The sequence below is a fragment of the Danio rerio genome, chromosome 23 (genome assembly GCF_049306965.1).
Source record: "Danio rerio strain Tuebingen ecotype United States chromosome 23, GRCz12tu, whole genome shotgun sequence".
NCBI classification, from domain to species: domain Eukaryota; kingdom Metazoa; phylum Chordata; class Actinopteri; order Cypriniformes; family Danionidae; genus Danio; species Danio rerio.
Window position 1 is genome coordinate 31,699,323 of NC_133198.1, and position 288,358 is coordinate 31,987,680.

The 288,358-nt window shown below is 36.1% G+C and overlaps 4 protein-coding genes and 2 long non-coding RNA genes across 59 annotated transcripts in view; 3 read left to right on the forward strand and 3 right to left on the reverse strand.

Moving 5' to 3' along the window:
• The first annotated feature begins 206 nt into the window (after nt 1-206).
• masp2 (MBL associated serine protease 2) lies at nt 207-26,345 on the forward strand. Its single transcript, NM_001122858.1, is given in 11 exon segments — nt 207-331; nt 413-626; nt 2,613-2,790; nt 5,247-5,378; nt 11,908-12,104; nt 15,918-16,065; nt 19,846-19,964; nt 20,064-20,142; nt 22,954-23,076; nt 23,172-23,246; nt 25,365-26,345. Coding segments are annotated over 11 exon segments (2,055 nt in total). The 5' UTR covers nt 207-323; the 3' UTR covers nt 26,147-26,345.
• Nucleotides 26,346-33,032: 6,687 nt separating this feature from the next.
• dffa (DNA fragmentation factor, alpha polypeptide) lies at nt 33,033-38,541 on the reverse strand. The gene is given in 6 exon segments (NM_001002631.1): nt 33,033-33,836; nt 35,793-35,917; nt 36,184-36,373; nt 37,641-37,774; nt 37,851-38,009; nt 38,270-38,541. Coding segments are annotated over 6 exon segments (918 nt in total). The 5' UTR covers nt 38,364-38,541; the 3' UTR covers nt 33,033-33,620.
• Nucleotides 38,542-39,050: 509 nt separating this feature from the next.
• Nucleotides 39,051-158,757, forward strand: pex14 (peroxisomal biogenesis factor 14). Of its 5 annotated transcripts, none has more exons than XR_012398581.1 (10): nt 39,051-39,119; nt 48,649-48,693; nt 92,423-92,507; nt 117,181-117,300; nt 126,496-126,581; nt 132,473-132,575; nt 140,139-140,236; nt 153,822-153,913; nt 156,334-157,919; nt 157,978-158,757. XR_012398581.1 is itself a non-coding variant. In XM_073939130.1 (10 exons), the coding sequence occupies exons 5-10, from the start codon at nt 117,264-117,266 to the stop codon at nt 156,800-156,802; spliced, it is 885 nt and encodes a 294-aa protein (XP_073795231.1). In that variant the 5' UTR covers nt 39,051-39,119; nt 48,649-48,693; nt 68,982-69,088; nt 92,423-92,507; nt 117,181-117,263; the 3' UTR covers nt 156,803-158,757. The 5 variants fall into 5 exon arrangements, 4 of the variants coding, with proteins under 4 accessions (XP_073795231.1, XP_073795233.1, XP_005162340.2 ...); XM_073939130.1 differs by adding an exon at nt 68,982-69,088 and having other exon boundaries at nt 156,334-158,757; XM_073939132.1 differs by having other exon boundaries at nt 117,181-117,369; nt 126,424-126,581; nt 156,334-158,757.
• On the reverse strand, nt 40,005-44,312 carry LOC141380655 (uncharacterized). 2 transcript variants are annotated; one of them, XR_012399041.1, is made up of 5 exons: nt 44,258-44,312; nt 42,932-43,018; nt 42,741-42,807; nt 41,315-41,499; nt 40,005-41,149 (listed from the first exon to the last, which is right to left on the reverse strand). It is a non-coding gene; the product is annotated as an uncharacterized lncRNA (long non-coding RNA). The 2 variants fall into 2 exon arrangements; XR_012399040.1 differs by having other exon boundaries at nt 42,737-42,807.
• A 20,464-nt stretch (nt 158,758-179,221) lies between the features above and the next one.
• LOC141380509 (uncharacterized) lies at nt 179,222-191,863 on the forward strand. Its single transcript, XR_012398583.1, has 3 exons — nt 179,222-179,572; nt 180,165-180,271; nt 190,338-191,863. It is a non-coding gene; the product is annotated as an uncharacterized lncRNA (long non-coding RNA).
• casz1 (castor zinc finger 1) overlaps nt 190,972-288,358 on the reverse strand; it is a 325,550-nt gene continuing 228,163 nt past the window's right edge. For 10 of the 49 annotated variants that reach the window (XM_073939087.1, XM_068216916.2, XM_068216917.2 and 7 more), the window contains 18 exons: nt 238,059-238,622; nt 227,984-228,863; nt 227,002-227,067; nt 223,168-223,258; nt 217,637-217,801; nt 216,080-216,252; nt 213,577-214,439; nt 208,880-208,997; nt 208,381-208,444; nt 207,543-207,697; nt 205,198-205,320; nt 204,711-205,028; nt 204,374-204,572; nt 202,110-202,281; nt 196,912-197,060; nt 196,514-196,748; nt 195,506-195,841; nt 190,972-194,914 (listed from right to left, as the gene is read on the reverse strand). In XM_073939087.1, the coding sequence (XP_073795188.1) occupies nt 193,629-194,914; nt 195,506-195,841; nt 196,514-196,748; nt 196,912-197,060; nt 202,110-202,281; nt 204,374-204,572; nt 204,711-205,028; nt 205,198-205,320; nt 207,543-207,697; nt 208,381-208,444; nt 208,880-208,997; nt 213,577-214,439; nt 216,080-216,252; nt 217,637-217,801; nt 223,168-223,258; nt 227,002-227,067; nt 227,984-228,863; nt 238,059-238,578 (5,913 nt within the window). In that variant the 5' untranslated portion in view covers nt 238,579-238,622 and the 3' untranslated portion in view covers nt 190,972-193,628. Of the gene's footprint in view, nt 194,915-195,505; nt 195,842-196,513; nt 196,749-196,911; nt 197,061-202,109; nt 202,282-204,373; nt 204,573-204,706; nt 205,029-205,197; nt 205,321-207,542; nt 207,698-208,380; nt 208,445-208,879; nt 208,998-210,254; nt 211,662-213,468; nt 214,440-216,079; nt 216,253-217,636; nt 217,802-223,167; nt 223,259-227,001; nt 227,068-227,983; nt 228,864-238,058; nt 238,623-260,581; nt 260,718-270,142; nt 270,201-288,358 lie in introns of those variants that run through there. The other 39 variants (XM_073939106.1, XM_073939108.1, XM_073939109.1 and 36 more) reach the window with 13 other exon arrangements.

Genomic DNA, 288,358 nt, shown 5'->3' on the forward strand with positions numbered 1-288,358 from the left:
CGTAAAACTCAAAATTGATCGAGATGTGTTAACTCTCTTGTTCTGATTATGAATAATTGTATTGGCAAAGAGAATTAATGTAGTTTGAGCAGAATAAAGATGTCATCAAGCACAACAGTTTAAATTCACTGGAATATCTTCAGCCCAGTAGCAGATATTGACTTTTGACAGAATGCATGATAATGAAATAGAAAAGCTCTGTTGCTGTTTAGTTGAGTGTTTACATAAAGCCGTTTATTCAGCTGGTTCATTAACCTGGAGGACATTTGAGTTTTATGAGACAATTTTGTGACATGAGTTGATGTTTGTGATCTTCTAGAATGATGAACAGGTATGGAAGGTGTTGTGACAGGATTGTGAAGGCATCAGTGTGTTATCAGTGATACAGCTTTTTGTTTTGCTGCTGTTTTAGTGTATTGGCTTTCATCGCCCTGCTTCCATTAGCGTTTGGGCTAGAGCTGACAGGACTATTTGGGAGCTTCACATCCCCAAACTTCCCAAATGTCTATCCTAATAACCAGCGCGTGGTGTGGAATATCACAGCACCAGAAGGACACAGAGTACGCCTCTACTTTACTTATTTCAGCCTGGAGCCTTCTCATCGCTGCGAATATGACTACGTTCAGGTTAGATCCATGTTTTCATAGAGGGCTCATTATATATATATATATATATATATACACACACACACACACACACACACACACATACTCAGAATTATTAGCCCTCTGTTTATGAACACATTTCTAAACATAATAGTTTTAATAGCTCATTTCTAATAACTGATTTATTTTATTTTTGCCATGATGACAGTAAATAATATTTTACTAGATATTTTTCTAGACAATTCTATAAAGCTTAAATTTAAAAGCTTAACTAGCTTAATTAGGTTAAGTAGGCAGGATATGGAAATTAGGTAAGTTATTCTGTAATGATGGTACAGTTATTGCTAATATTTTAATAATAGTTTAATTATATCATATTAAATTCCAATTATACTATTTTTTATTGCAGTTTGTAATAGTTTGTATTTGTAAACAGTTTGTATTTTATTATTTGTTCAAATATTTAGACAATATTTTATATTTATATCATTTTAGTTTTTTCAATAAATTATTTGTGGTGGTTTACGTGTCATATTTAAGGATATTGCAGATATAATAAATTAGTTATTACAGATGTGGTTAAACCCCCTTTGTACTCAAACTATTTTAAGTTTATTACATCTTATAAATTGATGCAATAAAATGATTCATACTGATTTAGTGTATATTTTGTTTTAAATCAGGGATTAATCGTACTCCCATTATACTCACATAATTGATTTGAATATTAAATTGATAAGTTTGTAAATGTTTATTACATTTATTTAAATAATATTGATTTTTTATTTAAATGCATATTTAAGTAATATTTTGTATTTATTTAATTTAGTATTTTATTTTCTATATTTAATTTTATAAAAATATTTTCATTTATTTCTTCTTATTTTGTTTTGTATTTTTAACAAACTTAAATTAAAAAGTAGTTTGTAATTTCAGTTTAAAACTGTTCAAAATGTCTCCAAATATGCTTGAATAATCCAATAGTATCTGGATGCAGCCTTTATGATGCAAGCTGAGATTGCATCACTCAATGATGCAATGTCAGACACAATGCACTTCAATAGAGCGAGTGACGTCACTGTGAGGGGTAGGGTTAGGTGTGGGGTTAGGTGAGCCCATTAAAAAGCATTGGATGCGGCCCAGATTGCAATGCACCAGGTCTGCATCCAGACCCCTCTCCATTAATCTGGTTAAACAAGATTTAGCCTAATCAGAATTGTTTTGTCCATTTCAGATTAAAATGATTTCAGATTTTTTTTTTGTATAGAAATCCAAAATCAACAAGTGCTGAGGGGTGGGTTAAGGTGTTGGTGCTGTTTGGGTAAGGAATTGATCAGAATAAGCAGCAAAAGTAAGTCCAAGGCACTCAAAAAATGGGAAAACAAATTAAAACGCCTTTATTGACATAGCTATACCTTAAAACTGAGCCTTCACCTTTCTGCAAACACTTGTCTTCATCAGGGTAACCAATGAGGTAACCAAGAGGTTACTTTGATGAAGGAAAGCGTTTGCCGAAATGTGTAAGAGCAGTTTTAAGCAATCGCAATGTCAATAAAATCGTTTTAATATTTTCATCTACATTTTTCGAGTGCCTTGGACTTACTTTTGCTGATTTCTGATTTTTTTTTTTCAAAATCAACATGAAATGGTTATAATGTAAAAACACTTAACTTAGTCTAATTTAAATCTTAATTAAAGCTTCATTTTAACTCATTATCATTAAAGACTAAAATATATATAATTTACGAAAAATACATAATTATTGCATAGTAAAAAAAGTGTCAAAACATACAATCAAAGCACGTGCAGTCTACACCCACACATCTTGCTAGTAAATCGTGACCTGCCATTGACCCAGTGATATCAGCATACTGATGCTGAACATTTAATTAAGCCCCTCTATCATGAGATGAAATGCATAGTTCCTAATGATACTCTTGTGCATGGTAACTACGCTTGCTGTGTTATAATAGGATAAAATAATTACTACTTGCTCAAACTTTCCAGGTGTTCTCAGAAGGAAATGAGACCGTTCGCTTCTGTGGTGATACAGAGAAAAATTACGGCGATGCGCCCAAAAACACTGTCATCTATTCTGCCACCAGCAGCATGTCGGTAGTCTTCAGATCAGATTACTCCAATGAGGACCGATTCACAGGCTTCCAGGCGTTTTTCTCCGCTGAAGGTGATGGAAACAATGGATTCATAGCATGACTGACCCTGTCTTTCTGTCTCACTAAATGATCCTCTCTCTTGTGGTGATCCCTTTTGCTGTAAAACGGTTAAATTGGTAGTTAGCAGAAAAAAATGTGCATTCTATAGATGGGGAAAAAAGTTAGACTGCTTGGAAATTCCATGTTTTTCATGATTTACAATTTTTATATACAGCTGAAGTCAGAACTATTAGCCCCTGTTTATTTTCCCCCCAATTTCTGTTTAACGGAGAGAATTTTTATAAAACACATTTCTTAAACATAATAGTTTTAATTACTCATTTCTAATAACTGATTTATTTTATCTTTGCCGTGATGACAGTAAATAATATTTGACTAGATAATTTTCTAGACACTTCTATTCAGTTTAAAGTGACATTTAAAGGCTTAACTAGATTAATTAGGTTAACTATGCAAGATATGGAAATTAGGCAAGATATTGTATAATGATGGTTTGTTCTGTAGACTATCAAAAAATATAGCTTGAAGGGGCTAATAATTTTGACCTTAAAATATATATATATATAAAAAAATTAAAACTTCTTTTATTCTAGCCAAAATAAAATAAACAAGACTTTCTTCAAAAGAAAAAAATATATTCAGACATACTGTAAAAATTTCCTTGCTCTGTTAAGCATCATTTGGGAAATATTTCCCAATTTGGGGGCTAATAATTCTCACTTCAACTGTATGTGAAATTAAAACATCTTTTTTGGCAAACTGCTTGTGACATTTCTTTTAAATGTTGTAATTTAGAGACTAAAATGACAATTTAAAAACATAATAACAAATATTAGACAGCATAATTTAGTTTTTCTAATTAGATGAATCCAAAAAGCAGTATTTGGTGCAATACCTCAGAATTTTAGTCACTACAAATGAAATCATTTGTTGTTGTTTTGTTTTTTGACTAAGTGACATTTTCAGAAAAAAAATACAATATTTGTTAACAGAAAGTTGTAAAAAACTGTTATCAGACCTAAGTGTTAATTGTTTGAAATTGAGATTTATACATTATTGGAAAGTTGGATTAATAATCTATATATATTAATAATCTATAATATTTATCTATAGTTTGTTAATTTAAGAATCTGGAATCTGTGTTAAAAAAAGACTTGTGAAAATCACCTGTAAAGTTGTTCAAATTAAGTTCTTAGTGAACCTTGTCAAATATGGTTTTACCAATACTAATAATTGGTTGGGCATCACGGTGGGTCAGTGGGAAGCACGATCGCCTCACAGCAAGAAGATCACTGGTTCGAGCCTCGGCTGGGTCAGTTGGCATTTCTGTATGGAGTTTTCATGTTCTCCCCGTGACTGTGTGAGTTTCCTCTGGGCGCTCTGGTTCCCCCCACAGTCCAAAGATATGTGGTATAGGGTGAATTGGGTAAACCAAATTGTCCGTAGTATATGAGTGTAAATTGGTGTGTGTGGATGTTTCCCAGTAATGGGTTGCAGCTGGAAGGGCATCTGCTGCGGCAAACAGCACCCAGATTAATAAAGGGACTAAGCTAAAAAAAATTAATGAATGAAAATCGGGCCTCTTTTATTAACCTATCCAAGCACACGCACACTGGATATTGAAGATGGAGAGAGTTAGAGTGTGGTTTCATTTCTAAAAATTGAACCTGCAACCTTTCGATTACAAGTCCAAATCCCCGACCAATTGACAACAGCTGCCCCTAAATGCAAATCAGTAATCATCAATATTAAGTTGTGATATATTTACAGTTGGGCAGCATGGTGGCTCAGTGCACTGTCGCTTCACATGCAGCAAGAAAGTCGCTGGTTCGAGTCCCAGCTGGCCAAGTTGGCATTTCTGCGTGGAGTTTGCCTGTTCACCCCGTGCTGGCATGGATTTCCTCCGGGTACTTCGGTTACCCCCTCAGTCCAAAGACATGCTATAGAGCATTTCATAGTGGTCATGTCACCGGCTAATAAACATTTCCTGCTTGCTTTAAAACTATTTCATAAATGTAACAAGAGGCAGTTCAATCATAACTTCATGTTAAAACAGCTATCATAACATTTTCAACATGTGACTCTTTTTGGATTCTTGGAAGCTATAGAAATTAAAAATGTTAAACAGGAAACATGTTGGGTCCATTGTTTTTGTTTACATCGCTAAAAAGGGTCTGTAGGTGAATTGAAAAGAAAAGAAATATTTTATTATATATTTTTTCCATAAGGGGTGGGCGAAAGTAACTATGCATTAAAAATTGGTTAAAGCATATCTAATTTTGTATTCCTAATATGAAATATCAAATCTTTTATTTACTACTTTTATCTTGTTTTCATCATATTTCCAGTGATGATACAAGTTATTGGCTGTATATTTATATACACACAAATAAATTGTGCTCTCAGTGGATGCCCAGATCTATATAAGAGAAAAGTGTTGCTAACAGCCTCTTTTTGCTCTTTCCAGACATTGATGAGTGCCTAAGCAGTGTTGATGGGGAGCCTGTGTGTGACCATAATTGCCACAATTATGTGGGGGGTTTTTACTGCACGTGCAGATTGGGATACCAACTCCATGCTGATAAAAGACATTGCCCTGGTAAGGCTGATACTGGAACAGCTCTAACCGCAGGCCTGTAGTATTGCTGCTTATTGATTATGACTTGTATGGGACAGTATATAAAATGTTGTGTCCATTCATTTTCATAAAAGCTAGTTATAACAAATGCACCATAAATGCCAAGTAACGGGTTAAAAGAACTGTCATCTATTCAGGTAAAGCATATTTTGTGTGATTAAACCACAAATCAATATTTAAAAAAATTTAGCCAAATTTAATTTGATTAGTTTTTTTTTTGTCAAATAACTTATTTAAATATTTCAGCCGATTCGAATGTTTCAGCCGATTCGAATTATTAGTGGTTATCAGCTGATAGATATGGGCCAGTAGGGACCTTCTGCGCCTACTGATAGGCTCAGAGGGTTGTTATCATTCATCCACATGATTAATCAGCAGTAGATCACATAAGGCTGCAGTCGGAAGTTAATGAGAGTTATTTATATTGTTTATCAAATTTCCCATTATTTGTATTTTATTAACGTCTACCCCAACCCTAAACCCAACCGTCACAGTAATGTTAAAACAGGTCTGGATCTGGAGTCTTCTCTATTAGTATAGCTGATAAACCACGAGAAATATTTATATTTTTTATTCAATTTCCTTAACGTCTAGCCCATCACAACCCTAAACCCAACTGTCACATTAATGTAAAAACAGATCTGGAGTCTTATTTATTAGTATAGCTGATTACCCTGTGGATGGATGATAACAGCCTTTTGAGCCTACCAATAGGCGCAGAAGCCCCCTACTGGCCCATATCTATTAGTTGATAACCACTGATAACGCCCATTCGATCAAGCAATAACATTCGAAGTGAACGAATATTTTAATATTATGCTTTAGGATATATGTAACTAAAGAACTATCTCTTTTACCCTTGGTGAGGTATAATTGGACAAAACATTGAACTTTAAAACGTTAAAGGATTTAGGCTTTTAAAGAAACAGTTTTAGGTTTTTAAAGAAACAGTGGTGTCCAATCCTGCATTTTGAGTGCAACCGTCTTGCATATTTGAGCTTTTTTTTTTTTTTAATTAAACACATCTAAACCAGCGAATCAAGGTCTACTAGAAACATCTAAGCAGGTGTGTGGCAAATTGCAGCTGAACTCAGCTTTGAAAAAATATTATTGTAATTATATCAAATATTATAGTGTTTTTAAAGTACTATAGCACTTTAAGCACTTTAATTAATACCCTTCAACTGCCCCACCAAGAAAAAAGTTTTGGATTGCGTTTCTCAGTTCCTAATGTCGCTGGTAAACACAATCAATGCATTTTTTTTCAACATATCCCATTATTTCTAAAATATCAACCTCTACCAAATAGTTGATATGTCCATTTACGGTAAATTACCATATACTATGTTAATCTGAAAAAAGTATGATGTAAGACCAATTTATTAAAAAAAAAAAAAAAAGATTTATGAAAACTAAATCATCTTTTTTTTTATGTGTGTGTGCCATAAAATATTTCAGATTCCCATTTAACATGTTTTCTTGTTGTTGTTTTTTGCAGTAAAACCAAAATCAAGTGATGTAGTGCAACAGGATTACGTTTATTTGATTTATTTATTTTTTTGAATACCAACAATGCTGTGTAGTTTAAAACAGTCATTCTTTAAAACAGTCAAAATATGGTCAACTGTTTGGTAGAGCAGGCAGTTAAAGAGATACAACAACTATAGGGACATAATAAAATTATGCAATACTGTAGTTTTCTACATCTATATGGAATATACAATACAAAACATGACTGTAAAAACTATTAAAAACTACAGTAGATTATAGTTAATACAACAGTTGGCTATAATATTCATGAACAAAGAATTATAAATATAATATATAGTATAATGCACAAAATAGTGTTCCAAAAACACTATATTATTTACTATAAATAAGTATTTTGTTCATGCAAGCTCTGCGGGAAAGATTTGCACACCCCTAATTTAAAACATACAATAGGGTATATGCAGAGCTAGTGTTTTTTCCCATACTGATAAACCTTCAGTGAGCAGTTAATGTGACTTTCTTCCATTTTATACGGTTCCTTTTACAGTATCAATGTTGTAATGTAATTAAAAAACAATCGGTTAAATAGACTTTGGCATTCATATAGTTGTTTAAGCTTTAAATGACACGAAAAGCCGTTTACTCGCATACACCCGTCAGAATTGGCAGGCTAGCGCAGAATCTCCTTTGAATAAACTGGGGTAAGAAAAATGTTCATATTTTTTTTAAGACATGGCAGGGAAAAATGTAATTTAATGCAGTGCTTCTTGTACAATCTAAGACCACCTTTAAATCAGATATAACTCAGCCAGTGGAGATTGCTGATTTTTAAAGAAAACTGACCTTAATATATATATAAGCTTATTATTAGCATCATCACTGACTATCCAGTAATAAGCACAAATAAAAAAATACAGAATGTCTCTTTGTCTGTAACTCAAGATCTGCATTTATTCAGAAGTAGAAGCAGCAGCATGTCTAGCTGGATGAGTCTTTAAAAGAAGTCCCAATATGCTGTCATAAAGCTGACATCACAGACCTACTAAATCAGCGGTCACTGCAGCCACAGTTCACCACACACTATCTATCAGGCCTGTCAACAGCTCTTGATTGAGCTAGCATAGCCTATAATCGAGAAGGAAATAGAGTCACCAAATAGTAGAGGGGGATTGTTATATCATTGATAGAGTAGCTGCGACTTACTGGCTTGCCTTTTTTCGATTTAAGTAAGGGTTGTGTAGGGTCGAATTGGCATATTTACATTTTCGACTCCCTTCAGGTTGTGAAAACTTTTGGGAGAAGTCGATTAGCAAAAAACTTGTCTCATTGAAAGTGCTAATGTTAGCTAGACAGCGCTAACTGGATTTAGCCTGAAGTGGGTTTCAGCGACAGATGGATAATACAGTGGGCAGCGTCTGGCTAGTATGCCCGTGTAAAGCAGTTGATCTCTGTCAGTCCAAGCGAGTTCAGGTTAATTACCGTTGGTTCCTGAGGGAGCAGCATTATAGGGATCGTTTGAAAATTGATACCTGTTTCGAGCTGTACTACTGTGCTAATGGTGGGTAATTAATCACAATTACCATCCTAGACATGCCTCTTAATTGTTTTTCTTTGCTAATGGGCAAGATAAAGACATCACATCATATCTCGCAGAAGGGAAGATAGAAACAATGACTTGTGTCTGAAATCATCCAGTCACATGAATCATTAGACCTTTGCCCTCCTGAGCTGAGATTCCCCGTTTATAGCAATTATTTGTAGCAGCTGCACTTGGTGAGGTTCATTTATTAAATTAATAGTTTGGCCAAAAATAACAATTCTGTCAGCATCTGCTCGCCCTTTATATGTTCCAATACATTTATGACGTTCTGACTTTGGTGCACCACAAAAATAACATATCTAAATGTGATTTTGAAGACATTTAAAGGGGTAGTTCACTTTAAAATGGAATATTTTCTTTAGATTTACTAACCCCCAGGTTATCTAACATTAGTTGGAGATTAGATTTATTTTTTATATATTATATTACTGTAATTGAAATATATAGCTGAAACTGTGAAATTAAAAAAGGGGGGGTTTACACTCCCAAGTTTTCTACATTATTACTTTACATTTAGGGCTTACCTATGACAGCTCTTAGCTCGCGTTTCTCTAAACTCTGTTTTTTTCTCTCAATTTCCTTTTATCTGCAAAGATCAGTTCAAAATTAGCAGTATCCCAATCAGTTAAGATATGGACTCAATTTAGGAAACACACTGGTTTACATAAAGGTCTTTTATACTTTCTCCAATATTTAAAAACCATCCATGTTTTGCACCATACAATATGGATGCGGCTTTCAGAATATGGTTTGATAAGAGCATTAAAACCATTGATGACTTGTACGAGAATAACCTTTCTAAAAGATTTGACCTACCTAATACACATTTATTTCGTTTTTTTTTTTTAAGTCAAGCACTGTGTAAAAACTACTTCCTCATTTTCCAAATCATCATCCTCCTGAATCTCAACTGGATGACTTGTTAAAGCTTGAACCACACTCAAAACATTGCATTTTTGTCCTTTCTGTTATAATCTGATTCACAATATTAATTCAGGCTCTGTAAGTCAAGCTAGAGGTGCTTGGGAAGAGAACTATGGTTTTGAGTTATCTGATGAACACTGGGAGCATATCCTTGAGCTCACACACCTCTTCTGTATGTGCAAGACAAGGCTTATACAATGTAAGATTTTTCATATGTTTTACTACACTAATGCTACACTAATATATATATATATATATATATATATATATATATATATATATATATATATATATATATATATATATATATTCCTCTGTCGGTGATGCATGCAGGCGTTCACCAGTGCATCTCATCGACATATTGTGGGAATGCCCAAAATTATTTGATTATTGGACAAAAAATCTGTTATTTTACTTTTTACTTTTTTTTTCGGCAGCTGGATGCCGAAAAAAGTAAAACAAAGGGCATTAAATTACAGACATTTACCATGAAATAACAGAGAGTTAACTACAGAAATTTACTTACATTTAAATTTCCTGTGAATTTCTGTAATTGACTGTTATTTTTTTAAATGTCTGTAATTTAAAAAAAAAAAAAATGTCAGCTGTCAAAAATAAATAAATAAATAAATAAATAACAGATTTTTTTTTTTTTTACAATGTGCGTTTAACATAGATCTAGATACAAATCCATTTCTGGCTATTTTTGGGTGGGAAGTAGATGCTAACCTTCCAGTAATGGTCCAAAAGGCTTTAGCTTTTACTACTTTATTAGCAAGACATCCCATCCTGTTAAAGTGGAAACACGTCTCTCCACCCTAATTTGATTGCTAAGTTGGAAAAAATTCGACTATCACTTACTGGTTCTTTAAAGACCTTTGTCAAGGTGTGGCTTATCTTTTTAGATTATCTGCTGCCTAACGCTCTTGATTTGTAAGCTGAGCAATAATATAGAAAAACAAATTTATTATTAAATTTTATTTTATTTTTTTATTTATCATTCTTATTTTTACGTTTTAAACATTAATTATGTTTATTTAGTTTTTTCAATGAGTTGTAGACTGTTGAGGGACGGAAGTGTTTACTTGGGTTAGTGTTAACAACAACATGGAAGGATAATTATAAAATGAATGTTGTAATTGATATTACATGTAGAAAACCTGATTAAAAAAATTGAAATGGAAAAAAAGATGCTTTCAAAATTCATATTGGATACAAAATTACATCCTATATGAAGCTTGTGTGTTAACTGGCCAAATGCATATCCAAATAAACGATGTCGATGAATGTATTTTTTATATTTGTATTTGTGAATTCCTTTTTATCTCTGTTATTACAAATAAACTGAAGCAAGCACTGCAAAATATGTATGTCTTGTTTTTCTATTCACAATATAAATTAGTGCTGGGCCTGAATTTGCGAAAATGTTTATTTATGTTTATATATATAAAATATGTGTGTGATACAAATTATATGTAATATGAAATATCTATCTTTGCTTTACATAGTTTTGTTTTTATGTATCTGTGTTTCTTAACAAATTCACACACAAATATATTATGTCAAAGCAAACTTTAATTTTGATGCAGTTAATGTTGATAAATCTTAGCCCAGCACTAAAACAATTGAATTTGCTTGATTCTACACTGCTGACAGAACAATTATTACTACTATTATTATTGTAAATGTTTTTAATTCAATTCAATTCACCTTTATTTGTATAGCGTTTTTACAATGTAGATTGTGTCAAAGCAGCTTCACATAAAAGATCTTAGGAAATTGGAAGTGTAGTTCAGTTTAGCTCAGTTCAGTGTGGTTTAATAATCACTACTGAGATTCCAAACACTTAAGAGCAAATCCATCGATGCGTAGCTCTACTGATCCCAAACCATGCAAGCTAGTGGCGACAGTGGCGAGGAAAAAAAAAATTCACCAATTGGTGTAAGTGAAGAAAAAAAAACCTAGAGAGAAACCAGACTCAGTTGGGCACGACCATTTTAATTTCTCCGCTAGCCAAACGTCTTGTGCAGAGCTGTAGTCTCAGCGGCGGTTTTTAATCATAAAAAGAGACTTAATATCAGTGTAGATTTGTTTTGATGAGAGTTGCTAATAGTGTACAACATAAACAATAATCTGTGGCTGCTAGCAATTTTACAAGAAGGCATTCATTAAACTTTTTTAACATCCCTCATTCATGCTAATTAATGATACAGTTACTATCTGAAAAACAATACTGGATCTGATTACCATTTTATCTGCAAAAAAACACCTAAATGTTATGCATGTAACCTTTGTAGCTCTTCATAAAGTAATGTCAAGAAGCCCTTTCTCTGGGCATTTTTTAGTTGGTAAGATTTATTTAGGACTCAAATCAATGTCGCAATTTCCTGCTATCCTCAGTATTAAATGGGGCATAAATGTTAGTGTTTGTGTAATGTATATGTGTAAGCTTTTGACTTTCTTCCCCCACTGTAGTTGAGTGTAGTGGGCAGGTGTTTCAGCGGAGGTCAGGAGAACTGAGCAGTCCAGAGTACCCTGGTGTTTACCCCAAGATGAGTCGCTGTGATTACACTATCAGTCTAATGGAAGGCTTCCAAGTGACCCTGGACTTCCAGGACCTGTTTGATGTGGAGACTCATCCTGAAATCCAGTGCCCTTATGACATCCTCAAGGTTGGTTATTTCACAATCAGCAGCACTGACAGCTCTCCTGCTAGAATGGCAGTACAAGCCTGTAACAAAAGCTGTAATAGCTTGTGTTTACACATGTAAGCCACATTAATGGGGTATTTTGTGAACTTTGTACATCAACATCATAAGATAAAGATTGAGAAGTTTGGGCAGCCTTATGATGACAATTACAAGTTATAATTCAGATGCTAACTTGGTTATTTGTATATTTAAGGTGATTTTAAATTTAATTTCTTTTCAAATGATCCTATCATAACAAACTATGAGCCAAGGAAAAGTTTATTTATTTAGCTATATTATTTATTTATTCATTTTTTTTTAAATATTGTTTACTGTAAATTTCTTGAACTTTCTTGAAATTGAAAAGTTTTCTTCTAATTTTGGGTCATGAACACATGCCTGAACTTTGGTAATGTTTGAATTTGTTGTGAAATGTATGTTTGCATGTCCTGTTGTGATTAGGATCGGTCTGATTTGTTAAAGGTCCTAAAAAAAATACATAAAATACCTAATTTACACCTGTCAATCACTAAACACCCGAGGGTATGTAAAATGAAGTAGGAATTATTAGCCCCCCCTGAATTATTAGCCCCTCTGTTTAATTTTTCCCAATTTCTGTTTAACAGAGAGATTTAGAAACACATTTCTAAACATAATAGTTTTAATAACTCATTTCTAATAACTGATTTATTTTATCTTTGCCATGATGACAGTAAATAATATTTAATTATATATTTTTCAAGACACTTCTATACAGTTTAAGGTGACATTTAAAGGCTTAACTAGGTTAATTAGTTTAACTAGGCTGCTTAGGGTAATTAGGCAAATTATAGTATAACAATGGTTTGTTCTGTAGACTATCGAAAAAATATATAGCTTAAAGGGGCTAATAATTTTGACCTTAAAATGTTTTTTTTTTTTTTTTAACTGCTTTTATTTTAGCCGAAATAAAACAAATAAGACTTTCTGCAGAATAAAAAAAGTATTATCAGACATACTGTGAACATTTCTGTGCTCTAAAAGAAGAAACAAAATCAAAGAGGGGCTAATAATTCTGACTTCAACTTGTATATGCCAGTTGAAAAAATTGTAATATCGAGGGAAAGTCCATTCACTTCAATCATTTGTTTTAAAAAGTGAAACTTGTGTTTTTTATTAGTTCACTACACACAATCTAGAAATTAGAAATATTTCAAGCCTTCATTTCTTTCGATTTTAAAGATTATGGATTAAAGATGAAAGCAACGTTTGTATTTCATTTGGAAATCAAGATCCCAGAGTCTGGAGGAAGAGCAGAGAAACATAAAATTCAAGCTGCTTAAAGTCCAGTGTGAAGTTTTCAAAGTCAGTGATGGTTTGGAGAGCCATGTCATATGCTGGTGTGGGTCCATTTTCTTTTATCAACGCAGCTCTATACCAGGACGTTTAAGAGCACTTCTTGCATTCTGCTGCCAACAAGCTTTTTGGAGATGATGGTTTTATTTTCCAGCAGGACTTGGAACCTCCACAAAGTGCCAATACTAGTACCTGATTTAAGGACCATGGTATGCCAGTTCTTAATTGGCCAGGAAACTGACTAAAAAAACCTGACTTAAGTTAAATGAAGGAAATGCAGATGAGCCGAAGGCCAATATCAAAGCAACTTGGGCTACCATAACAGCTCAACTGTGTCAAAGGCTGATCCCCTCCATGCCTTGCTGCCTTGATGCTGTAATTTGTGCAAAAGGAGGCCCTTTTATTAATTTGTATATTATCCTGCAAAAAATACAAGTCAGGAAAAAAATAGAACAGATAGCATAGATATAACATAAAATCAATAAAGAAACCAAGAAACATTTTCTAGACAAGAAAATTCAGCTGAGTTTCTCCACTAAACAAACTAAATCATCTGCCAGTGCAGTAAACAAAATAATCCTAAATAATTTTTACTGGCAGATGATTTTTTATTGGCAACGCAGTGGCGCAGTAGGTAGTGCTGTCGCCTCACAGCAAGAGGGTCGCTGAGGAAGAAAACTATTTAGACTTAGAAAGTTTTACTCCATTGAAAAAGCCTATTTTCTCATCAGTTGCAACTGGAAGGGAATGCGCTGCATAAAACAAATGCTGGAAAAGTATGTGGTTCATTCCGTTGTGGAGACCCCTGATAAATAAGGGACTGAGCCTAAGGAAAATGAATGAATAAACAACATACTTATTATACAGAATCAGTCATATGAGACCATATTAAATCCTCGGCTCAGTTGGCGTTTCTGTGTGGAGTTTGCATGTTCTCCCTGCGTTCGCGTGGGTTTCCTCTGGGTGCTCCGGTTTCCCCCACAGTCCAAAGAGATGCGGTACAGGTGAATTGGGTAGGCTAAAAAAAATTGTCCGTAGTGTATGAGTGTGTGTGTGTGTGAGATTGAGTTTGTGGATGTTTCCCAGAGATGGGTTGCGGCTGGAAGGGCATCGGCTGGATAAAAAATGTGCTGGATAAGTTGGTGGTTCATTCTGCTGTGGCGACCCCAGATTGATAAAGGGACCAAGCCGACAAGAAAATGAATGAATGTATGAATGATTTTGTATTTTATTTAAATTTTATTGTCTTGTTTTAAGATGAAACTTGATTTTGGCTTTGAATTTAATACAAAAAAAGTATTTTATTATTTTAGAAATTTTAGATATTACGATTAGAAAAAAGACAACATGAGGAAGAAAACTATTTAGACTTAGAAACTTTTCCTACATTGAAAAAGTCTATTTTTTTATGAGTTGCAACTGGAAGGGTATGCGCTGCATAACACACATGCTGGAAAAGTATGTGGTTCATTCCACTGTGGCGACCCCTGATAAATAAGGGACTAAGCCTAAGGAAAATGAATGAATAAACAACATACTTATTCTGACCTCTATTTGTTTGAATACAGAATAAGTCACATAAGACCATATTAAATTCAATCATATTTAAAAGATTAAAAATGTATTGCTGACGGGTGGATAAAACCCAGTGATTTGAAGCATATAGTCTAACTATGAAGATTAGTAATAAAATATTTCAAACAACAATTATTATTCTGGGGCTGCACTGTGATGGTTAAATAGAGTAATTTAATGTGTCATCAAATTCATTTTTTTACTTCACCATCAGAAAAAAATAAAGCCAAAATCCAACAGGACACATTCTAATGCATGAGAATAGCATTTTGTGTCTCAAAGCACTTTTCATCTTTGCTTCTTATAGAATCCCCAAGAATAATTAAATATTGTGAATGCTACACTACATACCAAAGACTCGCTTTGATCCTCAAGGAAGATTGTTTACAGCAAGTACTGTTTGAAGAGACACATAACTTGCCTTCAAGTGTCCTCGACGAATGTTAAGAAAGATTGATTTCAGAGTGGTTTACACAGAGATGATTGGCTCTCCATGAAAATAAGCATCATAAGTGTTTAAGAGTGTTTACCTTTTAGCTCTGATTTTTACACTCTGCAAGCTCGTTTGATTTTAACGACTGAATCCGATGGCCTTTTTATGGCGTTAAACAGCTCGTTATGGCTAAGCAAATTTGTAGTCTTTCAGTTTAGCCTTTTTTCTCGCCTTTACTGCCTCTAAAAACAGATATGGTCTCCTCGGCACTGGTGTTCAGCGTCAAACTACTCCACTAATCACTGACCTGAAGGCTGCTGAATACATAATGTATGCTCTCTCATGCCCTCCACAACCACATATTATTTCTCCTCACCCTCCCACCTCCCAAGAGGCTTGTTTATCTGTTGGCGTTTGTGTGCGCTGACAATTCAAACTGTTTTGTGTTTAAGATCACTGCAGGTGGGAGGGAGTATGGCCCGTTTTGTGGCAAGACCCCACCAAGAAAAATAGAGACTGGAACTCACAAAGTGCACGTGACCTTTCGTTCTGACCGCTCTGGGAAAAACAAAGGCTGGAAGATCAAGTACACCAGCACAGGTACATTTAAGTGGCAATAGGTATACTGAATAGCAGTTCATTTTGTGATAATGAGCAGCTAATGGTGTGTATATATAATCTTACAGTCCTATGTGTGCTCATAAAATTGAACATGAAAAGAGTGGACATGAAGTATTGATCTTATTATTTAAGAATTTATTTATTGAATTATTTTGTCATCTTAGCTGCATAGAGTGATTCCAGAAAGAAAGAAATGCCTGTAATCTTTTGTCCATATACTTTAATCTTACAATATCGTATGTAAAATGTTTATCTTGGTTATTTATATCTTTTATATGTGAATTATATATTAAACTATGTATTGAATATGGCCACAGTCCGCACCCTGCAGCCCAAGACCGGTTACTCACTGAGGGCGTACTCACACTATGCTATCTGAACCATGCCCAGGCCCGTTTCCCAGATCGTTTGAGAAGTGTGAGTGCTCTGAATCGGGCTCAGGCACGGTTCACCTGGCCCTGTTGGAAGACGTGTGCCAGAGCGCGGTTCACTTGAGCTTTGGCGTGGTACGCTTGTGTGTGAGTGCAAAGAGCACCAGAGCCTGAAACTGAAAGCGAGACGTGACTTTTCTGGGACTGTTTGATATGGATTGATTAATAATTCTTACTGTTCAATGAACGCAAACTGTCGTAGTTTATTAAAGACGCAAACCCTTCACTGCACGACAGCTGCACCTTCAGCAAACCTCCTAATTCCTGCAGCATGAGGACTTTAAGATTGTTTATGAGTGTCAAAAGTGTCTGATCTGTTCGGCGAAATATTTAACTATGTGTCACCGCATATCAAACGACTGAAACAATATTACAAAAGAAATCTCCACTGTGCTAAGCGAGAGCACTTACTGAACAGCAAATCATCATCGATAACGTAAGCGTGCCCAGGCCCGAATGTAATGTGAGTGCGGGCCGTTGGGGGAGACGGGAGGGGAGACAAGCATGCTTTGGGCTAGTTCAAGGCAACTGTACATAGTGTGAGTACGGCCTAAAGCTAAACAGGGCTGAGCCTGGTCAGTACCTGGATGAGAGAACACATGGGAAAACTTGGTTGCTTTTGGAAGTGGTGTTAGTGAGGCCAGCTCAACCAGTCTGTCCTAATGCCCCGGTAAAGTGAAGGAGACACTGTACTGTCAATGAGCACCGTCTTTTGGATTTCTTGACTCTCTGTGGTCATTAAAAATCCCATGGCACTTGTAAAGACTAGGGTGTAAACCTGATGTCGAAAATCCCTCAATCGCCTCTTACCGATCATGGCCATCCAATCATTCCCATCCACCGAATTAGCTTCATCACTGTCTCTTCACTCCATCATCATTAGCTGGTGTGTGGTGAGCGCACTGGCGCTGTTGTCCTGTGGCTACTGTCACATCATCCAAATGGATGCTGCACATTGGTGGTGGTATGGAGAGACCCTCCTCATGATTAATACACGATAAATGCACTATACACATTACATTACATATATAAATTTTATGTAAACTAGTGACTTTCCAAGTTGAAAATAAATGTGGTTATGACTTTTAATGAAAAGTTTCCCTTTAATAAAAAATGCTGTTTTCAGACAAAATACTAATGTTTTAACTTCAGAACAGTTTTTGTTTTTTTGTAATAACCCTGAATTTCATTTGCAGCAAGTAAAAACATTTGTGCGGTGGCCGAGAGAGCTTAACGCACTGCAATTTAAAAAGGCACATGCAATTACACAAAACACCAGCAAATAAAGAATCGATCTTAATCAATTTGACATCACACGTTGCAAATTCTCACAACACAAACAACTGAAAAAACGCACAGCAATTGGTCACAACACAATCAACTGAAGAAATGCACTGCTAATCGGTGACAACACTTGAGAATATGCACGAAACACAACAGAAATGTTTCAGGAGGACCCAAAAACATGACGGAAACTGCTGCGATATGGATTTTTAAAAATTTATTTTAATATCAGGATATTAAAATAAACGAAAAACAGCTCACCTTTCAAAGACCACCAATCACTTCACTGAGCAACAGTCATGCCATAATAATGCATTCATATCCCAGCCGGTTCCGTCTTGGTTTTGGGTCCCCTAGAAACATTTTCGTTGGGTCATGTGCATATTTGCAAGTGTTGTGATCAATTTGCTGCGCGTTTCTTCAGTTGTTTGTGTTGTGACCAATTTGCAACACGTGTGCTGTCAAATTGATGAAGATCGTTTCTTTTATTGCTGATGTTTTGTGTAATTGCATGTTTTCTTCAACTGCAGCGCATTAAGCTCTTTCGGCCACCATACATTTGTCATTCTAGTTGTCTTTTTTCAGAAAAAAGGTTCAAATGTGGCTAACTTTATAAAATAAAACAAATATCAACATTTTGCTGATACAGTTGTGAATACAGACACACGCATGTATGCATGCACACGTGAAACATAATTATTTTACATAATGTCAGAAAAATTATTCGTCCGAATTTTTTTTTTTACGATTTCCTTTGTACAAAAACATACAATTTTAAAAAGGGGTGTCCCCAAACCCCTCCCCTAAATCAACTGTCATTGGCGGATAAAAAAAATCACACTAAAATATATATATGAATAATTCATACATATTGGCTGCTAAATCAAAAAGTTCTAAATTGCTATGAGACTTCAAATATCTATAAATACCAATCTATTAATATTGCAAATATCACAGCTTTCCTCCCTTCAGTTGTAAGCTGTGTTGCCCACTTGATTTCTTTTAATATCATTTTTACACCACATTTAGCACAGTAAAAACACACATTAAACCCTGAATACAGGGCTTCTACAGTACTCGCCATATTATTCCTGTTCTATATATTATATATATAGAATATATTTCTCCATATTATTTTTAGTTGTGAGCTTCAGGGAGCCACTATCAATATACACTGACCTTTCTTAAGAGTCTATCATTATCAATGTAAAAAAAAACTACAAATATTTGATTTATTTATGATTGCTCATTATTAATGCTGATGAGAGTAGTTTGTTGATCTTGAACAGTGATGCTGTTTGCCACTGTTACACTGTAACAATGAATGCAGCAATACAATTTCCAATTCAAATGTAGATTTTATTTGTATGTGCAAACTTGCTGTCAGTTTTGTGCAAAAATATAGTAATTATGAATGTTGTGCAAGCTACCAAAAAAAGAACAACAGATGTTTTGATATAATACAGTGATGGCCAAAATTATTTTAACACCTGGCAGATTTGAAAAATTAGAGACATTTTTGACCTTCAAAACATGATTTCATTTATTAATGTTAATAAATGTAACATGCAGATAGTTGCTCTGAGCACAGAATACTGTATGTTTCAGAAGATGTTCTTAACCCACAATTAACTTAAATATTTGGTATATCCATCCCTCTATAGTCTTAAATGTATTTCCTAATAACTTCAACACTAATGTCCTCCATGTCTTCTGCAATTGAAGGCTTTCTTTTGAATTCCGTGAAGGAACACGATGAAAGTGAAATGGATTTTTTTTTGTTATAAAAAATGGCCTAAATCTCTTTATGATGGCTCTATTATATGGTTTATAGAGCTTAACGAGGACTTTCTAGATATTTTATTAGTTTTATGTTTTATGTTAAATTAGCCAGGTGTTCTAATAATGTTGGCCACCACTGTAGCTCTCTGGAGAGATGTTTTGGACATGATGCATTAAGATTCAGATGAGCATTAAAAAATTATGTCCTGTTTTCTAAAATGTGTGTTTTATCCTTAGTGTCCACTGTTCTTCTCTTTCATAGCCCAGCCATGTCCGAATCCCGTGGCTCCTCAACAGGGTCGTATCGAGCCTCAGCAGCCTCAGTACATCATGACGGACACCTTCAATGTCACATGTGATCTGGGCTATGAAATAATTCTAGTAACCATTTTTTTTTATTCCCCTTTAACTTTTTATGAGATTGAAGAAAAGGGCTTGCTATGCCATTTATAGACTTAAAAGTGAGTTTTGCATCTTCAGGGGGAAGAAGCTTTGCCCTTTTATCAAGCTACATGCCTGAGGGGGGGATTTTGGAATGGACCAATGCCCAACTGCGTCAGTAAGTTGCCCATGAATCCCAGATAAGCATGAAGTGTGAATAATTGTCAATGGAGGTTTACTATAACAAAGAGGAGGTACTTTTTTTAAACCAGAAATGAAGTCAGTCAAAGTTTACTGAGAACTTTGAGATCATTTTGAGTTGAAATAGTGAAGGTGCTTACAACATGACATATATTTTTACTTGGTCCCATTTTATAATGCAATTTTAATTACTATGTATTAATTTCTACATTTAAAATTAGATACAGTAACACTTACTGTGAATAAGCATACAGAAGCACTTATTGTGAATTAACATGTTTGTACTTATATGAAAAACATCTGTGTTAACACTTCGTTAACACACACGGTAAAACATTCTGGGTTTTATACAATTGATTTGTGTTAGGGCAACAAGAAGGAATTAAGTTATATGGAGCTAGATTTGTTTCTTTAGTACTAACAAATTTAAGTGCATTAAACACAAAACAAGTTGTCCCTCCAAAAACCTCACGAATTGTGTTGTTTCAGCTTATTTTAAATAGGTAGTTTAAACAAAGAGCAAACATAATGTTTGTAGTGCACTCACAATGTACCAATACATCTTAATATGTCTGTAAACTTAGCTAAATTCAACTTAAGTTTTTTTGTTTTGTTTACACAAGTGTATTAAAATAACTTGTATACACTGTAAAACAAACAAAAACGTTTTTTACAAGTAAAAGTTTGTATTTTTTACAGTAACTATTCTTTTGTTTTATTTTACAGTAAAATGTTTGTTATTTTATAGATATTTTCTTTTTTTTTAAGTTCCAATATTAAATTTACAAGAAATCGCCAGTATTTTGGTATTACATACATTTAATGCTTTTATTTGACATTTTTATGTTTTTTCCACCAAACTTATTCTTTACAGATTATGTCTGTAAATATACGGGGTTGTGGGGGGATATAGGGGATTGAATCACATTAAGTCTGAATATTTTTATTACCATTAAAGGTATTTCATCATGTGAGGGTTAAATTGAAGTTAGTAATGTCAATAAATAGTATTTTTGCAGTTTTCTGTAGTTTAACAGAATAGCCCTGCTGCCAGTCTTTTGACTCTTTTTAACAGATATTTTTTGCATGTAGGATATGGTAGTACAAAGCTTGTTTATGAATTCAAATATGAGGAACAACCCTAATAATTTCAACATAGTGGGATATGTTTTCAAATCAGATGTCTTATGTTTAAAATGACTTTTTTTAAAAGAATCTGCAGTTTATTGTGGGGAAAAAACAATAGAAAAGGGAATGGATAACAAGAATCCACTGAATGATTATAACAAATAAAATTTGCCACTATTACCACTAAAATTCAATTTCTGTGCACTGAAAAAAAGATTCAAAGATTATTCATTGGATTTACTTAATTTATTAAGGTGAGTGGTTGTAAACAATTTATATGGGCTGAATTTAAACAAACAAATTAATTTGAACATCACTAAATTTAAATTGTTTAAATTCAGCTGATATAAATTGTTCGCAACAATTTTGCAGAAATATTATTTCAGTGTATATACAGTTGAAGTCAGAATTATTAGCACTCCTTTGAATTTTTTTCTTTTTTAAATATTTCCCCAAGGATGTTTAACAGAGCAAGAAAATTTTCCCAGTATGTCTGATAATATTTTTTTTTTTCAGGAGAACATCTTATTTGTGTTATTTCGACTAGAATAAAATGCAGTTTTTATTCTTTTTTAAAAACATTTTAGGGACAAAATTATAAGCCCCTTTAAACTATATATATTTTTAATAGTCTACAGAACAAACCATCGTTATACAATAACTTGCCTAATTACTAAATCCTGCCTAGTTAACTTAATTAACATAGTTAAGTGTTGAAAGTATTTTGAAAAATATCTAGTAAAATATTATTTACTGTCATTATGACAAAGATAAAATAAGTCAGTTATTAGAAATGAGGTATTAAAACTACCATGTTTAGAAATCTGTTGAAAAGTCTTCTCTCCTGTAAACAGAAATTGGGGGGAAAAATAAACAGTGGGGCTAATAATTCAGTGGGGCTAATTATTCTGACTTTAACTGTATTTAAAAATGCAATTGTTAAAAGCTGTACTTTAGAAATAGTACTTAAGCCCATTACCAAATTATATGATCTGAATGTTTTACTTCTCTAGTAAATATATGTTATTGTTAGCTCATGTAAACATAATAGTTTCAAGGAATATCAAGGAATTATTATTCCCATGAAGATGTATGGTTAGGGTTAGAATTAGGGTTATGGTTAAGATTATAGTTTATAGTAAGGTTTCATTAGTTAATGTGTTTATTAACATGAACCAACAATAAACAATACTTAAAGTACAGCTTTTATTTTAGTTCAAATGTACTATATTACGATCCAAATTTATTCTTGTTAACTTTAGTTAATGCACTATGAGCTAAGATGAACTAACAATAATTCTCTCACTAACATTAGCAACTTTATTTTCATTATCTAACATTAACAAAGATGAATAAATACTGTAATGACTTTACTGTTCATTGTTTATTCATAAATAAATTCATAAAGTAAATGCATTGTCTAACAATAACTAATACAACTTTATTGTAAAGTGTTACTATGTTTTTTTTAATATTTTGAAATGTGAAGAAAGAACAAACATAAGAAACACAAGTGAATTTGAACAGGTTACATTCATGAAAGGCATAATCAACATACTATTATTTTATTTTTATGGATATGTCTAGGGTTTTTCGTCATTATTACTCACTACCGTGTCTATAAACTGTGTCAATGATCAGATGTCCCTTTTCTTTGCAGTTGTTGATTGTGGAGAGCCTCCAGAAGTGTGTAATGCAACTGTGAAATACACCACAACCATATATAAATCTGTGATCAAGTATACCTGCAATGAGTTCTACTCAATGGATGTTGGAGCAAGTGGTAAAGGACGATTGGATATCAAAACACCATATTGATCGTCACTGGAGGTTTAAAGCAATGTGAAAGAGCCTTAATTGTATTCTCTCTAATATTAGGAGTCTATACCTGCGCACATGACGGCTACTGGAGAGATGCCCTCGGTGGAAAAATACAACAGATATGTTTACCCAGTGAGTAGCGCATATCATTTATCAGACACTTTAATGTTTTAATACTGAATTACTTTATATTTTACACACTGCTAGGAAAGGTTTGGACAGATTTAACTGAATGAGTTTTTTTTGTGATCTTGAAAAACACTTTGAACAAAAAGAGGTTATAATTATATTTGTATACAAAACTTAAGTTTGAAATTCTTTACTTAAAGTGCTGTATGTTAAACTGTTTGTTGATATCTACACAATATGTATCTGGCTTAGGTAAGTAAAGGATTCCCAAGAAATGGTCCAATATGCTCATTTATAACCACAAGAATTTTCCCCAGAATGAAAGCTCAGTTTTGACCACATTTGGAACAGTCGTGAATATTAATGAGCTCTGCTCTGATGCTTTGCAGCTCGTGTCAGTGCCTGCTTCCTATGTCTCTCTCTCACACACACATATAGACTGGACTTTATGCAAAACACATCTAATTATATACATCTTGCAAATAGGTCTCTTTCAGCCTTAGAACTGTTTACTCCACTTCACCGCCCCTCCCATCCCCCCCCAATACCCTATTATTTATCATCGTATTTTACAGTTCTTTCCTGCTATCATCCCATAAAGGTATTTTCCCATTTTTCTCCCGAATTTTCAGTTTTTCTCTGAAGGGTGGCAATAAACATTAAAGAGCCGATCCTCCCTAAACGCAACCCATACCCCCGAACCACAAGGGGCCACCTCTTACTCTTAAATGTGTCTGTTCTGTGCTTTCGTTTTATTTAGGCATGTAAACACTTTGAGATAAATATAAAAACGGCGGGATTTCCTCTCGTTTATTACAGGTGCCTTTATCACTCCTCTGCAATCCTTAAAACAGTCATATAGTCATTAACAGTCATAAAACTGCCAGCTGACTTGCTTCATAATGATAACTAGACACTGTTTCCCAAGCAGATTCTATACACATGATTTAAATCAGAGCGTATTCCTTATTATGGTGAGCGTATCCCTTATTTTCACATCCCAATGTTGACTGGTATGCTTGTATGTATCTCTTGTTCTGCCTCAGAACTGTTAACTCCACCTCACCCTACTCACCCACTTAGGAGTTTACATGTGTCTGTTGCCTCATTAAAAACCACACCAAAGTCATTTCAGTATAGACACGTTAAACTAACAAAAGATAAACTTCAACAGACAAATTTATAATCTGTATATCCTGCATTTTGCATTCAGATGAGTTACAGTATGAACACTTTGTGGTCATCACTCAGTGGCTGTCTGCTTCACAAACCTGCTCCTTTTTAGTCTCCCTGCCTATCTCAAAGTCCCACATACATGCTATGTTTAATACAAGCTTAGATAAACAAAAAATAAGGGGAAAAATAGCATTGTTGAAATCTCACTAGAGAATGTTGTGGCTAATCAAATGCAGCCTGGGACATGTACATGGTTTAGAAAGAACAAATAGTGTAAAAGAATTCATACTGTGTATGACTCCCATCCCATCTCGCATGCCTCTATACTGAATGTAACCCAAAACCATGATTTTTCCTTTACCAAACTTGACTGATTTCTGTGAGAATCTTGGGTCCATGCGGGTTACAATAGGTCTTCTGCAGTATTTGTGATGATTGTGATGCAGTTCAGCAGGTGATTTATCAGAAAAATCTACTTTTCTGACACTTTTCCAAATGATCAACTAGAAGTCAAGCTATTATTTATTGCTCTTACAACTGGGATCAACAACAAGACTTTTTTTTAACAGGTAGTGTATATTAATGAACCCATGTGTGTCATCAGTTTGTGTTTTGTTTTGATTAGCCTGGCATTTTACACTTGCTCATGAAACAATGGTGTTTGAGGCTTACAGTATATCATTTCCATGTAATGAACTCTTATTATTCAGCTATGCTCATGTAGATCCAGATTTACATTCTATATTTAAACTCTAAATCAACTGGAGGTCATTAAGTCAAAAAAGATTGAGAAAAACTGTTTGTGTTCTTTATTCAAAAATGTGAAAACAATAATATAGAAATGAGCAAGTGTGTCCAAACATTACAAATTTTTTGATGAATGATTAAACTGAAGTTTGCTCAAAAACATTTGTGTTGACACTAATCTGGTGCCATCTCTGACAGTTTGTGGGCAGCCTGAGCTAAAGCTGTCCAAGGTGATCGGTGGGGAGAACGCAGAGAAGAACGAGATTCCCTGGCAGGTCATGATACGGATGGGCACCAAGTTCATAGGTGGTGCCTCTCTGCTGTCGGACGGCTGGGTTCTCACCGCTGCTCATGTCGTGAAATCCTTCGAGGACTCTGCCAATCTGCAGCTGAGGATGGGCACAGTCAAACATCACGACAACGAGGCGGTAGTTGGCATTCCACAGAAAATCTTCATTCACCCTCAGTACCATCACGATAATGTCAACTTCAACCATGACATAGCACTGATTAAACTGGAGTACAAGGTACCTGTCAGTAAAGCCGTCATGCCTGTGTGTTTGCCCGGGAGGGAAGAGCGGTTTGTTTTGAAGGCTAATGATGTGGGGAAGGTGTCTGGATGGGGAGTGTCAAATATAAACACACCTGCATTATTTTCTGGGAATCTGAAGTATGTACATTTACCTGTCTCCAACTTTAACGACTGTAAAACCAAATATGACTCTACAGTAACTAGTAAAGGGAAACTAGTGGTGACGGAGAATATGATTTGTGCTGGGTTTTCCCAGGGGGGGAAAGATTCCTGCCAGGGGGACAGTGGAGGGCCCTTTGCGTTTTTTGACAAACAGAGTAAAAGCTGGTTTATAGGCGGTATCGTGTCATGGGGGCATGGCTGCGCTCAGGCTGGGTATTATGGGGTTTATACCAAAGTGAGCAACTACCTTTCATGGATTGAAGAAGTCATGTCAAAAAACAGTTGAAATAGTTCAGAAAATTTGAATGATTGTTCGGTATTAAAGTTAATGTCTATGACAAGCATATAATATCCCAAGTTTGTACAGCACTTTTGTTGGCACTTGCTGTTTTAAATGTGCTCAATAAATTAAGCTGAATCAGAGGTATATGGGTCAAAAGCAAAAAGCGATTTTCAGCAATGAAACAATAAAAAAAATGTTTATATTTGTTGTTTATTTTGCTGCTTATATTTGAATGTGTTCTGTTTAATTTAATTTTTTTTGCTGATGAATAAATAACGACTATCATAAATATTTTAAATAGTATATATATATATATATATATATATATATATATATATATATATATATATATATATATGTATATATATATATATATATATATATATATGTATATATATATATATATATATATGTATATATATATATATATGATATATATGTATATATAATCATATATATATACTATTTAAAATATTTATGATAGTCGTTATATATATATAGGTCACTACATTTACCCATTTGGGCAACCCAGTGGCGTGGTAGGTAGTGCTGTCGCCTCACATCAAGAAGGTCGCTGGTTCGAGTCTCGGCTGAGTTAGTTGGTGTTTCTGTGTGGAGTTTGCATGTTCTCCCTGCGTTTGCATGGGTTTCCCCCACAGTCCAAAGACATGTGGTATAGGTAAATTGAGTAAGCTAAATTGTCCGTAGTGTATGAGTGTCTATGGATGTTTCACAAAGATGTGTTGCAGCTGGAAGGGCATCCACTGCGTAAAAAATACTGGATAATTTGGCGGTTCATTCCGCTGTGGCGACGCCCGATTAATAAAGGAACTAAGCCGAAAAAAAATTAAAGAATTTACCCATTTGTCTGCAAGAAGTCTTCAATAATTTAAAATATAAAAGAGTAGTAAAATTAAATAAGTCATTAATGAAGAACAATAATGGTGCATTATTTCATTCATATTTTGACATTTTCTTGTCCCAAAAGTCCCAAAATGTGTTATAATTGCAATTAAAAAAAATATAACAACACACTTTACTATAATACAACTATTTACTATATGGTTGTCTTCCACAGCCATAATACCCTGCAGCCCAAGACCGGTTACTGAAGCTCACTGAAGCTAAACAGGGCTGAGCCTGGTTAGTACCTGGATGAGAGACCAGATGAGAAATCTAGGTTGCTGTTGGAAGTGGTGTTAGTGAGGCCAGCAGGGGGCACTCAACCTGTGATCTGTGTGAGTCCTAATGCCCCAGTAAAGTGAAGGGGACACTTACTGTCAGTAAGTGCCGTCTTTCGGATGAGACGTTAAACCGAGGTGCTGACACTCTGTGGCAATTATTATAAAGAGTCGGGGTGTAACCCGGTGTCCTGGCTAAATTCCCTCCTTTGGCCCTTAACCATCATGGCCTCCCAATCATCCCCATTCACCGAATTGGCTCTATCACTGAGCTGGTGTGTGGTGAGCGCACTGGCGTCATTGTACTGTGGCTGCTGTCGCATCATCCAAGTGGATGCTGCACACTGTGGTGGTGTGGAGAGTCCCTCCTCATGACTGTGAAGCACTTTGGGTGTATGACCATACACAATAAAAGTGCTATATTAATACACATTACAATGTAAAAAATTTTGGGTTCCACTAAATTCATTCATGTTGTCCCAACATAAATCAATTAAGTTAATTTTATTGGTTTTGACAAATTTAAGTGGATGGAACATAAAAAATTTAGTTTTTCCCATTGTGTTGTTACAGCTAATTTTAAATAAGTAGTTTGAATAATTATTTTAATTATTTATTAAGTGTTTGTTTATTTTATTTATTTTTATTTAATTATTAATTAAGTAACATTAAAACAATTGTAATTAGGAAATTGACAATTCTTGTCAATATGATACAATAGAGGTCAATAAATGAATTTAAATTTCTAGTGGAAATTATTCATAAAATGTACTTAATATATAAAATGTCTAAAATATAGTTTCATTAAATTATTTAAATTTTAGTATCTATGTTAAGCATGCTTTGTTTTTCATTTTCTCGCTTTCATATGCACAGTATAGACACAAACGCACAAACATTATCATTAGCACAACCGTAAAAAAAAAAAGAAAAAAATTGCAACTGAAGCGATTCAGAAAGGTAGTATTGTCACAGTGTATGTGGAATAGCTGAATAGTAGGAATAGTTGACTTGTGTTTGTTGAATTTTTGGAAAATAATGCAAGACCAAGAAAACAATGTGCATTATTTTCCTTGTTGTCTGTTGTTCCTAATTATTTGTAGAGAAAAATTAAAAGCGACAAAACCCAGAGTTACAAGTTTGATTTGAACAAAGCCTTTGCCGTTATGCAGAGGTGTTTGTTTAAAAGTCAAGTAAGCTCAGGCATCATGATTTACAGTCATTAAGTTCTTATGCATTATGCATCTGATCTCAAAGTTACTCTTGTTACTGTTCTATCAGCAGGGACCGTATGGTCTCTCCAGCCCGGTGTAATTACCTCTCCAGTGCTATTTTGGCCCCGCAGAGCTCTAATCATTCTCAAGCCTACTTAAACCTGAGTCCTATGACAAGAACTCAAAGCATGAATAGATAAACAACTGATAGTTTATTCTAAACGCTGCATGCATTCAATTTGACCTCTAACATTTATCATTCAAATATATTAATAACTAAACATAAATACAAGTTGTTATTAGTGTTGCTTGTCAAATTAACTAACTCTTAACTATATAAATTGTTCCATAGATATGGATCAGATAGCATTACTTGTAGATTAGAAGTATGCTTTTACTATGTGTTTATATATTTTAAATATAAACGATCCCACATGGTCTTGATAATACATAAAATATCAGAGGGTGTGAAAATGTGTCATTTATTCATTCATTTAACAGATTCATTAAAAGATAATGAAACGGTGTCTGTTTTTAGATACGATTTAGAATGAGTTTTATTTTCAATTAGTTTTAAAACTGATTAATTCAGGAACAATAAATTGTTATTAGCCTTGACTTTATTGCAGGGTAAACAGGGAAAGTACACAGTTAGTGTTCCTATTATTGGTTCTCTTCTTGATGTCTGTAGCAGCCTAAGGAAAAAAAAAAACTGGAAACATAATTGACTAATCTAGATTTAGTGTTTAAAATATTCGTTAATCAATGAAAAACAACATAATAGTGTTGGTTTGAATATACTGTAAACACATTTGTAATATTCTGCATCTTTCTTGCCTAGTCACAAGCTTAAAAAGTCAGTCTAAAAAAAAAAAATAGATTTAAAATTTTTTTAGACAAAATATAAAATAGTACATCATGATTTTATGGCTTATATTGTGATGTAGTGGGAATATGGAGCTTTTACTTAATGAGGATCTTTATTCAGAGGCAAAACTATGCAATTTGGTGCAAAAAAAACCCCCCAAAACAATAGGTTTTTGTCATGCAAAATGTACCTGCAGTTCTAGAAACACCCATGTGTGTGCACCCTCATATATATATATATATATATATATATATATATATATATATATATATATATATATATATATATATATATATATATATATATATATATATATATATATATATATTTACTAGATTATGTTTAATAAGGAATTTTTCAGTTTTTCTTCTAAATTTTTTTAAAAATAAAAATCAATCTTATGATTCACTGTTATACAATGACTTGCCTAATTACCCCAACTTGCCAAATAATCTAGTTAAGCTTTCTAAATGGCACCTTAAACTGAATACTAGTATCTTTAAAAGTATATGTACTGTCATCATGGGAAACATAAAGAAAATTAGTTATTTTATGGTTATATATGGCCACAGTCATATCAACCTGCAGCCCAAGACTGGTTACTTACTGAAGCTAAGCAGGGCTGAGCCTGGTCCGTAGCTGGATTGGAGAACACATGGGAAAACTAAGTTGCTGTTGGAAGTGGTGTTAATGAAGCCAGCAGGAGGCGCTCAACTTGTGGTCTGTGTGAGTCTAAAGGCTGATTTATACTTCTGCGTCAAACGCCGGCGTATGCTACGGCGCTGACGTATAGCCCTTTGCCGTGGCCGTCACTGATGTGCACCTCTCAAAAAATGTAACTACACGTCACAACGACGCGTAGCATAAGCTCTGTGATTGGTCGGCTTGGTAGCGCTGACGTATAGATGCAAAAGTAGAAATGCACAGCCACGCGCTTTGCATGCGCCGTGGGTTACGCCGGTCACCTGACGCAGAAGTATAAATCAGGCTTAACGCCCCAGTAAAGTGAAGGGGACACCATACCCTCAATGGGTGCTATCTTTTAGATGAGACGTTAAACTGAGGTCATGACTCTCTGTGCTCAATAAAAATCCCATGGCATTTCTTACGATGAGTAGGGGTGTAAACAATGGACATGTATGATAAATGTGCCATATAAACACACATTACATTACAGGAGAAATTAGTTATTAAAACATTTTATGTTTAGAAATGTGATAAACAGAAATTGGGAGAAAATATAAAGGAATTCAAGTTTAACAGGAGGGCTAATTCTGACTAACTGTGTATACAGGCACATGCCCTTTTTAGTCTTGGATAGAAAGTGCCCCCTGCATCTTATATATATTGATATTATAGGTAGATACAGACTGGTACAGACTGATGTGACTGGAGTGGGGTGGGGGTGTTTTATTTATACATATATACGCCTTTTTTGTAGGTGAGGGAATGGAAGTTTTGAGTGAGTTCCCCCACTTTTTTCCCTAGGACTTTAATAAGTCAAAGTACAGGTCTAGACTTAATGATGATCATCTTCAAGCCATACTGAGGGTCTCAACTGCTTCCGCTCTAAAGCCAAATGTGGTTCAGATTTGTGAGAAGAAGCGCTGTCAAGTCTCTGGCAGCAAGAAGTAGGCAAAAGATGCCATGTTCAGAAGAACTGTTCATAATCTTCACTCAATGTTCTATTAATGTTCAGGACACTTCATGTTCAGAAGAAATAATTAAAACTGTTAATAATGACATTTGAGGACTTTTTTGTGAAATCCCTTATGCAGCCCAGCCTCACCCAGACTTTGCCTCCTGCAGCCCCCAGGTAAATTGAGTTTGAGACCCCTGGTTTACAGAAATAATCCTCAACAGTCATTGTATGTCTAGTTGCTCAAAACTTGAGATATCAATATAAAAACATGTATGTTTACTTTATAAGATGTTTCAAAACATTGCTTTAAATGGCTTAGAAACTACTTACTATTGCATATACGATAGGCTTTAAATGGTTAAATATTGGACTATAAATCATTCTGCATTCTCACTTCCCTTCTTTCGACTTTTGAGTGATATTGTTAAACCTGCACTCGTCTCAGTGTGTCAGCAGGAGTCAGTGAATGATCAATGCGCTGTGGTTGTGCCCTGCACGACACAGCCAATCCATCATGCAACAGCAGAGCCCGGCTGAAGCTGTGGTCACGCTTGTCTGCGAAAGAGTACATAATTCACAGTTGATTTGCTTCCTTCTGGTGGTCAGAGCTCAGTGATGTGAGGCCAGTGTCACGCATTGATCCACCACACTGACATTATCCCAACATCCAGACACAGCCAATAAAACGCTTCCTTATAAGGAGCATCTAAACATGCTGCTTATTTCGTAACACATTAAACGCACGTTATAAGAAGACGTACTGTTATAATTAGGCATTTTTAATTTGCAGGGTATAAGGTGTAATAATTTTTTACAGCATAAAACTCACTTTCCCAGCAGGCACACAACGCCGGAAGACGTTAATATTAGGTTAGATTTAGGTTGTGATGTCAGGTGACCAAAATTCAATGTCTAGCCAGCGTCTAAGGATAACGTTATTTTGACGTCCAATAACGACATCAAATGACATTGATATTTGGTTGGTTTTAGGTTGTGTTGTAAAGTGACCAAAATCCAATGACCAACCAACATCATATTGACATCAAATACTAACATTTAATCGCCAGGTATGGCAACCAAAATGTAACGTTTGATAGACGTCATAGTGGTAACGTTTACACAACGTCAAGCTGTAACTTCATTAGACGTTGATATTTGATTGATCTTAGTTTGGACATTGACGTCAACACGATTTTCCTTTCCAAATAAGACGCAAAAGTAGTTGCACTACTTTTTTTGGCAAGTAATGTTACTTTTACCTGAATATGATGTACTCTGCCAATTATTAAAGCAGCGCACTTGCCAGCTGCATTGGTAATAGCAGTCCTCATGAGGATTTCTACATTCTGCTGAAGTGTTATTAGGATCGCTAGTATATATAGTCTAACAATGGTCAGAAATTCAAATCAAAAGTACATCAGAGCCACATAACGACTCTAAGACAGGCTGAGTCTGTTTCATGACCCACCCAACAACAATCAAAGCACTCACATGCTCATTACAACGTACGGTAGAAGTACATCTGCACTGAAAAAAGACCATTTTAACAAGACGTTCATTCACAGTGAACCGGAACAGCAGGTCTCTTCATTAGTTTATCACCAATTTATCTTCATGATCATTCTCAGCCTTCTCTGAAAACATTGAATATTTTTCCTCATTCATTTCCATAATATGGTAATGGAATCTATATTAAGTTCAGTGCGTCAGAATCTTTTTGTTATTCTAAAAATGTTTGATTTCATTTGAACAGCACCACAGGAAAAAAACTGAGCCCTACAGGCTTTAATTGGTAACATTTCCAATTTGACACATTTAGTGAACCTTGTAATACCACGGTAATACAGTCCTTCCCTGAGCAATATCATAAAGATGCATTCGATACTTTTAATAGAAATTAAAATGTCATATCTGATAGCTTTTTAATTTTTTTAAGGTGTTGAAATTAGGGTTGGATGTGTTACAGTCAAAAACGAGTCGTTCATTAATTGTTTTGAAAAGTTTTCTTTAAAAATGTTTACTTGCTTTATTTTCTCTTTCACTAATTATTTCCAACAAGTTTACATAGTATAGACCTTTATTTCCCTCTAATGGAGGTTTCATACATCAAAATCAGTCTCTGTTCTTTTTTGTCAAAAATGTCAGAAGCCCCAAAATGTATATTCTATCATCATTTACTGACTCTTCACCTATCTAAGTTTCTTTCTTCTGTTGAACACAAAAGATGATATTTTGAAAAATGTTGGTATCTGGCACCCATTAATTTCTGTAGTAAATTGTCCTCTACTACGAAAGTGCCAGCAACCAACATTCTTCGAAATATCTTCTTTTTGTGTTCAACAGAAGAAAAAAACTCAAAAAGGTTTAAAACCACACAAGAGAGAGTAAATGATGAGGTCATTTTCATTTTTGGGTGTTCAACCTATTTAAATACAATCAAATCAATCCCAATAATTGCCTATTAATTCTGTATTATAATATTTTCAAAAATCAATATCCAAAAAAAATAAAAAAAGCTCATTTTAAACTCATGACTCTACAGTAAAGAATGCAATGCTTAACATGTTTGCTGTCAGTAAGAGTGTTTTTTGCAGCGTTTTGCTCTTGTTTTTCTCTCGACGTGTGCTTGTGGATCGGACTGGTTTTGAGTGTTGAGGGATTGCAGGGCTTGAACTCGCTGTAGGCGTTTACTGAGCTCATTGTCACATGCCTGGACCAGCGCTGATGTCCTTTCACTGTCCCAGACCAACACCTCCATCATCGCCTTTGCCCCCTGCTTCACCACCATCTGCGTCAACAAACACAAGCTCAAGCACACAGGTTTTCCTTTTGTCTGTTCCATCATGTTTTTTCTATAATGACTATCCTACAATTTTGCATTATTTACAAAGACAGTATTTCAGGGTTCATACACATTTTTATTACTAAAATTCCAGGACTTTTCCAAAACTTTCAGGTAGATATTCCTGACCTAATGTTTTATTTAGGCATGGGACGATAACTGTGTTCAAGGTATACAGTGGTTTTGAATAGTCAAGGTTTTAAAACAGTCAATTTTCAGCTATACCGTTTCTAAGGTATGAGCAAGATTTTTTTATTTACATTTTTTGTTTCTGTTTTTTAGGACAACAGTAAAAAAACTTTTTTTACATTATATTGTAATTTATTATTTTTTAGCCAGATGTTTTAAATAAATTGTCAAAACAATTAAACCCTAGCTGTATACATACATTTTCAATAAAACACATCTTTATAAATATGGCCTATAAATACACAAAGACCTTTTAAACAAATATGATTGTAAGGGCGATAATTAAACCATAGTGTAATTAGTTATAAATAGACTTTTGTTAAAAGCTCTATAGAGTTGGATTGTTGGTGATTGAATGCGTGTCGTGTAGCTTTACATGGACATAATAAAATTAAGACCTGTTCACAATTATTTAATACCTACAAGATTGTATTTCAGTGAATTTAAGACTTTTCAAGGCCTAAAATTTAGTTTTTGAAATTTAAGACATATTAAGACACTGTGGACACCCTGTTATACTTGCCATTTTCCTTCAAATGATCAGGTTTTACCCATTTGTTAGCAAGTAATTTTGATAATTTAAAAATTTAAATTATGATCACAATTATGATTTTTTGTCATTTTTGTTTTATAAACGCTGTTTGATTCTTACAAAGAAATCTTTATATAGAATTATGACATTTTATTTTCATAATTGTTACTTAAAACAGACACTTGACTTTCATTTATAAATAGATAGTTCACCAAAAGATGAAAACAGACACATCTTCCACATCTTTCAAATCTGTTTGAGTGTCTTTCTGCTGTTGAACACAAAGGAGAATATATTGAAAAATGTTGGGAAAAAAGCAGCCACTGAATTCCTTTTTTCCTCCCTACTACGGATGTAAATGGCTGCATCCCCCCCCCAACATTCTTCAGAGTATCTTGTTTTCAACAGAAGGAAGAAATTCATAAAAGATTAGCTTCTCTTGTGAAAAGTGTGAAAATATGGTCAGAGCATTTACATTTTTGGTTCAAATGTCGCTTTAATATTTTTCTCTGAACAGGAATATTAAATTCAATTTGATGTGTGATTGTATCGGGGCATCCCTTCTTTGACCCACATCCAAATCACACAGTAATAAAATAATTTTAATTAAGCACAATAAACACGCACATTAATTTATTGTCATTTATTAAATAATAACTTCATTATTATTTTAGAATATAATTTTGTATTAAACTAAACAACTCCTGATTATTTAGTCAAGCAAATTATTATACAGATTATACTCCTGTGGCTTGTGTTCATAGTATGCCACTAAAAAGAATGAGTGCCCCCTACTGATATATGACTGAAAGTACAAAAGAAAAGTCCACATGACATCACACATGACCCTAAAGCAAGAGCTACTGTTCATAATCCAATTGATTCTGAAACATCAAGTTAAAGAGGCAGTTCACCAAAAAAGATTTAATTTTGTCGTCATTTACTCACTCTTCACTTGCCCCAAACTTCATTGATTAATGCTTCTAGCTGGCATCCAATGATTACCATGGTGAATTTCTTTTGCCAACAACCAGCATTCTTCAAAATATCTTCTTTTGTGTTCAATAGAAGAACAAAACTCTCATAAAGGGAGAGTAAATCATGAAGTCACTTTCATTTTTGTGTGAACTAACCCTTTAAATAAATCATAAAAACACAAGAAACTTTACCAGACATCATACCTGCAGCTCTTGGTTGGAAAGTCTGGTCTCTGGGTATCTTTTGTCCCTCAGAACCATTAGTGTGGTGGAGCTGAACCCTGCTGCGGCCTCCACCTGCACCCCATCTGTCTCATCTAGGTTAGCACCTGCAGCAATGACAGTAGATAAATGTCCTAAAAGCACTGGAAAGATTGGTTCTGTCATAATAACAGATAAGCTGTTGATCATCCAAGCTGCTACTTTTCTTCAATCAAGCAAACGCAGAAAAAAGGGGCTTTCATAAACTGGTACAGTATTTAGAAACAGCTCAGTGACGCCATCTGGTGGACGCTGAGGCAAAGCTGCTTATTTGGGGATTTTACTAGGGATTGTAGGAATTGATTTCTAATGTTTGTTGTAAACATATCCTTACTTTCTTCCTGTGGGTCCCAAGTGCCTTCTCGCTCCATGGCTTTCAAATAGAGCCTCAATAAGTCTTTGGACTGCCTCTCTTCTTCTCTACGGTCCAGCACTCTTTGCAGTGTGTCCTGTAGGACGTGGGTTTTCTGCTGTGAGAATTCCAACGCTGAAGCCAGATCGGAGCGTGGCACATCTATTAAACTCTATAAATATATTTTAATTTAATTATTCTCTGTAAGCCAGGTAAGGAACATTGGCTAATGATATTATATTGTATTGGGGTGAAACGTTTTGGCTTTTTGTTCATCAAGGCTAGAATAATGCAAGAGAAATACAGTAAAATATTACATAAATAAATGAATATGTTAGTTTAAAGTAGCTGTTTTTTATTTGAAAATATTTTATTATTAATTTATTCCTGTGATAAAGAGATGCATTTTCCCTTTTTTAGCTTCATCGCTCCTGTCTTCAATTTCAAGAATAGAAGTAGTACTCAATAATATTTAGAATTATTATTATTATGAATATTGAAGATATTTTATGTATAAGATCTTTTTTTTTCAAATATATATATATATATATATATATATATATATATATATATATATATATATATATATATATATATATATATATATAATGAATTTAACAGGTCAACATTACATTGATTAAACTAAAGAATCCTTATAGAAAGTATCATGGTTTCCACTAAATAAATAAATATATAAATAAATAAATAAACAGTGCAGATCAATAAGAACATAAATGAGTACACCTGTTATTGAAAATTAATATTTTTATCCAAATCAATCTGCATTTAAACTAAATAAACTATTAAATGAGTTTGGTTACAATAACAAAAATATTATATTTTATGTTTAATTGTTATCATTAAAATTATTATAATAATATATTATTATTATAATATATTATTATAAAATATAATTATATATTTTTGTAAATATATATTTTTAACTTTTTAAATTGCAATATTTCTATCACAGTTTTTCCTAAGAATAGAAAGACAATACATTTAAATTCAAATGTTTGATAATTACAAACAACAAAACTACAACTAAATGTTATATTTCATCTTTGACAGCTCAAAACAGCTCTTTTACATTTTTAAATATAAACCTTTTGTGAATTTTACCAATTGTGAACATAAAATACAAAAAACATAAGATATCGAAATGATTTCAAACTGTTGACCCTCAGTGTACTTGTACAGTAAATCAGTGTTTCTCAACCAAATTCCTGGAGAACCACTAGCACTGCATGTTTTGGATGTCTCTTTTGTCTGTCACACCCATTACAGCTCTTTCAGTCTGTGGTAATAAGCTGATCATCTGAATCAGATGTTTGGTTAAGGAATGGAAAATGTGCACAGCTGGTGGTCCTCCAGGAACATGGTTGAGAAAAACTGCATTAAATGATAATGTTCAGGTATGTCAGTAATATTAAGAATACCTGTAGATCTGCCTCAGACATGAGGATAATACTGGCCAGATCCTGCCTCAGCTGCTCTGCCAAACTACGCCAAGAGTCAAACCCTCCATCTACTTCCATAGACTCTCTACAAGACTGGGCTGTCCCACCAGCAACTAGACGACAGAGACCAGTTTGTATTAGTAGTTATTTACATAAATGTTTTGGTAATCATAAAAAGGAAAATCTCACTTTGATGAGAATGCATCCATATTTCGTTGGCATCCAACAACATAAATTTAGTATTTGCTGGCAGACACATAAAGTAAGCCTCATCTTCTACAATTGTCCCATCATTTTCCAGCACCACTGAGACTGATGCACTGGGACAGAAGCCTAGACTCTCAGCACCTGTGGGAGAGAGATGAAGATGGTTCATGTGACCAGCTGAGCAAAGGGGATCAAGCTTTTGTAATATCGGCTTATTTGTGAATTATTTATATAGCAAAAAGCATTCTTTATATATAATATCTGTTTAATTTAAACAATGCTGTTATTTTGTATGTGTATGCTTAATTCAACTAAACTTTCATGTAGCGGACCACTTATTAAACTCAGGCTTAAAATCACATATTAGCATATTTGAATTGATTCATATTTTTCAGACAAACCTTTTATTCTGAGCTGATCAAGAGAGGTCACGGCCAGTCCGTAGCACTTCTGTCGGCTGACGTTACACACTTTACATGGTTTTAATTCTGTCATGACGATGTTCAAAGTTCAGAGATCACAATTTACTTTCTTTAGAGCATCACCTTTTGTTTTTGATTGTTAGTTTTGTGTCTAAAGCCTCACAACTAACGTTAAACTAAATATTCTCAACATATTTGTAACACTGTACTAAAAGAATTGAAAATAAACATTGTAGATATCTGCTTCCGTGTTGTGAAACGCGCTGCTGATCGAGTCTGTCACAGCTTGTTTGCCTTGCGACGTGAACGAATAGTTCTTTTGAGTCGATTCCTTTTGACAAACTAATTGAACTGATAAACGAAAGCGCGACAACGCGGTGAATTGTTGTACGTTCAAGTCCATCATAGACTTTTTGCGGTTGTATAGTATTCAAAATAAGTGCCTATGGGATTTTGGCAACATACCATATAGTGTCCAATACTCCACACTTATTGTTGCTGTTGTTACTATTACTACTATTATTAGTATTACTAAATAAAAACATCATTCGAGTACTAAAAAAAGGTACTTTGCTTTTATAAAGGTTGGGTGGCTTTTCTGTACCCAGTGTTAGTTGTTATACACTGGGTACAGAAAAGCCACCCAACCTTTATAAGACTCTTTGAAAAGAACTGTTCAAAAGAACCGACCATCAAAAACGACTCGAACTTCGCATCGCTAGTTCAGACTACAGTAATCGAGCTCCGGTGACGCGATAGCGTCGTTAGCTTCCTGGCTAACAGCGCTGAAGAGATGGCATCCCAGGACCAACCTGACCCGCAAAATCAGGTAGTTAATAGCATTCCTCCAGCTGATAATATGCATTTTGATTGTTCGGCCGTGGACGTGCATAGTGAATGCACTATTTGTCACGCCTTAATTGTTGATAAGTCAATAATAAGGTTGTCCCATGTTGTTTTGGAAAAGTTTTAGCAGGGTTGCTAGCGTCCTGCTTACTGATCCTATACAGTTAGACAGATGTGTGTGACAGTTGCAGGTCACAGAGAACACTGCTTTCAGGAGATTTCCCCATGATTTAACGTTAACGTCAAGCGGAACAGTTATACAACAATTATCATCTGTTATCTGTTATGTTCATTCAAGGGTCATTGACCCTGAAAACATGACAGGACACAACCATTCCTCCATGTGCTGGTTATCTCTTATTAAAGAACTGTTGACAGCTATCATGGAAGCTTTATTTATCCAAATTATTAGCTACAATGTAAACGTGTATAAGCAAACAAACAGCACGTTATAATTTAGCCATTTTCATGCTGTTCTAATTCTTTACTTTATGCATATATTTATGGTATAGTCGGATACAAATAAGTAAAAATAAAAATCAGTATAATGTATACATTTCATTTAAAGGATAGTACAAGCATATCTTACTATACAAAGAAACAACTAAAAAAGACAGAAAAATTATTTAACAATTTATTATATTTAATTTGATATTTAGCTGATGTATATTGTTTGCATCAATCCCAGATAGCAAAATATACTCGGGCCAGTTCCGGCTAGATTGTCGCCTGCCGGAGACTAACCCCTCGGCCCAACTTCGGCTGCCGGACTCGGGCCGGATGCCTGTGGACTCACTGCCCGATTCCGGCCCGAATCAAGCGGGCCAGATGCGGCGGCCGTAAGCGAGCCGACGCTGCGCATCCGCGCCGGAATCGGCGCGAGGGTAATGTGCGCTGCGGCCCGGAGCTGGCGCGACTCCGTATTTATACACCTTATAAAACCTTTTGGTATTACATTGGTACTTGATATATGGTATTACAACCATTTGAATTTATATAACAGCAAACACAGGCTATAATGTAAACACAAAGTGTAAGCACTGCGTTTAACCTTTGAATAAAGTGCAAACTGCATACATATTCTGTAACGAAAATAATCAAGACAAATGACAAAATAAATAAATGTTAAACGTTTATTGATTGCATGAAAAAAATAGTACTAAATTTTATAAATAATTTTGTAGTGCACAAGAATATCAATATAAAAACAACAATAAAACAACACAATAAAGACACACAGAAAGATTTAAACAAAAAAAATCTAAAAATTACACACAAACACAGATGTTTTTTAAAACAACCCTGTTTTCCCAATAGACTTGAATTAAAAATTTGTAAAAAACAGCTAAATTTTATATAAACCTAAATATAGAAACCAATTTAAGATATAGCAAGAAACATCTTAAAAATACCAATGACAATCCGTAAAATATCCAAGTCAAACTTGTAAAAAGTACTGCAGAATTCTGAAGAAACATCTTGAAACATTTTTTAATAAAACATTAAAATAATAATAAACAAACAAATATATATATAAATAATTGCAGAACAAAATCAATTGCACAAACAGCAAGACATGAGTGAGATGATTATAAATTTCATATATATACACGTCTTGTGCAATTTTATATTTATAATTTTATTTGTATTACGTTTATTAAAAATGTATCAAGATGTTTCTTTACAATTTGGCGCACACACATACATACATACATACCATACATATATATACACACACACACATATATATATATACATATACATATATATATATATATATATATATATATAAATGCAAATGAAAGAAACAAATTGTTCAAGTATCAGGGAACATCCTAATACACTTAAAATGTTGTTTAAAAATTAAAACAAAATAGTGATGTAGACATTTGACACATTAGCTTTCTCTTCTTTCTTCCTCCATCCCTGTCAGGGGCAAGTTGTAGCTACCTTGTAATGCATTTTTCCACTTCTTTATCAGTGGCGTGGTATGGACATTTGTCCTCACTCCATCTGTGATTAAAAGATAAACAGATAATTAGTAGTGAACAAGTACTAATGTAAAAAAAAAAAAAGAAAAAATTAGGAAAAAAGTAGGCTACCTACGAAGCAAAAAAAAAACTATAAAAAAACAAATAAACTTAAAACACTTTGAAATTAGCAAGAGCTTGAACTTACCAGTTTCTTCATTTGTTCAGGCTGCTCCTTTAGTTGATTTTCAAGCTTTTCCAAATCCAATTGGCCAAAGGAAGGTCAAATGTGTTTACATCTGGAATTTCATCACGTCTGTTTTGGTTTTGTGAGAATCAGGCCCAGCTGCTGCTTTATGACGTTGCATGATTTTAAAACTTCAGTCAGTCGTGCTAAAAAAGAAAAATAACAGATTAGTATAAATCAACCTGTAGCTTATTCTCATAAAACTTCTGTAAATACAACAGTGGGTTAGACACTGCTGATATTCTCTAGTTGATCTTTACTTTCTAGCTGCATTAAACCTTAACAAATTTAGTGATGTCTTACAAAAACATCACGAGATGCAATAAGTTCTGTCTTGATCTCAAACTGCACTAGAACAAAGACTGTAAATGTTCATAGGTGTACTGCAGGAGTGTCCAAACTTTTTGGGCCGAGGGCCAGATGCAAAAAAACAAACGTTGTCGCGGGCCAAATTTTACATACATCACACAGACATATATATATGTCTGATATGACATGATATATATATACATGATATATATATATATGACATGATATATATACACAGTTGAAGTCAGAATTGTTAGCCCCCCTAAATTATTAGCCACCGTTTATTTTTTCCCCAATTTCTGTTTAACGGAGAGTTAAACATTTTTTCCACACATTTCTAAACATATTAGTTTTAGTAACTCATTTCTAATAACTGATTTATTTTATCTTTGCCATGATGACAGTAAATAATATTTGACTAGATATTTTTAAGACACTTCTATACAGCTTAAAGTGACATTTAAAGGCTTAACTAGGTTAATCAAGTTAACTAGTCAAGTTAAAGTAATTAGGCAAGTTATTTTATAACAATGGTTTGTTCTGAAGACTTAAGGGGCTAATAATTTTGACCTTAAAATGGTTCATAAAAAAAATTAAACCACTTTTTATTCTAGCCGAAATAAAACATAAGTCTTTCTCCAAAAGAAAAAATATTATCAGACATACTGTAAAAATGTTCTTGCTCTGTTAAACATCATTTGGGAAATATTTAAAAAAGAAGAAATAAATCAATGAGGGGCTAATAATTCAGACTTCAACTGTGTGTAGATAGACAGACAGACAGACAGATAGATAGATCATAACAAGAACTGCTGCTTAATTGAATGCATGTAATAGCGACACCCGGTGGTTATTTATTGAATTACGTTAATTTTTGTATAGCGGGCCAGATTCTATTGATATTTATAAAAAGCCTCGCGGGCCGTAGATGGCCCGCGGGCCGTAGTTTGGACACGCCTGGTGTACTGGAATGTACAGTATCTGTGCATCTTCATGGTGGTCTTAAGATTTCTGCCATAGTCATTGATGGTGATGTGACTTGTGGTGCTGCCTTGATTTCTGAAATCTTCATACCTGCCTTTTATCCAGCCTCTTTGTTCCAAGTAATTTTTCTTCATCACGGTATAGATGTGTCTATACTGTCCCTTAATCAGATACATTTACAAAACAAAACATCACTTTAGTATAGTGCCAGGGCAAAACTCACAGGTTGTAATAGATCAATGACATAATGTTGACAGTATGTGTTTAAAATAATTGCAAACAAACCTGACAGGCGATCATCATCCTCATCTGTCTACCAGTCAGAAATCACAGTTGCGTGTGGATGTTTGAGTCGAGCTTCCTCATATGCATCTATAATAAAACATCACATTGTTGTTAACCTCCCGTAAAGAAAAGTTCAAACCCTGAAATACTATCAAAGTTAATTAATGCATATAATACCTATAGTGTAAATAATCAGTACACTGAAGGTTGCACAAGATTTATTCGGAGATTCATGCAGAGTGACAGCCTTATGAATCTGAGACATAGATTTGTAAGATGGTCAAGCACATGCATTATTCTGTACCCATGAAGATTAACCTACCATTGTGAAAAATGTTTGATGAAGATAGCCAATAACAATAAACCATTTCAGCTGTTTGTGAAGCAATTAGTAATGTAATGTCTGAAAAGCTCAATCTATGTTGAAAATGTATCAGCAGTTTACAGCTTATAATGGACTTTTAGCACACAACTATAGCATGCCTATTCACGTTCATAAGAGTGTGCCATTGACTTCTTTGGTCGTGATGTGCTGCAAAATGATCTCACTAACCTTTGTTAAACAAGAACAATGAGACTTAACCAACAAATATTGTTACCCATTCATTTAAATCAGAATTTATCACTGTCAATAACATAAAAAAAAAAAAAAAAACATCAAAATCTGCTTTAAGATGTTCAGTTTTACATTAACTGACCATTACAGCTTGAACAAAAGATATAATTGATTCACATAGGCTAACACATATGAATTAAAGTGCATAGTAATATATTTCTCTCGGATAATTTAAAGAGAATAGTAAACAGTCGAGTTTCGATCATTTTCGTGACTAACTGCATAAACAAGATAAACAATAATATTTTATTAATCCAAAACGATTCGTTTTTATTTACACATAATCACAGAATTAATACTGTTGGAGAAGTATACGCCTGTACAATGATTTTTTCAACATCCACGGTACTTTATAATGTTAAATCAGGAAAAAACACGTTTTGCCAAGTTAGTTAATGGATTCGTCTACAGAAACTTTCTTTAACGCAAAGTTAGCATACACACAAATTCGTTTCTTTAAAATAATTAAAATAGTTTTCAGTTACTACACACGTTACAATCTAACATTGTGTAAAAGGAAAAGGAACTTTCAGACGTGTTTGTAACTGTTAGCGTTAGCATACATTAGCTCCAGTCGTGTTTCTTAAAGCAAATTACATTTCGTATCAAACTGTTTTAAATTACTAAACGCTGTTACAACCAAACACCGTGGAAATGTTTTAAGCTCTAAATTCGCTAATTATACAGAACACAAGCAGTAAAAAGCTTACCTTTCTGACCGGACTCCACGTGAAATGTTTGAAAAACCAACCCTTTTCTTCTTGTGATCTTCGTGCCATGGTGGTTGACAACCAGCTTTTTGGAGCATTACCGCCACCGTCTGGATTGGAGTTTGGATCAGGAATTTAGTAACGCATGTGTTTATTATGAAACCAACTTCTGCTTTAAAAAAAAACAGTCAGCACAGGAGCGTGCTATCTCAAAAATAAGCGAATTTTACATAGTTTTTCTCTAGATGACATGTATAATCTATTTATAAATAATATTGTTTTGTTTGCGTCTAAACATTGCGACCATCCACACTAAATATTCTTTTTTTTTTTGCTATCGTACCATTAATATTTTCTCAAATTATCATTAAACGTGGAGCTAACAGATTACTAGATAAAATAAGAACTTAATCGGTTGCCATCAGCCGAGTCCTTGCCAGAAGCGGCCAGGATATGGTTGACCGGAATCGGGCCAGTGCTTTACAGCCGCATCACAACCGCATGTGCGCGAGCGAGCTGCGGGCCGCACTCGGCCCGGATAACACTCGCCGATGCCGAGTCGGAGCCGGAGGCGCCGAGGGGCAGCCGAGCTCGGGCCGATTACTGCCTGCTATCTGGGATAGATGCTTCTTATCCTGATTCCTAATTTATTGTCTCATTTGTTTGAAAGGGGTTTGTAAAAATGTAAAGGACTATAATTATAAGCCTTAAACCAAACCAACCAGGTTCTATTTCTGAAACTTGGCCATTGTGCTCTTTTGTTTTGCTCTTTCTTTTAACAACTTTAATGACTGTTTTCATTTTAATGACTGTATTCTTAAATTGAGGTAAAAATGCTAACATTTTGCTATAATTAATAGTGGCATTTTAAATCTGTTTATGTGTTTAATTTCTTGAGACCATATTAAAAAAATCTATATTAAAAAATGTCTATATTGTGAAGGCTTGATAGCAACTGCTACTGATGTTTTGTTCAAGTGTGTGTCAACCCTGTGGGATGTGTTTGTATTTGTCCTCTGTGAAGATGACTGTTTTAATTCATAAAATACTGTTTCAAACTCCACAAGGCTTTAAATGCAACAATTTTCTAGACAACACCTTTAATCAGACATTCAGTGTGTAAATATTTGTTCTGTTGTAACTAATGGCATCTAAAAATCAGGTTTTGTAAGCTTACAGTCCTCTGTCTACTACAGGGGTGTCAGGGCCGCAGCCCTATATAGTTTAATTCCAACCCTGCTTCAACACATTCACCCTATAGGTTTCAAACAAGTATGAAGGACTCAATTAGTTTGAGCAAGTGTATATATTTAGGGTTGGAACTAAACTGTTGTTAGCTTCAATCCTCCAGTTTGACACCTGTAGTATACAGTATATGTGGCTCGATATTATTGTGTCTGATATAAGGCCTTTCAATAGTCATAATCATCATGATTCCCTAGCAGAATGTTATTATCGTTCTTGTTTGTTGTCAGGTAGAATTCCTTTTATATACATCAGCGAATTCTGAAAAAAAGAAAAAGAAAAAACTATGCACATGCATTTAGACAATAAAATTATTATATTATATTATATTATATTATATTATATTATATTATATTATATTATATTATATTATATTATATTATAAACATACAGTATACATGAGGGATTCGCTTTTCAGTAGACTGCAGACAACGTTATCATTAGTCATTAAATTTGGTCTGTAAAAAAACAGCGTCCTGAAGGGGAGGAAAAAGACAGATCAAGCTCAAAGCAAAGATACAAGCAAATTTAACAAAAAATGCCTCTTGCTCCAACTCAAGAAAAGGGAACAAAAATGGAGCTGCACAAGAAATACAACCATCACAACTGAAATCTAATGTAAAAGTAAATAAAAAAGGATAAATTTGCTACATTTAGATCTGTGCAATTTATCTTTTGGCAAAAAAGTTAACAGAAACAGTCAATAGTATTGACTTACAAAATCCTGATAATGAGCATTCCTAGGAGAAATCTTTCTTAAGCAGTGAATATCAGCGTTTTAGACTGATTTCTGAAGGATCATGTGACTTTCTTTTTGCAGTAAATAGTGAGACATTCTAAAATACAAAAAAGTACATTTGAATTGTGGTAATAAATCAATTTTGCCTTGTTGTGTAGAAACTTCTTTAAAAAAAACTAATTTTTGAAAATGACAGTATAAACTTTCCTTAAAGCTGAATACTTATCCTGAGGTTGCTTCAGGAAGGCTAATACGTTTACAGTAAGTCTATTTTACTTAAAAGAGTCATCTTAATGGCTAATTAGTAAATTAAATGTCCTAATTTGAGCCTTGCAGGCTTACTTAGTGCTCTAAAGTGGATCTAATGATCTGAACCAAAACTGTGGTGCCAAAGACTGACTCATTTGAAGAGCGATGATAAAGGCAGGAGTGTTAATGCTTTCTAATGGCAGTCATTAATGTAACAAACCATTGTAATGTATACATGATTAGGGAAAACTTTTTCTTTTAGACTAATAGGACAAGACTTCTTTTGGTCATGGAAGAGATATAATTAATTATTATAAGATTATTAAGTTATTATAAGATTAAGTTATTATAAGTTATTAAGTTATTATAAGTTGATTAATTTTTCAACAATGATGGATGTTACATGCATTGCTGTTCAGAAATGTTATTATTATAATTTTTTAAAGAGCTTTTTATACTTCACAAAGCTCCAGTTTAATTCAATTCATCTTTATTTTAATAGCGCTTTTTCAGTTCCAGTAAATTGTAACTGCTTCAGTCTATTTTTTTTCACAGTTGAAGTTTAGTATAATGTAAATGTCACTGCTGAACGCAAAAACACTGAAGAGCAAATCCAACAATGCACAGCTCCACAAGTTCCAAACCAAGCAAGACAGTGATGAGGAACAATCTGCACCAATCGGCAAATGTTTGTTCCTCGCCACTGGCTTGCTTTATTTGGAACTAGCGGCTCATTGATGGAGTTGCTCTTCTCAACAATAATAAAAAATTTTATTATTCAAAAAAGAAAAATTATTAGTTAACCTATTTGCTTTTTTTGTTTATGATTTGCTTTTGTACTTGCCTCTGATTATGTATCTGGAAACACTTTGCACATTCATCCTGTTAACTTACAGTTTTTCTCAGTCGCTTTGGTGCATTTCTCACAACACTAGTGCATTTCTGCACAACAGTTCATGCATTTCTCAAAACAGTTAGTACAAACTGCTAAACCTAGTTGATAACCTGCAAAAGCGCGTCACATGCTCTAAATGGATAGTTCATTCCTCAAAAGCAAGTATTCATGTCAATGAAAGTATCAGTGTCATCAAAATGAAAAGTCCTGACACCATTGTTTATGAGCAAGATAGTACAATGGCTTTGTCATGTTTTCAATATAACAGTTTACATGTTTTCCAATGCAAAAAAAAGTCAAATTTTGGTGACACTTCCTGAAAATGCTCAAGACAGCACTGTATACTACTGTATCTGCACAGCCATTTGAAAACTACAGTAAAGTTGGACATCACTGCATTTAGTGAGAAATCTGAATACAAGACACTGAATATGTATGTTTCACATTTTTACTGCAATTGCTCTATACAATCCTAATTTATTTACAGCATTGTGCAAAAGAATAAATACACCCTTATTTACAACAAACATAAACTCCCTTTGGGTAGAGCTGGGCACAACTAAAAAATATTACAGTACATATTGGAACAACACACACAGGTCAGTAAATCATTCATGAAATTGTTAAATTTTAGAGACATTTTGAGGAAAATAAAGATTTCATTTTTTTTTATTTTTTTTATAAAATTTGGTCGACAGATTTTGACAACATTTTTTTTTGTATGTAATGACTCAAGTAATGAAATGAGGACTCTTAGTTGTATATGGATTGACTAGTCAGTCAGCATTTACAAGTTTAGTTAATATTGACTGACATGACATAAGCAAATGATAATATTATAAATAGCAGAGAGTTGTATGAAAGCAATTGATGCATGTCCGAAAGCATTTGCAATTTGTTGGAAAACTGCTACTAGGATGTGCACAAATGACTAATTGTTTTGAGAAATGCATTAACAGTTGTGCAAATTTAAATAGTGTTATGAGAAATGCACCAAAGCAACTGAGAAAAACTGTAAACAAAAAAAGTAAAAAAAACATGTTATTCTTGTTATTATTATTATTATTATTATTATTATTATTATTATTATTATTATTATCATTACTATTATATGTTGTATATTATTATTATATGTGTATTATATATTCTTGACACCCTTTTGTCCGGTTAGAGCTGTCCTGTCTAGCACTGTGCTTTTCTGTACTTGGCTCACACGCGTCACTAGATGGCAGTGTAACACAAGGCTGTTTTTCTTTCTTTCAGAATGCTCCTTCAGCCAGGGAAGACGCGGCTCCGAGAGAAGCGCTGGTAAGTTATTATGAGTCAGACTAACCAGCATGCACTGTTCTCAACACGGACTGTACAGCGGTACAGTCAGTTTGAAACAATGGTTCACATTACTATTATTATTACTGTATGTGACGTGTACAATGCAATTTTTTTGTTTTGCACTGTCCAGTATTTACTTTGTGATTTTTTTAAAATAGTAATATGTAGCAGTCAGATATGTTCTAAAAGCGGATTGCGTGATCTGCATTCGTTATTTAGGCTACATTATATGAAATTAGTTTTCCAAAAAATAATAATAAATGACTGTCAGCTTTGGTTATCAGAATAATTCTGTAAAAATACTTTTGTATTTGAAAAATGGAAGCGTACTTAACAGCCTTTTAAAATACTATAATAATCATTAATAAATTGTTGTTTACAAAACAGAAAATACACTTTAAACTGGAATTTAACAGTGCAAACTGCTACTAACATATATTCTGGTATCCATAATGTACACCTGTAGTCACACTAATTAAAAATGGATAAAAAGGATAGATGGAACAGCATTATACTGTAGAATATTGACATGAATTTTGTGGCTACTTCTCTTACAGTTTTCATACTTGTTTAAAAACCGAGTTTTCTTTTCAATAGCATTTTTGCTGAATTTTACAGTTACAAATGTAATTATTTTAAAGTAGATTTCTCTTATGTCTATTATCATGTTGTTGTCATGTTAGAAGTAATCAGCCAGTTAAGGTTGTATCTTTCTAAATTTGAATTATGCTTCAAATTTATTCATTAATTCATTTTCCTCCAGCTTAGTCCCTTTATTCATTAGGGGTCACCACATCGGTATGAACCTTCCAGCTGCAACCCAGTACTGGGAATTCACTTATACACTATGGCCAATTTCATTCATTCAATCATTTTCTTTTTAGCCTATTCCCTTTATTAATCTGGGGGAGTGAACCACTAACTTATTCAGCATATGTTTTACGCAGTGGACACCCTTCCAGCTGCAACCCATCACTGGGAAACATCCATACACACTCATTCACACACATACCCTATTTTACCCAATTCACCTATACCACATGACTTTGGACTGTGGGGGAAACAGAGCATCCGGAGGAATCCCAACCGAACACGGGGAGAACTTGCAAACTCCGCACAAATGCCAACTGACCCAGCCGAGGCTCGAACCAGCAACCTTCTTGCTGTGAGGCAACTGTGCTACCCATTGTGCCAATGTGACGCCATAGAGTCAATTTGTTATTCACCTATAGTGCATGTCTTTGGACTGTGGGGGAAACCGGAGCACCTGAAGGAAACCTGCGCGAACATGAGGAGAACATGCACACTCCACATAGAAATGCCAATGGTCCAGCCAGGACTCGAACCAGCGACCTTCTTGCTGTGGGGCGATAGTGCTAACCACTGAGCCACCATGCCACCACTTCAGATTTATACTGTTTTAATTTTGTTAATCAAAGAATAAAAAACGAATGATCAAAACAAAGTAAAAAGCTTTGATAAAATACATGAAATGTCTCTCGAGAACCAAAATAGCATGTTAGATGGCAAGATTGTAATGAATGCTTTACCTTTCGAGGACTAAATGCAATTGTAAAATATAGTCATACAACAAACAACTATTTGAAACTATATTAATACTTCATGTTATGACAGTTATTGTCATTGTGAATTCTCAGGTGTGATCGGCCTGAAAACTTTTGACCGTCATTTAGTTTGTGATTTGCAAGCAGGCAGTTTTGTGAGCAAACTAGCTGTAAAAGTGAGTAATCCTCCCCCATCCCCAGTCTGCAGTGTTCTCCTTTAGTAGCGGAACTGCTCTCGTTCTTTTATTGCGCTTAAACTAGGAAGTTCTTGGATTATCTATGGCACATTTACTATCATTGGACAATTAGGCTGTGTATTGTGCACTTTTGTGTGATGTGATTTTCCGCTATGAATGCTATCTAGCCATGCTCAAAGCACTGTCCTTAACAGCGGGGAAAAATGACGATTATTAAGGCTTCTTGGCTTTCTAACTGCTTGACAAGTCCCCCTTTTTTTCTCCGCTTTTCTCTTTTTGATGAGCTGCTCTTTCCCAGTTAAGTGGATTATTACAGCTCTGGATAATTCATGTCACAAGGCATTATTTGGATGGGGTGAATAATTGAAATCTGTGTCTGAAAGGATTTGATGTGGATGAGCGGAAGGGGAATAGTGGCAGGGCTGGAGGGAGGCTCTGGGCGCGAGTGCTGGGGTGTCAGGCTGGGGACACCAGTCACGTTAACAGGTTCTGACTCACCTCGCCGGATGGGCGGCCCTCGCTCCTCGGTGGCAGGCGACTCTGGCTGGAGTCTGAGGCAGAGCAGGTTTGGACCTGTGCTGTCACTCAAACCCAGCACCAGTCGCTGAGTTCAGGCTTGAGTTCTCTCCTCCAGGGCTTGTTCTTCTTCCTGGCCTGTCCTTCTTCTCTTTCTCCCACACTCTGCAGGACTTTAGTCTTTCTTTAATTAATCGCCCCCTCGCTTTTGCTTTTTCTTTTTTCTTGTTATTTTTATCTTTTCATTTCACTTTGTTTCTTTGCATTCCTGTTTTTCTTTCATATCCATTTGCCTTTTTCCCCTCTTTCCTTTTACTTTTCACTTTACATTTTGTTTTATTATTCTTTTGCATCTCATCTTTTCTTTCGTTTTCGTTGCTTTTTCATTATCTTTTTCTTTGTTCACTTAAATTTCTGTTCATTTTATTTAATTTTCATTTCCTTTTTAATTTCTTTTCATTTCACTTTTTGCTTTATTATTCCTTTGCATCATACGTTTCCTTTATTTTCATTTCTTTCATTATCTTTTTCTTGTTCTCTTGAATTCCTGTTTCATTTTTGTTTCTCTTTTTTCCATTTTTTGTTTTCTTTTAATTTTTAATTCTCATAAATTAAACCACCATTTAACTCTGTGTTCATGTTTTTCTTTTTCTCCTTTCCTTTCTATGATCTCCTTCACCCCCTCCTTCACACACACCAAATTTTTTGTCTTTCCAACACCTGAAGATCTATTCCATGAACAAACCTTTAGTGCAGAGATGCCCAAACTAGGGTCCATGGTATCCTTTGGTTTGGCCCTCCATCCTATCTGAGAAGATAGGAAAAATGATAGTGATGGTTTAGAGTAGGGCTGAGCAATATGGCAAAAATGCTATCGCGATAATTATTTTCCATATTGAACGAATACCATATATATTTCGATATAAGTTGTTAAAGCTTCCAGATTTAAAAGAGTATCCCAACAATTACTGAAGCCATAAGGGCCCATTTAATGGCATAACATTTTCGGCCGATTAATTTGTCGGTGGCTGAAAATTTGGTGCATCTTTAATATCACAGAACATTTCTGCTGTGTGATTGGATCTTACTTAGATCATTATAGAGTGAAAAAGTCCAGAGCTTATCATTGTTATTAACACAAATTTGATCGGTATTCAATTTATTATCGTTTATCAGCCTATCCCTAGTTTAGAGATTGTCATTTCATGTTAACTTTTGTCTGTTTGTTTTTTTGTTAAAAGCTAACTGAATAAAAATGTTTCAATTAAAAATTGTAATTTAATCAGATTTAGTTTAAATGTACACGCTGTTGGATAGAGGACAAATCAAGGCAGAGGCAGATTCTGATTGACTAGTGAACTCCACTGTGTTAAATGTGATTGTTTATGGTTTTATTGCAATAGGAACTCATTTTAGTGTTATACTGCATTGATAATTTATTAATAAATGATTTAAAGTAATGTTTTCCCATAAATTAGGAAATTACCCATGGCAACTTTAATGTAATTTAGTCTATTTACCTTCCACCCATGGCTCTCAATAATATTTGGTTTTTGGCCCTTTATACAAAATAGTTTAGGCACCCCTGATCTACTGCATTTTTTATTATTACTGTAAATCACTGAATGCCTGTGAATTTCAAAACACATCTGAATGTAATGTAGCAAGGAATTCAAAGATTTACCCATAATAATGACGGGTGGGGTTAAAAGTCACTTCAGGTTGTCAAAAAAGCAAAGCTGGTTCGAATCCATGTTTGTCAGCTCTGGTGTTTTGCCTTTTAGTCTTCTGTGGTGTGCTTTCTGCCTCAAAGGTGTGTGAAAGGTTAAATATCTCTCCCTCCAATGGTGTTTTGCGGTATCCTCCTGCGATCTACCGCCAGCGACTATAACGCTCAGTGTGTTGACATGGTAACTGCCGGCTCCATGGGACGCTCTCCCAGCCTCGCTCTGCCCGCTGGGGCTCCACCGCGTGCCCCAAATATCACTGGCCTCCTGTGGAAAGAGTGAGGGATGCAGGAGCAGAGGGAGGAGGTGAAAAAAGGGAGGAGGGAGAGAGGGGAAAAAAAGGAAAGTTGTCACAAGAACATCCCGGTCTCGCCGCAACTTCAAAAGCTCCCCTTCCCCAGGATATTAAGCAACTGTGATGAAAAATTTAGCAAGCGTTAAATAAGGCGCTTTGAAGTGATCTGTTTTGGCTCGGCAGTCTCTGAATTTCCGGAGCCCCTCTGCTTTCACCACCATGCTGGAAAAAAAAAAAGAGAGACAACATCCCTAAAGCCTAGGAATTGGGGTCTGCCTGATGAGATGCTATTGTTGACATTATAGCCAGCGGCACTGGCCATTGCATTGAATGGTGTCTCAATTATGCCATTATTTTGTTCTTTCTATCGTGCACCTTGCTGTTGTCTCTTGCCCTCTAGGCACTGGAGACATCTGTTGCTCAAATGTTGGTTTTGAAAATGAGCTTCAACCTCGCAGGAATTTGTACAAAATCACACCAAAGGCAGAAAGTATGGGACTATTCAATTATAGGTGATGTTTTGATCCTTGGGCCGCTTTAGGCATTTTGGGACAGCATTTCACTTTTGTTTCAATTCGGCGGTTCTTGATTATGAAACTTGAAAGTTAATTATTGAGGGAATGAGGGGTGGTTAGCCAGTAATAACCCAAAAGACTTACTCTGTGCTCACTTTCAAACTGTGCTGCAATTTAATTTGCCTGGGGATCCATCCTCGGACTTTTCTCTTTTTTCCCCCCCTTTGCTCATTACTTTAATTGTAATTGTAATCCTTTATTGGAGCTGTCTGCAGTAAAGGAGAGTTATGGTTGGCATGGGGGCACGGGCCACAGAGATATTTCATGATTGTTGGGGATGATGGTCACTAGGTGGCGATGAGTGGGCCAATGAGGGGTCTCTCATTCCTGAGAGATTGCCTTTAGGATCTGGCTGGCTTGATTGAAACAGCATACCTTGGCAGGGCATATTTTATAAATGTTTCTGTGACAAATATGATCCATTTTTTCTGTAGAGTTCTTGGCTGGAAAAGTCAATTTACTTCTTAGTAACTCCTACGTTTGATTACAATGTGTGGCTTAGATTGTTTATTTATTTTCGTTGACCTTCAGGTGAAAAAATTCTTGTATGTGCATTAATATTTTTGTAATTTAACATATAGTACATCCGGAAAGTATTCATGGCGGTTCACTTTTTCCAATTTTTTTTACATCACAACCTTATTCCAAAACTCTACACACAATACCAAATAATGACAATGTGAAAAAAGATTTTTGGAAATTGTTGCAAATTTATTAAAAAAGAAGAAAAATCACATGTACGTTAATATTCACAGCCTTTGCTCAATGCTTTGTTGATGGACCTTTGGCAGCAATTACAGCCTTAAGTCTTTTTGAATATGATACCACAAGCTTGGCACACCTGACTTTGGAAATTTTTGCCCATTCCTCGTTGCAGTACCTCTCAAGCTCTATCAGGTTAGATAGGAAACCATGGTGTATAGCCATTTTCAGATCTCTGTAGAGATGTTTGATAGGATTAAGGTCTGGGGTCTGGTTCTGAAACCACTCCATTAATAATTTGGCGGTGTGCTTTGGGTCACTGTCCTGCTGGAAGATGAACCATCGCCCCAGTCTAAGGTCAAGAGCACCCTGAAGCAGGTTTTCATTCAGGATGTCTGTACATTGCTGCATTAATCTTTCCCTCTATCCTGACTAGTATTTTAGTTCCTGCTGCTGAAAATCTTCCCCACAGCATGATGCTGCCACCATCATGCTTTACTGCAGGGATGAGCGGTGCCTGGTTTTCTCCAAATGTAATTCCTGGAATTCACTCCAAAGACTTCAATTTCAGTTTCATCAGACCAGAGAATTTAGTTTCTTATGATCTGAGAGTCCTTCAGATGCCTTTTGGAAAATTCCAGGCATGGAGTTGCTTCCGTCTGACTATTCTACCATACAGGCCTGATCGGTGGATTGCTGCACAGATGGTTGTCCATCTGTAAGGTTCTCCTCTCTCCACAGATCAATGCTGGAGCTCAGACAGAGTGACCATCGGGTTATTGATCACCTCCCTGACTATACGCCTTTCTCCCCCGATCACTCAGCTTAGATGGCCGGCCAGCTCTAGAAAGAGTCCTGGTGGTTCCAAACATCTTTCACTTACGGATGGAGGCCACTGTGCTCATTGGAACTTTCAGAGCAGTAGAAGTTTTTCTGTAACTTTCCCCAGCCTTGTGCCTCGAGACAATCCCTTCTCAGAAGTCTATAGGCAATTCCTTTGTCTTCATGCTTGGTTTTTGCTTTGACATGCACTGTCAACCCTGGGACCTTATAGAGACAGGTGCATGCCTTTTTAAACCATGTCCCATAAACTGAGTTTACCACAGGTGAACTCTAATTAAGCTGCTGAAACATCTCAAGAATGATCAGTGGAAACAGAATGTTGCTGAGCTCAATTTAGAGCTTCACGGTAAAAGCTGTGAATACTTGTGTACATGTGATTTTTTTTTTTTTTTATTTATTTTTTTTTTTTTAGTAAACTTGCAACAATTTCAAAAAATCTTTTTTACATTGTCATTTTGGGCTTCATTTCTTTTGTTTAGATCAGGGATGCTCAAACTTGGTCCTGGAGGGTCGGCGTTCTACACATTTTAGTTCCAACTCCAATTAAATACACCTGAACCAGCTAATCAAGCTCTTTCTAAAAACTTCCAGGCAGGTATGTTGAAGGAAGTTGGAGCTAAACTTTGCTGGAAACCACCCCTTCAGGACAGAAATTGGGCACCCCTAGTTTAGATAGATTGGGACGATTTGGTCTTTTTCTATGCAGTGCTATTGCATAAATCATAATACATTACAAGCATATATAAATATGACAGAGCAGAGATAAAAGTGAAATTAAGAGTGCTTTATGGTTTTCTGGAGAGTATTCAAGTACAGAAATTGATTAATCAAACATAAAAAGCATGGTAATCATTGTATGAATTATTTTAAAATAGCAATATCTTTTAACAAATCTAATTTTGTGAATTTTTTATTTTTTTATTTATTTATTTTTTTTCCCCCAGCCTATTATGAAAACAGACATTGCAATATCGATGAGCGATGCTCAAATGATATATTGTGCAGCCCTGTACACTAGGGCTGAACAATATATCATTTGAGCTTCGATATCGCAATGTGTATTTCTGCGATAGCAACATCGCAGAATTATATTATTTATTAAAGATTAAAACATAAAGATATTATAATTTTTTTTATTATTTATACGATGACCATCTTATAATACATTTAATTGTTAAATTTTTGTTCTTGAATACTATTATACTCAAACTATAAAACACTGTTTATTTATATATTTATTAATGCTTGTAATTTATTATAATTTATGCAGATTTACCGCATAGAAAAACTTGATCTTCCCAGTCTATAAATGGAAATACTTCATTCATTTAGATATTCAAATCATCTGGTGAAATTATATTAATATTGAAATAAAAATATTGCAATGTCAGGTTTTTCTAATATCATGCTCTACTTTACACCACCATTAAAAGTTCAGTAGGATTTTACTAAAAGAAAAAAAAAATCTATAAGGTGCATTGCATTGATCAAAGAAAGGCTTACAAAAAAACCACATACACACACACACACGGGTTTGCTATTCTGGTGGGGGTTTTCTATAGATGTAAGGATGTTTCTACTTTATAGACTGTATATTCCATGCTCCTACTCCTAAAACCAACCCTCACAGAAAACATTCAGTATGTTTACATTTAAGAAGTACCTTGTTCTGAAGGAATTGTAAGCATTTCTACTCACGGATACCTCAATTCAGGTCCTCACAGTGACACAAGTCCCTATAAGTAGGCCCAAACGGAATCTGTGCGTGCAGAAGTCTGCAGATTTCTGCAGATTTTCAGCCTATCATTGAGTCTATTTATTTACTTTTATAAATGTGTGTAAATTTATATTTGTTCAGTTTTTATAATAATTTCAGTATTATTATTGACTAATATGAAAATGTTTGTTTAATTTCTTTACAGTACAGTTTGTAGAGTAATATTTTAGTAGATATATTTCATGATAGACTTGCTTTGTTTAACAAATAAGTGGATCTAATTAAATTTGCAATGTAAAAAAAAAAAAAAAGTTAAAAAGTTTTTTTTTTTTATTTATTATATATTAAGTTTTTAGTAATGATGCTCCCAAAATAATTATGCATACATTTGCAGAATTTTTATTTTTTTTTTTTTACAAAATTCTCAAAAAATCTCAGCAGATTCTGTCTGGCCCTACCCATATGTAATGTGTGCATTCAGGTTTCAAGTCCCCATTCAAATGTCCACTGGGATGTAAAGACACAGAGATTATAAATCATAATAATCATAATAATAATATTCATAAAATAAAATTAATTTCTTTTCTTTGTAAATTGAATGTTTTAAAACCTCCCACCAGGATGTTAAGTTATGTACAAACACAAATATATAATATAATATAATATAATATAATATAATATAATATAATATAATATAATATAATATAATATAATATAATATTTATTCATTCATTTATCTATTTATCTATGAACTATTTTTTTTATAGTTAATGAAATGTAATAATTATATAGATCCCAATCTTTGGAATGGTTGTGTAAAAATGACCTTTAGAACAAATCTTCCTAGGTCATCGTTGAACAGATCAGTTGTTTTTATTTGCTGATATATCAGCCGAGCACAAACACTAAACACATATTTGGTGGAAGTGTCCTGCTTATATATATGTATTTTGGAGATGAATAAACACATTAGGTGGAGGAATTATCGACCTCAGCCCGCATGTGTTTGTGTGAGATGGGGAAGCTTAATTTGTGTTGTTGCAATTGGCACTGCCGTGTCCTGAGCTGTTTGAGCTTGTGGTTAATGATACAGGAAAGGCCTGCGGTTTTATTGTTGCTGTGTTGCACTTTTCCACCCCCACCAACCTCGTCCCAGCCGCCTTAGAGGGGCTCACTGTGAATTTTCACTGTCACGTCCAAGGGCGAGCGGCACAGGGTCAGCTAATTGCTTTTATAATTATGATTTCACGTCAGATTTATCGTGCATGCTTGAAGTCTGCAGATCAGGGGCTTTAGAAAATGTGTTTACAGCTCTTGGCTCGACTCATTCCTGTTTCAGTCGCTCTTTTTGACTCAATTTACCAGATTAGAGGTGAGTAGATGAGACCTGGCCTGCTCTTCAAACCCCGGTGTGTATCATTTCAGAACTCCATCTGTAAAAGTCCCCCTACTGAACGTGTTTGTTTACTGCTGTGAAATGCTCATTAAATGACTGAGGGATGACACAAACCAGAAATCCCAATTTTGCGTTTGAACCGTGAAATGGCGTCTCTCGAATCCTCATTTGTTTTTCGGCTTGCCTCCATGACACTAGTCTGGGTGACTGTGTTATGTAGGCTCTTTTAGTACTCTCCATAACTGTAAATGCTTAGTTTTTTTGATGTTGGTCATATATAAATATATATATATTTTTCTGGTTCTCTTTGAAAAGGCTGAGCAGATAAAGACGAGTGGCGCCCAGATTTCTTTACGTTGTGGTTTTGGTCTCACATGTGCTGTCGGACCAGATTTTTGGAGCCCCTGGAGGCCAGATTCAGCAGATTTATGGCCGGACATCTTCCCACATGAAAAGCCTAAATATTTTTATTTCTTTATTTGGTTGTTGTTGTTGTTTTTATGGTTTACAGTTTGTTAAGGCTCTTTGTTGAGATACCAAATCTCACAGTTTTTTTTTTTTTTTTTTTTTGAATGTATCTATTGGATTCATCGACGGAGTTATTTTGATATTTGTCTTTGGACATTATGTAAGTTCATTATGTAATATGGAATAGTCAGATCTCAGATATATTCACAAATGTTATTACATTTCATCTTTGTGACACTTTCTAATGATTTCTGTCAAGTCACTTTAACAGATGGTAGTATTGTGATTGTTTCATATGTAGCTAGGATTAAAAAAGGGCATCATTAAAATAAATGTTCCCCCTATACATTAGAATATACCCAGCAATTATTTTGATTTGTTTTTATAAAAATAATATTATTTAGTGCTTTTTAATTATATATAGAAGACTTCCACTAAAATGTCATTGAATACAATATTTTATATGCACAAGGAAATATAGATGAAATGTTAAATTTTTTTTCCCTAAGTAAGATCAATGAATAACAATTTATTTAATAATTTTTACTATCTTGTGAGGCTTGGCCATCTGTCTGCAAGCTGTATAATAAGGTTTTGTGTGATTTGTTTTTTGTATTTTAGACATTTTAAGAAGTATGTATATTTTAAGAACATACTATAGATACAAAAATGCAAAAAAAAAAAAAAAAACATTTATAAGAATTAACACATTTGTCAGTGCTAAACATTCTCGTATAATCTGAAATGTAAATATGATTAAAATGATCTCTGCTGTGCTACGAAATTGAATGACAAAACACCCTGAATGATGAAAGCGCTTCTTGGGCTTAGCTTGCAGGCTGTCAACTGGATACTTATATTAAAGTATGAGCATGACTTGTAAATTATTCACAGCATTTACTTATTAAAAAAAGTGGTTACATGTGGTTTTGTAAAAGCTGAAATTACCAAATAATTAAGAGCAATAAACTCACTTTGTTGGCAGCACCGCAGGATTCTCAGGGTGCATTCTGATGGTATTGCTGTCGAATGACTATAATTTGTTTTAAAAATGGCTTTTTTTTTGGATCTGTTACACTGAATGACCGCTAACAAACTGCATATTCGTGACAAAAAGTCCCCTGGTAATTTCTGTACTTGAGGAAAACAATGAGGTTTAGTCATTGATCATGTAATGCCAGCACTTATGTGAAAATGACATGAAAACAAATATAATTTATGTGCTTTTTAAAAAATATGTAATGTAAAAAAAATAAAAAATTAAACCATGACAAAAAAACAAAACATATTTTCACCAACAATCATCTGCCACTTTATTAGGTACACCTTACTAGTACTGGGTTGGGACCCCCTTTTGCCTTCAGAACTGCCTTAATCCTTCATGGCATAGATTCAACAAGGTACTGGAAATATTCCTCAGAGACTTTGATCCATATTGACATGATAGCATCACACAGTTGCTTAAGATTTGCCAGATGCACATCCATGATGCGAATCTCCCGTTTCACCCCATCCCAAAGTCTCTTTAGTGGTTTGAGTTTTGGTGACTCTGGAGACCATTAGAGGACAGTGAACTCATTGTCATGTTCAAAAAATCATCTTAGACGATTCACTCTTTATGACATTCCTGCTGGAAGTAGCCAGTCTTCTGCTGCTGTAGCCCATCTGCCTCAAGGTTGGACATGTTGTGCATTCAGAAATGCTTTTCTTAATACCTCAGTTGGGACGAGTGGTTATTTGAGTTACTGTTGCCTTTCTATCCGATCGAACCAGTCTAGTCATTTTCCTCTGATCTCTGGCAGCAACAAGGCATTTGCGCCCACTGAACTGCCACTCACTGGATATTTTATTTTTTTCACACCATTCTCTGTAAACCTTGGAGATTGTGAATGAAAATCCCAGTAGTTCAGCAGTTTCTGAAATACTAAGACCAGCTCGTCCGGCACCAACAACCATGATTCTGAACATTCTGATACTCTGTTTGAGCCGCAGCAGATCGTATTGACCATAGTCCCTTTCACACAGTGATACCGGTAAATATCCGGAAAATTTCCGGAACGACTTTACCGGTATATTCAAAAAAGCGCTGTTCACACAGGCGAGGACGTTACGGAAATTTTCCAGAAAAGAGCATTCACACATCCATTCCAAAATACCGGTAAATTCTGACATCATTCACCACAAATGAGCTTTAAACGGCTGCGCTTGTATTTGTAAACATTTGACTAAATTACAAACTCTGTGGATGATCAATATTGTGAACAACTTTCGCAGGATCACTTCAGATGTTCATAATATGTGCGTATGCAGGCGCTCATAGGCGCACGCAAAGCTTAAAGGTAAACAAAAAACGGCTTATCATAAGCATCTCATCGATGATTATTTACACAGTTGGCATTAAGAAGAACATATAAACGTGATCTGACTAACTTCTAGCAGCTAAATGTGTCTGGAAAAATATTCAAAGGTTTTTATCCTCACAAACCGCGCGGACGTAAATGCGTCTGACTGTTGTGATTGGCTAAAGCAGACGTCTCACGTCAGCACGTTCTAGACGTGCACGCGCTTATTACGGGAATCTTCCTTCTGCATTCACACAGCGCAGCATTCCGGCAAATTGCCGGTAATGTTACAACTTCTCTTTCCGGAAAATAGCCAGAACGAATTTACCGGTATTTTCAAAAAGGACCTGTTCACACATACACACCTTTCCGGAAAATTGCCGGCAATTTTCCGGAAAGGTCTGTATGTGTGAAAGGGGCTCATGTCTACTTGTCTGCATGCACTGAGTTGCTGCCATGTGATTGGCTGATTAGAAATTTATGGTAACGAGCAGTTGGACAGGTGTACCTAATAAAGTGGCCGGAGAATGTGCTTTAATATTGTATTTTCAAACATCTATTTGAAATAATATACACTGTATGTGTCATTTATATTAATATTACAGAGTATAGTTATACTGTATGTATGTGTGTGTGTATATATATATATTACATATGACATATATATATATATATATATATGTGTGTGTGTGTGTGTGTGTGTATATCTTTTACAAGATATTTGTATTTCATCTGCATTTAATATAAAAACAATATAGAAAATAAGTTCGATATAGAATAAAACAATATAGAAAATTTTATAAGTTAAATTTTTTTTTCTGGATTTGTAATTTTGACATCATTATAATTATATAATTAATTTCCATCTAAAAAAATGCATGTTTTGCATCTGACACACAGATGCCCTTGTTGGGGGCTACATTTACACTTTTTCGTTTGCCTCCAAATGGCTCTAATTTCTTAACCTCCTGTGACGTTCAGCATTTTGTTTGTTTGGCCCTCCTGTGAAGAAGATTCATTAGATTTGTCAGGTGAGTCAAAGCTATCAGCTCACGGAAATCAATTAAAAGTGCCTGAGTCACCAGCGTCTCTGGCCATTTGTTCATTTCTCTTGATGACCGCCTACTTCATCAGAGTGAAGCTTTGCCATTCGTCAGTCTTAGGCTTTCATGACGCTTACATGTTTGCTTGTTTAAGCTGATAATTAAAGTTTGTCTTCAGTTTGACCGCGGAGAATGTTTGTAAGGAAATTGTGTTGACATCCAGCCCGTTAAACATTACAATCTGCGTCACATTGTTCTCAAAGCCAAGATTTCCCGAGCCAAATACCACTCGCTTTTTACTTTCTTTTATGGCCTGTCAGAATGACTGAGAATGTCTCGAATTTAGGAAATTGTGGGTTATAGCCCATTAAATTCTCCAAGGTTCCTTAATTAAATCCTCTTTTATGATGTGCGACTCTGTTTGTCAGTGCATATTTCTCCCCCGTCTGCTGCTTTTCCATGTGTCTAGATTAATTTTGTATGACACAGTTTAACGTTACACTATCCTCCTTTCACATTGCTCGCTGACCTGATGAGGTTGGACCGCGCTGCCTGAGAACTCGCGGCTTATTTCCAGCGCTTTCCATTTGATGTCCGCGCTTTGAAGGCAGCCTTTTAATTGAACTCTTTGATTAGCCAGAAATCAATAAAACATAATTTATGCTTGCCCCATAATTTGTAAAAAAAAAAATCTCTGCAAATATATTAATGCGAACAGAACGGTGAGCACAGATCTGTAATTTCTAGTTTTGCCATAGCCTGCTGAACTGTGTCATTATATGTTCGCCCGACACGATGATGGAAATATGACAGGATTTTAATTATAACGTAGCCGTGTTTTTAAAGAGCATGGAAGGAGATCTGTGACACCAGTTTGGGTTGCGCTTTGTAATTACTTCCGTTTGATGTGAAGGTTCTTCTTGGCAGCAGATACCAAGTCCAAGAGGAGCGTTGCTTGCGATGGAAAAGAGAGCAGCTCACCATATGACTGACGATCGGGTCGAATCAGTGACTGCCTTTCCCCCGTCAACCCTCTATCCAAACACACACACACACACACACACACACACACACACATGCTCGTCCCCCTCAGCCTCCAATGTCACTTTCAAGGCATAATTACTCCAAGTTGTGTTGATTAGTCTAAGAAGCAATTATGCCAGTTTTTCCGCTGCAAATGAGGAGACATGATGGCCCCCTGATTGACAGGAAACATCTCTGCTTTAATAAGTAAATGACTATGGTAATGCAGGTACAGAGAGCCTTTGATATGTCAGCATCTATCTCGTCGCAGGCCCTGTCCCTGTGATTTTAATGAACAGGAGTGGGACTAAAGCCCTGTGTTTCTGACTCCCAGGATCTGTCAGGAGGGAGGACAGCACGCAGGACCGACCGGCAGGCAGCATTTCGTTTTGGAAACGCCTAGCGCTGACAGCGGTTCCTCTGATTTCTGGAAACGTTTGATCAAGCCAATAAGAAAAAAGAAAAGAAAAGAGCCTCTCCTATGTGCACTGCGAAAGCCACATTTTTCTAGTTGTAGCTCTTTGAAGTGCGCGATTATGTTTGGAAGTCTTGAAATCAGAGAAAAATGCGATGTAATTGACACATTGGGACTGTTCTTTATCTGCCTGCGCAGTAAGTTATTAGCTGTTAATTCATCTGCCAACTCCCCTGCAGCGCCCGTTATTTGTTTAAATGGAGGGATTCCCATGGTGCATTTGTAACTACACTGCTGAAATGCTCCTCTCTATAATTATTTAACATTACACGCTGACTTATAGTGGTTATCGGTGCTGGAATATTAACATGGGACGAGGCAAGGCTGTTTAATCACGACTGAGACTTTGGGCCCGAGCTGTGTTTTGGAGCGCATGGGTTTGCTATGATCTGCTTTTGAATACTGTTGCCAATGTTCATTTTTGTGTAATATGGAAAGTTTGACTTTATTTGAGCGCCAAAAGCGGGGAAGGTTTGTGGAAGATGCTCTGATGTGGCTGTTGTGCATTAGACAGTGTTTTATCCTTTGCTTTTCATCTAGTAGTTACAGTAAGATGTCAAGTGTGCTCTACAGTTTTTGACTTCAGTCTATTATATTGTACTCTACTGTAGTTGACTCGTGTCAAGACCTGAAACGATTGGTCTACATTGTAACAGGGTTTGACTATTAAAGGGCACTTATTTGACCCCCTTTCAAGATATAAGACAATTCCTTTGTGTATCCAGACTGTGTCTGTAAAGTTTCAGCTCAAAATAGCCATGAGATTATTTATTATACATGTGTATATCCACTTGTTAAGTGTGACGTCACGCGAAGTGGCTTCCAGGTCCAAGCGCTCTATTCAAGTGAATGGGGAGACTCATGAAATGGTAATAATAAACGTTTACAAAGCGATTTAATGCTTTCGAAAATCACGATCGCAGTATATATGTCCATGCCTAATATACGATGGCCAGAAAGTGATTAATTTTTCTATAAATTGTACAATTTTTGGTATTTGTTATGCAGCAAGCCCAGAGATTGTTGTGTACACTATGATTTTTATATAAAATGAACTTTAATGTGTGATAGGAATAAAACGTGATCATAAACGAATGATTTCTCCACTCAAATGAATGGCGGCTTGGACCCGGAAACAGTATTACATATGTCACAAACACATCACCACTTAACAAGCGGATTACATATATACACATTATTATACATATAAACATTTAGGATGTCATGGTGGTGCAGTGAGTACCACAATCACCTCACTGCAAGAAGGTTGCTGGTTTGAGCCCCGGCAGGGTCAGTTGGCATTTCTGTGTGGAGTTTGCATGTTCTCGCCATGTTGGTGTGAGTTACCTCCGGGTGCTCCGGCTCCCCCACAGTCTAAAGACATGCGCTATGAATTGAATAAGCTAAATTGGCCATAGTGTATTAGTGTAAATGCAGAAGTGTATGGGTGTTTACCAGTGTTGGGTTGTGGCTGGAAAGGCATCTGCTGCGTAAAACATATGCTGGATAAGTTGGCAGTTCATTCCGCTGTGGCGACTCCTGATTATTACACAATGGCATTTTAAAAAGTTCCTGAACACACACACACACACACACACACACACACACACACACACACACACACACACACACACACACACACACACACACACACACACACACTTAACTTTGCACTGTTTTGGCATGGCAAATTTGACAGGAGACATGGCAATATGCACTACTGTATGGATATCCATTATGTTTGTGTGCAAAATAAACCTGGCCAGGTTCCTGGGGTTAAACTCCTACTCTTTTTAGAAGAACATCCTGGGACTTTTTAATGACCACAGAGAGCCAGGACCTCGGTTTATCATCTCATCCGAAGGTATGAGTCCCCATCAATATACTGGGGCATTAGGACCCACACACACTGCACACAGACACAGGCCGCAGGTTGAGTGCCACCTGCTGGCCTCGCTAACGCTTTACGCATTTCATATAATGGCTGATGGAGCAATTTGCAGCCACACAAACAGTAGTACTTAACACGAAGTACTTCACACTAGTACTTGACACACAAGCTGTAGTCCTTAAAAATAATATTTAAGCTAAAAACACCGGCCTTTTCCGTTCATTATACGCCTTGGAAATTCATGATTTTTTTTTTTCTGTCAGTGAAAGTCAGGGTTACCTTTAATATTAGCCTCAGTGTGGAGATCCTGTGTCTGCAACACTGTTGCAGCCCTACTTGATGTAATCCACAGAAGAAATGTTCTGATGTGCAGATGAATTTGAATCAGTAGATTCTGAGCAGCTGACTTGCTGAAACCTACTGTGAATTCAGATTGATGTAATTGGCATTTGCAGTTTTCTCGGCACGTCTTATTTTTCTCCATTGCAGACCAAAGATGACACTGATAGTGTTTCAGTTTTACTACAAAATTCAAACAGCATATGTGGTTTTTGATGCTCTTTATTGTGGCGTGCCGCGTGACAAATTTCTGCAGTGGCTTAGTTTAAGTGGCAAGTGAACTGAATATGACAAATTATTTCATTTCTATTCATTTCATTATAAGATTGTTATTATAAAGACTTCATATGTCTATTGATGACTTGAATGAAGAACAGAATGTTGGAATGTGATTGGTTGGCTCAGTTCATTAGAGATACTTTTTTTCTGAACGCTGAAGTGATTTCCTTTCCTTATTGGTTTTAAAAAGGTAAACATTCAGGGTGGTACAGTGGATCAGTGGTTAGCAAGGCTGCCACACCGCAAAAAAGGTCCCTGGTTTGGTTCCTGACTGAACCAGGATTCTATTCTGTGTAGAGTCTGCAAGTTCTCTCAATGTTCACGTGAGTTTCTTACGGATTCTCCAGTTCCCTCAACGTCCAAAGGGAAACAATAAGTGAAATTAGTCGTAGTGTGTGTGAATGTGAGAGTGTTTCCCAGCTCTGGAGGTTGCATGAGTTTGGCAGGAAGGTCTTCAGCCATTAAAAAATGTAGGCAGATAATTGTGCTGAGGTGATCTCTAATCAAGTAGTAAAAAATGAGTGAATGAGGGTTTCACTCTGTGTTTTAACTAGCTGCAAATGTTAAAACATCAATCAAGCCAACTGATTCATTTAACTTATCGATTAGTAGATTAATAGATGATCAGTATAATAATTTGTTGCAGCCTTACTGTTATGCAGGGAAGGGAACTTCATTGTACATAAATAGTTTAGTCTGGTCTAGGGTTAAAACTGGAGTTAAGGGACGCCAGGGAACCACATGAGCACCATTTTTAGTGTGGTATTTTTAAAAATTATTATTATTTTTATTATTACATTGACATACAAATTAGGCAACACAGTCACCTCACAGCAAGAAAGCTGCTGGTTCGAGCCCTGGCTGGGTCAGTTGGAATTTCTGTGTGTAGTTTACATGTTCTCCTCGTGTTCGTGCGGGTTTCCTCCGGGTGCTCTGGTTTCCCCCACAAGTCCAAAATAAACATGTGGTATAGGTAAATTGGGTAAGCTAAATTGTCAGTTGTGTATGAGTGTGTATGGATGCTTCCCAGTGATTGGTTGCAGCTGGAAGGACATCCGCTGCGTAGAACGTATGCTGGATAAGTTGGCGGTTCATTCCGCTGTGGCGACCTTAAAATAAATAAAGGGACTAAGCTGAAAAGAATACGAATAAATGACATAGAGATTTTTATAACTGTATAATTGTTTGTTGTAGAATGTAACATTTGATATAGAATAACAGATATTTTTAATGTTTGTTTGTTTATTGATATTTTATGCAATCACGTTTACAAATGTTTGATGATATATTTCAAATTCTTCTGTAAAGTCATGCTCTGGGTATGTCAGATTTTATTTGTTTATTTTAAAAATTGCATTTGCATATTGTTTAAATTTAAATGACATGTTATTTTTTTGCAGTTTACTGGTATGCAATGCTAGCAATTATTTAATTTGATTTTGTTTTATTTATATTATATTGTTAATATTTAGCATCAGTGTCATTTTACTATTGGGTTACTATTGTAGTTTATATTGATAGCTTGAATGACTTTCGTTTGCGTCAACATTTTTACATTTCAGTTAAAGATCAATTTGTTTTGGCTAATATAATGTACAATAGTTTTTAATACATTTTTAAATGGATTTTAGTTTCTAAAACTATTTTTTATTTAAATTAAATGACAATAAAAGAAGATTTATTGAATTTTACATACACTTTACCATTACTTTAAAAACTATATTTTGTCACACAGTAGAAAAGTATTTTTTTAAATGTATTAATCCGTCATGTGGCCATCATATAAGTTTAAAGTACTTGGACTAGCTTACTTCACTCCAATGCAGTTTAATATACTGTCATTTAATCTAGTTTGCTTTACGTGGTTGTACTCCACTCCAGTGCTCTTAACTCCCCAGTGCAGTGTATTCTAGTTTACTTTACTCTAGCGCTCACTACTGCAATTTTCTGTACTCCGCTCCGCTCTACTCTTCTTTGCTGTACTCTAACAGGATTCTAATACAAGCCTGCATGCCGACACAGCCCTTTGTACATTAAGAATAAAAAGTGCGGAATATTGTAGGTAGCCACTTTATGGATTAGTTCATAAACAGGACGCCCGCCCCTCGGATAACCTCCGCGGGCACATGCGTGTGTAGCGCCGCGTAAATGTAATAGAATCATTTGCACCAGCACTCTCAATCCCGCGCTGTAATTTATGCGGATTGAATAAGTGCCGTATTGTGGAAAAGCGCGAGTGGACCAAACACTCATTTGTCACCTCTAATAAATGTTGGAATGTAAATTATGAAGTTATGCTTCAGATGTAAATGCACTTTGTTTCAGCCTCTTAATGCAGAGCCCCCTCGCCAATACATTAAGAGAGCGAGCGAGGTCGGCGGAGAGAGAGAGAGAGAGAGCATGAAAATTCAGTCTGTTTTCACAATCAATAATAAGCTCAAAAAGGCTCAGATGGAGGAACATTATGAAATATTTGAAGTCGACTTCATAAATTATTGCTGGAAAACTGGCATGTACACTAAAATGTAAATACATTAATGTTATTAATAATGAAGTGACTAATAGTTCTATCAAGACTGTAATAGCTGTTTAATAGAACGTGACAGCAAGAATATATTGCACTTCGCTCTCTGAGATAGGACGACGCGGGACATTTATCAGCGCTCCTTCAAATACACTATTTTGATTATTTTGTTCAGCTAATTGCCCACCCTCCTTTCAAACACAACATCTTGCCCCCTCAAAGAGGAAAAAAAACGAGTAATAGATATTAATTAATATGTGTCGGTTTTAGCCAGTTTGATGAAAAATAATGTGGAGAAGATGCTAATAGGCTTCTCGTTTCTTTCTGTGTGTGGTGCTGGGAGATTACAGCTTTAACAAGCCAATCAGGAATCAGTCAAGTGAGCTGCGATGTGACATATACAAGTTCATATAGAGGGAACGAGCTCTGTATATGTACACTATGCTGTGCAAAGCAGGTAAGAGAGATCCACTGAAAGTAGTACTACACAGTTAAGTTTTTTATCTATATATTTGGGTGTATTGGCACCTGTTGCTGCCCCATTTGTGAGCACTAGGGGCTGCTGGTGACTGTATTATAGATCTATACCTGAGTAAATCCCCTCTGAGGGCCCGTAACTATGCATTTTATAGGTCTCAAAAGGGCAAAGGCTCTGCTTGAACTTGCTTATATAAAATCGCACTTGCCTCTGGGCTCTAGTATTGTTGATGTATTCTCTTTGTGGTGCTGACTGAGTCAGGTGTGCTGCGCAGTCAGAAAAGTCAGTCTGAGGACTCCAAATCCAAGTAAACCTCTTATTTTATTCTTTGTGTATCAGTTAAAGCCCAGTCTCAGATTAATGCTGTATTATAAACGGCAAGAAACAGGAGCACGCATGTATCTGCTGGCAGCCTTGCCAAACACCTGGACTTGTGGCTTGGGGGCTTTAAGTGTTGTGACAACAAGAGAACGGCGGTCAAGCCTAAACACTCAGAATTGGAAGGAAGTGTGGCTCGTGTTGCGGTTTTGGGTGAGCTGTCTGGGTTATCAGTGGTGGTCACTTCTGTGAAAAAGCTGCCTGGTTTGTGAAAGAAGTGGAGGAGAGTTGAGAGCTAATCGCAGCTCTGGGTTCTTTCTGTTATTGATCACATACAATTCATGACTGGATTCTCTATTTTTGTTTATTTTTTTCTAGCTGAAGATTTGCATGACTTTCTGCACAAAGATTCAATAATTGGCATATATATATATATATATATATATATATATATATATATATATATATATATATATATATATATATATATATATATATATATATATATAAATATTTAATTAAATTATTATTATATTATATTATTTTCAACTTTATTATACTACTCAATTATTCATTTTTCTTCAGCTTAGTCTTTACTTCAGAGGTTGCTACAGTGGAATGAACCGCCATTATTCCAGCATGTGTTTTACAGTGGATACCCTTCCAGCTGCAACCCAGTGTCGGCAAACATCCATACACACTCATTCACACACACTCATACACTAAAGATAAGTTCGTTTAAAAATCAAATCGTCTATACCGCATGTCTTTGAAACTGGAGCACCTGGAGGAAACCCACGCAAATATGAGGAGAACATGCAAACTCAACACAGAAATGCCAGCTGACCCAGCCAGGACTCAAACCAGTGACCTCCTTGCTGTGGGGCGTCAGTGCTTACCACTGAGCCAACATGCCACCACTATATTATATTATATTTACATTCATTCATTTTCTTTTCGACTTAGCCCCTTTATTAACCAGGGGTGGCCTCATCGGAATGAACCACCAACTTATCCAGCATATTTTTACGCAGAGGATGCCCTTCCAGCTGCAACCCAACACTGGGAAACACCCATACACTCTTACATTCACACTCATACACTACGACATATTTAGTTCACCTATATCACATTTCTTTGGCCTGTCGGGGAGACCAACGCACCCAGAGGAAATCCATGCGCACGTGGACAATATGCAAACTCCACAAAGAAATGCCCTTCCAGCTGCAACCCATCTCTGGGAAACATCCATACACACTCATTCACACACATACACTATGGACAATTTAGCCTACCCAATTTACCTGTACCGCATGTGTTTGGACTGTGGGGGAAACCCACGGAAACGTGGGGAGAACATGCAAACTCCACACAGAAGTATTGCAGTTTTGCTGAATGTTTCGTTAGTAAAGGCAGCTTTGTTGACCAGGAGAAAACCAAAACAAAACACAAATCTTACTGACCCAAAACTTTAGAAAGATGCACTGTACAAAAATTATTACTACCTTAAATAATTTGGTGTAAATCAACTGGCCTTTTCCAGTCATCTCAACTTACATCAGTTATACTTTGTATATCTTAAAAAAGTAGCTTATTAAAATAAGTTGTAAAACATAAAAGCATAAAAGCTTTTGTTGTGAAGGCTGTTTCTCATATCATTTTTGACAGTGTATGGTGTGTTTGTGAACCTGGCGTGTTCAAAGCTGTTAAAAACACACGTAAAGAGCAGCGTCTGAATTATGTGTTCATAATTCAGAAATGGTTGTTTTTGAATGAATCATTTCACAAACCGTCTAAATGATTTGTAATCTGAACTGGATCCAAAGGGTGACTCACTGACTTGATTCAGTCACAGTTAAATAAATAAATAATAAAAAATCAAAGATGCACATTTTAGTTTATTCGTCATGGGTTTGAAATGACACAAGCATGAGTAATGAGATAGAGGGATTCCAGTATTTGGTTGAACTGTTGCTTTAAAGAAGTTGGGTATAGAGTAAGACAGAGGGCTGATCGTCTCTTGGATTCAGCAGAGATGTATTGTCATGTGTTTTTCCTCAGTCAAGGTCGGCAGGAAATGTCAGAGCAGGTGTGTGTCTGTCAGTGAGTGGCCTGCCAGCGCAGCCCCTGGGCTCCAACACGCCATGCTGTGACACTGGAGCAGAACTCACACACACACACACACACACACACACACACACACACACACACACACACACACACACACACACGCACACACACACACGCACGCGTACGTCTGGATCCTCGTGGCCCATAAAGCCAGCAAGGGTCACCTCCGGCCACAGCAAAGACTCATGGAGAGCCTTGCGTATTGAGCACATATTGCATCTTATACTGCAACAAAGCTATTTTAGATTGTAATAATTCACGTTCACTTTTACTTGCAAACGTTTTATGGGTCAGTTCAGTTTGACGTGCAAAACGACAATCATAAATGCTGGTTAACACACGATGCATATTTTTATTAATTCTTATTATTAATACCTGCAATGTTTTGACACTGAGGTGTTGCACAATGTGCCTAATAATATTTTTGGCTGTTAAAAAAACAAATGAATAAAAAATATGTTTGTATTTTTTTTAAATATATTTTTTCATGTGTACATACACTAATTTGCAACTCTATTAGGTACACTTAACTAGTACAGAGTTGGTCCCACCCTCTTTTTGCTTCAGAACTGCCAGAACATGATACTGGAAATATTCATATGAGATTTTAGTCCATATTGACATGATGGCATCACGCAGTTGTTGCAAATTTGTCAGCTTCACCCTCATAATACAAATTTCCTATTCCACCACAACCCAAAGGTGCTCTATTGGATTGAGATCTGGTGACTGTAGAGACCATTTGAGTACAGTGAACTCATTGGCATGTTAAAGAAACCAGTCTGATGATGATTTGCACTTTATGACATGAAGCGTTATCCTGCTGGAAGTTGCCATCAAAAGATGAGTACACTGTGGTCATAAAGGGATGGACATGGTCAGCAACAATACTCGGGTAGGCTGTGGCATTGACAATTCTCATTTGGTACAAATGGTCCCAAAGTGTTCCAAAAAATATCCCCCACACCATTACACCACCAACACCAGCCTGAACTGTTTATACAAGGCAGGATGGATCCATGCTTTTATATTGTTGACACAAAATTCTGACCCTACCATCTGAATGTCGCAGCAGAAATCGAGACTCATCAGACCAGGCAATGTTTTTCCTATTTATTGTCCAATTGTGGCGAGCCTGTGCAAATTTTTGTCTGTTTTCTGTTCTTGCTGACAGGAGTGGCACTCTGTGTGGTCTTCTGCTACTGTAGCCCATCCGCCTTAAGGTTTGACATGTTGTGGATTCAGAGACGCTCTTCTGCATACCTCAGTTGTAACAAGTGGTTATTTGAGCTGCTGTTGCCTTTATATCAGCTAAAACCAGTCTGGCCATTCTACTCTGACCTCTGGCATCAACAAGGCATTTGTGCCCACAGAACTGCCACTCACTGGGTATTTTCTCTTTTTTGGTCAATTCTCTGTAAACCCTAGAGATGGTTGTGCATGAAAATCACAGTAGATCAGCAGTTTCTGAAATACTCAATCCAGCCTTTCGGGCACCAACCATGCCAAGTTTAAAGTCTTTTAAATCACCTTTCTTCCCCATTCTAATGCTCTGTTTGAACTGTAGTAGATCGTCTTGACAATGTCTACATGCCTAAATGCATTGAGTTGCTGTCATGTGATTGACTCATTTAAAATTTGCGTTAACAAGCAGTTAGACAGGTGTACCTAATAAAGTGGCCGGTGAGTGTATGTTTTGTAAATTTAAAGAAAAAAAGTTAAAAAGTAACTATTTTAAAACTCTACCATCTTTAACCTATTTTTCCCCTCATATATCTGGTGAATTCTTTTAGGGAAATCTGAATCCAGATTAGAAAAATTTCACCCACAACATAAAAATCATATTCCTAAATCAAACATAAAATAAGAATACAAACTTTTCATAATGTTATCGTCTTTACATTGTGGGAGCCCATTTGGACCCAACTGATCATCGATGTACTGTATGGACAAAACAGTCACATAGTCATACAGTTTTTAATGACATAAAGGGTGAAACTTTTTTTCATTTTGGGTAAAACTATTCATTTAAGGTGTGACTATAAAACCTCCCTTTTGAAAGCCAGTCTGATCTGTCAATCTTGTTTGAAGTTTTGCGTGTGATCAGATCCCTGCTTGTTCATTCCATTGTGTTTCGGTGTTTTTCATAGTTATTGTTGCTTGGGCAGGGTCAAGACAGTTTTTACGCAAGCTCTCCTGATTTATACACAGGTTTGAGAACAGGGCTGGGTGGCACAATCGCACCGCAGACATGCTTTGGGCAATTATGCAGTAAAACCTGTACATTCTGGCTGAACCTTTAGAAATGCTCGATTATTCTCGCAGACAAGCATTTCTCAGATTCTGTGGCTTCAGTTGAGTAACAGCAATTCTCTATATGAGTCAACAAGCATAAATCACTCAGCAACCCTTTTATTTTCTACCCCCTTCCAACCCATTTTGCAAGAAAAACAAAAGACAACTTTGGAAAAAAATGCAATTCTAAGTCAATGCAGTAATTAAAATGTTCTTGTTTATCTAGAAGCACACCCGAATTGGTGTTTTTAATAAAAGTTTGCCATGGTTCTAATCTGAACGTTGCATTAAACACTGCTCTTCCAAGTCATGTGATTCTGATTGTGGTCAGAGGATCTCTTTAAAAGCGAGCTCCATTGTCGTCTAATCATTCCTGACAGCTCTGACTATCTCAGCCTGTGAGGCCTGTCGGTTCACACGGACGAGCCCCCACCTCAATTGTGCCGCGCTTCTCCTTTCAACCAGTAGATGGTGGTATTCATCTTTTGAGCTGTGCATGGGAGACCAGGTTGCCCTGTCTTTGTCTCTTTCCTTCTCTGATCTTACTTTAAACTTTCTATTCCCCCTTTCCCGCCCCCTCCTACACCAACTATCTGCATTTGTTTCACTTAAACCTCTCCATCCACTTCTGCGTCCATTAAAGCCATTGAGGAGAGGGTCACCAATTCCTCTGCTTTTTGAAGACTGCAAAACTGTTGATCCGCAACGTGCAATAAGCATTGAATACGAGCCGTCGTGAGATGATAATGTCACCAGAATGTCACAATCTGTCTGCCACTGTCATATTGTGCTTATGCCTAATCAACTAACCACAGGCAAGCACATTTCCCTTTTAATTGTCAGTGTACTGTTTAGTGAAAGAGATGGTGGTGTAAAATTGTACTCTCTGATTTTGCGTGCATGTTTATGTGGGCTTATGGGTAGGCTGGCATCTGGAGAAGAGCGAGAAGACACTCGTCAGGGTTATGGCAGTCGTAGCTGACAAGAAGGCTCTTCCGTCGTCTCCATAAACCCTGCATTGTGCGTTTTGGACATGAGTGCGGCGTTGTTGCCATTGGTGCTGTTTTCATTTTGCTTCAATTAGCTAATTGGATGTGAAGGGTGGTAGTGTCTCTGAAATTGAAGGACAAGGATCCAGCGTCGGGTTTAAGACCGCCTTTGTGTTTATCTATGAGCCAGATCGCAACGTGTTATTAGGATGTGGCACCAAGTCATGATAGGCTGCTATTAATTTATGCTTCGTTTCCTTTAGATTGTCTTGAAATCGGATGTTTGTTTTGTTTCCCTTTGGTTTTGTTATAAATTGTGCTGGTATTAAGAGAGAGAGAGAGTGTGTGCGTGTATGTGTGTGTGTGTGTGTGTGTGTGTGTGTGTGTGTGTGTGTGTGTGTGTGTTTATGCTGGGTTCATTTGCAACTTGGAGACATTTTGCACGGCCTGTCACCGAATGTCATCATTGACTGTAAAAGTAGAGAAAAAAAATGCCTCAAATTACAGGAAAGCAGCACTGCATTAAAGAACAAAGAGGATCGATGGCAGTACATTAAACTTTATACAATTGGGGGGGGGAAATCAACTAATTAAAATTGATTACTCTTGCTTTGTAAAAGTGTTTCTGAATTAAATTATTGTATGAAAACATTTTGACCAATTGAGGAGCTGAGGAAGTATCCATTACTGGATTACTGCTGGAATATTTGCGGTGAGCCGGGCTAAGTACTGCCCCCCCACTGCTGATTCCAGGGGCCACAGTTTCATCGTTCTGTCTATTTCTCTCTCATATATGCATATTTCACGCTATTATTTTTAGGAATGTCCCAAAATAATGTTTAAAACTGTGTGTGAATTTATTTATATATATATATTAAAATATATATATATATATATATATATATATATATATATATATATATATATATATATATATATATATATATATATATATATATATATTTTAATATTATTAGCGGAATGTGCTTTTATAATTTAAGCAAATCCACCACCATTTACTCATATCTATTTTTCAACAAAAACCACTTGAATGAATCATGTGAAAATTACTAGTTTTTTTGAGTGATAGATGTTGAATTTAATATTATTAGCGGAATGTGCTTTTATAATATATGCAAATAAATCACCATTTACTCAAATTTATTAATGAAATTTACTCATTTATAAAATGTAAAATATATAATTTATAATGAAATACATACACAATACATTTTTGCCAAATATCATTTTATTACACGTTCCACTGATTAAAAAAAATGGTACAATATGTTAAACAAATCTATATAAAGTTTACAGCAATGTTAATCTCTGATAAAAATTCTGAAAAAAATGTTCTTTTGTTCAACTTTCTTTTGTAGGAATATTCACAATGACTTCCCTATTTACCCTAACTTGCCTAGTTAACTTAACTAACTAACAATTCTGACTTATAGCTGTATATAGTCATTATTTTAAAAGCTCAAGCTGACCTTTTAGATGATAAGCTTCACTTATTTTATTTTATCTTTTAAGTATGACACTTAAAGTAATTAATAAATGTTACTATTTATTAGAGCTGCATGATAAATTGTTTCAGTATTAATATAGCAATGTGCACATCCGCAATAGTCACATCGCAGGATCTGCTTTGTTAAGTTGTGACTATGGTTTAGGATTATAAACTGTATAGTATATCGGGTTCATATAGCCACACAGTTCAAAATACATGAGATTTGTGGAGTTACTGCAGACTTTAAACATAATGGAGTAAAAGTTTATCATTTGCACACTTTTAGCCTCTAAAAGAGTTTAAAGCATTCTGGCACATGAAATTTTACCATTTGTAGCTTCAATAAAAAAAGAAAAATCACTGAACTATTTTAACAGTAAAGACGTTGTGGTGTTATTTTATATTTGATTTTTCCAATTTCTGTAGCTGAATAAAATTTGACTATATAGAAAGCACAACATAAAAAAAATTGCTGTTGTATTTATCTATGCTTATAATTTGTTTATTACAAGTCATGCATCATTCACTCCCCTACAGAATTATCCCAATCAATCTAAAATGTATAAATTATTCCCTAATAGAGCTATTCAAGTCATCCGGTGAAATTGTATAGATATTGCAATATATACCACAGAAATACAAAATATCGCAATGTCAGATTTTTCCAATATTCTGCAACCCTACTACTTATTAATCAGTATTAATAGAACTGCCCAAACTGGCTTTGTATATCTGCATATGTATAGATTTGAAGTCAGAATTATTAGCCCTCCTTTGAATTTTTTTCTTTTTTGAACTATTTCCCAAATGATGTTTAACAGAGCAAGGACATTTTCACAGTGTGTCTGATAATATATTTACTTCTGGAGAAAGTCTTATTTGTTTAATTTCAGCTAGAATAAAAGCCATTTAAATTTTTTTAAAATTAGTTTTAAGGTCAATTTATTAGCCCTTTTAAACTAATTTGTTTTGATAGTCTACAGAACAAACCATCGTTATACAATAACTTGCCTAATTACCCTAACCTGCCTAGTTAACCTAATTAACTAGTTAAGGCTTTTTAATGTCACTTTAAGCTGTATACAAGTGTCTTGAAAAATATCTAGTCAAATAATATTTACTGTCCTCAAAGATAAAATAAATCAGTTATTAGAAATGAGTTATTAAAACTGTTTTAAACGAGGGCTAATAATTCAAGCGGGCTAATAATTCTGACTTCAACTGTGTATGTATATACATTTTCAGCATACAGTATATGACTACACCCCTGTCAAATCTATCTTTTAAATGAATGTTTTTAATAGGAAGCTATATTATATTTGTGCATATACATTAGATTAGTCACTACTGAAGCCAAATGTGGAGCTGATAACAAAATAACTTACGATAACAGCTTATATTCACTAAGAAATGTGTAAAAATACTCAAATTCAAAATGGGGTGTACTCAATTATGCTTAGCCGTGTGTGTGCGTAAGCATGTGTGTTTACATATATCTATAATATTAATAATGTAAATTATATATATATACATATATATATATATACATAAAGCAGAATTTGACCACATATTTTACATTCTTTTAAGTGACTGAGAATTTGACAGTTGGACTTCAAGATTCTATAGCTTTCGATATGAGACAATTGTTTTTATTACTTAAAAAGTTGCAAAAACTTGCTTTATTTTTAAAAAATCTTTTAAAGTATAATTATACATATGCAGAATTCTGTCTTCCATCAAGAACCCCTTGTACAGGATTCAAACTTACAAAGCTGTTTTTAAAATGAATATATTTAGGATTTTATTGTTAGTCTTTTTCCTTCTCTCCTTGTAAATTTTAGGTAAAATCAATTCCCCAAATGGCTATTTTTTTGTATTTATTTATTTGTTTATTCATTTACAAGACTGAATTAGCCATGTGAAATAGTCTGTCTTCTATCGAACAATTCGTTGAGCCGGCGAAATGTGTCGGAAGTGTAATTCCAGCACCACAGTCACTTTGACTCTCTCATTAGTGGAAACAAATGATCACATAAGAAAGCTGGACATATCTCCACACAGTTAATAATAACGATTAAGATAAATTTGCCCCACATTAACAGAAATGTTTCCAGCAAATGCTTTGCTTTACCGTGTTCTATTGATTTACATCTTAAGAAGAAATATTTCAGCTCTGTAATCGAAAGTATTGAGTACTAGTTAGGCTAGTGTTACGGATTAGCCTGTGCTGAGTGAGGCAAGTCACTTACAAACATCTGTGTTTGTTGATCATGTGTGTGTTTGTGTTAGTTTTGATATAAACTACGACTTTATCAGCTCTTGTTTTTGGGTTTATTTGGGAATTTACAGTATAAATAATGATCTGGTTTATGACAGGTCTTATATACAATATATTAATTAATTTATTCATGTTTTATATTTTAATAATATTTTAGTAATTCATTACATTTCTATAGTAGTACATTCCCAATAGTTTGTGCGTAAAACAAACAAAAAAAAACCTTTCAGAAAACTCCTGGATTCACAAATGGTTTAAAAATATCACATTTGAATGGTTAAACGTTTGTTAATGAATTCCAGTAATTGGTAAATTGGGCTTGTATGCACGATCCTTTACAATCAGCATAATCCTCACCTATACATTCCAGTTATGTAAATTATGTGTTTATATATTGCAGTGCAATATTCTGAATTCTCTTTTTAGTTTTGGCTCGAGTATATATCATAAATGCTGATTATGTCATAAATAAATGACTTTGCCATATGCCAAAAAGAAAATAAATATTGAATTGGTGGATGTCCAACAAAGTGCTTTTGACCTTGCGGCTTAAAAATGCCACTTCTTAAAAAATATCCAGCTGGTTTCAACTTTTCCAATTTCAACTTTTACACTCAGTGGCGTTCATCAATATAAGTTTTTGCAGTGGACCAATCTTAAGAAAGGCAGGGCAAGCATTGCAAGCTATTGTTCACAGTAGCAAGTTGGCATGATAACAGTTTAGTTTACTTTTTTTCAGCCGATATGCATTTAATGCTATAATTTTAACCATAGCATCAATGGTGTATATCATTTTGAAGAATGCTAAGTATATAAAAATGTTTTTACCAGTATTATTGCATTGCTGTCTGGAAAAATTGATTGAGATTTGGTCAGTTGTGACTTAACTATGTATGTTATCCCGAGATAACCAATAAATAATGTAGGTCATTCGGGAACTTCCAGTCACTTTGACCCACAGTGAATACATTCAAATCCATATACTTACATCCACATTCATATTTATCTGCTTGTCTGTCATGCTGTGGTTATTGACTGGCGCAGTCGTGTGAATGAAAAACATGTTTAGTCTATGCTCTATTCATCTAGTTTTGTTTATGTCAGTTTCTTGTTTTGACAGTTTGGTGTCTTGTTGTGACTGAATAATGTGCAAGTTAGTGTAAACTCCATCAGTTGTTTAAGTTTGTCAGCTTTGCGTTTAATTAAATGGTTTAGAAAAGCTATTAAGGTTTAGAACAATGTTTGTTGGCAAGTATACCATTTAGAGAAATTTTCAAACTAAATTTTGAATCCCGCTCCCGCCAGGTTTTAGCCCTAACCCGACCGCTCCCGCTTATATTCAGCATTTGTTGTCCCGCTGCCTAACCCGCCCCGTATTCTACACGTCGCGCCCGTTCCTGCTAACGAGCGGGGGGAGAACAAAACCGAAAATCACTCTGCTTTACAGGGTCTACACAGCCTATAACAAGCTGTCTGTATAAACACACAAACACACACACACACACGCACCGAGCAAGTGACACACACACATAGACATCACGCTCTGTCTCTCATTCACACACACACACACACACACACACACACACACACACACACCCCTCATTCACACACACACGCATGCGCACACACACACACACACACACACACACACAGCAACAAACAAGCTAAACGCAGCATCACGCTGTCTCATTCACACACATACATACGCATGCCCGCTCACTCGCTCGCTCGGGAATCTGAAGCGATATTGTTAGACCCTCCGCTCCCGTCCAAAATTAAACCAGTTACCGACCACTCCCGCGCTTTTCCTGGAAATTTATTCCCGAGTTGCAGAAATCTGGTCGAGTCCCGCAGGAATGCAGACCTCTTATACCATGTAATAAGCGTGATAAATAATTTTTTAAACATTTTATTTATTTATTTATTCATTTATTTATTTTTTTGTAGAATAAAACTTTTCAATCATATATTCAACCGCCCATGAACATATCAGGGTTTATTCTGTGATAACAACCTCTTGGATGTACTTTTCCTATAACATATTAACTAGAGTGTGGTTGGTTAGTGTATTTCTTTTGCCCTCCTCCACTGATTAGATAGCTGTGTAAAAGTGACAGTGAGAAGTGCCCGATTTACCCAGAATTAAACATTTATCAACTCTTTAAATAAACATACTGTAACATTATTATGCCAGTGGAACAAATTCCGTTTAATCAGTTTTCCAAGAAGAAAACAGAATGTTTTGCACCATTTTTTTCGTGAGCGGGTATAAATATATATATATATATATATATATATATATATATATATAAATCAACTAACATTTGGAAAATACAAACTTTTTCATGACTCAGAAAATGTATGTCAGAACAGCTTTATGAAGGATTTATACAAATAATTGTTCTGTTCGTGTTTAATGACTGAGGCTTAATGAGTGTGAACATTCATGTGGTCAATCAGGACTACTGTTCGTCTACTGACTCCATAATATAAACTTTATAGGATGTGTTGTTGAAGTGGACAGCCATATGCGGTTTTAACTTTGTTGTTGATAGTCATACATTAAAGGCAAAAATGTAAAAACCAAATGATGCCTTGCTAATCCTGATTGTAAAAAAAAACTCACAGTGTTCGACATATAGTTTTACAGTTATGACCTTTGATTGGAAATAAAACCTGCAGCTTTGTTTCATTTTTCAGTGTCTTGATTTGTGTTTATACAGTTCCAAAAATATTCTGTGGCTTTATAAGTACCATAAAATTTATTCATTTTCAACACTGAGTATTAAGTAACATGAGATAAAGTGCCTAAAAGTCAACAGTTAATTCTGACATAAAATCTATCATGGTTATTCGTATATAGTTGAGTCAGGTCTTTCATATTTTTTGTTACTTTTATCACTTCTGATGAGTTTGCTTCACAACCTGCCAACCTGGAAAATAACATATAAAATGCAGTTATTTCCTGCCCTGAAGTCTGGAATATTACACAATTTTACAAGATCATGGGAATTTCTATTAGTGTGTAGTGTGTATATACTGTTTTTAGTTACGTCTGTAACTTTAAAGCATTTATTTGGCTAGACTATGTTTATAGTTCATATAAAGTTAAAATCCAAATCTGTTCGTTAAAAACAGGTGGATATTAAGGAGAAAAAAATGGAAAAAAGAAAGAGTTGGAATTCTGGATAGTAAATCTCGTTCAGAATGCTTTAGTTCAAACATACAGTACTTCTGCTTATTTTCAAACCTTTTGTAGATCAAGTATATAAAAAAGTACTTTCATCTGTCCTTTTCTCTACTATTGTAGTTATTGTTTTTTTTGTTTTGTTTTGGTGGTACAATTCGTTGTGACCTTTAAGTTGTCAAAGTTCAGAACATTCATAAAAAAAAATTGCCTGCACCGTGATTTGAATATCAGCGCTGTAATCGCGGGTCTCTGTGCTCAATCCACTCGCAGCACATGGAAAATATGTGTCGCTCTACTTTGTCATCAGTAATGGCTCTTTTTGCATATATCTATTTATCACGATTGTGACCTTTTGAAAGTGGATTTGGTTGCATAAGAAAGATGGGTAAAGGCATAACTGACTGAGAGATTCCCTTTTCATGCACTTTTTTTTCAGTAGTTCGAAGTGGTAAACAGACCATGCAGTTATGCTGAAGACCGGTTAGAGTGACTGCTGGGATTTTTTTTTTTTTTTTTTTGCAATGATGATGATGATGAGGAGAAAGCAAAACATATGAAAGGGATAGTTCACCCAAAATTGACAATTCTGTCATTATTCACGCACCCTCCTGTTGTTCTAAACCTTTGTGACTTTTTTTCTGAGGTACAAAAAGAATGTTTAATGTAAAGTATAATGCAAAAGTAAAGTATAATGTTTTGTGAAACATTATAGCAATTCTTTTTTTTTTGAGAATTGCACTTTTTTAAAAGTGTATGTATACAGTACACTACTTGCCGAAAGTCTGGTCACCTATCCAAGTTTTAGGAACAACAAATATAATTTGACTTTTAGTTGAACATTTGGTATCAGAAGTGGCATCAGTCTCTTGAAAAGCAAAAACTTTTAGATTATGATTATTTTACCAAAATAAAATATGATCATGCCTTGATTTTTAATTATTTGATTAAGACAGTAAGGTCTGACTTTGCTTAGACAAAAGTCTTGTCACGTAACAGAAATAATGTCCAGTATAGAATATAAAGTCATCATGCAGTGGAAAAAGAATTCATATTGTGTATGACTCCCATGAGCTTAGATGACTGCATCCATATTACCTTTACAATGACTCAAATAACTTAATAAAGTCATCTGGAATGGCAAAGAAAGCATTTCTGCAGGACTCCCAGAGTTCATCAAGATTCTTTGGATTAATCTTCAATGCCTCCTCCTTCAATTTACCCCAGGCATACTCAATAATGTTCCTGTCTAGTGACTGGGCTGGCCAGTTCTGGACCACCTTGACCTTCTGTGCTTTCAGGAACTTTATGTGGAGGCCGAAGTGTGAGAATGAGCGCTGTCCTGCTGAAGAATTTGCCCTATCCTGTGATTTGTAATGTAATGAGCACCATAGATGTCTTGATACCTTAGGCTATTGGTGTTGCCATCCACTCTGCAGATCTCTTGAAGGCCCCTATACTGAATATAACCTCAATTCATGATTTTCCTTCACCAAACTTGACTGATTTCTGTGAGAATCTTGGGTCCAAGTAAAATTAATTCCAATATGTCTTCTGCAGTATTTGTGATGACTGGGTTGCAGTTCAACAGATGATTCATCTAAAAAATCTACCTTCTGCCACTTTTCCAAATTATCGACTAAGTCATGTTATTATTTGTTGCTCTTACAACTGGAATCTACAACAATACTTTTGTCAGGTACATAGATAATTAGTATTCTGTCACCTGTCAAAAGATGACATCTAATACATTCACATTCAAAAAGTTCATAATAAAAAATACAATTTCATTAAATTGAGCTATTTAAAATGAACATTTAAAGTCAACCTAATTAATATTTATTGCATTTACGACTTTAGGGGGAAAAAAATTACTGTATTTTTGCTTTTTTTTATGCAATCTTTCCAACCTTGCAAGATTTCAGTGCAAATAAATAATTTACTAAAAATCAAAAAACGTTTTTGCTTGAAACATGCTTATAAATTTCGAAAATCTTCTTTTATTTGAACTTTTAAACTTTTATTTACAAATAAATTGACACATTGAATTAAATATAATATTAAAAAAAATAATTCAAATCATTTTTATTAAACACTTTTTTTTAAACTTACATAGACACGCATAATATTTACACTGCAGTTGTTGTTGTTTTTTTAACTTTTTCATACACTGAATAATTAGAGGTTTATTTATAACTGAGACAGTAAGATCTGACTTTGCCTAGACAAAGGTCTTGTCACTTAACAGAAATAATGTACAGTATAGAATATAGTCATGATGCAGTGGAAAAATAAATTATATTATGTATGACTTTTACAAGCTTGAAGTTGTTTTGCTGACTTTTTCATACACTTTGAATAATTAGAGGTCTATTCATTAATAAAAATTACTCTGTAAGATGTGACTTTGCTCAGACAAACTGGATTAAGTCTGTATGCGAGTGTTTTTTTCAGACAAACTATTTTCTCGTCTTGTTTTCTTGCTTTTTTAAGTTTAGTAAATGTAAAGGCATAAGACTGGTACATTTCTAAACGTGTGTACATACTTGCATATACACACATATAGCATGAGGAATGTTGTAATGACAGAAATGTATTCATCTTTAAGTTTTCTGTTTCTTTTTTGCGGCATGCAGAAATTATCTATTCTTTCACTGATCAAAAAAACACCCTGCTTATTGTGGAAAGCTGAAGGTTTATTGATAAATGTAATGTCGTGTGGGTGTGTGGTTGATCAGTAAGAATTGATTTGATACAGCTGTAATAGATGAACTCTCTCTCTCTCTCTCTCTCTCTCATGCACACCAGCTTCACTCTTGACTTCTCAGTGGGCTTTCCTCCATAAAGGTCATTTAAAGCGGAAGTTGTCATAATTAGAAGGGCATTTTAAGATCTAATTATAAAAGATTAAAAACACCATTTTGTGCTGGAACCCATCAGGGGTTGAAAGGAATCTGACTGCATGGAAAACTTGCATCGCAATTTCAGCGCTTAAAGCGTCCGAGATATCCATCTGTGTCATGGAATCATTCACGACAGAGGTTAATTAATATAGAAAGTCGACTGCCATCCTCTATCTTCTCCTGAAACCATTGTTTTGAAGGAATCCGAGACCAACCTAACACAATTGGATCAGTGTCTATTAGGCCTTTATTATATCAGGGGTGCTTCTTCACAAATGTACAGGGCAATTTGAAATGAATTGATTCACGCTGAGACTGGATCCCCAGACCTGCTAATGATTTCCTTTTAGCTTCCTTTAGCCTTTGCTTTTAAGTGCCAACTGATGGCCCCCGTGCACCTTCTGCTGCTGGAGCTCTTGTCCTTTCACATTGAGTCATCATTACTGTCAATGGTCTTGTGAACTTGTGGACAGTCTGACGCACATTTTTGGTCTTTAACTTCATGAATTTTCACACACCATTCACAAAGTTTACATCTGGGCAGTTTAGGTGCTTTACTAAAGATAATTAACATATAGTATTCTTTTTTCTAATAGTAATGTAATACAATATTATTTTTTTGCTAAAAACGGCAATATTTTTTTCATTTAATGTGCATTTGCGCACCAGTGAAAGAACATTATTGCAGATTTATTTTTGTGGATTAGTTTTATTAAATTTGTAAGTCATTGCAAATATTTTTAGACTTTTTAAGAGAAAATTAAATATGACATGAAAAACCAAACGAAAACATTAGAAAATTAGGAGACCACTTGTTAGGGCTCTGCGATTTGGGAAAATATCTAATTGTGATTTATTTTATTTATTTATTTATTTATTATTATTATATATTTTAATTTATTTATTTTTAGACAGATATTGTGACTTTTTTGATTTGGGATTTAATTTTATAATTAAGCTTCAGCTCAATAATCCGTATCTTAGCTTCCTACTGCAATAATTCAGTGAGTGTTAAAAAAGAGATTAACTTAAACTTTTATTCAAATTTATTTTCAAATACTCAGAAGTGAAACACTCATTTTTCTCTAGAGCAAACAGTAAGCACAAATAAAATGACCATATCTTTCTGTAAACAAGTTGAACTTAAATTAGTGAAATAATCTAGCTTAATATAAAAACAAAAAATAATTATAAGTATGAAATTGTAGAACACTCAGCAAACTAATATGGTTGTAACTATGCTGAAATTGTACTTTGCTGTTGCTCGCTACTAGATTGAGTGTCACTGGCAATACTTTTGCCAAGTTTGCCAAGTTGACTTTTTGGCAGTTGACTTTTAGCAAGACACTCATCACTCAATTGTGCTTACACAGTTGGCTAGTAAGACTATCAAATACAGATGGCGGTCATGCATTTGCTATGGGCAGGGAAAATAAAAAAATACTAATATATTTCATTTCGCATCCTCTTGCGATTAGCTAATCGCAGCGATTGCGATTCAGTTTCGATTGATTGCACATTCCTACCCCTTGTACATTCTATGGTATTGATTACAATGTAAATATTTATTTTATTCTATTAATAAATATCCTATATTTTTCTAATAACATTTCTTGCAAATTTACTTTTTTATCTTAAGAGACTTTGAAGGAATCACTTTAAAAATGTGAATCCTTTAAAAATTGTAAAAAAAAATTTAATCAAATGTAATTTCTAAAGTTTTTTTTTCAATTCTGTATATTATTTATATCTATATATTATTATTTATTGCTGATGAAAAATTATTGTTATTAACCTGCTAGTTATAGAAAAATGTTATTTATAAACTGTACGTAAATTGAATCTGCTTTTGCCATGAAATAGCCATTAAAGCTGATATGACAATACACTCTAAGGGAGTACTCACACTAGGTACAGTTGCCTTTAATTGTGCCGAAGTGCGATTGTCCCTTTCCCTTCTTCCCTAACAGCCTGCACTCACACTGCATTTTGCCCTCCAAACCCGAGTATGCTTATGTCATCGATGATGCGACTGTTCAGTTTAACAAGAAGACAAGCGCTCTCGCTCAGTGGAGATTGCTTTAGTTATATCGTTTTAGTAGTTTGGGATGCATCACACGCAGTCAAATATTTTGTCGAACAGATACACACTTTGACGCTCATTAGTTCATGCTTTGCACTCGGATCAGGGTGGGGCCCTAGTTGGAGTGCTCACTCTGATCCCGCAAGCTCTCTCAAGGTTGTGGAAAATTCAAATTGAACTAAAACAAACCATTACCATTGGCTTACTATTGGGAAAGAAAATTCGGCATATGCGCCAACCAGCAGAACTTTGGAAGTAAAAAAAGAAAAAAAAAGCATAGCACTCCTATACAAGCGTACTGCGCCAAAGCCCAACTGAACCACGATGTGGCACACCACTTCCAACTGAGCCAGGGCCGGCCAACTAAACCATGCCTGAGCCCGATTTAAAGCACTTACACTTGTCAAAGGAACTGGGAAACGTGCCTGGGCACAGTTCAGATAGCAATGTGTGAATGCACCTTAAACTCTCTCAGACTTAAAAATTGTCATAATAAGCTTTTTTTTCTTTTCTTTTTTATTAAACCAAGTATTGTTTGCTTATGTGTAAAAAACATGGACATGTCATCAGTGGCAGGACATTTGTAATGTTCAAGTTCATTGTGTACTTGTGTATTGTTCACCCATCAAAAGAATCTGCATGCCACATCACTATATTTGCATGTACTCTATATAAAGATTTTACTATATTCTCCAGGTGTGAATGACCTCTTTAAAATATCTAGATGCATTCAAAAGTATTTGCATATATTATATAGTGCAAAATAACAGCCAAGCTTCCTTTATGGTTACATTTTTATTAGTGTACTTACTATTATTATTATTATTATTTTTTATTAATGTTATTATTATTAAGTAACTTGCTCCATCAAAATTCAATCAAAATACAAGTAATGATTAGTATTTTGAAATAAGGTTTAATTTGTTTTGGTATCCATTACTGCTTGGATTGTTACTTTAACATAATTGTTAATTGATTGTAGCTCACATTCATTTTCAAAATAAAACCATGTTCCACTTTTACAATATCAGGATATTGAAATAAAACCCCATCCACATCAGATTTAATCTGGTTCCTCTTAATAGTTCCTTTGTGAATGTGTATTGCCTTGAGCAAAAGTTCGTTTCCCTGTTTGACCTGTTTGCAAAATTATAAAGGAAGTCTTCCTTTTCATATCTACTGGTAATTTCTGCAGAATTTACACTATAAACAAAGCTTCTCTTTTTTTCTTACATTTGTAAAGCCGTTTCATAACCTTAAAATTGGGGTAAAAGTTAAAGAATCACATTTTAAGGTTAAGTTAAATGAAATTGGATACCTTATTGACAAATGTGTTTTATTAATCCAAATTCACCATCCAGTATTGGACTTTCAGCTCATTTAAAGCAGCTTAGCATGAAAAAGGCATAACACGGCTTTGGCTTAAAAAATTTGGCCTGCCTAATAGGACATTTCTATTTTCTTCCCGATCAATATCATCATGTTAAGGGGGAACGAGCGCCGCCTCCAAATTTAAGGCAAAAGTGCTCTGTTAAAACTCTGTCCGATCCAAACTCAATAAACAACATGGCGCGATTTGCAAGACCTTGTCCAGTCATCATGTTCACAGCAGGCATGTCTCCAGACGTGGCCCTTAATGTTGCTTGGCCCCTATGATTGAGTTTTCACCACTTTTTAGGTTGCACCTGACACTTGATCATTCATCTCATTTGTAAAGATTATTGGTTAGAACAGGGAGCACTTTCCGTGCATTAGCAATTTCAGCCTTACAAGAAACACTAGAAAATAATGGTTGATTAACAAAGAGTATTTACTGGTATTCAGCAAAGAAACACGCGCCCACCTTTTTAATTTGAGTTAATATTTTGCTTGCCGAACCAAATGTGCCTTGTACTGACATGCAATGATCCAGCTCTCCCCCTTAAAAGCAGGATCGTGCGCTGCTACCTTATACGACAACGAGGGTGATCTATACGTCAATAAGTAGACAAGACTAAAATCTGCGCAATGTGGTTATAATTGATTGAGATGTCTGGGTGGAACTTGCATAAAGCAGCGTGTCATCTGCAAAGAAAAGCACTTTTCTTCTCCCTGAAGATCAGACGTAACACTCTTGAAAAATAAATGGACATCGCCCTCATTTGTTATCCCACTTTGATCCCATCTTTTAGAGAAGTGTTTACAAGAATGCCGTGCCCCTTCCATCCAAGTAAAAGCCAGTCTCAATCACAAAAAGGAGTCTTATTTCAAGCCGAGGAGCTGACCCCTTTGTCTTTTATAATCTTAAATGAAACATCCCTGTGCTTTTTTTTTTTTTTGCACCGGCAGTGACTCAATTGTGATTTTTTTTTTCTTGTAAAATGTGATTTACTGTATGCGCGACGTGCCTGACATCATTTTTGTGCAGTGAATAAAGAAATTGATGGTTTGCGCAGTTTACGTGCTGTTTATAGAGCAGGGAAAGCGTGCTTCTGGATTGTAAAATGCACTTATTGTGTGGTTCTACATCTCAAAACCCACATCCATTCAAATGGTGATGTTCACTTGCCATTCTTCATTGAAGATTTTGCAGAACTGAACTGAGCTTGTTTATTTATGAAGCAGGATGTAAAAACCGTGTTTAGCTTTTTTTCTGAATAGCTTTAGAAGTTTGAGATCAAAATAAGATAAACTTATTATTATTATTATTATTATTATTATTATTATTATTATATTTTACTGAAATAAATAAAAAAATAAAAAAATATATATAAATAAGAACTCCATAAACCGTTTTCATTAACTGTTTTTATTAGATTTCCCAAGCGATGTTTAACAGCAAGAATTTTTGAAACTGTATTTTCTATTATATTTTTTCTCTGGAGTTTGCCTGAAATTAAAAATTAGGTCAGTGTTGTTAGCCACCTTAAGATTTATTCATTTTTTTAAGGCTAAGCTTTTTAGGTATGCAAAGGTTAACCACTTTCACTATTAGCTGCGCTTTAATTAATCGTAAAGGCTTCTCAACACTGAGTTTCCGCACTGAACAAAACTGCTGCCATTACAAAGTTATGCCAACTGTGCACTAGTTTAAAGTTCCGAGCTTGTACACCAAGGCTAATACACCAGCACACTGGATTAACAAAGCTTAGGCTATTAATGGCTGCTCATATATTGCGTCTTTTGCATGTTCAAGTTTGTTATTTCCAATGGAGGTTCATAGCTTGCTGTCTCATATTGGGAGAGACATGCACGCGGCTTGATGCCCTCACGCTTTCCAGACGTACCTAGTTGAAAGAATGTCGCGAGCAACCGAGTCATGTGTCATATGACAAGAACTGGACTAATCAGCTTCATACTTTGTATGAAATATACACATTTCTACTCCCAAAAAAATACAAAATGAAAATGTCTAACAATTTTGTAATATAGTTGATCAAATGTGCCTCTCAGTCAGAGGTTCAGCAGACTTTTTGACTATATTTGTTCTCTATTTGTAGCTTAGATTTACATTAGACAATTAATTTTTTATTTATTTATTAAATTATTACTTATTTTTAAAAAACAAATAATTTTTTTACTTATTTTTTAAGTCCAAAGAGAGAAATGGGCTTTTGTTTATTTTTCATTATTATTTTTTTTGTGCTGTATTAGTTGGTTACTGAGCAGCAATAAACAACAGTTTAAAATACAAGGACTTTTCATGTGATTTTTCAAAACTAGTAGTGTTTTGAAATTAATAAATGCATAATAATCATAATAACCTTGAAAACGTGATAATTCATCAGACTATATTTGTACAACCAATATCTATAACCATTACATTCTATAGACAATTAAAAAATGTATGAAAGCACATAAATAATGATACATTTGCATTTAAATGAATCTCAAATTATACCAAATTGTGAAAGAGTTTAATTTATTATTTTTACAAATGGGTGACAGCTTTGTTTATTTGTTTTTGGTGGTTTAAAAACATGTAAAGAAAACTTGCATAATAAATGAGAAAAACTAAAAAGAAACACAGTAAGTGTCATGCAGGGAGCTCTGAAAACAGTTTACTGATATTCACCATCTTTATTAAGGAACCTAACACATTTTTTGTAGCATTTTTACTGTTTTTTTAATATATATACCAGTAATATCACAGTCATTTTACTCTTTTTTTTTTTTTTACATGAGTTTTATCATATTTTTTCTTTAAGTTCAAACTTTATTAAAAAAAGTTTTGACACTGCTGATGTAGAGATCCAGATTTTAAAAGGCCATGTAACAAAAAAATATTTGTTCCTTTATATATAAATTATGCTTTATGTGCTCTGAAACCAGGTGTTATGATGGTTACATTATTTACCGATCCTGACATTGTTGTGTTTTTGAAGACAAATGCATCCTGCCTACTTGCTTATTCCAATTATCAGAATCATAATCTCGTGCCATTCCCCAAATCGTCCGCAGCCCCCTTTCCGTCTTCCTCCTCATCCAACAAAGTCAAAGTTGTTCCCCATAAATTGAAGCTGAAATCAATATGATGTGTTTTTGAAAGGAAAAGCGGGTCCCCGACTCACTCTGTCTTGATTTGTTGCCGGCGAATTATACAGCCGGCCTGACTATTCCACATTCTTCTCAGCCTATTTTCAAAACGCAATCCTTTTGGATTGAAACAGGTCTTTAGTATATGCAATGCATTACCTAAAACGGATTACCACAGACAGCGCGCTCAATCACTTTTTATCTTTTGCCGCTTAAAGAAAAAGAACAGTAATCAAAACCTTTCAACCTATTAGAGGGATGACTTTTACAATTGAATCACGGGGACCACAGGTGCGATAACGAGGCGGCTCGGCTTTATCCTTGAGTGTGCGTTTCCCCCCTATCTCCAGATGTTATTTCATGTTTATCTGTTCTTTAAAAGCAGCACTTCAGAGCCCGCACTTCAAATTCATGCCATAATGGTGTTTGAGGAGGAGACCCTTTTTTTAATTCTCGGAGAAGCAAGCTAAAGTGGCAGATCAAGGTGCATCTCGAAGGAAAACACGGAGGAATCGATGCGAGCGGCGCTGCACTTCCGACTACACGTGTTCTGATGATATTTAATTTTCTAGTGCATTAACACTCAGTCATTACAACATGCAGCCTAGGTGATTTGATCATAATGCATTTTCTTCTTTAAGAATCGCTGAAGTTTTTAGCCAGGTATTCGGCCGTTATTAGATACAGATGGGCACTTCAGCATTAAGTATAGATTTTCAGTCCCTGCTCACTTAAGGCTAGGAGTTTGTCTTAAAGAGGATAATGGCAAATTAAACTCCATACCCCATTTGTTCAGCAAACCTTGATGGGATAATTTTATAACTGCTGATTCACTCATTTCCTAGATTTATCTCTAAAGTGGTTTGGTGGTCTGGCCTCCATATAGTTATTGGGAGGGGGGAGGGCTGTTTTATAAGTTCCTGTTGTTGGCTGATGATATACCTCGGGGAGTTGGAAATGTACAATAATTCAGCCGGCCTGCAAGAATTCCAAAGTCTTCCTCGCGTTTTCAGAGATCTTCATTTACTGATGACTTTCTATTACGCTGATGAGCTCATTCCGCACTGCAAATCTAAGATATCTTTATTTATTTATTTATTTTTAGATCGCTACGGCAGTGAGGTTTCTACAAAACCAGCAAGTTCGTCAAAGCCCCCTGGCAACCAGAAAAGCTTTCTTGAAGAAAAAAGGTGAGCATCATCACTATGTTACTGAACCGAATGTGAAATACTGCATTTTTTGCAGGCAGAACGCTTACAGGATGGCTCCGTTCCAAGACTTTGACCTTAAATTTAACCAGCTGAATGCGTTCAGTGTTCATTTCAAACATGAGTAGAATTGGTTTAAGGAAAGAAAGCCTTTTTGCAGTGTCAGGTTAAAAGGATCGTTCACTCTAAAGGTTACACACCTTTGACTGTCTGTCTTCTGTAGAATGCAAAAAGAGAAATTTTGAAGAGAGTGTGTGCTGCTCTTGTACATTTATTTACAGTTAAAATCATTAGGGAGGGATGTCGTTGAGCTGCAAAATGAATTAACAGCACAATAAATTCATCATAAAACTACCTGTATATTATACTAATAACAGACTTATTGATTTACTATTTTGTTGCCTTGTGTTAAGTACATCATGCACACCTTTTGCTTATTTATTGTCTATTTTTTAAGTACATTGTATATGCAAATTAGTTATCTTATTAATTTATGAGCAGGATTTACTATTTTATTACCTTTTTAGGATATTGTGTGATTTGCTAGTTTGTTATTCACACAACTACAAAACATAATCATGGTAACACACGACACTTAAGTAATGCAATAAACATTAGAGGTAACATAGAACTTTGATGTAATTAATGAATGAGAGAGAAAAAAAACGAAACAAAAAAAAGTTGTCGACTCAAAATAAAGAACAAATGAAGTATCATGCAGTTCTCATGGAACTCTTTTACAGTTTACATGTTTACAGCTTTACAGTTATTCACTGTATATATTAAGGAAACATACTGTTAAACAGGAAACATATTTTTACAGGGTTTACAGGGGTATGTAATTTTAACACTCAGTGGTTGAACTAGGTATTACATTCCTGGATCAAAATAAACGCAAGCGCAGGTTGCCAGGAGCGAGTCTCGAGCCTAAAGGCTGATTTAAGTTTTGTTCTAAATAAAAGCAACGGCATGCAATAGAAGGAATATTTTCCACATTAAGAGTTTTTGTCCTAACTAACTTTATATTTTCATATTTTAGAAATGGCTCTCAAAGGTAAACAACAGAAACTTTGACAATGATCACCTCATGTGCTTTATTCAGTGTTAAATGCTAACAATGTGAGTTTGAATGCTATTTTACATGACATTTATTGCTCTACTACCGAAACCAGCAGCAGATAATTTACTTGCATAACTTTAAAACTTTAGGATCAAAACCAATGCATATAATGTATGATATTCAGCATGTACATTTAATAATGTTAAAGAGGTTTGATATGTATTAATCAGATTATAAACCTTACTATTTCGAGTGCATATTCTTTGCTTCTAAAAGGATATTTCTGTCGTGTTTTGTCTGGTGCAAACAGCCAAATATATTGTGTTTTGACAAGGGGTTAAAATGTAACCTGCACACCTGACTTCTATCATACACCCGGCACAATGTGGCACAAGGCACGACGCAATTCTAGATGCTCTGTTTAACTGTTTTCTCACTAGTGAAGTGTTCCGTTTTTCCACTTACAAAGTCCGCCATGTAAATAGCAAATGCCCTATGGCGCGACGCAACTGACTCTTAAAGGGAATAGGAGATGAGACTCTGATTGGTTTATTCTCATAACACACCTATAACTCATTAAGAGAATAAGCTCAACCCTGTTAGACCATGCACCACAGCGCAAAGCAGATTTTTTAATCCTTAAAATAGCAAAAGTGGATTCTGACACTTCATGCTTTTACTCCCCTTAATGCTTTTGCACTCTGGCTTTGGACTTTGCGCCTGGATCGTCAAAATAGAGCCCCTAATGTTTGCGTTCATAATATTTATATTATTTGCTAGTTAATAACCTCATGTGGAACTCTGCTACTATCCACCGAAAGTCCCATTTCGGTCACGGACGCATGCTTTCACAGCTTTTCTGAATAAATGAATGAAATATGCGGTTTTCCATTAAGGCAAGCTGGGGTGCTGGAATCTAATTGGCTAATCTGGCATTGGGCAGGTTAAAAAAAAACAAAACAAAGACAGCATTCCGATTTCAGCATTGTTTTTCAGATAAACAAGAATGTTCACTTAGCATGTGTTTTAAATATCTGCAAACATATTATGGTATTTTTATTCTTTAGAAGAGTCAAAAACAAACATGCATTGCTTTTATTGTTTATATTTTTGGTAAAAAAATGTATTCCAATAAGCAAAAATTACTTTAGTGAACATGCTGCTGTGGTCACCATCTACTTTCATTATGTGGAAGAGTGCAGCTTGCAAATTGGTCGTAAATATCTACTTCCTTGTGTCATTGAAGAAAGTAAGCCATCAAAGTTTCCGTTGATTAAATGATGACAATTGTCATTTTTGGATGAACTATGTCTTTAAAGGCTGCTCAATTTGAGGGACAGCATGCCGTCCAGTGGCCCGAGATTTCCATGGGGTGAGGTCATTGGCTTTTAAGGGTCAGAGGTCGAGGCCATTGTTGCAGGCCCTGGAGGGTCAGGTAGGGGTCGATCGGGCTGCAGAGAGCTCGATCCCAGCTGTGCGGATAAATGACCTATCAGTTGGGATGCTTCTTTGGGATCCAGAAAATTAATATTGACAAACCCTCCTGCACTTTCAATGGAATTGTCAATTATGCTACCTCCCAGCATTTTAAAGCTTTTACTTAATTTAGCTGTTATCATAAATATTAAAGCACTGGAATGCATCGGAAAGTTTTATCGACCAGAGAAGTAACGTGTTGTGAGCATACATATGCATTCACTCTAAATTCAGAGCAGTTTAGGTATCAATCAATATGTGTGTTTGATGCATAACCCACCGCTATCTCTCCTATAGCACAAACCCCCTTTCAGATCAGATCACCGGCCTGAGTGTGTGCTGGATAGAAATCAATCCATGCGCTGTATTTTGATCTTTTTTGAGAGTTTTTTTTTCTAAAGCCAGCACTGAAAATGACATTGTGATGTTTTAGTGGATCGCTTTGGTGGGGTTGGGGGGGCGGCAGCGATGGAAATCGAGAAGCACAATGTAATCTGTCTCACTTTACAGCTTATTTGAGTGTTTTGCAAGCAGGTCTTAAAACTTTAAAATCAGTCACATAAAATGACGATCACTTCGACACTCAAATGCATATAATTTTTTAAAATAAAATATAGTCCTTCACAAAGGTCAGATTAGTTTTATCTTGATTACATTTAAGTTTAGCAAGGTCAGCACTGTCCTTTAGAACGTTATAACTCATCGCTCTCTGTGCACTATTGATACTTGTAAATCTTACCACGGCCATGCTTATCCAACAAATTCTCATGACACTTTTTTTTTTCTTTTAGTTTTTATTTACAAGGAAATTTGTTCTGTCGAGACTAATTAATGGTGGATTTGGCCTAGGCTGGTGCTAGTAGAAAGGCAAAGGAAAAGCGAGCCTAATAGCTCCATGACTGGTGAAGGAAACTGGAGACAAAATCCATAGTTGCCGGCTGCTGTTGTTCACATCAGTGGCCTATTATGACTTCTCAATATCTTTAGCATTTTCCTCGGTCAGTACTTCTCGTTAACAGTAGATCGGCTTCATTTATAATTCACAGCTGAGGGTATGTGGCTTAATATGCTGTATGTTTATGATGAAATGTGGTTGGAATGTGTACAGCTGAAATTGTATCCTGCTCAAGGTATTCTCAGGTTCTGAGTGATATGCATCATGTTTGTGTTCGTAACAAGCATGTTTGGAGGTTCAAATGGGTTTCTCAAAGGGGTTATGGGTACATTAAATATTAAAATGCTAGCATGCCACTGTTTCATGATAGGTCACCCCCCTATGTCAGTTGAAGTCGGTAGTGTTCAATAGGTCCTTGTAATCCACATAAATGAACCGTTTCATTATAAAAGATATGGGTTAATATTCTGGTAATATTCTGCCAAAGCTGTCTAACTGACATCCTCAGAGAAGGAACGCAAATTTTCAGATTTTGATTAATGGTGACCTATTATACCCCTTTTTACAATATGTAAAATAAGTCTCTGATGTTCCTGAGTGTGTCTGTGATGTTTTAGCTTAAAATACACAAACGTTTTTGTTTATAACTCTTTAAAACTGCCCCTTTTAGCCTTTGATCCAAATTGTGCCGTTTTGGTGACTGTCACTTTTAATTCAAATGAGATTTAAGTGCTCTTTTCAAAAGAGGGCGGAGCTACAAAGCCCTATGATTGAACATATTGGTACATTCAGAACAGAACTAGTGTTATCTGTGTGAAAAACTGAAAATGTGAAAAGTGTCTCAGAGGAAGGCAGTCTATGGAGACTCCGCTGTTCATTTTTGCATCTTAAAACTCCACATTTATACTCCTGTTAGTAATTATTGTCAAATTAAAGTGAAAATGTCAAGTAAAGTGTTTCTGCAGACAATTTTTTCATCAAGTGTGATAAAAAAAAAAACACACTGAAAAAATATTCAAAGATAATTTCTTGGATTTGCTAAAAAAAAAAAAAAGTTAAGTGGTTGTAAACAATTAATTTAGGCTATACGTAAACAAACAAATTAAGTTGAACATTGCAAAATTTATTTTGTTTGTTTAATTTTGCAGACATAATTTTTTTCAGTGCAATCGAGGCTGGCTATATTTACAATCAGGGTATCTTCCATCCATTCCATATCCGCTTTCAAACAAAAAAAATACAAAACTAACAAAACGGCCACAGTCGCCACAGTGAAAAAAACCGCCAACTTATCCAGCATATGTTTTACGCAGCGGATGCCCTTCCAACTGCTACCCAGTACTGGGAAACATCCATACACACTCATTCACACTCATACACTACGGCCAATTTAGTTTATTCAGTTCACCTATAGCACATGTCTTTGGACTGTGGGGGAAACCGGAACACATGGAGGAAACCCACACGAGTACAGGGAGAACATGCAAACTCCACACAGAAATGGCAACTGACCCAGCGACCTTCTTGCTGTGAAGCGACAGTGCTAACCACTGAGCAACCATGTCACCTACACTCTATATTAATCATTAAATAACATTAAACTTTCAAAAGACGTTATATATTACAAAACAATTTTGTTGCCTTTGTTGGTGGCATACATTTTTAGGTTATTGACAGGTTTAGTGGTATGAGGTGATTAAATGTTAGTTATCAGTGAATATATATATATATATATATATATATATATATATATATATATATATATATATATATATATATATATATATAAATGATAAGCATAATAGATGTGTAAATATATATTTTTTTCATTTAGGAACATATGTATTCATAAAATTATTAATTTAAGATTAGTTTCATTTTTTATTCCTGTTAGTTAAGTCATTATCAAACAATAACAAATGAGACATTATTATTTTATTTATGATGTTACATTGTTTTATTGTACTGTATATACTTTTTTTATAGAGCAGATGTTTTATAGGGAAAAACTTTCTACTTTATTGAGAGATGTACTTGAGTTGCACCAATTCCACAAACTTCCACAAACCTCTTGTTGGTGGTTCATTCCACTGTGGCGACCCCAGATTAATAAAGTGATAAGCCAAAAAGAAAATGAATGAATGTCCTCTTAAACTTTTAGTCTAAAGATTTTGTGCTATTTATAAATCATACAGGCACTTTGCTTTGTAATATATATTTAGATTGACTATGACCTCTCCTAAATGCAAAACTAGGTGGTATTGACAAGCACTAAATAATCTTTTGCTAATTTTTTTTTTCAACCTGCATTCATAAAAAGAACTAGTTTATAGCTTTAAACATATCTCCTTTCAGCTAGTTGCAAAGTAATCATTTCTCATTTTGAGTCCTTATTGAAAAGTCTCATCTTGTTTATTGGATTTGTTTTATGTGCGTGTGTATACAGTATACAGAGGAGATCAAATTATTCAAAATTAATACTTCTATTTATAGTGTATTTTTGTTTTAATGTAAAAAAAAAAATTGCGAACTGTCTTTGGACACTAGCTAGTTTTTATTTAGTTTATAGGCACATTCATCAGTGTATATGTATCTGTTTTGTCTGTGTGTATAATGCCTATTTAGATTGACTTTGACCTCTCGAAACAGCGAAAGCAGGTTCTAATGGGGAACACAGTGAACTCAGGACTATCATGGCAATGTGCCCCAAGGGTGCGTTTGAACATCAATAGATCCATAGCTGGAAGACTCGGCCTTGTGCTATTGCTATTCTAATTTGATGTTGTATTTTTTATGCGGACATTTGGAGATCTTTGAACGGGGACACTATTTCCAGGTCACTAGCCTTTTAATTACCGACCCTTGTAACCGAGAGGTTATTGATATAACTCTGAACACAAAGCTGTTTACAGGCACAGCGGACGAGTTCTCATCAATGCTTCAAGTTTCATTTCTTTCGTTTGCTCTGCTCGCTCATGCAATTTTGGGTGGGACGCAGCTGCTTGCACCCCGAGGACGACTTGGCTGCGATATTGGCCCTTGTCATGTAGTTATGAAAATATGCTAAACATTGAAAAAGACAAGTATTCATTGGACGTTCCCGATGGGATGATCAGAGAATCAGTCAAACAGCTTAATTAAGGCGAGAGACTGCTTGCAAAAACACTGTCAGTGTTTATTTTTAGTCTATTTTAAAGAAAATATTCAAAAAACACTTTTACTATATCTTTCATGCACCATATCAATTTGTAGGTGTATAATAATACCTTGTGTAATAATAATACCTTTTATTAAAATAATAATAATAACAATACAAATACCATATATTTGTTTCTGTAGATTTCAATTACAATGCATATGTTATGTATGTACCCTAACCCTAGAATACACACCCTTAACGCTAAACTTTAAAGTTTTATTGCATATCTTAAAGGGTTTTACATAGAAATATCCTAATACAGCTTTCACTATTTTCATAACTGTGGAGTGACTAAAAGAGATTCCCAAAATTCTCTTTTAAAAACTGTAAAGGTCCCATGAAATTAAAATAAAGTTTTTTTTAGATGTTAGTATCAGTATTAGGGCTATGCTGATAGACGATACCATCATCCATCGCCGATGGCCAATAGACAACACGATGCTGAGCCGGCATCGCCGTTCCTCCGCCCCACCCCGGTCGCAAACCTGCTCGCGAAAAATAACACTTGGCCTCGTTTACACTTATACGTTTTAGTATGAAAATGACACACCGTGTTTTACCTACTGTAGCATTTCTGAACAGCCCTCTGTCCTTCCGCTGAAAATGCACATCTCATGACCACACACACACTGTCATGCGCTCGTCTGAGCTCCAGTGAGCAGTGCACGTCGGACACTTTATCAAGGATATACCGCTCGATCGCGTCTCACTATAGTTGTTAAATGTGATATTCAGACATCCCAAGTCTCCCGGAAGTACAAATGCATAGAGACTCCTGGATGCCCGCAAGCGAGTGATAATCTGCTTGAAATCGCATGTCTTCCTCTCGGTGTCTCCTTCGTGCGTTTGCATACCCCTCATTGTGGCTGACGGCAACACTGGCACGCACCTCTCAAAAAATGTAACTACACATCACGATGACGTGTGGCACAAGCTCTGTGATTAGCCAGCTTGGTAGCGCTGACATGAATGGGTGGAGTCGAGAGCTACGCAAACCTGTCTCCAGCTGGAAAGTTTTGATTTATGTTTACTGTACCTTATGAATAATGTTGTTGCATGTCTGTCGGATTCCACCTCAAAATAAACAAGTTATTGCTACTTGTACATTAAGGTAGCTTTCGGAAAAAACAAAACACCCGCAAAGACACTCGACACTGAGGAACATAAAAACCTGCTGGCAGATATAGCATTTTAGAAGTGTTATTGCAGAGCAACACAAACATCACGCAGAAGTATAAATGCATGACAACACGCAAGGAAATCACAGTGAATCCCATCGATTACTTACCGCAGAAGTATAAATCAGCCTTAAGATTATAGAAATTCAACAATCAAATGTAAACAGTGTCTTTATTGTTTAAATATGTAAACCCAATCAATCAAGTCTAATCTAATTTTTAAAGCTTTATGTTGTCTTGTGTTTAAATGATTTAAATTAACTTGAATCTTGATTCTCTAGATTCACACATTGCAACATCGATGCTGCAGCGATATATTGTTCAGCCCTACCAGAAGTCATATACTTTTCAGGTTTTTGCGCTGGAAATTTATACGAGTGCATATTTCACTAAAAAGTACCTCATTTGCATATTTAAGTATAACCTTTTCAAAAGTGTGAAAAATGAAAAAGTTTGCACTACTTAATGGGATAGTTAATCCCAAAAATGAAAATTTTGTCATCATTTACTCAGTCTTGACTTGAAGAATGATAAACTGGTAACCACTGACATCCATAGCAGTGTAAAAAATATCATGGAAGTCAATGGTTACTAGGTTTCAATATTCTTTTAAAACATCTACTTATGTTTTTACCAGAAAAAAAATTTATTAAAAAAAAAAAAAAACTGGTTTGACAAGTGTGTCAAGGTCAAATGTGAGTAAATGATGAATATTTAATAAAGTCAACTTTTTTCTTCTTTCCCTATTCACCTGCAGTGCCTTGCTGTAATTTAGGAATGATTTGTGAGCCTGTTTTTAAGGAGAGGTTTCAGATTAAAGTCACAATGACCCTTTGTTTTAATTGTGGATGGCAATCAGCAGCCTTTTGTCAACATGCAAACGGTTTTTCGTTTCGACTAGTCGCTCAAATGACAGAGGAGCGCAGGCTTTAAAGTGAGCCGTCTGTAAATTTGCATGTGCTGGTAAAATGGTCTTGTGTCAGCACCGAGCCATTTCTACTGAGCCTCACCTTCAACAATGTAATTATGTCACAATGTTGTATCACTCTGAAAGCAACTCGTGCAATTTGAAGGGTAGGAGGGAGACTAATCTAGAAGCAAAGTGCTGAGTAATCTTAAGCCAATTTCTCCTTATTAAATTTCTCCTGAAATTTACCATTTTCCCAGTGCCCTGCTGAGCTCACAGAAGCAATTTCAACGCGCTGCTCTGTCTGTTGTTCCTGCAGTGTTTTCCAGGCCATTCTTGGAGTTTGCTTGAAAATTTAATTTGATTAACGTCGTTCATAATAAAGCGTGTCTGCCTTAAACGCGCCAGCTGAAATGACGGATCAGTGGTTATGAAGGTGACCTTTCATTTTTTGCTGTTTATAGCTAATACCTATTAATTAGGCATGAGGTTAAGCCAAGGTCATTGTAATAAATGCTAAATGCAGGAACAAATACTCCAGCGGTAATTGTTGATGTACTCATCTTGATTGGGTTTGGTATATTACAGTTTTGTCTGTAATATACATTAAAGTGGCTTTTTTAACCGTTTGTTCTTGATTTTATCTTACGTTTCAAAATGACTGAGGCTTTCCGCAATTTATTTGTGTACTATTTTTGGTCATATGAATGTACAGTACACCCTCAGCCTCATCCATAACCCTTCTGTACCCCTTCATCAGCCCCAAACCAGAAATGTGTTCCTTTTAACTCGCATTATTCTGGATATCATTTAGCATTATCTGTAATATTATTAAAGTGGCATTATTACAGTAAATCACTTTTAAGCTAAAAGCGATCAATACTGTGGGTGAAGAATAGACCGCTCTCAAAATGAAGGAGTATGAGGAATATAGGCTAGAAGCTGTTATTTTATAACTGCATTTCGTTTGATATTGGTTGGTTTTATAGCCTGAGACATTTGAAGGGATGAAATAGGAAGCAGTGGTACTGTACTGTTTATTGTCGTGAAGTTCGAGATGAGTAAAGAACACCGCTGCAGATATTTACTTCCATCGGCATATATTCCCTTAATGTACTTTTTCCCCTTGCAAAAACTATGTTGCAATTAATAATTATAATTATATAATTATTTTATTTTATTATTATGATAATCAATTAGCATATGTTATAAATGTTTTATAGTATTTTCGCAATTATTTAATCAAAGTTAATTGTTGATATCATCTATTATAATATTTGAAATAATTACAAATATTTATTTATTCACAAACTTAATTTTCTTTTATTATTTAATATTTTTTTAATCTTTAAGGGGTGTGAACATACACTGGTCTCATGGTTTGGTTATGATTTTCATGCCATCGATTCGGTTCAATTTGATATCTCGGTGCGTTGATGATGCTTTCCATTCACACTATGATAATTTATTTAGCATGGCTCTGGCGCTGTTCACCAAACAGTGAGACAGACGTCGATGTTAAACAGCCACATCGATCAGCTGGTCCATTATAGATGGCGACGGTGGAGAAAACTCACTCTGCAAACACGATCGTGTCTGGATCCACTAGTAACGTTATTTTCGTAACAGCCGAAATAAGCCAAGAGGAGATAAACTGTTCATGCTAGCAGGTCAAAGGGGCCACAAATATAGACACAGAGAAATTTTACAGCTCTCTTTTTTTTTGGATTTTTTTTTAAGCTACCTCCATTTAACGCATATGTGATGCATATGTATCACCGGTTATGATTGTTACTGAACCGATACCGAATTGTTCACGTCTGTATTGAGGTGCATCAACAAAACAATTAATTTTGACTCCCCTTATATATATATATATATCTATATCTATATCTATATATATATATATATATATATATATATATATATATATATATATATATATTTTTTTTTTTTTTTACTAAAATCAACATAAAAAATACAAAAAATCAACAAAGAAATTTAAGTAAATATTTTACTAAACAGTCGTTTCTGCTAATTGCCATAGAAATATTACCTAGTTAAGCTTTTAAATGTCACTTTAAGCTGTAAGTGTCTTAAAAATATGTAGTAAAATATTATGCACTGTCATCATGGCAAAAATAAATAAATCAGTTATTAGAAATGAGTTATTAAAACTATTATTTGTAGAAATGTGTTGTAAAAAAATAAACAGGAGGGATAATAATTCAGGGGGTTAATAATTCTGACTTCAACTGTATATACATAAAATAACTAATATAAATTACAGAAATTCTTAGAAAAATGGCAAACATGAAAAATACAAAATAAAGTTCAAACCAGTCATAATAAACTGACTCAAACTCATTAAAAGAACCGATATTAAAACACAGCACTGGCACTAATAGGTTGAGACCCAGTATAAGTGAAATTTATGGAGTGATGTAGTTAATCTGTCTGACATGATGTAAGAAAGAGAGGAGCGTTATGGATGTTACAAAGATCAGAGATCAGATTTCAGGTCATACACCCCCCCCACAGACAAAGACACCCAAACATACATCCATCTTAATTTCTAATCCAGTTTAATGCTTTATTTATGTAAATATTTTCCAGTTTTGCTCTATATTAATGATGAGAAATGTCAAAGCCCCCATAAAATGAAACAATAGCATCTTCTGGTGGCGTGGGGAGTTAAATTGGATTCCAGCAGCAGCAGCCGTAGTGTCGGGCAGCTGATGAAGGGGAAAATAGGAAGCACTTTGATTACATGTTGCAGCGTCTTTACACAACAATCTCTCCTACACGTATTATTTACATGCCGTTCTGCTCTAATCCACGCTGAAGGAGACCTCCATGATTTCCAGCCCTGTCTTTCTCTCAGTATTTCTGTCTCTCTGTCTTTTCAAGGGGAAATGTGATTGGTCTCGGTATAGGCATTCAGAGATATGCGCTAATGTTTTCTAAGAAGGTCATTTTAACAGTGTAAATTGTGAATGACTGAATAGCATCGTTACATCACTCTTTGATTGGGCTTTCCACATGTGGGTGTATATGTACTTATTATCTTGGCTTGCTTTAAGTGTATGAGCTGTCCTTAAGGAAAGGTGGTTGCATGTAATCACTGCCTTATTACTGGAGCGCGTGTCATTTTACCCAGCATTTCCAAAATGACGGTATTAAGCATTGAAGTGCTATGAGCAAGCTTTTCTTCATTTTATTTTGGCCAGTTTCTGTTTGTGTTTTCCATAACTTACAGAAAACACCCACTAAAATGTAACATTATAAACAATAAATTTGTCCTGGTTATTTAGAGCAAATGTCTTTTTAATCACAAATTAAAAGTCAATTTAACGTTCTTAGTCTATTTCAAGTCTATTTAAAGTCTATCTAATGATTTAATGCTTGTAGCCCAAAATAGTAATTAATAGCAATTTTCAATCTTTTTACCATGACACTATTGTTCAAACCATTAGGTGACCTATTTGTCAGTAATATATTTTTAATCAATTAAAAATGGCCAGAATAAGCATGTCGTTTTTGTAGTTTTACATAAGTATATATGTTAGGCTGAATATTTATAGAGCGTTATTTCAATTTTATATTTTGCCATTTTATTTTCATATATTTTACTCTTTCAACTTTTTTAAACTTAATTATTATGTTTATTAATAAAGCATAACATTGTTTTCTATGTTTATAAAATCACCCATTTTAAATTTATTTGGACACCAAAATGAAATGTATTGAATATAGAATTTTTATTGTTGTTGTGGCTATTAATGCATATTATATAATATAACTTAATAATCATTAATAATTAGTATAATACAATGATTATAAGTTATGCAAAATATTTGTGCAACATTATTTATTTTGAAAAACAAATACAGCGGTCAAATAGCATAGTATGTTTCTTATAAAACTGACTGGCTTGCAGTTGTGGAAAGAGTACTAAAAAATCATGCTTAAGTAAAAGTGCCATTATATGCTTAAAAATTTTGTGCAAGTATAGTAAAATTATCTGTTGTAAATACTACTCAAAGTATGTGTAAAAAGTAGCTCTTTTAAAAGTATTCAAGAGTAGATGAATTTACATGTAATTTGTGGATGCGTGTAAACACAACATTCTGTAATTCATTTAGTTATTGCCCAGCAGGGACACAAGGTCATAAGACGTTAATATTAGTTTAGATTTAGGTCATGATGTCAGGTGACCAAAATTTAATGTCTAGCCAGTTCCTAAGGACAACGTTATTTTGATCACCAATAACAACGTCAAATGAAGTTGGTATTTGTTTGATTTTTGGTTGTGTTGGAAAGTGCACCAAAATCCGACATCAAGCCAACATCTTAAATCAATGAGGTCAAAAACTGACAATTATTCGTCAGGCATGGCAACCAAAATCCAATGTCTGATAGATGTCATAGTGGTAACGTCTATACAAAGTCAAGCTGTAACATCCATAGACGTTGATATTTGGTTGATTTTAGGTTGGACATTGGCCTGATGTTGAGTTCTGACGTCAACCCGATTTTCACTTCCAAACAAAATGCAAAGTCCCCACAACGTTAAGGTGCGACGTCAATCTAACATCATTTTGACGTCTGGTGGTTGCTGGGTGTTTAAGGACATTTTGGTCATGATACAGTAAGCATCCATCATAAACAGTCTCTGGGTCAATGCGTGTAAAAGATTTTGGAAATCTACTTGGACAATTTTAATGCTTCCAAACAGTTTGCTGCAATTATAAATTGCACATGTTTTGAGGTAGTTTGTTATGATGCGATTTACATTCTATAGGTGATTTGGTTGAGCAGGAATCACAGGACTGACTTTCCTAATGCCCATAAACAATAAAAATGTAGTTACTGCAGGTTGAAGGAAAGTAGCGGAGTAAAAGCACCAATACAGCACAGAAATGTACTCAAGGGAAAGTAAAAGTACACATTTTTAAACAACTTAGTAAATTACAATTCCTGAGAAAAACTTCTCAATAACAGTAATTTGAGTATTTGTAGTTTTAAACCACTGCTGGCCTGTGACCTATTGACCTTTAAAGCAATAGATCACCAATAAATTAACATTTTCTGTTAATTAACTGAGTTATTAAAACTATTATGTTTAGAAATGTGTTGAAAAAATCTCTCCGTTAAACAGAAATTGAGGTAAAAAATAAACAAGGGGGCTAATAAATCAGGGGGGTTGATAATACTGATTTCAACTGTATAGATCACCAATAAATGAACATTTTCTGTTAATTAACTCGCCTGCAGGCCATGCAAGGTGTTTTTTTTAATCTACATTAAAGAACATAAAAAAAAAGATTTTAGGTGAAAGCTGAAATCTTTGGAAATATTTTAAATGCAGGACAGTGGTTACTATCACTTTGAGAGGCAAACTAAAGAAAAATAGGTAACACTTTACAATAAGGTTCATTAGTTTATGCATTTACTAACATGAACTAATCATTAACAACACATGTACAGCATTTATTAATCATGATTGAACATTTACTAATGCATTATTAACATCCAAACTCATGCTTGTTAACATTAGCTAATGCACCGTGAGTTTACATGAACTCAAAATAAACAACTGCATTTTCATTAACTAATGTTAACCAACATGAACAAAAACTGTAGTTAATGTATTGTTCATTGTAAGTTAATGTTAGTAAATGCATTATGTAACATTAACTAATGAACCTTATTGTAAAGTGTGACCGAAAAATAGTATGTGGCTCCAATCTCATCCAGCAAATGATTGGTCTGTGCAAAAAACTGAATGTCATTTACCTTATAGGTTGCTTTACTTTATACTTTAACATTATTACCTTTAATTCACTGTCTTCACAAAAACATCATTACTTCATCTTTAAAGGAATAGTTCAATAGTGTATGAACCCATAAAATGAACCCAAGTGCTGCCATGGGGGTTCATGTTTTTTGTAACTAAATAATTTCTTATTTTTAAGTTATAAAGTCAAATCATTTATTTCCGGTGTCGGCCAAATTCAAGTTCATTCTCAACAACTGATCTCTGACTCATTTCATTTTCCTTTGAGTCATCTTTAACTTAAAAAGTCATTGATTTGCCAAGAAATGCTGTCAAATGGCAAAAAAGTGACATGTTTTTGTTTTTAAAAGTTAAGTACCGTGTTTTTAAAGAGCTGTTTCATGCACATGACATTGCAATGGATTCAAGATGCAGACGCACCGGTCGAAGGTGTCCATCTAATGCTAGTTTACATAGAAAATCAATGTAAAAAGCAGCGCAGTGGAATACAAAAACACGCTCCGTGTCAACGGCTGCTTACTGTGTTGTGTGTGCACTCGACAGCAGGTAGTTAAGCATACACACATTCACACGTTTTGCCTCTAATAAACGATATTTTAATTATAAACAACATTAAATTGTGTTTCACTCGGGGGAAATCTCTAAAAATTAAGTGCACGCACTGATACGTTGTTATCTTAAAAAGTGCCAGCTGAATTTATTTATTTATTTATATATTTATTTTTCCAGCTGACTGCTAGTTGGCAGCGGTACAGAATTTACTGTCCTTCATTTAGCATGTAATCAGGGATGCAATGCAGTTTTTTCCACTGATAAAGTCAGGAGTTTAAGACTTTACCCTTACTTTACGTGTGGTCTGACCTCAGCGGTGCTCTTGCTATAGTCGTTTCATTATGCTCAAAGGGCCATGAGGGACACTGCAGGTGTAATGCGCTCACGCCATGAAGGTGAAGAAATGGTTCATCATCCCTGATGTTAATAGGAAAGAGTTTGCAAGTAAGGTGATGCGACTCACCTCTTGGACAGAAATGGCAATGACCAAGGCCTGCTTAGAAGACAAAGGGATTGATGTGGTTATAAATTACTCCACTGCGCCACCTAGGCCAGCTGCTTTTCACTTTGTCATCAGGAGAAGGCGATAAAGCAGGAAAATGACCAGTCTCTCTCTCTCTCTCTCTCTCTCTCTCTCTCTCTCTCTCTCTCTCTCTCTCTCTCTCTGTTTCTCTCTCTCTCTCTCTCTCTCTTTTTTTAATACATAAATGAATACGCTATGAGAACGGTCATTATTTAAGACATGCAATCATGTGGGACATGGACTTGACATGTGAAATCTCACAGAAACGCTTACGGTGACCTCCATCTTTATGAGCTGAGGTATTTTTCTCGTTGTTCAATGTGGGATTATTGTAAGTAATATTCCCAAAGCGGTCTCCCTACCTAGGAAGGTTGCTAGTTTTGCATTTTTTTATAAGTTTTTTATTTTGATACTAGTTTTTAATTTGCTGTTCACTGAGTTTAGATTTAGTTTGTTTCATTAATGGTTTACTATTTTTATTTTTTTAACACGTTTAAATTTAGTTTTAGTTTTAGTATCAGTTTTGATAGTATTAGTTTTAGGAACAACAAAAAACTTTTAGTTGATCTTTTAACATCAGAAGTGGCTTATATGAAAGGCAAAGGCCTCTAGCTTATGCTTATTTACCTAAATAAAATATGATCATGCTTTGATTTTGAATGATTTAATTAAAACAGTAAGGTTTGACTTTGCTTAGACTAGAGTCTTGTCACTTAACAGAAATAATGTACAGTATTGAATATGAAGTCATGGTGCAGTGGAAAAAGAACTAATATTGTGTATTACTCCAATGAGCTTGGATGACTGCATCCATACATCTCTGCAATGACTCAAATAACTTATTAATAAAGTCATCTGAAATGACACTGAAAGTGTCCTTGCAGGACTCCCAGAGTTCATCAAGACTCTTTGGATTCATCTATAATGCTGCCTCCATCTTACCCCAGACATGCTTAATAATGTTCATGTCTGGTGACTGGGTTGGTCAATCCTGGAACACCTTGACCTTCTTTGCTTTCAGGAACTTTGATGTGGAGGCTGAAGTATGAGAAGGAGCGCTATCCTGCTGAAGAATATGCCCTCTCCTGTGGTTTGTAATGTAATGGACAGCGCAAATGTCTTGATACCGCAGGCTGTTGATATTGCCATCCACTCTGCAGATATCATGCCTTTACACTGAATGTAATGTAACCCCAAACCATGATTTTTCCTTCACCATCTTGACTGATTTCTGTGAGAATCTTGGGTCCATGCGGGTTCCAATAGTTTTTTTGCAGAATTTGTGATTATTGGAATGCAGTTCGACAGATGATTCATCTGAAAAATCTACCTTCTGCCGCTTTTCCAAATGATGAACTAGAAGTCAAGTTATTATTTGTTACTCTTACAACTGGAATCGACGACAAGACTTTTGTCAGATAGTGTACATTAACTCTTGTGCAAACCTCTTAGTAATAAAGTAAAATAATAGTTTGTACAATCACTGAATTCAAAACCATACAAATTTAACTAATAAAAGTAAAAATTTATTAAGTACTAATTGATAAAACAATTTCTTATTAAAGATCACACTATATGTAGAGGAACATGCCTACCTTACATTTTTCGGCAAATAAAGAAGTTCAAACATGTTTATGTTGATATAGATATATATAAATAATACATAATACACATTTATAAACCTGCACAGTTCAGATTGTCCACCACAGAATGAGCTTATAAATTCTCAAAGTGATTTTTGTTTTTATTTTTGCTAATTATTAGTTTATTTGATGGACTGTTGTTCATTTTGTTAAGTTGTAGGTTTTCGTTTATTGGGATTTTTTTTTTTCAACCAAATATTTTTGTCTTTAGATTTAGTTATGGTTCACTAAAATAACCTTGCTGTCTAGTTGGCTGGCTGAAAAAAAGAGCATCCACCTTTAAGTAAGCAATTTTATAATTGTCCCTGTGAGCTTGTTCCTGCCCTATAAAGTACCAAAATTGGAGAACTGCACTTTATGGCTGGATGAGTCGCCTCATCACTCCTTAAAAAAAAAAAAAAGGTGAAAAAAAAAAAACATCCTGAAAATAAGAGGCCAGAAAATAGAGCCATAAATAATCCAGAGAGCAATGGGTTTTCCTTTAAATAAATACCGATCAGGTTTATGTTGAAAGACAATAGAAAACGTAGCCCAGATATGCAGTTTACAGTATTTATAGCTGTAATATCGTGGTGCCACCACCGTAATTTCATGCCCCAATGAGAATGGCAAGGTCAAAGCAAATGCTTCGACTGAGCATCTGCTAATATGGTGACTCATAAACAGGCTCTGCATGTATCAGGTGCACCAAATAATACAGTATAATGAAATACAGAATAGCTTTCCATTATTGTTCTTATTTTTTTTCTTTTACGGTGTCGTCATTAGATGTAATTTATGTCTTAAAATAAATTCATCTACCGGCAGGTCGATCTGAAATAGAGGTCTGAGGGGTCATTCCACAGGTTTTGAAAAGTGTAATAAATTTCGTGTTTGCTTTTGGTGTCCTTTTTCCCTTTTATATGTTAAATCCACTCTTGTTGTCCTTTTTTAAATTGGATCTCAAAGGTCTTTCATTTGTCGTCCTATTTTCTTTGTAATAAAGGCATCAGAGAAGACAAAACGGCTGAGTGAGTCCGAAAACCAGAAAGAAAAGCAAACGCGTTCAATGAATTTGCATGCATCTTATTCGGACCCCCTTTGTAGTTGCGCAGGTGGGGGTGCCGTTTAAGAATTCAAATGACATTACAAATATGTACATATTTGTTCATTACGTCCTTAGAAAGCGAGCCACTCGTTCTGGAGGTGAACTCCCGAAAAACGTGAACTTCCTGAGAGCGTCTTTACGGCGAGGTGAGTGGGAGGAAATGAGAGGGGGGCCTCTAAGTCTCATTCAATAGTCTGCCACCATGCAGTCTGGTGTGGTCAGATGAATAGAGTCCAGGGACACATTATTGCTTATTGGACAGTACAGGCTGACTGCACCAGCTCAGCACATGGCCATGGCTGCTTCCTGGCACTTTGAATGCCACGCAAGACAGGATGACCAATATTTGCCTTAAATTATTCAACGTTTTTCAGGGCCATTTCAACCTCCAGTGCAGAAGCCGCCTTCCTTTTAACTTTGACCTCAGCCTAGAGATTTCCACGAGAGTGGTAAAACGGGCTCGATGTGGTCATTTTAAATGAAAATGGTGGCGGCGTAAATTTTGTTAATATCATTCTTGACAGTAAGGGAGAATATGGTTATATGTAGAGGGATTGCTGTCATAAATTCTGGACGTTAACATTTTGCTGCTACGTCCTCCTGCTATCTCAAGTGGAAACTTTGCAGGATTTAGAGGTTTTCGCACCGATTTTTTTATGAGGTCATTTAAAAACCATCATAAACTGTTAAATAACTAGGTAATCTAAAGAGGACATGAAATAGAGGTTATAGCTTAGCCAAGGCTGCAGGTTCACGCTAAGAAGTTAAGAGTTAGCTGGTTATTTATTTATTTAAAAGAAATCTCTTGTTCTCACCAGGCCTACTGTTATTTGATCAGAAACAAATTTATGTACTGAAATATTAATCTAATAGTGATGAATCACAACTTATATTTCTGTAATTTTAAAGCTTAATTTTTTGCTGCCATTATCATTGTTACAGTTTTCTGTGTCACGTGGTGTTTCAGTAATTATTCTCTTGTAAATATTAATATTGTATAGTTTTTGTATTGTGTATTGATTTTAATTATTTTTATTTATTGTATTTGTTTAATTGCAATGCAATTAACATTAATACAGCATATAATAACAGACATTTAGTGCTCAACAAATATGAGTACACCCAAATTTATATGTTAGGGAACATTGTTAAATAAAACAGTTGAAAAAGAGGAAAATTCAAGAGATTTTTCAAATTTTGTTGAAATTGTGTTCTTTGTAATCCCCCCCCCCCCCCAATATTTCACATTAATTTAAATGCAATATCTTTCTTTTTCTAAAGATGTTTAGTGAGTAAAATATTATTTAAATACGTTTATCTGTTTAACAAATCTGTTTTGTTCAAATGCTCCAAAATATATTACCTATATTCACTGAGAAATGGATAAAAATATTTATTTTCAAAATGGGGTGTTCTCATTTATGTTGAACACTGTATAAAACATACCAGTGCACAAAAAAAATCATCAACAACATAGTGGCAGTTTCATAATTCACATATTCATTAACACAAAATACTGCAAATAAAGATGAAAATAATCTAAATATCTAGTTAGTATTGCACATGAACAGAATAAAAAAATTGATAAGCATTAATAATTTTTTTGTAAAAAAAAACGGTGATACATTTTGTGAATTTCTTAACGAGTAATTTTTATATAGCTAATATTTCTGTATTACCAAGGCTGCACAATATACTGTTTTATCATTGATATCACAATGTGTATATCCGCAAAGATATGCAATGTTGAGTCTGAATTATAGCTGACCAGGAACCATAGAATTGTGTTTAATCAATGTATTTATATGTTGTTTATGTGATTTATGCAAACAAACAAAAAACAACATTTCTTACTTTGAATTTTTGTCCTGTTTTTAGTCCAAATATCTACATTTCAAAGCGAAAACTATTACACTCACCCTGATTTCTTCTGACGGTAAAAACGAAACAATATTTTTTCCCTTTTTTTTTTAAATATATATATATATATATATATATATATATATATATATATATATATATATATATATATATATATATTATATTTGAACTAGAAACAAGACAAAGCAAAGTAAGAAAGTATTTTTTTCCCTCATTGTGATTATTTAATCTCTGTACTTGGATGCTGCAAGTCTCCCCAAAAATAGTCAAATAGTGTTATTCAATCTATCTTGTGAAACTGTATTAATATCACAATATTTATAGCAGAAAAATAAATCATTGCAATATCAGGTTTTTCCAATATCATTCAACCATAACTGATATATTAGTTATATTATGATTTTTTTATTTTCTTAAACCTTTTTTTTTAACAATGCATTTTTCCATGCGGTTTTATAAAAGCCACTCAAAGACACTTTTTAGCTTTATTTTTTATTATGGACATTAACTGATATGATTGTCATCATTTAAATGAATATTTCTTGCCTCTAAACACTTAGCTTACTATATTTATGTCATCACTAGGTTAAATAAATACATTTTATTAGATTTTTTAATGAATCTTTTTTGTCTTAAATAAATGCATCAATATTTTTGTATGAAACAAACATTTAAAGTAAAAACTTCAAATTAAACTCTCTTGCTTTTATATGAATTAAAACTTTTATCAGAAACCCACAAAATGCAGCAGTGTAATAATCCATGCATCAATACCTCTGCTGCGTTTGTGTGCTCCTGTATTGTTTTTGCGGTGCTGTTAGTGTGGCTCTATGAAGTGTGACTGTGATTTCATACCCAGCAGACAGCAGACAGGGCTGAACAGGCTCAGACTCTGTTTTCTGCCAAGCTCTCAGCTCTCTCCGCTCTATTTAAGCACATGTGGCACTGGCATTTGCCACATTTATGATGTGTGTATTACAGCGCAAAAACAGCTTGCTGTCTGCTCTTTAAACAGCTCAATTTGGAGCAAAGCTCAGCCTTTTGGCTCTCTGGCAGGCAGCCGTGCCGTATGAAAGCATGTGGAATAGAGTAGTGCGATGCCCGGGGGAATATCTCCAGTAAACAGAGCAAGAGCGCAAGAGAGAGACTAAATACGCAATGACAGACGTGACACACTCCAGTCTACTGTGTGGACAAACAAAGGTCAGAGGGAGTGTGTGAGTGTTGCAGGATACAGTAGATTTATTAAATTGATACGTGTAACTTACAGTTTAATAGAAACTGGAGCCTTTTTAAACCCTCGGCTCTTAATGGAGATGTTAAAGCATTTGGGTTTTATGTGCCAATTGTGGAGGAAGCCCATAATGTTTTCCTCGCTTTTATGTCTTCATTAAATGTCAAAGCACAAGTACATTCTACTAACAGGCCTTTTCCGCCTCTGTCTTTCTTTTCTCGCTATTTCTCCTGTCTCTTGTTGCCGTGCGTCCCCATCGTCGCTGTGTTTAGGCCCGCATCGAGTCGCTTAATCAAGACAAGACACAGACCAATGACTGCGTGCAGTGTTGGAAATAAACCAGCCCCTTTTCTTTTTTCTTTTTTTTTTCTCCACAAAAGGAAATATTAATATTAGATTTTTTTTCCCTCTCCTGTCGTTTTCCATCAGGGACCTCTATGCAATTTAATCACCACTAAAATCATTAAAAAAGATCTGAAGATTAAATTATATTGGCATTTGCAAAATTATGTAATACATTTACATTACAATGAAGAAATTAAAATAATGCATTTTATCTGTCTGGGGTTCCGCTGAGCTCCACCTGGGGAAATATAGCGGAAGGAAATGGACAGGCTCTGTTCTTCAGATCTGACGGTAATGGAGAGGAGCTCAGAGCTTTGGACCTTCAGAACGGCTCATCCTGGTCTGAGTCTGCCGCCTATAGTGCCATTAACCTAGTTTAGCAAGAGTTTTGATGTTTGGAGTTATGTGCAGGTATATGCAAAGGACAGTCAAGGACACACTTCCATTTATATCATCATTTTTCTTGTCCTTTTACACTTTTTTTTTAAATGTAGTCATTTCTGGGGTTTCCATGCTGTTTTTTTTGTATCTGTAGAGCTGAGCTTTAATCTTTAGACAGGGTTGATCTTGTATTTGTCATTGCATTGCAGTGATTCTTGTGTACTGGATGAAGGTTACAACATGATCATAATATCATACACTTACCAATTACAACATTGCAAGCTTTAATTAAAAGCAAAGACAATAAAACCTGTAAAAAAGACAAAGGTACATAACTTTTACTTTGCTTTACTGAAAGAAAGATCTACAATCACATGACGCACATTCATGGTATTATCATCTGTGGTGCTTTTAGCAAAATAAAGATCCGTAGACTCAGTGATGTTCACTGCTCACACTGCTAATAGTGCCATTTTGATAAATAATTTGCATGTTTTCTATCCAGCAATGAAGTAAACATGTCTAAAATCACCTTATTAAAAGTGGTGAGATTTGATAATGTTGATTTTGATGTATGCAAGTGTTCTGTTATTTATCATTCATATCACATTTATTTTTATATCACTTTTTACAGAAGATAGCTTTTTTTAAGCAAGCAACATTACTGTACTAACATATAAAACAATTGAATACAGTGTAATTACAGTACAGTAAAACAGTGGAATTACAGTGCAGTTGTGTAGCTAATATAAACCAACTATACAGTGTTTGTTTTGACTCACAAAAGCCTAACTTTGACAGACTGAACAGAAGAAATAGACAATTTTCAAGTCACAGAAGGCAGAGCCTCAAAGCCACACCTTGGACTCTTTTCACATTTCTGGGTTTCTCAGTAGTGGAAGTTGTCTTAGTTGGGTAAATTTAGTGCGCAGTGAATGGGAGAGTACAACAAATAATTACTAAATCTATTCACTTTACTAGCAAAATTTGCACATATATGTCATACAATATGATATACAATACACAAATGTACATTTTTGTCTATAAAGCCCATGTTTCTAATTTTTTGTAAAGATTTGAAATGTTATTTGGATACAATCTCTACCTTCAGCAATGTTAAAGTTTTAAAATCAATAACACTATGTGAATCTTACAGTATTGTCTCTTTTCTATAATACCCAGCTGACTGTATTCTATCTCACCTTTTATATTGTAGATCAGTGTGACCCTGCTTTAAGATAGATTTGAAGTGATCTATTGTAATTTATATTACCCCTGGCATAATTTTTGTTTCTCTTTTTGTTTTGCTTTGTTCTGTTTTCTTTTTGTTGTTATAGGATTAATACTTTTTCTGTGTAGTTTTTTTACTCTTATTGAACATTCCAATAAAAAAAAATCAAGAAAATTATGTGGTACAACAAATATATTTTTACAAACATATTTGATGAAGTAATAAAAGAAAAACTCAACGATGGTGTTATCGAGACTCGGAAAAAGGAAAAAGTTATGCGAGACTGATAACTGTAGCCAGAAGAGAGAACAACTTCAAATTTACTGTAATGTTCATTGACACTGCAGTCGTAATACGTTTTTTGTTATTTGATGCAAGGATGATATAATACATACATAAATACATATCAATATACCGTTGAAGTCAGAATTATTTGCCCCTCTTTGATTTTTTTCATATTTTCCAAATGATGTTTAACAGAGCAAGGACATTTTCACAGTATTTTTGATAATATTTTTTCTTCTGGAGAAAGTCTTATTTGTTTTTTTGGACAAGAATAAAAGCAGTTTTTAATTTTTTAAACATCAATTTAAGGACAAAATCATTAGCCCCTTTAGGCATTTTTTTTTTCCGTAATCTACAGAACAAACCATCATGATACAATAACTTGCCTAACTTCCCTAACCTGCCTAGTTAGCCTAATTAACCTAGTTAAGCCTTTAAATGTCACTTTAAGCTGTATAGAAGTGTCTTGAACAATATCTGGTAAAGTATTATTTACTGCCATCATGGCAAAGATAAAATAAATCAGTTATTAGAAATTAGTTATTAAAACTATTATGTTTAGAAATGTGTTGAAAAAATCTCTCTTAAACAGAAAATGGGGAAAACAAACAGCGGGGCTAATAATTCTGACTTCAACTGTACATACGTTAAAAAAAAATGGGATTTAAGATGCTGATGACCATTAAACATGTCAATAGTCTTATGAAAAGTGTTCATACAATATTACTATGAACGAATAGTAGTTTGAAAGGGGATCGTTAGACAAGCAACCTGTTCAAACTGCTGAAACAAACACCAAACATTTTTCGAACTATTATCAAACCATTTATTCTTTAATTTCACTTGATGCTGTTTATTTTACCATGCCATTCACTTGATATGAATTAACATTATTAGATAAAGGAAAAAGAAACTAGTTTTATTACTGAATAAATCAGGTTTTGTTATCAAAAATGTGTTTGTGTTTTCCTCATACAGGTCTTACTGACGAGGAGGTTGATCTGGCCATCCAGCGGTCCGGTAATACGGATGAGCCACTAGCTCTTGCAGTTCCGGGACCCATGCACTTTGCTCACCCTGTTCCTCTGGCCCCGCACAGTGAGTATCACCGCAATCCCTTTTGCTAGCATAGGTCTACCCTATAACCCCTCCACCCATTCTCCCGCTGTATGTTTTTGCGGCTTTAAACATGTCTAGTCTAGTAGATTTTCTCAACCAAATGGTGCATGACTATATTAAATGAGTCCCCCATCGAAAACATCTCCTCTGTGCTCCCGTAATCCCGTTTAAACCTTCACCCATACATCAATTCAAAACAGGCCAACTGTGTGGAATATTTTTTTACAAGCGTCCTAACATAACTATTATCTCAAGCAAGTGGTTTTGAAAGGAAGAGAGCGGTGGATGGCGTCCCATTTGCGTAGGCACATAATTAATTCCGGCACGGCCTTGCGATATGATGTCCACACTACGCGTTACGGCGATCTCTGGTTGGTTGGCCTGCCGAGGGCCTTTCTGCAGCCTGTATCTTTATTACCTCCATGGGTTATGAGCTCCAGGCCGGCCGCTGATTTACCAATCCTGAATGAAGTTCGCATAATGCTTAACCTGTATGACAATGATTCCAGATGTATTCCACCCTCATTTATTGCCACCCCGTCCTTGACTCCCCGCCATCTCATGTTTTGTAATGAAAGTGATGTTGATGGGATGGCCGTGTAGTTAGGCTACAGCATGACTAGAGTGGGGGTTTTATATCAAAACGGCGATGAGAGAATGGCATAATGAGGGGAGAGCGAGAAGATCTTCGCGGGGGTCAGCTTGGGAAGAGGGGGTCCCTCTCTTTGATGTCCTTGTTATGGGGACGATGCATCGGGACCCGCATCCATCTCTGTCGGAGTAATGGATACTCTGATCTCTATTTTCAAGCAGCAGAAGGACAGTAGGGCCTTTTCTGAACCCAATAAATTTGAGCGGAGATTGGAAAAAAGGGGAATGGAGGCCATGCTCACACCTTAAGTGACCAAATAAAAAGCAGGAGTGGACAGGGGAGGGGCTAGCCATGTGGAAGAAGGAACGCCGTTCGGACCTGGAGTAGGCGACCGGTCAGGGCCATTGGAGCAGCTCAAGGACTCGTCCAGACTGATAACACACCCGTCCTGCATGCCATGCTCTCGCAAGGACACTGCAGTTAATGTGCTGTTTACCGTTTATACAGATAGCCAAGATGTTGTCAGAAGTTGGAAGTTTTGGGAAGTTGCAGGTTTGCTGGTGTTTTTGATGTGCTTGCAAGCGTGGAATGTCACCTTCATTCAGTAGAACTGAGCATCAATCTTCAGACAGATTTGATCTAGTGAGTGACAAGGCACTGATTCTTGAGTACTGGGAGAAGAAAGGTTACACAAGTTTATGTACTAACGAGTTATTTTGTCAAAATCTGTTAAACATGTTCAGAGGTTTTCATCGATGTTTTCAACTGCAGCTCCTCCATTTTTTTTACAAATAAATTAATAAAGCTGATTTCAATTTTTTTATATCTTAGCCTGCAGAAATATAATTTTAAAAGATATATATATATATATATATATATATATATATATATATATATATATATATATATATATATATATATATATATATATATATATATATATATATCTTGTCAAATGTATTTTATTCTGATAAATAAAACAGTAACTGTAAGCATTAAAGTAGTTACTTTGTTATTATGAAGGTTGTTTGCAATCACATGCTTCTGTTTACATGGGGAATTCAGATGGAGGGCAGAAAGTAATAAACTGAATGGGAGACATATTGTAGAGAAAAGTCTGTATTTTTGGGATTTGTACCGTATTTCAAGGGAGATATAAATAGAAAATAACCACATATGTTGGGCATGATCCTTATATCATGAAGAGGGCCGACTTTTCGACTGAACTAAAATATATTTGCCTGTCATCGAGGCGGTAGATACTGTAAGCTATCATGAAAACATACTATAGTGTTTTAAAGCTTACTATAGATAATTACTTGAATGAAACTGTCATAGTAGTTATATTGTTGCTGTGTTACATTAGTAATAAACAAATTATCTAATAGGTATCAATTTTCTATAATCATCACAATGCATTATAGTTTACACTAATGTTACAGCATTATTACAGATCAGTTTACTATGCTACAGTATTCTATAGTATTCATCAACAAAGAGTTATACACATTACACACTTCACTAGGGGGGTCAAAAACATGTTTATTAAAAATTACTACAGTTTCTTCGAATAATGTTTTATCTTCCAGACAGCATGAAATAACAGATGAAAGCTTACAAAAGCGTGGACGCATAACTTAAGTCTACATTATTATTATTTTTGTTTTAAGTGGTGAAAAGTGCTCCACAATAATAGCTATTTGTCACAAGGGTTGCATTTCTTTTTTTGTTCGGTCTATGAGCTTACCATCAACAAACATTCACCGCTGCTGCGCATCTTGATGTTAACGTTATAGTTGACTATTCTGCAAAAACGCCAGTAAAGACATGGATTATTGCAAAACAAGAAGGACATTTTATTACAACGATTACATGGCAGGGTATGTTATTTATGTTCTTCTAGATTTTGTCTTCTAGATTTTTTCTTCTAGAAGTTGTAGTGGTGTATCTGATTTTTATGTAACACATTAACATAACACACTTAGCTAGGCCTGTATTTAATCTTTATTAATGCAGTCAAATGATTTATCGCTTTCCAAAAAGTTTGTACATGTGGATTCGCTGAAAAAAAATCTTTTTTACACGCCACCTTTTCTTTCTTGAGCTTTCACCTTTTTGAGCAAAAACTTTTAAAACTCTAAAAAAGCTGTTCAGCATTTCTCATTTTAGCTGATTTAAACAATTAGAAACAACATAAAACAGAAACATTTTGATCTGATCGCAAATCTTTTGTAGAATCACTTCCTGTCCTCTATCTGAATTTTGCGTGTCATCAATGTCATGTGAAAACAACTATTATATATTTTCTCTTATTGTTTACATTGAGTATTCATTTTATGAACACAATTTTTTATTTTTATTTGTTGCATGCATCTTATGACATCTCATCTTTGACCAATATGTATATATAATTCTATATGAAAAATGTATGATTATTGCATGTCTGAGATGATAAAATTATTAGCCCTCTTGTGTAATTTTGAATTTATTTTCAAATAATGCTGTTTAATTAGAGGGTATTTTTCCACAGTATTTTCTATTATATATTTCATCTTTATTTTATTTAATTTTTTTTTATTTTGCTTGAAATAAAAAATATAAAAACAATTAAAACTGCTAAGACCAATATTTTTAGCCTAAAGAAATTGTAGTAGTTTTTTTCAGTTGACTACAAAACAAATCACTGTTGTCCAATGACTTGCCTAATTCATCAAATTAAGTCTTTAAATAGCACTTTTGGCTGAATATTAGTGTCTTGCAAAATATTTGTAAAATATTATGTACTGTAATCATGACCAAGACAAAATAAATGAGGTGTTATAAATTAGTTATTAAAACAGTTATGTTTAAAAGCGTTTTTAAACAAATCTCTCCATTAAACAGCATTTAGGGAGTGTTTTTTTTCATTATTATTTGTGTGGGTGTGTGTAAAAATCATGGTCACATTGTTTCAATTTTTTCATGCAACTTAAACAATTTTACTTATTTATTTCAAAATGAAAATAAAATGTATTTTTATATATAAATATGTATAATTGTAGTGCAGTTTGTTTCCTAATGGCAGGTAACGTGTTTTGTCGTACAGTATATCTCAATGATCAGTGGCACGTTTTATGTGCTTGTCCTTAACAGACCTCTAACGTAATTAGATAAAAACTGCTTGTTCAGCTACGCTTTGTCTGTTTAACAAAAAATGAAAAAGTGGTATTGCTTTGCTAGTCTATTAGAGAGCCTGTCTATTTGTATTCAGTAGAGCAGATTCAAACAAATTACAGTAACACACCTGTTCCGCAGACCTCGCTATGTTACAAAATGGAGCATTTTGTATCTGACATGTTGACCTGCCAGAGCCAGGCTTGCTTTAATTACTTCTCTGTTTGGTGTGCCGTTAAACATTTGCATGATAATTTCTCCCTCCTTTCTGTTGGCAGAGCCTTGCCAGATTGCCTCAGTGTGAACTGAAACGGCTGCTCCTGCTTTTACAAGCTGGTTAAAATGTAACTTAAAGCTGATTCGGGCTTTTTTTTTTTTTTTTTTTTTTAACAATTTCTCAAATCCACAATTACAACTACTTATAAGCGATTGATAAACTGATTCTGTGAAAATGTTTGTTTATTTAATGCTCCTGACACAGCAGTATTGGTTCAACCAAAATGAAAATTCAATTTACATTTACCAACCCTTTACTTGTTTCAAACCATTATAAGTTTTTTTTCTTCTGTTAAACACAAAAGAAGATATTTTGAAGAAAGCTGAAAACCTGTAGCCGTTGACTTCTCTAGTATTTGTTTTTTCTACTATGGAAGTCAATGGTTAATAGTTTTCAGCGTTCTTCACAATATCTTTTATTGTGATCAACAACATTTTTTGTGTTAAACTGTCCCTTTAAGCCCAAGGTGTACCTGTTTTTCATGTATTTTCAAGGGTTAGTTTACCCTAAAAGAAAAATTCTGTAATTGAATTAATTAATTTCTCACTCTCATGTCATTACAATCTCCTGAGACAAAAAGATATTTTAAATGGTTTCTGAGAGCTCTCCCCATAAACACCAACGATCCCAAGATGTTCAAAGTCCAGAAAAGGAACCAAAAACATGCCATGTGGCTTCAGTGGTTTAACTGTAATATGAAGCTCCAAAAACACTTTTGTGTTAAAAAAAAAAAAACTGTAAAAATGGCTTAGTTCACGTACAGTATATGTCTTCCGAGTCAGGGTGCACATTTACTTTTTCAATATTTGCATGTTGCGTTGCTGTTTCTAATGTTTCAATACAGTGTAATGACCGTAGTAAATGCATACCTTGACGAGAAAGAGAAGTAAAAGTTGAACAAGGTTTTTTCAATATCTTTTTGGTACACAAAATGGTTCATTGAGCTTTGTATAATTACAGTAAAACCACTGAAGTCACATGGAATATTAAAAAAAATATAATATTTTTTGGTTTCGTTTCTAAACTTTGAAAATCTCAGGATGGGCCTATTTTCGTCTCTCCGCTACAGCATCATAATTTGTGTTCTGATGATGAATAAAGAGCTCGGGGATGGAAATTATGTGATGATTATTAATTAATAACATAATTTTTAGTTTTGGATCAAAATAAGATTAGATTCGATGTTATAAGAAAGAAGTTTTAGTTTTTGCTGTAATATGCAGTTACGGGAGCTAGAGAGTGCTTTATATACATAATAACCAATGCACAGTAGATAGATTGATTTATGCTGTTTGTTTGCACTGAAGAGGGAGGACATGTGTGTTTTATTGTTTATCAAGCTGTTATTTGCTTGCATTTATCCAGTATGCTGCAAGCAAAATAAAAATATGTAAATGTTTGATTCTGATATTTGAAAATGCAATTCTATTCTCACTTGAATTGATTCTTAGCTTAGTTTTTAACAGCAGATGGCACTGTATGCTTTACAAAAAGTCATACTCTCCTTGCATCTTATTCCTTACAAACACCACTTTAACCTAAAATAATAAAATTAGCAAAGGTCTACAAATTATACATTTAAAAAATGTTCTTAGCTGTTCATAGTTGAGCTGTTTACATTAATCTCATGACATAAAAGGCAACTTATGGAACAATTTCATAATTGCAAGCAGAATGCACAAGCTTTATTTCGAGAACATTTCAGTGTGTGGTTAATAACTAGCGAGTATCAACTGCTGTTAAACACAAGCTCAGAATCAATTCAAAAGAGAATAGTGATGCATTTAAAAATCTTAGAATCCATCCAGAATCGATTTCTCAAATTTTATTTGCCACAACTATTCTAAACAATCTTCTTGCACAGACCAATCATTTGATTTCATAAGATTTTTTTGTATTTTCATAAGCCACATGTATTAATTTTGCTTTGCCTGGTAGCCATTTGAGCAGAGTTACAAGAGCCACGGTTTTAGCTTTTTTTTATTGTTATGCTACCACTCAAGAAAAAAAATTGCTACATTTCGGTTAACCTGAGGGTCTGAAAATTAACTTTTAACATTTTTGGCTCAAGTACAGTATCCCTTTAATGGTTTTTTAGAAATTTCCCCTATTGTGTAACTGTTAAATTTCTTTAAACTAAGTAATTCAGCGTTGGATGTTTCATACTGTTTCTGATCATATCACTCTAAAAATTGACTTGCTTGTTAACTGACATTAATAGTTCAATTATTTTCACAGCTATTTACGTTACAGCAATCATCTCTGTCTCCGAACGAAAAGCGTTTTCTCACTTTTTGAATCTGCACTGAGCTGTTTTTCATCTTCTGTCGGGTCAACTGTTTCTCTCCGAGAATGAGTGTGAGGGTGAGGAGGCGCTGTTTGATGTGGGCTTTCATTTCCTGATAGTACCTGATAGTACTGTTCTTATATGGTGTTCATACTCCACCGCTAGTGAGCACTTGTGCAAGGCCTGAGCAGAAACAGTTGGAGAGATCTTTACAACGATTCTCATTTACATTTTTTCAACATCACAGCAACCTTGTTTTCCTTCTCAAGTGTTGTAAGCAAGAGTTTCCGTTGTACTCTTGTCATACCTGATGAAATTGCCTATATTTTGTTTTACAGTAATGTGGTAGTTAATCTAAAAGTTCAGATCTAGTTTATGATTCCACAGCCACGTGTAATCAGAATGTTTTTGGTTTTCTGTTGTCTTCCTTCTAGGAACAAGAAACACACATTCATATAGGTATAGACGTACTGAGTGTTAGAGTGGTTTGACGTGAATGATAAAGCAGTGAGACATAAAAGTTCAGTATGTCATGGAGTATTTCTTAACAAAGATGTAGTTTTTTTACATAATGTTTTTTAACATTATAATCATATTTTAAAAATTCACAACTATAAAAATATATAAATATGCATTTTTTAACTAAATGTTGTATTTGTCTTCATAATTTTTAAATACGTTTTGGCATAATTAAGCCCTCAGGATGGTTTTTGTTTTACTCTTGTCAAACTGTCAAAATCCATAAAATTTGTTGTTTGTTTTCCCAAATATTATTTTATTACATTAACATAAACAAGAATGCAGTTCACATGTGTTTGAGCCTTGATATACAGAGTAAACAGTGCATCCGGAAAGTATTCATAGCACTTCACTTTTTTTCACATTTGTTTATGTTACAGCCTTATTCCAAAATGGATTCAATTCATTTATTTCCCCAAAATTCCACACACAATACCCCATAATCACAATATGAAAAAAGCTAAAAAATCACATGTATATCAGTATTCACAGCCTTTCATGTGAAGCTCTAAATAGAGCTCAGGTTCATTCTGTTTCCACTGATCATTCTTGAGATGTTTCAGCAGCTTAATTGAAGTTCACCTGTGGTAAATTCAGTTGATTGGACATGATTTAAAAAGATATACACCTGTCTAAATAAGGTCCCAGGGTTGACAGTGCCTGCCAAAGCACAAACCGAGCATAAAGACAAGGGAATAGTCTGAAAAAAATTCTGCTTCTCTGAAAGTTCTATTGAGCACAGTGGCCTCCATCATCTGTAAGTGGAAGATGTTTGGAACCACCAGGACTCTTTCTAGAGCTGGCTGGCCATCTAAGCTGAGTGATCGAGGGAGAAGGGCCTAAGTCAAGGAAGGTGATCAATAACTCGATGGTCACTCTGTCTGAGCTCCAGCGTTCTACTGTGGAGAGAGGAGAACCTTACAGATGGACAACCATCTGTGCAGCAATCCACCAATCAGGCCTGTATGGTAGAGTGGCTAGACGGAAGCCTCTCCCACCTGGAATTTGCCAAAAGGTATCTGAAGGACTCTCAGACCATAAGAAACTAAATTCTCTGGTCTGATGAGACTAAAATTAAACTATTTGGAGTGAATGCCAGGTGTTATGTTTGGAGAAAACCAGGCACTGCTCATCATCAGGCTAATACCATCCCTACAGTGAAGCATGATGGTGGCAGCAGCATCATGCTGTGGGGATGCTTTTCAGCTGCAGGAACTGGAAGACCAGTCAGGAAAGAAGGAAAGATGAATGCAGGGATGGACAGAGAAATCCTGAATGAAAACCTGCTTTAGACATCAGACTGGGGCGATGGTTTATCTTCCAGCAGGACAATGAACAAAAGCAAACCGCTAAAATGTCAATGGTGTGGCATCACAACAATTTGGTGAATATTGAGTGGCCCAGGCAGGGCCCAGACTAAAATCCTATTGAACATCTCTGGAGAGATCTGAAAATGGCTGTACACCGTTGTTTCCTATCCAACCTGATAGAGCTTGAGAGGTACTGCAAAGAGGAATGGGCAAAAATTCCCAAAGACAGGTGTGCCAAGCTTGTAGCATCATATTCAAAAAGACTTGAGGCAGTAATTGCTGCCAAAGGTGCATCAACAAAGTATTGAGCAAAGGCTGTGAATACTTATGTACGTGTGATTCTTCAGGGTTTTTTTTTTTTTTTTATAAATTTGCAACAATTTTAAAAAAATCTAATTATCATTATGAGCTATTGTGTGTAGAATTTTTGAGGAAATAAATTAATTTAATCCATTTTGGAATAAAACTGTAACAAACAAATGTAGAAAAAAGTGAAGCACTCGGAATACTTTCCAGTTGCACTGTATACTCTCAACGGTCTGTTGTAAGTTGTATGAAAGTTTTTGAGTGATTATGGAATTAAACCAATGTTTTTTTTTTATGTGATTGTGTAGAAATTAATGTGATAATTATTTTCTTGAAATAAGTTAAAAATGTAATATAAAAGGTATATTATGTACATTAAAGTGATGCATTTCTTTTAGTTTATTTTAAGTAACAAAAGCCACTTTACATTTATCGTTTTAGTTTAGTTAATTATAATACCCTGTTAATCAGTGTTGACATGATCTTCATTACCAGCAACTTCTTAAGCAAAAAAACAAAACAAAACAGAAGCAAAAAAAATTACAAATTAATGAGTTGCTGAGACATTCTGCTTGTGTTGCAAAATGTGGCCATTGTATACAGTACACTGCAATTCTATACATCACATTCATGTCAAAGTAAATATGGCATCTACCAGAAGGTCTACTGCAGCTTCTTTCCTGAGGGTTTAGCTAATAGATGGGTTTGTTGTGTGTGTGTGTCTCTGCAGGTCCCTCAGGTTACAGATGGAGAGACTACAGTGCCCTGGCTGTCATCCTGGCAGGAATAGCCTTTGGCTTCCATCATCTCTACCGGGTATGTGTTTTTAAAACTGCCACCAGTTGCCTGTTTCTCAAAACATGTTCATTATTCGGAGAACTCAATCTTTTCATAGTATTTGTACCTTTGAGTGAGTTTTTACGTTGATGTTGAGCGATTGAGTACCTTGATCCAGTGTGGCCAATGTCACCAGAATGAGCTCATCTCAGCCTCTAGATCTTTTCTTTGTTTTCCTTTCCGGAAAAACCCAACTGCAATATATTTGTCGTATCAGCACACAATTTCTTACATGGGCATGGGTGGATGCGTGGGCCGTCAGTACGAGTAAGGGAGAGACCCTGCTTTTGCAAACCCACACTGCCCGCAGTGGCATGTGGACTCCATTACTGCACTTTATAAGAGATAGAAAATGGAGCAAAATTTACAATGACATCATATGGAAGTCCCATGATGTCATAATTAGGAACGCATGTTATCTTCCTAAGCTTTCGTCAGCACTCGGCCACTTCAGTCGATCTATAATGCCGCTCTCCGTCTCCAGTAGCCCACGTGACTGCTCTTATTAAAATAGGGAGCCAAACGGTGTCGTTTTAACAGAAAATAGTCACATTTTCCTTTGATAGGAGTTCTTGTACTACTATTTGAAACTGCTTTTTTAAGATTGGGACATCAACTTCTGTTTTCACTCATATATACTGGTGCTTGCTCAGAAAGGTGTTACTTTTACTATTGATCTTAGTAATACTAGCACATACTGTAACTCACCTTGAATCACTTTTGCCTCTAAACTTTTGCTGTCTGAAAACAGTTAGCTGTTTTATTTTATTTCATAAATCTATAAATTTTATTTTATAAATTTATATATATTTTATTTGTAAATCTACTTTTTTCTAGCAAGCATGCATGGAAATGATCAAAAGTCACAGTACAGTCTTTACATTGTTAAAAGTAAAATATCTTATAATGAAATATTATATATTGATTTTAATATGAATATATATTGATATATTATAATGATTACAAATTATAATGATTTCAGAAGGTTCACTTGACTAAATTTAGTAACATTTTAAAATGTCAGTATAGAAACCGTTTCATATGCAGTAAAAAAATGTATATTGAGTTACACTTATGTTGAATATTGTAGTAGAGTGGTCTCTCGCTGTAACGCGGTTCACTTTTCGCGGCCTCGCTGTTTCGCGTATCGTGCAATTTCACGTGTTTTTTTTTCTACAGTGCTTTGTGTGCGTCCTGATCAGCGCATTGTGTTCTGCGTCCTGACTGGCTGTTGACCAATGTCAATCAATCTCCTCTGTGCCGTGTCTCCTGTACAGTACAGAATGTATTCAGCTTGCCAAATTTACATAAACCTTCAATCACTAGCAGCGTGCTGAAGATGCTAATCGTCGCACAAAAAGTTCTAGACTTGCTAAAGGAAAGTAGACGTTTACGTGGCTGTAGGGTGCCATTACGGAATAAATAAATGTTCAAATGGTTTTGATCTTTAATTACATTCTATAACACTGCACTTATTTTTTTTTACTTTTCAAATGTATAAACGAGAGAAAAGTATGAAATGTTAATGCGTGTCTGAGAAAAGCGTATAAAGTGTGTAGTAAGGGGTCTTACAGCATTAAAACATCTATAATAATTTAATTGTATAAAATAATGCTGACTACCTCACAGATTTCATCCTATTGCGGGTTATTTTTAGAACGTAACTCCCATGAATTATGAGGGACCACTGAGTTTCTAAATATTATTGGTTTGCTGAGCTGTGTGAAAATTTGCAAGATTAGAAATACGATTTTCCCAAACTGTAATGGCTGCTCAAAATTCAGCTTTCTAAATAAATTGCATTTTAAAGTATATCAATACAGAAACATTTGGTCTGGCCCTTTGTTGACTTGGACCTAGATATATTCAAGAATGAATGAATGATTGAATGAATGATTGAATGAATGAATGAATGAATGAATGAATGAATGAGTAATTTATTCATTCAATGAGTCAATGAATATATGAATTAATGAATAAATCAATAAAGGAATGAATAAATGAGTGAATCAGTGAATGAATCAATCAAGCAATCAATGGATCAATGAATCTATTTATGAATAAATGAATCAGCAAAGAAATGAATCAATCAGTGAATGAATGAATGAATCTATGAATGAATCAGTGAATTAATTAATAAGTTAATTATTAAACCAATGAATGAATCAATGAATGAATAAATCAATCTATCAATAAATCAATCAGTGAATCTATAAATGAATGAATCAATGAATGAATGAATCAGTAAATAAATTAATGAATAAATGAATCGGTAAATTAATTAACGAATCAATAAATTAATCACTAAATGCATGGATTAATCAACAAATCTATAAATGAATGAATGAATTAAATAATGAACGAATGAATTGGTGAATGAATTAATGAATAATTGAATTATTCAATTAATGAATGGATCAATCAATAAATATATTAATTATTGAATGAATCAATGAACAAACTAATGAAACAATGAATGAATGAATTGGTGAATGAATTAATGAATAATTGAGTTAGTCAATCAATCAATGAATGGATCAACCAATGAATCAAACAATGAACCAATGAAAGGAGTCAACGAAGGAATAAATGAATGAATCATTTAATCAATCAATCAATAAAGTCACTCCTGGTGTGAATGTAAAAGTAAAGTATCACACACATTAAAAATGCTAAATTGGGTTTATAATTACTCTCATTAAAGGGATATAAAATTGTAAAAATCTGAAACCTGATCATCATTTACTCACTCTTCACTTGATCCAAACTTTTTCTTACTGTGGATGTCAACGGCTAGTAATTTCCACATTCTTCAAAAGATTATCTTTTGTGCTCAGCAGAAAAAAAATAAGCATAAAAAGTTTTTGAACCACTTGAGGGGGAGTAAATACTTGAGTAAACCATTTTTGGGTAAACTATCCACTCCTTTTTCTTTTTAGTCCTCTGTGTTTCATACAAACAAACACGCACACAATTTGTGGTCCTCCAGTCCCCCGCGTGCATCTCTGCTGTTCATAGGATCTGTGCCCGTGGCTGGAGGTCCAGTTCCCTGTTGCGAAGCTCTCGCTGCTGTCATGTCAGAGGACCGTCTCACCGGTGCCACCATATGCCCCGTCCTCCTCCTCCTCTACCTTATTTATGCTATAATAGAGCACATTGTAAACAGAGCTCACAGCAGCTCGCTTATTAACTACCCCAGTGTTGACACTCATTCTGATTTTTTCAACTTAAAAGTGTTTATTACTTACGCCGGTGTCAACAACGCTTGTGCTGCTGTGAAAACCTGTTAAGGCCAACTGTTTTCCAGACGGAGAGCCTGCGCATGCACATTACGCTTTAAAGCACCCAGCTATTCACCAAATGCCGTGTTAATCTTCTTGTCTATGTGCTGTTTGTTTGTTGAGAGCAACAAATCGACGTGCACGTTCGGAAATAAAACAACGACTGCGTGAGGAGCTCATGGAAGCGTCAGCCGTGTGACCTTTGGTTCTTATTCTCGGTGTTTGGAGATGTTGTTCTACGAGGCTTAAATCCTGACAAGCAATTGTCCTCAGAAGGTGACATGTTTAAATGGAGAAGCCAGCCTGTGGGCTAAAAGACTTAATGATGTTGAACCCAGAGTCATGCCCCGATGCTTAATTCTCGGCCTCAGTGTCAGCCATTGAGGCAAATTGCTGTGGATGAAGTGAGAAAACCACAAGACTTTTGAGAGGGATTAAAAAAAAATAATAATGAAAGGTCTTGTTTTTTTCAGCATGAATGCAGGCCTATTAATTGTAATTCATATAATGATGTTTTATCTGCTGTTGCCAAACTCAGTGCCGAACTCGATACTGTGAAATCAAGCATCAAGCATAAACAATAGTACCGTGTAAAATTCATTTATTTTTTTCCCCTCCTTGTTTAATATATTGTGTTGATGTACTGTAATCTATATAAAAACATGCTGTGTTTATCTAGCCCGTCATAAATGTAGCTTCAATATTAAATTACTTCATTTACTTCCAGAGAAAAAGCCATTTGAATCTCTGATTCAGACTTCTAGGACTTTTTTTTGTGGTAAAAAGTGATGTAATGATTCACCTAATGCTGCGATACGATACGATTCATGATACTAATATCAAAATACATGATTTTGTCATGATTTTCAACAACTTTTCTCTTTTAGTCTGAAAAACATCTTTACATTTTGGCTATGAAAACACTGATGCGCCGTGTGATCTCCACAACATTAGCACTCGTCGGAGCAAGCGGAGATGCCAATCCCCTGGTCCGCGTGGTTTGGCCTATTAATAGCTTTTTGCGTGTAAACGTCTGTCACAGTAGTTTTTCACTATGCTGCATCATATTTATTGTTCTGTTAGTGTAAGTAAACGTCTTTTTCAGTATTTGCACACAGTTTGTGTTTGTCTGGGGCACCTCACCGGTGTCATTTTAAACTACCGCCCCACCTCTTGCTCGAAAGTTTGCGCCTGTAAACACAGCGTCATCTTCTGTTCAAAAAATGTATTGCAATTCTTTCAACATTTCTACTGGTTTGAATCGTCACGTATTTTAACCGATTTCCAACCTGCTCTTGGTGAATCATTACATCTCTAATTAATTTATTAAATAGAATTAATTATTTAAATAGAAAAATTAAATAAATTACATTTGAATTTAGTGTGAAATTTGTTCTGTAAAAATGTATTTGCTCAATATTCTTTCCCCTAATTGTGATTGTTCAAAAACCCTTGTTATTGTTTCAGAAAAATACTGAATCTAAAAATGATACGCAATAGTTCCTTTATTCATTAAGGATGTATTTAAAGGGGCTCTTGGTCAAAACATTACAGTAATAACATGTTATCAAAGATTTCTGTTGCAAATGAACGCTGCTCTTATAATCTTTTTAGAGTCCTGAAAAAATTAATTAGGATTTCCACAAAATATTAATCAGGTTGAAGCTTGAGATTTTGACAGTTTATGCACAATTAAATGCTAAAAAAAGAACTCGTTTAAGTAAAAAGAAATGTTGTATTCAACTTTTTATGTAAATACGTGTAAAAAAAAATGTTTAAACTGACAAGTCTTACAAATCCATGCAGAATTTAAACTTCAGTGATGTAAAGAACTAGCAATATCACATGAGTATGATGAGTATGATGACATGATACATTATAAAACCAAACAGATCTCTTGAGAGTATCTGAGCCATGGTTGTAAAGGCTCTGCCTTCTGTAAAGGGGCAGAAAACTGCAGCTCATTTGCATTTAAAGGAACACACACAATAGCAAAATGGGCATCTTTAGCATGCTACTCTATTCACCTTATTCTCTGCCGACGAGCGGGCGCTGCCATTTGAATCTTTTTGGCTTGAGACTTCCGGTCTCATTCACTTCCATTCATATTTTGACGTTAAAAACTGCTCATTAGGCTGCTTGATGTTGCAATTTGATATTTTCTAATTTTATTATTCTACTTGGTCTGTATAGTCATGCAAACATTTGTTTGTAGAGCAGGTAGTTTGACCGTTTTCTGCCGTTTATTATTCCTAGTCATTTCTCCCATAGGCGACTGAATCGGAAGTTCTAAGACAATCGCGAAAACAGGCGCACTTCTGCATTTTAGAATAAGGTCAATAAGAAATCTTCTTTCTAGGGCCTTCTGAGACTTGTATTACATCTTGTAAAAAGGTGCAAAATAGGTCCTGTTAATTAATAATTCATAACAATTTTTGATCAGAATTTTTGATTAGTTTTTGTTTAAGCACGCTAACGCTAGTAGATAGCCTTTTGTCTGTATGGTGACATGAGTGAGTCCCAGTCCACAGGCCTGTTTTTCCTGTTCCTGAGAGGAATTCTAATAACGTGCCGTGTTTTTAATTGCAGAAATACATCCTTCCCCTCATTATGGGCAGCAAAGAGGACAAGAAGCATCTGCAGCGGATCGAGAGCAACATCGCGGATATGAGTGGCACGCTGACACAGACAGGTGAAGATTAATATCTTCATCACTTTTTCCTCCTTAACATTTTCCTTCATTTATCTGTCGCCAAAATCTGCTCACATTTTACAAATGACGGTCCTGTCATTTTGCTTTAATTTGAAATTGCTTGTTTACTGTCAGCTCAGCTTCAATTAATTACGTTTCGCTGAAAAGCTCTTAACCTCAGAATATTAATGAGGGGAAGAGGAATGACAGCGTTTCTCTTTCTTTTTTTTTCTTCTTGCCTTCTTAACTGCGTGGCAAGAAAGTTCATTTTAATTTTGGCGTGGTGGTGTGGCTCCCCGGTTGGGCCCGGAGCGCGCTGGTGATTAAGTGTGCGATGACAGGTGCGTCTCCCGCCTTGGACAGGTGAGGAATCTCAGCTCGGCTGTCAGAGAGGGATGCCTCTCCTCCTCCTCCCCCTCTCTTTACCCACTACGCAGCCGGTGTAATTAAACATCCCGGCAACCATGAAAGCGGGACACTTCCCGAAGAAACTTTGGCTCGTTAGTGACTTGCAGCTGGGTGTCGTCTTCTGTGTAAATGACAATTCACAAAGAAGAAGACACTCTTATGTTTTGTTTTTATCATTGTAAAGAAACAATACAAAATGACTCCTGCAGCTTACTATATTAGAGCTTTCATATTCCTGCTTTTGTTCTTAAGGGTTGTTCTTTACTGTCTGAATTTATTTCTTTTGTAGACAAATGTAGAAAAAAAATGTGTCAAGATATTTGAGTTATCTGTTTTTTTTTTTGTAAAGTTTATAAAGTTAAAGGGATAGTTCATCCAAAAAAGAAAATTATGTTGTTCCAAATCTGTTTGAGTTTCTTTCTTTTGTTGAACACAAAAAGAACATATTCAGAATCAAACTAGAAACCTGAAACTACAGATTTGCATAGTATTTGTTGTTTTTTTCCTACTATGGAAGTCAATGGTTACGTTTTTAGCTTTCTTCTATATATATATATATATATATATATATATATATACTGTTTATACTTTTGTGTTATACTTTTGTGTTCAACAAAAGATGCTCATAAACTCATAAAGGTTTAAACTCACTTGAGGGTGAGTGAGGTTATCAATGTTATTTTTGGCGAAGCAGTGGCGCAGTAGGTAGTGCTGTTGCTTCACAGCAAGAAGGTCGCTGGTTCGAACCTCTGCTCAGTTGGCGTTTCTGTGTGAAGTTTGCATGTTCTCTCTGCGTTCGCGTGGGTTTCCTCCGGGTGCTCTGGTTTTCCCCACAGTCCAAAGACATCCGGCACAGCTTAATTGGGTAAGCTAATTAGCTTCATGGGTAAGCAAATTGTCCATAGTGTATGAGTGTGTGTGTGGATGTTTCCCTTCCCAGGGATGGGTTGCGGCTGGAAGGGCATCCGCTGCGTAAAAACGTGGTGGATAAGTTGGCAATTCATTCCGCTGTGGCGACCCCCGATTAATAAAGGGACTAAGCCGACAAGAAAATAAAATGAATTTTTTTTTTTTTTACCATACTTCAAGATATGTCTCAATGCAAGTTTGCGGCAGGATGGGCATCCGCCAGATAAAACATATGCCAGAGTAATTGGTGGTTCATTCCACTGTGGCGGCCCCTGATAAATCAGGGACTAAGTCCAAAGAAAGTTAATGAGGGCATATGGATGCATTTGTATTAAAAATAACCAAATGATATCAATATTAAAGTATTTATTATTTATATTTTTTTTATCAGAGGCTTTAAAACATTTTAAAATAATTTAATGCATTTAATCATCATAACAATTTTTAAAAAATCATAATTTATTAGTAATATTAGTTATTTTTTGTTGTTATGTAAATTAAAGTCCTTTTACTGTATTGTTTTTTTTTATACCTATGCATATCATCACTTTATTACCTTATTTTTTTTATTTAACTTTACTTTTTTAATATTCAATTTTTTATTCAAAGTTTTTACTCTGAAAAGAATGCAAAAGTGAATGACTCAGTGCTGTTTAAAAATAAAGATAAATACAATCTGACCACAGGTGGTTCTTCCCAGTCTGGCTCAATACCATGTAAACATTTAAATTTGGAAAATTGTTTCTATAGAACACACGGTCTGTAAAGGCGAAACAGTACATGCAAAACAGGCACTCATGACTTAAAATAGATAAAAGACCAGTTGTCATGTATGAAATGGACGTACCCCGAGTATGCTTGCTGTTTAGCTTTATTAATCTTGGCATTATAAAATCATGGAAATAAACTGGATGTACAGCAATAACTTCAGATCTCAGTCTAGTTTTCGGTTACGCATGTAATATTGTTTTCATTATCTTATATGCCCCAAATTTGCTTATTTTGATCTCCTGGATAAAGGCGAGTGATTTCAGTGAGCTCTGTCTCTGCATTACATTGGCCAGCTTCAGGATTGGGGAGGGTTACCGAAAGGCCAGGTCGATTGTTGAGCCATTGCGTGCAAGCTTGATGTGGGTTTCTTTATCTGATTATCAAATGAGCCTCTTCATTGCCATTTTGGTTCATATATGCAAAAAATCCCTCCTTTGTGTTACGCAGCTCGTCTGGCCCTCATTTTGTTTGGATTTTAGCAGGATTCCTGTTTTGTTTAGCGTCGCATTCAGATTCAGATGATAAGAGTATTTATATTGTTCCGGGCTGAAGCTGCTTTTCATATTTCCCTTGTGAAACACTTGTCCCTGACAGTCTTTTTTTTTTTTCCCACCCCTCCTTTCTCCTGGAAGTGCTGTACCTACCCCCAGTCACTCAGTCAGTCACGCCGTTGATCTAATTTGCTGTGGCTGCAGTAGCCAAGTTGCTATTGTAGTTAATGACTGTTTCAGTTAACAGTTTGGGAGAGGGTTGCAATTACGGAGTGAGTTTCCCCCTCTTCTCACAACGTGAGTAATAGCAAGTGACTGCCGCTCTTGCCAATTGCCCGCACTCCTTTGTTAAAGTTCATGTATTTCTCTAGTGCCAAGTGCGCTGGAGTGATGTATTCCTTTGAATGTGGCTCCATTACTCCTACAGCCTTTGAGTGTAGGCCTTGACTCCCATTATGATTTCCCAACAACTTTCCACACGCAATTAATGAACAGGTCTTGGAAGCACTTCATCGCACGCGCGCTAACGCTTGTGCTTGCCGTAATGGAATTGCGCTTGCCGCTTGCTCTCTTTGTCTGCGGAGAGCATATTGGTGACCAGCTGGCCAATAAAGGGCTCAGTCAGGTCCGGACATATGCAGTGTACATTATATAGAGGTATTTACTGAATAATTTACGCTATACACACTGTCTGCCTCTTCACAGCAGCAGCTGCGAAGCCACTTGCAGGATCTCAAATTCGCCCAATTGTTTTCTCCAAAGAGAAGGTTTGTGGAAATGCGAGCCACGCTGAATGGAGGCATTATTTTGCGTGTTTTGAGTATGAAGCGAATGTTTGGTGCAGTTGCTGCTCGTGTGTAATATCACAGGAATTGCTGTTGACATAAGCTGTGGTGACATTTGCTTTATAGACCTTTAGGCTATGTTATTCAAATGACTTTACCAAGGAAACAATGCTCTGAAAGGGTTGGAAGGGTTAGGAGATGTTGCCTGAAGGATTCAAACAATTTATGGCACCAAGGATACCTTCTAACAATATGTTTTTACAGAACATTTGAGTTCCTAATAGTGAATTCCACTTTTAGTCATCCACAATTGCATATAAAACAAAATTATTATAATTGATTAAGTTATTCTTTTTGTAAAGGGTTCATTTATTGCATATTTTACTAATTTTCTGTGTGGTTTGCAGATTTCTGTATTATAGGTTTGTCTGAGGACCTTCATCCATCATAGCTTTTAAAGCACACATGACTAGGTGTGATGCGACTGTATGAACCAAGTTCAAATGTGCATTCAACGATCTGTAACGGGCATAACAGCAGTGACACATGGTAAAAACACTGTTAGTCACACTTATGGATGGGTATGTTATTGATCCAGCATAATAGGCCCTGCATCTTTTATGTTTAGTATTTTCTGAAAAGCCTGTGTCAAGGATTGTCTTTCTTAAAAACACATCCACAGTAAAATAAGGCGAACAAAACAACACGGTCTTATTGACACAATATTACAGCATGTCTATACATCAAAATGAGTGGAACGATGCAAATAGAGACATCAGAGCCCACTGGTTATTCTCTCAACACTGAATGCCACACGACAGTAAACTAATGCTCTATTTCTGACTAATCTGAGCACTTTTACTAATTCTATCATGGATTTTTAACAGTTGCTGTGTTGTGCTCATTTTAGACAGGATGACTGATGAATTGTGATTTGCTCGCCTGGTTTATTTCTTCAACTTTGCACTGCACATTGTCTCATCTTATTCCTTTGAGGTATCCATATGTTCTACAATATGCGATATGGCAAAAATGCAACCTTGATATTTTTTTTCATATTGACTAATACCGATTAGGGCTTCAGTGTGTGTTCGCAATAGTTAAATCGCAAGCTATGCAATGTTGAGCTAGGATTATAGATGAACAGACACCACAGGTCAAAACACATAAGATTTGTGGAGACTTTAAGCATAATAGAGTGAAAGTTAATCATGTGCATGTGTTTTTAGGGCCTGTGGCTATGTAAGCATTTTAAGATAGTTCAAAGCCTTTTAATAGAGCATAAAGTTTGATAAAGATTTTATTAATTACTTTAAATATATATATTGCAGAGAAAAAAATGTTGCAATGTCAAATTTTTCCAATATTGTACAGCCCTAATAACGATATATTTCGATATAAGTTGTTAATGCTTCCAGCTTTAAAAGAGTTTCCCAACAATGACTGAAGCAACAAAGATTAAGCAATTTATTATATAACATTTTAAAACATTGTTTATTAACATAAACGGTTTACATATTCAGATTTTCTATAATATACAATATAAAATATAATAACTGTCTTTGATATTATAAATACAGTACACAAACAAAAATACTTATTGCATTTTCTAAAAATAAACATTCATTTATTCATTCATTTTCTTTTCGGCTTAGTCCCTTTATTAATTCGGGGTCGCCACAGCGGAATGAACCACCAACTTATCCAGCACATTTTTACGCAGCGGATGCCTTTCCAGCCGCAACCCATTTCTGGGAAACATCCACACTCTCATTTATACATACACTACGGACAATTTAGCCTATCCAATTCACCTTTACCACATGTCTTTGGACTGTGGGGGAAACCAGAGCACCCGCACCCGGAGGAAACCCATGCAAACTCCACACAGAAATGCCAACTGAGCCGAGGCTCGAACCAGCGACCCAGCGACCTTCTTGCTGTGAGGCGACAGCACTACCCACTGCGCCACTGCCTCGCCCTAAAAATAAACAATTACAGAATTATTTTGAAATAAATATTTGACTTAAAATGGTAAAAATATTTATCGTTAAAATAAACAACAGTTAACAGCTAATACTGCTGTCAGGAAAGTCGAATCGAGCTTGCTAATATCACCCTGCAGCCCAAGATCGGTTACTGAAGCTCACTGAAGCTTAGCAGGGCTGAGCCTAGTCAGTGCCTGGATGGGAGAAAACCAGATGGAAAAACTAGGTTGCTGTTGCAAGTGGTGTTAGTGAGGCCCGCTGGTAGCGCTCAATCTGCGCTCTGTGTGAGTCCTAATGCCCTAGTAAAGTGAAAGGGACACTATACTGTCAGTGAGCGCCATCTTTGGGTTGAGATGTTAAACGGAGGTCCTGACTCTCTGTGGTAAAGAGAAGGGGTGTAACCCCCGGTGTCCTGGCCAAATTCCCTCCATCTGCCCTTAACCATCATGGCCTCCAAATCATCCACCGAATTGGCTCCGTCATTGTCTCTCTACTCTATCTATAGCTGGTGTGTCGTGAGCGATGTACTCTGGCTGCCGTCACATCATTTAAGTAGATGCTGCACACTGGAGGTGGAGTGTGGAGACCCCCTTTCATGATTGTGAAGCGCTTTGGGTGTATGACCATACACAATAAATGCGCTAGATAAATACACATTACTAACTTACTGCTAAACTGCAGTACTGGGTGACATATCTCTAATATCAATACAATTACAGATTCTTGTTGTTGCATTTGCCTGCTGTGTGATTGGCTCTTTGCATTGATCAATATGGAGTAAAAATGTACACAGCTTATCATCATTATCGACATGAATTTTATTGCGATTCGATATGATATAGTTTTTCAGCCCAGCCCTAGTTCTACAACACTGTAAAAAAACATTCTCTCAACTAACATCATCATCATCAAACTGACTAAAAAAATTTGGTTAAACTTTGTATAATTAAAAAAAAAAATAGTTGAAACCTGATTAAATTTTAACAATAGGTCTAAGTAACACAAAAACATTTGTTGTCATGTCTTTTGTTATATATCTTTATGTGTACATGAGAGAACGGTGATAAAGAGGCAGTGATAAAGAAGTAGGTGTTCAATCTTCTGCAGAGATGCTATTTTGTCACTGAGATTTTCACTAAAAACAAGAACACTCAGAGTTTGGAAACTGACAGAATGTTTTTTTATAGTGCAGCATGTGTCAGAATATAAAGAAAAGTGTATTTCTCAATTCATGACAACTTTAAAATGCGTTTTTCAGAGACAGGTTAATAAATGGGATTTTAAATCTCTTGTTAATACTAACACAGACATCAGAAAGGAACAGTTTGTACCGTCATTATTATTCAGTAAGAAAAACAGTTTGGCATTTCTTAGTCTGTAAGTAGTCACCTAATGAGACAGACAAAGGCTGTAAGAGAAAGAAACATGTAACAGCTCTTAAGCAGAGAGTGGAAAGGCTGTTCCTATGAAAGGAGAGCCCTGGAACAGTGCGCCGGAGAGCCAACAGTCGGCAGCTAATAATATCTGCTGATGTTAATCCAATTAGAGTTGATTTAACACTTTACAGAGCATGATTTATAGAGGCGTTTATTGGTTTTCTGTAACATAATCAGTTTGGAAACTTAATGCATTGTTTGGGAATGCATGTGTGACTGGAAACAGGGGGAGAGCAACTTGTGCTCTGGGTTATTTGAAATGATACCCCCATTAATAACACCAACTCTGGCCCTGCTAGGGCTGTTTTTCTTGGGCTTTCTCTAATCCTCGGGACCAGCACAATCTGACAATAATTCAATCTTCAGAGAGGGAGGAAAATGAGCTGTATTTAGTAAGATTAGTGAGGACAGAAGCGTCTAGCCCTCCTGCCTCCCAAATGAGCGGCTTTTTTTCCATCTTGTTGATTGTTTGGAGAGTTTGATAGAGCCGGCGTTTCAAAGCCATGCTAATGGAGGTTAAGAGACCCTGATTTGATATAAGAGCAGACGTAGGTGATTAATCTTCTACAAATAGAGGTGTCTTATATTACTGATTGAGCTAAAGGCTAAATCAAAGAGAAAACCGCTGCATGTTGATCGTCGGTAATGCTCTCAGACAAACAGATGTGTCCGTTCGCACTGCGTATGGACTCGAGCTGCTGCTTTTCTTGCTTGTGAACTTCTGGTAACTGTTTTGGGTGTAGTCTTACCTTCATTTGTGTGTTTTTGGATGCAGTCACCCAGCTGCAGATGACCCTGGCTTCGGTGCAGGAGCTGCTGGTCCAACAACAGAAGAAAATACAGGAGCTGACACAAGAGCTGGCTAACTCACAGGTACGCACACACACATTTGCCACAATGGACACATTGATGAAAATTCTGTCATTAAATACTCGTTCCATGTCGTTTCAAACCAATATTTTTTTTTTTGGAACATTATATTTTTTTGGGTTTTTAGATTTTTCATACACACACATACTGTCCTATACATGCCCCAAACCTTTATAGTGCCACAAATAAATTTAAACAAGTAAACATAAATAAGTCAGGTTCTATCTACAGTAAGCATTCTGTCCTGTTACACTCAAGTTAGAAATAAAGCTGCCCCAGCATTTGACAAACAAATCTTGACACTTTTTTTTTTTTTCAAACGAAATGATATTTTTCCAAAGGCATATAAGATGACACTTCTTTAATCCACATGGAAGTAAAAGGTGGTTTTGAATCCTTCCATCTCAAAGATGAATGTATTTTATGGCTGTTAGGAGGGCTAGTCTGACAAATCTCAGATTAATTCTTTGTTGATCAAGTAGTGCAGTATCTCCTAGGAGGGTACGTCTAAGCTCTCCATTAGTACCTTTACAACTGTACAACTATGGCAATGACCTCTAAGACCTCTTTCCAATATTCTTCTTAGCCAGGACATGACCACAGCATATGTAGGAGAGTCCCTCTATCTGCTTTACATCTAGGACAAAGCTCTGGGTAGGAGCTTTTAAAAGAGTGTAATTTTAAAACAAGATATTTTGCTGAAGGTCCTACTGTTTCTGCTTATTGAGAGCTTAAATGTCATAAAGCACCATACATGTTGTTTATTATGACTGTTTAAGTGATAAAACAAGTCCTACTGTATAAATTTGTGTCATACTTTAATGTACAGGACAAAATTTAAGCTGAAATTTCTTGGAGTATACCACTTTACTACAGGTCTTAAATCCCAATTTTGTCAAGTGAGAGATGCACTGTGATATGTAGCTGTAGAGTTGCTAGCATTTGATATTATTAATATCAAACCTTGTTTGTTAATTTATTGATTTCCCACACATAGACTTTACTTGGGCTGGCCACCCAGGTATATTACGTATATTTGATGATACATTTTTTACCAATATTAAAATCCTTTTACACTTTTTTGTATTCGCTCAATATAACCCAACATCCACGTTCGATTAACAAGAGGAAAATCTACTCTTACCCCATTTCGTAATGCTCGATGTGTGTGCGCGGGAACGGTCAACAACACTTCCTCAGAGAGTTTCGCATGCTCTGCAGACATTCACAGAAATGGTCTTTTAGAGGCTTCAAAATGCATCCAGCTGGTGTTTCTAAATCTCCTAAAATATCCTGGAGTCGACTTTTGCTTTCTAAAGTTGTTGCGTTTTTGCATTACTTTTTTTTTCTCAGACTACACAAGTTTTAATAGACCGCTTGACTTGGCTTCAAAACTGCCAGCGTGCACAGCTGTTAAATTGACAGAAAAAACAAACAATACATTTTTAAATCTAAATAAAAAAAAAAAACTTTCCTGTACACTTGGAGAGGACGAAATGACATCCAAACTAGCTGCAAAATATTTATACAACATTAGAAATGGTCAATCAACTCATTTGCCTCATTTAAATAATCTATCGATATATTTTCACTATTAATTAATTATTTTTAAATTTTATCCGTTTTCGAGATATTGTCTGTTTATATTCATTTTTTTCTGTAGTTTATTTCTCATTTGCTGTGTTTGTTATTCATTTGATGATGTTTGATATATTATATATTTTATACATATCTAACATGCTTTGGCAATACTGTACTACATGTCAGCTGTGTGCAGATGTCTCCTAAATAGCATAAAAATAAGAAAAAGAGGAAATTTTTATTTCAACAGCTTTGTCAGCAGAAACGATGGGTACAGTAACAGTATTATTTAAATTATAAATTATTTTTTGTGTCACATGTAGTTAACAATTTATGTGTCGTGTGTTAAAGTATGTTTCAGTCCAGCTTCCACCGCAAATATATTTCAAAGCAGTGGAAAGCACTGAGCTGATATGTTTAATGTAAACATGTTACCCACATTCTTTTATTGGTTAAACATGGCTTAAACAAAATCTGATCAGAACAGGTACTTCCCCATTTTCACATTGCATGTAAATGCCTTTATTAGTGTTCTAGCCGTTTATTCCTGTCCGCATGTCTGATGCCTGTACACGCAAGCTACACCTCACACATGAATTTCCTTCCAAATGTTATACATAAATTCCATCAAGACTAACCACTCCCACAAGTCCTCACTGTGGACACGTATTGAGCTTGAGCAGGTATTCCTAGACAGGGGTGGCAGTAATATTTTGTACACAACAAGGCATTTGTAATAAAGCACAAATTTATGTTATTGACTGACAGATTTAAGGCAAGGCATGGATATTGGCTGTATTGTTATTACTGCTCTAAAAAAATTGTTTTTGTCTAGGTAAAAAAAAAAGTACTTTTCCCCCTTTGAACACAATATATTTTATTTTGAGAAACATTTAAAATATTTAGGAGCAGTAAACATGTCAGGCTAAATATTTCAAATCAATCATTGATCTTTACAATTTAAGGTGACATTTGAATATGTTTTCAGCTGGCGATATTTTTGTGCTAAAAAACAAAAAAGAAAATGTAAACTAAATCTTACATATACTTTCTTACATATAATTACAAAAGTGGTTTAAAAGAAAATGTTGTCGGTTTTAAAACCTTGACATTTCCAAACTGTGGTAGACCTTAAAAACGGTCGTTGTCCCTTGCCTATTTTAGGCAGAATCACCCAATCAAAAAAGTGGTGCATTCACAGGTACCAAGTGTTTTAACATAAAATATCACAGCATCTGATAGATTTCCTGCCAATGATTTTGAGCAACTGAAGCTGATATTCCAACACAATCTCACGGCAATTCATAACTTTTTGATTTAGTAGCTAATTTGTATGAATTTGTGTGATCTAATTTGTACAATTTAGTATGATTTGCTCATCACCCAATGATGGGTGGGGTTGGGTGCCACGCCTCCTTTTTAAAATTGTACATTTTTGTACGACTGAACTCGTAAAATAACGTTTAAATACTTACGTTTCCTCGTGAGATCAGGCTTGATATTCAGGCTTTGACATTACTGTCTTATTTAACATTTGAATTTCATGTTGCATGTAAACATAAACATACTTATTTGATAGATCTCTGCTTGTTATGTTAATGTAAACAAACTCTACAAAAGCTGTTTGTATTTTGCAAAAACAACTTAATTTTTGTAGAATAAATGAATAACTAGTTTAGAATGACATGAGAGGTTACCTTATGGGAAAACAAGGCAATGTTGGCTTAAAAATATCACATAATCAGAACATTCCTTCAGTTTTTAGCATTCTTGTCATTATAGGCCATTTGCCTTAAAAGAGTGAGATAGGGATCATCTTTGATGCATGTGGCAGTGGTTGCCAACAACATTTTTTTTTCATTTTCCTGTCATTGTTAATTTGTTGCGTAGACATCATCAGAGAACAAAATTCCTTGTGCATTACATAACAAACTGCGTAATCTCTAACACAAAAATATGCAAAAATTGCCTTTCATTCTCTGAAATACTTTTACAGAGCAGAGCTAACACATGAAAAGGAAGCTTAAAGAAAAAAAGGAGTTTAGTAGTCTGAAATGGTTGCATTCCTCTCCACTTACAAAATTTTTTTCTGTCTCATTGATGTTATAACTCATAAGCTACACTTCTTTTGTTGAGTTTAAATAAAGCCCTCAGTGTGCATTTTCATAAGGCCCTTCGCGGCTCTCTGTTTCAGGGGCACAGCCTCTATAAAACAAGGCCACTTTGAGTTTAAAACAACAGAGGGCATTTTTCAGTGACACTGAGACTGATGCCTCACCCTGATGTGAATATTAGTAGTGACAGAGCTCATATGCCGTTCAGAGGAGAAAAATGTGCATCAGCAGGACAAGGCATGTCATGGGAGCTCCATAAAGAACGTGTGCGGCCATCTCCAGCGCGTTTAAGCAAGCAAGCCATCCAGGCACAGGAAGTGAACCCACGCTGCTGCCACCTTCTGATTTCTCCTCTATCTGTCATTTGCTTTCTGCTAATTTCATCTGGGCTGAGACCTTATTTAACCCCCACCCATACTGCAGCTTAAGAGATGGACCAGCAGGATTTTCTGTCAGCCTTAACTTTATGAGTTTGGGGGCGTGTGGAATGGAAGAATTACAAAGGAAGAAACTTTTTGTTCATAAATAATGTTTGAAATTGTTGCCTGTAAAATGTGATTGTATACATTTAATGTGTTCTTGATGAAGTTTAGCTGGCTTTGTTAAACCAAAGTTAGGAGTATGTGTACAGATAATACAGAAGGATTCTAAATGAACACTTTTAAGTGTGGAAACAGGAAGGATTTTTTATTTATTTAGGTTATTGTCTATTAAAATAAATGTATTGAATGATCATGTATTGACTTATTAATTTAGTAAATTATATTTACTATATAAGTTTATTATTGTGGGCGGCTTAGTGGTTAGCACTGTCGCCTCACAGCAAGAAGTTTGCTGGTTCGAGTCCTGGCTGGGTCAGTTGGCATTTCTGTATGGAGTTTGCATGTTCTCTGCATGTTTCCTCCAGGTGCTCTGGTTTCCCCCACAGTCCAAAGACATGCGCTATAGGTGAATTGGATGAACTAAATGGCCATAGTGCATGTGTGAATGTGAAAGTGTTCCAGTACTGGGTTGTGGCTGGAAGGGCGCTGCATAAAATATACACTGGAATAGTTGGTGGTTCATTCCACCGTGGTGACCCCTGATAAATAAGGGACTTAAGGCTGATTTATACTTCTGCGTCAAGCGCACGCGTATGGTCCTTCATACAGTCACACAGCCCTCGCTGTGGCTGGCGCTGATGCTCACCTTTCAAAAAATGTAACTACATGTCGCGTAGCACAAGCTCTATGATTGGTCGGCTTGGTAGCTGTGACGAATGAAGCAATTGATTACAGCAGTGACGATTGGAGCGAATTTTTTAATTTATTTATTTATTTGTTTTTTTTTTTGTTGAGTCCTGTGAAGGAGCTTTAGATGGAAACTTGTGTTTTGTGTTCACCTTATGATTAAAGTTGTTGCACGTCCGCTAGCTCCTGCCACTGAATGAGTTTGTTTTAGCTACTTGTAGCGTTCAGAAAAAAAACACCTCTGAAAAAAAACTTGACACGGAGGAACAAAAAAAAAAACTACCTGCTTGTGTTTCAGAAGTGTTATTGCAGAGCAACACAAACCTCACGCAGAAATAAAAATGCACGACTACTCACATGGCTTGCGCCAGTGGGTCACACTGATCTCTATAAATATAAATCTAGACTAGAAATATAAATCAACCTTAAGCCAAAGAAAAATTAATGAATGGATTTATTATCGTATTGCTTTTAACTTGGGCCATTAACAGCAACCTAGTTTGTTAGTTAAACAAGTGAGCAGGCAAATGAAAGGACAAATAAATGGACAAATGAAAAATTCAAATATTAGACAGCCATCTGAATGAACAACTGGACAAATGGAAGAACAACTGAACAAACAAACAGACAAACAACTGGACAAACGCATGGATGACTAAACAAATTACTACAAAGCACTGGAAAAATGAATATATAAGTAAACACAGCTGATGGAACTACTGGACAAACACCTGGATGAGGAAACTGGACAAGCCACTAGAAAAAAAAAATAACAAACAAAAAAACAAACCACTGCACAAAAATTGGACAAGCAGCTGAACAAATAGTCAAACAACTGTACAAAAAGATAAACAAGTCAGCCAACAAAAGTAATTGCAACAGATTAAATGAGCAACGACTGGAAAACTGAACAAATAACCGCTGAAACAAACAAAAGTTGGCATTTAAACAAACAAACAGCCATGCAAATGAACAAGTATGGTGTATAGTTCCCCAGGTAGACATTGCAGGATGATCAACCCACAGTAAAAGAGATAACAGCAAAGAAAGATGAAGTATTGACATTAAGATATCGAAATGTGTAATCGTTGCTGTTTGTCAGTGTTGATTTTGTTGTCTTTGCATGCTAATTTAATGCATTATGGTGTAATTATCATTCAGAAGAATGCTCCTCATGATGATAAGGCCTTTTTGAAGACATATGCCTATAATCTATAAAGAATAGTCATCTGAGGGAAATCGCCTGCTGAAAACACATTGCCATTCCTCAGATTGAGAAACTCTACACACTTTGTATCTTACGATACGGCGATAAATCATCCGGTAACGGGCTCCAAAAAGCTCTTTGGAATCACAACCGAGGGCATGTTTTATGTCCACAGCTTGTTAAGCACATGGGTGTTTTACTGAAGCATCTGGATCCTGTAGCAAAGCATATGCAAACACATCTGGCCTGGCACAAATTGAAGTGAAAATATGGATCTCTCACCCTTCTGAAGTTTGCTCGAATTGCAGACTCACCACTACGTTTCTCCCCCCAGCATCCTTCCGTCGCTCTCATGAAGTGCGTAACCCATAAACTGACTTGCCAAAAATATTGTCTGTGGTTCACCTCCGCCGTTAAAGAGACACGCCTCCGCTAGTTCCAGAAAAATCGATCGATTGTTCAAAACGCTGTTCGAAAATCTCTCTCCGATTGGAGATTGAATTAAAAAGCTTAATTTGTCATGAGTGCCCTGCTGGAAAGCAGCAAAGTATACTTCACATCCAAACGGCCATTAAACAAATCATAAAGTCGGCTTCGTGCTGATCTTAAATTTTGTTTTGAGAGATGCGGGGCCCTGTTGTCTAGAGCCATATGGGAAATTCAGGAAATGATTTTCAGGTCTGGAGCATGAAATTAAGGACACGTGTTAAGCCTTTTGGCTGTGTATCATTTTCAGTGCGGTTTTCGGAGTTGCTTTTTCAGGGATCTTTGCTTTAGTGCAGAATGCGCCAAGCTTGGCAATTAAACTCTTCAATGCGGAAATGTGTATTTAACCCGAAACACATGGTGACTCCTGTTTCCTCAGCTGCTAAGTAAACATTTTTTTAGATTTTCCAAACCACACAAATAAAGTGTGTTCTGTGTTGTGAGCACACTGGGCCTGTTTCACTGCAGCAGTCAATCAAACTGTGTATGCGTTTCTGCTCATAGTTTCACGTTTGCTTTTTCATTTCAGTAGATTGGATAGATACTTTTACATTTCCACATGCACGCCTGAAGCTCTTATTCAAATGGCGCTTGATGATAACGTTTTTGACGACTGATAAAGACAGTCAGTTGGAACTTTTATTGCATTTGATTTTAATACATTGTTTTTGTAATGATAGAAATATTGAGGTTTCAGCTGCTGTAAATGCAGGGTCCTACACAATTCCTTCATGTTGTCCCAACACAAATTGATTAGGTTACCTTAATTGTTTTTATAAATTTAAGTTGATTGAACATAAAATAATTACATGCAAGTTTTCTCCAAAAAAATCTTAAGAAGTGTGTTGATTCAGCTCACGATAAATAAGCAGTTTGAACAAACAGCCAATGTCATTTTATTGAGTGTAGTCAGTATGCTTGTATATTTATTTACTGTTTTCTGTCATCCTATATTTCCTAAGGCCCTGACATCTCATTTATTTATATGGAATGTATAGACAAAAATAATAGGCTATTTTGAGAATTTCTATATCCACGATATTATCAGTTCCAAAATAAATCAATTTTTTTTTTCAGATTTCTGTTTTGAATTCACTTTTTTTTTTACAAAATTATTAATAAATGAGATTTTGTTCCCCATTTCAGCTAAATTATGTAAAATAAGTGTCTGTTGAGATACACTTAAGAGTTCTTAATTTTTTTTTTTGGCACCTTGTTCTCTTTGGTCATTTAATATTGTGTAACTGGGAGAATGTTGCATCTTATTCTACACAAATATAAATCATTAACTAGTTCTGCTATACTGCTAGACTGCTATACTTTGGGATCAGAATTTGACATTGATGCGTGAAGCTGTTATTCAAATGTCCATTGATTAAAGTTTTTGTCGGCTGATAAAAGAAGTCAGTTAGAACTTCCAAAGAGATAAAAACCAATAGAAATACTCAAATGCTTTCAGGGGCTAGAAATTCCTGTACTTCCTGTCATTTCTCTAGGTTTATTTGTTGATTTTTTTTTTTTTTTTTTTTTTAATCGCACAAATTTTTAATTGATTTAATTTGAGTTTAATTTTATGTATAGTTTACCAGTTTAGAGTTTTTAGACAGTTTTCCAAATTTGTATGATTTGTAGTTTCCTCCAGAGCACAAAAACGAAATTTTAAAGAATGTAGCTTTATTTATTTATTTTTTATATATATGGAATTTATAGATATGTCATATTTTAGAAATATTACCTACATTCACCAAGAGTCTTTATTACATTTTTAATTGCAAAATTACTCAGTTTTTAAATTTGTTCTGTTTTTCTTTTTTTATTACTGCACTACTTCATTTTTTTCTTTTTTTTTTTTTTTACAAAATTTTGAATATATGATTTATTTGATTGTTTCCCCATTAAAAAAAATTTTATACAACTTAGTGAACTAAAATGTATCTGCTTTTTTAGCACCTTGTTTTTATTAAAACATTTTTTGTTATTATTTTATGTGAAGCTGAATATTTTCTTATTTTCCACATACATAAACCATTGACAAGTCGAGTTTAATTGTGTTATCGCTTAAATTCAGCAATAGCTGTCTTTATTAGTGGCTGCTCATGGAAGATTAGGAGTACTTCGATTTTTTTCCTTCCACCGCAGAAGGCACTGCAACCGGGAAAGTGAATAAACAGGCTCAAATAAATTGTACCACTCTTTTCACTAGAAAACACTCCCTTGGGATTTATTTTCATGCTGATTCCACCATAAATATACATGCATTATGCGGTGGAAATAGCATCAGAGAGGAAAGCAGTGAATCAATTTGCATTCAGACGTTTCCTAACTCGCCTTGTTAAGATATTATCCGCTCTTAATGTTCTGCAGACATTTGCTTTAATGTATTCCTTGTCTGCTTCTGTGTAAGTGCGTGAATATACCTCTCTTGTACGGTACGCTCCACCTCCTTAAATAATTACCCAGACTGTAGCGAAGCTTTGTTCACACTTAAGAGGGTGACGGACCCCGATCACACTGCACTGACCCCTCTGACTGGATGGCTGCTCACACAGTCAAAGACATGCAGAGAAAGGCCTTTAGCAGCAATTAAACGGTCATCACTAAATGTGTGTGTGCGCGCTCGTGTTCGCCTCTCCAAATGAAGAATTGCAACCGCGGAAGTTTAAACACCGCCGGCTGAGAGGTGCTTTGTAGCCTCTGTTAAAATATTATTTAGATTTTATGTCTGAGAAGTGTAAGCTAAGCCTCCGAAGCAATTAATTTTTTTTCCCCCTTACAAAGGTAAAATGAGCAAGAGGTACATTCCAGCCTTATTATAGCGGGTGCCGTGGGGAGTGTGGGATTAAGATGGCCATAATGAGGTGAGGCCTGTAATAAGAGTGTCTTCACCAGGCCTAATGCGCTCGGCTTGGAATCAGATGTGGCCTCTTAGAAAAACGCCACACTTATCTGAGGGCTTTAGGAGCAGAAAGGAGACAAAACCGCCGTCCCTCGCTGTAAATGAGTCTGATCCTTTTCAGATGTGATTCAATTAATTTACTTTAGATTTAATTACACGTGGAAGAGTCCGAGTTATCCCTCTTCTCTCTATAGGGGGTCTCTGCTTTCTAACTAGCTGCCCCCAGTGACTCCGATGTTCTTAATTACACTTTTATTTTCCTTTTCCCCCCAGTCTTTTTTTTTTTAACTTCCTCTTTCTGCTTTCCTTTCCCCACTTGTTGGTGAGTGGATGGAGAGGACTGTGGGGAAGATGAGGTGGTATGTTTGCTGGGGGTTCAGACAGTGGCTGTTTCTTAATATGCAATTTAAAGGGATCCTGCGTCCTTGTGTTTTAGTGTAACATCATCATCCATTGATGATCCATTCGGCCTCTTTGAGAATGATCCATTCGGCCTCTTTACTTTTCTTTACTTTACTTTTAATCTTTACTTTACTCGTTTGCTTTTGTGGATAAGGATTTGTTTCAAAACTATTTCCAGCTAAGGAATAAAGTAACAATAATAACAAAGTGTGTTCAAAAAACAATTCTATCTAAACACCCTTCCTATTCTTATTCCCCATGGTAATGCATACATCTCCAAAACCAGACAGGTGGACAAAACAGTTTTTTATCAAAACAAATATAAATATACATATTATAAATAATACTGCTAATAATAATAACAACATTTTATGAATGCAAATTGTCATGAACAAACTGAAAAAAGCCCCTTGACATGAAGAAAGCATGGAGGCAGTGGTTTTTATATTTATGTAGAAAATAATTTTGTAACATTTGAATCCTTTTATATATATATATATATATGTGTGTGTGTGTGTGTGTGTGTGTGTGTATGTGTGTGTGTATGTAGTTCTGATGTGAACTGACCTGCATAGGCACATAACTAAAGCTAACTTTCAGTTGGTCAGTGGCGCAGTCTATTTCAGTTCCTCAAAATAGCAACGTGCCAACAATGCACCTTAACACACCTCCTTTTTAGACCAGAACACCCATGATTCCTCAAAGTGGCGCAAATGGATTTGTTATTAAAACAATGTGGTGCCAAATGGGAAACTTAGGGTTGCACTGGTCTGAAAATAGCAACAAATCACGCCAAACACATCTTGCGCCTTATTGCGCCAGGGTTATGATAGGGCTCATAGAAAGGTTTTTTTTCTGAAATTCTATTAAAATTTTTTTGTTTATGTTGTGCAAGTATGTTTTGTACATTTATATATGTTTTGAAAAGAAAAAACAAACAAACAATAGATCAGGGTATGAATGTTGTAATGTGGCTTTTGCTGCTTGTTCAAACTACTTATTTAAAAATGAGTTGAAGCAACACAGTTCTTAAGGGTTTTTTGGACGATTAAATTGTTTCATGTTCAAATTAAGTTAACTTAATTGATATGTGTTGGGACAACATGAAGGAATTGTGTAGACCCCAGTTTTTTACAGTGGATGATGTGTTCTGAATTCTTGCAATCTTCCGAGTTGGTTCTTCTGAGCTAAATTGCCAATACAATTCCCTGCATTCTTGATACTGAGAAACAGCTAGTGTCTTTGGTAAATGTTTAGCGGAATCTACAAATCTTTTTTTTTTTCTCTCTAGAATAGGATTTTTATATATAAATTGACATTAACAACTACCTGTCTTTTCTGGAGAAAAAAATGATGGATGGATTTTTATGGCTTTTTTCCTTTCTTGAAGTCATTTGCTATTCAAATGTTTGCTGGCCACTTCAATTGGCCATCACTCCCTTCAGCAATTCATCCTATGGCAAGCAGTTGGTGATAAGGCTTCTTTTAATAAAAACCTCTCTGACTTGATGAATACTGCTATTGTTGTGCCAGAGACCGCTTATCAAACACCTCAGTCCTGCTCAAATCAACAGTCTGCAATATGGAAAAATATGTAAAAATGGCATGATTAATTCCCTTTGCCTTTTCTGAAAGATCCTGACCTTCTGGGTGGAGGAGATACAGTAGTTGGGACTCGTCAGTTTGATATTATGACTTTGAGGACTTTTATTGTCTCATATTGGCAGCTGGAATGCATCAAACAATTTTGTTCATTCAGTAACTCAAATCAAATCAAATGAGAGAGTCACACTTTAACAGAACGACAACATTTGTGAAGCCTTGGCACTTGCTACATACAGTATTAATATAACAAGTTCTAGTCAATAAGACCAAATATTAAACAGAAACTAGAAATTAGGATCTTTAAAGACAGTAGAGGATAAGCAAAATGCACAGTAAGTCACAAGCACACTCTTTTCCTCCATATGCACCAGACACTTTCTTAAAAAGTATAAACCCAAGTAAATAAATAAACAAACTAGACTTGTCTTAGCATTTATGCATTGCTGCTCTCAGATGATTTAAAGTGCTTCTTTTGTCCTCACTTCTAAGTTGCCTTAGATAAAAGCGTCTGCTAAATGAATAAGTATTAATGTAATAGCATTTTAATAGATAATTAGAATTGTTTACTGTGGGTTAAAGTGAAAGCTCACCCAAAAATGAAAATGTGTTAATTTACTCATCCGTCATCCAAAGCTGCGATCACACTGCACTTTTCGCCCCATAGACTTACATTCATAAACATGCAAACGCAAGCTCGTGCAACAAGTTTCGCAGTTTGCTGCATTTCAAAGTTCGATCATCACATGATTGCGTCCCACATATCAAAATTTCTCTGGCCCACATAATCAGGTTTGACATGTCGCAGTGAATTACAGTACATGATTGGACCAAGTCTGACGTCCAGACAAGGGGAAAAACATGGACCATATTTGGGTCAAGTCTCAGCCAAGTTAATAACTTATAGGGCCAGACGGAATTTGCGGACGTTTTTTGCTATTTTTACAGAGATTTTGGTAAAAATCTGTGGATTTCTGTAGAATTATTTTGGGAGTATCACAACTAAAACCTTAATTTGTGAAAAAAAAAGATATATTTAACTTTTTTTAATGTTTAAAATGCAAATCCAATTAGATTCACTTTATTTGATAAAGAAAGCAAGTCTCTCATACAATATATCCAGTAAAAAAAAAAAAAATTTGATAAACCCTTGAAGAATTGCACTTTAGGCACACTATGGGCATGCTTTTTCTTAAAGTGACTTGATGGGTAGATTTTTTTTTTCTTTAGTCAAAAATAATTTTAATGTGTTTAAAATGAGTCAAAGAGTCAAAACAGGCCGAACTTACGTGGCCCACCATTTTTAACATCTGGGCCAAATACTAAGTTTTAACTCGAAGGTTAAAAACCAGAAGGTGCTACCTCTGCCAAATCTAGGCCATGTTTGGCCTACATGCTGTACACCATTGCCGGAACAATGCCTGCTGTGCTGTGCTATGGAAAATCTGGGCCAGATATCTTTGCTACCGGGGGTTAGACCAATTGAAGATCTAAACAGGACCTCTCTGTACAGAAATTTAAAATATGGACCAATCCCTCGTTTTTTGTTTAATCCCACCCTTTTTCTAAGCGCTGTACAACAGTTTCTTGCATGCTCAAATTCTAGTGTGGCGCAGCATAAGATGTGTGGAACAGTTGTTTATAGGTTTGACATAATAGAACATTTTAACTGAATTTGTGGTTCTCACGTGCAAGTCAATGGTTAACGGCACTGTAAAAGTAAAACATTTAATAAAATAAAAAAACATACAGGCAAAACAAAATGTCTCCAGTGGTGCATTCAGGGCTTATGAAGTGGAAAGTTTGGTCTGTACAGGAAATGTTACAGTTTCAGCTAAAAATCATCATTAATAATGTACTGGAGAAACAATTCACCTACTGTACATCTTTGATGGCTTGAGGATGACTGAATTATCAGCCAGTTTTCATTTTTAGGTAAACTATCCCTTTAAGAGCAATACTTGGAGCTGTTTCAAGTGGAACACCCGCAGGAGTCAAGAATAAAAGTGCTTTGAAATTTGTTTTCAAAATAGAGAATGATTATCATTTATTTGTAATTTTGTCTCTTCAGGCTTCATCTGCCACCAACCGCATGCTGGAGTCTCAGAGCATCAGTGAACTCAAGGCTGAGATTGTGTCTCTTAAGGGTCTTCTCCTCAGCAGGTAACTGTTTTCAATGATTAATCAACAATAACAATAGACTTTAGTCATAATACATGCCATATTTGATTTGACAGGGGCGATAATGAGACTGTGAGGGACTTTAATTTCCAAATGCGTATCTGCTTGTCAGTATTTTAACTGATGCTGCTAAGGGTGCTGTGTTAAGGAGCGATTTAACATTTTAAAGTGTAAGACAATACACTTTATCAAAGCAATAAAGTGTGTTTTGTGCACTGCTTATGCGCCCTTGCGCATTTTTTGCCCTTGCACACCGTGCGCTCTCAGTTGAAAAAAGTAAACTCGGAAAAAGCGGAAAAAAAGCTTGTTACATCACTCGCGTTTTTTTTATTCTCTAATCAAAGGAAAGTAGAGGCGGGGTTTCCGTTGAGGTGCCTGCAATGTTTGTGTTGTCAAGACAACAACAGAGACATTTGAAGATGAAGGAAAGACTTGTGGTTGCTGTTTTGGGTTATCCAGAGCTGTATGACTTCACAAATCATAAATCATGGTGTGCCTCGCGTTTTTGGAACGCAATTGTGCGTTTGGTGTGATCGGCTCCTTAAGGAATATGTCATTCATTTGGTTCTCAGATTTTTTTTATTAAAACACTTTACAAATGTACAAACCCTGTTATTGTCTTAGTTCTCAGCCCAATGAAGCTACAGCTTTGATAGTTTTGTTATGCTAAAAACTTCAGAAATAGCAAGTTTAAGATGTTATCATTCACATCAATTGATTTAAAACATGAAATTCTACAAATGAATACTATTTTACAATTTTCCCCTTGTTTTTGCCAGTTCTGTCACATTTGAATTAAATTTAACATAAAATGCGTGCAATGCACCTATAAGGCTATGACCAGTGTTGCCAGATTGGGCGGTTTCCTGCCCAATTGTGCAGTTTAAATTTGATTGTGTGGGTAAAAAGTGGCATTCACAGGTTGAGTTTAGGCGGTTTTGAAACATTAATTTTATATGCAACCTTTTTAATAAAACATAACTGTGTGCTCCTACTCCAACTAATTATGTTTAAAAGAATTTAAAACGCCAAATGAGACAAATTTATGCCCCATTTCGAAAGTAAAATCTACACAACATTAAGTGCAGTGTGTGGGTGAGGGGGCAGTGTTTCGATTTGATCTGGTTATGTTGTGGTTCTTTGACCGCTGGTGTTCCTTGCTGTATGGTCAAGAATTATGACAGTTAGAGTAACTAGGTTAATTCGATTTAAATACATTAAAATTAAATAAAATATTAATATTCTGGGCGTTTGTGTGTGTGTGTGTTTGGGTGGGTTTTGGACTGCTTTTGGATTGGAAAAAGTCGTCTTTATCTGGCAACACTGGCTATCACTTGGAAGTGACATCATTTGATGGAGGAGAAGCTAACAGTGATTTAGGATCATTGAATTGTATGATTTTATGCTTTATTTTGTATGATTATTTGAGGATATTAAGCTTATGTCACATTTTTTAAGTGAAAACGTATATTTCTGGTAGAATGTCCCTTTTCGCTTTGTCTTTTTTGTATCATTGAATAAATACAATATGCATTCGGAATCCATATGCCGTTTGGAAATATTTTTTATTTTACAGAGTGCTCAATTCTAATAACGCTTAACACTTTACAGCAGGAGACGTTCCAACAAGATTTGTTTTGTATTATCACTATGTAAATATGTGGATGGTATTCTTACTCAGTCAGGCCAACTGATATTTGTATGCCTTGTGACGTTTCGGCAGATAAATTTGTCTGAAATGGTGTGATCCGCATGTGTCATATCATTCTCTTCACTGGGGCATGTAGCTGGAACCAGCTCATTACTGGTTAATGAGGCCTGATGCATCCAACAGGTTCCTTCAATGCCCCAAGATGGATCTTCCCTCACTTTCATTAATGTTTACTTGATTGTGTATGTATCATGCAAATTAAGATCTAAGTAATCTCATACATCTGAAATTCGCACAGATGAAAGCTTTCGTTTGCCTGTTGTCTGCTCTCATTAAACATTTTAAGCTATAATTACCTTTTTTCTTCAAATGTCTGAATGTTTTTTCTTTCTGCGTCCTTCTCAAGATGTAATATCTTCGCTGTAAATACGAATCAAGCTCGCCATCTGCTCAACTTGTTGCTTCATATATTCAAACAAAGCCACGTCGACAGAACATATCTGAAGTTGCTTTTGAGTTTATTTTACCTTTGCTGTGAAGACATGCTTTGTTTTCAATCAGATGCCAGGTGTGGTGTGCATATGGCCATAATCTCTCGTCTTCTTCCATACTGACAAATCTGTTCGTGTTTCCAAAGCACAATAGCTGGACTCGCTTGTGCATATTTTAGTCAGAAGCCTGAGGCAAAGTGTGAGAGATTTCAACAAAAACAGTTCTTGTAATGTTCTATTCATGTCCTGTTTCTTCTTAGGAGACAGTTCCCTGCTTCACCATCCGTTCCAAAAATCCCATCCTGGCAGATACCTCTCAAACCGGGGTCGCTGTCCAACCCGCCCTCCGTCAACCACACCAACAGCAGCAGCGACATTTCACCTGTTAGCAACGAGTCAGCTAATTCCTCTCCCATAAAAGAGTGCAGCAGCTCTCAGGCCACCCCGTCCGGCTCACACTGTCTGAACGGAGATGTGGGCCTGGGCTCCCTTCACCCTCTAGACCTGAAAGACCAGGTCCGTATGGAAGTCCAAGGAGAGGAGGAGAAGAAAGCGGATGATGAGGAAGAGGAAGATGAGGAGGATGATGATGACGTAACCCACGTGGATGAGGAAGATCATTTGAACGTGCAGACGGAGGACAGGAGAGGAGGCGATGGACAAATAAATGAGCAAGTGGAGAAACTACGACGTCCAGAGGGTGCGAGTAATGAGAGCGAAGTTGATTAGAGCTAAAAAATTCCCACACCCGGACTTCATCCGTCCATCTGCTCCTCTTGGTTTTCCCAGGTTTCCTTAGAGTTCATTTAAGTTTTGAAATCACACCCTCGTTGTTGTAAAACGGCTACCGTGAGCATCATTTAGCACTGTACAAGAGCTGCAGGTGAGGTGGATTATGTTCTTTTCACTGCAGTTCTTTACCCTTTTGACTTTTCCACGTGCAAACTTTCAACGTGCAAACCAGGGTGACGGCACAAACCTTCTGCATGCCTGAACAAGCACAGCAACAGACATTTTTGGAAAGACCATGAGAGAATTATGACTTTTTTTTGTTTGTTTGTGTGTGTTTTGCAATCAGTCAGAGTCCATACGGTTTCCTTTAATGCTAGCTATTTTACTGAAGACTGTAGTGGTTTAAAAATGTCTGTGTAAAGTGTTGGCTTACCTAAAAGTGAAAATTCTGACGGCATTTACTCATCCTCATGAAATTCTAAATCCATAAAGTTTATTTTTTTGTCTTAAAAAACTGTATTTTGGTGGAATTTAATTGGAAGCATATCAATTTCTCAGATTTCATTTAAAGTTTGTACATCTAAAACTCTGACAAGTCAAAACAATAATAAAGAGATTGTATCTACTTGAATCTAGCAGTTCAATCCAAGTCTTCTGAAGGTACATGACAACTTTGATAAACAGTTTTAATTTGGGCTTTTATTTGCATATTAACATTGATCAGTGAACATAATCAGAAGCTTAGGCATGAAAAAAGTTAATTCCTAAAAAACTTCAAACATGCTAGAGTGACAAAATAATGGACATTATTGGTCTTTGTGGAAGCTCAAACATGCCACTTGACATCCAAGGTTGAACTTCATTGTTTCTCGCAGAACTTTTGCAGTTTTGGAGTCTTGTTTTTAGCCCAAATACCTAAAACTTCTTTAATGAAGAAACATTTTCTGGACAAGTGAAGAAAATGATCATTTACGTTATTATAGATTTATTATTTATTGGTTTTCAGAAATAATAAATCAAAATTAAATGTGTTTTTCCTTAAAACAAGCAAAATAATCTGTGAGTGGTGCAAGTAAAAATCTTTTTTTTTTTTTTTTTGGAAAATAGCTTAGAAGTACTTGTCTATAAAATGCATCTTGATTTAAAAAGAAAAACAAGAGAAAAGCTCAAAGAAAGGAAGTGTGCCACATGATACCCATGAATGTACCTCATTGGTTCTTGCAGAATCTCTAATGTACATGTGGCATTCAAGAAAGGACCTCATTGGTTTTTTTAGGAAGCTGGCGTGACAAGAATTATCTTTTTTGTGCACACCAGGCAAACATGTTTAAACTTCCATAATTAAATATAAGTGCTACAAATATTGCTTACTTATTATGGTTTTTATGTATATAAAAACACAAATCTGTTTATCATGATTAGCAATCATGTCTTTTAGAAGACTTGAATTAAACTGCTCAATTCATTTGGATTTACATTTTTCCTTATAAATATTTGAAGCATCAACATTTTGACTGAAACAGCTGTCAGTCACAGCTGTCAGAGAGAGAGAGAAAAAAGTCTGTCACTGATTTGATTCCGCATTGGGCCTGAGGGTCAGTAAATGACGACCAGATTTTTTTTTAAATCATTTGGGGAGCACCAACCCTTTAAGTGTACTCCAGCATTTCAAGTCAATTTAAACCTAATAAATTGCAATGTAGGCACTATAGCAACAAATCTGTGGCACCAAAGAATCAGAAAGTTGTTATCTGAGATTGTTTCTGTGCCATTCAGCAGTAAAGACTAGTGGACAGTTATTAACCTGTTGGATGTGAATGTTCATTATGATAGCGTGAACTCTCCTTCAGATGTTTGAGATTATGTATAGTAGTACACTGGGCTGTAGCAGTCGGGCTGTGCCTTGTGACCGGTGGATTTAAGATGAGAAAGAAAGAAAGAAAGAAAGAAAGGGGGAGGGAAAACATGCATGAGAACAGACAATGATGCGAAAGAGAAATGTGTTTGTCTCGTTTGTATCTCTGAGTCTCCAGCAGGGTAGCTGATTTGGTTTATGAAGTATGTTAATAATCAAATGATCGACAAATAACAGATGTATTAGTTCATGCGGCTTGAAATGTCAAGGAGGCTAAAATCGGAAATCTAATACTGAAAGCCTGTTATATTGTATTATATTACATGACAAACCCTCCAGTCCAAATTATATAGGCCTCCTGCAGTGAATAATCTTAACATGAAACGGTGCTGGGGTTTTGTAATTAAACTGTGTAAAACAATGGATGCTTCAGCAGAGGTGCTGACAGTTCTGCTTTTTTCTTTGGGGGCTTTTCTCTCAGAAAGTCCTAAAGGATGAAAAAAAAATTTCCCCCGTGATGCAAATGGAGAGTAACGTATGAATATTTAAGTAATGAAATTACTCACTCGCCAGCTGATGAGAAACAAAGCCAGAGAGATCCTGGAGTGAGAACGAGAACGTCGGATCCATTGTGACATTTTCACTTTTAACAAATGACCTTCAGAGTAACCGGATTACAGCGCAGCCAGGTGAATTGTGGCTCTTGTGGCACAACGAAAGAGCCCAACTTTTCTGGCCGTGTGTGTGTGTGTTTCTTCTTAGACTAGGGTTGGCTTAACACTTACCCCACACGAGAATAACATATATTAATATGTTATAGTGTCATAGAAACTGTGTTTTGTTATGCAGTAACTTTTATTTCTGAAGCCAAGGCTTAAACTCCAAATGCAAAGAGAATATTAGAGTAGCTCATCCGAAGAGGAGGAAAAAAAGGCAATTATTCACTCTTGTCATATGACACAAATCACACAGTTATGCATTTCTTATTAATTGAACGCAATAATTTTTAAACGAATTATAAACTAAATAATTTAAGAACACTTGAAAAGTTTTTTGTAAAGGATTTATTCAAACTGAGCCATAAAGCTTACAGTTTATGGTTTTTGCTGTCATAATTTGCTGTCAACTTTTTTCCCCATCTGTTCTCCAAAGAAGAAACACTCTGTAAAAATATGGGAGTGATGCTTTTTTTCCCCTTTTTGACTTTATCGTCGCATCATATAGCTGTCAGAAGTGTCATCAGAGTTACCGATTTTTAGCTATTTAAGGGAAAGGAAGAGCATCAGCGTGAGACCGCTTTAGTGAGCGTGTGTGTGTGTGTTTATGTCAGTTTTGCTTAACCACATACAGGAGCTCCTGCAACTAGCAGGTTGTTTCTGGTAGCGTGGTGACAGAGGCCTTCAAATAGAATAGTTTGCTAATTTGAGCTAATCGTGAATTCGCTGTGAGGGCTACTGAATTAATCATGACATAAGCCACAGATTCAGTGCCTGTATCTCCTTAAAGATTACATTCTCCTCTCCTGCTGTGTTTTTATGGCAGTTTTGGTTGGAATCGACATCATTTTGCTCAGTTCAGCAAATCAGATTAGGGATTTATTCACTGGTTCTCATTTACTGTATGTGAGCTGAGAGTGTGTCGGATTGGTTTTATAAGTAAGTTTTCGTCAGAAGCCTGGAACAGTACAAACTGCACAGTGTTGCTGGATGTTGAAGTTGTTGTTGACACCCTGTTGATATATATGTGTCACAGAGATGGTGTGAAAAGATGAATGTACATAATTGTAATAAATATCTGATTTAACACAAATCTCTTGATTTTTCCTTTGAATGCTCTGGTTCTTTATTTTGCCTCAAGTTGAATCAGATTTTCTTTATATGTAATTTCAATATACATTAAAGGGCACCTATGATGAAAATCAACTTTTGTAAGCTGTTTGAACAGGACTGTATACTGTATGTATAGTGTGTCCATTGTCACAGCCATATCACCCTGTAGCCCAAAACCGGTTACTCACTGAAGCTAAGCTTGGCTGATCCTGGTAAGTACCTGGATAAGAAACCACATGGGTAAACTAGATTGCTGATGGAAGTGGTGTTAGTAAGGCCAGCAGGGTGGCTCAACCTGTGCTCTGCGTGAGTCCTAATGTCCCAGTAAAAGTGAAGGAGAAACTATACTGTCGGTGGGCGTCGTCTTTTGGATGAGATGTTAAACCGAGGTCCTGACTCGAGGGTGCTTTCACATCTGTAGTTCGCTTCATTTGGTCCGGACCAAAGGTAATAAATTATACATTGTTGCCGTCTACATCTTCTGCCGTCTTTGGGTCGTTTTCACACCACACTGCTGGCTTTGGTCCGAACCAGTTGAAACGAACCAAAATGCAGTCATCTGACAAAATCCACATAACTCATTGGCCAGATGTTGTTGAACATATTTCCTAAACTGCTTATTGATTGGTCAGAATTAACATGCGGGAAAATGGCAGTGAACTCCCGCAGGTAAACAAAACCTTTTACTCTAGAGGGAGACTGCGCTGGCTGATTGTATCCCTGCTTTAGACAAACTATACATTACAAAAATGAAGCGCGGCCGCGGCTGGAAAACAGTGTTTAATGCATCGCTCGCCACTTCAGGAGGAGACGTGAATTAATTTAGCTAAACTGCGACATGGTCATCTTGCGTAAATATTACCAAAGATCCATCAGGTAATATTTTCCCCTCTCTCTCTCTCTCTCTCTCTGTTGGTAAAGTGCTGTCAACAAATAATTTTCCTCCATATCCCATAATGCACAGTGCATCGGCCTACGGCAGCTAAATTAGTCCAAAACGCGCAGTACTTTTTGCGGTTGGACCTGTTTTAGTATGAATCATATTCTCACCACAAACGAACCGCTCCAGGGTTCATTTAAAAGCGTACCGAGACCACCTCTTCAAGCAGGTCTCGGTACGCTTATTCGGTCCGCTTTTGGTGCGCACTCGAGTACGATTGCTGCATTCTCACCTGCCCAAACGAACCATGCCAAAAAGGGAAACGAACTCTAGTGCGATTCAATCAAACTAAATAAGGCAGGTGTGAAAGCACCCTAAAAATCCCATGGCACTTCTCATAATGAGTAGGGGTGTAACCCCAGTGTCCTGGCCTAATTCTCTCTATCGGCCCTTAACCATCATGGCCTTGCAATCATCCCCATCCACCGAATTGGCTCTATCACTGTCTCTCCACTCCCTATAAAGCGAGGTGTGTGGTGACCGCGCTGGCGCCATTGTCCTGTGGTTGCTGTCACATCATTCAAGTGGATGCTACACAATGGTGGTGGTGTGGAGAACCCCCTCATGATTGTGAAAAGCCTTAGGTGTATGGCCATACACGATAAATGCACTATTTAAATACACATTACATTACATTACGTTACACTGCCATGTTGAAGTGATATAAACACAAAAAGTCTCGTTTAAAATGTCCTGATGTTAAAATACAACCCAAATCCCAGTGATTTTGAGGCCTTCCACAACGTGAAGTTAGGAGTGTGTTTTTCCCCGCTCACTTAATTGATTGACAGGCACCATGTTTCTATAGTAACATGTATACACGTCCACAAAACTTTTTTTTTTTGCAAAGAAATTAAAATACCTGTTCCATCTCTCTGTGATTTTTATATGTTTAAAATGTTTTTAAAACAGAGCATGTTTGTAGGAGAGTAAAATCGCTATGTAATTCTTAACCGCTATAATCACCATGGCCACATGGTGTCAGTAAACGCTAGTCTGTGTGTGTGTGTACTGTAAATGACATTTGTGTGAGACTCATCATTTCAGAAAGGCTTGAATAAACTCCACCACAAATACATCAAATACACCTACCTGGTATTTCTGGCTAATTGAGCTGTATTTTAGCTACATCCATGTCTGTCTCTATCACTTACTAGGGCTGTAACAATACACGATATGAAATCGAAATCGCGACACAGGATCGTAGATTTGGTCACACTTCTATGTGGATAACTGTTATGAAAATGTACAAAATAAACCTGGTTTAATGCCTGTTTCACACCGCAAGCGTCAGCAGCGCGTAATCAGAGCGTGAGCAGCGCGTACTGTATGTCGAGCAGTAGCAGCACGCAGGCGTTTGCCTTTCACACCAGCTGCGTCTGCAGCACGCTGCTCTTCGGCAGCTGCTGCAGAGATCAACCTATCTCTGTCTATTCTATCTAGTTACCCATGTCTCCCTATATACAAATACACTTTTTAAACTTTTCATCTGCACCAAGGCACCTCCTATGCTGTTTCTTTAACCTGCAAATGTTTATTTTACAAATTTTATAGATCAAATAGTACTGTATGCTTCTTAAGCAATATGAGAAGTTCTACAGTCAGAAGACAATCGCCTGTGATATCATGTCATTGGTTTTTTGATTGTCAGGTTGCTGTAAGTCTATATATAATAATGTTTATACAATATAGTTATAATGATATTTACACAGATCAAACTAGTGTTACCTTCTCCGCTTCAGTGATGTCCAGCGGCAGAATAACAGCTCGTTAATTCATGCTTGTGCAGAGGATGAGACGGACAAAAGTAACCAATGCATGCCCTTCTTTTACTTATTTTCGTGTTGTCAGATTCACAGTGCAAACAGCCCCCGGTAGGAATAACTCGAGTGAACATAAAACAAAGCCGGGTAACACTTTATAATAACTACACACTATAAATCATTTATTAAGCATTAGCAAATAGTGAATTCATTATCCCTTAAGCATTAACTCTACATTAATAAACGTTAGTAAGCAGTTTATAACTGCAGCTACAAATGCTCTATTCTTGACTTATAACCACATTTAAAATGTGCTTAATAATTGTATTTTCATACTTAGTAAATGATTTATTTTTCATAATTAAATCAAGTATTGCATTATTTACAAACCAGTCGTATTTAAGAGTAGTTGAGGGTTTTTAGGATCATTCAGAATGAGTTAGTAAATGATTAATAAACTATTGAAATCAACGTTTGGTGAAGAACAGTTCCAGAAAGCAGGTAGGAAAAAAACACAAGCCAAAAAATAAAATAAACAAGTTAATAACAGGAGAATGTGGTAAAATCTGAAAATGTGCTAAAAATCAGGCAAGTGATTTTTTTACTGGATTGCTTTTGAAAACACTGTTTCGGGAAGTGGGTGGGCGGGGTCGATTGGTGCTTTTAGAAACACTATTGGTTGAGTTTAAGGAAGGAGGAGGGTGGGTCAGTTGATCGGTCAGTCAGTCAGTCCATCAGTTGACAGCGGCCTCTGGTGAATTTACACGAGAACAGCAGGGGCGAATGACGAAAACAAAATACCCTCTGAGTATGTCATTTTTCCTGTTTAGAATTTAACTGAGCCTTTATTTGTCATTTATAAAGGATTAATAAAGCATGAATAGTCGTCACTTTAAATTAGGTCACAAAACTAGGTGAAGTTGACTTAATAAAGCATTTATTAACACACATAGTAACCATTAATATATGCCTGAATAATAAGACATATAAACTTTGATTTGACCCTCAACTACTCTTAAATACAACTGGTTTGTAAATAATGTGATACTTAATTTAGTAATGAAAAATAAATCATTATGAAAATACAATTATTAAGCACATTTTAAATGTGGTTATAAGTCAAGAATAGAGCATTTGTAGCTGCAGTTATAAACTGCTTACTAACGTTTATTAATGTAGAGTTAATGCTTAACAGATAATGAATTCACTATTTGCTAATGCTTTATAAATGATTTATAATGTGTAGTTATTATAAAGTGTTACCCAAAGCCGATTAAAACTTTCTTCCTGTGCTCAGCTGCACAGAACACAGCGAGTTAACATCATCCAGCATGCGTGTCGAACTACACTACCCACAATACACTTCGCTATGGAGTACAAATCCCGTAAATATTCTATTCCCCCTCTCCTTAAACACTAGTGTGCAACTTAAGCAAAACTGATACTAAAACTGTTTTACATTTGGTTTTGTAGTTTGGACCTAAATAAATGTTTGTGCCGTTTTTAATCGTTTAAGTTCATTTGATTGACTATATATAAAACCCATTTGACATTATTAACCCATTTACTGGGTAAAATTGCTACTTTTTACTGTCATTCAATGTGTTTTGGTCATTATCAATGCACTGTTACTTTAATTGAGCGTGAGCAGCGCGTCAAAAATAGACCCAGCGCCGAAACTATCGCTGCACTGCTGCTTCGGCGACGCTGAAGCCTCGCTCTGACGCGCTGCTGCGTGCGGTATGAAAGCTCTAATCTGTTAACATGGACGCCGAAAACACATGCGCTGCTCACGCTCTGCGCACGCGCCGCTGACGGGGGGGGGGGGGGGGTTTCTGTGTCTGAACAGTAATTGCTTAAAATATTTGTAATATTTTAATTATGAATTGTACTTTACACAAAGCTTATATTACTAACTGTGCATAACTGTGTGCACAGACCTACAAAAGTGGATAAAGTTTGCATAATATTAACAAACTACTTTATCATTAGCTCAGCATTCTTCTTGCAGTTTTCAGTGGACTCTATTAAGGTAATTCAGTCGATAAGTCTTGATGTTAAAGCAGCACTGTTTAAAAAACATGTAGAAAAGGCCCTATTCCACTGTAGTAAGCAATACAAATATTCCAGTGCATTATCAAGTTTATGAATTTAATTTGTCTGTCAAGGTCTAAATGATCAATAGCCTTGCACATATTGATGTGGTGTATAAACTTCTCCAAGGTTCGATACCGCATCCCTTTGTAATCCATTAACCTCTCCCCGGAGTTCAGGCCAGGCTCAGATTTATAGGGGCTGCTGTAATAAATGCACTTGTACATCATTTAGTGTCTTATGGGACAAGCAGTGCATTCCTGCCCAGAAAGCCTCTTCCATCCCAATCTCCTACTCTTTGGAGTGCTATATGTAAGGTCCTTGCACTGAAATTGTTGTGCAAAAAAACTTGTCAGTCACATTTACACAAATCAGGTCAATTTTTTTTTTGTTTCCCACATCTGTTAGTAACCAAACTGCAAAGTCCAGAATGGTGTCTGAATTAGTTCACATTGTCTCGCATCACAAGGCACTTTATGTCAAGTATATAAAGTATGTACCCAGGATAACAAAGTGGAGAATACAAAGAGATGGACTGTGAAGATAGATTGTGGTGTTCTTTTCAATATGTGGTTCCAGAATCAATAACAAGTCATCAAAACTGGAACACTGACATCCTGAAGTAAACTCTAAATAATCCCACAGCTCATTCATAAGGTTGTGGATTTTTCCTCATTTTTATTTCTCTGTTTTCTTTTTTTTAGAAGGAAAAGGAAAACAAAATTGCTGCTAACTGAAATATTTTTGAATTTTATTTTATGATTAATAACATACAGTGTGTGTAATGTTTCTGTGCATGACAAATTTAGTATGACATTTACCAGTTAGTTAAAGTGTTAGTTCACTCCAAAAATTAAAATTCTGTAGAAATAACTCACCTTATGTCGTTCCAATGCCCTGAGACTTTTGTTCATCTTCGGAACACAAATTAAGATATTTTAGGTGTAATTTAACAGCTCCCTCATCCTCCATTGACAGCAAGATTCCAGACTTGTTCAAAGTCTGTAAAAATAGCAAAGAAAAAAAATAAAAATCTCAAAACAGCCCATATGCCTTCAGTGGTTTGATCAGAATATTATCAAGCTAAGAGAATACTGTTGTGCCCACATAAAACAAAAGCAACTGCTTTATATAACAGATTCATCTTCTCAATGAGTACATTTACATCAAGGGTGTCAAAACTCTGTCCTGGAGGGCCGGTGTCCTACATAGTTTAGCTCTAATTTTCTTCAATACACCTGCCTGGAAGTTTCAAGTAAATCTAGAAAGAGCTTCAGGTGTAGCTGATTTGGGTTGGAACTAAACTATGCAGGACGACAGTTTGGGCACCCCTGGTTTACATGGACACCAATAATGCGATTTTAATGAGATTAAGATAACACTCTGATTAAGAGTCTACCATGTAAACGGCTATTTTTTATTAATTTAATTTGATTAAGGTCATGATCAAACTAAACAGAAATCGAATTAAAATATGTGGAATATGCCAATTTTAGTCACATTATTAAAGTTCAGTACAAACACCGCAATCAAACTATTATCGTCATGTAGGCCTTTTCACATGTTTTCCACATAATATTTATAATATTGCTTTTACTGGTTTATAAATCCCTACATAGTCTAGCCCTAGTATCACTCCTGTGATCTCTTAGATCAAGGCCCAATCCCAATTCTATTTTTGTACCCCTTCCCCTTTTCCTTGACCCTTAAAACCGTGTGTGAAAAGAAAGGGCTTCAAAATGTACCCCTAAAAAATGGGACACCACTATCATCACACTGTATGTCATAGCGATCTCTTGCTTCATATAGGATCAGACGACCACAACTGCTGGATTGATTCCAGTTGCATAAGGCATATATCATGTTATCATAACAATCTAATGTGGCAATAAGATCGTAACTATCCTGTGCATTTACACAGTGGTCGTATTCATCAATGTAAACACACAAAAACAACATTGACACTATAGCACACACTGTAAAAAGGTCATTCTCAGCCACTAGACATTACTGACAGTGTATTTTAGTGTTATCAAGTGTCATAATGTTGTGGGACTGCTATACAAGAGGTATTATTATGGATTATAGATTGCGAAATTTAGCAGTTTTTATTTTAGTGTTTTATTTTTTTTTATGTGCTTGTTTGTTGTAAAAATTTGTGATAATAACAGAGGATACAAATTTGTGGATCTTCTGACTTCTGACCAGGTGCAGCTATCCTGCTGTTGTGGCTGGTGTATTCTAGGAAATTTTCTTACCCCTTGGTTTCGAGAGTGGTCCTGAAAAATCTATCTCTGTTATCTAAGGCTATCTACCCCTTCCCCTTAGCTCTACGCCTTTAAGCTAAAGAGAATTGGGACACCCCTACCTCTTCACAGGAATGCGCAAAACAAGGGGAAGGGCCAAGGGGTAGAATGGGAACTGAGCTCAAGTGATCAAAATTTTCTTTTAGTTCCTCTGTCCAGCCTGAAACGTAGAGGGGACAGAGCTTTTTAACCCAGCTGTTCAGAAACGCTGGCTAAAACGCTAGTGTGGACGCGGATCGTTTTCATTCTAAAACACGTTTTAAAACTAAAACGCACTAGTGTAAACGGGGCCTCAGGATCTTCAACCTCATCAGTGGTCTTTACTAAACAGTATGCGCTCAATAGGCTGCTGCTGTATTGATGTGTGCTAAACTCCATTGTTCTCCTGAACTGAGCACTCAGCAGGTTAGAGGGCTGAGTGTCTCCTTGGATCAATGCGAGGGTTGTTAGCCCTTCCTGCCCCGGGAGGTTCAGTGCACACAGCGCAGCCCCTGGTGCTCATGGAGGCATCGCAATGGAGATGCCACATCGCCATAAGTCTTAATCTGGGTTGCCTTTTGACATCTTTAGCCTAAAGAGACATTTCAAATTGCACAAAAAGACCAATTTTAGTCCCACTCTTCTGATGTTTAACTCATATTTTTTATTGACACATAAAATGTTGTTGTCTAGTATTTACATTACTTATACTTCTGGTGAGCTTTTACCATAAGGTTTCATTATTAGTTAACCCCTGTGCACTGTTCAAATTTTTTATTTTTTATTTTTGTTACAGGGATAAAAAAAAAAACTCCTTATTAAACTCCTGTAAAAATGGATCAGATAAATATTTGTTTTCAAATTTCTTTTGCTTGAATCTGTTAATCAACTTCAGTCCTGATAAAAATTATACTTAGATGTTTTGAAAATTAGAGAATTTTAACTGTTTAATTGCCAAGTTCACAAATGATGTCACTGATTTGGTTGGAAAACACACAAATTACATATTTTCAATACACTGTAAGTAATTGTGGACTGGATTTGTTTTTATCTTTTCTCACAGTCTTGGACTTGTGTAAGATTAGTAACAACGTTGGCTTTGATGCATTGTTAGATTTTTAAAAAATTTCACTAATTTACTGTTAGTGGCTGTTTTTGCCTCATTGACTTTCATTATAACCGCATTTAATGATCAGGACTGAGGTTGATTAACAGATTCATGGAAAAACAAATAGAAAATCATTTTTATCTGATGGATTTTTACAACAATTTTGTTGAGGGTTTTTTCTCAAAATATGTGTGAAAATAGCATTTGTCACCAAAAATCATTCTGCTAGCTGAAACAGAAAAACTTATGGCCAAATTAAGACACAAAATCACCCTAAAGTGGATAAGAAAATCCCCAAGAGTACATAAGGGTACATATATTTGCTAACATGAACTAAGAATGAACAAAACTTGTACTGCATTTATTTATCATACTTCATCATTTACCAATGCGTAATTAAAATCCACAGTTAATTTCAGTTAACAAGAAGTAATAACTTTTTTTTTCATTGTCAAATACAAAGATGAATAAAAACTGTAATAATTATGTTGTTCCTTTGTTTGTTCATGTTAGTAAATACATTAATATCATTTATGGAAATTTACTGAAAAGTTTTACTGTAATTCTTTTATAATAAAACACTTGAAATGTATGCATTTAAAAGTATAAATATTAAAATGTTTGTGCATTTAAAATGAATATTATATTCTAAATTAAAATAGCATAAATAATTTATTATTGTATGCTTACATCTACAGTATTTGTACAAAATATTTGAATTTAGTAATAGAAATCATATTAGTATAATACACTAACATAACAGTAGTTCCTCATATATAACGCAATAATTATAAAAAAATATATATATATTTCTTAATGGATTTATCTAAATTTCTTTGTTGTATCCTTATGGCTCTCCAGAAGGTTCCGAAAACCCTTTTTCTAGATGTGCCTCAATTAAAACAAAAGAAACATTTTTAACCCCTTTAAACATCACTTTCATCACTAGTGCTTTCCTGAAATGGATTTAGAACAAATTTCATATTAAAGATACCAGACGATGACAGTTATACCTATCTTTATTTTAACAATGGCACAGCAGGTGTCCCATTAAAGCAGTATCCCTGGACACAATTCGAGTCGCCAGGGCAAAAAACCTCTCCAAGTTTTCTGAGCTTTGCATGTGAAAGGTCAAGCCTAATTCTACAGGGATGTACTGGAGGGGTGACTTCCTCCTTCCGTCTCAGATAAGATAAGCAGGAGCGCACGCAGGGCTGCATATGTAGGAGGGAGCCTGTTTGATGTTGTGCTAATGTGGGTCCAGACCTCTGGAGCACCACTGGGTTTCCTACATTCAAAGGGAATCCGCTGATGGACAGATGGTATCACGCACCACAGGATCGTTTGTGCTCTGTGCGCCTGCAAATCGCCTGCTTGCTGTATTGCGCTTCAGTTTGGATTTCCATCATAGTGTCCTGTGAGCCCCTTTGGCACATATTTGGGATCCCCCTTGTCCATGCTGTATTTGTAGACTTTAGCCCAAAAAACACATACTAATATCACATCGAAATATAATGGAAGGGTGGCTCAGTGGTTACCTCACAGCAAAAAGGTTGCTGGTTCGAGACCTGGCTGGGTCAGGTGGAATTTCTGTATGGAGTTTGCATGTTCTCCTCGTGTTTGCTTAAGTTTCCTCCGTGTGCTTCAGTTTCCCCCACAGTCCACATGTGGTATAGGTGAATTGAATAAACTAAATTGGCCATATTGTATGTGTGTGAATGTGAGAGTGTATGGGTGTTTCACAGTGTTGGGTTGCTGCTGTAAGGGCATCCACTTTGTAAATCTTACGCTGGAGAAGTTGGCGGGTTATTCCACTGTGGCAACCCCTGGTAAATAAAGGCACTAAGCCAAAGGAAAATGAATGAATAAATATATTGGGTAAAAAGCACTGTCATATAATGCAGTGTTTCTCAACGTCTTTCCAGGAGGACCACCAACACTGCATGTTTTGGATGTCTGTGTTGGATTTTACCAGATAAAAAATGGTTAAAGGACACAAACAAACAACATTGATGATGCCATGACTGAGTGTGGAATAATAGGATTCATCTTCATTACACTTTATAAGACTCCTGCAAAAATTGCGTTCCTCAGTGAGCTAAGGTCTTTGTATTTGAACATTGTTTGAAACATTTAAGATAAAGTACATAAGTATTTTCAGCAAAATAGTAGTCAACATTTGAAGTGGATCATCACCTTTCATCAAAGTTGTCCTAAAACTATTAAACAGCACCCGTTCTTGTCCTAGGACAATTTTTGAATGCCATTTTTAATTCATTTCAAATGTTGATTACTGTATATAAAATGGTTGTAGTGTTTTAAGTATCTTTTAATGAGAAAATCTAACATATTGTTCCTTTTATGTGACACACTTAAAGGGATAGGTCACCCAGTTCATTTACTCACCCCTTAAGCCATCCAAAATGTGAGTAGCTTATTAATTTTTTTATTTTTATTTTTTAGCTTAAATTAGAAATGGTGGTTGTGGTGATTCTTCTTTTTTTTTTTACAGAACAGCGCAGACATGTAAGCATGGAAAGCAGAGAAAAGAGAACAGGATTGGCTAAGAACGGCTGGGTATCGGACGCGTATCATTGCAAGCACCGTATTGCTACATGTCCACACACTTAACCACGAGGCTACTAGTGCTGACGTCTAGGTGATTCATTAAATGTAAGTCAACATTTATTGTCATTTTGAGACACACACACAGTCAAATCAAACATCATAGTCCACCAAATAATTTTTCCAAAGCAAAAAAAAATCCCTCCATTCTTTGCAAGAAACAACATTATTTACAAAGATTATAATCCTTTAAGGCCATCAAACAGTCCTTACCGCTTTTACATTAGTCTGGAGCATGAGTTTCCTGTCAGATGATGACATGCAGGAGCAGACTTTCTCTGTAGTGATGGTTGGTCTGTGTGGTATTGCCCAGCCCCTTTCTCTATTGTGATTGGACAGCTGGCTCAAAGGTGACATAATTAAGTGTTGTGTTTTATTTAAAGTTGAGCAGTCTTTAACTCATGGCATCCAGAAAAAAATGGTAAGCATGCAATGCTCATTGCTTTCACACTGCTGGCCCCCCAAAAATGTGTTGAACATTACAGTAACTGGACAATACTTACAGCATTATTACCTTTAATCCACATCCTCTGCATAGCAATCCTGTCAGATGGTAAACTATATATGATATACAAATAAACTAAACAGTTTTTTATAAATACTCCAAGTTGCAAAGACTCAATAAGATAATAATTAAAAACAGATCAGATATGTACTTTTTGAAAACATACATTATATTGAATAACTCGAGATTAATATATTTTACAGCGATACTGAAATCAATTTACATAAACTTTTTCTTTTTTTGACTGTAGTGTAATAACATGCACATTTGTTAAGCTGCTTTGGAACAATAATTATTGTGAAAAGTGCTATACAAATACACTTTAATTGAGTTATACGAATAATGATTTATGGGTGCAAACAAGTTGTTTAAGACAAAAAGATTGCATATGTTGTATTGTTCATCAAAATGGTGCTTGTGCTTATCCTGGAACTGCAAACTATATAACAGATTGAGAGTAAGCTTGTGTGCATAATCTCAATCAGAAATATTTGCTTCATGAATTCCATGTGTTTGAAACTTGTCATGATGCGACAGGAAGCTTGAGCTCCACATTGTCTTGAACAAACTCGGCACTGTTTGCCAAGACTGTGGATTAAAGCTAATAATGTTTTATATAACATTTAATTTATTGCACAGATCTCATAAGACTTCAATGTGTGATCAGAAGCCATAGATATTAATTTTATTTTGCCTTTAAAAATTATTTTCTTTCTTTTGGCTTACATTTTTGAAGTCAGTTTCAGCTAAAAAATCTTCTTTAATATTCAACTGAAGACAAACTTTGCGGGACGAACCATACTTTAGTGCAAAAATATTCCAACTAAGGGAGATGTCATGGTCTAAAAGTAATACAAGGCTTGACAGCCCGCACTTCAGGGAGCAGGAGTTGAGGTGAAAATAAGCCAAGGTCGCATGAGACGGCCTGCGTAAGACCTTAGTGGGCTAAACCAAAGTGCAACAATACCGCATAGTCATAAAGCACTTTGTCATCACTTATATGATTGTTCAATCGAGCAGGATTGCATTTCGCCCTGCTGTGTGGCTGCTGTCACTTGATGTTCCTCTGGCCCTGTTTCAACTCTAAATGGAACAAATACTCACCACCGCCACCACCATGATGCTCATGCAGCAAACGCTATGGCCCTAAACTGAGGTATATGGAAGGACAGGGGGTGGGGTGTGAAAAACAGAACGTGGGAAGAAAACAATAGCGTGCTGTAAAAGAGAAGAATAAATCTCCGGGGAGCTGAGAGGCCCTGGAAGTGGTAATACTGGAGACAATATTTATGAATTGGCCTGTAATGAGCCATCAGTGGCATGGTGGATATGAGTGCACCACTGGAGAAAAATGCCCTTGTCCTAAGCCGACCAGGGAGAGCATCCGTGTTATAGTGGGTAGAATGGATTATCTGGAGGTGCCTGTTGGTTTGTTGAGGGAATCAGGACTGCAGGCGGTGATGGGGCAACAGGTGCAGCCCTCACCGAAGCTTGCAAATTAGACAAATGGCATGCGCAGCTCCTGAAAGAAGCTGCAGGCTCTGAGGAGGAAGTGAAAGTGAAGCTTTGTTTGGTTCTGACTCCGTTTGGTTCAGATAGGACTTGCTCATCTTTTCTTATCACACTCTTTTCTTTCTCTGTAGTTTACTTTCCACATGAATGTAAAGAATGTTACTTGTTCATCATCTTTTGTTATTTATCGTATTACATGCCCATGTGATCTACAATATATTGGCAAAACTAATCGAAAACCTGTATCAGTGAATTATCCATTAGGATGGACAATTATTCTTCATTGTGGGGCCAAACATGTTGCTGATGCTGGTCATAAACACAGTCACATGAAATGTTCTGGCATTCATAAATTGACTAATTCAAAAGTAGGTGGTGATCCTAACAGAACATGTCAAGCAAAGTGGATATATTATTATGGACTGTTTATATGAATTGATAAAATTATTGAACTTAATATTTTTTAAATAACAATTTGTAAACGTTTTATAAACTTACCTTCAAACATTGGTGTCCAGTGTTATTCATATTGTTTTTATAGTACTGTACATACACTCACTGGCCACTCTATTAGGTACACCTTACTAGTACTGGGTTGGACCCCGTTTTGTCTTCAGAACTGCCCTTATCCTTTCTTGGCATAGATTCAACAAGGTACTAGAAATATTACTCAGGGATTTTGATTCATATTGACAAGATGCATCACGCAGTTGCTGCAGATTTGTCGGCTGCACATCAGTGATGGAATCTCCTGTTCCACCACATCCCAAAGGTGCTCTATTGGATTGAATTCGGGTGACTGTGGAGGCCATTTGAGTACAGTGAACTCATTGTCATGTTCAAGAAACCAGTCAGAGATGTACTTTATGCCATGGTGCGTTATCCTGCTGAAAGTAGCCATCAGAAGATGTGTACACTGTGGCATTCAGTGTGGTCTTTTTCTGCTGTAGTCCATCTTCCTCAAATTTACCGGTTCTAACTAGTGGTTATTTGAGTTACTGTTGTCTTACCGTTGCGATATTTTCTCTTTTTCTGACCATTCTCTGTAAACTCTAGAGATGGTTGTGCATGTAAATCCCAGTAGATCTGCAGTTTCTGAAGTACTCTGACCAGTCCAGCACATTAGTTTTTTATTTTGTTTATCATTTATTTAATTATAAATATTCATATATAGATTTTTTAAACTCGATCTGCTTGGTTTAGTTTGAGCTACTGAATCATCATGTAATCTTTAAGTTAAGGCTGTTTCTCAATTCCAAGAACACAGAGAACAGACTTGCATACTTGTGAAGACCGGTCTTGCCAAGTTACCTTGGAGGAAACACTCAGGAGACCGCGAGAACATAGAACGCATCCCCAGAGAAATGAGATCCTGCGTTCTTCATGATGGTCACATGACCTTCACACGTTTTTAATGGAAAATTATGTAAACATTACAGCATTCATACAACAATTTATAGTTTTTCCCCTTTTCACAATATATACTATGCATAAAAACCTTACAAATATACATTGTACAATACAAATAAAACTAATTTAAATACGAATTTCAGCAAATAAAAAACCCTTAACGCGTTATTGCCTTTTTTAAGATTTTTATAGTAATGTTTACTTTCAACGTCTCATTTATGGAAACTCTTCCTAAGATAAATAAGTTATATCACTGAACTTAATAATAAATCTATATAGAATGCTGTTCTTCCCACCACCATTATTAAGCCACAATGACTACTGGGACTTCTCGAGCGAGTTTTACGCTCAAGTCTGCATCGATGCATCCTTGATATTAAGAACACATCCGGGAACTTTCACGCCTCCTCCGTTCTTGTGGTCTTGAGTTTTTAATTGAACTTTGGGAGTTGATGATGACGCTACAAGAGAACACGGGGACGCAAGAATGCTGAAGAACGCATATTTAAAAACAGCCTAAGAGTTGTAACATTGTTGATTTGACATTGATTGATCAACATGTGAGCGAAACATTCTTTAGTATATTCATCTTGTTTCTTTCCTTTTGATTTTTGAGTGTGCAGACTTTTTTGGACAGTATTATTTTCTTTAATCGCCATCCTTTGCATAGCAATCCTGTCAGATTATAAACTGTATACAAATACACTAAACATATTCTTAAAACAAGTTGCAAAGACTTAATCAGATAATTTAAAAATACATATTTTCTTACATTAAACATGCAAATGCACACTGCAACCCTAAGAGGACATGCTGGATAACTCTCTGAAGCTTTTTTGCGCTGCTATAACTCGGTGCCTAAACCAACAGAGCTGCTTTTGGCTTAGAGCAGAGAGTTTATGCCTTAATTAAGACGATGAATACCACTGCTAACTTCCTCATCACAGTACCTGTGTAATTACACCAGCTCTGCTATATCCTGGAGCACAGCTCTTAATGACTGTGGAATAAGTAAGATGTCTGATGCCTGGAGAAATAACTAAGTCTCTTGTACAGCTGGAGGGTTGCTCTGTCATTAACGTGTTTATTAAAGACTGTTTAGAAATGTGCTGCTTGCATAAAATGCTGTGTGCTTTGAAACCGTACTAAATGTTGTTAGAAACAATAAAGCCATTAAGAGACCCAATAAGAGGTCAGATATGCATTTCATATAGCTTTGATGGCCCTCAAATGTAGATTTTCCTCTCCTACTTTATTTGTTTGGACCAAGATGCTGCTGTGGCAATAACAAGGCACAACGTCATTTTTTAAAAAAAATCTTCCATTTCATTTTCGATAGGCCTGTCCACTAAAGCATATCATTAGTGCAAAATCCCTGCAATCATGTGACTGTACATTAAACATCACATAACTCCTGACTGGGTGAGATTGCGTAGAGTAGCTCAGCAGTTTTGCGTTTAGTGTAAATAGACAAATTGCTTGTTGCAGGAAATGTGTCAGTCTCACAAGCCAATGTTTTGACTATCAGAGTTCAGTTTGGTGCATTTTTTTAAATTTGGGTAGATGGGTAAATGTTTAACTGTCATATCTTAAGGAAGAGAGTTCACTTGAATGAAAAAAACTGTCATTGTTTATTTAGTAACCAAAAGGTTTAAGCCAATGGGCTCTATTTTAACGATCTAGGTGCATAGTCTAAAGCGCATGAAGCAAAATCCACTTTTGCCATTTAATGACGGAAAAATATGCTTTGCACCTTAGTGCATGGTCTAACGGGCTTGTGCTTATTCTCTTAATGAGGTAAACTAATCAGAGTCTCATCTCACAGTCCATTTAAGAGTCAGTTGTATCGCGCCATGGCACCTTTACTATTTAACATGGTGGACTTTGTAAGTGAAAAAACGGAACGATTTACTAGTGAGAAAACAGGTACAACAGACCATCTGCAGCGAAAGGATAAATAATGAGCCTCATTCGGCCTCTCTACTTTCTCTTTACTTTTACTCTTTATATGTTGTACGCACTCCACTGAAGACATTCATCAGCCTACATGTTTAATTTCATTTGTAAAGATCAAAGATTTGTTTCAAAACTATTTCTAAATTAATTTTTACTTTCCAGCAAAAAAAATAAATGAACAATAATTAAGAGGTGTGGTAAAAAATGTTTTATCCAAACACACTTCCTATTCTTATACCCATATACTTGTCAGAAACAATAAGCCATTAAGAGAACCAATAAACCTGGCAGGAGGAAAAATCTGAACTTGTTTTTTACTCATTCATTTATTTTATTTTCGGCTTAGTCCCTTTAATAATCAGGTGTCACTATATCGGAATGAACTTACAACAACCAGCATATGTTTTACACAGTGGATTGTTATTTAGCTTATTCAATTCACCTACTATATACCGCATGTCTTTTGACTGTGGGGGAAACCGGAGCACCCGGAGGAAACCCACGCCAACACAGGGAAAACATGCAAACTCCACACAGAAACGCTCAAACCAGCGACCTTTTTTCTGTAAGATGATCGTGCGAACCACTGGGCCACCGTGATGCCCAAACTAGTTTTAATTAAAACAAATATAAATATGCACTAAATAAATACCGCCAATAATAATAATAATAATAATAACAATAGCTTTACTAATTTAATATTAATAGCATATATATTATAATAGCAATAATAAATATACAGATGCAAATTGTCATGAATGAAGTAGAAAAAAAGGCATGGAGACATGAAGGCATGGATTCAGTGGTTCTTATATTTAAGAAGAAAATATATATTTTTGTAAGATTTTTCATATGTCAATATATTTGTGTATTGCTGTTCATCCTGTGTGTAGTAAGCAATGTTTAAGTGTTTGAACCAGCATACGGGCATAACTAACGCGCTCTGAGCTGAACTTTAGACCTTTTTTCAGCTGGTCAATGGCGCAATCTATTACAGTTCTTCAAAATAGCAATGCGGCAACAATGCGCCTTAACACCTTGTTTTTAGACCGGCACGCTCATGATCGAGTCACAAAGTGGCACAAATGGATTTATTATTTAAACAACGTGGCACAAAACATGAAAATTAGGGTGGCGCTGGTCTGAAAATAACAACAGATTGTGCTAAACACGTCTTATGCTTTATTGCGCCAGGTGTATGATAGGGCCTAATGACCCCCACCCCCCTATGGAATGGGATACTACATGGCTTTAAGTCAACTGTCTGGTTAGTAAAATTATTTTGGAAATACAATCTTAACTTTGTGAGCAAGAGATTATTTCAAAGCCATTTAAAAAAATTGCAGCTTTTAACTGTTACAGCACACTATATAAGTCTAGTATATTGCTCTAGTGACAGATGACAGGGGCTTTGGTCTTTAGCCTCCTTGGTAGAGCAACCGACTGCCATTCAGAAAGTCGCTGGTTCAATACCAGCTCGGAAAAAGTTGGGTGGCATAGGACTGGCGGTGTTACACCAACATTTAGAAAAATGCTCATTGCTAGAGTTCTTTTCTTTAACAGACTTGTGGGCTGCAGATACTGAATAACCTGACTAAGGTAATTTTTTTGTTAAATATTGTTTAGAAGCTGTTATTGATCTATCTCTGCAGTTCAAACATAGATTGATTCATTACATAAGATGTGAGATGTTCAACGACTAGTAGATGATTTAACTACTGTAGCAGTAGAGGAAATAATGTACCATACCTACCACAATGTCAAAACACACCAAAGTGCATCAACAGTTTTTTAAAAGGTAAATTATATTAAATATATGAATATAAAGTAGATAAATGTACATTTTATAAAAAAAAGTAAATAAAGTTATGAAGAAAAGTTTTAGAATAAAGTTTTATACAAGTATACATACTGTAGTATAAAGTCCACTTTAGTATAAGTTCTACCGACATCTTTCCTGTCTTCAACTCATTCATTCTGCAAATATAGCTGATGTATTGGGTATTACATGACATTATTTTAAGTGTGTGGAGAGCAGCGTGTTATCAACCAACCACCATAATGTGAAAGATTAGCTCAAGCCTCGTCCCACCTGTTTTCACTTTTCGTTTCATAAAGGCCACAGCTGCTGCAACAAACATAGCTTTTTAAAAACCCTCTTATTTACCTTGACCCGGTTCACGAGGATGCTTTGGGAGGCTCTGTCGTGTCCTTATGGTCGTCATATGTTTCAGTGTCACAAGCAGAATGTCATATCCTGTGCGGTCCATCAAAAGAGCTGCTTTTCTAATTCGCTTTGTTCCTTCTCAATCAAGTCTGATTTAAGAGTCAGTTAAATGGACGGAATTGGTAGCTGGCTTTTATTCCACCCTCCCTCTCCACTTTCATTCAATAAGGTTCAATTTGAAAATGGTCTGGTTTGTATCCTTAATATATGAACGTGCAGGTGCTTCTAATCACCGAGGCGGCGTGCGCACACGCTGCCACAACGCGAAACGTCGCGATTTATCGCTTGCATTTGCGTGATGTTTTCCAGCGCTGATTGCTTGGACGTGTGATTTCACAGGCCCGCGCCTCCATCTGTATACACCATTTTCTCTAAGTATTGAACATTTTCATCTTTCTTCAATACGAGCTAATTGGATTAAGTTTGAGCAATATTCATAGTGGCGCGCATTGTGCCAGGCGGCTGTTTTATGGCTCCGCCGCGCGCTGTCAGCCTCGTGTTCCTGCCGTCATCAACGCACTAAGGACCACATCAACCATCCCCTCTCATTCTCAGCAAGCCTGCTGGGTTTCCCCCGCAAGAAAACCAACCGATTCTCTGTGGAATCGTGCTAAATTAACCAAATTTACAGCTTAGCACTTAAGGATCTCCTTAGTCGGTAAGTAAATGGCCCTCGCCGGCGTGTGCGCGTGCGTGTGTGCAGAGAAAGTAATGCCTTGTTGCTCCCAATACTCTCTTTCTGGATGGAGTCGTAAAGAGCGGAAACATCCCCCAGTGCTGCAGATATGGCTGATCAGCCTTTAAGCAAAGTACATGTAATGGAACAGCTCCCAGCCTTAGTCAATAACCTTGCCAAAGTCGGCAAAATCACTTTTGTTTCATAATTTCAACATCATTTGGGTCCTATTATTGATGCTTAAAGGGATAGTTCACCCAAAAAGTTCGCCCATTTACTCACTCTTCATTTGATTTAAACATGTTTGACTTTCTTTCTCCCGTTGAACACAAAAGAATGCTGGAAACATGTAACTCTTGACTTCCATGCTATTTGTTTTTCCTACTATGGTAGTCAATTTTTGCAGGTTTTCAGCTGTCTTCAAATTATCTTCTTTTTGTGTTTAACATAAAAAAAACTGCTGAATTTAATCATTGGAGAAAGTCATAATCAGGGCCCTCATTAATATGAGAAATCAGGCATCAGACAATCAGCAAATATTACATTTGGTTAATTTGATATATCCTTCTTTCAGGCAGTGGTGACTAGGAACTCTTTGAAGTGGAAGAGTGGCTGCCGTCTGGATGATGACATCACGACATGCCTGTCTTAGCTCAGGAACATGAACCTCTGGTGATGTAGGTAGGTTATGATCCTTTTTTATTAAAATACTCACTTGTATTTTTCACTGTCTAATACATTAATGCATTTTATCTAATGAAAAAATAGGTATATCGAATATTATAATAAAATGTATATACATGCATACATACATACATATACTGTATATTCTTGTAAGTGTGCATTTTCTGTCAGGCTCCTCTGATTAGGTTCAGAAGTTTAATCTTATATATAATGATAAGGTTATTAGCTAGTAAATAAAATACCTTCTTTATTTTTTTTTAAATGTCACTTTAGACAATTCTTTGTTTTTTGTTTTTAAAGGTAAATCTTCTTTTGAGTCAAAACCAGCTAAATTCACTTCAGCTTTTTTTTTGCAAAACCCTCTAAATCCACATATTGAGACAAGACAGTGTAATCAGCTGAAAATCACTAAAGATGAAAATAAAATTTATTTTACCAAACATAAAACACATTACACAAACTACCTAAAATTAAAAATACATCTGTCAAGTAAGCGGCGGTTCATTCCGCTGTGATAAACCAGTGAACAACCTGAAGGAAAATGAATGAATGAAATCTGTCAAGTTCATAAATCAATAACAATAAAACTGAATTAAAATTTAATCTGAACAATCAGTTGTCATTTCTGGTATTTGGTATTTGGATTTAATGTAAGTAGAGCAATATAAATATTATAAACTAAGCTTGGTAGCTCCAAATAATGTAGTAGAAAAACATTGTGCAACATTAATATCTGTGCATTCTCTAATAATGTAAAAAGCTTATCAGACCTATAGGTAGTATGAAGTAATATAAATGATGTATAGTTTTATAAATTATATTTATATAAAAGAATAGCTTAAATTAGCAAATAAAACACAAGGTAGGCCTACTGGGCAAAAAGAAGATGCCTCTCAGACACTTTTAGAAGCAGTCATTCATTTATTCTCACCATACTTAAGGTCCTGGTAACTTGTTTATCCTCATAGCATCCACGTGGGATAAAATAACGGCATCTTAACTTAGTCTTTTGTAAAACGGACTTGCCGTTTAATGTAAAAGTCTCTTAAATAAAAGTCTCATCCTAAAGCTGCCGTATCAGCGCGCCATTACGTTGAAAACATATGATTCGATTTGCACTTTCTAATTGGTTTTCTGGATAAAGCGGCTTTTGCTGTCAAAGGCAAGTGGCGTTTAGAAGTTTTCACCAACAAACTATTCTAAATGCGCTGACGCTGGGATTTGGATGATAAGAAGCAAATATATTTGTTGATGGTGTACGTGCCTTAAGCATTTACTCAGTGTCATTATCTCATTTTTGGCTTTTGAATCTGAACTCTTTGTGTGTGTGTGTGTGTGTGTGTGTGTGTGTGTGTGTGTGTGTGTGTGTGTGTGTGTGTGTGTGTGTGTGTGTGTGTGTGTGTGTGTGTGTGTGTGTGTGTGTGTGTGTATGTATGTATGTATGTATGTATGTATGTATGTATATATATATATATATATATATATATATATATATATATATATATATATATATATATTTATTTTATTTTTATTTTTTTAACTGAAACACTTATAGACTAAAGACATTTTATTTGCATTTCAATTCAAATTAAAGAATTAATAGTTCGTTGCATAGCTATTGTTTTGATAACTGCTGCACATATGTGTTGAATCTACCAACTTTTGGCACCCAGAAAACAGTATTTCAGTCATTTTCAGGACATTATTTGAGTGGACTCTGCTTTTCCAGCGAACATGTGCAGAATATCTAGAGTGGAATATTGAGTTATTTTGAACTTTGACTGCTGCATGTGTGTAAGCCAGTCAACCATGTGCTCTGCTCTTTTTTTATACTTTCCTCATGCAGCAACAAACTCTACTTACATGGTGCAAGCCATTGATTTTTTTTTAGCGCAGTGCTTTCTGTGTTTAATGTGAAAGCAGTGACTCTGGCTGGAGGGAATGTCGAAAATACCACGCTGAACACTACTAGGCTCTGTGACACATCATAGCCTTATTTCAGCCAAAAAATGGTATTTGCCTGACAATTCGGTGCACTCCGAGTTGAAAAACCCATTTCAAGGGCATTTCCTCTTGCAAATAGTATCATAATCTCAAAAGTATTTTGATATTGAAACTGATCCATGACGCATGACGTCACAGTATGACAAACACACTGAAAAACCATGATAAAAGTATGGGATATGTTAAGTATATAAATATCTTAAAGAGTAATAAAGGATATGATCAGGTGTGCCTTTTCAAAATAAGCAAATCTATGAATGAAAAGTAAGAAGCAATGCATTTATATCTGTGCTAGTTGCATCAGCATTTTTGCATTATAATAAATGACTTTTTTGTGTAAAACACTGTGCTTTCTTGATTGATTTAGCAGCTTCAGTGACTGAAAGATTACATGAAAACTTTGTATTCGCACTAGACTAACATAATGGAGCATCAAGCTTGTCATTTCCCAAAACAAAAAAACATTTTTATGAATCTTTTATTTGCCAAAATTAATATTCGTTATATATCAGTAGTATATCAGTTAATAGCATGAGGTTTTTGTTGTTGTTGCTATTATATTGCAGACTGTTGATTGAAGCAGCTGCAGCTTATTTTTTATGTAATTTGTACAATTTGAAAGCATTTATTGATGGCATGATGATGGTAACAGTTTCTAGCATTCAGATTGATAGAAGTAATCGGTTAAAATCAAGTCTTTGGCATAAAAGACAACGCAGACACAGTTTATGACATAATTACATAAATTACCCCCCCAAAAAATTTCCCTGGGATCAGTTAATAACCAATTAGTTATTTTGTTATGTTTTACATGCACTTACCTGCAGTAATAACAGTAAATTATACATAAACACATGCAACTATAAACCTAAAGCAAACACTAACCCTAAATGCTTGATCTGAAGTAAGAGCTGAGTAAAGACTCTAGCCATCACTCGGAGATTTGTCAGCTCCTTATACCTTAACAGATACCTTAATAGAACCAATGGAGTTTGTTTTATACACTCACCGGCCACTTTATTAGGTACACCGTACTATTATTGGATTGGACCCTTTTTGTCTTCAGAACTGCTTTAATCCTTCGTGGCATAGATTCAACAAGATACTGGAAATATTTCTCAGGGACTTTGATCCATATTGACATGAAACATCACGGAGTGGCTGCAGATTTTCGGCTGCACATCCATCTTGTTAATCTCCCATTCATACATCCCAGTGGTGCTCTATTGGATTAAAATCTGGTGACTGTGGAGGCCATTTGAGTACAGTGAACTCATTGTCATGTTCAAGAAACCAGTCTGGAACGAATCACGCTTTATGACATGGTGCGTTATCCTGCTGGAAATAGCCATCAGAAGATCATAAAGGGATAGACATGGTCAGCAACAATACTCGGTTAAGTTGTGGCATTGACACGATGCTTAATTGGTATTAATGGGCTCAAAGTCTGCCAAGAAAATATACCCCACACCATCACACCACCTGCCTGAACCGTTGATACGAGGCAGGATTCATGCTTTCATGTTGTTGATGCTAAATTCTGACTCCATCCGAATATTGCAGCAGAAATCGAGACTCCCCAGGTGAAAAAAATATATAATTAAATGCAACTAAAATACACTTAAATACCCGCAAATACATTTTTAGTACATTGTTTTTTTTGTGTTAAATAAAAGTTTGATGGTTTTACACTATAAATATACTAATTAAAAGTATGTTTATACTTCAGTAGGACTTTAGTACACTTGACAAAAGTATACCAAATACCAGTAATACTTAAATAATTTTTTAGTGTACTAAAATAAAGTACACTACAGAAAAAACATCCAAAAGACTTTTATCAGTGTGTTTTTCAAAAGTGTGCTTTAAATGCTTTACACATTAGTTGATTTTAGTACACTGTTTACATACTAATCCTAAGTTTAAAATAAGTTAATATATAAAAAAATCTATTAGTAATGTATTGTAGTAGAAGTACGTTTTCCCAAAAGTTGTACTTAAGCACACTTAATGTGAATGCAATATTATCACTAACACTTAAATAGATTTTAAGTGTGGTAATTTTAAGTTTATATTAAATTGACTTTATTAAAAATCTATTAGTAATGTATTGTAGTAGAAGTACATTTTCCCAAAAATTTTACTTTAGTACACTTAATTGATTTTGAGTGTGGTAATTTTAAGTTTTTAAGTAATTTTAAGTAGAAGTACATTTTCCCAAAATGTCTTTACAATTCATATATGTGCTGTAATGTTGCATCTTATTTATATTTTTTTGTTCTCAGTTTTTCCTAAGTTTTTGTTCCCTTCCATAAGGTATTTTTTGGACTTGTGGTTTATTGCACAAAAAGATTAAAGTGTTTTGATGAAGCACAAATGCTGTTTTCTTTGTACACATTATCCCAGGTAAAAAAATAAAAAAAGGGGGCACTAAAATGCACTTTATTTAAGTATACTTAGTACACTTTTCAGTAATGTACTAAAAGTGCTCTATTTTCGCACACTATTTTTGTACTTAATGTACTAAAAGATAGTTTTAAGTATATGTTAAGATAAACTTAACACCATCTAAGTGTACTCAACTGCTATTTTGAGACACCCTGAAATTGAACTAAAATGTGCTTTTAACATACTATATCTGTATTTTTAAAAAATATGTTTAGTTACAACTAGAAATACACTTGAACCCTACTTTTAAACATTTAAATATATTTATGACTAAATTACAGTATAATAGTAATATATTCAAAGAATATTCAAATTGTAAAAAAAAAAAGTGTGCTAAATACTGTATTAAAAGTGCTCTATTTTCCCAAACTAGTTTTGTATTTAATGTACTAAAAATTAGTATTAAGTACATTTTAAGATAAACTTAAGTACATTTAAGTGTACTCAACTGTGCTATTATGAGACAAAATGAAGTTGATCTAAAATGTGCTTTTAACATACTAAACATTTATTTAAACAATATATTTTGAAGGGATAATGTGTGTACAAAGAAAACAGCATCTGTGCTTCATCAAAACACTTTAATCTTCTTGTGCAATAAACCACAAGTCCAAAAAATACCTTATGGAAGGGAACAAAAACTTAGGAAAAACTGAGAACACAAAAATATAAATAAGATGCAACATTACAGCACATAGATGAAATGTAAAGACATTTTGGAAAAATGTACTTCTACAATACACTACTATACATTACTAATTCATTTTTTATATATCAACTTATTTTAAACTTAGGATTAGTATGTAAACAGTGTACTAAAAATCAACTAATGTTTAAAGCATTTAAAGCACACTTTTGAAAAACACACTAATTGTCACGATAACTTCAGTCACAATAACCATTGACTACAATTCCGCCATTTCTGGACTACATTTTCATACATGCACTCTGCTCACGCACACATGCTTCCTCATCTAGAATGATTACACTCACCACCTGAGGATTGTCAGAAACTGATTGCCCACACTATTTAAGCAACACACTCACTCATTCACATTGCCGAGTCTTGTTAAATGTAAAGTAACACTACAACGCGTTTCCTAGTCTTCTTTTACTGTGTTTTGACCCTAGCCTTGTTAGCCTGTGTGTCTTAGTCTGCCGCCTGCCTTCTGACCACTCGCCTGATCCTTTGACTACGATTCTGGACTTCCCTTGTATGTCTGTTTGCACTTGTATTGACCATTGCTTGCCTGACCACTGATTAAACCTGCACATGGATCTCTGTTGTTTGAGTCACTCCTCAGGTTACACTAATACAACTATTTTGGATGTTTTTTCTGTAGTGTACTTTATTGTAGTACACTAAAAAATTATTTAAGTATTACTGGTATTTGGTATACTTTTGTCAAGTGTAATAAAGTTCTACTGAATTATAAATATACTTTTAATTATTATATTTATAGTGTAAAACCATCAAACTTTTATTTAACACAAAAAAATAACAATGTACTAAAAATTTATTTGCGGGTATTTTAATTGCATTTAATTATATATTTTTTCACCTGGGATCCCTTCAAAATATATTGTTTAAATAAATGTTCAGTATGTTAAAAGCACATTTTAGATCAACTTCATTTTGTCTCATAATAGCACAGTTGAGTACACTTAAATGTACTTAAGTTTATCTTAAAATGTACTTGATACTAATTTTTAGTGCATTAAATACAAAATTAGTTTGGGAAAATAGAGCACTTTTAATACAGTATTTAGCACACTTTTTTTACAATTTGAATATTCTTTGAATATATTACTATTATTCTGTAATTTAGTCATAAATATATTTAAATGTTTAAAAGTAGGGTTCAAGTGTATTTCTAGTTGTAACTAAATATATTTTTTAAAATACAGATATAGTATGTTAAAAGCACATTTTGGTTCAATTTCAGGGTGTCTCATAATAGCACAGTTGAGTACACTTACAGTAGATGGTATTAAGTTTATCTTAACATATACTTAATACTATCTTTTAGTACATTAAGTACAAAATAGTGTGCGAAAATAGAGCACTTTTAGTACATTACTGAAAAGTGTACTAAGTATACCTAAATAAAGTGCATTTTAGTGCACTTTTTTTTCACCTGGGTCTTCAGACCAGGGTACATTTATACAATATTCTGTTGTCCATTTTTGGTGGTCCTGTACAAATTGTAGCCTCAGTTTCCTGTTTTTAGCTGACAGGAATGGCACCCAATGTGGTCTTCTGCTGCTGTAGCCCATCCTCCTCAAGGTTGGACATGTTGTGCATTCAGAGATGCTCTTCTGCATACTTCGGTTGTAGCTAGTGGTTATTTGAGTTACTATTGTTTTTCCATCAGCTTGAACCAGTCTGGCCATTCTCCTCTGACCTCTGGCAGCAACGAGGCATTTGCGCCCTCAAAACTGCCGCTCACTGGATATTTTCTCTTTTTTTAACCCTTCTCTGTAAACCCTAGAGATGGTTGTGCAGTAGATCAGAGGTTTCTGAAATACTCAGTCCAGCCCATCTTGCACTAACAACTATGTCATATTTAAAGTTACTTAAATCACCTTTCTTCCCCATTCTGTTGATCAATTTGACTGCAGCCGATTGTCTTGACTATTTGAATCAAATTAACTTACATCAGTCAAACTGACTAAAAATTGAGTTAAAATTTGTAAAACTTGGTTAGTCAGGTTTCATCATATTATTTATTAAAATAATAATAAATAAATTGTCTTGTCTTTTTGTCATAAGTTTTTAGTGTACTGATTACATCAGACTTTTTTTATTGTTTTAAAACATTTATGAAAATGCCTTGCCTTTTACCTTGAATAGCCATGTTTTAATCTCGGTAATGATGTTTTTGTTTAAAATGTTTGTGTTTTTTATCACTATTGAGTGGTGTCTTTATTAGAGAGACCTGTTATCACTTGCAGAAAAATTGCTATTAGAAGATTGTGACTTTGGAAATTTGGCACTGTGATTCGAGTTTTCATATCCCCATTGAAATTCTTCACTTGTTTACATGCAGCTGTGCAGCTTCAAGCAAAAACTTGCAGGATTTGGACAGGTGTGCCTTCACCTAATGTTCAGATAAGAGGATATTAAATCATCCCGAGTCTTGCTTTTGCATTGCACAGATTTGGCGAAATGCTGTCTGCTCCTGTCTGACTACACACTTAAAGTCCTATTTATGCAGAAATCTCCCCTGATCCTGAACATAATTGAGCATTTCTCCTCATTTCAGTAGACATGAGTACAGAGAATAGCATTTGTACATAGCGGGCTTGTGACATTATCGCCAATAAGGTCTTGTTAAAGTCAAATTGGCTGAATGTGTGTCTAATTCTCTTTTTCCTTTGGGGTCCCTGAACTTAATTCTTTCACACAAGCAACAGCTGCTACCAGTGGCACGGCGGCTTCCTTATGAATCCTTTTTTTAAACTCGGACCAAAGGTCTCTTTAAATAAAGCCGTGTGCGTGAATGGAAATGGCAAAATGAATGTGAATGCCAAAGGTTACGAGGAAATGGATGAGATTTACAGACACAAACTAAAAACAGAGCAATGGCGCAATTACGTGTACAAATGGAATGATTCTGTGTTTATGACGAGCGTATGAGATGTGATTTGTTAGCAAACAACTGTACACTTCTCAGCTGTCAGAAACACACAGTTGTTGTAATTTGTTTGGGGGTGTAATGCAATTAAACGATGCAATAAGGAAGGGAAATCTACACATGGCTTTGGTCTGAACTAGAGGGCTTGAAGCTTTCTGATTGGCTGTCGTGCATTCTAATAGGTTGTGTGGATGATGTGTGAGCGGCGCTGCTGAGACATATGTACTGAACACCTGTCGTGTGTTTAAGGGCCTCATTGTTGCTCATGCACCACTGCTGTGTTTCATGCAACCTGTTCCTGGAACACACACACACACACACACGCGCGTCTTATATAGAGGAGATTGTGTGTATGTTTCATGTGAAATCTGTCAGTTGAATGAGATCAGTGTAAAAAAAACAAACACTTAATTTGTTTATAGTGTAGGGTGGCACTTTGGCTCATTGATTAGCACTGTTGCCTTACAGCAAGAAGGTCACTGGTTCAAGTCCAGCTGGCGTTTCTGTGTGGAGTTTGCATGTTCTCCCCGTGTTGGTGTGGGTTTCCTCTGGGTGCTCCGGTTTCCCCCACAGTCCAAAGACATAAGTGTGTATGTTTGAATTAGTGTGTATGGGTGTTTCCCAGTACTCGGTTGTGGCTGGAAGGACATCTGCTGCGTAAAACGTGAGGGAATAGTTGGTGGTTCATTCCACTGTGGCGGCCTTTGCAATAAAGATTAAGTCGCAGGAAAATGAATGAATGAATGTTTATAGTGTAGTTGTACATTACAACTATTGAATGACTTGAAGTACAGACTTGGGATTATCGTTATTGAATATAATAATGCATAATTTAATGTTGTTACTGCATTAAGAACATGTAATCTTGCCAGTAAATGTCACAGTTTCAGACTTTTTTTATTTTTATTTCAAGAAAATGTGATCCTGGGCCACAAAACATATTTTACAGATTATCATAAATAAATAATTGAGATTTACACATCCTCTGAATGCTGAATAATTAAGCTTTCCATTCATGAAATTAAACAAAATGAAACTTGTAAACAATTTGAAGGGCGCAGTGGGTAGCACAATCTCTTCACAGCAAGAAGGTCGCTGGTTCAAGCCCTGGCTAGGTCAGTTGGTATTTCTGTATGGCGTTTGCATGTTCTCCTACTGTATATGTTCGCATGGGTTTCCCCCACAGTCCAAAGACATGGGGTTTAGGTGAACTTAATAAGCTAAATTGGCCATAGTGTGTGTGTGAGAGAGTGTGTATGAATGTTTCTCATTACTGGGTTGCAGCTGGTAGGGCATCTGCTGCGTAAAACGTGCTGGATATGTTGGTGGTTCATTCCGCTGTGGCGACCCCAAAAAGTAACTAAGCTGAAAAGAAAATGATATTTGAGTTTAGCTATTTTATAATTGAACATTTTTAACATATCTTTATGCAACATGTTCTTTACTTAACATTTGAATGGTTTCTTGGCATAAAAGAAAAATCTATCATTTTGACCCATACATATTTTAGGTTTTTGCATATAAATAAACATGCAACTAAAGGCTGGTTTTGTGGTCCAGGACCACTAATGTAATTCTATATATTTATTATTTATAGATTTTTTTTTTTACCTCGTTCTTAATTCATTTATCTATTTGTCTGTCTGTCCATCTACAGTTTTTAATGTATATTTTTTCTTTATACCTATGCTAGATTCCTTCTAGTTTCATCCTTTTTGAGTTTTGACATGTTCATGCATTTTTAATATAGTCTAAGAGTCCGAATACTTCTTGGAATGGTGTTTGCAGCATAATTTACATAATCATATTCAATTTATAATTTATACAACAAAATTAGATTTCTTTTTTCTTCCCTTAAAAATTCTGACAATAAGGTGATCTGTTGTTTCAACAGCAGCCTGCGCAAGTTTGGAGGTTGTTTCCGTCTGTTTTTTTGTGTAATATAATTTCCATAGTTGTCTTTTTTTTTCAAGATTATATTCAGGATGCCAGCTGGCAGACAGATGGTGGTGGCTTTACACGTTTTTATTTAAAGACACATCAGAAGGAAGAGGAGGGTGAGGCAAGAGAACAGCTGTAGTGAGTGGGACAGGACGGCATTTGCTGGTCAAAGCGATGAGCTGCACAAGGAAAGAAAAGAATGAAAAACAAGCCTTGCAGAGAACTACAAACTTTCTCCAAATGTGTTTGTTCCCTAAATACAGCTCAATGATAGAGAGAAGATTTTTGAGGTGTTGTTTTTCACCCAAAAATGAAAACCCTCAAGAGGTTATATACTGTTTTGAAGAAAGCTGAAAGCCTATAACCATTGACTTCTATAGTAGGAAAAAAACAACTACTCTAGAAGTTTTCAACATTCTTCAGAATATCTTCTTTTGTGTTCAACAGAAGAAAGAAACTCAAACTGGTTTGGAACAACTGAGAGTAATTAATGACAGAATTTTAAATTTTGCGTGAACTATCCTTTTAAAGCAGTGTCTTCCTGAGTGAGAGAGTAGCGGGACGTCCTCTGTTGGGGCCCAGTGCCCTTTAACACCATTCATCAAAGCGGGAGAAAGCTTTATTAATCACTGATGATATGGAGAAACATCTTGTGGAACATTTGCATTGTTATAATAATTAGAATTTCTTTATTTCGACTCTTTACAAATCCTGCTATTTTACACACATAAAATGTATTCAAGTGCACAGTATCTCCCAGGCAAAAACAGCTGCTTCAGTGTGAGTCCTGCGCTTTGCACTTGAGACCAGAGAACAAACGGCCTGTGAGAGGGGCATGCCATATGCAAAATACAGAAGTTCAATTAAATAAAACAAACACCAAAACAATAGCAAACAAAGAGTTGTGGATGGTTTGAAATTATGCAGATATTGTGATCGCACATGATATACAGCTTCGAAAACGATGACTTCCTTGCGCAAAACGTAGAAAAACACTCCACTGTTCAGTGCTACAATAATGTGACTCGTATAGATTTAATTACCACTAATTCCTCTACCACTATGGGGAAACCATGGTAATAACAATAAAACTTCACACACACACAGACAGACAGACACGCGCACGCTTGCATACATCTCTCACACACACACACACATACAAGCAAACTATACTGGTGTTAGATCAGTTTTTAACTTTTTATTCTTTTAGTTGTCCGTTTTTATTTTCTTTTTAAAGGAAGCTTTGAATCAAAGAGCATTTTTGTTCATATATAGTTTTTACAGAAGAAAATACTATACAGCCTTTTTTCCCTCCTGAAACAGATAACCATCCACACATTTAGTTGCCTATATTGTGATAGTTCCTTGTTTAGGAAACAATTCATCACCTCATTTTTCCTATATTCAGTGGAGGCCAAGCAAACAAAACTCATTTTTCTTTCTTTTTGTTTGTAATTTGGAGCGAAGCACTGCAATAATTTCCTCTGTATAGAATTCATTTAAATTACAGTCATCATTAGTGTTACTCATTAGGCAAGCCAGGTTCTAGCATGCCTGTTTCATATTGAAATCATCCAATCTTGGTAGCGAAGAAAACATTTTTTTTTTCCATTTTTTTTTTTTTTTAGTTTCTTAAATAAAACACAGAACAACAGTTCTTCATCACACTGAAGACTATTTGTGCATCAAAGCAAAAGTGAACTAAACAACATTGTAAAGCAAATTCCCTGTTAAAAGATATATGCCATATTTTCAAAAGGTAAAAATGAACCTAAAAAGTGCAAAAAACACCCTAGAATTTTCTCATTGCAAGGTCACATAAATATTAAATAACTTCTTATTACTGGAGCAAAACCACAGCTGTTGTAAAGAGAAAACAAAAGCTTGAAACATTGTTTTCTGTCTGTACAATTCATAAAATCACACACTTTCCATCGTGGTGTCTTTGTGATGTCTGTCCTCCATTCAGCCCTCTAGAAAAAAAGTCTCTTTCCACGTTTCCTCTTCTTTTAGAAATAGATATATATGATGCTTCTGAAAAAAGAAGCTTCAAATAGCCAGTCTCCATCCTCAGACGCTGTCTCTTTTTTTCATGCTACAGAAATGGTGAAGGAAAAGTAAAGAAAAACACCCACAAACTTCCCTACATTCAGAGACGCTTGTCTCCTGCTCTGTGTTCGATGGAGACTTTAGGACATCTATTTGAGGATGAAAATGAAGCTGTAATCTCCTCCCATTCATTCTGGGCAGTAGCACCATCATCACATTACAAAAAGTCTCTGAAACACAGGGGTGACGGCCCTCGCCATCGAGACAGACCCATTTACAGTGAGACACCCGCACATCATCTGCTCATGCCTGTGCAATTAGAGAATAATGCAAATAAAAACAAACAGAAAGCCATAGTAATGCAATCATGTAAAAGATAACAAAAGGTCTTAAATAGAGGCTTGAATATCTGCTCTCGTCTATACAAAAGTGCACTATGAATATGCAATGCCAAATGGGTCCTCGTTGAGAAAAAAAGGAACAGAAATCAAGTGCGAGCTAGCATTCGCTGAGATCAATGCTTTATGGCCTGACGCTTTGCAGCCACTGGTCTCTGTTTGTTTGTCCTGAAGATGCAGGCGAATGTCCACATGGAATGGAGCCTATGACACCACCGACCATGACAGCAGGTTTAAGTGAGAACTGTGATGGTTGTAAATAATAATAAAAAAACTCAACGGAGAAGCACACGAGTCAAAGCATTGGTGCAGGCCCCTGCACTTCAATAATAATAATGACACAAGGTGTTTTTGAATCGATTATTTGAGCAACATTCTTTATAAAAGATTTCCTGCTTTTCGTCACTTTCGGGTTGGTATGTGGGTCCTGCAATCCAGTGACTGCAATTAAAATGTACATTAACATCCACACACATCTACTTTATATAGATAGTCATATATAGAGAGATTGTATTTCCTTGTTTTTTTTTCCACACACAAAAAGTAACAAATGAAATCGAATAAATTAAAGTCAAACATGCACACACACACACGCACACACACACACAAAAAAGACTGATGTGTAGGAAAAGGTTTACATAGCCACCCATGTGTAAAAGAGGGCCTCGTCTGTCTATTTCTCTGTTCATTTTTAATGCATAATTAAATTAATAATCTTGGTCATCTTGTAAACATCATAATAAATCATTTTGGGCCTTCACTTTTCTTGTAGTTGGTTGTTTTCTTGTCATCTGCAGCGTCTCTAAGCATGATAAATGAGGCCACTCAAACTTGTGTTTGTTAAGGGAATTCATAGTTCTCCTTCTACAGCATAGATTAGGGCTCAGCCTCCGGATCCTCTTTATCCAGTTGGGAAGTTTCGGCGTGGTTCATGGAAGCATCAAAACTCTCTCCATTGTCTTTGTCTACTTCTGGCTCTGGCATGGAATCTTCATACGAGTCTGTATTCATATCGTCCTCCGCTTCGTCCTCTTCCTCATCGTCGTCATCATCGTCGTCCTCTGCTATCGGCTCTTCCTCAGGTGACAGGTCATCTTCCAGATCGCCGGATGTGCCGGTAGTGTCATCCTGAGGGTTGCCTAGGCCCATTGAAGCAATAGGGCCAGAACCGGGGGCTAGGGACAGGGGATCTCGGTGCATCTTTTTGCTTAGGTCCATGGAGTCACTGAGTCCCAACCCGGCAGCATTTTTCAGGAAGAACAAGGAGCTGTTGGTATCCGTCCCCAGGTTTAGAGAACTGTCAAGGTTGACTGCTGAGCCTGGATGCTCATATTCATTAACGGCCCCTGTCGAAGGGAGGTGGAACATGGTCATATTGTTGTGGGTCAGCCCTGGTGTGCTAGGTGAGGTCGGGGGCAGATTCATGGGCATTGAGGGAATGGCTAGGCCTGCATGGTGGTGGTGGTGGTGGTGGTGATGATGGTGGTTGCCATCCTGGTTGGGGGAAACGGAAGGCAGCTCACCCCTCTCCTGCTTCTCATGCTTGCGCTTGTGGGAATCCATTTGGGACATGCCCACCACTGTGTGCTTGCACTCTGGGTAAGTGCAGTGGAAGTGTGAACACTTGAGCTTGTACTTGCAGTCAGCCACCTCGCAGTCCACGCTAGAACTGAACTGACAGAATCCGGCAGCACTGATCACATCCTGCTTGCCATGATGCTTGCGATGCGCCGTCACCTTGGTGCTGTCTGTACAGCGGAAGCCACAGCGCAAGCAGTGGAAATGGGTGCTGTTTCCAGAGAACTGGCAATCAGGGAAGTTACAGCACAGTGAGGACTTGAAGCGCTTGAAGTCATCTAGGACCAGGTTGTCCACGCGGTCGTGGTGCTGGGCATGCTTGTACATGTGAGTGCGGCCGCAGAACTTGTAGCCGCAGTTCTCCCGTGTGCAGTGATAGTGGGTGACCTTCAGGGAGAACTGGCAGGCCGTATCCTTGCAGTCCTCATAGAGATCATAGCGTCGGAAGCCTTCCAGCATCATGCCTTCATCCAGCATCTTGCGAGACGAAGCGGTTTTGCGACGCTTGCCGAAGGGTGACATGTCTTCGATGATCCAGAAGCGCTTCTTAGCTCCAGTTGCCGTAGGGATAGAGATGGTGTTACCTGGTTGAAAAATAAAGGAATAGACTGGTTAGCCTTGAATCCACATGAGGAGCAGCCAAGCAACTCTGTAAGCAGTAGTAACTACATGCGCCCTATCACAGAGGTTCCACCTACAGCAGTATACTACCTAATGTGATTCAATGTCATAATCAAACAGAGACAGGCCCATTTGTATAATGTACTGGTGACATTTTAACGTTATTGTCACATCTAGGTATTAGGAGAGTTCAGAGGTGCCTCTGTACATCTGGCTTTATGGGAGTGCAGGATACCCTCCCATAAGCCTGAGGTCAGTGCTAATGATGTGCTCCCTGTCCAGACCAGCAGGAATCACATGACTCTATTAAAGCCTGGCATGATTAAACCAGCTTTTTACAGCAGGCTTCTAATGGACAGCATTTTAGACAGTAGACTTAACAGCAGGTGTGCAATGTACTACACAAGACTAAAGGCACCACTGCAGTCTGTAAAAAGTTAAAGAGTTGTAAACAGCTAATGCTTTTTAAACAAATGCCTTTTGTAATAGCTAGCCCTAACCCAAACTACTGGTACTTTAAAGCTGCAGTGTTCGGGTGGAGACGGGATAGGTACCTGCAGCGTCCTGTACTATAGGGACGTCATTTTTAACCGAAGACGAAGTAGGAATGATGGGGCTGAAAGCTGTTGTGTTGGTTGGCATGACAACACTCCTAGTGGCTCCAAGAGAGGCGCTGAGCAGAGAGTATGACAGACAGGATGGGGAGAGGAGATATGGGAGCGAGGGGAGTGGTGGCCGGAGAAGAGCCGAGGAGAGAGATGGAGGTTGACTCTGGAGCGCAGGCTGATGAGGAGGTGGAAGAGAAGGTGGAGGAGGAGGAGGTGCAGATTGAGAAGGAGGAGAGTCAGCAGAGGTAGTAGTGGCAGGGGCAGGGACCTGACAGCCTGGTCCTACAGAGACATGGTGCCAAAGAAGGATGGTAACAGAGAGACAGGAAGGTACAAGACACAAGGGTGGGGAGGTAAAAAGGAAGAGATCAAGTAATGAAATAATGAAAGCCAAATGGTAACCAAAGTCAGACAACAGCCAAAAGCAACAGTGATGAGAATGGAAGATAACATTTGAAATCAAACAGTGAAACCATAAAAACCAATTAAATGAAAGAAAGCTCAGATTCAAAGAGCAAAGACCCAGATTTGAAGGTGCTGATAGCATTGCTGTTGTAAGTTTTTATTCACCCTTTCTTTCACCCACACAAGCTCTCTCAAAAACCCACCCTCCATAGACAATGACTGAAGTTTTCGATTATCTTAAAACATGTTTTTTGTGCTGTTTATGGAGTTTTGGGCTGTTTGCAGGACACCCATAAAATATGTAAGTAGCATGTTATTTTACAGCCCTGTCATTGTCATCACATAAACTAGATAATAACAAGGTACTAGTCCCTTAAACCATCCCCTGAACCGAGCCTTAACCCTTTCTTAGGTGCGTGCACCTACATCAAAATAAAGTACAAGAAAAAAAAATGACATTGGCCTGTGGTTCATTTAGTCACTCATATTTTGTCAACCATTTCATTCTAAAACTGCCATGATATTTTCTTGTTGCTGAGGTCAACTCACCTGCTGGCGAACTGTCGTTTCCTACGGGGGTGCTGGTACAACTGCGGTCTTGGTTGGAGGATTCTGAGGAGAGGCCCAGTGGGCTACCTCCAGCAGTATAATCCATGTAGTCATCGTTGTCCTCCATCATGTTGGAGAAGTTGGGGTTCATATTATGGTGGCTGCCTACCATGCCAGATGAAGCTAGACTGGCCATGCGTTGCATCTCTTCTGGTTGGTGGGCATGAGAGACCACCTAAAGTAAAGCATATCAAATCATCCATTTAGACTAACATTGACTTAAGAACATTAGAAATATGCTTGAAAAATGTTTATTATTTGAGGGTAGAAGTTACATTCACATTACAAATGTGCTAATGGCTCATTCCTGACAGGAGCATGATTGAGATTCTTAGTACCTGGGAAGGAACTCTGTCGAAGTTTTTACCCAGCATCCTCCGCATGTGTTTGCGGGCATGGGAGGTCATCTGATGCTTGAGCAGGAAGGAGAACTGACAGCCCTCACGGATACAATGGAAATGGCTGTTAACTTGGTTGTATTTGCACCCTGCAAGAGACGAGCGACAAAATTAACTTGAGCAAAGACCATCTTCATCACGCCTGGGTTTCAGGGACAACATATATCATGGATTCTCAACGAGGTAATGAGGACATTGTGCTTCCGTCCCGCGCCTGCATAATGTGGAGAGACAGAGCAGATGAGTCCAGTGTCACACTGGGAAAGTCGAACCTTTTGAAGATTAGACCTGTGGTGCTCTTTTATTACAATGACATCTTTTATTCAATTTGGAATTTACATAAATACATTCTGCATTTGGAGAAGCAATAATGCACAACCCTGCAAACCAAAGAAAACACACAATTATTTCCATATTAAATTCATTTTTCACGACCTATCTGTTGCTGCTGTATTTCCTCCCCCTCACGCCTGTCCTTTTGCTTTTTTCATTATTTTTTTTTTCTCCCCACACAAAGGGCCCTACAGATTTTAATTGCTATATGTTTTCAAATTTAAAGACTGCCTCTGCGCACTAATCAAATATTCTAGGGTGCTCGTAATAATTTTATTGTGAATAATGCGTGCTGGAATAATTGAAAGAGTAGCATTCAGGGCAGGTGCTGGCTTGTTCGTTACCATGGCACTTGTGGTGCCGTGCAACAAACCGCCTGTTGTCAGATTGCTTTTGTACACAAGGGTGATATCCTCTAAAAAGGCAGAGTTGAGTAAATATGAGCACATGCTGAAATATCAGGGCTCTTGTGCCACCAGATCCTGGTAACCTCATCGCCAGTGTTCTGTTTAATGTTGCTGCCATGGAGACCACTTCCCCAGTCCAGCTGAACCATCAATTCTTTATGACTCTAAGGCTTGCTTTTGTCATATGTTGCTGGTTTATACGCTAACAATGCAGCTAGAGAGACCTTATACTCTGTGGACTCTTGTAATTCCTTCCACTCATCAATTACTGTTTTTGTTGTTGTACCTGACTTAAAGGAAAATTTCACCCCAAATGAATATTCTGTCATCACTTACTCAAATCTGTGTTTATTTAGCATATTGTAAGCTGTTTTGTAAGTGGTAAAGTAAATCTAGGTGGTTGTTATCGCAGAATAAAGCCTTACAGGCTTGTTCGGCAGCCTGGCGCAACTAAAGGACACCAAAAAGGCTTGGATGTACTTTATCCCATTTATTACGTGGCGGCTACTTGCCACAAAACATAATAATTAGACACAGAACATTGTTCTGAATCATAATATTTGATTAATTCTTTAATTAAATGCAAAGTTGACAGAAATAAAAATGACTGAATGGAGCATACACTAACCTACTTATTATCAAACACTATAGAATACACAAGACATGACACTCGTATAGTTTTGATTAGGGAAATGTGTAACGGTAAATATGACGAGTGAAGCCCCGCCTACTAGTACAGGAGCCAATCATCGATTGCTATAGACTAACATTTCTCCATAGAGAAACTCGGACCAGATGTGTGCTTTTTTTGACAGTTTGCTAGTCAACAAATACTTGCTTCACAGACATAAAAAATACATCAGAATAAAGCTTGAAATCTGTCATTTTAAATAAAGCGCACTCGAAAACAAATGTTTTTTGGTTATGTAATCTGTATAAAATAAACGCGAGGTACAGTCCATCCTGTCAAATGCACATCACATTACAGCAACTACTAACCCCCAAAAACTTGTAAATAAAGAGTCACTGTTATTTCTATAAGAGATTCGACATCAAGACTAAGTTGTTATTTAATTTAGAAGACCAGCACGATCAGGCGATCATTATCCGAAGGATGATAATACGTAGAACGGCCATAAGTGAGGTTGGTGTCGTGATCTCGTTCCTTTTGTGTGCACATGCGAATTAGCATGGGCAACCTAAAAATATGCAGATTTTGTTTAATTCGGACATTTAGACTAAACTTATGAGATAGCTGTTGTTTAAGTTTATTGGTGGTTCCAAATATGTAATGTAATCATAGGCTTGGCAAACGGTTTTGAAGAATATGATATTTCCCCATTAAGACTGAATGCCTGAGCATACAGCCCGAGAGGCATTTCAAAGATGGGCGCCGAGTGAAATTACTTTCCTTAAAGGGACTTTGTTATTATTCATTCATAAGATGGCAGAAAACAGACAAAGAAAGGGCTGTGACAGACAAGCATTAAATATAAACATATTCACTGATGGTTAAGATGAGCCTGTGTTATTAGTTTTAGCGGTTGTTATCTCATAAAAACATACATTGGAATGTCATGACTCACCGATCAGAATCAATTGTATAAATACTGTAAAAGAGATATGAAGTGTTTATATTGCTTTTTAAAATCTCTTTATGCCAGCAGGTTTGACATTTTGCCACACATCACCTTTAGATTACCAAAGCAACAAACAAAGACGCTTGGTTGAAAAAATAAGCGTGCAGTTTTTGAGGTGAACTCTCCCTTTAAGGGGAGGGGAGCAGGAGGAAAAAAATACAAACTTTTAATCGGCCTGCTTGTGATGATGATCGAGGCTTGAAAAAGAGCAACACAAACAGACTGAGCTCGACAGGCACGGTAATTAACAAACATATGTAATTGCTCATTCCTGACAGGTTAAATATACCCAAGAAAACAACCTCTGTTTGATTGCCTACTATAAATACTGAAGTATTAATGTATGACAAAAAGGCAGACACCATTTTTCTCAGCCTGTTTTCTGTAATATAAATAAAACGTCCCCAGTTTTACAATGAGTTGGGGCCGTCTTTAATTCCACCAAACGTGTTTGTTCTGCAAAACATGAACGCCCGCTAGCACACTGACTCTGTTTTCATTGTAAACCGCTCAATTGACAAAATATCAATGCACAGATTGTAATGAGATAAGAGCTTCTCAGAAATGGCCTCAGAATTCAGTGAATAAGTGAAGCGCGGCCGTGTCATGCCCTGTACTGTATGTTGTGCTGCGAACAGTGTGAGAATTAGCGACTCAACCAGCAGATTGCCACTTCCCCTGTAGTCAGAGCCAATGGAAAAAGTGTTTTCATAGCAGGTGATGGCATCGATATAAATTTACAGTTACATCAGCTCTGTTTTCACACCATCTCTGATCCCTCCAGCTGCATTACTAACAGTCTAACGTGGGAGAGCAGATATGAACAGTGAGTGTTTGGAAACACGAGTAACTAATGTGAACAGTGATTGAGACAATGAGGAGTGTGGGCGACTGAGGCACGTACCATTTGTAAGATTCTCATAGTGCTGAATTCAATAAATGACTTTGCACACCACATTGAATAAAGAAAATCAGATTTCCAAAAAGGCTGAGGTGGATTAAAGGAACAGTTCACCTCAAAAATTAAAACAGGCCTATTACTGCTGAGAGGGGAGCCAGGACCTGGTTCTTCTATGTAGGAATTAACAGAACATCAAAATGTTTATGTTTTGCATTATTAAAAATGAGAAACAACGAAGAGATCCAAAGGTTCTTGCTCATAAAAGGGGAGCATTTTCTCAAATATATACGTTTATTGTTTGCCAGCGCTAATAAAGATAACAACATACATTTGTAATAGATACTACCCTGTCATGCAATTGATGCATCTTGTTTTGCATTACTTCATGCCTTTTGATTCACATCATGGTATTTTAGTGACATAAAGCAAACAGTGTAGCATTGAATGTTTTTTTTTTTTTTTGGCTAGGTAAATCCACAGGACAAAAAAAAAGAAAATACTATCCACATACACTCACCAGCCACTTTATTAGGTACACTGTCCAACTGCTTGTTTGCGCAAATTTTTATTCAACCAATATCATGGAAGCAACTTAGTGCATGTAGACAAGGTCAAGACGATTTGCTGCGGTCCGAACCGGGCATCAAAATGGGGAAGAAAGGTGATTTAAGTGACTCTTGTAGAAGAGCCTTTCTGAACACACAACACTTAAAACCTTGAAGCAGATGAGCTACAGCAGCAGAAGACCACACTGGGTGCCACTTCTTTAGCTAAAAACAGGAAACTGAAGCAACAATTCGCACAGGCTAAACAAAATTGGACAATAAAAGATTTGAAAAATGTTGGCTGGTGTGATGATTCGTGACATTCCGATAGTAGGGTCAGAATTTGGCATCAACAACATGAAAACATGGCTCCATCCTGCCTTGTATCAACAGTTTAGGCTGGTGGTGGTGGTGTAATGGTGTGGGGGATATTGCATGATGCTATCATGTCAATATGAACCAAAATCTCTAAGTATCTTGTTGAATCTATGCCACAAAGGCATAGATGTCTTCTTTCTATTCATTCATTTATTTTCTTGTTGGCTTAGTCCCTTTATTAATCCGGGGTCGCAACAGCGGAATGAACCGCCAACTTATCCAGCAAGTTTTTACGCAGCGGATGCCCTTCCTGCCACAACCCATCTCTGGGAAACATCCACAAACTCAATCTCACACACACACACTCATACACTATGGACAATTTAGCCTACCCAATTCACCTGTACAGCATGTCTTTGGACTGTGGGGGAAACCGGAGCACCCAGAGGAAACCCACGCGAAGGCAGGGAGAACATGGAAACTCCACACAGAAACGCCAACTGAGCCGAGGTTCGAACCAGCGACCCAGCGACCTTCTTGCTGTGAGGCGACAGCACTATCTACTGCGCCACTGGTCTTCTTTCTAATGATACCTAATTTTTGTTTGTAGTTCACTAGGGTCAAGAACTGTTACTATTTAAATTAAGGTCGATGTAAATCCCCAAAAGTGAGTGCTGGCTAACAGATTAAGGCAGTTCTGAAGGCAAAAGGGTGTCCAACCCGGTATTGTACCTAATAAAGTGGCCAGTGAGTGTTCATGACTACAGTATTTTATAGTTGTAGGTACATTAAAGTATCACCTCAAATATGTCAGTTTCCTAAAACCTATAAAGTGATTTTACTTATTTTTATTTCAGATTTTTACAAACTATTTTTTTTTTTATTTGAAGAGATGTGCAATGAATTCTGACAAACAAGCATGTACATTTTAACCTTTACCAAGTTGTTTTTTGTTCTAGATGCTTCTTTTAATACAAGAAAAGCTGGTTCTTACCATGTCTGCCACATTCTTCTCTTTTGGTAAAGTATTTGAAGCCGTTGGCGGCACGCCTCTCTGCTTTCTCATGCTTCTTGATGTGCCAGGGCAGTTTGGTGGTGATATTGGTGACAAAATAACAGCCGGGTCTCAGACAATGATAATGGCCCCTCATGCGAAACTCACAGTGCTGCAGAAAACCACAAATAAACACAACTCAGATCTTGTACAAACACTCCATGTCTTCATGGTTCACATTCCCACCGCTAATTCACAACCCAATTATGAGATATTACATTAATTTACGAGTGTTTCAAAACCGACCGTCTTTTGAACCAAAATGGGGTCTGATCATTTGTCAGTTAGTTAGTCATTACTCAGGGTACCAAAGGGAAGAAGTAGGTTACGTCTGCTCATTAAATCCTTTTCTTCGTTCTTTCTGCAAGCATGTGACAGGACCCCGGCCCTCGCTGACCAGCGGAATCTGAACTTTAGGTTCACGCTGTAACCGCTGACCCCATTAACAACACGGCAATTAGTTCATTTGGCGATTCATCTATTTCTAAAACTGCTCTTTTATCAATTCATTAAGCTGCGTATGTGTGCATGTGTGTGTCCTCCGCAATGTAACCTGTTTCTGCACCACCATCTGTTTCCAGAGAGGCAGTTCCCCCAGGAGCACATAAACAGAACCCACTCTGCTCCTGAGAGGAGGGGGGAGCGCCGAGAACTGGGGATGGGACGCATAAATGAATTCATTTAAACAGGTTTTGCTCCAAATGCAAGTTGTTGGGAAGGGAGGGCTTTTTTCTATTAATGATGGAATTTTTGATGAAAAGCAAAACTTGTTTATTTTATACAGCTTCGGGGTCTCTGAGGTGCTTTTTTGTTTGCTTGTTTGTTGTGGAGAAATGAATATGTACCTAGGCATTTGTGTTCACTGTTTATAAAAGCAGTTTTACTGAGATAAAGTCATGTCAATGCAAATGGAGTTGCCACGGTGTAAAGTGGTTTTAGTGGTAAGGATGCAATGATTATAGAGTTTGGTTGTACAATTATATTCTGAGGAATAGTCAGTTTCACGGTTATCATGATTATTATGCATTCAGTCATTTCAAAACACTACTAGTTTAGTAAATCACATGAAAACTATTTTTTAAAAACTATATTTTAAAGTGTTATTTTAGGAGTTCACAGTTTGTTTGGCATGCTGTCCCAGGAGAGAGCTCTGAGCTTATGAGATCCTCGAGCCCAGGGGTCCCTCTTGTTCGAAATTTTACTATGGTGCAGATTTGGTTTAGTCAATTTACTTATGTCTCATGTTTTAGACTGTGGGAGGAAACCGGAGGACCTGGGGAAAACCCACACGAGCACGGGGAAAACATGTACTCCACACAGAAATGCCAACTAGCCGGGTAGAGACCCGAACTGGAGGCATTCTTGCTGTGAGGCAACAGTGCTAGCCACTGGGCTGCCATGCTGTTCTATAGAGGTAAAAGAGGAGGAGAGGGGGCGGAAGGGGGGATTCTTCAAGACGAAGATGACTAAGGTAAGATGCTTTTGGTTATTTATACTGAGTTAGGAATCGTCTGATTGGTGGTTCGTACATTAGCTTGACTCGGAGCCAGCCGTGTCAATCATAAAGATGTGATCCTCTAGAAATTAGTTTATAAATAAACTTCAATTATTGCCGGTCAGTAACCAAATACAGCACAAAATAATAATAAAAAACAAACAATAGTCCATTTCTCTTTGGACTTAAAAATAAGTGAAAAAAGTGTATGGCATTTAAACATAAGTATTATTTTATATTGAAAATAAATGACAGAACAATGAATAAATGAATAAATAAATAAATAAATAAATAAATAAATAAATAAATAAATAAATAAATAAAAATAAGAAAATTAAAAAAATTGTATTTTGTCTAATGTAAATTTAAGCTACATATTATATATAATAGTACATATTGTTATTATTATTATTATTATTATGTTCATTATTAGTGTATTATTTTATTAAAATGTTTATGCTATCTTATAATATATCACAATTTTGTCAAACTCATGCTTGTACAGCCTGAATAGTGGCGGTTTCTATGGGCCTATTGCAACTATTGTTGTACATGCCTACTGTATATGATCTATATATAAAGAAAGCTTCAGTTACTGGCATTGGGTAACATGAAAATTAAAATATTGAGGTTAAAAAAATCTAATTATATAAGAAATAAAAAAACAATAACTATTTCATAAGATATTTCTTGTTAAAATGATGCTCACCTGGTTAGGACAAAGGCATTGCAGAGAATAATAGGAGAACTGGTCTCGCACATTCACCAGGTTGTTGTTGGGGTTAATGTGGTCCAGGCAATGCGACTCAGCCTTCCCTGATGTCTTACACACATATTTGCAATTTCCAAACAGACAGTGGAAGTGGAACTTATTGGAGTATTTGCAGTCGGTGGCCAGACAAGGATCACTGTGGGAGATAAGCATGACAACACGTCCATCAGATATTTAAAACTGCGCAGAAGACATGGAAATACAGGCAGGACAAGCCATTCAAATCACACCACCACGGCATTATGAATTTACAAGAATGACATCGTCTACTCACTTGTCCTGAAACTGCAGGAAGCCAGGCTTGACCTGAGGCTTGGCATTTTCCAGCGACGTGGTGGCTAGAGGGGAAGTGGCTGGCATACTGGGCATGGAGGCAGGAAGTTGGGGGATCGAACCGGCTAGCTGTTTCCAGGCTTGGAAAGAAGGGGACGAGCTGTAGCCCCCTGACACAGCCAGACTGGGCACCTCCACAGGGGGCGTCTTGGCCATGGAAATAGGGGCAGACATTTGATTAGGTCCGCTATCGTTGGATTCCTTGCTCTCGTTGAAAGGGGGCTCCGATTTAACCTTCAGGTTGGCTCTGAAGTGGAAGCTAATGAAAGAGAGGTGCATCTCCCATTAGATATGCTGCCAAACATAGCAGCAAATTAACATAGCTAGATCATAATCATGTAAATTGTGTGTATGCACGCTTTGGTGTGAACTTTAACATTTCAAAACTTTGATTTAACGTCATCGTGTTTGATTGTAATGTTCCTCACTTGGCGTGTTTGATGGCTCCGTCCACCGTGCTGAAGAGAGCCCCACAGTCCTCCACCAGGCAATGAAAATGGATCTTGTGCAAGAAATCACAATGGGCTTCACAGAAATCATCAATGTCATACCTGTACAGATGTGAGAAAGAGAGAAAGTTCAAGATGTGTATTGCTGGTAAATTAAGGTCAGTTTCTCAAACGCGTTCTCGATTTAGCTCATGAACATCTGACTTTCAGGAAAGTGGTTCTTTAGGTGAATTATATGCCTAAGCCCAAAGCAGCAGGTCTCTGGCCAGGACATTGCGCTAGGGCTCTGTAACTAAATACTGCACATAACATCACATGCTCTGGATAAATCTTTTCTTTCCACATAACAACCTGGGAACAAACACTGTGGATGGCAATGACAAGCAAAAGGGTACATCATAAAGAAGGATGGCGACAAAAACCAGACACCCCCTTCAACAAAACACAGAGGGTGTAGAGCCAAGATACAGCTGTATTTTCTGTTATGGAGGATTTATTTGGGCATGCTGAGGAGAGTGGCTGACATTAATAACATGCCCATGATTTAAAATTACATTGTATAATGTATAAGAGGTACGTGTATATTTTAGGTGTGCAAATGTTTACTTTAGTTTTAGCTCACGTAAATTATCCAGCAATATGAGCATTATTTTATATTATTCTACTACTTTGATAAAGAATACACTCGATGAAATTAAAATATATATATATATATAAAAAAACAGTAAGAATAAAACAAAAGGCAGTAAAAAAACAGCATCCACATGACTAATTCAATGCTAAAATAGAACATTTATTTTCACTTGTTTGCTTTAGTTTTATCTTTGATGAAATATACTTCCAAAGATTGAACAGCAAGTAAATGTAAATATATAAAACAAAAGGAAACTGAAAAATAAATATGAATTTATATGACTATAAGGTTTTAAAGAGGTGGTTCAGAGTGTAAAAAGGCTTGGTTAAGGCTTGGTTGTGTTTATAAATTGCAAAGCAATGCGTGCTCATGCTTCATTTGTAGAAAATTGTGTTTTTTTCTTCTTATATATTACTTCAATTATATACCCGCCCTCAAGAGGCTCTGATTGGTTAGCTAACATAATGTGCTGTGAATCACAAATCAGCTCCACATCACCAGGAAAAGCCTCATGCCTCTAACTGCACGTGCTGTGCCTCTGCTGTTTAAATACTGTCAACCAGAGTAGCTGCTAGCCGTATCAGCTTGAGCCTGAACCTCATGCCTGCTCTCTAAATAAAATCTGAAAAGTGTCTTTCACATATGTTCTAAATAAGCATGTGTAAGTAATATGAAACATTCAAATATCTTTCGCAAGATATTATTTTAGCATTATTAGTTATTTCAGATGTAGAAAGCAGGGAAAGCGGATGCACAGAAAGTGTTTACAGGGGTTTGATGGCTAAATATGAATTGGTAGCTCAATTAATGGTGCTAAACAGCATTTCCTTTTGTTTAAATCTTTGTTTACATCCTTGCTACCACATACTATTAACCCTACACTATGCATTTAATTGATCAATTTTACCAAATAAATATACTTACAATCCGCAACTTCATCTATTATGGCTTAGGTGCTCCTTCTTTTAGGAGTTTTTAGCCGAATCCAGCACTAAACTGAGAGAGATTCTGGAAGCTGTCCTTTGTCAAATGCTAGAGCTATATCTTTTTGCATAATTCTCTCAAACATAATTAAATTAAATTGTAAACCCTTCTCTGTGTCGTGTCGAAGCCCAAAAAAAGAAACAGAGGAAGTTCTGTGGAAATAGCAGCGATTGAACAGCATTTTAGCTTTCTCTTCTATAACATTACAGCGCCTCTAGCCACGTCCCTTCACTGCGCAGGGTGTGTGCGTGTGGTGAACGTTTGTAATATGAAGCATTAGTGATCTCACTAGCCCGGATGTATTTTTTTTGTAGTCCCCAACCTTGTTCGCTGTAGGTTTTGCCAAGCTAACTCTGTAGAAGCCAGTGCCTCCCTTTGTATTGAACTTTGAGCGTATTGCATTGAGAGATATTGTTTATGTTTACACAGCTACATTACACATCAACTAAAGTTTAAAATATGATATTATAGTAGACCAACTCTTTAATTATAATTAAAAAAAAAAAATAAGAAGGAAAGAAAGAAGGTAAGAACGAAAGAAAGAAAGAAAGAAAGAAAGAAAGAAAGAAAGAAAAAGTAAAGCCATCTAAATTTAACTCACAAGTGTAAAACAAAGTCTTAGTTCTGTGCTTTTAAAAAAAGGAAAAGGCAAGGTAAAGCTAAAGCTGGAAAGGATTCTGTAGGGACACAAGATGATTTGAGGCACCTGCGCAGGTAGGTTTTCCACAGCTCAGTGGGCTTCTCTGGGCTCGACCTCTTCATTACCCTACTGAGATACTGAGCTGCGTCTGAGCCGTCTGCTGCCTGAGCTCCCTCCAGCTCTGACTTCAAATCCAGAGCGTTGAAGAAACCAGGATTCATCTGCACACATTAACACATGCTTAGGCACGTTTCATCACACAGTTCTACAACACTTTCTGTGTTTGAGGCTTCAGTGTGTTTCAGTGAAGCGGAGAGAGAGAGAGAAAGCGAGACAGGAAGAGAGAGAAAGCTGAGCTAAGCTGTCAGGAGAACTAGAGCGAGTTTTCTATTTAAATCATCAAGGTAATGGTACATGTGCACCATCTATATCAGTCACAGAAGATGTATGATTAAAACAATGTCCATTTTAATCCCCACAAAAACACACAACATTTAAATATCTGTTCGGCACCATTTCGTCTTTTTAAAAAATGAGGGTGACAGTTGCCTTTTTTTTCCCCCACGCCGCTGACTTTTTAATCAAATAATTTACAAAGTCCATAAATAAAGATAGAGCAGATGGAGGAGAAAAAGAAGAAAGCCGATGAAAAAAAATGCGCAGAGAGTTCAAAACAGCTCATCAAAAAACAAACATCTCTATATATCTGCCGTGGCAACCGGCTCCTGCTTCATTATATTAATTTGCGAGCGGCGGGCTGAAATTACACTGTATGAAAAATGGCTGGAAAATTTAAATGATACAAACTCATCCTATTAGCGGTGAAACATTAAAAAACAAACAGCCCCCTCTGCATCCTGCTAATTTGTCTTGGGATGAAAAGCGTTTGATGGATGAATCTTACCTTATTCATAAGTGAGGATAAAAGAGATGTATTTCCCGGCGCAGGGTGTCCGTTTGATTCAGCGCTAGAAGACGCAAAATGAACAGTGTTTAGGCGGGATTTGCATGAGAACAGTAAATATTATAATTTATCTCAGATTGTGAATATACAATGACGACGAATGAGCAAAAAAAGGCTAAGGAGGCTGGAAATTAGGGTTTATGCAAACACACTTTCATCTAAATGAATGTGCAAACATGTCATGCCTCATACTTGACGCGCATTATGAAAAGAGCGCATTATGAGGGAATTTTTGCATTCGTATGATGGATTTCCTCAAAGGAGGCCTCATGGTGGGAGAAGGAGGGAGAGTGTAAATCTCGTCCTCCTTGATCACTCCACGGACCCACCTTGTGAAGGGGGTTTTAACAAGAGCACTCACACTAATTAACACAATACGGCATTATTCCAGAGATAAATCACGGCGGGGCAGGTTTGGGCATGAGCTGAGGGGGGGTACCTGTGGTCTTTCTTGCTCAAGTCCAGGCTATGCTCCTGGATAGACTCTTGCGAGGCTGCACCGTCCACCGGCTCCTGCTTCACCTCGACCGGATTAAACTGGCCTGCCTGCCCCATCCCTGAGGAGAGAGACAAAGTTATTGTTGGTCAGCATTATTCCACTGTGATGAGATCCAATCTGACTTCTGTCCTGGCCAAGGAGAAGACCAGGAGTGATAATTATTGCGGAATTATGTCAGGCCGTCAAGGCGTTTAAACGTTGATTGAGAGGCAGCAGGAATGAGGGAAAAAGGCTCCGTTTTCAGCAGCGCTTGTCACAACTCATTTGCAGGCCTGCCTCTTAACTGGTCATTAAGAGGCATGCTAATGCTGAGGGAAAGTGGCAGATTCAGACTGCCCGCCCCTCCCTGCCGTCGCCGCTTGTCCTTGTTGGCCTGGCGACGGCCGCCACCGAGCATGCCCAAAAGGAACATCTGCTTGTCCGTCAGATTAGAGGTGACAGCCAATCAGATCGGTTCAAATAGCGTGACCTCTCGATCGGATTTTCAAAATAGGTATGCAGACGACGTGGAGAGGAGGCGGGAGGGATGCTGACGGGAATGCGACCTGGCTTTTCCTCCAATCCCCAAATGATTGAAATATTAATTTGTCCTCCGGCTATACAGAGAAAGCCAGGCTTTTGCTAGCCAGTAAGTGGTATTTTATTAAAAAACAGCTCTGAGTGCATCAGCAGTGATTGCGAGGTCGGGGTGGATGTTATTTAAGAAAGAGAGCCCGCTGAGGAAACCTGACAGTTAGCACCCACCCTGCCCTTGGCCTTCAGTTCAGAGGGCGTTTAACCATGTGAAAAGAAAAAAAGAGTCAATCCTTGAGGTCACAAGCATGAGTTTATCTGATAGTGTCACTCTAACCTTCTTGACGCGTGTGATTTGACTCTGTGTGTTGGTTATGGAGGTGAACTAATGACTCATTGCGACGTGTCAGCTTAAGGCGCATCACATTCTAATAAAGTCGGTAGCTTATTCCAGCCCTATTTTCAGTCTTCTGCTGCTCAGTTGACTAATTACCGCCTGTCTTTGCGCCTAGTTCGTCCACCTCCAATCCGTTCAGATCTGTGGTCTTTATGTGTGAGAAGCATGTCGTAGTGATTTGAACCTCCCCGCCTGTCTGTAAACGACTCTCACTGTCTTTCTCTCGCATTTCTTCTAGGAATAAACTGCCTGACTTTAACAAGGGACGTTTAAATAACGACCACGTGAGAAGAGAGTCATTAAACCTTCAGCGTTGCAGTTTCTATGACAAAAATCGGCGATGATCTAAGAGAACGAGGAGGGGGTGCACATGCTCACGATGCTGTGGGTTTTTTTGTTTTTTTTTTTGCTGGAAATTATCCAAGAATAATGTTGTACTGTGTAATTACCTCAACAAAGTTACTGAACTCATGAAAGATCATTTGTACTGGGTGTCTAATTAGCAAACCCCTCAGATTTCAAGATCCTCCAAAACACACTAGGGGTGAGCATGGATTTAAAATCTGAAGTATTCGACAAGGAAATGAAGCCACCTGAACAAATTAGCAAGCGACTTGTGTTGAACAGTAAGACTGAAATGTGTTTGTTTGCAAACTAGCTCTTGATTAAAAAAAAAAAGTGTTCGAAAAAAAACAAAGCTGTTTGAAAATAGCCGCAGTAAACATCGTTCTCTTTTCTAACGCAGTGCTCTGACCACATCCTCTTCATATTTTACCCAAATGTCCTGTTCACACGTCTTTTCTGAGCAAACGTGTAAAATTAGCAATGCCACATTATGATCTGCAGTCTCAATTCTGCCGAGTAGGGGATTTTTTTTCTCAACTTTTCTTGAATTTACCAAAACTGAATGCAAGGTGCGTACACATGAAACAACATGCTCGATCTTTTCTCACACCTGAAACTTTACACAAATAAAGGCACTCAGAAGAGCATTTATACCAGGAGCATTATACCTTTTGCAAGAAAGCTCTTGCTTACTGGTCTAAAAATGCCAATTGATGTAGTATCATGACACCCTTTACGGTATTTTCCTTTTGCAAGGAAATCCACTCACTTACTACCAGAAAAACAGCTGGAGAGTAAAGACTTCACATCAGTATTTTCATACTGAAACAAGTAGTGCTTTTATCTATACACACACACATACAAACACACACACACACACACACACACACACACACACACACACACACACACATGCATCCCCCCTCTCTGGAGCGCTGAGTCATTTCTGCTTCAACAGTTTCTGATATTTCTTCCTCTATATCAGAGTGCATATAAAAAGCTGCTTTGTACCTCCAATTTCTCAACTTAATATTATTCAGGCTCCATTTGGTTGGAACGAGTGCACGCTCAGATAAGAGGCCGGTGATGAGGAAGCATGTAGAACACAGGCCCTGGGATCCTCCTGAGAATGCTATTAGAGGCAGCTTTACAGAGCCCACTCACTAGTTCAGCACTTATCTGCTAATGGATTGTGGGTATCATGACAATGATCGCTGCAATAACAAGACTAGAGCAGCAAACCAGCCCTTTAATATTTTGCCCTAATCCTGAAATCAGAGATTTGTGTAGCGTCTGTGAGCAGATGACCTGAAAGTGCCCTCTTGCTGATGGGTGAATGCGAAGAAAGAGGAACAAATGGACCCAAAGAACTGATGCTCTCATGATTAAAAGCACTGAGAAATCTGATATGTTGACAATGTAAGTTTTTATTTTTTTGGCCTGTTCTATGTGCACTACCGGTCAAAAGTTTGGGGTCAGTAGCATTTTTAAAATTTAAAATTAGAATTTTTTTTTTTAATTTTAAATTTCAATTTTAAGTTTCAAATAAGCTTATTCTGCTCACCAAAGCTGCATTTATTTCATCAAAAATGCAGTACAAATTGTAAAATGGTGAAATGTTATTGCACTATAAAATAACAGTTTAAAATTAGTTTAATATTTAATTTAATCATTTATTTCAATGATTTTAATAATGCATTTTCAGCTTCATTACTACAGCCTTCAGAGTCACATGATGCTTCAGATATCACTCTAATCATAATAATAATAATAATTAATATTATTATTATTAATAATGTTAATGGTAATAAATAAATATTTAACCTTTTTGATTTAATTAATAATGCCTTGATAAAAAAAAACATGAAAAAAAAACTGACCCCAAACTTTTGACCAGTAGTGAAATAACAGGCCAGTTCTACATATTTAGACAGGTGTTCTCAACTGAAGATTTTACAGTTCTTCTTTTTCTGTTAATTTAAGGTTGAAAAGCAATTAATTAGCATTAATACTATATTAATTAGTGGCCAAAATTTATAGATTTATATTTATAGATTTTTCTGATTTCTAGATTTATTTAATTTTCCATTATTAGTCACTTTTGATTGGATTGTGTGTACATATTTGTTACATTTACATTACATTTCCAATCCTCTACTGTATCACTAAAGTAAAGTCTAAAAGATAAAGTTAAAGTTAGATGAAGTTGATTGTTAAAAACAGCAAACATTTTAAAATACATCTTCATAAATTCACTTGTGGCATTTAAATTGATTTCTCCTGCATTTTACTATTTTATTCAGATACAATTGTATAGCATTTTAATACTAGCCAAATAACTAGGCTTATCTGTATCAACTTCAATTAATATTACAGTTTTTATACTTAATAAATGTAATTATTTGAATAATTAATAATAATGACTAGGCCCACACAAAATCTGTGCGAGCAGAAATCTGCAGATTTTAAGCCCATCATTTAGTCTATGTATTACTTGTGTAAATGTGTGTAAATTTATATTTATTCCGTTTTAAATTAATTTCACTAATATTATTTTGATATTATAACAGTAATATTAAAATGTCTATATGATTTATTTACAATTTGAGTTTGTAAAGTAATATTGGTCACACTTTACAATAAGGTTCATTAGTTAATGTAATTAATGCATTTACTAATATGAACAAACAATGAACAATACATTTACCACTGTATTTGTTCATGATAGTTAATGTTAGTTAATGAAAATACAGTAGTTCATTGTTAGTTCTTGTTACCTCATGGTGCATTAACTAATGTTAACAAGCATGGACTTGGATGTTAATAATGCATCAGTAAATGTTCAATTATGATCAATAAATGCTGTACATGTGTTGTTCATGATTAGTTCATGTTAGTAAATGCATTAACTAATGAACCTTATTGTAAAGTGTTACCATAATATTTTCTTTTTTTATATTATATAGGACACTTGCTTTGTTTACCAAATAATCTAATTTGATTTGCATTGTAAATATGAAATAAAAATGTATTTTTTTATTTCATATATTAAGCTTTTAGTTATGATACTCTTTTTCTCTTTTAGATAGAGAAAAACCCTACCCTTGTTTAAAGTGTAGGGGTGGGAATAATATTTGTTATTAAAAATTTCTCTGTAAAATTACTTTGTTATATCTGTAAAAGTTTATTGAACAGCTAAAAATGATACTCCTAAAATAATTCTGCATAAATATGTAGATTCTTCACAAAATTCTTAGCAGAAATAACAAAAAATGTTTGCAGATTCTGTCTGGCTCTAATAATGACTCATCTTAAAATTGAAAAACAAACAGGAATCACTACACAGTTTATTTGAAGCTGATAATAAGTGAAATAAACTCACCTGCATCAGGGTTACCGGAGGGCTTCAGGGCAGCGGCTGCCAGTCGGGCCATCATGGGCGATATCAGACCCTTGCTAGCTGACATCTTCTCCATAATTGATGACGCAGCGAAGGAAGTTGGGGTGGAAGCAACAGTAGCAGCAGCCAGGTCCCCAGTTGGAGTTGAGGTCTGGGGCAGAGAATCGCTGGGCATGGAGTGGGCCACAGACGTGGCAGCAGAGATTAGACCAGCGGCAGAGGGTGGGAGCGGCATGGGCATTCTGGGAATGAGGGGAAAGAAAGCATTGGAAGCACCTGCCAGTGCGCTGTTAGAAAGTGCCAGGGCCATGGGTACATTGCTGGGCAGGGCCTGGGACAGCAGCGTCGAAATGCGGCTAGCTGGAGGCAGAGCAGCGGTGGGCTTGACGCTCTGGCTGGAGCACATGGTGGTGGTGGGAGTGGGGAGCAGATGCGGGATGGTGGAGGATTGCTGGGTCGTCGGAGAAGCACTTAAGCTAGAGTTCTTGCTGCTGATGGCAGAGTAGTCCATGAGGTCATCATTGCTGGACTCATCCTGCTCCTCTTTGGGCAACAGGAAGGAGGAAGTGAGGCCAAGGACGCCTGAGGAGCGAATGTGGCGGCGCTCGTGCTTGCGCTTGTGTGAGGTCATCTGGCTGGTGGAGGTAAAGGTGAAGCCGCAGCCTTGGCGTATGCAGTGGAAATGGTTGGTGGCCTTGCTGTAGACACAGCCTTCATACTTGCACTCCTCGTATTTGTAAAACTTCTTGAAGCCGTCCTTGGCATAAGCATCGTCTTTGATGTGATAGCTCTTGTGCTTCTCGATGTCACACTTGTTCTTGAAGGTGAAGGTACAGCCTGGACGCCTGAGAGGTGAAAAGATGAAGGATTACACTATAAATTGGGCACATTAACCCTTCAACTGCCCCACCAAGAAAAAAAATGTCTGGATTGCATTTCTTAACTCTTAATGTCGCTAGTTAACACACTCAAAGCATTTTTTTTTCAACACACCCCGTAATTTTTAAAATATCAACCTCTACCAAATGGTTGATATGTTGGTTTATGGCAAAAGTACCGGAATTAAAACATATGCATACTGCATATTATGAAAAATCTGAAAATATGAAGAGTAAGACCAATTTATTTAACAAAAATATTGAAAATAAAAAAATTTGAATACTAAATCATCTTTATTTTTTGAAGTATGCCATGAAATATTTCAGATTCTCATTTAACACTTTTTTTTTTTTTTTTTTTTTTACAATAAAACCAAAATCAAGTGTAGTAGTGCATTGGGATTATGTTTGTTTGCTTATTTTGTAAACCAACAATGCCGTGTGTGTAAACCATTATTTAAAACAGTCCTTCTTTGAATGACTTTAACAGTCATTATTTATAACGGTCAAAATTTAAGGCGGGCAGTTAAGGGAGTATTTGGCCTTGTAGTGCAGTTATTTTGGTTTTGATTTAATTTAGTCCTGTTTCACCTAGCACTCACATTTTTTAGAACCTTCAGATAAAAAATAGCAATCAATTATTGAATCAATAAACCAAACAATAAATTTGTTTGTCTGTATTAGTAGTTGAAATCTCCTTAAGAATAGATGGAGAAAAAAAAAAGAAAGGTTTACAGGATGATTCACCCAAACATGACAATCATATCATCATTTACTCACTCTTCACTTGTTCAACACCTACTTGAGTTAATTTCTTCTGTTCAATGCAAACTAAGACATTTTGAAAATTGCTGGTAGCTGGCACCCATTGACATCCTCAGTCCTTTTCTTCCCCATTATGGAAGTTGATGGGTGCCGGCAATCAGAATTCTTCAAAATATCTTTGTTTGTGTTAAACAGAAGAAAAACATCTCATAAAGGTTTAAAACCACATGAGGGAGAGTAAATAACGAGCTCATTTTTCATTTTGGGTAAACAATCTCTATGAGCATTCTGTCCTTTTTATAGCTGCATCTTGTGAGGTGTGTCCAGTTTTATGTTCATCTAGATGTCTTCATATTTCTGTGCACCAGATCCACTTTTATTTAGAAGTAGATCCATTTCATAGATGGTGTGCACCAATGTTTGGATGCCAAGCGAACCATTCATTTATTCATTTTCTTTTCTGCGTTGTCCCTTTATTAATCAGCCACAGTGGAATGGACTACCAACTTATCCAGCATGTGTTTTACGCAGCGGATGCCCTTCCAGCTGCAGCCTTGTGCTGGGAAACACCCATACACTCTTGCAGTCACACCCACACATACACTACGGCCAACTTAGCTTTTTCAGTTAACCTATACCACATATCTTTGGACTATGGGGGAAACCGGAGCACCCGGAGGAAACCCACTCCAACACAAAAATGCTAACTGGCCCAGCTGAGGTTCGAACCAGCGACCTTCTTGCTGTGAGGTGACAGCGCTACCCATTGTGCCACTGTGTCGCCCACCAAGTGACAACATTAATGAAAATATCACTGTTTTTTTAATCAAAGCCCATCATACCTGCAGTGGAAGTGGGTGGTCTTCTGTGCGTAGAACTGGCACCCGACCGTCCCGCAATCTTCAACGGCACGAAACCTCTGGAAGCCATCATTGATCAGCTGTGCATTTTTCTTATGGAAGTTCTCATGAGTCATGACATCAGAAGTGCTTGTGTACACCTTGTTGCAGGCCACCTGACAGACAGGAAATAAATAAAAAAGCGCTTTCGTGAGGCAAAGCGTGTGCACGGCTTGGAAGTAAACACCATGTGTGAGTTTCAGTTTGTTGAAAAATGCTCAGTATGAGAAGCGTGGCTTGGTGCTTGAGCTCTTGTAGTCTGCAGGGACATAAAAACAACAACTCGAGATGCGACACAAAAATAGCTCAGTTTGGCGATGAACTCAATGTGGGGAGCAAAGAAACGGGTGACCTAAAAAATGAACAGGAAACATTGTCTCAAGATCTGAGCTTTGTTAAAAACGTACTCTTGAGACAACAACGCATAAAATATGAAACGCGAAGCCTTTACCCGAAAAAACAGGTGTGCGTTTCATGAAAACAGCTTCAAAGAGATAAAAGACAGGACTACTCTTTTTTGTGTGTCTGCGTGATTTGTGATATGTGGCACGCAAAAGCAGCATGGTGAGGTGGTGTGTGGTTGAAACCTTCTTCCATTTAAGGTTTTAAGTGTGTATTAGAGGACTCTGTTTTAGTGGGAGAGTCAAGGGGGGGCAGACTGTCACTTCGGTTTGAAAGGCTATGTTACTCAACAGCAGCGCTCAGGAGCCTTCTGGGCAGCAGACAAACGTGAACTAATGTTTGAATTAAAACCCGCAATTGTATATCATCTCTGGCACTTTTCACCCGTGCAACTTGGCCATATTCAGGCAAACAATGAAAAAAATGCCACTCTGCTTTTTCTCCGTAAATCAGGAGAACGGGTGCCAACATCTGCCTGTTCTCACTGCTGTTAAAACAAGACCTGAAACGTCTAATAACAATCACGCTGTTAGGGAAAAGAGAGAGGGGGAATATATCTTAAGTCACGAGCCACCGTTGCCTTCCGTGACAAAGCGTTCAGCTCAAAAGTGACACCTTGAAAGTAAGCAGATGTAAAGAATTAAACAGATCTGGTGGGAAATAATCTTTAACTTGCCACTTGGTACTAAAAGGTGAAAAGTGTTGAGTTCATGTAAACATCTAACTGAATTTGATCCATGCCAATTAAGGAGTGAGGGAGAAAGAGGACAATGGGGACACATGCTGTTCATCTAGGTCCTTTTTATTTATTGATTCTGACACATTCTATCCTATGAACAAAAAAAGTTCTCATATAGACTCCAAGAGGAAGAACTTTAACGTCGATATAGATCATTTGTGCTATTCTGCCAGTAATTTTGATTTCTTTTTGGTAAACTCCCCTATGGTGCGTCAATCACCATGTTTTCTTTAATAAACTATTTGTCCCCGAATCCTGTACTAGCAGAGGAACTTATATTTGCATGTTCCTGTATGAAGGTGATCGTGCACTTTTTTTTTTTTTTTTTTTGCAAGCTAGGGGATTTTGCTGTGGTTTACCTGCATACAGTGGTAGTGGGTACTCTTGCCGTTGAGATGACAGCCATGGTAGTACACACTACAGTCATCCAAAGGGCTGAAGCGCATGAATCCGTGCTGCAGGGAGTTGTCCCTCTTCTTATGCATGTTATAATGCCTTATCACATCCTGCTTACTGGTGAATCTCTGTAAACAACAGATACGCAGAGTTCATAAGGTGGGGGAGGTGGTGTGCAGGTTCCAAAGGAAACCAGCAATGAGGTATTTTATTACTCATGCAACAGCTGCAGAGCATTGCAGCAAATTGCAGCCAGGTGGGTGAATGGTGCACATCACTAGCAGCAGGTATAAATTCACTCTTCCATACTCACATTGCAGAACTTAAAGGGTTTGCTCATCCAAAATGAATCATCATTCCTACCCGTTAGACAACCAAAAAATGAAAGTATTTATAATGAAATCTCAGAGGCTTTGAGAAGTATGCTGACCCAAAACTCAAGCAATATATGCTAGAATGAAATGTGTTCATCATATACTACTGTACCAGTCTAGTTTGGAAGAGTTTTTTAAAAATGTTTTAAAAGAAGCCAATTCCAAAACTGCATTTATTTGATTAAAAATACAGTTAAATTGTGAAATATTATTGGAATTTTAAATAACTTTTTTCTTATTGAATGTAGTTTCAAATTTAATATATTCCGGTGCGTTAAAGCTGTATTTTTATCATCATTATTTCAGTATTCAGTGTCACAATATCCTTCAGAAATTATTATATGATGATTTATTGTGACAAAATCATCTCTTTTTGGAAAAAAAGTGCATCATTTTCTACAAGCACTCTTTACGATAACATTTTGTTATATGGTGGAGTAGAGAATATGTTGGACTCCCACACCAAACATTTGTTTTTAATCTTGGTCTATCTGGCAAAGAAATGTACACTTTTATTGTGGTCATCTCCTCAGGTACCTTCTGTATGTACACTAGTTCCACTCAAGAAACCTATGACATACATCAAAAACCAGCTGACTTTTGGCAGCTATGGACACCTTTTTGGCATTACATTAATACTTTTTCCAGCTTTTCTATTCTATGGTGTATATTTTAGCTTCTAGCCGGACTGTATTATCATGTTCGCTTGATTGTATATTTCCTATTTTTTCCTAGTGTATAGGTGAGATTGTATTTGTACTGTATGTGCTGATATATTAAAACAACCAACGAATATAATATGATAATATGATGATTTGCTGTTCTATTATGAGTTAAAATCTCAAGGAAAAATTAAACTTTATAGTAATATGGAAACTGATACACTTTTTAAAAAACAATAAGCTTTTATTTGTGACCTTTTGTATTGTATTTACCTTGATTAAAACACATTTTTAATGTTTTTGGCATCAGAGTTTGACGGAAATCTCTCAGGTTTTGGTTAAATACCTTCCTTTGTGTTCTGAAAATGTATTAATTTCTCATGGGTTTGATAAAATGACAGAATTTCTGAAAAGTGAAAGAGTTTAAAGAGGGCATTTGTTTTGGAGTGTGCTTCAGAAACTCCACATCCGCACGATGACTCAAATATGACTTTGTAGTATTTTCCAAGCTCACATGATGTTTGAATCTGTGCATAATTTGCTGCTTAAAGACGTTTCTGAGCTAGACTGTTTATTACGTTTTATTTCACCATTTCTAATTAAGATGGATCACTTGACATGCGAGATCACAGTTGTGATATTCTCTGCTTCTGAAAAACCATGTTCCATGCAGATGGTTTTGGAACGTGCACGGGGAAAAGACAGCAAACAAACAAACAAGGCAACCAAAAAATGTTTCTCTTTTAATTCCCATCTGAGATACGATTCCATTTTTAATTAAAGTATTAAAGCACAGTTTTGTGCAGGGTTAGACGATAATAATGAGGAAATATGCTAAAATACCCCTCCTCAAAATTAAAATCTCCTACACCGCGGAGCAGTCTGAAAGAGAGGGAGAAAAATAACAAAGCGATGCAAGGGAAAAAACCTCACTCTTGAGAGATCAGGGCAACCAAATCTGCAGTAATTGGGCTTGAGCTAATATTACAGGAACTGAAACAAGAGTAGCTGAAATCAATGAGCCTCTTCCAACGTAAATCCATATTTTCTACATAAATGAGCAACAGGAGAAATAATAATATGACAAAAACATCCACAAAACCTCACTGCCCATCTGTGAAGCTTATCTTACAGGGTAATAATAAATAAAGATATATATAAATACACAAAGATAAATACTTAAATCTCGACTATATATAGCGCTACGTTTCCACTTCTGCTTTAAATGAAGAGAACTGCATTTATATGATATATGAGCCAATGTCCAACAAATGGCGATGACAGGTATTTGGGATGTCGACAAACAAATAAAAGGAGATACTGATCTAGATCCGGCCACACTGAGCGGAAAACAGCAGGAAATTGTATCAGTTGTGGCTCTGTAGTTAGTCGTGTGGACATTTATTTTCGGATTCCCATCGCATTGCAGGTTGGCCATGAAAGGAGAGGCAGGGCCGGTATAGAGTGGAGCAAACGCTGGCAACCACAGGATAATATTCCAGCACTGTGTCATGTAACATTTTAATGACTTATCAATTCCAAAAACAAGTTCATCTGAGCCTCACCTTTCTGCTGGCCTGCGCACATCCTCCTGTGTGACTAAACTAAAGTGCCAAGAGTCACTGACGTCTGTTCATCAACAGGAATATTCCAGAATTAATCTGAATTTGGTCAATCTGATCTGAATAAGGCGCTAAATCAGATTTATAGGCTAAGCCTATGTAATGTTTACAGTGGCATCTTTTTATTATTATTATTTTTTTTATTATTTATGCATTTGGTTAACTTATGTCTAAAGTGACTAACTTTACAGATTATTCTGTGAATTGACACCATGACCTGTTGACTGTCTAAAGGATTAGTTAAACCAGAAATATACATTTTGTAAGTCAATTGTTTATTCCCCTCAACCTCAAGTTGCTTCAAACTGCTTCTTACTTTTGTTGAACACTGCAAAACTATTTAGACTTTTATTTATTGTAGAAAAAAATTAACCAAAAAAAAAACAAAAAAAAAACAAGTAGCATTTTCTAGACAAGTAAATGTTTTGTCTTATTTTCAGAACAAAAAAGTCAAAATTATTTGAGTTTCTCCTTAAATCAACCTAAATAATCTGCCAGTAGGGCGAGCAAAATAAACTTGTTTTTAGATTATTTTGTTTACACCACTGGTATATTGTTTTGTTTGTTTACTATAGAAGTCAGTAAGCAGATAGTTGAGTGGTAAAACCACAAAAGTTTTGTTACCGACATTCTTTAGAATGTCTTTGTCTTTTGTGTTCTGCTGAAGAAAAAATCAAACAGGTTTGAAATGGCATGAGGATATACGCAAATCATAACATAATTCCCATTTTTGGGTTAACATAACTTTTGAGCTCCATCCATGCACTGCAAAAAATACTTTTCTTACTCAGACTTTTACTCTTCTTTTTGGTAATAAAATATCCAATTTTCTAGACAAGTAAAATATTTTTGTTTTCATTAATAATTAACAAATTAAGTTAAAACCAGACAAAATAATCTGCCAATGAGGTAAGTAAAGTGACCTGATTTCAAACTGAAACTGATATAGATTATTTTGCTTATTTTGAGGGGAAAAAAATACTTAATTTAGATTTTCTTTTTCAATATATATATATATATATATATATATTTGGAATTTGTAGATATTTGGACTAGAAACAAGACAAAAAAGGTAAAAAATATTTATATAATTATTATTATGCTTACATAATTATTTTTTATTAGCTAAAGATTTTACTAGGGTCATTTAAATTATGGTTATATAATATTAGATTTTCTTACTAACATTTTACAAACTTTTAGTGGATTTTTAAAAGTATAAAAATAAATGTTTAAGCTGAATATTGACATCCGCAAATGATCTGTATGTACAATGGTGTCAATGAATTGTTAAGCAATGCAAGTTCCACAAAGTGGACGTCTTCAAAGGGCCGTTTCAGCCAGCTCTGCTTCCAGTTTGAGGAATTGTTCTTGAATAACAAGAGGCAGCCTGCTGGGCTGAATAAGTCTCTTTTAGATGCAACAGCTGCCCTGTTGTCTTCAGCAGGATTCCTGGATGTTTATAATGAAAAATGTAATCAGATGATTAAAAATGAAGTGGGAGATTATGACTAGAGAGGACTTGATAAAGAAAAGACGGAGCGCCTCTCGTTGCGGGAGGATTTTTGATGTCTTCGACAAATGCGCCCGTCTTTGCCTGCTCTTTTCCACCATATGCGCGTGAGCCGCTGCTGTCTGTGTTCTGATCTGCTTAATGCTGATTTTGCTGTGCTGAACATGACAACTCTGGGGACATGGATCAGATTAATAATGTGAAAGGGGATTATGAGTGGCCCAAGAGTATTAGCAGATGTCCTTAGGAAGAAAAAGGAGGCATCTTTTGAAAGTATTTGCCATTAACCATGAAAAAAACGACAGGCCATTGTCTGTTTGATTGAGTTTTAAGAAATAGCCCTCATCTATCTAAACCTGTTAAGCTAGTAGGTTGCCAAGATAAAAGCCTTGCCTGTAAGGTTTTGTTTGGCTGTTTCCTTGTGTGTGCCCTAGCACACTTCAATCATTTCTTCTAACAGTTATCTTCCTTTCCTGTCAGGAAGTGATGGGAAAAGTGTGAAGGTGAGCTTTAAAACTGTGTTGTGACACTCTTTGCATTATGCGGGTGTCCTTACAGAAGCCGGGAGCTTTGATTTGAAGCAGTAAAGAATAAATGTAATGCTGATGTGAGTTGAACCATCTCATTAATCATCAAAAAGAGGAAAAGACACCCACTAAAGCAAAATAATAATAATAATAAATCAAATAAATAAAAGAAAATTACTAAATTAAGAGTATGGGGTTCTTCTATATAGGTCCGATAACATTTTTTCCAAACGTCAAATAAGAAATATCCTAATGTTTAAAATATCAATAGTTTCATATAAATGTATATTTCTCTATTTAATTTTATTTATAATAAATATTTAGTATTTTAATATGAATAAACAAACAATAAATCCATTGTTATTTGTGTCTACTGTAAGTTAAAGCTTTAATAAATAATTTAATACATGAATTACAAACAAAACAACAACAACAAAAAATCCCTGAACTTCACGTCAATATTATTAAAGTGTTTCGCAATAATAATAAGTTGTGTTGTGTGCTTCTTAAAGAGACAGTTCACTCAAAATGCAATATTCTATCATCATTTACTCACCCTTGACTTGTTTAAAACCTATTTGACTGTTTGTTTATAGTACTATAGAAGTCAATGGTTGCAGGTTTTCAACCTTCTTCAAAATATCTTCTTTTCAACAGAAAAAAACGGTGAGTAAATAGTGAGTAAGCATTTTGATTTTTTAATATCGCTTTAAAGCAATGGTTAATAAGTGGCTTGTGATTTTACTTTCACTCATCATTTATGACCTCTGCGTGCATATATATATTTCTCACTCACCTGATAGTTACATTCGGGGTCCATGCAGTGATAATGCTCTCTGTACTGGTATGCACAGTGCACATGGCCACAGTGTTGGCTCCCAGAGAACCTACAAAGACACAGAAACACCACATTTGTTAGTATGGCCAAGCATTCGGCATCCAAACATTATTATCATATTGAAGTCAAAGATAAACACGATTTCAGAAACAGCAAATGAGATAAAGCGATCGTTTTCAAAGAGCAAAAAAATCAGCGCTTACTGAAACGGCATTTGGCTATTTCTATGCCATATACCAAACCTCTAACAATGTGGGGGCTGATCTTGAAAGGGCAATTTAGCCTTTTATCTCCGCTTGATAGATGCCCTAACACTGACAGAGTCATCTTCACGGAGCTCAGAGTCATTACCAAGAACTATAAACACATAGAGAAAACAGGGCCTACGCTTCCTCGACCATACGATTGCAATTCACTCTCCAGCCACAGCAATCTCCACCAAATTAGTTCCATTGCCTTCAAAGGCAGCAGGTAGACTCTTATTAAACTGTAACCCCCGACATAATTCACTCATTTGCTCGTGCTTTAAGCCCTGCCAAATCAGCGTTGGGCTCTCCAGGTTAACAGCCTATGCTTTAATCAGGGAAAGGTTAGGCCTAATAGAAAGGTTTGAGTGTGTCTCTGCGCGGCTTCCTCCTCTTCACTCTCGACTGACTCGCCTGGTCTTCCGCGGATTGGCGGCGCTTTAAAGAGGCACATTTCCTGAGTGTTTACAGGCTGATTATAACCCTGACGATGATGACTGTTAAAAACCTCCAATTACAGCTCAAAACACACAAATAAACATTCGCACCGCTGCTGCCAAGAGCACCATCTGCTGAAGTAGAGAAAAAGCTAAGTAATTTTTTTTTTCTTCCCCCTACTGCCTGGATTATCCCAAGACTGCTTTTACAAATCACTTTGCTGAGTTCATTAAGCTAATTGAATGGCGAATCCACTACCTGCTAAACGTGGGTGGTGTTCTGAAGGGCTAGAGAGGTGGCAGGCGCTTAAGGTGGTTTCACTTGCTTCTTAAAGGGACAGTTCACCCAAAATGGAATATTCTGTCATCATTTCACTTGTTAAAAACCTATTTGAATATGTGTTTATAATACTATGGAAGTCAATACAGGTTTCTTCAAATATATTCTTTTGTGTTCACACACAAAAAACAAATGATGAGTAAATTATAAATAAAACATTTTTGGGTGAGCTATCGCTTTAAAGGAATGGTTCACCTGAATATGACTGTTTACCAAACTACATGTCCAAACCCCTTTGATATTCAAGCTTTCAAACTATTTCAATTTTTTGTGTTTGTGTGCTGGTCTGAGCATTGGCCCTAGTAGTTCACAGCACACTAAAAAAAAAAATGATTCAAGAATTTTGCCTAACACAGAGGATCCGTCTTATTCGAAACATAATGGTATTTACATTTTGATTTTGTTTTACCTCAGAAGTATTGTTTTTATCTCAGATATGTTTGAATACCATAATGATTTTCAGAAGCATTTTTTTCCTTTTACCTTTGTTGCATTTTTATAATGGCCTTATTAAGTGCATTTGCATTGTCTTTTATGTCAAACACTTTAATGAAACCAATTACTCTCTAAACCGAGCAATCTGAAAACTTCAAACTGTTACGAATAAAATATAATCATCAAACTTTTAGAAACTGTATTATACAGTTAAAGGTTCCATGAAGTGCTTTGAAATGTGCATTTTTAGCCAATATTTGATGTGATCTCAATTGAAAAAATGAAGAGAGGGTGGAACGTAGAGTATCCCCTCCCCTTTTTAAAAAGTAGCCAATAACATTTAGTTTTTTTACAGCTCTGCCAGTGAGAGTGGTTGAGCTCAAGCATATCAAATGAGAAGCATCTTGAAGGGGGCGGGACATGTCAGGCACTAGAGAGCATTTGATTGGTCGAGTTTTGATGAGAAACTGAAGTATGAGGTGATGTAAAAAAATTAATTTATTTAGGTGTAAGTGACAAACTGAAAGGTTTACATGTTTACATCGGTTTTATATCTCATAAAACTTTTGTCACCGTGTTGGAGCACACCAACAAATAGATGTGCCTAAAACTAACAGACTAAAAATTATTCTTATTTTTTTTATTTCATGGAACTTTTAAAAGAAAAGCATGTCAAAAATAAATAAATGTTATGTCAAAAATACAAATTTGTATGGCGACATGGCTATACATTTAGTTTAATTGTGCGTTTATTTTATTTGTGGGTTAATTTTTCTATATTATGGTTAACAATCAACCCTGGTTAATAAAGTAGGTGAAGGAATGTTCATGTTTTTTAACTGAAAACTACTGTACTACTTTACAAAGGAGATAACAGCACAGGCTGTAGTATGGTATATCTCACACTGGTAGAACTGCACGTGTTAAACTCACCCACCATTAGCAGCCCCTCTGCGTCGCACTCAAACACTCCCGGCCCTGTGTACACAAAACCCCCCTGGGATGGCAGCCCACCCCAGCTGTATCACTTTGCCTCTGGACAATTCCCACTTGCCGCGTCAGGGGGCTAATGGGCCACGTTGCTATTCAGCGGCGGATTAAATATTAATATCACCACGATACAGAGATTGCCGCACATCTCCCGTTACAATAGAGACACGCCGATCAAAGTTTGGCGCAATGGTGGGTACATAAAAGCATTTAGGAGGGAAAACAGTGACTAAACACTACCAGGGAAGCTCTTTAAACATCAAACCGTGGCAGAGCGAGGAGATAAAGAACTTTTTCCCCTTTTGTGGGGGGGGGGGGGAGGTGGGTGTAGACAAGTTTACAAAGCTGCTTTTTAGCACGACTGTTCTCTCATTAGCGTAGATGCTCCCCCCCCATCCTTCAACAACCCCCCAATACACCAGGCTGCATTTGCCCTTTTTATGAGTCCTCATTTTTCTTTTTTCCCCTCCTCTCTTTCCTTTCTTTTTTTTCCCAACACGGAAATTGAAACTGTATCTGGGCTTATCTACTGCCTCCCCGCGCATCAACTGCCGAGATGTTTAGACAAATTTTATGCATTATGCAGTGCAAATATCAAAACAGTTCTTGGCAGTGCCAGCAGAAGCCTCATTAAAAATTCCTTAATTAAATCTTCTTGCAAAATGTAATCAGTCCAAGGAGGGTTTTTGTGTGTGCACAAGGATGTGTGTGTGTCTGTTAGTGCCAGGGCTTTGATTTGTGGCCTTCATGTTACGGCTTGGGAGAGTAATCATTAACGCCAAAGCCACTTTGCCTTTTGAAACGCGCCTTTTTCTCTCTTTAAGGCTAGAATAAATAAACAAATGATAATCACCTTTCTACTGGCGCGACAAAAGGGAACAGAAGCCGATATTAGAGTGCGCTGCATCTATCTCAGCGCTTTGTCTGCATTTGCGAGTGCCTGTCATTTAGTTGATTCAGTATCTTCATTTGAAGTGCAGATATTACAAATGAAAGTCTCAACTATCTGTGCAGTCATGCCTGACGACACACAGGCACACGCGCAGGGCAGTCTGATGTGTCCGATGTTTTTGCAAACATTTCATGCTGTTTGCTTAAGATTTCACGGAGTTCAGCTTTGGCGCTGGCAGGGAATCTGACACCGGGAGGAAAAAATTACTCACTTTCCAGCCTTTAATTCAATTAATTTTCCTTAGTCCATAAACCTGGCGTGCTTACACGTAATTTATCGTCCGCACAGAAAGTGTGTTTTCGCAAATCTACGTCCTACTTTATTAAAGCCTAATATATGTCCTCGATTAAGGAATGTTGTCGTGAAGTTTTGTGAGGGTAAGGATTTGCATACCTAGCGATATATTTCTGGTACACGTTGACGTCCTCTGTGGCAGGTTTCTCTGGAGGAAGGCCATTCCTATGATAGCATGAAAAAAAAAAAAAGGATTAATGGTCCGCATTCCATCAGTAATAAAAACAAACTGAAGCAGTATTACTTATGAGCCATTTCAAAGTTCGGGCTATCAATATACATTTTCTTCGATGGAGTAGCGATTTGGTTCCGGAATGAATCAGGGAGGTATATACGCAAGCTTTGATGCATGGCCTCCCAACAATGAAACACAGAGGGGGGAAGGAAAAAATGTTTTTGAATGTATAAATTATTTATGTGCGTTTTTGGAGAGAGTACAAATCCAAAGATGACGGTGTGTGCTGAGTGTCAGAAAATGGCTGTGTGCATTTTATTTCGTTTGATTGGCCCTTGTATGAGGGATGACTTCAGCTTTTAGGACATCCTGTTTTAAAAACATGCTCATTGATTTTCCAGTTACTTGAAAGTCTGGGGTTTGGTGGCAGCGTTTGACTTAACATCCCACCTTCATCGAATAAGCACTTTAAGGGAGGAATTCCAAATGGAACGCATTATAGTCTGGATGAAGCATTTTGTATACAAGGTGGCAGCAGTTCAGCAGCACTAACTCAGGACTAAAAACATGAGCAGCTCCAGCAGGGGATGACCTGGGGTTAATCTGCCTCTTTAGGGGTGGTTCTGAAAACAAATCACTCTATGTGTGTGTGCCTGCTCATGTCCACACTGCCGGCCGGTCGAGGAGAACAGCCTTGAGGTTCTTGCTAACCTGAACTACTGACAAGGTCAAGGCAACTCATCAAGAGTTCCAACCAAGACCCTACAAACTTGTGACCTGACTTTAAAGCAAATGTTGGTCTTCTGACCTCAACAAATCTCCACAAATCTCTCGAAAGCTAGCCTTTGGTGCAATTACAGGCAATTTTGATAAAACATTTGATGTCATTTTCAAACACCGCCTTACTTGACTGAGGAAACGGTTCCAGTAGTGATGGAGTCAGTCTTAGAGAAGCTGGACTTCATGAAGTCAGTGTTAAAACCTAGGTGTCCCTCCTGGTCCATGGGCAACCCAGGAGGTCCCACGACTCCAGCGGGAGCAGCTGTATTGATGACTGGTGGTCCTGGGGTCCCTGCCGTTGCTGGGAGAACACTAGACAGGACCGGAGGATCGACTTTCCCAGGAATAAGCTTTTGTATGTTTCGTATATCATACTTTGACGGTCTGCCGACTTTTCCGGTCTTAAACGCGATGGCGCCACCCATATCAGGGTTGCCCTCTCCTGGTTTAAAGAGATGCAGGAATTTGACGTTCTCCAAGTCATACTTGGAGGGCCGCTTGTAGGAATTGCCATTTTGCTCTCTGAGACTCTCGCCCATTTTCAGCTTCTGGATGAAGTAATCATACTTGGATGCACGGGATGCCAAGTTCTGTATGTGTGACTGGTTGGTTGGGGCTGGGTTAAGTGAGCTTTGTTTGTGGTCCATTCCAGGCGGAAATATCTGTCCCTCTGACCCTGCGGTGAGGGTCGGCTGGATGAGGGCAGCGCTCTTTTCTGGTGTCAATGTCATTTTGGAGTTGAGCACTTCAGGCTTGGTGTGCACAGGCCAGGGCAGTGTCTCCCCGGCCTTTAGCTTGCGGATGTACTCCTCATACTTGGAGAATCGAGCTCGACGGGTGGCCTCCTCGCTGCTCAGGGAGGAGGGATCTGAGGTAGCTGCTTTCAGCTTCTCAAAGCTGATCTTCTTGGCCAGCTCATCCCGAACCTGCTGGTCATCATAGCCAAACATGTTTAGGAACTCATTCATGGTGTTGGCGGCGTAGTCGCGTAGTGCAGAGGAATCTCCTATACAAAAATACAAAGACAAACAGTTGGAGACACTTCATTCATGAGAAAGAATTGGAGCATAAGCACTTTTTGTTTTAATATGTTTCTTGTTCTCGAATAAAAAAAGATGCAATAAGTGACATCTAGGCCCAGTAATAAGGACAAAATTAGGTAGAGGTGTAGTTTAATTGGTAAAATGAATTCCGGACCATTAACTTTGATATAGGTCTGGAGGGAGATCAGATGCATGGGAGACTATTTAAGTTAAAAAGCTTCCCCTTATAAAGGCCAAATTACAGCTCTTTCAGAGTCTGTTTGTGCTTGAGAAAAGGACACAAACCCCTCTGGCACTGATGCACTTAGTTTTTGGCTCTGATATAGTGTTTACCACAGCAGATGAATGCAAAAAATCTCATCTTGTCTCAGTTTGTCTGTCAGGAGATCTACCCTGATACAAGAACATGGCTCCAGATGACAACTTCACAGAGGTGTCGGATAAACTCCCTCTCCACCCTGCCAGGACCCCTGCCCTCCAGCAGACCTTTTCTCCATTTATTTGATTGCCTTTTTCATTGCTGGGCAAATGAGACGGTTAGAGGTAACATTAGCCACAGCCATGGTAATTAATACTAAAATATTTCAGCTTTGGTCTCATATTTCTGTGTTATTGCTAAATCGGTCTCTCGCCCATGCTTTTCACATCTCCTTCTCAGCATGTAAAATAATCCCTAAATTTCCATTGCTGCATTGAGGCTAGTCCTAGCCGTGCAACATCAGTATGAAAGGTGATCTGGGAGATTGAAAGGGCATGAAAAATTTAAGAGAAATGTATCAGGTATTAGAGAGGAAACTCCCTACACTAGCTGTGCATCATTTTAGCAACTTCTGCTGTGTTTGAGCACTTAATTTCATCTCACGCTCAAAGGTTAGGGCTTTGTGGTCCCAACAGCTCTCACATTTTTTCATTTCATCGCTGTCATGGACTATTGCGATCAACATTACCAAATAGCGCACAAATGAGGATTGACACTGTAGGTGTGAAATATATACCCAAGTAATTAATAATTAACATATTTTCTTTTTGTATATACATATCTATAAAATGACTAGGAAATGTGGTATAAGCTGCAACCACATGGGAATTTATGCCTCTAATGCTTTAGAAAGTCATTAGACACCAAAGTGTACCGTATTCATGAAAATGCCTGCTTCGTTTTGACAAAGTACACTCGTTTAATGTTAATTAGCCTCAATTTAATCACTGCTGAATCGTCCACAACAAAAAAAAAAAAACACTAACTATAAAAATAATGAGCTATTATTACTTACTGAAGGATATTTAGCGCTACTGTACATATCCCCAGAACTAACTTTAGTTTGGCAGAGCAAGGCTTCAGTCATAAATTTGGCATCCAGCGACTGTATTTTTGTATAGGTCATGACTGCTTAGAGAGGTTTTGTCGGGTCATGTGATTTTACACAGCTTTAAAGTCAGGACATGCTCTTTAATCTGTGTCCCTGAACGTTTTCCAAGGGCAGCAATCAAAGACACTCCTGCTTTAGGTAATTTGACATATTTCATCTCTACCTTTTTTTCCAAACAGTTGGGAAACTCCCTTCGTTTTCTGACAGAAATCCCCGACTCTGACTGTTATTGGTCTAAGATTAGCATTGTAATTAGAGTCATAAGTCATCTGCAGGATTTGCAATCAATCTCAAATTTGCACTATGTTCTAAAGGGAAAGACCAGACACAAAATGATCCACTCAGCTGTCCTTCTTTCCATGGAATAAAAAGGTATTTAGCATTTTTATATTACATCCCCTTAAAATCCTGGTTGCCTTAAATTTTAAAACTGAATCAAATTAACCTTATGAGTCCATTGAACTTATGTCATGTTAAACTGACTTAAAACAGCTTTCGTAACTTACAAAATTAAGTTAGAACATGATTAACTTAGTTTAATAAGTAACACTGACTTAAAAACATATGCTATCAGGACTAATTGATCATACAATGTTTTACAGTGTATGAGTTGTTACAGGTTTCTTACATTTTTTTAAATATCTTTTTTTGTGTTCAACAGAAAAAGGTATGGGTGTTTAAACATAGTGAGTACATTTTCATTTTTGGGTGAACTATCGCTTTAAAGGAAACATATCTTGTTTAATCAATCTATCGGTATTAGAGACAATGTCAATTGTACTACACACAAGAAAAGTAATAGCAGTAGCAACAGTAGTAGCAGGTGGTAACAGTAGACAGGACGAGAAGTCTAGCATGCCAGCGGGCGGCTCTGTATGTGTTTAATAGACTATCAGTGTCAGGAGAATGATTGGACTTAAACTGCACACATTATGCCAGGACCTAAGAGGAGATAACCTTTTAAAACAGCATGTAAATGAGTTTTCCCCCCTCATCCTTATCTCACACGCTCCAAATGATGTCATGTGCGTGTGGTTGGAAAGCCATGGCTTTGGGGGAAAGGTACGATTTGCCTGGCTGAACTCCCAGCACTCTCTCTCTCTCTTTTCCTCATGTCACTGGAGAGTATAAAAAGAAGTGCTCCTAATCTCGCCACTTCATACTGGCAAATTCCAGCCTGTGACAAAGCCCTTGTCTGTGTTTGAGGCAATTAAGGTACATTTTTCTCTCGCTGTGTGTGATAACAAATGGGCATTATATTTCCTTTCTGCTGACCAAACATGGCCAGGCTGATTCTGTCTTCATGCGCTCCAGAGGGGGTGATGATAAAGAAATACATGTTAGATCTATATATATACTTATCAGGGGTCTATTGACAAGACTATTAAAGCTGCACACTTAAATAGACATTTCTGATGCTGAATTTTTTTATAATGTTCTAGCGCTCTCAAATTTCATTGTAAACATGGTATAATGTCAATAAAGGCTTTTGATTCTGATTCTGAAATAAACCCACTCAGTTTTGGACTATCAAACATGCATGCTTTTGATTTTAAGAAAATGGCAAAAGAGTCATTTGACTTCTTAAAAACTCCTTAAACATCAAAATATTTGAAAAGTTAATGATATTAGATTTAATTGATTAACAAATTTAGATTTAGATTTATCTTGTTATTCAATGTGGCTAAATTTACACTTTCAGTTTTGCTCTTTTTATTTTAGCCCCATAAAAAAATGAAAAATGCTACATTATTGCCGAATGAGCTATATGCACACAAACCGAATAGGGTATATGCCCAGCCAGCCTCAGCGCTTCCGGTCTTTCCATTATAAAATTGCCACATTTAAGGTCTGATTTTCTTGAAAAATCAGTGATCTTCACTGCCTGATAGATATACGATATAAAGTGGGTCTCAAACCAGACAAGAAGCGCTGCATTAAATTCTATTCCCCCACTTTAAAATATGACAGTTTATTTTACACCAGTATTATCAATGGATTTTCTGTGCTCGCCTGCTGATCCTGACCGCTCTAGTGGTTACACTAGCTTTCATCTCGATTTATGCTTGAAGAAATAAATGAATGCTTAAGTCTATTTAACTGAATGTATTTTAATTACATCCTAACATCAATGCTGGAAAAAGACCCTTATGAAATTGAAAATAGTCACATTAAAGATTTCACCGGAAGTTTATCAATGGCTGAAAAACACTAGCTGTGCATATACCCCATTTGAAGAGAATTTCCTGCAACAAATCTTCAAATTATATTCTTCATTTAGCAAAAATTAGTAAAATGATCCTTAATATTATTGGTTATTTTATGCAAAAATATATTTTGAGGAAATACAAACTCAAAATATGGTGAAATAAAATTAAGGTTCCATGTTCATTCAACATAACAGCTACTGTAATGAAAAATCCTGACCTGTACTTATTAAAGTTATGTATACACAAAGTAATCCCACTCAAATCCATTATATTTTGTGAAGTTTATTTATAAACTAATTTCAAGAGGATCACGTGCTTATGATTGCTTGCAGTCGGTCCCGCATTATTCAATTTATGATTCACCAATCAGACGATTACTACGCCACTAAAAATACCCTAAGTTCCATATAACAGCCATCTTCGTTTTGAAGAATCCCCCCTTCCACCCCTACTCCTCCTCCTTTCCTAGATGGGTGGCACGGTGGCCCAGTGATTAGCACTGTTGCCTCACAGCAAGAACGTCACTGGTTATAGTCCTTAACAAGCCAGCTGACATTTCTGTGCAGAGTTCACACGTTCTCACCGTGCTCATGTGGGTTTTCCCCGGGTTCCTCGGTTTCCTCCCACCGTCCAAAAACATGCAACTTAAGATAATTGACTAAACCAAATCGGCACCATAGACATGCTCCTAGTAAGTAGTTATCTCTAAAGAGCAATCACTATCTGTTCATTAGCTACTGCAACAGTAGCTAATGATCTACCTGAGCTCAAACTCCCCTCTCGCCTTGTAAACGGGAGGGAGCCCCAGGCTCGAGGATCTTATGAGCTCAGGACTCTCTCCCAGGACAGCATGCCAAACAAGCTTTATAATCAATCATCAGCTAAATGTGAACTCTTAAAAAATGATTAAACGTGTTTTGCTGACAAGTGGGTAAAAACTAGAGGTTTAATGTATAGTTAAAAAAGATTAATGACAATTAGTTAATATTTTGGGCCAGCACTGTGATCCTTAAAACGAGTATTTTAAATGTCAACAAATGAGCAAAATTTATAATAAAATGATTCTAAACATCAATATGTTGTATATTGCACTAAATTAGTGGGTGTCTTTTGCAATTCCAAAAAAATTTACCTCTTAAGGCCGAAGGTGTTTTTACATGCATTTTTTATTTCTCTTTGGTATTTGAGCTTATTGGAACCTAATTAGAATAAAAACCTAAAGATTATCTTTTGATATTATGTACTTTTAGAGAAAAATTCTGTCCATATATGTGGACTCGTAATCTGAATTTACATAAAACACTTTTTTCCTGACTGTTTTATAATGCATTTTTAACATAGATTTTTTTTTCTGAACAGTTTTGACTATCAGAGAGTAAAAACAACATTTTCCCATTTTGGACAGTTATAAAAATAGCTATAGAAAGCTAAATAGTTAAAAATAGTGTTTGGGACATTTCATATGCTGCAAAACAGTTGCAGGATGACACTGCAAGACTGTAACAAAATATAACACATTCAAAGTATTTTAAATAGCCACTTAAGAGCTAATATGTGCTGTCCACATATGTGCCCACTAAGCCCTAGGACAGGGGTGTTAAACTCAATTCCTGGAGGGCCGAAGCCCTGCACAGTTTAGTTCCAACCCTGCTCCAACACACTTACCTGTAGGTTTCAAACAAGCCTAAAGGACTCAATTAGTTTGATCAGGTGTGTTTAATTAGGGTTGGAACTAAACTGTGCAGAGCTGCGGCCCTTTTGGAACTGAGTTTGACACCTGTGCCCTAGGAGGTTTGCATGTTCTCCCCATGTTCGCGTGGGTTTACTCTGGGTGCTTCGGTTTCCCCCACAAGTCCAAAGACATGCAGTATAGGTAAATTGACTAAGCAAAATTGTCCATAGTGTGTGTGAGTGTGTGCAAAAGTGTGTGGGTGTTTCCTAATGTTGGGTTGCGGCTGGAAGAGCATCCACTGCATATAAACATGTGCTGGATAAGTAGGCGGTTCATTCCGCTGTGGCGATCCCTGATTAATAAAGGGACTAAGCAGAAAATGAATCAATGAAGAATAGCTAAACATAATCATACTTTTTATTTTACCAGTTTTTGTGGTAACACTTCACAATAATGTTGCAATAGTTTATGGATTTAATATGAACAAACAATAAACAATAGCTTTATTATAGTATTCATTTATCTTTATTAACTTGAGTTAATGGAAATAAAGTTGTTTATTGTTAGTTCATGTTAACTCACGGCAAATTAACTAATGTCAACAAGAACAACTTTGGATTTTAATAATGCATTAGTAAATGTTGAACCATGATTAATAAATGATTTACAAGTATTGTTCATTAAATACATTACCTACTAAAAGCTTATTGTAAATTGTGACCGTTTCTCAAATGAAAAATCTAATAAATCTAAACATATCATCATATGTGTAAAATGTAATATATATTGTTAAAAAAAAACTATTGAATATGTTTCACAATGCTGATATTTTCATATGATCTACTGCCCAGACTGGTTGCGAAGCATGGCATGCAATTGTCTGCTATGGGAAAGGCATTCTGTGATTTTATGCTGATAGGGATTCTGCTCAGTCCCCTGATGTGAGGAGTTAAATGTTTTGAAGGTCGCAGTTTCTCTCATTGATCTTGCGATGTTTGTTAATTACATTGTCACTGATGTTGTGAGAGATAATTAAGCCACTATGTTTATATGCATAATTATGTGCGCTCCGCATCAGCCTTTGAAAGACAGCAGCACGAGGGAAGAAAAAATATTTTAATTGTGAGCCGCTCGGTAACATGGCAGTATAGATGCCCTAGTTACAATCAACAAAGAGAGAGAGGAGGGAAAAACAACTCAAGACAAGAGTGGTGACTAATGTCTGTTCGCTGCACTCTTCAAACGCTTTTTCTTCATTCAGAGATGCAGAAGCTCAGCGGAAGCAAAGGTGTACAACACAAACACATATTTACAGACAGCTTTCTTTATGACCATAAAATAAAAGCAAAATGACTGATTAAAACCACAAAGCGCTCATGATTGCTGGAAATACTGCTTTTTCTGAGAAACTCTTGGCCTTGCTTCAGTAATGGAGGCCACAAGGTGATTCTACCGTAAGATTGAAAAACAAAAATGTAAAAAAAAGAAAGACTTTAACCCCAAAAAAAGCACCTGAATTCCGTAACTATCAGAAAAAAAGTGATATCTCTCATCTTCTACTGTAATCTAGCATAGTTTCTGTTTTGTTTTGTGTTTGTTATAAAGGATGGTTCACCCAAACATGTAAATTCTGTCATCGTGTACTCATCCTTTACTTGTTTCAAACCTTGAAAGATAGAAACAAACTCATAAAGTTTAAAACCACTTAAGGGTGAGTTGACTTTCAATACTGCAGTCTTCCTGAGGTTATCGGAGGTGAAAGTTCACACTGTTTGAGGTGGAAACTATGTCGGTTTCTGCAGATTTTTGCTTGCTTGTTGTCACACTGCGAAAGATGTCATGTTATCTAGATGTTCATGTTGCAAATACAGCATCGCTGAAAGTGGTCTTCTGATTTAGCTGCCACTCGTTGGGATTTTGCTTCACTCAAGACTCTTTGAATCTCTAGGATTTAATCTCCTGAACTGATAGAGACCTGGAGTCTTGGCAGAGCTGGTCTACTATGTAATTGTGTCCGGGTGGTAGCTACGTTTTGTGAGCTTATAGAAAATCAAAGAGTCAGAGTGTAATCCTGGGTGTAATATGAAGCTTAGCCGGCCTGCCAACACTCTTGGCCCCTCGGCTGCTGCACACATACATACAGAGCAGTCTTTATAAGCCTCTTCTAAAAATTAATTTCTTCATTTGGTTCCTTTTTTTTTTACCCAATGCAGACTTGTATATGTTTGCAGGTGGAAACAAATTGAGCCACTCTTTCATGTTATATCTATAGACTCTATTTCCAAGAACTGAGCTGTGTAGTTGTGGCCCTGTCAAAGTGTTACTGTAATTATGCTTGCAAAGCACACAGGTAAAATAAGACCTGTGAAAACTGAGATGGTAAGCCTTTGAGGAGAGATTTTATCTTGGTTATGCACACTTTGTTTTGGCTACACACACAAAAAAACACTAAACAATGTGATCTAATTAGTATTCATAGGCATTTGTGCAATGCACCAAATGCAGTTCTTTGTTTTTTTCCAGATATTAAAATGCACAAAAGAGATACAATTGTAGTTTTAGTAAAATATTTAATTATTATTGTTTCTTTTTTGCTTTTTATTTTTTTGTCATTTTTGTGATTTGTAGTTTTTTATGACATATTTATTAATATATAATACAAGCTTTTATATATATATATATATATATATATATATATATATATATATATATATATATATATATATATATATATATATATATATATATATATATAAGTAAAATAATTAAATCTAAAACAAACGTTTTTTGCATCTAAACTTTTCATATTTAGTTGAAGACAGAATTATTGGCTCCTCTTTTTCTTTTTTAAATATTTCCCAAATTATGTATATCAGAGCAAGGAAATTTTCACAGTATGTCTGATAATATATTTTCTTCTGGAGGAAGTATAATTTGTTTTATTTTGGCAAGAATAAAAGCAGCTTTTAATTTTTTAAAAACCATTTTAAGGTAATTTAATTATTAGCCCCTTTAAGCAATTTTTTTCAATAGTCTACAGAACAAACCATTATACAATAACTTGCCTAATTACCCTAACCTGCCTAGTTAACCTAATTAAACTTGTTAAACCATTAAATGTCACTTTAATCTGTTCAGAAGTGTCTTGAAAAATATCAAGTCAAATATTATTTACTGTCATCATGACAAAGATAAAATAAAACTATTATGTTTAGAAATGTATTGAAAAGAAATCTTCTCTCTGTTAAACAAATTGGGAAAAAATAAACAGGGGTCTAATAATTCAGGGGGGCTATTAGATCTGACTTCCACTTATGAAACAAAATCACATATATTGTATTATAAATATTTTATTATTTAATTTTTATGTCATAAAAACAACAAAATCACAAAAATAATAAATAAACAAAAAGCAAGAAAGAAAGAATAATAATAAAATACTTTACTAAAAATACAATTGTATCTCATTTGTGCATATTAATATCTGGAATAATATCTTAATATCTAAAACTAAGAGTAAAATTATTTTATTAAGAAAATATTGGAAATAAAATTATTTTGTCAATTATTTTAGGCAAAAATGGCTTTAGTTACCTATAATAATCTTGGACTTACAATATCTAAAATGCAAAGGCTAAAAACATTGAGATTTTTAGAATAAAATCCTAAAATGCAAAATATATTGTATTAAGAAATATATATTTATTAAATAAACACAGAAATCTCTTTATTTACTGTGAAACCTCAAAGATGATTTTGTTCTGTGTAGCTGCAAATATTTGTTTCAAAATGTTTGTCTATTTTATATTGTCAAAACTCCGATATTTTATATTTCTACCTAAAAATATGTGTGTAAATGTTACATACAAATACTAATAGCATCATCCTAAAAGAAAAAGGTGCTACCTGGTGGGGTGAAGGGGGCTGGGCGAGGAGGGGCTTCAGTGGTGGGCTGGAAGCTGTCATCTTTGCGTGGACTGCCTTCTGAGTCCTCGTGATAACTGCCCTCGTGAGAGCCGGGCATGGTGTCTGCTTCTTCTGCGTTGTCTTCTTCATCGCTGCAGCCTTTGGGCTGTACCATGTACACACCCTCAGGGGGACCATCTTCTCCGTTGTTGGGTTTGAGTACTCTGTGCTCCACCCCTTCTAAACACTGCGGATCCTCTCCGTACTCTCCATTCACCCACTTCTCAATGGCCTCGCGCCGCTTCTGGTCCTCCTCCAGGCTCTGAGTGAGAGTCAGGCCCTCTGGGAAGTCACTTTCAGGCCTGTCGCCCTCATCATAGTGCAAGCTGCCCCGCTCGCTGTTGTCCACTAGGTCTGAGTCTCCCTCGGCATTCTGGGAACTGCCGTCGTATACCACCTGCCGGCTAAGCTTGGCACAGATCGCATTCAGTTTTAGGCCACCTTTCCTTTTGGCGGCCATCGTGGATTTTCCTGAGGTCTTTTCAGTGCATAAACTCCTCTCAGCTGTTGATGAAAAAGACAAAAGAGAAAGAAAAATTGCGATTGAAAACCTGATTCAAAGAAGTCTTTCACAGGGTTTGTTTAATGATCACTTATCACCAGTTTAATGTTAACAGTTGCACCATTCTTAAATACTCCAAGCTAACCCCAAAGCCTCTCTCTCTCTCTCTCTAAAAACCGCAAACCTGTTTAACTGAGTGCATTTTTAATAAGTTTTTGTTTGCTGTTGCTCTTGGATACACATTGGCACTCCTCTACTATCACAATAGAAAGTTAAAAGAAAGCTTGGCTTGTGCACGCTGCAGATTCAGTCATTCACACCTATGAGAGAAGGTGAGAAAGGGAACAAGAAAAATAGCTCTACCTACAAACCAAGAAGAAAAACTAGATCTCAATCAGACCCCCAAGAGTGAGTCAAGCCTTCGCTACAGTGAGATTTAATCCTGTACATGACAGCAGAGCAGAAACAACCTGACTCTAAAGACTCCCTCTTTAGCTAAAGAGGCCTAGCGTCCTGCCAATGTGAGCATAAATTCTGTAAACGTTGTGGGTGAGCGTTAAAGACTAAAAGAAAGCACAGAAACTGCATCTGGGAGTAGAAAGAAAGAGAGAAAGAGCAAGCGTAAAAGAGATAAACACAGCCCTCACCTCGCATCACCTCACCCTGCTTCACTCTCAACATCTTTCACTTAAATTCACCAGAAGCTCCTTTAAACTTGCTTGTTCAGTGCTGAAGACCACCACAGTAACAGTCTTGGACCACATTTCTCATTTCAGTAGACATTTCAGAGATCAAAACAGTAGTTTGAGAGTCAGAAACCAGTAGGACATGCACACTTGCTATGCATCTTTACAAAATGTAGGCCATGTTTAGACGTATATTAAGATGTGGTTTTGGTCAATCGGCTCACATTACCATTTGCATTTACACCTGCTGCCTCTCACTTTCATCCACTTTCTGAGGTGATGGTCAATGGGTGGGTATATGCATGGGAAGATTGTGTATTGTACATTTTTTTGCCATTAAATCAAAACTTTGAGTGTTTTAAAGTGGCAAAGTTTAAGTCCGTTTTAGCTAACGTTACACACCTTCAACCACAAGACCACCTACACTATGAAAGCAACGTGGGCAAATGTGTTACTGAAAACCATTAGAGGTGTCCGTAATGGACAGACCGTAAATGCTTTTGACATTTAGATTTACCCTACAATTACATTACATTTATATTTACATTGATTCATTTAGCAGACACTAAATCTAAAGCGACTTACAAAAAAGGATAATAGGAACACTTCAAATCACCTAGATCAGATTGCTAAAAACGCACCTTAGACGGAGAGTTCACAAAAAAATACAAATATTTAGTTACCATATACTTCATATACATAAAAGTTCAAACTTTTATGAGGTTTTATCTTCTGTTAAACACTATAGATTTTTCGATTAAAGCTGGAAACCTGTAACCATTGACTTTCATAGTTGGGTTTCAGCTTTCTGAAACCGATAAAGACTCAGTTGAGAGTATTTTTGGGTGAACTATCCGTTTAATTTCATAGGAACACAGCATTTTAAGGCAAACTGAATTCCAACACGTAGACTGCAATTCTAGCCATTCGGTGAAATCTGCTTTTGAAAGTTCTTCATGGGACTGGTCATTTGCTATTTCACCCCAATGTGCTATCTATAATATGCATCTCTGTGTCAACCTCCCCCCTGCAGCTGTTCTGGGTCTGTCCATTTCCAGAGATGCCTTTTTAAGGGCAGAATTCTCTCACTGCGAAGTCACCCTTTCGCCACAAATCTGATGCAAAGATTTAGCAAAGTTCACTTTTAATAGGTTTTCCAGGCTTAAAATCGAGCCCGCTCGTAATGTTAGATGTTTATCATGCAGTAAATAAAGAATGGGAAACCTGCGGGACGTATAACGGTCTGTGGAATGCTTTAGCTGGTAGTTAGACGCTGCGTTGAGATGAGCTATTTCTAACCATCCCATGAAGCTGTCAATACAAAAGCCATTTCAGCTGCTTGAGTAAGAAAATCTCATATTGTTTTTTGATGAGAAAGTGTGTCGGATTGAAATCTATAAAAGGATAATGAACATATGCGCGGACTCAAGGTCAACCTGTTGTATTGTAGATGTGCCTTGCACCCTGTGGCCCCGGCACATGCTTTCTCAGTTACTGTATTTACACTCAACACTTCCTCTCTGAAACAATGAGCTGAGGAATTATGCACACTCCATGCTACACCGCATGCATCTGTACACCTCAGATGTGCAAAGTTTTACCTCAGACAATTGCAAGGCCTGGGTTGAAGAGGTCACCTAGTTGAGGACGGCAATTTCAACCCCCCCCCCCCCCCCCCCCCCCACCCCCCCCCCCCCCCCCCCCCCCTAAAAAAAGGAAGAAAAAAAATATCAGCTGCAAAAACTATTAGGAAGTGGAAACATAAATTCTGAAGTATTTTTTCAGAACATCTCCAAAGGAAGATTGAGGTCATTTGGGCGTAACAGTATAGGTCATTTACTGTTTACCCTGCTCAGTATTTCACGCTTTAACTAGTGATTTCCTTTGCATTGCAATCTCCTTTTCCTTGTAGGAAATGACCCCTGAGAAGCGATCTCGTTCCATTACCCACAATTTATGTGCGTTTTTCCCAGTGTCCAAAATTAACACTCAACCAAGCAGCATATGCAAGTAAAAAATTGCTTTGGTGAGGAAACACAACCGCTTGTGGCTGGTAGATTTTCAAGGAACTGACACAAAATACACTCACTGGCCAGTTTATTAGGTACACCTGTCCAACTGCTCGTTAACGCAAATTTTTAATCAGCCAATCACATGGCAGCAATTCAAAGCATTTAGGCATGTACACATGGTCAAGACGATCTGCTGCAGTTCAAACCGAGCATCAGAATGGGGAAGAAAGGTGATTTAAGTGACTTTGAACTTGACATACTTGTTGGAGCCAGATGGGCTAGTGCAAGTATTTCAGAAGCTGATGATCTACTGGGATTTTCATGCACAGAATGCGGCAGTTCCGTGAGTGCAAATACCTTGTTGATGCCAGAGGTCAGAGGAGAATGGACTGGTTTGAGCTAATAGAAAGGTAACAGTAACTCAAATAACTATTCGTTACAACCTAGGTATGCAGAACAGCATTTCTGAATGGACAACACGTCAAACCTTGAGGCGGATGGGCTACAGCAGCAGAAGACCACACTGGGGGGCACTCATGTCAGCTAAGAACAGGAAACTGAGGCTACAATTCGCACAGGCTCACCAAAATTGGACAATAGAAGATTGGAAAAATGTCTGATGAGTCTCGATTTCTGCTGTGACATTCGGATGGTATGGTCAGAATTTGGCGTCAACAACATGAAAGCATGTATCCATCCTGCCTTGTATCAATGATTCAGGCTGCTGGTGCTGGTGTGATGATGTGGAGGATATTTTCTTGCCACAATTTGGGCCCATTAGTACCAATTGAGCATCCTGCCAATGCCACAGCCTACCTGAGTACTGTTGCTGACCATGTTTGTCCCCCTATGACCACTGATTTCTTGAACATGACAATGAGTTTACAGTACTCAAATGGCCTCCACAGTCACCAGATAACAATCCAATAAAGCACCTTTAGGATGTGGTGAAACGGGAGATTCGCATCATAGATGTGCAGCCGACAAATCTGCAGCAACTGCGTGATGCTATCATGTCAATATCGACCAAAATCTCTGAGTAATATTTCCAGTCACAAAGGATTAAGGTAGTTTTGAAGGCAAAAGGGGTCCAACCCCGTACTAGTAAGGTGTACCTAATAAAGTGGCCTGTGAGTGTATATGATTTGAATAATGCAAGGATTCAAATCTTTAAGGACGTAAAAATAAATTAGAACATTTTTATTTTTGAAGACATTTGATATATTATTTATATTACAAAAGTCAAAGGTTTAAAAAAAATCATAATAATTAAAGACATTTTTAAAAACATTTTATTGTTACATACTATATAACAAAACATTGTACTTTACAACATTAGCAACTTTTTCTATACCAAATTAAGGCAATGCACTTGAAAGAAATCTTTTTTTTTTTTTTTAAGAGATGAGATCTGAGGTTTTAAATGAAAGAGGATCAGGGCACTAATGAGGAGCTCCTGTGCACAAAAAGGGAAAAAAAGAAGAAGAAAAGATCATGCTAAATCAGTTAGTAGCTGCTGCATTAAATAAATGCCCGGCAATAGATATGCCTCGGTTCTGGCCAACAATGGGGATCGCTATGGTAACACCGCTGTTTACTCCGAGTCGTTTGTGTTCATGATAGCATGCAGAGCGATAAAAATCAGTAGGGACACAGATAAAAGAACAGCCTCCTCTGGGATCCCTCCCACCACTCTGGGGACCGGCACTCATGCTAAGAAAAATAGGTGCAACAAACAGCAAACCTCAATGATTTGATGCGTCCGAACGCATTCGCTTCAGCGAAACGCTATTATTTCAGGCCCTCAAAGACGTCTGTCAGTGCTGAATAACAAAGGAACGGTGCGGATGATCAGAGAACACGTTGTTTTCTTTAAGAGGTCCTGTTTATTGTAATGCTGACAATATTTTTACTGGAAACAGCGCAGAGCTGGAGTCGCCGTAATGCTTTTACTCTATAAGGAGAAAAGCTTTGCGAAAAAGTCAAGAAACTATTCTAAACAGATTCGACAATAAGAGTGAGAGAGCTTCTTCTTTTTTATCTCCCCGCACATCAAAGACCTCACAAGCCCTGTTTCTTTTCAGAAGCGTGAGGCGGAGGACGCCGGGGATGACAGAAAAGATGCCTTGAACGTGGCTCTCCAGGCCCTGCGTGTCTCGTTTAATGCGGAGCTTCTGTTTATGTGCCGGAATGATATCATGCCCAATCAAGTGGTGTTTCAAATCCTAATAATGCCGTTGGAAGTGCATTATTTGTATGAACGTGTGCTGACTGCAATCAGCCCACCAGAGTGAGGAAGTGGCTGTTAATGACTGCCTAGATTGGCGTGTCCTGTTCTTCCCTCTTTCTCTCTCTCTCTCTCTTCCTCTCTCTCTTTCTCTCATTCTGACAGGAAGAGTATGCACGCTAAATCTGGGATATGACATACTCTTTCTCACCTGGCAGCCACTGCTCGCGATTGTTCTAGAAATAAACTCTGTTTACTCTGCTAAACCCGAATCCCTCGACTTAACGGTGATCTAACACTCTGATCTGCCCTGTCTGATTTCACGCAGACTTTCAAAATACGTTGACTAATGCAAGGACAAAACCCCGGTAATACGGAGCATTCATTAAACGCAACAGGCCTGGACAGCGCTGGATTATTTCTCATTATTTAAAGATCCTCCTGTCAGAGCAGTTTCTTTCTGGCCTGACTTTTAAAAGCTTTATTTTGATATTGTAATCCTTTTGACAGATTAACTGACCTGGATTGTGTCTGAATGAACTCTTTTATTTTGTTTCATGTGGGGGAGGAGGGGGGGGGGGGGGGGCTTGGACCTTTGGCTGTTGGGAGACTCTGAAAATGTCAAAATAATAAAAAGAAGACGCATGAGATCCTGTCATAATTTCTTCACCCTTGTGATGTTCTATTGTTTCAGATTCTTCTTCGGAACACAAATGATTGTTATTATCATACCAAGGTGACATGTGAGGACAAACCTCAAATCTGAATGCCGTAAACACTGTTTACATGCTAAAATAAGTCTAAATTAAATCAGTTCATCACATAATGAAGGCATGTCTCTGCAAAAGACTTAGATTAAGCCTCTGATTTATATCTTGTTATGTATGTGGATGGACAGAATTTGGCAAAAACTATCCTGATTTGTGTTCTGAAAGTTTTATGGCTTCGCAAGGACATGGGTGTGAGCAAACGATGACAGAATTTTCATTTTGGGGTGAACTGACCTTTTAATTTGCATATTTGCAATGCAGTTTCTCATTAAGTGCAGCCACTGCGACAAGAAGGGCCATCATAGAGGCAGGCATTTCCTCACCTACTAAAGCTCGGACAGACACACACATGCTGAAATAATCCCCTCTGTTTTTATTTTGCTAATTTACAGCTTGCAGGAAGGAGTTTGTTTCCCTCATCGCTCCGAGGGAAGGGGAGCGGAAAAGTCAGCATCGGACCTGTTCTCCACACACCCCTCGTTCCCCAGCATCTGGCCTCTCTTTCGATTTTATTACACAAGAATAACAATAAGCAGGTCTGCGACCCCGTCTACGGAATTTGCCGTATTTTTTCCAACGGTCTGTGCTGATGCTCCGAATTTCCATTTTCTGCATGCATATTTAATTGAGTTTTGTCCCAGTGGTGCGGAAATGATTTGTTTTTTGCTCTCTGTTCACTTGACTCCTCTTCGGAGTCGGTAACCCTGATTAAGACGTTCACGTTAATTTCCCAGCGCACACCTTTTTTTGTGCATTAATGGTTCTGATCGTCTAATTAAAACTTCTCAGCTTCGCTGCTGATCACCGCTCGTTGTGCCTCTGACCTGAAGTTTTAATTGCCGCGTCAGAGGCGATAATAATAATTTCTGGGTTCTGATGATTAAAAACAATGCCATTCCCAACTGCTGCTTAAAGCAGGAAAAAGATGGAAAGGGAGGCTGGGGTGAATCACAGAGAAAAACAGTAGAATTAGACTGGAGAAGCTATTCGAGGTTTTAAACAGGTTTGTTGGGTATTACAGTATGAGAAGGGAGGAACAGCACCCAGGGCAGGTTTACCAGGTTTGCAGTGTAAATGAGGGCAAATATGACTAAACAAATAAAAACATTCCCAGAAGCGCACGAGGTTATAAGAAACTGTGCATTCCACATCTCTATGATAGTTATTTTAAAACTTTTGCCTTTGTTCCCAGTGTTGTAATCTGACACCAGCGCTGATGTCTAAAAGCAAGTTGTTGCGTTATGGAGTTGTGCCAAAAATAATCGGCTGATATGTGCAATAATGGACAATTTCTGTTCAAAAATAGTCAAGCAAATGTTAATTAATAGATTTTTTTTAAATGGATAAAAAGTCCTGTTGAAAAGATTGAGGTATGGTTTTAAAATGAAAATTTTAACTGCATCATGGATACATGTATTTAATCAAACATATTCCAAAATCAGTAACAATGTTCTTCACTTTATAATATTGGGAATTGTTTAAAAAATAAACTTAATGTCCTTTTTTTAAAATTAAAAACAGCAATAACTAGTTACTATTATGCTAAAGCTACATATATAGATACATATACTTAAATATACATATATATTAACAATTACTGTAACTTGATCAACAGAATGCATCCTCAATAAATAAAAAGCATTTTTTTTTTTTTAAATATACAGTTGAAATCAGAATTATTAGTGGCCCTTTGAATTATTTTTCTTTTTTAAATAGCACAACAAAGATCAAACAAAGCAGTTATTATAAATAAGCTATTAAAACAATTGTTTATAAATGTGTTGAAAAAATCTTCTCTCTGCCAAACAGAAATTGGGAAAAAATATTTCTAACTTCAACTGTATATTGACCGAAAGCTTTTAATAGTAAGCAAAATAAAAACATTCCCAGAAGTGCACGAGGTTATAAGAAACTGTGCATTCCACATCTTTATGATAGTTATTTTAAAACTTTTGCCTTTGTTCCCAGTGTTGTAATATGACACCAGCGCTGATGTCTAGAAGCAAGTTGTTGCATTAAGGAGTTGTGCCAAAAATAAAACATCGGCTGACATGTGCATTAATGGCCAAACTATGATGGGGTTTTATAAACTGCTCATACTCGTACGCACTCTATCATTCTGTCCTTTTTTTGTCTGATGGACTCTAATGGATTTTTCAGATTCCCATGCAGGGATCAATTTTTTAGAGAGAGATACACATCCGGACAAAACAATTATGCTCATGAGTGTTTCTGTTTTTTGTTTTTTTCTGACTTTAAAGTTTTTTTTTGTCGTTGTTGTGAAGCAAAATATGAATGCAAAGGGCATGCACACATACACACTCTCTCTCTCTCACTCAAATCTGTTGTATTATTAATCAGTCCGTTGCACATCTGCTTGCTTGCAGTGTGTGTTTTTTCCCATCAATAAAGCACTTATTGCTTTTAGTCTGGAATGTGACCTTGCATGTTGCATGCTGTCTTTGGTCTGACCTTGAAGGACCTACTTTGACTTCTCCCTTTCTCTTTTTTTCTCCCTCTGTCAGACTGGAACCTTCTGCCACATACAATAATTCAGTTACATCCCGTTGCAGGTAACAAAAACAAACAAGCCGTGAGGAAAAAAAGGCACGCACATACTTGCCGCAGAGGACAATGGACAGAAAATGGCAGATACATATTTTGACGCACAGACGGAAAAGGAAATATTTTGTTTAAGCGGCGCAGTTAGGCAGCAACCCTTCAGTTCTGAGAACAAATACATCCCTGAAGCCTAATTATAAGACAAAGCATTTGAGTCGTCCCCTGAGGACAGAAAGGCTGGGATAGGGAAAAGTAAACTCTGAGGTGATCTGCTCTGCACGTGCCCGCATCACACTTGCTAAAATTATAAAGGAAGTTGGTTTCACAGCTGGTACAGAGTTTTGGGAAGAATAGGCCTGCCTGCAAAGAGGAGGGTTCTGTGTTGCTCTAATCCAGTATGACTTAAATCTCTTTACTTTTAAAGTCATTAGACTACACTAACAATCCTTTAAGAAATAAGTTTGTAAACTAAAAACACCAATAAACTTTAAGTAAAAATTTTGGTAGGATCAAGGCAATTAAATGGAGATATGCTTGCAAATCAGGAACCATGGACAATTTCTGTTCAAATATATTCAAGCAAATGTTAATTACTAGATTTTTCTCTTAAAATAGACAATAAATCCTGTTAAAAAGATTGAGGCGTGTTTTTTTTAATTAAATTTTTTAACTGCATCATGAATACATTTATTTGATCAAAACAATTGCAAAAACAGTAGCAATGTGCTGTTAAAAAATAAACTGATTTTATTACGTTTTTTCTATTAAAAAGAAAATAATAAGGGATGTAACGATTCACCGTGAGCCGGTTGAAATTTTATTCAAAATATGTGACGATTCAAACTGATTGAAATCCTGAGCGAATCGCGATACATGTTTTGAACAGAGGGGGCACTGTTAACAGGCGCAAGATTGCTTTACCTGCGCATGAGCGGCGAGCAGGAGGTGGAGCAGCAGAGTAAAATGACAGCGGTGAAGTGCGCCAGACAAACTGTGCAAATACTGCAAAAAGACATTTACTCACACTAAGAGAAGAACAAACATGCCGCACATAAACCATCAGCACAGTAAAAAAAAACTACTGTCACAGATGTCTATAAGCAAAAAAACTATTGATAAGCCAAACCACGCCGACTGGATGATTTGCAGCTCTGCTTGCTCTGAGGAGATCACACGATGCATCAGTGTTTTCATAGTGAAAGTGTGAAGATGTTTTTCAGACTGAAAGAGAAAGTTGTTCTGTTACAGAAACAGGTATTCAATTATTTTTACCTTCTTATTTTCAAATTAGTTTATGCATATTTTAATTATTTGCTTTTTATTTGCTTATTATATTTAAAAATGTTCAAGATTACCTCTTCTTAAGTGTATCACACTGACACTTATACTAATCAATTATACAAGCAATATGAATTACTCACGTTTAGGTTGTATTATAGTTATTATTATTATTTTTTGGAATTTGTTTTTAAAATAGCCATTTGATTATGGAAGAAAATATATAATTTTGCAATACAATGTGCAGCGTTTAAGAAAAAAAATGAAAGGGCTCTTCACCTTAAATTTGCTTCGAATAATTTTGTTAAAAAATTGTGACAAACTCATAAATCGTGAAATTAGTATCATGAATCTTATCACTTAAAGTTAAACTCGGCCACTCATAAGTTTCTTTTAGGATTTTTGAAATAATAAAAAAGCATAGATATATTGAATATAAAACATATATACTATATATAATTAATCATTAGTTTAACCTGATTACCAGAATGCATCCTCAATTAATCGAAAGCATCATTTTATTTTAAATATATATTGACCAAAAGCTTTCGAATGGTAATACTGATATATTCTCAAAATAATAACAAAATGTTCATTTTAGGGTGAACTAACCCTTCAATTAATAAATAAATAAATAAATACATGCCGGTCTCAGAAGCCAGTTTGATTGAATCCAGCCCTGGCACACAGTGTTAATTGACCCACGCTGCCATGTTTGAGGGTCCGCCCATGTGCCCGAGCAGGAATGTGACAGGAAGCCAGCTTACGAGACGAGGCTCCCCGTGCCACTGAAGGGCACTTGAGCTGATATCTGCACAGATTAACTGCTTGAGATGTATTTTTGTCACGAGTAGCTGTGGTTAGCGTGGGGCATTGGGGAGCGGGTGCTGAAGGCGGGGGGGTGGACTACTCTAGTTCCTCCAGTGCAAGGGCACAACGAGAGGTTGGTGGCCGCCGGAGCCGCCCAGACCGGAGTCTGTCACTCAGAGTCATTATCTGAGGGGATATATTTAATTTAGTGGTTCCGGAGCTGCGCTGCTGAGTAAGCCAAGCCACCATTAGGGCCGTCCTCCAGGGGAAACACAGCACACGCCGCTCGATTAGTTATCAATTAAGAGTGCAGAAACCTCCACCTGCCGCGTCAAAGAGTGGCAGAGAGACCACGTCGGACTTTTTCTGCTGTTTTCCTCTGACTCTTTCCCTCTCAGGCCTTCCGACGTCAGGTTAACCTTGATATGAAGCGCTGTCAGGCCAGATAACGTCAATCAAGAGGGGCCTTTCACATAACCTCAGTGTGAAACCTAAAAAGCAACCTGTTTAGATGTTTGGACATGCCCTCTCTCACCAGCAGATGATTTTCATTAGAGAGAAATGAGTTGTGGCACTTCTTTAACAGGACTGGTAAGAAATTCTGACAGGCTTTAAGACACTTTGCTGTAAATGAATGAATTAACAAGCGGACCAGTAAAGCCTCTGGGTAAGAGCCAGAGTGAGAAATGTTAAGACGTCGCTTAATGTCATTTTTGTTCAAGTGTTACAAGTCTTTCTTTCTTTCTTTCTTTCTTTCTTTCTTTCTTTCTTTCTTTCTTTCTTTCTTTCTTTCTTTCTTTCTTTCTTTCTTTCTTTCTTTCTTTCTTTCTTTCTTTCTTTCTTGTCACCCTTTACTTGTTTGATATCTTTTGAAAGAAGAGTTTGTCTTCTTTCTCCTGTTGAACACAACATAAAACAGTTTGTAAAAGGCTGAAAACCTGTAACCATTGACTTTAGTAGTAGGATCAAACAATGTCAATGGTTACAGATTTCCAGCTTTCTTCAAAATATCAGAAGAAACTCAGAAAGATTATGAATTCCTTGAGGATAAGTATATTGTGAGTAAATTTTCATTTTTGGATTAAATATTAAGTATTAATATACCATTAGTGGTATTTCAACCTTTTTGTTTTTTTTATTGCTTTTTGCGTCAACTTTTTTTCTTCAAGCTAAATGAAAATGAGAAATATTTTCTAGTCAACTAGCTAACATAAAATAGCTGTTGTGATTAATGAATAATTGGGCAATTTAGTTGCAGAAGTAACTAACTAACTAACTAACTAACTAACTAACTAACTAACTAACTAACTAACTAACTAACTAAATAAATATATAAATAAACAAAATTATTATATAACAATATATATTTATTTACTTACTGTTTTTAGAGAAGAACTATAACTTGTATGAGTGCACTAGCTTGCAGATTGCATGACCTCATCCTTTAAAACTTTCTCTCCAAAAAATTCCAGCTTGTACAGTAGGAGTGATTGATTTCCAAGCTACTCTTTAACTTTCATTTTTCAGATGCTGAAGTTCTGTTTCTGAAGCAATTTTCTGAAATTTAGCTTGCATTTTATCGCATGCCATAGATCCTGGGGCACATCTCTTTCAGAAATGAGAAAAGGAGGTGACCCTTCGACAAAAAACTACATTTCCAGACAGGAAGCCTCGCTGACAGCTTCGATCCCTGGCCACCATTAAAGCATTTGCTCTGCTTCACAGACTCTGACTTTTTTTTTTTTTTTTTTTTTTACATTTTATTCACAGAGGAACAATTTACAGGTGTCCCCTGAACTTCTCAGGTTCAGTATACTTTAGTTCTGTAAGTTCCCTGCTGCAACTATACCAACCTGATCTCTTTTAATCTAGGCTTTGTTACAGTGAAGTGGTCAGTTGACAAAACTGAATCGTCTTACTCATATGCGGTGAAGCTACAAACAATATGAACAAAGCTGTGTTACGTATACAGTTGAAGTCAGAATTATTAGCCCCCCTTCATTTTTTTTATTTTCATTTTTTATTTCCCAAATGATGTTTAACAGAGCAAGAACATTTCCACAGTATGTATGATTAAAAAAAAAATGCATTTTTAGAATATTCATAAAAGACACTCTCTTAAATGTAGTACGGTGTAAATTAAATGTATACAGATTAAATATATACACTCTTTATATTAGAGATGCACCGATATGGATTTTTACTGATACAGATAACCGATAACTCATTAGATTTGGAGGCTGATAGCCGATATATTAGCTAATAAATCTAACTATTTCAAAATTTTCAGCATGATTGCAAAAAACTAAAGGTAAACACATACAGTTAACATTTGATTGTTTTAAAACCTTTAGAAAAAAAAATCTGATCTTTAAACTTTATTAATCAATTTCTTTTCTATAGCCTATGCTTTTTATATAAATAAAATCTACTGCCTGACAAAAAAAAAGAGATCATGCACCTATGAAGAAACCAAGTCACCAAAATCAGTAAAACAATAAAAAAAGCAGCTTCAAACATCGAAAATAAACCATAATTTTTGAAAGTTAAAAAAAAATCTGGCTTTCTTATCAGACTGATAATGGTAACATTAAAAACAGCATGTATCGGCCGATATCGATATGGCTGCCAATATATATATATATATATATATATATATATATATATATATATATATATATATATATATATGCCTACATTTAATTTGCTGTGGACACTAAAAGTGACATGCAGAGGTGACTGCCACCAGAATTTATGGGACCACCATGTGTGCTTGATATGTTTAACACGCAAACTTCTGCCAGTAGTATATATTAAATTCATGGAGATGTTACACCTGCAAATACAAGTCATTCTTTTTACTATTTTTTTACAAGAACATGCAAACTTCAAGTTCAAAATGACAACATTTCATACTTGTGTACAAAAACAAACTGATAAAACTGTTTCCGAGAAAAAGAGCTGTGGCTGCTTTTTTTTTTTTCAAATCATCACAAGCAAAAAAAAGCTTTACAAAAGGTGAGCATGTGTATGTGTGTGTATATATCTGTGTGTGTGTGTGCTATTTTGGTCAAAGAACACAAGAGGAAGTATTGCATATGACTCAAACAAAGAATATGCTTTTGATAAAACCACATCAGCTTCTTGTATATTCTACCCTAAAACAGGCTGGTTTCCTGATTTTTTAGATGCTCTCTGCCCTCAAACGGAAGCTGCGCAAGTAAACAGCACAACAGCTCAGTACACAACAAAACGAGCAGCGTTTCACAAATGATCACAGACATTGATAACAGTTTCCAAACGAGCGGCGAGGGCAATATCATTAACACGCCGTTGTTTTTTCCAACGCACTAAAAATGGCACAAACGCATTTCGAGCTTCAGCCACACACGGGTCGCACTTTTGCATTTCACCTGCATTAGCATTCGACTTATTATTATTTTAAAACGAAAACGGATACTCTGTTGAAGTGCAAATCTGATGAATTACCGTAGCAGATTGCTGTTATCAATTATTAAAGCCTATTTTATAAATATTCAGGTCTGTCATGCATCTAATAATGAAGGCTTTGGAGAAGGTTACTTCCTGTGCGCATCCTAACGTGTCAGAAATATCACTTTTAATCACGATTCTGTCAGGGTTTTTGCATTTGAACTCTTTCAAAAAATAAATAAATATAAAATGCCACGGCTCACTCTCTCCCTGCCATTTTCAATGGGGATGGCCGGTTTGGTTAAAAACCCAGATTGGCCTGCGCACACATGTCGGCACAACGCCACCGATCATTTGAGAGGAGAATAATGCATTAACGTGGTTCTACCTTCTGGACACACCTAATCCCAGAGCAAGTGCAACCATATGGTGCGATGCATATTCATATTCCTCTGTCTGCACCTCTGTAATGCTTAAACAGTACTTCAGAAACTTCAAATGGGAGGAAGAGAAGATGAAAGGGAAAGACTGACAAAAAGGTGAAGAAAAAGTTTTCCCTCTTCCATGTTTTGGGGTTTTTTGGGGGGAGGGTTTAAGCTGTGGTTTGTCTTTGAGATAAGGAGGTGTGTTGAAACTGATCCCGGTGTGTATGTGTGAGAGGTGTCTGGCTGTGGGTAAACTGTGTTGTCAGGTGGGTTTGCCGCTCTCTCCCCAGCAGGGTAAATACCAGGCGAGGACGATGTGGAGATTAACGCTGTCAGATCTGCAACAGTAACCCTTCATTATCAGAGCACCAGGGCCTACACACACTCACACACTGTCCTCCACTGCCTGGGCACACAGTCAGTAATTACCAAAGCAACCTCTTCCTCTCGCTCCATTTTTCTTTTCCTCTGCCTCATTCTGATGCTGGATCTAGCATGTTTGTCTTACTCACATCAATGGATGAGAGTTTACAATTACATCTAAGTTGATGCATCTCTTAAAGACAGGATGGAAAATTGTTGGGCAAGAGGAATATTTTAATCCTCAGGTTTTAACATAGTTAAAAGTAAATAAATAAATAATTAAAAATATATAATCAAAAATATACATTTGTTGGCTTTTGGTCCAAACTGATTGAGAATAATGTATCATCGTAGTTGAAATGTTGCTCTGTTGTTATCGTGAGGAATTGTGTACTTGTTTTTAGTTTTCTTTCCGTACTAGGGAATTTAATTTGGAGAATTTTCTGTAAAAATGTCGAACAGCTATTGAAACAAAAAATATCTAAATATTAAAAAATATAAAAAATATATTATTGTCTTTACAATAAAAAAACTTAAATATTGAAAAAATGTTTTATGGAGCTGGATTGTTGGTGATTGGATGGATGTCGGCCCAATTGGGTTCTCGAAAATTTGAAACTTAATTTTTTTTTTAATGTTTAAAATTATTTAAGATCTACAAGATAATATTTCAATGATTTTAAGACATTTTAAGGCCAAAAAGTTTGTTTTTGAAACAAGACATTTTAAGACTTTTTTAGACCCTGCGGACACCATGATATATAAAACATAATAAAAAGTAAAGTATAAAACAGAGACTTCAGGGAATTTTTAATTATATTTTGCTATAAAATATAATGTGACTAATTTTACCTTTAAAAAAAACACAGAATTCTAATTTCCATAAAAGATTTAGTCATTTGAATCATTGATAAATTATGTCAATGTAGTAATTGTATTTTTGCTTTAGTTGTTTTAGTTTTAATTTATACTACTGAAAAGATCTCAACAAAACATTGCTGAAATATATGTATACAGTAGTGACAACTAATTGTTTTAAAAATGTTTTAGCTCAAAAAACCCTGTTCAAAACTAAGGGGTTATCCCACTATTTAATAATTTAGATTACAGTAAAATGACAGGAACTGCTTTGTTAAATCTACACATTTAGTAATATCCAACATAAAAGTGAATGATGTGTGTTTGAGTCCAGATCGTGTCATTTCCCAATAAAAAAAATGATAATGTGCCATGTTAAAATGACGTCCCAGCGTTCTGCAGGGTGGCCTGACACACTTGATGTGGTGCCAGGCACGGCCACAGTACGTGCGCGTGTGTTTGGTGTATTAAGTGGCGCTTTATCAAATTAGTTTGGTACCCAGCTGATGAGTAATAAAGGTACAGTGGAGCCCCCACTGACTCCCAGACATCAATCCTCTGAGCGCCAGCCAAACGCCAGGCCTGGCACTGCCTGAGGCCAAGCGAGCGCCTCTCCCCACTGATCAGCTTATGGACTCTCTTCAAGCAAACTAATATTAACACTGGGCATGTGGAGGCCTTACCGCAGCGCTGTAACAGGTAGCTCTTTTATTCAAACCGTTGCTGTGGGCTTTTGTTTTTCATCTTGTTTATCGTCTTTATCAGAGTCGATGGCCTGCCGCTGTACATTTTTCCAGACGTCGCGCTCTTAAAGCATTGGCTCTCAGGTGTCGAACAGACAAGAGAAGATAGCGAGATCAAACAGAGGACTGGAAGGACGAAGAGAACAGAGAGAGAGGTATGACTGTAATCTCGCCCAGCGTCAGGCTTTTACACGAATGCAACAAAATGCAAAGCGCCAGAAGAAGGAGGGTGGGACATCAGAGGGCTTGAAGGAGTTGTGCGTGTCAGTTGAGAGCAGCCGCTGGGACTAACAGTGGAGAACAGAAGGTAACAGCAGGCGGATCACAGCCGATCAGAAGCCCTGAGAGAGATTCTGTCTTCTCCACCCCGCAAACCCAGCTCCACTCACACTCGCACATTTAACCACACCAACTTTCATTCACACTCATTTCTTGATGTTATGTGCTCTAAAGTCACTGTGATGTTGGAAACCTGTCTATTAACATAGAGTAACAGAGATTCAATGGGACTTGAAAGGTCCTGGTTAGAAATATTGGCAAAAAAATCAGGTCTATGGCAAGAGTGGCATCCAGTTGCCCTCAGGCACAATGAGAGGGTGCCAGTGGTTCTCAATCCTTTTTGACACCAATGCCTTTATTTAATCTAAAGCACTTCTGCTTTGTAACATTATATTCAGCTCTGGTACTTGTAGTAGTTTTATTAAGAAAATGTTAATAGTAATAAATAAAAAATATTTTAAGGCTTGCTAAGAATCCCAACAAGAGTGGAAAGTCACTTAAGTAGATTATATTATCAGATCCAAAAAAAGGAAGTTGTTTTAACTGTTTACCTAATGCAATATATACTTTTAATGCAATGTTTTATTTACAGTAACAATTATATTGATGATTTAATATTAAAGATTATATATATATATATATATATATATATATATATATATATATATATATATATATATATATATATATATATATATATATATATATATAGTGCATTTTACCTGTTTATGTAATGGATTTGGATAGTTTTAATGCAATATTTTTATTTAAAATTCAATTTCCTTTATATTATTTAATATTAAATATGTATTTAAATATATTTAATTAAATATTACAACCAGTAGATATTTTAAAAACAGCAACACTAATAATAATGATTATGATGATGATAATAATAATAAACAAAATCACAACTCAAATTTAAAAAAGCTATTAATAAATAAATACTTAATGATATTAAAATGACTGTAAATAATAATTAAACACTATTCTTGATTAACCAAACTTAGAATAATAATGGGCTTGCGTAAAAAAAAAATAACATTAAAAAAAAAAAATCTGAGAGTTTGGGCATCAACAAGTGCCACCAGCTCAATATCACTCTATCTTTATCTCAATTGTCTCGTTGCTTGAAAAAAAAAAGTCTGTGCCTTGGATTTCTCTACTTGAAGACTGTGTGAGCGAGAGATCAGCAAGAGGCAGCTGTCGACATGACAGATCTGATCGAGCTGAAACAAAGACAAACAGAGCTCTCTCTGCAATATGAGTTTAGTTAGCGAGAGAGTTAAAGAATGAGTTACGGCCGGCATGCTGCTGGGGACGCTTGTATTTATGGGAGGATTGAGTACGTTTGAATCCCTGCTAAGAAATAATGTCGTCCCTGTGCAACATTTCACTCAGCCTAATAGGTAAAAAAAAATGCTTTTTTTTCTTCCAAAAAGGGAATGTTTAAGCCATATTTACCCATATGAGGGATGGCACTGCATTTTTAAGAGCTTGACGTAGTTGAACTACAATTGGATATGGTCATAAGATGGAAATAGGCAGTAAATGAATGAAGTAGCTCAGTCCTTTAATTGTGAATAATTTTAACCCAAAACTGAAAATTCTGTCATCGTTTACTGACATTATACTTGTCAGATACCTGAGTTTCTTGAATTTCCCTTCAAAAAAGGCATAGTGATAAGCATATAAAAACAAAATCAAGTTTTTTTTATCATATTCCTATATACTATTACTTAATTATTAAATTACCATACTTCCCCAGTTACATTGATTACATTAAGAAATGCAATCAAGTCGGTGCCAATAGCCTAGTGGTACTGTGCGCTGACATAAAGCACCAATGTGCTCACGGCAACCCAAGTTCGATTCCTGTCTCGAGATCCTTTGCCGATCCTTCCCCTCTCCCAATGCTTTCCTGCCTAAAATCTCTACTGTCCTATCATAATAAAGATGAAAAAACCCTAAAAAAATAACTATTTAAAAAAAGGTAACACTTTATTTTGATGGTCCATTTGAATATTAGTAGACTGTCTGCTTGTTATCTTTCAACAGACAATTAACTGACTATAAAAAATACTTGGCAACTACATGTCAACTTGCACTAACCCTAACCCCAACCTAACAGTCTACTTATAATCTAATGAGAATTAGTTGCAATGTAACTTAAATTCAACAAATGGACGAATAAAATAAAGTGTGACCAAAAAAAAAAAAAGAAGAAGAAGAAATGCAATTAACATTTTTTTTCTGTTTGATTTGTTTTTTAAATAATTGTTTAAATATGCAAAGAAGGCATTATTTAATTAAATATGCACTGAATTTTTATTTTTAAATCTGAGCAATTGGGTTTAAAATGACTGAATTTTTGAGAGGGGTCTGGATGCAAACCTGGTCCAATCCAATGATTTTTAATGCGCTCACCTAACCCCACCCCTAACCCTACCCGTCACAGTGGTGTCACTCACTCCATTAAGTGCATTGTGTCTGAGATTGCATCGCTGAGTGATGCAGTCTCAGCTTGCATCATAAAGTCTGCATCCAGATATTATTAGAATTTTTTCACATATTAGTCAAAGGCATTTACAGACAAGATTTTTGATGTATTTGTTTCACTCCATAGTTCAGAAAAATTGGGGGATATTGTTTTAAAACTTCAGAATAATGCTTTTTGAAAAAACAGACTGTTGCATATAATGATGCAAATAATGTATGAACATAATCCTCGGCAAAATCCCCAGAATATGGATATGAATGAAACCATGTGTGTTTGTATATTTCAATTACAGCATAAATTAAAAAAAGTCATTTTTGCAATCAAAAATCTTGACTTCAGCAGCTGTAACAAACAAATAAAAAGTTTTATTAATTTCTGTATTAAATGTGTACACTCAAAAAATATTATTTTACTTGTTCAAACTACTTAATTACAATAAGCTGAAACAGCAATTCTTGAGATTTCATTGGGACAACCTAATCTTTTATGTTCAATCGACATAAATTTGTTAAAGTGTAAAGTGAACTTTATCGATTTGTGTTGTGACAACATGATTGAATTGTGTGGAACCCTGCATTTTTTACTGTGTAGATTTTATGTTTAGTGAAAGAGCTTCTAAAGTAAGAAGTTTATGACGAATTTTGGAAAAAAAACAGCCTTTCAAATATTATTTAAACTTAAAACTTAAACGTTGTGTTTTTAAATGTTTTCTTTACTTTAGACTGGTAAAAAAAAAAAAAGAGATTGTATTATTAATTGACATTTCACTGGAAGACCTGCATGAAGTTGTTTCAACATAATGATAACACTAAAGACATGTACCATTACAAGCCTTGAAAAACCGCCAAGAACTTCCAATTAAACTTCTTAAAAATTAGCTGAAATTCTGCGTTATACATCCCTCAGTCTGCGAGATGAACGTTTCCTTCACAGTGTGCTGGAATACACCTCTCTCTCCCTCTGGCTGAACGCCCACACATCCCTCCCTACCCCCAGTCCAGTAATCACAATTATTACTTAAAAAGGCTCTATTTCTACATTAACTTAAAAGGCCTATATCTTTTTCTTCCCCTCTTAGTTGGTGCACCCTCACTTACTCTAAGTATCTCAATAAATCAGCAGTTACTGTTAACATGTACTCAACAATTCAGTCATCAATCTAGCCCCAGCTCAGAGTGAAAACAGAGGGGAAATATCTGCTCAGTAAAATCTACCGTGCCCATGTTTATGCACGGAAACACACACACACATACTCGCTTTTGCACAAACAAACAAACCAATCCGCTGGGACATCGGAACCATTGCCAGATCACCACGGAAAAGCAAGCCAAATTCAATTGTGACCTCACCTTTCACTGAGGGCTCAATTCCATCAGCAATAGAAACAAATCAACAAGAGGGTGGAAAAGAAACAAACTTCCTTCCTCTCTCTCTCTCTTTTTTTTTCTCTCGCTTGGTTGGTCTCACCTTTTCAGGCCTGCACTAGGCCTGAAACCTTGCATCCTTGGCTCTGAGCTCCATGCAAATGTGTGTTTAGATTTAAAGACACCATATTTATTTCACCAAACGGAGGAAGATCTAATTGAAGCGGGCGCATCTTCAAAACAGAAGCTCTCTGGAAAATCCTCCAGTTGACAGAACAGCTGTATCCAAACAAGCGCTCGATACTGGCAGTCACTCGCTTAGCTGGGCAAATAATACCACTTGTCATCTAACTGAGAAATTCTGAGCAATCGCAAGCGGAGGACTTGCCGGTAATTAAGAACAGCAATTTGCGAGAGAAAAAGTACACAGTGACTAATCCACATCCAATATAAACAAAAATTACAGGAGACTTAGTGTTTGACTCATTTAAGAGTAATAAATGACGTGTTTTAAGAGCTTTGTAAGATATTTCACACCTGTGGAGCGCACGTGTGGAGTCTAAAGGGTGCTTTATTTATCAATAATGTAACTGGTTATTTCATGAATAGAAAGGAGAATTTAATTACGCGTAATCTGTTTAAGTACATTAATAAATTAAAATACAATTAACTTTTTTCTGGTGGAAGTTTTAATTGTTTTTGATTTTCATACAACTTATAAATATAAATAATAAATAAGCCAATAAAGCAAATAATAATAATAAAAAAAATTAATTAATTATATATTAAAATAATAATAATTTTTAGTATTATTAACATTATTATTATAAACGTTTGCAAAGTTCTAAAAGTTGCAGATAAAAAAATCAATGTAGTAAATAATAAATAAATATATTTTACTTTAAGCTATGAAAAGTGTATTTGAAGTTTAAAAATAATAATAATTAAATAATAATAATAAATTAAATTAATAATGAAAATCAAAATATATATTAAATTCTATATTAAATTAAAATACATTAAAAGAAGCAAAATAGAAAATCTGTTAATATCCAAAATCCTGAAAATAACATAAAATGTGCACAATTCCTAATTCTATATACATTTTTAATTAATAAGTAATTGACTGAAAAATCTAAAAAGCGTCCAAGTTTTTTTTTTTTAAATCTGGAAAACTACACAAAATGCATATAAAATTTCAATATCGCTATCAAATGTTAACAAATGATTAAGTTTTAAAAGTTTAGAAAATTACAGAATGAATGCAACAACTTTGTTTTTTAATTATTATTATTTTTAAATAATTAACTTTTTCTTTTAAATAGTTATATTTTAAGCAAACTAATCAATAAACAGTTTTAAGTTTCGCTAAACTACATGAGCACATATAATGCCACTTGTGCACCTAAAAATAAAAATCACTCCTCAACTTCATATTTCCATTCAGTCATCACATCACAGTGAGGTATTACTTTACCAAAACACACAGTGAAAGTAATGAGTGCCTTTGTCATTCTACACCCTCACTCCCACCCCATCCACAGCACATTGAAGCCACCACCAGCATCTCTCTCTCTCTTTCTCTCTCTGAGTGTGTGTGTGTGTGTGTGAGTGTGTGTGAGTGTGTGTGTGGCGCCTGGCGCGGGTCTTACCTGGCAGGAGACAGCCCTCCTCTCTCAGTCTCACCTCTCCCTGCTGCTTTGGAGGAATTCTCTCCACAAAGCAAGGCATTTTTCTCTTCTCTCCCTGTGCGCCTTTACGGCTGGGCTGCACTCGCCCTCTCTTACTCTACCCTTCTCCTCTCTCTCTTTCTCCCTCACTCTCTCTCCCGCTCTCTCTCTCGCAGCACAGATGTCAGGGCTGTGCGTGTTTACCCACTTTACCAGTAGGGGTCCTTCAACACCCTCTGCTCCCCACAGCCACTGTGGAAAAACAGGCCCAGGAGAGCAAAATGGAAAGAAAGAAAGAAAGAAAGAAAAGAAAAGAAAGAAAGAAAGAAAGAAAGAAAGAAAGAAAGAAAGAAAGAAAGAAAGAAAGAAAGAAAGAAAGAAAGAAAGAAAGCGAATGAGAAAAAAAGGCCGCTTAAGCCGATCTCCCGCTGTATAAGATAGATTGAGACAGAGTGGAGGAAGTTGGACTGGTCAGTCACTGGAAGTCACAGAAGAGAGAACGAAAGAGCAACTGTGTCTGCACCTGACAGTAAAAAAGTGCCACACACTTCTCTCTGTCCACTGAAAACCGATGCCACATGTGTACTTTTTAAGCTCAAAGCTCATTTTTATTAGGAAAAAGTTGAATTCAAGATACTAAACTAGACTGATTAGCTCAGCCAATAATGGAAGGCTGGGTTATCTTTTTAACTAGCCAATGGCAGGTGAGTGGATACCTGTCTGAAAACAGTCATTGTTGCAATTTTATTTCTTTAGACTGGTTAGCTCAGCCAATAGTGGGGCGGGGCTATCTTTTTAACTAGCCAATAGGAGGTGAGTGGATACCTGTCTGAAAACAGTCATTGTTGCAATTTTATTTCTTTAGACTGGTTAGCTCAGCCAATAGTGGGGCGGGGCTATCTTTTTAACTAGCCAATAGGAGGTGAGTGGATACCTGTCTGAAAACAGTCATTGTTGCAATTTTATTTCTTTAGGTTTATTTGCTCAGTCAATAGTGGGGCGGGGCTATCTTTTTAACTAGCCAATGGCAGGCGAGTGGATACCTGTCTGAAAACAGTCATTGTTGCAACTTTATTTCTTTAGACTGGTTAGCTCAGCCAATAGTGGGTATCTTTTTAACTAGCCAATGGCAGGCGAGTGGCTATCTGTCTGAAAAAGTCATTAGCTATGTTTCCACCCACCTATTTTTATGCGCATTTTGGATATGCACATAAAAATACAGTTGACTCGTCAGATGGAAGGGCTGCTTTATTCGCACTTCTTTTATGCGATAATCCAGTTTTGCACATAAAGTTAATTCAGATTTTTGGATGAAACATGGATGAAACACAATTAATGTTTTATTTCTTCAGACTGATTAGCTCAGCCAATAGTGGGGCGGGGCTATGTTGCAGTTTTATTTATTTTTTTAAATGATCTGGACGTTATAAAGATTGGAAAGCTTCAGAAAAAAAGGTGTGCATGAAATCTAAATAAATTACTTATTTTTATTGTTATGTAAAAATAAAAATTAATTACTTTTTTAACAGATGTATATTATTCTAAACTAAATATAAACATAAAATATTACTTGCACACCTACAAATAGTACGAATAATCAGTTTAGCTATCCAATAGCAGATTAGATTGAGAAGGCCATGAATATAAAATACACTGCAATAACTCCTATAAAAATAATGAATTATATAAAAGGCATATTGTATATAATGTTAACCTCATAAATAACATTTTTAACAAACAAACTTTTAACAACCTATATATTAAATTTAAATGATAAAAATAAAAAAGGAAATATAAGCGAGGGTGGAAAATGAAAACATTGGAGAGCTGAAGAAGAATAAATCATTTTCAGAGCAATTGACACAAGTCTGGCAGATTTGTCAGCTTTGGGCTATTCTTCAGCGAGGAATTTCAAGTTTTGCTCCTACTTGTGGGGCACTTTTCACATTGCAGTAATAATGCTGGGGCTGTTGCCCGCCCGGACCCTCTGTCACATCTAATGACAGCCCTCTCTCTCTCTCTTTCTCCCTGAGACGAGTCACTCAGACAGAAGAATTTGAGACTAAGCCTCAAATTAATATCACGGGCCGGACAGCCTCAAACTGCACATTATGGTAAGTGGAAGGTTTCAAGGGTGAGCTAAAAAACAATCATTCTTTAAATACGAGGTGTGTCGACGGAACAGGGGAAATAATGTGGAATGAGAGCAGGGACTTGCTACTGGACTCAAATGGGAGGATGAGCATGTGTGTGTGTGTGTGATACTCGTACCCTCCTCCATGCGAATGTGCGGTGCCGTGTTGCCTCTCTATTCATTCATGCATAGATTGATTGACCAACACAGAAGCATTGACCTGCTGAATATGGAAACTTGTCCAGTGTTGTTAAAGTTGACACAAAATCAAAACCGACCCTATTTACTTTCACATATTGCTTTGCATATTATTATCTTAAAAATAAATAAATAAAGTAGTTTCTGTGTTGTATGTTAAGGTTACACACTCAATTGCATGTGCATGTTTTTTTTTATGTGGAACAAATGACTAGTTTCACAATACTGTATGTTGAATAATGCTCCGGCAAACAATGTTTCTTTATCTAGCATAACAATCAGGATATAAAAGTCCTTAATTCAGCTTAATTTGCTTACAGCTGCATAGCCGGACGTGTTATCCTGGACCAACCGCTAATAGCGTTAGTGTTTGTGCAAAATTAAACAGAGTAAAATAAATACTTCAAAACAAAACTCTGATCGAGACAGGTTTAACAAGTTTTTGCCACTTTTTGCAGCACTGGAATGACATGTTATGGAAAAACTGTTTTGGTTTGGAGTGTAATTAAAAAACGGTGAGAGAAAATGCTAACGTACTGTAAACTTTATATTATAAACAGGGTTTTAAATGGATACTACACAACGTACTGTAACATTATGGTAAATGTGTATCTCTATCACTGTGCAAAGTTAAGTGTAATTGTATTGTTTACAAATTTTTACTTAGATTTTAGATATTAAATGTGTAATTGTATTTATTGTAATTTCTTTTTAAAATGCAACTTTTTGTATTAAAGCAGGGGTGTCCAATCTCGGCCCTGGAGGGCCAGTTTCCTGCAGATTTTAACTCCAACTTGCCTAAACACACCTGCAAGGATGTTTCTGGAAAGCCTAGTAAGAGCTTGATTAGCTAGCCCAGGTGTGTGATTGGGGTTGGAACTAAATTTTGCAGGACACCGGCCCTCCAGGACCGAGTTTGGACAAGCCTGTATTACAGGGTATATGCAGTTATCCAAAAAGTTAATTTTAATACCTTTTTAAGGCTTTTTAAAGACCTTCTCAGAATATTTTAAGACCTTATCACCACTTCAAGTTCTTATAGCAAACCTTTAACTTAATAAACAGTTGTTATTAAACAGTTGTAGTAAAAAATATCAATGGAGCACAACAATGCAACAGAACTCGGATAAGCTCGGAAGAATAAATTACATGGTTGTTTTCAGTGACAGGCTTCAGCCACTATTTAAACTCGTCTTTCTCCAACCAGGAGAACGCAAACTTACATTTTCCTATTTTGGTGTCTGTTTCGCTGTATGGTTTCGCTACATGTTGAGAGTGTCACATTAACTTCCCACATTTGTCACAAATTATGGCCCGAACCAATCGCGTGGATCAAGGAAAATAAAAATATTTATGCTTTTTTAGAGTCAAACACTTTGAACAACACTTGAACAAAATTTAAGACCTCGTAAAACGTGATTAAGACTTTATAATGCCTTTTAAGGGCCTTCATTTTCTCATAAATGATTTATCAATTTTAAATACTTTTAAAGACCCGCGGACACCCTGTATTAATATATGTTAGGCACCTAGGGTCTGAGAGTAACTCTGAGAGTTCTCTGTATATCCTGTACATGTTGTTGAACTGACAATAAAGCTGACTTTGACTTTGAAGTTGCTATGAATGAATGAAAATTAAACTTGTATTTCTAGCCTAAAATGTAATGTTTAATTAAATGTGCTATTGTTTCTTTATAATTATTTGTTGAATTCTAAAACAATTTAACATAGAAGTGCTTATAAACCGTTTAATTCATTTTATTAATATATTTCTCACCTAAAAATGATATTTTGGTAAACATGCCAGCATTTAATGAAAGGAACAGCCACAAAAAAATATGTGTTTTAATGATTTTAGCATGTGTGAAAAACATATTTAGTCACTTTTGTGTGGAAACTACAGCAAGAGACAGGACATCCCACTGCTTTGTTGTTTCCAAAAGTAAAGGTTCCACCAGTATTTTCTACAAAAGAAGTTACTTAGTCAAAGAGCTCAGCTCCTGACACTCGCGCTCTCCGACAGTGTCTGTTTTTCTTGTCTTTTCCTTTTTAACAGGCACTTCTGCTGTCATTGCGCTGGGACGTACGTGTTCCCTCTAAATGGCTTTTCTGACAACTGATCTGTAAATACAGCCAGATCTGCAAGTCTCTCCTTCTCTCTCTTTCTAGCATCAGCAACCCCGACCCTACAGCAACACACACACACAGTCTCTCTCTCTGCCCCCATCGCAGCCCCACGGCATGTCCCCCCTCCTCTCCAACAGCCCCCTGCCCTCCTCCCCATCTCCATTCCCTCAGCCACTATAAAAACACAAATATGCCATAACTCAGCTTGCCCTGCCACACTGCCTCCATCTTGCCCTGTACCAGGGGGCCTCTCAGGAAGGTCACCAACAAATGGCTTTCCGATTCACTGCCCCTGAAATAATTTTGTGTATTAAAACCTGAATCTGCACTTTCTGGCATGAAAGCTTTTCTAATTATTCTGCCGTCCTTGGGATAGACACAGATCCTTCACACGGGGGGAAACAAGCGACGGACCTGCCTGTTCAGCCGCCACAAACATCCGCTCTCTGTCTTTTCTCTCTCTCTCTCTCTCTCTCTCTGCCCCCCTCCTCCTGCCCTCCTCTCATCTGCTCCCCTCTCGCTGCTATATAGCTGCCCCCCCAATCTGTTTTCAAAGCGTGCCTGTCCTTTATTAAATTGTTTTCTTTTCCACATTATCAGTTGCCATGGAGACCTCATCTCTCGGATTATTTGAATTTCATTATATCTATTGATTTGGGAGCATTTCATCTTTTTTATTGTTTTTCTGTCAATTTTCGAAACGAATAACCATCTAATTTGCGTCAGTGCTGATTACGTTCGTCCCTCAATAGAGGTCGGCAGCTGCGCCGGGGAAACAAATCAATGAAAAACATCATAAAATTCGAGAGTACAATCAACCAGGATATGGGTGACATTCCATGGTTGCTGAAACTAAGTCATCAAAAAATATATACTTTGTTTTTGCGCCTCTGCCTCAACGTGTGTACGCGTGTGTGATGTATATGCATCCGTGCAGGAATATGACTCAATATCAGAGCCATCCTATATAGTAAACTCAATCTACTCTTCAATACCCCCCAGACCAAAACAAAAAATGCTTACTTTGTGTTTAAATAATTTATGCAATTTTAGCATTTATATATAAATTTTTTAATAAGCCGCTTGGAGCAAAGTGGCCATTAACAAAATACACAGCTGTCCAGTGGGCCGAGCACTCCAGATCAATTGCACTTTTTTATGACATGATAAAATGCTTTTAAAGCAATTTACACAAATATGGAAGAAAAAAAAACTGCACCCAGGCTTCATTTATTCATAAGCTGAGGTATTAAAAAAAAAAAAAAAAAACGTAGCATGAGAAGATGGTCCCAGGCCTAACCGAATCGGACTAGCTGTCCTTTTTGCAAGGACATAAAGTTTCATTACCGATGCACGCAGTCAAAGGCAATTTAGAAAACACAATGTGCAAAAGAAAAACATCAGCATATTGGAGGTGTTTGCGTATTAAGGGGCGCCAGCACTTTGTTTCCCAATTTTATGTTCATTATTTATTTTTCCCCAGGACGGTCTGCCATTGACACCCCACCCTTGAGGGAAGGAGCCAGGAATGGATGGATGGATGGATGGATAGATGGGGGCATGTCCAAGGTGAGAGAGATTGTTGGGATATAATAAGAGGTCCTGACAGGAGTCCACACCTCAGCAGTACACTCATACACGTGGCAGACGGGTGTCACCGGGGAGGCAAACGCCAGTGTGTTTGCATGTGTGTGTATGTGTGAGGAGGCACAGGCAGGTGTGTGGCACTGGACCAACACTATCCATCAGGCACTCTACAAACAGACCCGGGTCTAACATTGACATTCTAATCCGTTTCGTAATGCCGGTTTTGTCACAAATGCGGTTGTATTACGTGCATCGTGTTCTAGATGCGTAACAGGTGTGCTATTATTTTTAACAAGAGTTTTGGGGCGACTTAATTTCCTTTGGTTCATTTCCGCTGATGCTGTTCAAACATTTCAGGCCAATTTTAAAGACACTGTGAAAATCAAATTAGACTTTTTGTGGCTTTTAGTCCATGTTTTTAAAAAGGTTCCGAGCAAACATCTATATGCTAGTGTATGTCTCTTTTATTTATATATTTTTTTAATTTGCATTTTGAGTTTCTAAAAGAAAATACATAATTACATGATCTCTTATACAGAAAGAGATTTACAGATCTTGCATATACTTTGTATTTTCTTCCCTTTAACAACAACAACTATAAACATAAACTATAAAAGTAAGGTAAGGGGAGCTACAAATGCTTTAGAAGTTTGCCTTTAAAGATGAAAAGACATTTATTTAGATACATATTTTAATAAATTTAAAAGTTACAATTAATAAAATATCCAGGCATATTGGTGAAATACACTTTACTCCAAATGAGAAAAAAATATTCAGTCCGTGTTCTTAATAAAAGGCGACGCGGTGGCGCAGTGGGTAGCACATTCACTTCACAGTAAGAAGGTCGTGAGCCTCGGCTGGGTCAGTTGGCGTTTCTGTATGGAGTCCAAAGACGTGGTATAGGTGAATTGAGTAAGCTAAATTGTCTGTAGTGTAAGTGTGTATATTACCTAAAGATTCACAAGTAAAAGCAATCTCTACTTCAAAAAATGGCGTCTAAATGTATTTGAATCTCTTTCCAATGGGTTTAATTTCTGACAACCCCAAAAAAACATGATAGTGATTAGCTACTTTTTCTCCATACATTCTCCAGCCGCTAGTGCCCTTTTGCTAGTGTACTTCTAACAGTTTAATCACTTTGTAGTTTTGAAACATATACAACAATGTATATTTAAAATGTATCTATATGGTCATTACAATTGTAAAGTTTGGGGTAGGTAATATTTATCGTTAAAAAAAGTAATTCAAATATGCTAAGTTGCTTGTAAATATTTCTTATTAATACTATTTTGATAGTAAGGGTAAAGTTTTGTGTTGAAAGTGTACTTTTTCAGGATAAACAAAGTTCTAAATATTTCTTTTAAAACATTTATAAAAAAATTAATGCATCTTGTAAAATTATATATGTTATTACTTCAAAACATTAAATATAAAAGTGTATACAATTAAAACATATGTTCTTTCTTATGCAAACTTTCTTTCTTATACTGATGACTCATCTTGCACTACACATTTCTGCCCAATCTATCCTCTCTATAATGAGAACGCCCCGCCCCCTAATTACTCATGCCTTTGACAGCATACTTTAAGCACTAAAAATATATAAATAAATAAAAAATTAACTAAATACTTGAATATATTCAATCCAAATGTATTGTAAAACATAAAAGCAGGGTCAGAAAGCACAGTTTGCAGTAGTGTGATCTGTCTGTACTTCAGCAGGTTTAGTGTCTCTTTACATGTGTATGTTGTAGACACACATCTACCATTAGGTTGAGGAGCTGAACAGCAGGCTAATCTCATTTCAAAGCTTCTCTTCTTCTCCTCATGTGCTGACAGTCCTGGCCGCCTGCACTCTTTATAAATGCTCTGGTAAGGGCTCCATGTTTGCGACACGTGTCAACATTTGACAAAGCATTACTTTTCGTACACAATATCCCGCGCCCGGGCCTCTGAAATGAGGTAGCTAACAAATTAGCTTTTTATGTTTATTTGTGCGTGGGTGTGTTTGAGGAGAGGACGGGCGGAGGGGGAGGCTGTGAGGAGGAGGAGGGGGGAAGCAAAGGACATTTAAGTTAACGTTTCTGTTATGCTGAACTCTTTCTCACCAAATCAGTTGAGTACTCTTATACTAAGTATTGATGTGGTAAGTACCATGATGAAGGGAAAGGGAATTGCATTGTTATTGGATGTATTATCAAAAATATGGTAATATGGCATTAAGTACTGAACACACACACACACACACACACACACACACACACACACACACACAATAAAATCTATAATTTCAATAAAAAGGCTCACTTAAAAAAAGTGCCTCAAACTTTTTGCTAAACTCAAACAAACAAACAAATAAACAATTGGATAAAAGAGATACAACTTCAAAGTTATAGTTGGTTCTCCAGATTTGCAATTAATAGATCTGTTTTTTGAGTGAAAAGTTTGTATTTTTCGTTCTGAACTACCGAAAGCATGTCCTTAAATTTCAAATGTCTCTTAGGTCATTTATTTGCAAAAAATAAATAATAAAATAACCAAAGGCAATAAAAAACCCTTGTTTTTATACTTGAATTTATAGAAGTTGGAAATTCTATAAATTTAAATCTTAAATAATGGATATCATGTTCAGGGGCGGACTTAATTATAAGCGAGCTAAGCAGCCGCCAAGGGCCCCATAGAATTAGGGGACCTTGACCAATGACAAAAAGCCTATATAAATCATAAAGCTTTAAATAAAAAAATTTAGTTAAATTTTATTAAAGTAAATTTTCTATCATATTTTATAAAATCTGTCTATAACCATCAATATTTTAACGTTATTACTTATTTTCAAAACCGGGGGGCCCCATGAATAGTGCAATGCTCCTTCCTTACTGCACATGCAAATATTAAAATCTAATCACAAATATGGCTAATCAACTGCGCATGAACTTGCTCTTTATTTGTGAATGTATTGTATTTCATTTTACATTAAAAACAAAAATGCTTCACTTAAAATATATCAATAAACATGCGGTATATTTACCAAAAAAATCTAAATCTAGAGAGAGAAAATATTTAAAACAAAAGAGAGTGTTTTGAGTTTCAATGCTAGGGCCCCATTTCTGGGGCTGCTCAGGGCCCCCCAAATCACTAAATCCGACCCGATCATGTCATCAAACTAACATTTTACAAAACACACAAATTTTAATGGCAAATCCAGATAGATAGATAGATAGATAGATAGATAGATAAATAGATAGATAGATAGATAGATAGATAGATAGATAGATAGATAGATAGATAGATAGATAGATAGATAGATAGATAGATAGATAGATAGATAGATAGATAGATAGATAGATAGATAGATAGATAGATAGATAGATAGATAGATAGATAGATAGATAGATCATATTATAAAAATATATGTTTGTTTCTGCAAATGAATTGTGGCTGTTTTGGCACAATTTTAGTGCAAAGAGTATTTTTTTTAAAAGGAAAAAAGCACTAACCTTTCAGAGCCACACATCGAGCATTCGATTTCCAAACTGCCACAATACTTGCATGAACCTACATAATAAAACAGTGCCAGTGTCACAATAATCTATGTCTGAGAAAACGGAGCACACTTTTACAGGAACATTCCAATTTTTGTTGGAAATAGGCTCATTTAACAACTCCTCTGGATTTAAATAGTTGAGATTAATCATTTTTAAAATCCCAGGGACTGGCAGAAGCACGCTTAGCTTAGCATAAATCTTTGAATCGTTTTAGACCGTTAGCACCAAAATCTTTTAATATTTTTTCGATTTAAGGTTTGACTATTCTATAACTTTAGGAAAATTTTCAAAACACTTTGGGGATTTGCGTGAGATGCTAATGGTCTAACCTGATTCAATTCTCTATGCTAAGCTAAGCTAAGCTAAAAGTGTTCCCCTAAGACCCTGAGATTGGCTAAATGGATTCAAATGAAACCGTTTAATTTTAGCGTACTTGTAAAATAATGTGGAGTGTTCCTTTAAGCATCACTTACTAGATAAATTACTTTGAAATTGAAACACAGAGTGAAAATGAAAGAAAAAAAAAGAAATTACCTGTTAGGATGTCATACTAAATGTACAAATAAGAAAAAAAAAAAAAAAAACTGGCATATGATGTTACAATTAGTGAAGCGGCAGATAAAGAAGGTGCTAAAGTCACGACTCCCACTGTCTATTGGGCAAACACATTTCTCTAGCCTGAGAGACTGGATAAATACTATTTTATGTATGGCTATATGAATTCAGAGACAGTAATTACAGCGTTCTCTTTAGCTCCCACACAACAGCGCTGGATCTGAGCTGTGACGGCACAAAAGCGCCGTTCAGCTTACTGTACAACCGTAGGTGTATGAGTCACTTGACAGCTCTGGTTCTTGACAAATGAACACCGTGGCGCAGAGGCTTCATTGATCCACTTTTTAAATGTTACATTAATAAGCTGTAAACACTGTGTTAAAACCACTCAATGTTAAGGAAATGACAGGTACTGATAGGATTGCTCTTCCCTGTCGGCTGTGGGTTAGAGGTAAGCGCTGCCGTTTTGAAAGCGATTTCACTATTTGCCACCCCAGCGGATCGCCTCTTCTCTCTTATCAATGTGGCAACAATAACACGCTTGTGTTTCAAACCAAACATTCCCACACTGAATAATAGGCTATGTCTGAGTCCAGCCACCAGCAGCAATTTGTTTACACTGGCCTGATCATAAACTACAACTTCCTACTGAAAAGCCATTTCTGCTTGACTTGATGCTCACAACAGCATATATCAATATGGAGAGATATCAGGCCACACATTTCACACTCAGTTCTTCCTTTTTAGACGGCTGTTAACAATAGTAAACCGCTAGCATGTTTAAATATTTATCTGCAGATTTATTCTGATTCATGTTTCAAAGTGAATGAATGCTTCTTTAGGGTTAAACATAGTCACATTTTGGTTTCATTAGTAACATGAACTAATAATAAACATATTCAAATATTTATCTGTGGATTTGTTTTGATTTATAGAGTGAATTAATATATAATAATATATGCATTTTAATGTTAAAAGTAGTCACATTTTACAATAAGGTTACACTAGTTGATTTTCACTAACATTAACTAATAATGAACAATGACTAATATATTAAAATATGTATCTGTGGATTTATTTTGATTCATAAAGTTAATGAATATATATTAAATGCATTTTTAATGTTAAAAGTAGTCACATTTAACAATAAAGTTACATTAGTTAACCTTTATTAATATAAACAATCACTATTATATTAAAATATATGCAGATTTATTTTGATTCATATAGTATTTCAAAGCCAATGAATATAAATTAAATGCATATTTACAGTTAAAATCTTTCACATTTTACCAAAAAGGTGTCATTAGTAAATATTTACTAACTTGAACTAATGATGAACAATCACTATTTTATAAAAATAGTTATCTGTAGATTTATTTTGATTCATATTATGAATAGATTATATATACACATAATATGTTAGATATAATAATATTTATTTAGAGCTAAAATAAGTAGTCACACTTTAAAATAAGGTTTCATAATTATTAATGTTTGGATTTACTAACATGAACTAATAATGAACAGTACTTGTATAGAATTTATAAATCATTGTTCAATATTTACTAATTCATTATTAATTAGACATAAGTTAATGCACTGAGAACAAACTAACAGTGGATAAATATATTCATTACAGTGGATGTAATGAATATATTGTACATTGTTTGTTTATGTTAGTAAATATACTGTATCTAACATGTTAGTTATATTTAGGTTTTTGTAATATTAATAATGTTAACCAACATTAACCAATTCAACCTTATTGTAAAGTGTTGGCAAATAAGTTTAGTCAAATTCAGGGCAACGATAATGATTGTTTAGCGATGTGACTGCTCTCATTTTTCTTTTTAAATAAGGTTTTGTGTTTGTCTTTATCGAGGTCACCGTGACCACAGCATTTGCTGGATATCCCTGCCTCTGTGCCCACAGCCATCATGTCAATCAATGCATCTTCTAATTAAAATGATCTGTTGCCTAAATGTGACGCACTTACACAAATAAGCACACAAACTAGGGTCACACTAATGTACATGTTTTCCACACCTTCAGAGCAATGGATTTTACTTGAATTTCTGTTCCGTTTTGAATTATTGATTAAATATTAAAATATCGAAATTAACTCATACAAATATAATAAATGGCACATTTTATATTTAATGCAAAAAAAAAAAACTTTTTTTTTTCAGCACTGGATATTTGGAAAGGAATAATGTGATTTCTATAGCTGGAGCTTCTTCATAGAAAAAAATTGTTTAAATTAAACATAAATAATAATAATAATAATAAAAAATAATAATAAAGAGATTAATAATAATAATAATAATAATAGCGATGATACCAATAATAATAATTATTATAATAATAACAATAAAATAAAATAATAATAACAATTAAAATAAAATAATAATAATAACAATAATGACAACAACAACAACAACAACAATAATAATAATAATAATATTAATAATAATAATAATAATAATAATTATTATTATTATTATTATTATTATTATTATAAAAATATATATAGTTTTCTAATTTGTTTAATCAAAAGTATCTCTAATTGTATTATTATTTTTTATTATAACTTCAGTAAATATTGTGATTTTTATGGCAGGAACTTTTTTCTTAAAAATAATTATATTTAGTAAAAAAATTCAAATTAACAATTAAATAGTTTTTTAATTTGTTTAACTGGAAACTTTAGTCTTCTAATTTAATTATTATTATTATTATTATTATTATTATGAATATGAAGTGCTGTACATTTAAAGCTTCACAAATGCACAGATTAAGAAAAAGAAAATGACCGCCCAGCGAAATAGAGACGAGTCAACGTAAGGATAGAGGTCTGGTCAAAGCTTGCCCAGACTAACAGAGCAATAAAGCATCATGTCCACGCACAGAGGCTTTAAAAAGCACAATTAAGAAGGACCCAGGTTAATAATTAAAATGCATAATTATTGACCCCTGTTTCAGTTCCTCGCAAAGTACTTTAGATCGGTAAAACGGAGAGAACAGAAGGGAGGTGTCTCTAATGCACTCTTTCCTGCTTGAACTTCCTTTTACAACCTAAAGTGCCAGTCCTCTATTGAGATTTCCACTTAATGAGGGTCCGTCACAAATAATAAGAAAAATAAAAAAATAAAAAAAGAGACCATCAACAAGCATTACAATCACCCACCCCTCACCCAACTGCTTTCAGTGCCAATGCCCACCCGGAGAGCCAGGCCAGACAGGGGAAATTTGAGGGTTAACTGTCCCTTAGGGGGCTATCAATGCATGGAGAAACCATCACTGCTGGTGCCCCCCTCCACCACCCCATTCTTGTCTGACAACCAGGCCCTAACAGATTAACATGCAGTCAAGAGTGATATATTTCCTGCCAAGTAGTCAAATCACTGCTGTATAATGATTTTGTGTGTGGGAAGACACAAGAGGGACACTCTTAATTAAGAGGAAATATTTGTTTTGGGGTTATGAATCCGGCTGATTCTGATTGGTCCACTTGCAGCGACACTATTTAAATAGGTCAGTCGGGTGATAAATTGTCATTTTGACACATTAAAACTGTGACGTCAAGAGGCTGGAGGAGAAAGAGGGATCAGCCGAAGAGGTCAGAATGAAATGGCCCAGTTCAAATGGAGGCCACTGAAATTACCAGGAGAGTTCTTCAAAATCCTGAATGCCAAGGGCAGGTGGATTAAGGTATTAAAACAATCGCATTTCAGTCTTGAAATAGTCCTGCACACGACTCAGCATCAAGCCTATCTGTTCAAGATCAGGTGCGAGCGAATTCGCACCACGCGCAAGATCTGCTGTAAACATCAGCGGAAAGCTAATGCGAGCAATGATTATGGCAAACAATGCTATGGTGGGAAGAAAGTTAACTGTAAATGTACCCAGATGGTGAGCTCCCTCAGACTGACATTTTCCCAATGGTATGCTCACAGAATTTGAGCGAATGTAACAATTGAGCATTTCAGTGTGTTATTTTTTTCCCTCCTCTTCTAATTAATATCAGAGAGCTGGCTGGAAGGGAGACGAAAGACAAGGGTTACGCTAAAGTTCAGTCCTGAATCTATTTACAGTGGCGAATTAATAAGAACCGGAGGTGATAATAGTGCCGACACATTCAAACATTTGGGTGAGTGATTTTAATTTAATCAAAGCCATTTAGTACAAGTCTATTATTTTGTGCTACAACTGTAGTGCAGGGAGAAAAAAACAATCCTTTTCCCTAACTTTCTGCTATTAGAGTGGATGGAAGCTCATGATTTCTTTATACACTACTATTTTAACTAATACCATGTTGATTGTCAAGTCTGTGAAGTGTATGTGCTAATTTATGACTGTTCCCTATATATGACTGAGGAAATGTTTGAGAGAAAAGACTCTTAATACGTCAAAATTTCTATTAGCGAACTCCCTGCCATCACGGGACTGTTTCTGACTTTCTGACACTTTCTTCACAAGACCAAGAGATATTTCTTACATATCTCTGTCAAACGCACAACCCTCAACCTAAATACAGGCATTCAAACTCTAAGCTTCTAAGCAACTCAAACTATGTCTTTTTTTAGGAAAATTAAGAAAATACATTTTAAAAAATAAATAAATTAAATTAAGTGAAAAATGTATAGCAAAATTAGGGGGGGGGGGGGGGGTGCAATCTGCGCCGCTTGTAATGCTGGTAATTTAGTTGAGCTGTGAAGAAATTTAAGCCTCTTAGTGTAATACGAACCATCTGTGATATTGCTACCTGCAAAGGAGCTGTGAATTTAAGGTCTATGTGCATCCACAGCCATACTGTACCCTTGGAATGAACAGAAAATGACAGCAGAAAACAAGGAGAGAGAGAGAGAGAGAGAGAGAGAGAGAGAGAGAAAGAGGGAGAGAGAGAGCAACCTGTGCCCTTCAGTCTCAGTTAAGGCACAGCTAACCAAGTCTGACAGCTGCCGGCTCCTTGACAATTGGGGTCAGTTAGAGGAAAAGTAGCTCAAGTTTTCATGGCTTTGCAGGAGATGTTCAGGAGCAACTGCCCACCGCAGCATCAAAGGGGATTAGAGGCCGTGGCCATCTGCTGCCAGGACAGGCCATGGGCCTTTCATGTCCTTCTTGGAGAGAAAGGCAATCCTTCCTTCGTACAGTTTTAAGTCCCACCGTAGGGCAGGAAGGGTCTAGCATAGAGGGACATTGGCAATTAGGGTAAAAATCAGTACGAAAAAAATGTAGGCTAATAATAGCACAGGGATTGTGTTGGCATCTGCTTAATCTCAAAATGACAAACAAATATGCACACATGAGCAAAATCACACATAATCTAGGATATAGCAATGACCTTATATGTACTTTTAAGTCACTTATAACTTTTGTTTAAATTTTATAAACACCCAACTACAAAGAATTATCTAACAACCAATCAGAATTTCGTGGCAAGGTCTAAACACAACATATGTAACACCCAGAGTTCTCTAGCAATCACCTACACGGCCTTGACATTGACTTGCCAACCAAACAGAACCGTCTAATCACTGCTAGGAACCACCTAACAACATTCGTCATGAGGCACAACCATGCAGATGCAAGAGTGTATGTTGGAATGGCCAAAGCCAGTCTTTGAACACTCAAGAGCAAGTCTATAACATCAGATGATTTTGCTAAACTAATATAATATAGTAATGCAAAGGCATAAGCTAATATGACATTAAAAAGTTACATAAGTTTGCCACGAAGGAAAGGTAATCCCATTTTTTAGGACATTTAGATCTTGCTATTTGTTTATTGCAACTAGAGGCTTTATAATTTTGTGGCATGTTGAAAAACTCGTTTGTTTTTACCATGAGTGATGACATGTTGACCTTTCCAAGATGGCAGAGAAGTCATTGTGTCTGGAGTGGTCGTTTGTGGCATCTACATATGCAAATCTCTAGCCAGAACCTCCCTAATATCTTAAGTATAACATGCTTCCTCGGCTTTCTGTGTTCTGAATCTAATTTTTTCTCTCTCGCACACTTATTGACAAGCTGTGCCAACATTTCTCTTTCAGCAGCTAATTTGTTTTGGGTCTCGTTCCTGGCCTCCCCCCATGACTGTTACCTCAATAGTCTGCTACCTTTCAGCTCAGCAGCTCAGCACTTGACCCGCCGTCGTCGCTTATTTCCAGCGCTCTAATTGTCGTTTAATCACATATCAACCTGTCACTTAAAGAGCCCCTTTTTCAATTGCAGGAATTTGCATATTGTGTGAAACTAATTTCTATCAAAAGCTCTGCTGGCTGTAAAAGCGTGCCTCTAGCCGAGCTCGCTCTCTCGCTCTCTCCTCCAAAGTGCCTGATATTCTCCATCCTGAGTACAGGTTTGTTAACAGCCTCACACATATGGTGACAGGAGAGATAAGAAGCTGAGAGCACGAGACAGAAGGTACCAGTAAAAACATGATGTCATAATGGAGGGGTAGGGTGGGCAACCGCTGGGGTTAATATCACCCTCCACTCAACGGTAATGGCACACATAGGGAGCGCTCGTTCCATTACAAGTGTAGGCCAAACGGCTGCTCCCGTCTCTGCAACTCACTTTGGGATTTGATGATCCTGGCCATTTTTTTGAACGGAGGGTCCTCGTAGTGACGGTCCTCCAGAGATGAACAAGTTTAATTACGGAGAGGAGGGAAGCTCTTTGTTCCACCTTTTATTTTATTAATTGATAAAGGGGAGCGGAAGGGGGACAAGGAAGAGGGAGTGTTTTCAGAGGGGTTTAATCCCGTTAGAGGCACCCGTCCGTACCTCAGCCTCACTGGGACCCTACACCAGCTTTTCACCTCCACCCCCCAGTTTCCTTCAACCTCTGCAGGGCTGGTACTCCACATGATGTTCTATAATAAAAAGGTCTTTCATAGACCAGATGAGGCCTGCAGATGCCATCCAGAGAAGACATGATCATACCTAGTACCTCAAGCAAAACATATCCAACATCTTTACACTGTAAAATAACTAGATCACTGATAAATCAAGGCCAAGTAATTTTAAGTCAAATTAAAAGGGGTATAGGGTTGGCAGTGATATCCTTGTGGGTAAGTGTGTCGACGTACAGTATAACACTGCGGTGTTCACAGTGGCCGAAGTTCTATTCCCGGCACAAGGTCCTTTGCTGATCTTTGTCCCTTCTTACTGCTTTCCACAAATTCCTGTCTCCCTTTGCAAGGTCTCTAATAAAGGTTAAAAATCCCTAAAAATTAGGGATGTCCAGATCTGATCACATAATCAAAAATCGATCACGCAGTTTTTAGACTCGATGTTCAGATGTTATCTCTCGATCAGGATTCGAATATATGTGTGAGTGTGTGTGTGTATATATATATATATTTCTCATTATTTTTAACACTTCTATAGTTATGCAGTGGCACAAAGTTAGACCTCTTTCTTAACACACAGAAATAGCAACGCATACGGCATGACATCACTTCGTAGCAGAGATGTTATTGTTTAAATGCCGGCAAAGTAGATCATGGAAGCAGCTTGAAGCAGAAAGCACAGGTATGTCTGTGGTCTGGCGTTATTATAAAGTTGATGATGACAACATTGCAATAGCAAACTGTGATATATCTAAACTTGGGATTGCCTGCCAGGTATTTTAAGTTGAGGTGCTTTTTGTTTTTATATTCGACTTCTTTCATATTTACTGTTACACTAAAGTCCAAAAGTGAATCATTTTGTTTATTAATTTTTGTCCACTGAAGTGCTCTGTTTTTTAACTGAGTTTTTGAATGCTAAAATAAAGTGAACTAAATAAAAAATAAGGACCATCCTGGATCTGTTTTTTTGCTCTTTATTTTTAAAAATGTATAGTAGAAGTATCGGATGGGGTTTCGGTATCGGTAGATACTCAAAATCAAATGACTCAGACTCAAAAGCAAAAAAAATCTGATTGAGGCATCCCTACTAAAAATGTAATTTAAAAAAGGAGTATAGAGAATTCTGAAATCTTAGTGAAACTGGTAGCCATTAAATACGTATACGATGACAGTGGATATAAATATGTTTGCACAAACTCAAAACTACAAAACATGGCTATAAATATTTTTTCCATAATTATTTGTCTTGATATTCAGATTATATTATCATTCTAAGTTTTTCAATCATCAGGTTGTCAAGTATCACCTTTCAAATGTTTAATATTTGGGTACACCTATAGTAAAAAAAACCTGGTTCCATCAGGTAATCTTCATATTGGCAGGAGGTGGATGAACTGAAGCACTGTCAATATCACAAAAGTCCACACTTCATCTACTAATACACACTAAGTTAGTCCCAACCCTGATGAGTTGGCTCGGTGAAGGGTTCATCTCAACCTGACCAAGTTCCCTGTCATTTTTTTTCCAACAAGGAGTCAGGATGTCTCAAAACTGTCAAAAGCATTTTCCACAAAGCTGAAGAGAGGGACAAGGGGGAGATGTTAAAAAAAAACCTTACGCACAGACATACGCACCAACACAGACACACTCGCATGTACGCACTCAACAGGCTGTCAGGTAAATTAGATCTGAAAGCTGACAATTTCTGACCATATTTCCTTGATTATTTCGAACAAATGCACACCAGCCGCTCTAAGGAGATTAAAGTGACATAAAAGTCTCAAGTGGGAGGAGGGAGGGCAGAGAATCCAGGTCACCCCCATTTGTCCCCCTGCCTGACAGCAGCTATATCGCTATCCAATCCAATAAAAATCCCCCCTCCTTTTGCTTTAATTAATTTTACAGCTAGCTTGCTTAATTACTTTCAATCAAAATCCTCTTGCCATCACAAAATTAGAAATGGTTCAACTCCATTAGTCTAAATTCTTCATTTACATACACAAAGACTGTCAGCTCTTGCTAAGCAAACGGCCTCTCGCCTGATGAGATTGTTTTTTTTTTTCTCTTTCCCTTCACTCTCTCTCTCTCTGCCCTCTCCTTCTCTCTCTCTCTCTCTGTCTCTCTCTCTCCCTCCCTCTGTCTCTATCACAAGTCTCTCTAATCATAAACATGTTCGGTGTTAGAGGAGGAAAGTGATGGGGATGTTCAAAACTAACTTTCAGAATAGACTGAATGGCTAGTTGACTAATCGGAAGTCCTGTATAATTAGATTGATTCAGGTTCACCTGACCCTTTAGAGGGGGCATTTGAACAAGACGCAACCAAGTGCAAACGAATAACGGAGAATGGAGGAGTCAAAAAAACTAATTTAAATTCATAAATAATAAATAAATAATTAAATAAAGTCATCCAATTTCCATAAATTCCAAATAATTGGATGTCTTTTGGCCTTTGAATTATTTTTATTTTAAGTAGTATGATCTTATTTACACTATAAATAAATAAATAAATAAATAAATAAATAAATTTTTATTTATGAATTGTAAATTCATTGTATTTATTATTATTATTATTATTACTATAATATTTTATAATAATAATAATAATAACTATTACTATTGTTGTTGCTGTTATTATTAATATTATTTTATATCATTATTATTATTATTGTTGATGTTGTTGTTGTTGTTGTCATAATTATTATTATTATTTTATCAGTTTTTAAATGTAATAAATAAATAATACATTTATTTAGCAATTATAGCAAAAATAATAATAACTATTATTGTTATTATTATTACTATTATTATTATTATTATTATTATTATTATTATTATTATTATTACTTTTTCGCCAAATAAACACATGCTTAATATCATACAACTTGTTTTGATTGTACCACTATACTTTTGAACAGAATGTCATATGACAAAGACATGCTGGTGAAAAAGACATGCTGGTACAAAAAGTAAAAGTTCACTAAATTTGTAAGTTTGCAACTTTTAACTTCTTGTTTCCTATCTACAAACACAGAATATGAACAAAATTATTTGACCTAAATATAATCTTTTAACAGGAACAAAAGAATTTGCCTCATATCGAAACAAGGAATCCTTGAATCAGACAATTACTGCTTGAAGTACAGCAACAAACATACAAGTATGATCATTTTATTTTACAAAGCTTTTAATCTGTCTTAATATTCATAAAACAAAAAAAAAAAATCTCTATCGTACATCAACACTCTTTTTCCCTTTACAGGTAGATACAAGTTCAATACAGTTCAATACAAGTCAGAGTTTTGCCTTTCTGTATGTATTTTCCCCAATTTCTGTTTAACAGAGAGAAGAAAACATTTCCAAACATAATAGTTTTAATAGCTAATAGTTATAATAACTGATTTCTTTTAACTTTGGCATGATGACAGGACTTAATATTTTATTAGATATTTTTAAAGATACTAGGATTTAGCTTAAAGTGACATTTAAAGTCTTAACTAGGTTAATTAGGTTAACTTAATTAGGTTAACTAGGCAAGTTAGGGTAATAAGGCAAGTCATTGTTTAACAATAGTTTGTTCTGTATACACCTGAACAAAAAAAAAATGCTTAAAGAGGCTATAATAATATTGACCTTAAATGGTTTTTAAAAAATTAAAAACTGCATTTACTCTAGCCAAAAAAAAACAAATAAGACTTTTTCCAGAAGCTGTGAAAACATCCTTGCTCTGTTAAACATCATTTGGAAATAAAAGAAGAAAAAAAAACAGGCTAACTACCTGTATAAAGTTTTCTTGTTGACAAATCAAAAAAGAAGCAGGAAAATGAAGCGTCTTAATTGTCTGAATAGACAGATTATAGTGTTCCCAATTAAGCCTCAAACACCTGCCTTTTAGGATGGAGCCACACAGGCAACCATCATCTATGCATGCCCAGCTCTGGATGTGAAATTCAGAGGCCACACAATAATTTTTCCAGTGGTGACGCGTCCTCTCCATCACACTCAGTGCCCAAGGCCTGCACATCAACAGAAATTAAGGACATGCAGACACACAGTTAGTAGGCTGGCCATAGAATCCACCCCCAGCCCTCCTCAAATAAACTAGGGCCCTGTAATAATGACAAAATCAAAGCAGGCCCTCGCTGGTGCTCTGGACGTCCCCGAGCATCAACCCTGATATTCACACACACACACACACACACACACACACAAAATGCTGACTCTCATGCGCTACGTTGTTTTGTTTGCCCTCACTTTCCTTGACCACACGCATACAAAGCCGCAAACACTCACTAACTGGGATGAGCTTTGATCTGTTGTCTGTGCGCTAAACATATTATCTTTCAGCTGCTCGCCTCTTGCTGCTGATGATGCAGAGAGAAAGTGACTTTGGAAAAGACTCGTTTGCAGGGTTTCATTTCAGACGCTTCATGACACTTTCTAGTCAGGCTGAGTGTCTGCAGGTTGGACATCCTGACGGGGAACAACCTGAAACTTGTTTTATTTATTTTGTGTCAATAAAGCTTATTATTAACAAAAATGAATATGCATTTTCTTTACATTTTAAAAATATTTTTCTATATATTATATTAGGAACTGACTTCTAAATTTAAATTTACTGAAATAAAAACTTTTATAATTTTTTTTTCTAGCTCAAATAAGTTTCATTTCATATTGTTGAGTACAAAAAATAGGTTAACACAATATAATATAATATAATATAATATAATATAATATAATTAGTTTTTTTGTTCTTTTATGTAAATGCAGTTTCAATTTATTTTTATATTTTTACATTACTTTTAAATTAATTTTAGTTGTTTTAGTTTTCTTTGTTGTTATATATCTTATTTATAACCAAAACAATTTGTTTAATATAACAATAAAAAAATACTTTGCACTAACTCTCCTTTTTCACTTGTAAATGTACCATATAATGGACACAACATCTAAACTTTTTACAGCATCAGGAGGCAGAGATGGAGAAAGACCCTAAAGGAGGGGGGCATTGGGTCTCTGGCTGGTGTTGAGCATCAGTTCTGCCTCCTTCTGAGTGCCAGCAGTGTTTCTCTACCAGCCCTGCTCACTTGGGCTTAAGCTAATTCTGTCACATCGCTCCACGCTGCCCATGCTGAGCCTCCTCAAACACTGCGCTGCACCTCTCCTCTAAGGAGGGTCTTGCTCCTACCGGCACAGCAAGACAGAGCATTGCTCCATCATGAACCTCCAGTTCATTTTAGTGGAGTTAAATAACATGCCTGTCTGTCTCTGACTTTTCTACTCCATGTCTTCACTGCATAAAATCATGTGTAATAAAATGAAGATTACATAAATCCTAATAACCTATATTTTTCATAAACAATGTAATAAATAAGAGTAAAAAAACTTTAAAATAGTTCATTAAAATTAAATAATAAAATAAATAAAAAAAAAAAAATATATATATATATATATATATATATATATATATATATATATATATATATATATATATATATATATATATATAAAATTTAATATAAGAAAAATTTTATATAGTCAATTGAAAATATAAATAAATAAATATAATACACAATAAAAACAAATCATCCTCTGAGCAACATGATATATAAGTGTTATGTTTTTGTTATTTTTATTCAAACCATCACCCTCCCAAAAAAAAAAAAAAATTGTGTGCTAAAAAGCGAAACAGACCACAGCTGAGTAAATTTGTATTATATTATTGTGAGATTGCAGAACATGGCGTGTTGAGAAATAATTGGTATTCCAAAGAAAGATTATAAAATATGATTACATTCAAATCATGCAGTGACACCGCACGCTGCAAAATAACAGCACAAAGGCACATTCATTACGCGCACAAAACAGCATAAAGACAGAAATGTAAACAGTGAGCTGGAGAACTGTCCCCTCATTGTTCATCTGACTGCACATACATAGAAAAACAGTGTTTTCCCTTTATCCAATTATTTAATGAGAAAGAGAATTTGCCCCAATTCCCTCATTCTACAATGTCTGACATGCTATACTACACAAAACAAACACACAAGTTAAAAAACATCCCAGACTTTCTCTTTAAATCTCCCAGACGCTCATTGTTCGGGAGAGTTTTTCAGATGATTTTAGCCGTGATTTAATGTAGCTTGTTAAAGAGTGATGATGTCAGCACAATAGAGGAGCCTCTAAATCCGCCACATTCACCCAAAATGCCTCGATGAGATAATCACGGGTGACGTCTGCGAAAACACTTATTATATTCGCCCATCGCCTGGCTGAAGCTGCTAAAACTCATCAGCGTTATTCCCTATTTCTCTCTGGGAACGAGAAGGGGGGACGAGAGAGAGAGAGAAAAAGATGATCCGAACTTTGAGGGAAACTTTTTCTTTTTTGTTTAAAGCGACAGGACTCTTTTTCCAGTATACGATACACGCAGCTTTGATGCCTTTTATAAACATCTTGTTTTTGGGGAATGTTGAATCTTGTCCCTCTTTTTGCACACAGGCTTTACCCAAAGTCCCATAAAAGGCTTGGAGCTGACAACTCAGCACTGGAGATAAGAAAAGGATCAACCTGAGCCTTTCTCATAGCTTAATTTATTTTAAATCCCGGCTCTATTTACTCAGCGCAGGCCAGCAGTCATTGTCCACCTAAACCTAGAGAAACCAATCAGCGCTCGGAAGTGTGGCTCCTCTATGAAACTAGTCAGGTGTTTATATGTATATGTCAATAATCGGAGGTGCTCGGGCCTGAGTTGTGAGTCTGTTGGGTCTCCCTGTAGTGTGAGTTAATAATGAGAGCGTGATGTGGAGGTGAGGTCCTAATCCTCCGGCCTCCACCCGGCCCCTGTTTATCATCCGCCATTGAGGGAGGGGGAAGTACTCTAAGACAGGAGATCTTCTCCGATGCGCCAGCACTTTAACCTGGCCTGTTATTAAAACTCTAATCTGTTAAACATGTCAATGTTAGCACTTTTAGCGTGATTAATAAAGCGAGACATAAAGCGAGACTCCAGAGTGCTGCGCAGGCCTTTCTGTTGCCTTGGGTTGTTTGTTTTGTTTTTCTGTTTGGCTCATAAACGGTTTGAATCATGCCTAATTCTGCAGGCATTCTTTTGGAGTGCACCTCACGCCATTCACTTCACATTTATTAACATTGAAGACATGTTTCATGCTAAGCAGGACGTATATCTTCATAGAGCAAAGGCAGAAAGATAAAAAAAATGGTGGTGGGATGCAAGTATCAAATTGGCAGTTTTCGATTGTGAAAGAGTGTATGGGCTTGCTGAGAAAATAGGGTTGATGCACAGCAACGGTACTGAGGCGGAGGGGGAGACTTAAAGGATGTGATTTATCTGAGCTTGATTGCGTGTTAATCGAGGTTACGTGTATTAAGTGGAATCTAATTGGAACAGACACTGGCAGCCTGACAGATCGACATGATGCAGATGGATTGAGAGAGAGAGAGAGAGAGAGAGAGAGAGAGAGAGAGAGAGAGAGAGAGAGAGAGAGAGAGAGAGAGAGAGAGAGAGAGAGAGTGAGTGAGTGAGTGAGTGAGTGAGTGAGTGAGTGAGTGAGTGAGTGAGTGAGTGAGTGAGTGAGTGAGTGAGTGAGTGAGTGAGTGAGTGAGTGGGTGAGACAGAGAGAAAGTGAAAAAGGGACAGCGTAAGTGTAAATATGAAGCTACTAAAAGTAAAGTGTAAACATAAATACTGGAATTTGTAAATAACCTACTGGAATTACAGTCAAAAGTGGAAATAAAAATTTTTACAATGAACAAAAAAATGTACTTTGTTCTAGACTAAAAACAACTGTAATGTAAATTATTGAAAATGTCAATTCCAAACAACTTCCTTTTCTGATGACGTCAGTAATGCCCCCTAAGATATTAATAGAATTTTATTACAAAAATGGCATCAACTACGTTTCCATCCAATTACTATGTGAATTTTGGATGTGCTCATAAAAAAAAAATTGGTTAATGGAAATAGCAAGATGAGCATAAATTTTTTAAATGCGCATAAAAATATATGCACATACTGAGTAAGATAAACTTTTTTAATCGATAAGAAAAGATGCACATGAACTACAATATAGAAACACTTTTTACCAAACAAATTCCAGTATGTGCATAAAAAAAGTTTTGTTATAAGAGATCATGTGATGATAAAAAAAAAAGTGTGAGAATGGACAAACCAAGCAGCTGAGCACATTGTAAAACATCTGAAATGTTGTTTTGGTCATATGAAAATGCTGTAACCATTTCAGTATAAGTGTTTATACTTATTATATTGTTAATTGCCTCCAGCTTGTCAAGAGCATCTGTGCTCCGCGTCTCACACCTTGAAACACCACCATGCGTTCATTGTGTGTTGGCATACTGTCTTCTAATGCACAAGTCATTTATTAAATGTAGAAAAGATTCACGCAGCTTCTCCTACTGCGTTAAATTCCGTTTTTACTTTTGATATTTGGCGCCAGTTAATCAGGAAGTGACGATTTTGTTCTGTTTGACTACTTGGATGGAAAAACTGCTTTTTTCGCATGTCTTATATGCGATATTTCAGTTTTGCGCATACATTAATTCGCATCTTTGGATGAAAACATAGCTATTATTTAATATTGCCCTCTAAAATCTGCATTACTACCATTATTCTCTGCAACATTTACTTTTTGCCCTCAGTAAGTGATTTTCAAGTGAATTATTATTATGTTTATTATTTTTTATTTATTTTTAAGAGATTTTAGGGTTGAAATGAAAGTCGGTTGGATTCAGAGTTGTTTTGTATCCCATTGAACCTCATTGTATGAGGGGAAAAAATAATATCAATGTAATATCAATAAACAAGTAGTAATGTCAATGCAATTTCTTTTCTGAAAGTCTAGTAAGATTCTAGAAGACACAATTCCACCAGCCACGCAGCTTCAGTTGTAGGCATTGGCCGGTATGTGATTCTAATGGTGTGATAACCTTGAATAAATATATTACGGTTTTACGGTATTGTGATTACTGCCCTAAATGACACTCTTATTTTAATGTCTGAGAAAAAAACAACAGCTTTTTCTCCATTTGGACACAATATATTTTAATTTGGAAAACATTCAAAATATTCTGACACAGTAAACATGTCAGGCTAAATAATTCAAATAAATTATTCACTTTTGCTGTTTTCGTTAGTTTCAAAAACACTGATTTCTTTATCATTTAAAACGGCATCTTTGAATATCTTTTCTGCCTAAAAAAACCCTAAAACCTATTTTAGATATACCGTAAGAGTGGTATAACAGAAATATTTGCATTTTTTTAAACCCTGACTTTTCCAAATCGCAGTATACCTTGAAAACAGGTATCGTCCCATGCCTAGTCAGTGGTCACAAACATTTATTTATGTTTTATTGGAAACAAGGGGAAAAAATATCCTCCCCTTAAAAAAAAGGGCCAGCTGCTCCAGTACATCTCACCTCTGGGAGCCAACTGCCCATGTGCACTCAGATCACCAGCTTTTTCTATCCCAGAAGACAACTGGTTTGAAGGCCCTTGCTTTAAATCCAAAGCATTCACCCTATGACTGAGTGCCCTTTGCAACATTAGTCAGAAAAAAAGGCACAAGAGCCACACCTGTTGTGCCAAACAACTGCTCTCTGAAAGGCTACACAAACACGTAACAAATTATACCAACTGAAAAGGAGGGAGGGGGGGTTGAAAAATATCCATAGCCACATACCAAATGCCGCATGGGAGGAGGTGGCTTTAAGGTTTCTCTCGTGTGGACACGAGCCTGTTAACGGACATCGATTCCATCGGGTCTTGGACTCAGAAATGTCATTTGTAGTCATCTTTTATCACAACTGTGTTCAATAACAGGCCTGCGTTATTAACAGCAGCACATACCCGTCGTGGATGACTGTGTCCATTCGCGTCCCTTCATTTTGCACTCGTTCTTGCATGATAATTACACGACTGATGATGTGAGTGATATCATTTTGTGCCGTAATCTCAGATTATTTCACGTTCAGTCAACCCAAAATCTAAAAGAAAAAGCAACAAGCTCTGAATGGTTACATTTTAGAGTTTTTGTAAAAACAAGGAGTAGGTTTTACAAGATTTACTTCTTAAAAATTTGACTTTTCGAATAAAGGTAATAGTGAGGTAAACAAATGGTATGAGAAGTATTGATTACCGAATACATTATCCCTTATACATTTGATTAAACTGACATTTTGCCTTCCCTAGAACTTGTTTCAAAACACAGGCATCAGAAAGACATACTGCATTGTTTAGCAAAGACTAGAGATTAGACCCTCATCCGTCAACACAAAATGCTCAAATCGCTCTAGACACAGTCCCGTCACAGTGCCGAGACAAGGGACTGAGCTACTCCTCTTCTCCTTTGATTTGATGCATGCTGACTGTTACACTAATGGCATTAATAAGGACAAAATTACTATTTTGAAACACTGACTTTTCATCTTCCTAATCTGTCTGGCCATGTCCCTGCCCCCAGCCCCTCCGTTACAGGACCTGCGGACGGGTAGACTTCCCATTGCTCGGTATGCCATGCAAATTGATTGCAACATTTTGAGAGGCCAAGAAGACTATGATCATTGAAATTTGACCCTCAGCTATTTTTAAGTGTTTGATTGAGATAGCAACTCATCCAGTTCAGCCAAGATTGGCCAGATAAGATTTCTCTTACTCGGGATATTCTTCCTACAGCACGCGTGGCAGAGGCCAGCACAACTGTGCACTTGGCTTGCAA

Bases quoted from the DNA above. Each gene is read 5' to 3' on its own strand.
- pex14 (XM_005162283.6), top strand. From the start codon at position 39,084: ATGGCATCCCAGGACCAACCTGACCCGCAAAATCAG. The intron at 92,508-117,180 runs GTGAGCATCATC...TTCCTCATACAG, and splicing joins AGCTTTCTTGAAGAAAAAAG to GTCTTACTGACGAGGAGGTT. The intron at 117,301-126,495 runs GTGAGTATCACC...GTGTCTCTGCAG, and splicing joins TGTTCCTCTGGCCCCGCACA to GTCCCTCAGGTTACAGATGG.